Below are 243,793 nucleotides of genomic sequence, written 5' to 3'. Positions count from 1 at the left end.
CCTTTACAAAAACTCTATGTGCAGGGGGCCTGGGTGGCTCAGTTGCTTAAGCATCTGCCTTCACCTTGAGTCATGATCCCAGGGTCCTGGGGTCAAGACTCGCATCAGGCTCTGTACTAGGTGGGGAGCCTGCTTCTCCCTCTCCCTCTGCTACTCCCCCTTACTTGTGTGTGCTCTCTCTCTTCAAATATATAAATAAAATCTTAAAAGGAAAACTCTGTGCAAAAATATAGCATTAGGGAGAGTTCATGACATAAAATGGTTACAAAGAAAGCCTTCAGAGGCACTTTACTTGTATGCGAGTCTCAGCCAACGCCCAGAGCCTGAAGAGTGCTGACATTACCATGGATATTAAAACAAATTCACATTATCCGCACACTGTTATCTCTAAGACTGTCATCCACTACTAGAAAACCATGGCTACCCCTGTTTTAAGATGTAAAGCATTCTTTTATAATTACATTCACGCCGGGGTGCCTGGGTGGCTCAGTCTGTTAAGTGTCTGCCTTCGTCTCAGGTCATGATCCCAGGGTCCTGAAACCAAGTTCTGTGTCAGGCTCCCTGCTCAGCGGGGAACCTGCTTCCCCCTCTCTGTTCCTCTCCCCTGCTTGTGCTCTCTCTCTTTCTCTATCAGATAAACAAACAAAATATTTTTTAAAAAGCTAGATTTGCTCTGGAGAAAGAATGAATTCAAAGTTGAGCATATTTCTGACAGTTTGCTTTTGGCACTTCTCTGAGGTCACATGAGAACTTCGTTGCTGCCCCTTCGGGCTGGCCATCTGCTCTGAAAGTGGTGAATTAGGAGGAAATGCACACGAGTCCTGGGTTCTTAGAGTGTGATCCCTGGAAAGGCAGTAGTAGCAACACCAACCAGGAACCTGGTAGAAATGGAAATTCGGGGTCCCTGCCCCAGACCTAATGAATCAAACTCTGGAAAGGGACCCCGCAATTTGTGATTTAACAAGTCCTTTTGGGGATTCTGATGCACACTCAAACTTGAGAACCACTGTCATGGCAGGGCAAATTATCTCATTCTCCATGAGTTGTGTATAGAATAATTCATCGTAATCTTCTCCAGAGATCTCTATTCGATTGTGGCCACATCACAACAAGGTGCACTATCCAGAAATTACGCAATAGTCTATTAGGTTGAACCGCATGAAATTGACATTCTTACAGGTCAAATATGATTGAATAGGGCTTCTGGTTTCAGCTCAGAAATGAGAGAGCTACAAGATGTCCTTCCCATACTTACAATAAGAAAAAGTCTGGACAGACCGGAAAGTAAAAGAGAACTGAGTTTGCAGAGCAAATGGCTGTTTCAAAATCTGGAGAGAGTTTCTATGAGACATGGAGCCTGGACATTTGCTTACCAGGGACAGAAGCTACCAGATGCCAGAGAAGTGGATAGGATGATCAAGGTAGAAAACTGAACAAATTGCTGGAGGCTGAGTGTGGGATAGCTTGAGAGTATGAAGCTCCTAGCAGGAGAGGTTCCCTCACTTTGACAGGCTTTTCCTCCAGGACCCCAAATGGCTCTTTCATGGAGCCACTGAGAAATCCACACAGACCTTTCTCACTTAAGGGACAAAAAGCTTATTCTGCAGTGGGAAGGACATGGTCTGAGGGCACTGGTGAAATACCATCGCAGCTGGGGGAAGGGAATTTCACCCACACCCAGCCTCAGCCCCCAACTCACCTAAAAAATAAGTATTTAATCCTAAGGCAGAAGGGTCTCAAGTCTGTTGACTAAGAACACTGTTGGATACCCATTGCATCTGGGGGAAGAGACTGGCCAAGGAGAGCTCTATCTCTGGAAGAGGGTCAGGTGCACTTGTGAATACTATACCCCTGAAATTAAGGCTTATAATGTATAAGCTATAATATCTAAATATATGATATTTATAAATATGAGGCTAGTATTACTCTGATATCAAAACAAGGAAAAGACAGTACCCTAGAAAATGAAAACTGCAATTATAAATATATAATATATTTCTATATTTTCTTAAGATTTTATTTATTTATTTGACACAGAGAGATCACAAGCAGGCAGAGAGAGAGGAAGGGAAGCAGGCTCCCTGCTGAGCAGAGAGCCAGATGCAGGGCTCGATCCCAGGACCCTGAGATCATGACCTAAGCCAAAGGTGGAGACTTTAACCCACTGAGCCCCCCAGGCACCCCTCTATATGTATTACATATAAAATGTAATTAGACTACCCCCCATGCTCCACTAGCACACTGACAAAACTTCAGGAATAATAACGGTGGATTACAGCAGGGAGAGCTGCAAGAGACAGGCTTTCTCTGGAGAGCAGCACAAAGGGAAGCCCCAAAACCAAGAGGAGCAACAAAAAAGATCGCTAGAGGAGTTAAAAGTTTCTGGTGTCCATAGGAACAACAAACCTCAACACAGCCCAATTCCTGGCTGGGATCACACAAATTCCTACACGAAAGGCTTATTTAGCACAGTATCTGCTGCCTTGTATAAAATGTCTAGCTTTCAACAAAAAGCTACAAGCCACGCCAAAAGCCAATAAAAAAGCAATCTAAAGAGACAAAGCGATCCTCAGAACCACTTAGATATGGCACAGCTCTTGGAAGTATCAGAGAAGGAACTTAAGAGAATCATGATTACTATATTAAAGGCTACAGTGGAAAAAGTAGACAATATGCAAGACCAGAGAGGAGACATCAGCAGAGATTGAAGCTTGAGGAAAGAACCAAATGGCTGGAAATTAAAAACGCACTAACAGAAATGAAGAGTGTCTTTGATAGACTCATTGGAAGACTCGAATGTTTATGTTTACTTGAATAAATACCAGGACTGATAAAAAGAAGAGACAAATCACCAAGTTGGAAATGAAATGGAATGCCACTTCAGACTTTGCAGCCATCAAAAGGTGAAGAAGGGAATACGATGAGCAACTCCTGATCTAAATTCAGCATCTTAGGAGAATTGGACCAATTCCTCCAAACTCACAGACTATCAAAACTCAACCAAAATGAAATAAACAAGCTTAACAGTTTTATAACCATTACCAAAAATACCAAATGTGTAATTAAAAGACACTAAAAAGGAAATCTCCAGATCCAAATGGTTTCACTGGAGAATTCTACCAAACACTTGAAGAAGTAACACCAATTTTTTTTTTAAGTAGAGAGTTTTCATCTTTTTTTTTTTTTAAGATTTTCTTTATTTATTTGTCAGAGAGAGAGAGAGAATACAAGCAGGCAGAGAGACAGGCAGAGGTGGAGAGAGAAGCAGGCTCCCTGCTGAGCAAGGAGCCTGACATGGGACTCAATCCCAGGACCCTGGGATCACGACCTGGGCCCAAGGCAGCAGCTTAACCCACTGAGCCGCCCAGGTGCCCCAGAAGTAACACCGATTTTACACAATCTTTTCCGTACAAGAGAAGAGCATAGGACACTTCCCAAATTATTTGATGAGGCTAGTATTACTCTGATATCAAAACAAGGAAAAGACAGTGCCCTAGAAGAGGAAAACTGCAGGTCAGTATATTTTATCAACCTAGGTGCAAATATTCTTAATAAAGTATTAGGAAGTAAAATCCAGAAATGTACAAAAAGAATTATATGCCACAACCAACTAGAATTTATTTCAAGTATGCAAGTTCAACATTGGAATATCAGTGTAAGTCATGATATTGATAGGCTGAAGAAGAAAAAAATCATATGATTATATCAATTCATGTCGAAAGAGCATTTGGAAAAAAACCCCAATACCCATGCACAGTAATGGTGCTCAATGAAGTAGAAATAGAGGGAATACTCCTTAACTTGCTGAAGAGTATCTGCCAAAAAACCCACAGCTAACATCATACTCAGGGTGAAAGACTTGTTTCCTTCTAAGAGTAGAACAAGACAGGGATGTCTGCTGTCAGTGCTGTTATTCAACATTGAACTGCAAGTTCCAGCCATAGCAACAAGGCAAGAAAAAGAAATAAAAGGCATGTAGCTTGGAAAGAAGAAAAAAATTATCCTTATTTACAGATTAAGATCGTCTACATGGAAAATCCCAAGGAAAAATCTCACAAACCTCCAGAAGTAAGCTCAGCGAGGTCATGTAATAAGAGAAATGCAGTGCACAGGAACAATTGCATTTCTACAAATTAATAATGAATATGTGGAACCTGAAATTACAAACCACCCCATTTATATCCACTCTATAAAAACACCAAATACTTGGGCATAAACTTAGTATGGACGCAGTCTGGATGCTGAAAATGAGAAAATTCTAATGAAAGAAATCGAAGAATTTCATCTAACTAAATGGAAAAGAAGAGTGCATTCATACATTGGAAGATTCAACACAATAAATATGTTTAATTTCTTCCAAACTGATCTATATGTTTATGTAATTCCCACCAAAATCCTAATGAGATTTTTTTGTGGGCATGGACAAGCTTACTCTGAAACTTATATGAGAAAACACAGGCTCTAATAGAGCTACAACAGTCTTGGAAAAGAAAAACAAAGGAGGAATCACTCCCCCCACTATCAAGGGTTAGTATATAGCTTCAGCAGTCAGACAGTGTGGACTGGTGGAGGGATAAATACACAGGTCAGTGGAACAGAATACAGAACCCAGAAATGGACCCACACAAATATTCCCAACTGATTTTTGACCATGGGGTAAAGGGAATTTAATGAATGAAAGATAGTCTTTTCATAAAATGATACCAGAGCAATTGAACAACCAAGAGGGGGAAAAAAAAAAAGACCTCTACCTAAATCTCACACCTTATACAAAAATTAAGTAAAAGTGAATTTTAAATGTAAAATGCAAAAATACAAAACTTTTACTGTAATTATTATTTATAAGTAGGCTCCATGCCCAGCATGGCGCCCTGTGTGGGGCTTGAACTCACACATGTGAGATCGACACCTGAGCTGAGATCAAGGGTCAGATGCTTAACTAACTGAGCCACACAGACACCCCTAAAGCTACAAAACTTTTAGGGAAAAAAAATGTAAAAGAAAATCTTTGGACCCTAGGGCTTGGCAAAGAGGTTTTTTGGTTTTTTTTTTAAAACATGGAATTAAGGGGCGCCTGGGTGGCTCAGTGGGTTAAGCCCCTGCCTTCGGCTCGGGTCATGATCTCAGGGTCCTGGGATCGAGTCCCGCATCGGGCTCTTTGCTCAGCAGGAAGCCTGCTTCCCTCTCTCTCTTTCTGCCTGCCTCTCCATCTACTTGTGATTTCTCTCTGTCAAATAAATAAATAAATAAAATCTTAAAAAAAAACATGGAATTAAAAGCATAATTTATAAATAGAAAAATTGATAAATTAGGTCTTATCAAGATTAAAAAAACACTTGCTTTTTGAAAAACCTCATTAAGAGGATGAAAAGACAAGCTACAGGCTGAAAGAAAATACTTACAAACCACCTATCTGGCAAAGGACTAGTATCTACAATATAGAGATAATGTTTAAAATTCAACAGTAAAAAAATCAAACATTCCAATGTTTGAAATTAGAAAATGGGCACAAGATATGATCAGATATTCACCAAATAAGATATACACGTGGCAAATAAGCACTTGAAAAGATACTCAACATCATTATTCATTGGGAAATGCAAACTAGAACCATAAAAAGATATTACCACACACCTATCGGAACAGCTAAAATGAAAAAACAACAACCCCAAATACTGGTAAGGATGTGGAGAAACCAGAGCACTCCTACATTCCCGATGGGGATGTGAAATGGTATAGCCACTCTGGAAAACAACTTGGCAGTTTCCTAAAATAATTAAACATGCAACTACCATGTGATGCAGAATTTGCACTCCTGGGAATTTATCCCAGAGAAATGAAAACTTAGATTCACATAAGAACCTGTACATGCATGCCCATAGGATTTTTATTCATATAATCCCCAAACTGGAAGCAACTCAGGTGTCTTTGAAAGGATAAATGGTTAAAGAGACTGTGGTACGTCCATACCATTGAATAGTGCGCAGCAATCAATGGAATGGATTACTGATGTGTGCAACCTCTTGGATGTATCCCAGGGGAATTAGGCTGGATGAAAAAAAATAATCCTAAAAGGTTACACACTATATGATTCCATTTATATAACATTCTTGAAGCGACAAACTTCTAGAAATGGAAAACAGATTAGTTGCCAGTAGTTAGGTATGGGGTGTGAGGAGAGAGATGGGTGTGGGGGTCAAAGGGCAATAGAATGTAGCCAATCCGCATGCTGACTGTTGGCATCACTGTCTTGGCTGTGATCACGTACTGTAGTTCAGCAGGATGTTCCCATTGGGGGAAACTGACTAAAGTGTACACTAGGTCTCTCTGTATGATTTCTTACAATTGTATATGAAGCTACAATTATCTTAAAATAAAAATGTTTAATATTAGGGGCACCTTGGTGGCTCAGTCAGTTGAGCCTCCAGCCCGTTATTTTGGCTTAGATCATAATCTCAGGGCTCCATGTTCAACAGCGAGTCTACTTGAGGATTCTCTCATCTCCCTCTGTCCCTCCCCCCTCGCTTTCTCTCTCTCTCAGATCAATCAGTCAATCAATCAATAAGAGTCACCAGCGTGGCTCAGTCCATTAAGCATCTAACTCTTGATTTGGGCTCAGGTCATGATCTCAGTGTCCCGAGATCGAGCCCTGCCTCAGACTCTGCGCTCAGCAGAGAGTCTGCTTAAAATTCTCTCTCTCCCTCTACCCTCCCCCCATCATGTGCTCTCTCTCTCTCTCTCTTTCAAATAACAAATAAATATTTTTAAAAAACCAAAATAGGGGCACATGGGTGGCTCAGTTGTTAAACGTCTGCCTTCCGCTCAGGTCATGATCCCAGGGCCCTGGGATCGAGACCTGCATCTGGTTCCCTGCTCCGCAGGAAGCCTGCGTCCCCCTCTCCTACTCTCCCAGCTTGTGTTCCCTCTCTCGCTGTGTGTCTCTCTGTCAAATAAATAAATAAAATCTTTTATAAAAATAAAAATAAAAACTAAAATAAATGCAGCTTTTTAAAAAGATTTTATTTATTTATTTGCCAGACAGAGATCACAACAAGTAGGCAGAGAGGCAGGCAGAGAGAGACAGAGAAGCAGGCTCCCTGCTGAGCAGAGAGCCAGATGCAGGACTGGATCCCAGGACTCTGGGATCATGACCTGAGCCAAAGGCAGTGGCTTTAACCCACTGAGCCACCCAGGCGCCCAATGCAGCTTTTTATTTATTTATTTTTTAAGATTTTATTTATTTATTTGACAGACAGAGACCCCAAGTAGGCAGAGAGGCAGGCAGAGAGAGAGAGGAAGGGAAGCAGGCTTCCCTGCAGAGCAGAGAGCCCGATGCGGGGCTCGATCCCAGGACTCTGGGATCATGACCTGAGCCAAAGGCAGAGGCTTTAACCCACTGAGCCACCCAGGCGCCCCCCAATGCAGCTTTTTAAAAATGTTTCATTCAAAAAAGTTTTTGGCACACACAGAACAGCAATTGAAACAAATAAGGAATCTTCTAGAAGAGAATCATCAAGGTGGTGACTAGCCTGGAAATCATGTCATGGAGGAATGATGGAAGGCTCTGAGAGGCAGGGTATCACCTGAAAAAAAGGAAAAAAAAAAAAAAAAGACCTAAGAGCAGTTCTTGGAAAGCTGCCACGTTCAAGAATTAAATTAGAATCAATGGGTAAAAGTTACAAGAGAAGATTACATTTGAATATATGGAAGAAATTTCTAGAAATTAGAACTGTTAAAATATAAGATGATGGAATCCTAAATATCTAGAGATCCTGGCCTTGCTGTTTCTTGAACATATCAGGATGCTTTAGGGCCTTTGCACTGGCTCTTCCCTCGGCCTGAACTGCTCCTTCCATATGTATTTTCATGGCTAAACCCTGATCTCGTTCAAGTTTTTGTTCAATGTCCATTGCATTGGTTCATGTTATCATCAGCCTCCAGGCCATACGCTGATGAGGCAGGAACCATCTGGAATGTTACTGGTAGCAGAAAGTGGATGGCAGAGAAAAAAGAGAGCTCTGGAAAGGCTTGCACCAGTAAAGAAATGCTCAAAGTGAGTTTCCAAGAAAGGCTGGACATTGCCGGAAAAGAGAATTGGAAAGGAGAAGAATATTTTTGGAGAGAGATTGGTATGCTGGTGAGTTCCTCCCTGCCAACGGGGGTGTTGGAAGGCTGCCTATCACTTACCACGAGTCTGGGGAAAGGATTCAAGGAGACTTTGCTACATATGTCCCGAGACGTTTTCAGGACAATAGAGGACAGGTGTCTGAATCATACCTCAGAAATCTGGAGGTCGAGATGGCTGGCTGAAAGCTCAAATGAAGGCAGCGAGAGAGAGGCTGGGTGGGAGTGGCCGGCACCCCCAGAGGTTGTGAGGCAAAGGGTCGATGTTTCCCCTGGACCGATGTGATCCCAGCACCGGAGAGCCGTCGGCGGTGGGGGTTGTCTTAGATCTTCCGCACATCCCCACCTCAGAGGGACGGCTAGCAAGGCGGGAGGCGAGACAGAAGGAGCCCATCTTTCTCCTCCTTTTCATGTCATAAATGCTCAGCCTGTACCAAGCTTAAACTAAAGAAGCACTCTTAATTTTAAAATGCTTAAATCTTTTCATCTTTAAAGTATTTCAGACTTACAAAAAGTTTGCAAAAATCACGTAAGAAGCACAGCACAGGACAGAGATCCTCGAGAGAGAGCAAGTAAACAAGGCGAGCCTGACAATTTCCCCCAGCTTGCTGCCTGGAGGGAGAGTCCAGGCTATTGAACAGAGAAAGGGAGCCCACGAGGAGCCCCGGCTGCCATCCTGAGCCGACGAGACGGCGCTAGAAGGCCAAGGAGGCTACATTGGGAGTAATGGAGAGGAAACAGCTGCGCCCAGAGTTCCAGAGATGTGTAGATCTGGAATCTTCGGCAGAGTGCTGACTAGCACCTGTGTGTGTAGAAACACCTTCAGGCTCGGGAAAGGACTACCTGAATGGATTAGAGGGAACCATCCCTGGAGGTCCCATAGGACCGGAATAGCCTCTGTGTCCACTGGCTGGAATGGGAAAAGTCACACATCACAGGACATCAGGTAGAGTACTCAGAGGGGTATCACCTCAGCACAGGGGATTAATCAGTCTTAGCCTAGAGGCTGCTCTGATCCCACTTGAAGCTCAAAAGCAATCCTCAGAAGAGCCCAGCCGTTTCCGAGTAACTTAACTCTATCCTAGAACAAAGCTCAAGAATATTTATAGGAACACAAAAGTATGCGGTACCATTCAATTTTGCAATGTGTGCCATCTAATAAAAAATTACCAGACATGCAAAAAAAAAAAAAAAGGTAAAATATGACCCACAATGAGAAGAATCACTAGAAACAGATCCAGGAATAAAAGAGATGTTAGCTTTAGTAGACAAGGGCATTGAAACAGTTATGATAAGAAACTCTATATGTTCAAGAAGATAGAGGGCACATGTGGGATTGTACTGGGGGTCACCCACGGGGGCTCACTTTGGGGGTAATTTAACTGTTAGGTGAGAGATCACACACTCATGCCGAATGACCTGTCTTTTCATCCCCACTTATCTGTGTGTTCCGTCGTATATTCCATCTGTAGCATGTCTTAGAGGAAAATAACTTACAATTTTTAATGTACCTCTTGAAGTCCACCTTTTCCTCACGAGCCCCTGCTTACTCATTACATACACTTAAAACATCCTGTGAGTTTCACCTACATTTTATAAGGCAGCATTTTACATACAATCTATGCTTAATACTGCTTGTCCGTTTCATCCATCCTATTTGCTTTTCTTGTATTGTATATCAGATTACAATAATCTGTGTCCATACAATATTTATAGCATCTACCCAAAAGGATATCTGTCTGTAGTCATGTCCATATCTATCGCTCAGTATCTATATCTAATATGACAGCAGGGAGTTTGGCTGTGTTGTTCACTGTGCTATCCTCAGCACTAAGGACAGTGCCTGACACGTAATAGGTGCTCAATAAATCTGTTGAATTACTATATATGTTAAAGTTTCCCAACAAATACATACACTGTTATATAACATGGGTGTTTATCTTTTGTCACTATTTGCTCTTGATTCTTGGGTACGATGAAAGAAGTAATGAAACTACCACTCCTCTCGTAACTAAAATATTTTTTACAACATTGAACGAGTCCAAGAGCTAACTAGTTTGACCACCATTGATACGAATAACCAGCCTGAAATACAATAAAGGAAATGAGAAAAATGCCTAGGTTTAATCTTGCTTTTTGACTATATTGTTTCCACTTTATTCAACCCACTGTCCTAGTCCAAATGACATCTCTGTGTTGGGGCAAAGTAGTTTGCAAGACACGCACTTAGTAAGGGACAAGTCAGGGGTAAAAACTGAACAACTGTTCAACTAAACAGAAAAGACTAATCAAACATTTTGTAATTTTCTCAGTGTGGCTGGGCCTGGGAGGCAAGAAAGACATCAGGAGACGGGGCCGGGGCTTGTTTCGGGTGCGCAAATTACTGGAAACAACGAGAAAGGGCACCGTGTGCGCCAACTGCAGGGAAGGCGCTCGTTAGCTAGGCAGATTCGGGCTTCTTTACCCAGCAGGGTTTGTGTTCAGAGGAAGGTATTATTCAAGCCGCAATTCACAAGTCCTGTGAGTCTTACTCAGTCAGCAGGGCCCCGGTGAGAGCTGGAAGGAACACAGAAAGACTGGAGAGGGGGCAACAGCAAGACGCTGGCAAGTGCTTGTGAAATGGGCATCTGTGCCCTCCCGAAGGCTGTGCCTATCATTGGGATAATCTCAGATAAACAGGGACATTAGGAAAATTACTATTATTATTACAAGGAAAATATGTCCATCCTGTCTTTTGAAGCTCAGAACAGAGGTGTTGAAAGTTTTCCCTGGATTTCCTCTTCCCAGTTCTGGTCTGTGTGTTTTTACAGAGCTCTTCAGAGCCCGTTTTCCATCCACTGACCACACAAGAGGGTATACAATGATGTCCCTTGTTGAAATTCCTAATTTCTACCAGGACTAGAATTAAAGAAGGACTTCTTCAAAGATTTATACTGGTACTTGCTGCTTTCCTTTGGGGGTGGGATGGAGGCATGGACTGTATTATTGCTGAAACATGAAGAGAAGCCAAGGCGTGATTTTATCAGGTAAGTCCCATCTTGCTTTTGTCAGAATGGCTTGTGAGGTGCTGCAAAGGACACCATGAAGAAAGTGAAGAGAAGGGCGCCTGGGTGGCTCAGTGGGTTAAGCCTCTGCCTTCGGCTCAGGTCATGATCTCAGGGTCCTGGGATCGAGCCCCGCATCAGGCTTTCTGCTCAGCAGGGAGCCTGCTTCCTCCTCTCTCTCTCTCTCTGCCTGCCTCTCTGCCTACTTGTGTTCTCTCTCTGTGACAAATAAATAAAATTAAAAAAAAAAAGAAAGTGAAAAGAATGCACAGAATGGGGGAAAATATTCATAAATCACATATCTGATAAGGGACTCATATCCACAATATAAAAAGAACTTTTATAACTCCATAATAAAGATGAATACCCAGTTTAAAAGTGCACAAAAGATCTGAACGGACATTTCTCTATAGAAGTTCTACAAATAGTGAATCAGCACACGACAAGATGCTCAACATCATTAGTCATAAGGGAAATGCAAATCAGAATCACAGTGAGGTACTGCTTTGTACTCACTAGGATGGCTCTAACCAAAAAGCCAATAACAAGTGTTGGTGACAGTGAGGAGAGATTAGAACCCTCATATACTGTTGGTGGGGATGTAAAATGGTGGAACCACTTTGGAAAACAGTGGCCGTTTCTCCAAAGGTTAAGCATGGAGTTTTCATATGACCCAGAAATCCCATTCCTAGATATATATCCTCTTCCACACCTTGTTTGATTCCATATTTATGAAATGCGCAGGATAGCAAATCTATAGAGAGAGAAAACAGCTTGGTGGTTGCTTAGGGCAGAGGGGTATTGGGGGAGGAGCAGTGAGTGTTAATGGTTCCCGGGGATTTGCGGGGGGGGGGGGCGGGGAGTGATGAAAATGTTCTAAAACTCAGTGTGGTGATGGCTGCTCAGCTCTATGAATATACTAAAAGCCACTTACATGGGTGAACTGGATGGTTTGTGAATGGTGGTAAATCAATAATACCGGTATTAAAAATGAAAAACCAAAGCCCCAAAACCTTGTGACAATGTCCAGTGCATCCTATCTTTTATTTTTTTTCCTTTTTAAAAAAGATTTTATTTATTTATTTGAGAGAGAGAGAGAGGGAGAGAGCAAGTTGGGGGTAGGGACAGAGGGACCGGAAGAAGCCGACTCTCCGCTGAGCAGGGAGCCCGACCTGGGGCTCCAACCCAGGGCGCTGAGATCATGACCTGACCTGAAAGCAGACACTTAACCACTAACCCACCCAGGCTCCCCGTAGCCTGTCTTTTAAATAGAAGTACTACCTGCAGTGGTAATACTACATTTTAACATTGGAGCCTAGAATCGTGAGGCAGGTAAGATCCAGAGTAAAGATCCGTTTGGGTTCACAGCATTTCATAGGTGGGGCAGGCATCCTATTTTCCTGGCATACAAAAGTTGTTGCTGGTGATTCCTGGTGCTTTGTCAAGGTCACAGTGAAAGTCAGGACGAGCAGGCCTCCAGAACGGGGCTCACAAGGGCCATTCTCTTGGCAACTGGGGACAAAGAGTGCAAAATCAGAGGCGATTTATTTATCTTTTAATTAATTCATTTATTTATCTACTTATCAAAATCAGAGGCGTTTGAAATTAGCATCTTCTCACCTAAATCCTGGGTTAAAACTACCTCTGCATTTAGTTTGAAATTGAATATTTACCTCCAACCAGCGCTTTGAAAGAGTGTTTACTCTGCTTGAAAAGCTTCAGATTGTTTTGAGGGGAAAAAGCCGGGACTTCTGATGTTGGTCAGTCTGGAGGGAAGGCAGCTTGCAAAATCCTGAAATTGACAAATCCACCCTCCTCGGGCGCTGCCCGGGGGAGGCGGCAGGGGGCGCCCTGCCAGCTCCTGCCCCGCCGCCCTTCCCAGACCTCCCCCCCGCCCTCCGCTCGCCTTCACGTCCCCAGCCCCCGCCTCTCTCTCCTCAGTCTTCAAAGGGCGCTCGGGGGTTGCGGGGCTGCAGCTTTCGTCAGCGGCCGCGGGGCCACCGGCGCGCTCGGGCGCCCGCAGCTGCCCCGGGAACAGGTGCCGGGACCGCTCGTGGCCCCCCAGCCGCCCGCAGCTCGTGCGGAGGCTGGACCCAGGAAGGGCGCTCCGGGCGGCCGCATGGAGAGCGGCGGCGGGACGCCCCCGGCCGGGGCGCTCGGGGCGGCGGCCGAGCCACCGCAGTGCCCGCTGCCGCCGGGAGCCGAGGGCGCGGCCGGGCCGGTGGAGCCCGACGGGGCGGCCGAGGGCGCGGGGCCCGGGAGCGGGGGCGAGGACGCGGGCGGGCCGCGGCGGGCTCTGCGGGCAGTATATGTGCGCAGCGAGATCCCGCAGGGCGGCGTGGCCGGCGGCCCCGAGGCGGGGGCGCGCCAGTGCCTGCAGCGGGCCTGCGAGGCCGAGGGCGCCCAGTTCACCTCCGTGCCCTTTGGGGAGCTCGACTTCGGGGAGACAGCTGTGCTCGACGCCTTCTACGACGCAGGTGAGGCGGATGCCCCGTTCACCCCCACCCCGCCCCAGCCTGCCCGCCTTCCTGACCCTGACCCTGGCCCGTGCCAGGGCCCCCGCCGCCCTAGCCTCCCCTGACGCCCAGCGCACGCCCGGCCGGCATTGTACCTTTCTACAGATAAGAAAACGGAGGCCACTGGCATTTAACCAGGTTACTTTTTCGTCTCCTTAAACGTCAGTTGACCCAAGAAACAGCCCAAAACCCAGATGACGCAGAGCTCTCCTTCTCCCCCCTCCCCAGACTGTATTTCCTCAGTCCGACCATGTCCCTTAGAGCAATGAGTGGGCCCCTGGCTACACATAAGCATCACCTGGGGAACTTTTAAAACTCTGTCTGCATTGTACACCGAGGATCCCACAGTCTGAGGCCTCACGAGTTTTTAATGCTTTCCCAAGTGATTCCATTTTGCGGCAGAAAGTGGGAATCCGTGTGCTGCGAGGGAGTGTGTGGTGGGAGGTGCTCCTAGAAATGCCCCCAGAGTTCTTTCTAGAACTTTAATTCCTGCCCCCAAACACGCTTTGACATGGGCTGTGCTCTACCACCGCTGTGACAGATCTGTTTTATCCCGTAATGCACAAGCATTTGGGGGGTCCTGGGTCTCCTCCGTTGCTGGAATGGGACACTAGCTCTCCAAGCTCCTTGTGATAAGCGTGTGGTAAGAATCCAGTCTTAAAATCAACGCTTTTTGGTTGGCAAGTTTCTGCAGGTGTGCAATGGATGGCTGCTCGGATATTTTCCCTTCCCGAACGTTTGGAGTCTATGTGACAAGCCTCTGGCAGTTGGGTGATATTAATAAGCCTTGTATGGGGGACAGTAATTACCTGGTTTGTGCCTTGGTTTCTCCACTGGTCAAGAGGTGGTAACCGTACCCACCCTAAGCTTAAAAGCATGTGAGAAGGTACAGGAGGCAGTTTGAGAGCCCGGCCGCCCGACGGGGAAGCCGCAAGCTAGGTGGATTGCCATCCGTTCCCAGCCACAGGCAACACGGTGCTGTTTCTGCAGAGCAAATCCTCCGCACCTGGAGGGGGGCAGAGTGTCAGGCTTGTTCAAATAAAGCAGCAGCTGAACGCATTGAAAACACTCTCTTGATATTTCTGACCGCTCAGCGGGTACTCCTCAGTGCTACACCTTTTTAGAGAAGTTCCTCGGGAGCCCACTTCACCCAGAAGCCTCGGTTTTCTTGACCTCTACTCATTTTCCTCCGAAATCAGAGTGGGGGAACACTTCTCTGAAAGGGGAAATGTCCCTTCTGCTGTGCTGCGCAATTGTAGCCTCCTGCCTGCTGGTGCCAGCTCTGAAGCTGGGTGTGCGGCGGCTTTACTCCTCTGGGGCGGTGTGTGTGTGTAAGTAAGTGTAAAACAAGCCCTCATCTACTAACCGGACCCCTTCTGGTTGGGTGTGAAAGTTCAGTCAGAAATCTTGGGCTTTCGATTCCACAGCTACACAACAGGCACCTTTTCTTGCTCTGGGACCAGATTGCCTAGAATTTTCTGCATCGTGTTTGGTTGACCTTGGCTTGGTCTTGACTACATCATTTCTCGATACATCATTATAACTAGTAAATTCTTCTCAGAGGTTTGGCCGAGGATATGTGCAACTCCAGTCGTGGGTTTCTGGATTAAACTGAGATTCCCACCCCCCACCCACACACGCCTCTCCTGGCTTCCTGATCGCTACCGCTCACAGACTTTGGGCATCTCTACCCAAACAAAACAACAACAACAAAAAAACAAATCTGTCACTATGGGCTCTTTGTGAAAGTTGTAAAAGCGCGGCTCCGACATGGTGGCCACTAGCCACAGGTGGCAGTGGACACTGAAGTCCGTTTAAATGCAAGAAGTCAGTCTGTTGTTGGCACCAGCCGTATTTCAGGGGCTCAACAGGCACAGTGAAGAGAGCATTTTCCTCCTCACAGAAGGTGCCACTGGACTTTGCTGTTCTAGAAAACTGCTTGTGGATGAGTGGACTGATTGAGATGTCCCCAAATACATTTTAGGGTGCATGATAGATGAGAAGTGGGAGTACTTCCGGTCTCTTGTACTCCTAGCGAGGCAAAGCCGGCCGGAGTGTGTTTTCCCCCTTGTTGTGCAGTTTTCCGGGGTCCTGTGTCGATCTGGAGGAGAGGTTCGGGGTCGCTGGAGCCTGGATGGTTTGGTGGGCGTGCGAGAGAGCCAGAGGCGGGCCTTCAGCCCCAGCGAGGACTGGTGACTCTGGTGAAGGAACACGGCCAAGGCCACGAGCACTTGGAAAGAAAGTCCTAAAACATATGTAACCTATACTTTGCCATTTAGCCATTTTTAAAAAGATTTTATTTATTTATTTGATAGACAGAGGTCACAAGTAGGCAGAGAGGCAGAGAGAGAGAGAGAGGAGGAAGCAGGCTCCCTGCCAAGCAGAGAGCCCGATGTGGGGCTCGATCCCAGGACCCTGAGATCATGACCTGAGCCGAAGGCAGAGGCTTAACCCACTGAGCCACCCAGGCGCCCCCATTTAGCCATTTTAAAGTGTGCATTTCCTTGGCATTAAGTACATTCACACTCTTGTGCAGCCAACGGCCACCATCCCTCTGCAAAACTTTTTCATCAGCCTGAACAAAAACTCCGAGGCCCTTCAACCCGTCACTCCTCCCTCCCCTTAGCCGCTGATAACCACGGTGCTACTTTCTGTCTCCGTGACTTTGCCTGTTCCAGAAATTTCATATAACTGGGATCATAGAGTATTTGTCTTTTTGTGGCTGGCTTATTTCACTTAACTCGGTGTCCTCAAGGTTCATCCGCACCGTGGCAGGTAGCAGAGTGACCTTGAAGGCTAATGAATGCGCCAGTGGTAACCCCGGCATCTGCAGATGGGGCACTTCGGTCGTTTCCAGCTTCAGGCTCTTGTAGATAATGCCGTAATGGCCGTGCGTGTTGGAATACCTGCTCAAGTCTCCACTTTTACTTTCTGGGGTACATACCCACCTAGGGAATTACTGAATCATGTAATTTCATGTTTAATTTTTTTTTTTGAGGGATCTCTTGTTCACTTTTAGCAGAGGTGGTGGCCATTCCTGTGTGCCTTTGCTCTGCAGAAGGACTAGCTTTTATCTTACTTTTTGAGCATCTGCCCTATGTCTTCAAAGCTGAGAGTCTGGAATTTAGTAGAACTGTTAAATTCTTGGTTACTTTCAGTGCTTGGAAAACAAATCAGGTCTTCTCTCTCTCCCCTTTCTCTTCTTCTTTTCCCAAAAGAAACCCCTTCCTTTTGTTTAAATGCCCGTGTATCTGCTTGAACAGAATTCACAGTGCTGACTTGCGATCACTATTGCGGGTGTGGAATGTACGTACCAGCAGCAGCCTGTGCCACGACTCCGGGTACGTGCGGCGTGTGTCCCCTGGAGCTTCTCAGTGCTTGTGAACACAGCAAACACCGACTTCCTGCGGGAAGGCAATCTGTGTAACTCTGGCTCGTGCCAGATGGAAATTCTGTTTAACCGGACTCTCTAATCGAATATGCCTACTGTTGCTATCCAATCTTTTTTTAAAAAAGATTTTATTTATTTATATGAGAGCGTGAGAGGGAGAGAGTTAGAGGGAGAAGCAGACTCCCCGTGGAGCTGGGAGCCTGGTGTGGGACTCAATCCTAGAACTCAGGGATCATGACCTGAGCCAAAGGCAGTTGCCCAACCAACGGAGCCACCCAGCCGCCCCTGGGCTATCAAATCTTAGACGGAGGTGTGGTTCAGTAGAATACAATCCAGTTACTTCCAAGGAATGCCCCATAGCATTGGTCAAACCTTGTCCCTACCTGCCCTGGGCCACAAGTTCTCGTCTCCTCACTGCTGGGTCTGGCTCTGCCTAACGTTGTTCCTCTCCGAACCTCATTTAGATGCTACTTTCCTGTCCCACGGGCCCTGCTTCTGAGCTCTTTTTCTTCAGTTGTGCTCCTGGTGATTTTACAGGCAGTAAGCGATGGCCAGTTCAGGTGGAATCCTACAGTTATGGTAGGAAGTCCTTGCAATTCGAGAACATCCATTTAAAAGACGAAGGCCAGGGCTTTTCGCCTCTGACTGAGCCATTTGACATTGCTCTCTCCTGAGGACACCCCTTTGCTGGCCGGCTCCCACAGGGTCATTTGGAGGATGCCAAGTGTGGCAGAGATGGCTGGCTTAGCAGAGATGCACGCTCCTAGTGAATCCTAGGGACCCTGCGGACTACATTTTCCAGCACTGTTTGAGTCTTGGAGGGAGGTATGACTAGTTCTGGCCAAGGAAACAGAAGTACGGGTGGTGTCTGTCGCTTCTGGGCCCAGGGAGCATATCTTCCCGTACTCTGTCACCCTTTCCCCTGGTCCCCAGTGCAGACAATGGCGGTGGCGCGATATGGGAGGGACCTGGATCCCTGAACACTCTTGGGAGGGTAGCTACTGGAGTAGAAATGTTCAGTTAGGGGGTTGCATAAGCAAGGGAGAAGCTTTTATGTGGTCAGGCTACTGAGACTGCGGGGTAGGGGTTGGTACCGACGAGAGTATAACTTGGATCATGAATATGTAGCACAAATGCTAGAAAGTTGTCTGCAAGATCTGCCCTTCCCAGAGAAGTCAGGCCTCGTATCGCCGTGTGTCCTGGATCCGCCCTGTTCCGAATCTCTAACGAGCTCTGGTGCGCGCACCACCCTGCTCTGTGCAAGAAGGCGGAATGTGCTGGAGCCACCCGCTTCCCACTAGCGATGGGAGGACACCGTCTACCTTTTGTTGCGTGTCACTGGTTTTGGAGTCTAGGTTAATATTTTCCTTTTGTGTCAAATGATACTCTAGTGGTTCTGCCCATTTTTTTAAACCGATGGTAATATTGGGCTTTCTGCCAGAATAGGGTGTGTCTTGGTTTACAGAACAGCCGGCTCTAGTCCCTTCTGCTGCCCTTTCCCTGGGTTACGTCTAGCTTCTTCATTGGTGATGGTCCTTGTGGATTTTTTTTTAAGATTTTATTTCTTGAGAGAGAGAGAGAGAGAGCACGAGCGGGGGGGGGGGGCGGGAGAGGGAGAAGCAGACTCCCCACTGAGCAGGGAGCCCCACGCGGGCCTCAATCCCAGGACCAGGAGATCATGACCTGAGCCCAAGGCAGATGCTTAACCGACTTAACCCCCCAGGTGCCCCCTACTTGTGGATTCCTTCTCAGCTTGATGTGTCGTGTGGCCTGCAAGCACGCGTAGCCTCTTCCGCAGTCCCCAGTCTCCCTTGCAGTTAGCTTGGGCCCTTCGGGAACGTGAGCAGGTACCCCAGGGACAGCGAGTGCGACGTTAGCGCGCCCTCTGCCTTTCCGCCTCATGATGGCTCACGCGAGGGTCATGTGTTCGAGATGGTAGCCAAGCCCTGAGGTTGTGGGGCTGTGTCCCCTGCAGCAGCATAGCCGAGCTTACCCTGACCATTAAGGCTTGCAGTGTGTTCTGCTGGAAATGCCTAGAGGCAGCTCTCCCCTTTTGTGGACTTAAACCTCAGGTGCATTGGCTTCTGCTCAAGACAGAGCCTTATAAATGCCTTCCGATGGCTTGTAAGTGGGTACATACTCTCCCCATCGCTCTGGAAAATGTAGAAAGTTGTAAGGAAATCAGGTCTGTGGGAAGCGTGGGTTTGATGGTCGTAGAAGGTGCACTTTGTGTGGCATCTCTAGGCGGGCAGGAGACCAGGCAAATCTGGTTCCAACAGAATGGAAGGGCCATAGTTAGACCTTGTCTTCTCTTAAAGAACTAAGCGTGCGTGAGCAGAATCACCAGCCTGGGAGTCCGGCTTGACCCCAGCCTCTGTCCTTGCCAGAGCCAGCCCGTTGCTTCCAGAGCGAGTCTCAGAGCCGCTTGCTTCCCTGGCTGGGCCCCTCCTCCCCGGCCCAGGCATTGTCTTCTCTCATCCCTGTTGTGCCAACAGGCAGCAGCAGCTTTGTCACCGGCCTCTTAAGGTTGGGTCAGTCTTGGTGTGTTCCCCTCCGTGCCGTCTGTTTTGACGCCACTGTACCCTGCCGTCTCGCTCTGCCCAAAACGCCCTCTGCCTTCACGTCTCCGACCTTCCAGGAAGCCTCACAGAGGCCTCACCTGCTCTCTGACAGGCTCGATCGCACCAAGGTTTTCATTCCTAGCGAGTGACACAGTTGTGATTAAATAATTACTGATAATTAACTCTTCAGCGGTAGGGACTCGGATGTGGTTTTCTTTGCTACTCTTGGAGAGATTCCCTAGGAGAATCTGTCCAGTTGCTTTTTATTTTATTTTTTTTTTAAAGATTTTATCTATTTATTTGTCAGAGAGAGCACAAAAGTAGGCAGAGGCAGAGAGAGAAGCAGGCTCTCCGCTCAGCAAGGAGACTGATGTGGGACTCGATCCCAGGACCCTGGGATCATGACCTGAGCCGAGGGCAGTGGCTTAACCGACTGAGCCACCCAGGCACCCCTGTCCAGTTGCTTCTTAGAATAACTCAGCGGACACAGCTGACACTTGGTTTCACCTGTTAACATGAAGCAGAACTTGTTTGGAACCCTCCGAAGGAAATCCGAATGTGGTTTCCTGTAGAAACCATGTTGAAAATGGTGGCCGGGCTTAGCTACAGAGCAGTTGTGATTTTTATTAGGAAACAAGAGACATCCTAATGACACATTTCTGGATCTCACCCTTTCTCCTCAGCAGTACATCTCAAATAGAAGAGACGAGAACAGCTCACACTGGAGACTCTGGAATGGAGACAGTGGTTTGAACTGATCTGAGAATACTGCTTCTTTTTTGTCCACATGTTCAACGATGCATATTTTTCAGAATAGGATTTTTCTTTTAAACAAGTTCAGTGGGAGATTAAAAATAGGGTTAGAACTGAGAAGCCCCCCCCCCTCCCTGCTGGAGACAGTCGGGTGGCTCGCTCAGGCCACAGTGACTTTCCTCGTGGGGACAAGACCATATGAGCCTCTGGCTAGGTCCCAGCTGACCTGTGCTGAGCCTGCGTGCTGGATTGCTCATGGGGCCCTTTCCCGGAGCCTCCCCACCCCCCCTTTCCAGCTGCTGTTACTGCTACTGACTCAGCACTGAACCTGGAATTTTACTCGATTCTTAGTCTCGTGGGCCGAGGGAAAGAAGCACTGCACCTGCAGCATTTCCTCGCGGCTTTGCTATGTGAGCCTTGAGTGCATTTAGGAGAGGTAAAGCCCCAGGGGCAGTCTGCTGCATTGCTGGCTGTAGTTATTGGGGCGGAAAGTGTTTGGGGTTCCCAGCAGCCGACTTCAAAACTGTACTTGGGGAATGCAAGCCTCTGTGTACCAGGCTTTGGGAGGGGGGCTGTTTAAATCCTGGTCAAGGGGCACCTGGGTGGCTCAGGGGTTAAAGCCTCTGCCTTTGGCTCAGGTCATGATCTCAGGGTCCTGGGATCGAGCCCCACATTGGGCTCTCTGCTCAGCGGGGAGCCTGCTCCCCCTACCCCCTGCCTGTTGCTCTGCCTACTTGTGATCTCTTTCTCTCTCTGTCAAATAAATAAATAAATTCTTAAAAAATAAATCCTTGTCAAATAACACCACTGGGGGAGGGGTGAAACTGGTGTGAAGCCAACCAGAAAACGTCTCATGCCCCCCACACCCCCTGCCACATAGTGTACCCTCCTGGCTTTCGGGCTGCTGGGCGTGGCAGGGCTTGGCCAAGATGCCAGGCGGTTGCTGGGGCGTGGTTGGTGGTAGGAGCTGCGGCGGCCCAGGCAGGAGTTGAGCCGTGGCCGCCGGCAGCAGGAAGCCGAGTTCACTGCAGGATCGGGCCAGCCCCGGGGGCCGGGCAGAACTGGACAGAGGTGGAAGCGGGAGAGGAGTCGGCTCATTCCTTGTAGATGAACTTGTTCTTGGATTTTTCTTGCGGAGGATTCCAGGCATGTACACGACGCAGCTCCAACAGTGAGGAACGTCGTGCCGTGCTGATTCCTTGTTCCCCGCTGCCGCCTCCCTGCCCCACGCTTGACTGTGACGGTCTTAACCATCTCTCGCTTAGGGCGCGCAGACCTCGACGCCTACACGCCTCCGCCGCACAGTCTGGGACATGACTAGACCCACGTGAACAGACCCTATCAGAAGAGACGTTCCATCAGTCGAGAAAGTTCCCTCATGTCCCCTCTTGCTCATTCCCTTCCCCACTCCCATTCCTGGCCCCCCAGAGTGACCGAGATGCCATCACCACCCGTTAGATCTGCCGTCGCTAGGGTTTTGTATAAATGGGCTCGTGCGGCACGTGCGCCCTCCGGGGTCCGCGTCCCTCGCTCGGCGCCGCGTGGTTGGGATTCACGCACACCGAGCGTGTGTCTGTAGTTTGCTGCTTGGCCGTGTGGAGCACCGTTGGATTGCGTGGACACTCCGCGGTCGGTTTAGTCATTCTCCTGTGGAAGGGCACGGGGGCCGTTCCCGCTTTGGGCTATTACAGGTGAAATTGCTGTGAACATTTGTATCAGTATGTCTTCTCGTTATGGTTTTAGTTCACCTTTCCTTGTTGATTAATAATGTTGAGCCCCTTTGCATGTGCTTTTTGGCCACGCACATATCTTCGTCTGTGAGGTATCTTTTGAGACCATCTACCCATTTCATTGGGTTGTCCTCTTATTATTGAATTACGCGAGTTCTTTATATATTCTGGATTCAAGTGCTTTGTCTGAGGTATATTTTGCGAGCATTTGCTCCCACACTGTGGCTTGCTTACTCATCTCCTTGGGACTTAGGATGAGCAGAGAATTTTCGTTCTGGGGAAGTCTCCTCGAGGTTACTTTTCTGTGAAGGTCCCCTTCTGTGTGTCCTCTCAGAGACGTCTGTGCCTGCCTCCAGGCTGTGGTTGCACGCAGCCTCTCACGAGTACTTCTGAGCACTTGACTGTTGGCGCTTCTACACAGAGGTCTGTGACCGATCGCAAATGAAGTTGCACACGGGTGACTTGAGATGAAGCACGTCTGACACCTTGTCTCAAGCACCCCGGAGAAGGCTCTCGCCCAGGATGAGTGTTCCAGGCACGTGGAGTCGAGCTGCCAGAGCCATGGCTGCCCGCCTGGTACCTCACCCTCCAGGAAAGTGTAGGGAGTGCAGGTTATCCTTGGGGCAGATGGCCTTTCTGTGCTCCGGGGTACAGACCACCAAAACAGATCCATGATGAGGCTTGACCAGCATGTGTTCCATCATCGTGTCCCACTGCCCTTGGTGACACAAGTGACAGGGGGATAAAAAAACATGGGCTTTGCAGCTCAGGTGTCCATTTTTGCCCTGGCCTCTATTGGCTGTGTGACCCTGGATGAGCCTAGTTAACATCTCTGAGCCTCATTAAAAAAATAATCTCTAGGTAGAGATCAACACATAGTGCCCTGAACGTAGTAAGTGCTCAGCGATGCCCGATGGTAGGGTCACATTAGGATGGTAGGGTCACTCCCATGGGGGGCTCAGACAGTTTTTCTCCCCCCCAAAGTTTAGAGGTTGGAGATTTAATCCTAGCTCTGGTCCTGGTCCTGTGCTGAAGGATGGAAGTGAGGAAAAGGTACAAACCTCTGCTTTGAGAGGCTGTTGATTTTTCTTTTTCTGTCAAGGTACAGAATCCATACAGAAGAGGGCACAGTCGTAAGTGTAGTGTTCCATGAGCTTTTGCGAGCTCTCCAACTGTGTAACTCCACGCTTGGGTCAAAAAAGGGAACACCGGGAGCATCCCGGAGCGTGCTGGCATCTGCTTGGAGCCTGGCCCAGAGCGACAACTGTCTCCTATCTCAGCATAGGCTAGCTTTGCCTGTTGGTGTACTTTTTTTTTCCTTTTCTTATAAAGTTTTCTTTAATTCCAGTACAGTTCATATGCAGTGTAATACCAAGTTCAGGTATAGAATATAGTGGTTCAGTCTCATAGCTCACCCAGTGCTCCTCAGGACAAGTGCCCGCCTTCACCCCTGTCACCTGTTTCCCCCATCCCCTCCCCCATGTCCCCGACCTCCCCTCTGGTGACCAGCCAGTGTCGTCCCTAGAGTTAAGAGTCTGTGTCTTGGTTTGCCTTTCTCTTTCTTTAGAAATGAAATAATCTCCCTTTTTGTCTCTGGCTCCTTTCCTTCACCATTGTGTTTGGGGAATTCCTCTCTGTTGTTAATACAGCAATGATTTGCTTGTTTTCATTTCTATGTAGTGGTTCATTGGAAGCATACACTATAGTAGGTTTTCTGTTGGTGAACATTTGGAGTAGTTCAAGTTAGGAACAGTGCTGCTGCTAAGAATATTCTACTTTTTCAAAAAAAAAAAAAAAACCCAAACAAACCCAAATCCCAGGAACCCAGCCGTGGTGAGATGGACTTGCTCGCCTACAGCCTTCAGCTGGTGGTAGTTCATCCGGATTCAGAACCGGGTGCCCATCATCGCCGCTGAGTTCAGGCCCCTGATGTTGCCCCCAGAAAAGCAGCCTGGGCCCATTGGCAGTCATTCCCCATTCTAGCCACCTAGCCCCGGCCCCGGGCAACCATTGCTCGCCTTTCTGTCTCTCTAGATGTGCTAGAGAGCACAACCTGTCTCGCGCAACTGGCTGCTTCTGGCTCGTGTCCACGGTGCATCTGTGTGGCCACGCGTCTGGGCCCTGCGTTCCTTTTGCGTGGCAGCGGCCATAGGAAACTGTGGACGGGTGGACCATGTTTTTATCCACCTGTGGACAGATGTGGGGCTGTTTTGAGTCACACTGTAGCTTTTTGTGTAGGCATCCGCTTGCGTTTGTCTTGAGTATGTGCCCGGGAGTGGGATTTCTAGGTCCTGTGGTTATTCTCTGTTTAACCTTCTTTTTAAAAAAAATTATATTGTGATTTAATAAAACAGCTGATCTAAAATCTCTCTCAGCCACTTCCAAACGAGCCGTTTGGTGGCCTTCAGGACATTCATTTTGTCCACCCCATCTCCAGAACCCGTCCATCTCAAGAAACTGAAACTCTCCGTCCATTAAACAACTCCCAGCTTTGCCCTCCCCTCGGCGCCTGGCAGCTACCATCCTGCTCTCTGTTTCTATGATTTGGCCTCCCGGGCGCGCTTCATGTAAGTGGAATCATACAGTGTTTGTTCATTTTCGTGACTGGCTTATTTCATTTAATGGAACGCCCTTGACGTTCATCCGTGTTGTGACACGTGTCCGAATTCCCTAGCTATTTAAGGCTGAATAATCCGTTGTAGGGATATACCCTATTTTGTTCATCCATTTATCCATCAGTGGACACTTGGGGTGCATCGACCTCACATTTAACCTTTTGAGGAGCTGCTTTCCAAAAGACTTGTCCAGAGCCGCTCCGCGGTTTGCATTCCCCCCAGCAGCACAGGCGCGCTCTGGTCACAGCACGTCCCCAGCAGCACTGGCAGCCGCCCTAGCGGGTCTGAAGCGGTGGCTCCTGGTGGTTTTGATCCACATTTCCCTGGTGAGGAAGGATGTTGACTGTCTTTTCGTGAGTTGGGTGCTTGGCCATTTGTATATCTTCTTTGGAGAAATGTCGGTTTGAATTTCTCTTAGAATTTGCCTGTTTTTTTTTTTTTTAGTTATTTGTCCTCTTACTATTGAGTTGTAAAAAATGCTTTGTGTTCTAGAAACAAGACCCATGTCAGATATGTGGTTGGCAAATTTTCTCTCCCTTTCTGTGATACATCTTTAAACTTCCTTGGTGCTGTTCTCTAATGCACGGATGTTCTTAATTTTGATGAAGTCCAATTTATCCCATCTACACCGTTTCACCTAATCTTTTTTTTCAGTTTCTTATTTATCCTTATAGCGTTTCCTTCTTTCAGTTGTCAGCCGCAGCAGTCTGCACGCTGGCTGTCTTCATTTTGTGAATAAACTTGTGCTGGAACCCATCTCTACACCGGCGGACACGGTGCTGCCACAAAGCCAAAAATATTTATCTGGTCCTTTCTGGAGAAGGTGTGACCACTTGTGCTAGGTAAATAAAAGCATGTATGGATGTGCATTCTTATTCTCCCTTTCTTATTTAAAAGGTACCAGGCCAAATACACTGTTGTGCATCTTGCTTTTTTCCATTAACAGCTGAGCCTGGACAACTTTCCAAATCAGAATATGGGCATCTTCCTTTTTCTTTTATTTTTTTAAAGATTTATTTATTCATTTATTTGACAGACCAACATCACAAGTAGGCAGAGAGGCAGGCAGAGACAGAGGAGGAAGCAGGCTCCCTGCTGAGCAGAGAGCCGGATGCTGGCTCGATCCCAGGACCCTGGGATCATGACCTGAGCCGAAGGCAGAGGCTTAACCCACTGAGCCACCCAGGCGCCCCTCTTTTTCTTTTTTATAGCTGGATAGTACTTCATTGGGTGGGTGTATCTTGTTTATTTTACTGATCCCTTCTTAAAGGATACTTGTAGATATATACAGATAGACATAGATATTTTATATATGTATGTATATGTACTATTTTAAGGCTAGTAAGCCTAAGTGAATAATTTTGTCTAGGTGCTATTTAATATGCATATGGTTTTGTTCATTAGGCACCCCAGAGTGGCATTTTGGGTAACTCTATAGCTAGTTTCAGATTCCTTTCTGTGGGTTACACGACTTTGTATCTTGTCTGTTTTGATGACTGAACTGGTTGCCAATTTTTTGACCCTCGGTAATCAGTTAGTTGAGAGATGGTATCTCCATTTGACATCTCTCGTCATCTTGACATCTCTTGTGTTTCCCTTTTTCTGCGTGTATTTGGGCATGTTCCCTTTTTTTTTTTTTTTTTTTTTTTTAAATTCTGAGAGCTATTTATTCATGATCCTTTCCTCTGCTTTTTACCTATTAGCTTATGGGCCTTTGGAAGAGGGCATTCATTTCTAGATCTTTCTATGTTTGGACATAAAGTCTTTGTTTTCTCTCTGTTCAGATTGGATCACTTCTACTGGACATTCTTTAATGTCACTGACCCCTCTGTCATGTCCATTCTTCTTGTGAGCCCATCTGCTGAGTTTTCTGTTTTGGTTATTACAGTGTTCACCCCTAAGGTTTCCATTTGGTTCTTCTCTTTATTTGTTGAGACTCCTCCCCCATTCTTTTCAGAAGCGTCTGCCCTTACTTACTTTTGGGGGGGACTTTTATAATAGTTGCTTTAAAGTCATTGTCAGGTAATTCTGATGTCTGTGTCCTCTTGTTATCAGAGTCCACTGATTATCTTTTCCCAGGTGAGTTGAAGCATTCCTGCATCTTTGAAGGGATCCGAGTGATTTGGGACTGTACCCCGGATCTTTTGAAATCCTCTGATGAGATTCTGGGCCTTGCATATGTCCTATGGAGTCTGGTGGTATTTTTGCCTTAATGGGTGGCCAGCCTGGTTGGTTTAGGCTGCCAAGCTCCGTTTCAGTTGTGGCGCCCTTCGTGATTTCGAAGCCTTTTCAGTGGTATTTGGCTTTGTACTTTGTGATTTACTGGGACTCCCCTTTACGGTCCTGTGGCCAGAACACCGGGGCTTTATTTAACCCGCTCTGCCTGGCACGTCCCACAACTGCCCATGTTTGAGGCCAGGAACTCAGAGGGAGAAAAAAGCAGCGGGGATTCACTGCCACCCACCTGGGGACCACAGCTCCTCCAGTTAGAGCAAAAGGTTCTGCTGTCTCAGAGGTCCAGGCACCTGTAGGCCCCACTGCCCCAGACAGTCTCTGCCGGTGATGCTGTGCAATCGTAGGGGTCCTGGGTGTGCAAGGGAAGAGGGACAAGAGAAGAGCGGAGAACTGCCTTCGCTCTCTCTGAGCATTTGGAGGCCCCTTTGCTGCTTTCTGAGCCAGAAGTAGGGGCCTCTCCTGGTGCTCTCTGCGCCGACACCCAGCCCCCATTTGGGGGAGGTTTCAGGCTGCCTTTAGTCCAGGCTAGAAGAGAGTGGGGAAGAAACGGGGAACCTTGATTTTGATTTGGTGGAATTTGGCATCAAGTCTTCTCCAATCTGCTTGCTTGCTTTGCATATTCTTAAACAGATTCAATCCATTCTGCCTAGTTTTAATAGATGTGTTCAGGGAGATACAGGCTGGAATGTCTGCTCCATCTGACAGAACCAGAACTTAACTCGAACAGAACATTGTGTTTTGAGATGTTTTGTCATGAAGCGTTAGTATCCAGAATATATCTCTGCATCTTCCTGATCAACTTACCAAAGGCAAAAATATCCTCAAGGCCAGCTGCATTGCATCAGACCAGTTCTGTCCACACAAAAGACAGCGAAAGAAGTGGTTTACACGAACACAGGGCAGGGAATGACTGATATCCTAAAGCTTCTTGATTGGCCTCCAACGTAGCCTTCTAGTTATTTTGGTTGTGAGCTGGAAGCCAAGATCACTTTGATGTGAATGACCTTTGGATGGTCATTGGATCTCACAAGGCTGACATTGTAAGACTTGTGGGTTGGGTTCACTAGAAAAGGTATTCTCTTTTCTGAGAATGAGAATCCTGCATTCAAAAGACTCGACCTTGCAAAGTCATTTTCACAAAAGTCTGTGGCCAGTGAGGCATGCTTGATGGAAACCAGGAACTCTGGACATTGATTCTTAAAGAACCACCTAGGAAAAAGGATACTGATACACGGGGTCGGGGGTGGGGGGAGAGAAAATTAGTTGGGGTAAGAACAATGAAATATGGGCCTGTATCCAGCAGTGAATTCCCGCCGCCATCACCGAGTGAACTCTGCCCCTCCACAGGCTGTGGGGCGGACCTCGCTCAGGAAGCTTGGAGCACAGGATGGCTGAAAGCAGTCGTCCGGCAGAAGCCCTGGCTCCTAGAATTGATCTTGAAAGAACAGTTGACTTCATGAAGAAAGAGGGCGTTTTCTTATTGAAGTGGTTGTAAAAGCCACTGGTCCTCTCTTGTTGACTGGTGGTCATCGTGAGGAGACAGTCAGAGAACAAATGCAGGAAGACGGTGCTGTCTCCTGCAATTGAGTCCCTCGGACAGACGGGTTCAGCGGTCCCCCCTTCGCAGCTGGTGCTGTGTGGTCGCAGTACCTCAGGCCCTCCTCATCTCTGAAATTGCTCACATCTTGAAGGTGATGTATGACACAGACCTTGCAGAAGAGAAAGTCATTATCTGCTGGTCAGGAGAGGGTTTTAAGAAGTATGTCTCCAAACACTTTGCCAAAGAGAGTTAGGTCACAGCAGATCTCTTCATAAAAGGGCAGAAGGAAGCGGAATATACTGAGGTAGTATATGTCGAGACTGCCGGGGAACCGTGAGTCGGAGCTGTGACGTGCACCATCGCGGATGATGGCCTCCATACGGATAGCACTTGAAGTGACCAACGCGCCCTAGTGTGCAGCATTTTTTCCTTGTTATCTGGACGAGCAACACAAACATGTGAGAGCTAGGTGACTGCAGTCCTGCTACGTTTCATGTGGCAAATACTTCACTGTGAGAGCTCTCGGATTAAGCCCAGTGAGTCCATTCACCTCAGAACATAGTTTGCTTATATCTGGCATATTTCTTTGAAGAAAAAAACTGGTAGTGGACACATCTGAATCACACCTAGGAAGGTATACACATTTTATTTTGGGGTCATTCTTTCAAAAAGGTCCTGGAAAGCCAAAGATAGGGGCCAGGTGTAGGTTCCCGATGTCCCCACTCTCCTGCCCCTGCCTTCCCCATGGCAAAGTGATCCTTGAAGCAGCTGGCACCAAGCCCCTGTCAATGCTGTATTTGGTAAGAATTTGTTGACTTCCTGACCCTGAATTGGTAGCTTGTCTCCTCCTTATAGGACTGGAAAATTGGGTCTGAAGTAGAGGGTGCTTCCTGACTAGTAAATCTAGGCTCTGTTGTTTTCAGGTAGCTTTTGGACGACTAATGTTGCCCTAAGTCCAGTGAGATTTTTTTCTTTAATGTCTTCAGCAGTAAAGTTATTCTAAAATCTAGTTCATTTAGAGACAACCAATCTTACCGTCACTACTTCAGATTGCCTGGAATATACTCGAAGACTGCCGTGAACCAGCACAGTCACAGAAGTACTGTGCGGTAAATCATTTACCATTATACCGTTTTGTTGACGAATGCTTTGCTTTGGAAATCAGGCGCTTTTAAACCACACTAGAAAATTACAGTTTTACTTACTACTTATAAAACGCGACACAAAAAGAACGGTTAAGTGTTCAAAAGTTTTTAATGAACTACCATCCGATTCATCGTTTGTCCTGATTTCCTATTAGCACGTAGCGAGATCATTGTAATTGGTGGTTCAGTTGTTTGAAAGGCACTTCGTTTTTAAATTCAGACACTTTCCTGTTAAGAGTAGGTTTTAAGGGGAGCCTTGGCTTGTGGCAAGTTCCTGATGTGGCACCCCTTCTTAAGGGTTGTTAAACCAAGATGCATAGGGCGCATACGGGTCCCCCAGCAAGAAGGGCGGCTTCCTTTATGCAGACCTTTCCCCTGAAGCTGACCTGTGTCCTTAGAAACTGAAAGGTAATGGTGCTCCGAGCATGGGCTGCATTTGCAAATGAAAATCGACCTTTTAAAAACTCTCTTTATCTGTGATGTGTTTGCCGGAAGATTTAGCTGGATAAATATGCCATTTTACCCTCCCATGGCTGTGTTTGAGAAAGCGAGTCAGGAAGGTCAGAAACCACCTCTGGATACTCGAGAGCACTGATTCTGTCATGCCCTTGGCTGTGAGACCTTGGATGAATCCTCACGCCGCCTTTCCCCACCTGCCAAGTAAAGCCAATGCCTTCCCTGCCCGTCGACCAGGGTGGCTCTGAAATTCAACCAAGGTGTTTGTGGAATTACTTTGTAAATGTCAGAACAGGTAACCATTGTGGTGTTTTTTTTGTTTTTGTTTTTTTTAAGATTTTTATTCATTTATTTGACAGATCACAAGCAGGCAGAGAGGCAGGCAGAGAGAGAGGGGGAAGCAGGCTCCCAGCTGAACAGAGATCCCGATGCGGGGCTCGATCCCAGAACCCTGGGATCATGACCCGAGTCAAAGGCAGTGGCTTAACCCACTGAGCCACCCAGGTGCCCCAACCATTGTGGGTGTTTGAAGCTTTAAGGTAATTCAGGATCTCTTGGGGTGGGGGGGGGGGCACCAAACAAACCCTTGATGCCTCGTGTGTAATAAAAATGCCAGTGTGGTGTTTAATCATATTTAGTGTTTCTGTATCTGTGAAATTAATATCTTGGGAGTTGTAAAAATAAGCTGGTTGAATATGGTCGTGGTGTAAATCCTCAGTGTCAACTTAGTCTAGTGACCTGAGTGACGAATGTCAGGTGAAAATGGCAACTTCGGGTATGAGACAATTTTTCTATTGACCATGGATTACTTGGAATGTTCGGTGGTGCTATCAGTCTGCTCTGTGTTCATTGGCTACTGGAAAGTCTCTGACCCGACCCTTGGAGGTGCTATGGAGGGGCTCTTTAGCAGAGGGGCTGAGGCTAGAGTACAGGACCGGACACAGACCTTCGAGAAGGTGGAGGAGAGAAGGAACTCGTGTCACCAGATTAAGTCATCATCTCCTCAGTGACAAGCTATTGCCCTCAGTTGAAGGTTCCCTACAAAAATGGCCGACATAAGTTGAGGGCTGCTGTCCTTCATCCCTGTCCTCTGGCTGTTCCCATCACTCTGCTTTGTCTCCAGATTGCTTGCTTTCCTCAGTGAACTAATTACAGCAGTCACCGGGGCCTTGGTGTTAGCACTGTGTTGCCACTTCGTAGTAGCGTCATTAGAAAACCCGCACTTTTTGAGGTAAGTAGGTAGAGTCCAGGGGATGAGCCTAGAAGCAGAATGTTCGATTCATTCAGCTGCAGGGTGATTTTTGACTCCAAGCAAATGTCTGTGGGGGGATCACTCATCCATGGGAGATAAATTAACCATCCTGGGTTGTGAAGTATTTCCTTAGCATATACATTTATCCTTTCTTGAGCAACAGCCTCAAAGGGGTGAATTTGGAGATGATAGGCTCCTGTTTAAAACCCCTCATGATTATTTTTCCAGAGCTTTTAGGTGAGATGTTGATACTACAGTGATTTTTTTTTCCTTAGATTTTATTCATTGACTTCAGAGAGCGAGCAGGGCGGTGGGGGAGAGGCAGAAGTGGAGGGAGAAGGAGAGCGAGCCCCCAGCATGCTCCCCGCTGAGCACAGAGCCTAGTGCAGGCCCAGTCCCAGTCCCAGGACTCTGAGATTACGACCTGAGCTGAAACCAAGACTAGGACACTTGGCCGACTGAGCCACCCAGTCGGCTGCTGCCCACTGCAGTGATTTTTGTTTTTCTTTGCCTACTCCTCTTTGAGCGGTGTGTACTGAACTACTTGGGAATGTAATGGTGTCTGGCATTTGCGTCAAAATAATGTGGAAGGAGGTGGTGTGGGTCCCAGTAGAGACGGAACAAGGCTGGCTTTGAGCTGGTCGTTGTTGAGGGAAGTGAAGAGACTACGGGGGTTTCCTTATATTCTTCTACTTTTATATATATTTGTATTTTTCCATGATAAAAAGTAAAAATCAAAAAACCACCCTACCCTAGGTTTCCCATTGCCTCAAGGTAGAGGCGGCCCTCTTACCTTGGCCTTCAGACCCCGTCACCCTCTGGCACCTGTTAACCCTTCCAGGTTCATCTTTTCGTGAAATTATTCGCAGTTGCCCTAATACACCCCATCTTCCCTTTGGCCCCCCGCGCTTACGGTCTTCTCATCCCCTCACCCACTTTGCCTGACTCTCCTGGACCTTCAGATCCAAGACAACATCCCTTCCTGCAGGCCTTCCCTGACTGACCTCCACCCCAGTGCGGGCTGAGTACCTTCCTGGGGGTTGTTTGTCCCGGTTCCCCTCACTGCTGCCTTCCTGACTGATTCTAACCACCACTTCTTTCCTGTCACTGTCATTGTATCATACACATTTTGGAGGGAATGGATTAGGCCTTGTTCTCGCGTCTTCGCGCAACACCTGCCATAGAGCGGGCAATCCGTACATGGGCAAAGAGAAGGCCCGCCCAGGGCTTGTCAACTACTAGGCACATGTAAACACGTTCCTTGTCGACGTGATGTGTTGCTCCCCTGTTTGGAGTAAGTCTCTGTAGGGCATACCTCCAGGGGCACTTGATCTACATGTTCAAGGTGACGGCGGACACGCGAGCCAGAAGGAGTGTTCATCATGGCAGTTTGAAATAGGAAAAAGAAAGAAAAACCCGTGTATTTAGACAAGATGTTGAAAGAAATTTCCAGTCCTCGTATGATGGAACGCGATGTTGAACTAGAGCTAGACCTGCAAACGGGTGGGAGCATACCAACCAACAGCAAGTCCAAGAACACATATGGTGTGATACTGTGTCTATAAGGTTCAAAAACATGCAGAACTAAGCAATATACTGTTGACGAATTCATACATTATAATATGCATACACATGCATATGTCAGTATATGTCACTATATACATGCGTATCTGTAATATACGCATATCTATAATCTTGTGCGTGCATGTACATAATACACATGTGCATATATATATACGTGTGTGCATATGTATTTTTATGTATAGACATAGGCATGCGGGGAACCCCTAAATACGGAGATCAGGACAGAGGTGTTCTCTGAGCAGGAGGCAGGGGATGTGACCGGGAAGAGGCACGTGAGACTCTGGCAGTACAGATGATGTTCTGTGTCTTGGGCTGCGTGGCAGGAGCAGTGTTTTACATTTCATCATACTTTATCATTTGTATGTAAGCTAAATCTACTCTTTGGAGAGAACTTATTTCCTAATAAAGATAACCGTGAAGCTGAATCGATCAGCAGTTTTCAAGCGAGGCTACATTCCCAGCGCGCTGAGGAAGGAAGAGGTTTCTCTTGTTGCTTTTCTTCCCCTGCCCATGGGGTCATTTGCAGCCGGGCACTCATCACTTTCTGCTTTACCTAAGAGACTGGTGGTAGAAACACAAACTGCAGTAGCTCCCTGTTGGTGTTGGGTAGGAAGTAGATGCAGCAGACCGATCACCGTGTCCCGTGCTTGTTCGTCTCAGATGTTGCCGTGGTGGACATGAGTGATGTCTCCAGACAGCCGTCCCTCTTTTACCATCTGGGGGTCCGAGAGAGCTTTGACATGGCCAATAATGTGATCCTGTACCATGACACTGACGTGGACACTGCTCTTTCGTTGAAGGTAAAGGGTATCTTTTATCTTCTCGTGAATATTTGGCTTTGGGAAAATGGTATTTCACATTCAGAGGAAATGTACACGTAGTGCAGGAGGTTGGAGAAAAAAAACTTTGCTTGTGCAATTCCTTCCTTCCTACTACAGTTTCTCGCTCACACGATGACTTCCTGACTGCTGCGTGAGCCTGCGTACCACAGAGAAGAAGCATTTAGAAGCAACTTTAGTGTTTTCAGGCTCATTAGGGAAATGAAGGCAAAAACTGTTAGCTTCCATTGAAGCAAACACACGACTCTGAATCCTTTAGTGGGCAGTTTGATCCAAACCTACACATTAACAAACAAAAGTAGTTTCTCAACTCGAATGATAGGATGACGACAGAGAACAGTTACCAAAGTGGGGAGAAGGTTCCGTATTTAATCTGTTGTTCCCCATGCCCCCCACCACTGAAAGCAGAGCAAAACTGAAAACTTGTCTGTTCATGCACAACTCAGTAGTGATGGATATTTTTAAAAATTTATTCTTGCGGGGCGCCTGGGTGGCTCAGTGGGTTAAAGTCTCTGCCTTCGGCTCAGATCACGATCTCAGGGTCCTGGGATCGAGCCCCACATCGGTCTCTCTGCTCAGCGGGGAGCCTGCTTCCCTTCCTCTCTCTCTGCCTGCCTCTCTGCCTACTTGTGATCTCTCTGTGTCAAATAAATAAATAAAATCTTTAAAAAAATTTATTCTTGCAAGTGTGATACAGATGTTTTTCGGATAATAGTACTTTGAAAAAATGCTCCTGTTTGGAACAGAGAGGGGAAGATGACAGTGGGGTAGGCGGCCCCGAGTAGGGGTGCTGAATCCTGTACTGTCCACCTGAAACTAACACAACACTGTAAGCTAACTAACTGGAATTAGAGTAAAAACTTTAAAAAAATGTATTTGTAAAATGTGAATGTCTAAGGTGGGTTACTCTAAAACCCAAGAAATATTAACATTGTCGGATGTCTTAATATTGGTCAGAAGATCCTGGTCTGCATTAAATGATTTCAGGAGGAAAATCTTGGTTTGTTTACAGCAGCTTTACTCAACCTTGACTGCACTTTAGAATTACTTGGGCAGCTTGTAAATATCCCAATACCCAGGTCCTGCTCCAGACCAATTACATACAGTCTCTGAGAGATTTTTTTTTTAACTCAAAAGCACAGCCATGGGTGAGAACCGGCGGCTTCAAATTAGCTTTCGCGGACAGCAGTTTTAAATGTCCAGCTCCCTTAGTGTTAAAAATCTCTAATATATAAATAGCACAATTTTGTGATGATAAAGTTGAATTTGTATGTGTTTCTTGAGATTTAACCCGATTTTTCTGGATCCTATAATCATTGGGGGTTATTTCCTGGTGGAGGTCCAGTCTGCATCAGATGTAGAACCTCTCTCTGTTCTGTATCACGTACACTTGACGTAGATGTGTGCTGTGTAATTAGAGTGCAGGGCTGGGTTTTAAGAAGTCATTAAGAGGACATTGAAAGAAGAAACGGGCTTATTATTTGTACTTTATGCTGTATGATAGTTTCCAAAATGCTAGAAGCCCATCTAATTTATTACTTTCGATATTTCGATATTGATTTTTTTTCTTTTAACTGATTTTTCACTTAAAGTGGTTGTGCTTGCAAATATTTAGAACTAGAAAATATGAAAGGGTAGCTTATTAAGCCTTATTTTTGATGAGACATGTGAAATTAGAAAAAATTTTTTTCCAATGCAATATATTTTTCTTTTTTTTAAGATTATTTATTTAGTTAGTTAGTTGACAGACAAAGAGATCACAAGTAGGCAGAGAGGCAGGCAGATAGAGAGTGGGGGGGAAGCAGGCTCCCTGCTGAGAAGAGAGACCGATGCGGGACTCAATCCCAGGACCCCGAGATCATGGTCTGAGCTGAATGCAGAGGCTCAGAGCTACCCAGGCATTCCGCAATATATATATATATATTTTTTTTCCCCTCAACAATGCCTTAGTAGATTCCTCTGGAAAGTCCCATGACCAAGATAAGTTTTAGTTTCTTAGAATATGGAAAAATCGTCCCTAAAATGGAAATGGGTTGTCTGTTCTGTGTGACACCAGAACAAGGCTGCGCTTGTCATCCAAAAGCCCAAATCTCAGAATATATGAAGGCCCTTTTATGGGGCTGCTGCTGTGTAATTATGTCTCCTCTTGTCAGCAAGTGTTGGCTTCTGGCGCATAAATGATACACTCAAAGGCTGCATCACCCTGTTGCGATGTTCGCTGACTCAGACCAACGTCATTGGATTTGATGGTTCCGAGGCTGGTCCAGCAAGGTGGCGGAGATGCTCCCGGCAGCACCCTTGTGTGGCAAGGCTGTGGGGGGCACGGGAGCCCTGACGGAGCCCCGAGGATAGCGTGGGACTTACCCGGCGGTCCCGTCCTGGACCTTCCTCACTGGGCAGGCGAGCTGCAGGGAATTCAGAGCCCCAGACTCGAATCTCAGAGCATCTGGACAAAAGCGTTGCCACCGCTACGGGAAGTCCTTATAACCGTATATGCCCCTCCATCCTTCCAAAAGCTAGCCAATTGGCATGTTTTCCCTAGAATAGGAATTTCACAGTTCTTTGAGGCTCCCCCTAGTTGAAGCTTTTCACCCCGGGGAAGCACAAGGTTTGAAATGATTAACTTTTGCTCGAAGGTGGGTGCTAGATGTTGGGGGTGGGGGGCAAGGTGCTTGTAATGTTTATGGAAATAAGTGGCTATTTTTAAAAGCTATATTCATCTTCTCTTTTTTTTTTTTTTCAGGATATGGTCACTCAGAAAAACACAGTAAGTACAATGTTTTCAGATTTTTAACCTGGTACATGCGTAAGAGCTTGCCTGAAAATCCCAAAGATGGCACAGTGATTTCTAATTGTACCCACTGTCGTGTTTCTCAGGGGGATGGCTGGAACCTGTCTTTCAAGCTGCCCGCTAGCTCAGGCCCCACTCCCATCCATGGCGCAGGGCGGAAGGTCAGGGCGGACTTGGACTTCATTGTGCACTAGGACTTAGAGCCTGGAACCATCTGGCTGTCTCCTTCTGATCTGGGTTTGACCCACCAGCCACCAAGATCCTTTTTGCCAGAGCCGTTACCTCCCACATTGGCCACCTAAGTTTCCCTAACCACAGAGTAGCAAGAACTTATACGCTAGGTAACACGGGGGCCTAGCCAAGAGTCGCCTGCCACAAGCTCTGAAGAGCTAGGACAGAATTCTTCCTGCTCTCATGTATGTGCTGAAGTCTCCCAGCTTGGCTTCCAAGTGCCTGCGGTGACATGGTGATAACGCCGTGTTGGTTGGAATCGTGTAATGAAATCCCCACTTTAAAGACCTTCAAATAAATTGATGTCCTTAGACACTGTCCCAGGGTTACCCTGCACCTTTGAATGCCCCTTAAAGCTCCCACCTTCCTGGACCTGCTGCACTGTGGTTTGACCAGTCGTGGCGCAGATGACAAAGGACGTCTCCTTCATCCCTTTCTAAAAAGGAAGGGCCTCCTGCCTCTTTCTCTAGCGGCTGGAATTCTCAAAGGGAGGACAAAAAGGGCCAGGAGGTAGACTGTCCCGAGGGCTCCCTCTCTCGGGAATGGGAGTTGGCACGGCTTCACCCCGTCCACAGGAGGCCCCGCCCCGCAGCTGGGGGGCCCAGGCAGAGCTTCCTGCCCGAGATGGAAGCCTTGACTCTCCTCCTCCAAGACAGAGCATGAAGTTCTTAAAACAAAGCTAGTGCTGTAGTTATGTAATTACCACCGGAGCTTGGATTTAACAAGCCGACCTGTAAAATTAAGGGATCAGAATGGGTTTGAGTTCTTCGCGGGAAGAGAAATAGGAAGACTGGTGGCTTCATCTTGTCCCGCTTATGTACTCATACTGTCTACTGATGAGGCTCGCTCTCGTTCTGTCTAGATCTTGATTTCTTAAATTAACTCCTTCACGGACATGGTGGGGATCCCGTAAAAGGAGCCTGGGGCTGAGGCTGGCAGGCATAGGTTGTAGTCCTGACCTTGTCTCTGAGTAACACTGGGCAGTCATCCTCCGTGTCCTCATCAGGAAAGTGGGACGGTTGAGCTCTGTCACTTGGTTCGTAGAAAAAATTACAGCTCTCGGAGTCTGTGGTTCTGTATTTTGCACAAGTGAAAAGGCGTAACTTGGATGCAAGGAATGTGCCAGAAATGCTTATTCCTCCAAACAGGAATTACATTAAGGTGCGGTCCAAAGAAAGAAAACTCTTTCTCCATCCTGGCTGCTGGGTGTTTTGGAGCCTAGAAATATTCTTGTTCTCCAAGAGCCTTAGTGTCACTCCGTTATCATTCCACTAAATACCTTCCCTTCTGGTACATTTTCCCTCCTGTGAACACCCCAGAATTCCTTCACAGTCTTGGCCATTGTAATTATATCAGGGCACCATTCTCCCTAGGTTGTGGGTGGGTGTGTGTCTGTGTGTTTGAAATGAACTTATTCTGGAGGATACGGCAACTAATGCTGCTGCTATATTTGCCATTACTTTAGAATTCTGTGCTCAGTGCTAGTAGTTGTCATGCTTGATGGGCTGTGAAAATTTAGAGCATTCAAGAGAACAAACTAAAGGACGAGAGGAGGCGGCTGGGAAGGGAGGGGCAAAAAGCACCTAAGAGGAAAGGTTGAAGTGAGACAAACCTTGAGAGGTATTGTTCACGGTCATTTTCAAGTGATTTCTATTTTTGGGGAAGTAGGGAGACACTTACTACTACTCCAGGCGGCAGGGAAGTAGAGCAAACTCAGAAAAGGCTGGAATCCGCAGAAAAGCCATCTCACAGCTAATGGTGATTAAACGTTGGAAGCGAATGTCACAGTAAATCAGGTGACTTTTACTGCGAATTTGCTCGCTTGTCCCCTGAATGTGGATTGGGCTAATGCTGCTTAGAAGCAGCGGTCTGGATTGTCTAACTCCAGAGGTTTGGGGAAAGGATTTGATAAAACTGTGGGTCTGTGGCTTTTCAAAAAGGAAGTACGGCGTAGTCCTAGGTGGTGAATGACGAAGTCCTGGGAATCCGGGGCATGGATGAAATTCCCCACACTGAACATGTCGCTGAGCGCTCGCAGTGATGTATGAAGATGTGGAAACCAAAACACTTTGAGTTCTCTGCCTTCAGGGAATCATTTTATATTTCTCGAATTTTCCCTATTGGTATGTTGAACTTGGCTTCGTTTGGTAAAGGGCTGGCGTATTCAGGCTCTCCAGACAAACAACCAGTAGGAGATACATGGAGGGGGGGGGAGGAGATCTTGACTCTGGGGAATCACCTCTGGCGATTGTGGGGGCTGAGAAGTCCCGCCATCTGCCGTCTGCAAGTTGGAGACCCAGGAAAGCTTTTTCTTTTTTTAAACTTTATTTTTTTGAGTGCTCCAAGATTCATTGTTGATGCACTACATGCAGCGCTCCGTGCAATACCGGCCCTCCTTAGTACCCGCCACCTGGCTCACCCCCACCCCCACCCCATAAGACAGAAGTCCCGAGGCCTGAGAATTAGGGGAGCCAATGGGGTAAATCCCAGTTCCCAAATCAGAGCAGATGATGGTCCCAGCTCAAGCAGCAAGGGGACAAAAGGAGTCAATCCCTCTTTCCTCTTTCAGTCTGTTGCAGCCTCAGCGGGTTGGATATGCCGCCCACAGTGGGAAGGGCCATCTACGTGGCTGAGCCCCCTGGCTCCAATGCTAATCTCAGCCGAAAACAGCCTCCAAGCACACCCAGAACTACTGTTCAATCGGGATACCCCATGGCCAGTCAAGGTGACACGCAGAATTAAGCATCACAGATAGGCACACTTGCTTCCCTTTCTAGAAGCATTTGTTCTACCATGATGTGAGGGTAGTGAAGCCAGTTTCTAGGCTTCAGGCCATTCTGGGCTTTTCTGTTCTTTGGTGGAAACACAGTGTCAACTTTTGTACCCAGTCCTGTTTCACAAGTTTTTTTTTTTTTTTTTTAATGCTTTATTTAGGCCTCCTTTACATAACACGAAGTTCACGGGCATGCCCAGGATTCACTGATTTTTCATAAGTTAGAGTTGTGCTGCCCTCGCCACCATCCGATCTGGTGTGAGAGCATTTTCATCACAAAAACACCTATTTGCAACAGTGCCCACAAACCCCACCCCCACCCCCGGCCCCAGAGAACCACCGGTCCGCTTTGTCTTACAGACGGACCTCTCCACAGTTTTTCCTATAAATGGAACCATTCGGTAACATGGTCTTTTGTGTCTAATTTTTTTCACTTCATCTGAGGTTTCTGGAGCTCAGCCTTTCGGTAGCCCGTGGCGGTATTTCCTTTGTACTGCCAAGTCGTCATCCTCTCGGATGGGTATTCCCTGTGTTGTCTCTCTGAATAACTACACAAAAAGTTGACCCAGATGAGACATGGGCTACTTGTGACACGACAGAATACTTGTGAGCCCTAAAGAAGTTGGGGGGCACCTGGTCTGTTTCCACTTTTCGGTTATTGCGAATAATGTTGTTCTAAACACTCAGGTCCAGGTCTTTGTGTGGAACTACGTCTTGGTTCCTCTTGGGTAAAATACCCAGGAGCAGATTTGCTGGATCATCAGGTAAATAAATGTTTAACTTGCAGAGAAACTACCAAGAGGATACAGAGAGTGGCTACAGCCTTTTTCCATTTCGGCCGGCAACGGCGGTCTGGGCTCTTCTCATCCTCTCCAGTACTTGGTGTGGTCTGTCTGTCTGTCTGCATCCACTCGCCGGGCGTGATGCTGAGCATCTTTCCACGTGCCTGTTAGCCACTCGTAGTCTTCTTGGGTGAGCTGTTCATTAGAATCTTCGGCTCATTTTTAATTGTTTTTTTTTTTTCTTTTTGTCTTATTAGAGAGTTGTAAGAGTTCCTGTGTATTCTGGAAGCAAAGCCCTTATCAGAGACTTTCTCAGTTCTTCTATGGGTCGTGCTTTTGACGTTGTGTCTAGGAACTCTTAGCCTAACGCAGGGCCACAAAGAATTACTCCTGTGTTCTCTTTCTGAAAGCTCACTCTATTGGACACTTGAAACTAATAGGACATTGTATGTTAATCACTCTGGAATTTTAAAAAATTAGAAAATTAATTAAAGTTTTAGAGTTTTGGCTCTTATGGGTCTCTGATGAATTTTGAGTTAGTTTTTGTATCTGGTGTAAGCTAGGGGTCCAGCTTCTTTCTTTTGCTTGTGGACATCCAGTTGCCCCAGCACCTTTTCTTAAAAAGATTTTTCATTCCCTGATGAATTATCTTGGCGCCCTTGTCGAAATCAATTGATCATAAGTGTAAGTGTTTGCTTCTGGACTTTAAATTCTCTTCCATTGGGGCGCCCGGGTGGCTCAGTGGGTTGAGGCCTCTGCCTTCGGCTCGGGTCATGATTCCAGGGTCCTGGGATCGAGCCCCACGTTTGGGCTCTCTGCTCAGCGGGGTGCCTGCTTCCATCTCTCTCTGTCTCTGCCTGCCTCTCTGCCTACTTGTGGCCTCTATCTGTCAAATAAATAAATGAATAATCTTTAAAAAATAAAATAAAATAAATTCTCTTCCATTGATCCATATGTTTACTCTTGCTCCAGGGTCATGCTGTTTTGACTCCTGCAGGGTTTTTTTTTAAGATTTTATTTATTTATTTGACACAGAGAAAGACAGAGAGATCACAAGTAAGCAGAGAGAGAGGCGGAAGCAGGCTCCCTGCCGAGCAGAGAGCCGGATGTGGGGCTCGATCCCAGAACCCTGAGATCATGACCTGAGCTGAAGGCAGAGGCTTAACGCACTGAGCCACCCAGGCGCCCTGATTCCTGTAGTTTTATAGTAAGTTTTGAAGTTAGGAAATCTGGTTCCCCCTACTTTGTCAACATCGTTTTGGCCGTCTGGGTCCCCTTGGAATTCTGTATTTGAGAGTTGGCTTTTGCATTGCTACAAAACAGACCGTTGGAATTTTGATAGAGATTGCCTATATATGCATAGTGAGTGATTTTGACCTTGTAACAAGGTTGCCTTCCCAAGAACACAGCGTGCCTTTCTGTATCTTTAGGTCCTTTTTCATTTAGTTCAGCATTGTTTTATAGTTTTCACTGTATAAGCTTTTCGCTTTCTTGATTAAATTTATTCCTGGATATTTTATTCACTTGCACGCTCTTGTAAATAAAATCATTTTCTTAATTTCCTTTCCAGGATAGATTTCTTTTAAGTCTATTTATTTAAAATAAGCCCTTACACCCAACATGGGGCTTGAACTCACGCCTCTAAGATCAAAAGCCCTGTGCTCTACTGGCTGAGCCAGCCAGGCACCCCAGGATAGATTTTTATAAGAAACAGCTTTCATAAAAATGTTTTACACCTAATGCACTGCACTTCATAATTCAGTTTTTTATTAAGGTTTAAATTTTAATTCCAGTGTAGCTAACATGGGGTTATTTTAATTCCAGTTCTAGGCCTTACTCGGTATTCATCACCTTTTTCATCCGCGGTCCTGGTTCCCCGCCTTCCCCTCCCCCACGTGGTGCAGCTTCTGGTCCAGGTTCCATAACAGGTGCTTCTCTTCTGCCTTCTTTTCATCAGTTTTCATCCTATGTTCTTTCCTTCTGCTATACAGATATCAAAGACGGCCATTTCCCACATCTTATCACTTCAGAAAACCTGTTCAGATGATGAAAGATCAAGGTTGAGCCTCTATAGGAACAGGAATGAAAATGTAGCCAATCCAAGAGATGACTTTATCTATTAAACCTTGAAACTTCCTGGTAGTTTGTTATTAGTGTACATAGTCCATAGGGGTCCTTTAACGGTTTAAATTTTCCTTTGCAAAAAACAATCAGACCTTCAGAGTTAACGTTGTATTTGGCAGCTTGGTCCCCCCTGGAGGTAGGCTGTGAGGCTGAGCTGAGTGGAGTGCGCAGGAGAGGCATTGAGACGCGCCCATGGGATCAAGGCTGAGGAAGAGGCAGGCAGGAAGGAAGCAGGACCGGGCAGAGAGAAATGAAGTTGGGATGTAGGCTCAGCGATGGACTTGGCTCACCCCATGGGGGGCTCTGGCGCTTGAATGGGCTTTCCGAGTTGTTCTGAGTCGGGATGAGAGGTCCCATATCCAGCCCTCACCGGGAAGTGTGTGACTCTGGGTGGGGTACGGTCTGCCATGGAGGGGCTTCTGGATGGCAGTAGCAGCGCCTCCTACCTTGAAGTGGGGGGAGTGTCTCTGTGTGTGTCTGAGTGTCTGCCACATTATAATCCTTTGATCTGAGGAATTTATAAATCCTATATGCCCCGAGATTGAGCACTGTATCTCTAAGGCTCAGAGGCATGGAAATTATTTTTCCCTTTAATCTGATGAGTGAGGGGCGCCTGGGTGGCTCAGTGGGTTAGAGCCTCTGCCTTTAGCTCAGGTCATGATCTCAGGGTCCTGAGATCGAGCCCCGCATCCGGCTCTCTGCTCAGCGTGGAGCCTGCTTCCTCCTCTCTCTCTGCCTGCCTCTCTGCCTCCATGTGGTCTCTGTCTGTCAAATAAATAAATACATAAATTTTTTTAAAGTCTTTAAAAAAAAAAAAAAACCAGCGTGCTCTGCTCTCCTGGGTGGTTCTGGAGACCCCAAGCTGCTGTTCGTGGAGGGGGATTTTTGCTGTCACTCCTGGAAGACTTCAGAGGTGAAGCCCCCTGGAGAAACTCCTGTGGGTGGGGGGGTTCTGTGTGAAACATGTGCTGGGGTCCAGGGCAGGGGCTTGTAGATTTCGGAGAACTTTGGGACCCCTTGTCCTTCTGGAGGAGCCTGTAGATCCCTTCTCAGAATAGATCTTAAAATGCTCAAATATACAAAGGATTGCAAAAGTGACCAATTACACTGGAACATAGTTATGAAAATATGTTTTAAAGTTGTAATTTAGGAATGGTGCCTGGAGGGGCTCAGTCAGTTAAGCGTCCTCCTTCGGCTCGGGTCGCGATCCCAGGGTCCTGTGATGGAGACCCACATCAGCCTCCCTGCTCGGCAGAGAGTCTGCCTCTCCCTCTGCCTCTGCCCACGGCTCATTTTCTCTCTGCCAAATCAGTAAACTCTTTAAACATAAAGTTGTAGTCTATGTACTGCTTTATTAATGTCTCCAATAATTAGATCAAAGAGCAGGTCTGAAAAAGCTCATGACTTTGGAGTAGTAATGGGTATGAAAGTTATTTGAGATCTCTCTGCAGGAAGTGTAATGTGATGTGAAAAATTCTATGATTTCTCTGAGTGACAAAGTCCCAGGTCCTGCTAAAACTAAGAAGTGTTACCTACATTCTTAATGGAAGGCAATGTTATGTTTCGGTTAAAAGGAAATGGTGACAAAGAGGTGATTTTTCTCTCATTTAAGTTCACAGGCTCCCAAGGATTACTAGACTCCAGGGTCAGAACTCCTGGTCCAGTCTAGAACCACTGAACATAGCTAATACTTACTGCATGCCCGCTATGCACCCTGGCCATGAGGCCTCTCTCACCTGACTGTAGTATTGTCCTCATTTTAAAGATGAGGCCACTGAGATTTGGATGCATAAGTACACAGCCCAGGGTCATTCATCTGCTGTGGAATGGAGCTGGGATTCAGTCCTTGGCTGTCCCGGTTCTCCAGCATCTCGCTGTGCTCAAACAGACGTGGTACTTCCTATCTCAGTGCTTAATGTGGCATTTCGTCTTCCCCTAACTCAACCAATGGGGAAAAAAAACCAACAACAACCCACTACCCAGCTCTGCGGAGATGACGGTGAAACAGACATGCGTCCATGCCCTATGGGTGAGATGTAAATTGCTCCGTCCTTTGTGACAGCGGCTCGTACGTACTGAGAATCTCACCCTGACTCTGGCCATTTCATTCATGGGAAAAGACCACAGTGTAAAGAGGCAAGGGTGTTCGTCTCTGTGTACAGTAAGAAGCTTCTCGGAACAGGCTTAAATAACAAGGGAAGGGTTTAGTGCACGATAAATCGTCTCATGTGGTGTATTCGTCAAGCATTAAAAGTTACCGCGTTCGACCGTGGAAGTGTTCAGTCTCACCAGATCGTACTCCTGACCCTGACACTGTACGTTACCTACTGGAATTGAAATAAAAACGTAAAAAATAAAACCGGTGACTGGCAGAGGGGAAAAATTATGACATTCAAGACTGTATAATCAAACTTTTATAATGAGAGCCTCTTAAACACTTATTCCTTAACTTGCTGGTGCTGTAGGACAGTCTGTTCACGGTGGTGAATCTATACGTGGCGTGGCAGCAGTTCTAGAACTCTCCATCGCTAAGTTAGGAACCGAAGACTTTGGAGGACAGACTCCTCCACTCCCTAACGTCCCAGGGTCCGAGACCAGTGGCTCTTACTCTGCTCTTTGACCTCACTTTACTGTATCAGAATCTTCCTTTTGGAGGTACTTGAAGAGTGTTTGGAATAAGGGTTTACATATTAATGGGCCTGGCGTATTCGTTCTATTGCCCCATTATGTAGGAAACTAAGCTGCCCTTGTTGAATGTGTTTTAAAAAGCTGGATTCCTGGGATGTTTCCATTTATAAATGTAACAATTACAAATATACAAGCTGGGTTCGCTATTGGACATGTGTTATGCTAATCAATGTTTTTCTTTTTAATTTCTGGTCTCCCCACCAACAAAAGTCTGAATGTGCCCCATCATTTGAAGATGTTTGGGCCTATTCTTCTCCTTTGTAAGAACAAAAGAACTGCCCTCAAAAGCCTGTGCTTTCATTTGGAAGTTTATGAATTGCTTTTGTAAATGTAGCCATTAGTCCCAATTGCTTTCTGTAAAATTTCTTAAACTCTTGTACACTTCATGAGAGATTTTCTCAAAGGGAGCATTTTTGCTTTGCCAAGCCTCCAGATTCCTGCTGTCTCCTCTGTCCTGTCCATTCAGCTCGCTCAGTTGTTTGCAGAGGTCACGTATCCCCTCTCTTTCTCTTCGTTTTTCTCTGACGGTGGCTGGGCTGAACGTTTGCCCAAAGCATCGGGTCCCCTCCTGACTGCGGGCAGGTCTTCACGAGCCTCTGCCGCTCTCACTTTGCTTGCGGGCGCCAGGATTTATTCGTCAAAGTCTTATTTCTTCACACCTCATTACTGAGGACTTGAGGAGGATGGGGACAGAGTTCACTCTCGTGCTATTTGCAAGGAATGCGCTTTGCTGGAGAAGGATGGTCTACAAGATTTCAGAGGAAATGTTCCTTTTGGAAAGAGGTTTTTTTTTTTTTAAGATTTTATTTATTTATTTATTAAGATTTTATTTATTTATTTGACAGAGATCACAAGTAGGCAGAGAGAAAGAGAGGAGGAAGCAGGCCCCCTGCTGAGCAGAAAGCCCAATGCAGGACTCGATCCCAGGACTCCAGGATCATGACCTGAGCCAAAGGCAGAGGCTTAAGCCACCCAGGCGCCCTGTAAAGAGTTTTAAGACCTGTGATACTTGTATCCAAAGAGCTGGGATTCTTGGCCCTTCAGTTAACTGCCTTTTGGGGAGACACGAGGTTATTTAATTGTAATGTCGGGAAATCTTTTTGTCAGGATCGTTGCTCTCTATAATGTTCTGTCTTTTAAGCTGAGAGAAGACAAGAAAAAGGTATCCATTGATAGAGTTGGTTATAGTAACATTTCTGTTGACCATTTCTGGTTCTTTTGGTTGGTTTCTGTGGATTCCAGGTAACAAATGGCGCCCTTTCCTTGGGCCAGTACCGCCTTATTTCCACCGGCATCTCTTGTACTGTTGGTGTCAGATAAATCCTATTGCCGGGTGATACAGTCCCCAACATAGGATTACGTACATCGCCTCATGCAGTTGTCTTTAAAATCAGTTAAGAAAGAATTGGCAATCCTATCTGTTCCTTTACTGGCATTATTTGTTTTTGTCAAGTGAATTAGAATTAGTGTCTGGTGTCACTCACTTTCAGCCTGAAGAACTTGCTTTAGTAGCTTTCGTAAGATGGGTCTTTTTGGATCAAATGATCTCCATGGTTGTTGCTCTGAAAATGTCTTCATTTCACCTTCATTCTGAAAATCTAGCTTGCGAGATAGAAGCTTCTGGCTGACTTATTTTGTCTTTCACCCTTTTGAGTATGTCATCCTGCCGCCTTCTGGCTTCACTAATTCCAAGGGCAAGTCCGCTGTTGATTTAATTAACGTTCCCTTGTATGTGCTAAGACCTTTTTTTCTTGCTCCTTTCAAGATTTTTGTCTTTGAAAATGCTGACTGGTACTTATCTGGGTATGGATCTCTCAGTTTATCCAGGGGGAAGTTCCTTACATTTCTTGGCTATGTAGATTCATTTACTCATGTTTAAGAAGTTTTCAGGAATTATCTCTTTAGATATTTTTCTGCTCCTTTCTCTCCTGTCCTTAGGGCACTCCCATAATAGGACGTGTCTATGTTGGTGCCCTGGAGGCTGTCCCAGATTTCTCTGAGTTTCTTGCCTCCTTCTTCATTCTTTCTTCTCTCTGTTCCTCAGATTACATACACTGTTGGTCTCTGTGCAAGTTGGCTGATTCTTTCTTCCACGCAGATTTTCCTATCGGGTCCCTTCAGTGAATTTTTGATTTTGGTTACGTGTACTTTTGAACACCAGAAATCCCATTTGCTTCTTTTTTGTGACTTCTGTCTCTTCCCCGATACTTACTATTTGATGAGATAGCGTCATCATACCTTTAATTCTGTCAGCATTTCATGTGTCCTTTAGTTCCTGGAGCATCTTTATAATAGCTGTTGTCCTGTCTTTGTTTCCTAAGTCCAGCATCTGGGGCCTTCCAAAGTCAGATGCTGTCACCTGCTGTTTTTCCTATGCATGGATCATACTGTCCTGTTCCTTGGCATGTTCTGTTTCTTTTTCATTGAAAAGCAGACAATTTATTTTTTAAAAAATATTTTATTTATTTGAGGGGCACCTGGGTGGCTCAGTTGTTAAGGTCTGCTTTCAGCTCTGGTCGTGATCCCAGAGTCCTGGGTTCGAGCCCCACATCAGGCTCCTTGCCCAGCATGATGCCTGCTTCTCCCTCTCCCACTCCCCCTGCTTGTGTTCCCTCTCTCGCTGTCTCTCTCTGTGTGTCAAATAAATAAATATAATCTTTGAAAAAAAGATTTTAGGGGTGCCTGGGTGGCTCAGTGAGTTAAGCGTCTGCCTTCAGCTCAGGTCATGATCCCAGGGTCCTGGGATCGAGCCCCGCATCGGGCTCTCTGCTCTGGCGGGAGCCTGCTTCCTCCTCTCTCTGCCTGCCTCTCTGCCTACTTGTGATCTCTCTCTCTGTCAAATAAATAAATAAAATGTTTTTTAAAAAAGATTTTATTTATTTGAGAGAGTAAGCACAAAAAGGGGCAAGCAGGCAGACGGAGAGGGAGAAGCAGACTCCGCATTGAGCAGGGAGCCCGACACGGGGCTCCATCCCAGGACCCTGGGATCATGACCTGAGCCGAAGGCAGAGGCTTAATGACTGAGCCACCCAGGTGCCCTGAAAAGTGGACATTTTAGATAATGCAATATAGCAACTCTAGATACTGAGCTCTTTCCCTCCCGTCTGTGGAGCTCGTTTCTGTTGCTGGCCAGTTTGTTGAGTGACTTGATGACACTAGTTCAGGGAAGTCTTTTTGCCGCCTCTGGTGCCACTCCTTGGCGGGCACAGCGCTGGGCATGTACACAACCGCCCTGACCCTCCCACCCCCACTCAGGGGTGACGGGGGTTGCATTCTTCCTGTGTGAAGAATAGACCCGAGCTGTCAGTTCATGACTGTGTTTCTGACTATGTCCTGGCATGTGAGCTTTCCACAGCCTGAGATCATTAAAGTGGGGCTCCTTGGCAGGGGCAGCCATCAAGGCCCGTCTTCAGGGTTCTGTCTGACCTCCGGAAGGCTCTTCTTAGCTCTGTCCACCCTGTTGCTCTTTGAGAAATGAGCTGGTCTGCCTTCGACCTATTGCCGTCTTGAATTACCGACTTCTTCATTTCCTGCCACGGGAATCTCCCTGGTTTGTGATGGTGCCCGTAAGGTGGGCCTTCCTGTGTTGTGGGTCCTCTGGTCCACTTCTGGAGGGCCGCAGAGCTATCTGTTCTTACAGGATGCCTCTAGCCCCAGGCAGAGCCTCCGAACCCCTGCTCCAGAGGGGGCGGTGGGGGATACAGCCTGACTCCCACCTGCTCTGGGGGGAGGTGCCGCACAACAGTGGCAGCCCCCAATCTTCTCAGCTTTGCCTCTCCTGATAGGGAACCTTTACTCCTTGTAATCTGGGACAAAAGATGATCAGGGCCCAGTTTTGGGCCTATTTTGCCTACATGTGGGAACTGGGCAGGGAAATGGAACTCTGGTTCTCTCTGTCTCTCTCTCTTTAAAAGAGTTTATTTGTCTGAGATCGAGAGATCTAGAGCACAAGCAGTGGGAGAAGCAGGCTCCCTGCTGAGCATGGAGCCCAGTGTGAGACTCGATCCTGGGACCCCAGGACCATGACCTGACTTGAAGGGAGCCACTTAACCCACTGAGCCCACTGGTCCTCTTGACCACACTTGCCTGGAACAGAGCTGCTCCAGCCTGGGCTGTGGTGAATGACAGTGTTGGTAGCCTGGCCAAGGAGAGAGAAACTATCACCCTAGACTAGAGCTTGTGGAATAAAAGGGAGCCCCTTCTTGCCTGTCCCCAACGAGGGTAGCATTTCTGTCACTCTGGGCTGGAGGATAGGGGAGGAGCAGATTATCCAATGTTCTTACCAAGATAAGTTGGTTTTCTTGAATGTGTCTCTACTTGCTGTATGCTCATCAGACAATTCATAGAGACTTTAAATGTTAATTTTTTTGGCCGATTAGGGCTCTTCTTCTGGGGCGGTAATCTGAGAAGCTTCTCACCCCACCCCACCCCACCCCAGCCCCAATCTAGCTCTAACTTTTTGAAAAAAATAAACTCCGCTTTTGCACAGATATTTGACCTTCTAGACCTCACTGATGCACACAGTCTTCCTCTGTCTGCAATCAGAAGGTTTTTATCATAAACTCAGCCTATTGCCTGTGGAAAAACAAGCAGTTTAACCTTCTGATTGCATAAAAGGCATTGAATTTACTTCAATAACATGGCTTTGTATTATAGATGGAGAAATTTGTCTCTAACCTACCCAAACCTTACTTTGCTGGACAGTACGAGTCTGTCTTTGAGAATTTGAAGATAATACCAGGAAGGGAACTTTGTTCCCCTGGTTCAGGCAGTTCCCAGTGATTTCTGGGAAGTAGCTGCAATTTTCTCCCTGACCCCAGTTAGCGCCCACACACCTGAATTTTTGCCACTTCTCTTTATAAAACACTGGTATCTGTATTTTGAGGGGTTTAACCCCAATATCTGGTGCCCACAGGGATAGTCTCCAGCTGCTCTTCTGGGTAAGTATTCTCAGAAAATCCTGTTTTCAGGAATAAGAATACAGGAATAATAGTACATCATGGAGCTTAATGTAAGGTAAGGGCTGCCACCTGTTTTCGTGTGACCAGTCAGTTCCGAGTGCTTCTTGCATGTTTATTTAAATGATGGGGAAAAGTCAGAAGATGAAAAGTATCTCAGGACATGTGAGAATATGAAATGCAGTTGTGTCCATAAATAAACTTTGGTGGGGACGTAGTTCTGCTCACGTGATCACATGTTGTCTCAGGGGCTCTGCTGCTCTGATGGGCGAGTTGAGTGGTTGCCACAGAGACTGGCCCACGGAATGCCCAGTCCTTCCCGACTGGTTTTTCACGGAGCAAGTTTGCTGACCCAGTGTGAAATACGTTTGAATGGAGCAGCATGAGTGATTTTTTCTTAATGAAATATTTTAGGGCCTAACAACCATGTCTCAGTAGGACGTAGAGAGGCCCGACAGGGTACAAGAGAGAGTTACAGGACAAGTTGTTAGTTGGGCTTCAGGTGGAAATAGGCGTGCTGCCTGTTCTGTAAACAAATCTCATTCACAAGGAAAACTTACAAGCCTAGGTCACGTGGGTATTTGAGATGAGCTCCCCAGTGGTGCTGGTTTTCCCACAGCTTCTGTTTGATCTGAGATGGCAGCATTCTGATTGTGTTTTCTGTAATTACTGAATTTCTTTCTAATTGAGAAGAAGCTATCTTCCTTATGTGGTCTCTTGTTTTTGGAGAGAACGTGCTTCCCAAGGTTCTGGCTATATTAATCTAAAACCCTGAGATAATTCCACTGACTGAGTTTAAAAAAATTAAAGAGAAATCAGATGAAATATATCTGGCATCATAGACATTGTTGAAAATGAAGCAAAGAGCTAGGAGTTAAAAAGTCTGGAATTTTAAGCTAGTTGCTTTTTGTGGCAGTGTAGACAAAAGCTTGACTGATAAAAGAATGTTCTGTAAGAATGTATTTTAATCTTTCAGATGTGCTAAAAATTCAGCATGATTCCCTGCTTTTTAGGGGTAGTGTTTATGCTTTGCAAAGGATTGTGATTCATAGTCAAATTGTAATTAGTTCTTAGAAGAAAAGATACTGTTTTACCTGAGCAGTAGTTGGCATAATAAAACGTTAGCATCCTTTTTTAAAACATCTCCAGGATTAGTCATATTTATTGATATCTGTTCCCCGCAAGACCATTTTTACTCAACAAAGTTTTATAATTGTTCACTTGTGGTTCAGTGGTCCAGCAACAGGGCTTTGCCATCCATGCTGAAAGAAAGATCTGCCTTTCCCATGCTGTTCTTGCTTATCAATGGGTTCAAGCTCCCTGTTATGGGGTGGGGGGGGGGGACATGTGGTGAAATTACATCATTTCCATGACTTAAAAACCCTAAAAGCTCTGCCAGGGAAGTTCAGAGACCTACACAGATCAGTTCAACCTCCGAAACCAAATTTTTGTGTTCGGGCTTGTGGGCTTGTGGGGCTTCCGGTCTTGTGCCTAGAAGATTCCTTGTTTTGTCGCACACGCTGTGATTCATTCTCTAGCGCTTTCTCCTTCCCTGACCTACCAGTTTCCGCCTGCCCAAATCCACGGCTGTGCTCCTGCATCGAAGACTTTGTGATGCATTTCTGTTTCTGTTTTCCAGGCATCTAGTGGCAATTACTATTTCATCCCGTACATCGTGACACCGTGCGCGGATTATTTTTGCTGCGAGAGTGACGCCCAGAGGCGCGCCTCCGAGTACATGCAGCCCAACTGGGACACCATCCTGGGTCCGCTGTGTGTGCCCCTGGTGGACAGGTTTATTAGCCTCCTCAAGGACATCCACGTGACCTCATGGTAATGCCCGTTCGCAGTCAGCAACCCTGGGAGCTTTGCTGGAATTTTCCCTTCACGTTTGTGGAGGCAGTGGACTCGTAGGAGACCGTAATGCCCAGAGAATGGGGAACCCCAGCCAGTCCGTTCTAAGTGCCCCTGGACTTGGCTGTTGTTCCTTGCTACCTCGCTAAGTTGGGCCTTAAAGAGAATAGAAGTGGAGTTTTAGCAGGTGAGGGCTGAGCCCGAGTCTGGCCCCACCCAGCTCCCTGCGCGACCTTGATAGAGAATTCTGTGTAGCTGTTTTCTCATCTAGAAAATAAGGACATGAAGTCACTGTTTTTATGCTCTTTCAACCCTGAGATTCCGTGTTTTAACATCCTTTCCAAACAGGATTTTGTCTCCCCCTGTTCCCAACCCTGTGCAGCTGTTGGCGGTGGTTAAAATGGCTCAGCAAGGTCACAGGGATCATGAGGGTCTCGCGTTGAGTCAAGCCACAGGACGTCCTGACCTCAGGATGTCTTGGGATGTGTTCTTTGCAGATTTTGTCCTTTGTGGAGAAGGTGGGGAACACTCCTTCAGAGGCGGGCAGGTCTGGGTCTGAGTCCTCGGTCAGACGATGCCGCACTCAGCAGCCTCCTGGCCGTCCGCTCCCCTGTCTGAGCCTCCGTGCTCGAGAGGCTGGACTTGAAGGTGTTCTGGTTCTCAGAGTTGGAGGCCTGAGGTTATCCACTAGACCGAAGGACCCAGTCATCGTCCTCACAGCCAGGTTTAAGGATTTCATTTAAGTGATGTCACAAGAAGGAGATGTCCTTCCAAGACCAATGAGAATCCAGAGCCCTGGATGGACTGGCTTTAAATGGAAAGGCCCCCTCATCCCACTGTGGCTCGGACGGTGGCTTCCCCCGCTGTGACGTGTCACTGTCGTGTTGGTCTGAGGTACACGCTTGCTAACAGCCTGTTCCTTGACTATCCTGTCATCTCTTGCTTGGACACAGAGTCTCTTCTACGCCCCTTCATGGGGAAACGAGACGAGAAACCGAGGTCTTGGTGACCCAGTGCTCGTGCGGACAGCAGACAGGGGACCTGCAGTGGCGCGTTCGTGCAGAGCCTGACACGGACCCACCTTGCCTCACAATGAGCATTTTAGTGACATTTGGGGAGGAAGCTCTTCAAATATTAGCTTTTCAGGTCTGATGAGGAAATGGGCTGGCTCGAGTCTGCCATCCGAGCAAGGCCTTGTAAGAAGTGGGCTCACGTTCGTTTTTCATGAAACGTGCATTTGTTGTCAGCAGGAAAACACCCGTTTTGATGTGGTGTGATTTCAAAGGGCTTGAAATACCTGTTGGTCACTTCCGCCCCTTGAATGCTTAGTGAGAGGGTACGCAGGGCTTCTGGTTTAAAACATCTGGAAGAGGGATGACAGATAATTTTTTCGCTCAGGGGTCAGCTCTTCTAGATGGGTAAAGGCCACCTGTAGCCTTGTGCTGAAGAGGGGTTTGAAGCCATTTCCAAGGTCACATCAGTTAGCAGTGTCCTTCCTCATTACCACGGGCAGAAACGGCTGCATGTGTGCTACATCGGTGATATCCCCGAGTCAGTGTTTTGTTTATTTACCTACAAGTTCTAGCTCTTGTGAGGTTTCTCAGTTCATTAAAACTAGTTTTCAGAATTAGCTTTGAAAACAACACTAAAGTCTAACTTTTCACTTGTCAGGCTAAATTAATAATGCTTTCATATCTTTGATGCCTTTATCATCCACCAAATGGACAGTGGCTGTCACCCAACTTAATGACTCCTAAGACTGAGAGAATTTTAAACACTGGCAGAATCCGCCTATTTGCTCTTTGGATTGATAAGCAGTAGACAAACAAAGTAAAAAAAAAAAAAAAAAAGGTAATGCACTGATCATTTGATGTCCGAGTTCTTTCTGTGGGGCACGACTTCCTTCTTTAAATGTTAATTGGGGTCCTATTTTGAGCATTCACATTTACTTGGCATCATTTTAAAACTATTAAAGGTACATAACATTCCTTCTTAAGTATTTGTCTTTCTCTGAAGACTGTTAAATTGAGCTTGCTCTTTTTTTTTAAGGTTTCTTTCTTTTAGAGAGAGACAGGGTGGGTGGGAGAGGGAGAGAGAGTCTTAAGCAGACTGTCCACTGAGCACAGAGCCTGATGCGACATGGGGCTCCGTCCCACAACCCTGAGATCATGACGAGCCTGCCCCCTTTTTCTCATGAACAGCTTAGTTTTTCTCTCTACAGCAAAGTCCTCTTAACCACTTAACCGGTTGATTGATGGTAGATTACTGCTTGGCAGTGTCTGGTCTCCATTAAAACATTACTTGGAAAGTAGGCCCATATTTAAATCCATTCTTGGTCATTGCAAGTTGGCCTCTCTACACCAAATTGGATCATTTGTGAAGGTTTTAAACCAAGTACCAGATACCAGCATTGCTTCTCTGAGAGGCTACGGTGAGAGATTGCGGTGTGGATTTGAGCCGCTTTAGATGTTTTTATGTATCGCTATTATTATCATCATCTAGAAGCTCCCAGGAAGGAAGTTGTGTTTTATGTTAGAAAAGCTTTCTGGCAGTCGAAAATGAGCGGCGAGTGGGAGTGACAGGCGGAGGAGGGTTGTCCAAAGGCTTCCAGGCACAGCCTCTAGGATTTGCTCAAGGACACGCCCAGTTTCTGGCTCTCGGCCGAGTGGAAAAAGCTTTGTGATTTCTAGGTGGGGACGCCTGATAGATTGACAGCGGTCAGCTTGGAAAGTACTTCCAAGGTCCTAACAATCTGCATTTGTTGATGTGGAGTGGTCGGTTGTCATAGACCGTGACTAGCAGGTAGAACCTGTCTCCTGTCTCTGCTGGTGCGGGGAGGCTCGGGCCTGGGCGAGGCCCCCGTGTGTCCAGCTCTGTCGTGGTTTTAAGGACCAAGGTGCTTTGAGCCGCTGAAGGAAACAGAGTCCCAGATGCAGGTAGATGCGCCCAGAAGTTGTCCTACTTCCCTCTCCAGCGCTTACTACAAAGAAACCTTATTAAACGACATCCGGAAAGCTCGGGAGAAATACCAGGGTGACGAACTGGCAAAGGAGCTGGCTCGGATCAGACTTCGCTTGGACAACACCGAGGTTCTGACCGCGGACATCATCGTGAATTTGCTGCTGTCCTACCGCGACATCCAGGTACGAGCCCGCTTCCCGGAGGCTGGCGTGTGCAGAGTGCTTCCTTGGCCAGAGAATTAAGTCCTCACGGGGAGCACTCTTCTACCAGGCGGTGGTTAGCTGCCTTGTTTGTAGACAAAAGAGGTATGTGGCCGGGTCATAGGTCCCCTAGCGTATCTGCTGTGCTAGTAACATTGGAGGTTTTGTCACATCAGACAGCCACTCTGGCCAAACCTCATTCACTGTACGGCTCGATAACAGGAGCTTAGAATCAGTTTAACAGTTTTAACAGTTTAGATGCACTTGAGGTGAAACCTTGTTTCAAGCTCTTGGCAAATCCTCATTCACTTCATCCTCTCCCCAAGCTTATGGGATGAATACTCTGATTATCCCCGTTTTACAAATGAGGCACAGAGAAGTTAAGTTGTCCAAGTTCAAGTTCACACAGCAGTTAACAAAGTCAAGATTCAACTGAGGCAATGTTGTCCTTGCTCTTTGCCCCTCTTCTGTGCTACTTTCTTTACGCCTTTGTCATTTTCTTCTTCGGGGATCACCGGCCATCAGTGACAGGGAGAGGAGGAGTAGCAGAGGCGCATCTAGGACCCAGGACATGCAGAAGTTCACTCTAGAACAAGCACCGGGGCCTCACGAGGAGTGCTGGAGACTGAGTCTATGGGATGCGGTACCATGAAGGAAATGGAGTGCTTCCTCCATCCAAGTTAAAGGCTGTCGAGCCATTTATAGGGATGCCTTGATGGGGGGTGGGGGGGAACGCAGGACACTGTGCCTTCCGTGCAGAATTCTACAAAGCCGTATTGGAGGTTGTTGACAACAGGTCTTTAAATCAAATTGAGAGAGGCACCCAGTTACGACCTGAACAAAGAAGAGTCAACTGCTGGGGTCTGCGAGCCCTGCTGATAAACAGGTGCATCTAATTGACTTTAATAGCAGATGCAATTAGGGATTTTGACAATGACCAACTGATGGCCCAGGGGACAAGAGAATGCAAATGAGCTTTTTTTGAAATCTTTCTTCCCCTGAGCTTCTGGCTTCCTCCTGTCCTGGCCTTCACGCCTCTCTTGTTTTTATAACCTTCCTTTGGTAGGACTCTTAGGCCCAGATGTAAGCCAGAAGCTTCTTGGAATACACTGCCGCCTTTCCTTGAGCTCAGAACAGGCGTGCGGGAGCTCAGTGGGCAGCTCTTCTCACTGAACTGTGTCTGGCTGGCGGTGAGGTGGCCAGTCACCGTGACTGGAAGCCTGGCCGAAAGGGTAGCAGATGGCACAGCTCAGTGGGGACCCAGCTGAGACAGACACAGTAGCAATGTTTCCCTGGGTAATTATGCGGTGTAAAACTCTGGTTCTCAACCAGAGGACTTGTGGCTGTGCCTGGAGACCTTGTTGGTTTTCACGGCTCAGGGGCAAGGGGGAGGTGCTGCTTAACCTCCCAGAATGCCCAGGCCAGCCCCCACAAGCGAGAAGGATCCAGCCCAAAAGGTCAGTAGTGCCAAGGTGGAAAAATCCTGGTTTAGATGAATTCAATTATATGTGGCCAAATGGGAAGGACCTGGGGTGTTTGCCCTCTTCCCGTGCTCAGTGACTGTAAGATTTCCTGTGTGTTTATCTCGCACTTACCTTAACCCACGGCCCTGCTCATGCTGTTAACTCTCTGGCGCTCACAGCGTGGGATCTTTTTCTGGGCTGCTGGACTCCCTTGCTTCATCCCCTTGATCCTTTTGTGGCCTCTGATAGCAGGGATTCTTGGTCTGGCCTTCTCTCTCGTTCATTTTGAGTTTTTTGTTGTTTGTTTTTTTTAATCTCACTCCTATTGTGTTACAGGCTATAAATAATTTCACTAAACGCTCTCTCTGTAGGGAAAGGCTTGTATTTAAATGCTGAGGCAGTCTTAGGTTGATAACTGTCCAGAAGAATCTGCGAAGAGCTGTCTGTCTCCTGATTTTCTCACCTTGGGACCTCTTGTCAACAGGACTATGACGCCATGGTGAAGCTGGTGGAGACCTTGGAAATGCTGCCCACGTGTGACTTGGCTGACCAGCATAATATTAAATTCCACTATGCATTTGCATTGAACAGGTAAGAGTGAGAGTGGACATATAGAATTTTGAAACATGCTACCTGTCCAGTTCTTCTTTCATTCTACCCTCACTGAGTCTGAGCCAGATTGGGTGCTAAAAGGCCAAGGTTATGAAAAAGGGCAAGGCATCTGATCTTGGGGTTCAGGGATTTTGTGTTTGGAACATATACTCCAGCCGTGAGATCGGACATGTAACTAAAGCCTTAGAGGTCGGAAGAATAAATGCTTTGATGAGGGTTTGCCCCAAATGCTGTGGAAGCCTAGCAGAGGGAAGAAGTCCTTCCACCTGGGGCTTTTAAAGCATCTTCCCTGGGGGTTGGGTTTGGAATTCGTGGTAAGAATTATCTCACGTGCAGAAGAGAGTGTGGGATGTGGCTGGCGAAGAGGCCGTTCTCCTTGGCCAGAGCAGGAATGGGAGCCTAGTGTTCTTCGTGTGCAGCGGGCCTCCTGGGAACGTCTGGGGCCACTAGAGTACAGTTTGCGGGGGAAGCACACACGTGCCCCTGAGGCTAAGTGCGGGGGCTGCGGCTGTGTCTTGAAAGGATCTCTTATGCCCAAATAAGGGGTTGATAGTATCTTGTGGACTGTGCGGGGTGAGTTTAAGCAACTAGATGACTGTTGTAGGATAGAAGAGGGTGCTCTCTTCATTTACTAGTATAATATGAACTTTGGAAGACAAAATACTGGGCTAGATGGAGTTGGTGAGACGTGGAAATTCCAGCCTGGAGATCAGGAGCCTCAAGAGGTTGTGTGCCGAGGGGCCGGGGGTTGGTATTAGTTAAGATGCTGTAACAAAGGGACCCTGAGTGCAGTGGTTTGAGTAAGACGGAAATTGCTCTCCCACCTAGCAGTGTAGCAGTGAGTGGGCTGGACGAGTGGCTTAGCCCTGCTCCGGGAGTTGTTCGGGGACCTGGTTTTTGACCATTTTGTAGCTCTTGAATTTGCAAAAATGTTATCCTCTTCTGGTTGAAGCTAGGTCACTGCGGGTCTGTATTCCAGCCTGTGCAAAGGGAGAAAAGACTGAGAGCTCAGGACAATTTCCTTTAAAGCATATAGAATTAGCATGTGGTGGTGGTGGGGGGGGCACTTCTACTCCCATTCCATTGATGAGAGCACAGTCACGTGACCCCACATTGCAAGAAGGGCAGTTGGGAAATGTAGTCTTTACCTGGTCAGCCATGTGCACCTTCAAACTCAGCTACTGTGGATTTGGAGGATGATAACTAGGAGTTGGCCAGGTTGAACCTCACAAAATCCCTGGTGCGTGAATGTTCTAGCCCTGCCATCTCCCTTCCGTGGCTGATGTCTTCCACAGGGAGTGAATAAAGTGAGCATAGGAGGTGACCCGAGCGAGAGGACTGTTGCATCTGGTCTCTCAAGAGTCCGGCTTGGCTTCAGCAGCTGGATTGGGCTACACGTTGTGGGCTTGCCACGGGCAGCATCGGCAGGACAGCGCATGTGTTCAGGCTCCCGTGGCTTTGGGAGTCTCCTCATGCTCATGACGTCACGTCTCTCTTTGATAGCGAAGCAAGATGTACACGCAGTGAAATGCATAGCTCTTAAGTACACAATTCGATGCCTTTTGATAAATGGACGCACCGTGTAAACACCACCCCATCTCGATATAAAACATGTCTACGCCCTCAGAGAGCTCCTTTGTGCTCCTCTGCAGGCGATCCCCACCCCTTCGTAGGCAGCTGCGGTCGTAACAGCTGTCCACATAGATGAATTTTTCCTGTCCTGGAACTTCATATAAGTGGAATCACAGCGTACTCTGTTGCGTCTGTTTCCTTCACTCGGTGTCGCATGCACATTGTTGGCTTGTCAGCAGCTCGGTGATTCCTGTTGCTACAGGATAGTCCATTGTACAGATCGGCCACAACTGAGCTCTCCTTGGGGCTTGTTCTCAGTCTGGGGTGCTGAAGAACAGTGCTGCTGCAGAGAGGCTCGTGCGTGGCTCGTGTACCTGCACGGCACGTTTCTGTTGGGTACGTAGCTGGCGTCCTGCTCTGGTGGATCCTGGCGAACAGTGACAGGATTTCTATTCGTTTCGATGTATAAGGATTGAATGAGTCACCACTGGTGACATTTCCTGGAAGAATGCCTGCACACCCATAAGTGCTATTTAAAAAAATGGTTTGTTAAGTAAAAACGAAGAGGGCTATTGAAGTGAATCGCCACCGTGTCTTGTCCCAAACAGGGTAGAGGTAACTATTGTCGAAACGGAACAGTCCAATTGCCATCCACTCGATGCAATAAAAGAGAAAACCAATTTGTGAAATGGAAAACTGGTTTCTAAGGGAAATGGGTGTGGCAGGATGAAGTGATGCCAAGACCAGCGCCTTTCCAGTTTGGAAGCGGAGTAGCTGGGATGCCCGCGCCGGAACCACGTTGCTCTCGGACGGAGGCTGTCTTCCTCCTAGGCCCCGAGGAGACAGCGGCTCTGTCTTACAGTCCAGGCAAGGTGTCACCATATTCACAGTCGACTTCAGCACTGTGTACGGTTTTGAGAAACTTCATGGCATCACCTTCTGTCTATAAAGGGGAATATAGCGACGGACAGATGATTTTCCTGCATTGCAGGTGACCTTTACTGCTTAGGAAGGGGAGCAGATCGTGGCCGTGAATTAGTTATTAAAGCTTGGTAGTCATGAATGACATTTGAGCCTCAGATGGCAAGGGCTGTCCATGACTAGAAAAGCTGGCTTGAGCATTCAGAAGCGTGTTCAAAGCTGCTTCAAGTCTGCTTTGAGCCATGAAACTGCTTGCCACTCGGTGGCGTGGAATCCTGTAGGAGTAGTTTCCTCGATTTGCTGTTGTTTTCACAGCCAGGACTTGATTAGGTACGCAGCCAGAAGAACCTGACCAGGGATCCAGGCAGCAGGCAGAAAGCTAGTCTGTAAGAAGAGTACTTGAATCACAGTAGAAGGTTAGGAACACGACTCGCCTGCACAAAGTAGTTATGTTCTCGTATTCTACTCCCTGCGTCTTCGGGGCAAGACTGCCAACTCCAGCAAAACACAACTCCTTCCTGAGTTCCTCAGATTGTGGAGGGGAGGCTGAACGCATGATGTGCTGGTTGGAATATCTGATGTGTCGCTCTATAAATAAGGGGAGGGATAGAGGAAAGTCCCCTGTAGTGCCTAGAAATGCGTGCAGGGGCGACCGATGAGTGTTAGAGAATCCAGCCGGTGCCAGGGAGGCTGCAGTCTTGTTCCAGAACCTCCAGCAGTCGGCTCACCCTTAGCCCCTGGGGCTGTCCAGCCACATCCTTGCCCGGGTAGAGGGACACACATCCTCAGGAGGGCCGTGTGGGCTCCTTGTTCCTGCCGTAGCCACCAGCATCCTTTTCTGGGTCTCTTCGGTTTCTGTTCATGGTTCGATCTCGCCATCCTAAGTTGTGCATTTCTATGACCATTCTTTATTGGGTACTAGTCAGAAGTAGCAAAATGATGACCTCTCCCTACTTGTATAGTGTATCGGTCTCCGGGTCACTAGAATTGTGTGGCAAAAGGGGAACACACATTTGTGTGATCATTTTCCTGGCCGTGAAGAGAAGCACAAATCTTGTGCACTGAAAAGTAGTCATCTGGTCCACACCCTTCATTTTATTTTATTTTTTAATTTTTTAAAAGATTTCATTTATTTATTTGACAGAGACAAAGCGAGAGAAGGAAGGAACACAAGGAAGTGCAGTGGGAGAGGGAGAAGCAGGCTTCCCGCCGAGCAGGGAGCCTGATGTGGGGCTCGAACCCAGGACCCTGGGATCATGACCCGAGCTGAAGGCAGACCCTTAATGACTAAGCCGCCCAGGCACCCCCAAACCCTTCATTTTAGGAGAAAGAAAGAAAGAAAGGCAAGGGCCTAGGATCTAACGGCCGATCAGTGAGACACACAGTGCTCTGGACACACTCGTTTAGTAATGTCACGGCATCATCTGTGAAACTCTGCCCAGAAAGCTTTCTCTTATTTCCGTTTCCCGGAAGGACAGCCAGAAGAAATCCTGGGCCTCTTGGAGCTGTAGGGCCATCTTTTTACATGTTCTACTCTGCCATCTATGCTGAGAGCATAGATGGTAGCTGAAGGCTGAAGCCACTTTCATGATATGTATTTTTTATACGAGAAGACCAGTTGCAATGTTCTTCTGAGAAATAGACCATCTCCATACATTCTGAACAGTGGCCTTGCCAATAATACATGTTTTTGCTTTTGAAATACTTAACCCAGAGGACTTAAACTGCTTCCATCAGTCCTCTCCCCAGCCTCCTTGGGCCCAAGAGAGCTTCCTTTTCTGACCAATTCCTGCTTCGGTTCTCTCCCTTTTGTCCCCACATCTCCTGACTTCTGTGTCAGGGGAGTCCTTTGTGCTGAAGAAGACCGCTCATGAGGGTTTCCTAAAGTTAACGAGTGATGGAAAAATACAATCACACAGGATGCACACACACTTAAACAGTTTAAGAGATACTTCAAAACCACTCTGCTAAAGAGGAACCCTCCTACACTGCTGGTGGGAATGCAAGCTGGTGCAACCACTCTGCAAAACAGCATGGAGGTTCCTCAAAAAGTTGAAAATAGAGCTACCCTATGACCCAGCAACCGCACTACTGGGTATTTACCCTAAAGATACAGACGTAGTGATCCGAGGGGGCACGTGCGCCCGAATGTTTATAGCAGCAATGTCCCCAGTACCCAAACTATGGAAAGAACCTAGATGTCCATCAACAGATGAATGGATAAAGAAGATTTGGTATCTATACACAATGGAATACTATGCAGCCATCTAAAGAAATGAAATCTTGCCATTTGTGACCACGTGGATGGAACTAGAGGGTATCATGCTTAGCGAAATAAGTCAATCAGAGAAAGACAACTGTCATATGATCTCCCTGATATGAGGAAGTGGAGATGCAATGTGGGGGGCTTGGTGGGTAGGAAAAGAATGAATCAAACAAGATGGGATTGGGAGGGAGACAAACCATAAGAGTCTTTTATTTATTTTTTTAAAGATTTTATTTATTTGACAGAGATCACAAGTAGGCAGAGAGGCAGGCATAGAGAAAGGGAGGAAGCAGGTTCCCCGCTGAGCAGAGAGCCTGATGTGGGGCTCGATCCCAGGACCCTGAGATCATGACCGGAGCCAAAGGCAGAGGCTTAACCCACTAAGCCACCCAGGTGCCCCCATAAGAGACTTTTAATTTCACAAACAAACTGAGGGTTGCAGGGGGGAGGGTATGCGCTATGGTGAGTGCTGTGAAGTGTGTAAACCTGGCGATTCACAGACCTGTACCCCTGGGGCTAATAATACATTATATGTTTATTTAAAAAAATTATAAAAAAAAAAACCACTCTGCTGTTCAAAACCCATAAAACTGTGGACTGCATTGCTGTGGAAGAAATGAGGATAATGGTAATGAGTGAGGTGGGTTTTTATAACTGCAATTCCAGTATAGCTAACATACAATGTTGTATGGGTTTCGAGTGTACAAGACAATGATCTCAGGCTTCCATCCGTCACCCCGTGTCCATCACGACAAGCACACTCCTTCATCCCCGTCACCTGTCTCCCCCATCCACCTCCCACCCCAGTAACCGGCAGTGTGGTCTCTAGAGTTACGAGTCTCTTTCTTGGCTTGCCTCTCTCTCTTTCTTTTTTGCCTTATCTCACATGCCAAATTATGAAAGCAGCCTCCGTGTCCATCAATAGATGAATGGAATCAATAGATGAATGGATAAAAAAGATGAGGGGGTGTGTGTGTGTGTGTGCGCGCGCACACACGCGCGCACGCAATGGACTATTACTCAGCCATCAAAAAGAAATCTTGCCCTTTGCAGTGACATGGATGGAACTAGAGAAGAGAGTGTAATGCCAAGCAAAATAATTCAGTCAGAGAAAGACAAATACCATAAGATTTCACTCATATGTGGAATGCGATGGTTTTAAGAATTAAGAATATCTTAAGTACAAAAACTTAGCACCGTGCCGGGCACATAGAAGAGGCTAAATGAATGAGAGTTGTTCTTCTGTTTCCTGACGGAGAATCCCAACCCCAGGGTTAGATCACCTTCAGCGATGGTGTCTGAGGAAGGCCTCTTAAGAAGAGCTGGAATCTAGAAGGCCCTTTGGAGTAAAATGTGAGGTGTCATGAATCGCTTCTGAGTTCTTCCAAGGAGAAGTCAAGGAAACTTTGCGTAAAATTATGGAAATGGTCGCACATGACCTGGGTCCTGCCTGCCTCCTGTGCTCTTCCTGGTTCACTGCCCTGTCACCACCCTCCCCTGCCTTCAGTTCATAAGAAGGGCAGGCTGTTCTCCTCGTGGGTGTTGCCTCAGTCTGGAGTGTCCGTTGCTTGCCAGACCGAATCCGATGCTCCTTCAGGGTCTAACACAATGTCTCTTTCCTTAGAGGTCGGGTTGCATAAAGTACCATTACCTGCAAGCAGCGTCCTTGCTGTTACACATTCTCATAGCACCTGCTCTTTTCCTCGTAGCACTCATATTCCTGGTTCCATTCGAATATTTATCATCCCTCCCACTAGACTAAATCTGGGGCTGGGGGCAGGAGCCATGGTCTACCCGTGCCTATGACCATTGTGCCCCCCACAGAGTTGGTGCTCAGTAGGTATTCATTGAATGGGTGAATGAATGAATGAATGAATGACTCTGTGATCTGCCGTGGTCTACAGTGGGAGGAGATCTGTATGGTGACACCTGGGTCCTTAGAGTGAAGGGATTGGTGTAGTAGAAGGCAGATCTCTTGAATTTTTCTTTATATGTGCGAAAACAAGAATATCTAAGTCCTACATAGGTTGTCTACAGAAAAGTATAACAGCAGAATTACTGGTAATACCACCATCTCAGTAGGGCTTGGCCCAAAGCCGGCAATCCAGAAAAGTGAAGGGCTGCATAGGCCAGGTCAAGGTCAGCAGCGATGGGCATTTTCCTAGCGTGGGATCCCAGGTGTCAGTCAGAGTGGGGTAGGACACGAACTCAGGGGGGAACTGGTCTGCATCACCAAGGAAACCTGTGCCTTCTTGGTAACTGTGTGTTAGGGTAGGGTAACTGCTCTCACAAGTAGTGTGACAGTTTCAGTGCCTTGACACGATGAAGGTTTATACTCACTTATGCGTCATTGCAGCGTGGACATATCGTGCTCGGGCAGTCTCTTCTCCAGGTGATCGACAGTCCACTCTCTTCCCATCTTGACGCTCTGCCCTCCCTTCAGTCCCTAAAGTCCTTAAAGCCGGCTGATGAGAAGAGCGAGACCATGCTGAATTGCCAGGGAGGTGTGGGAACAGCTTTCCTGAGACCTAATTCGCCCACCATACAATTCACCCATTTAAAGAGTACAAACCAGCAGTCTTAGTATATTCAGAGTTGGGTAACCATCACAACCAATTTTAGAATATTTTCATCTTTCCTGCCCCCCAAACCCTGAACTCATTACAAGCCACTGGTCCCCCATTAGCCCTCAACTCCCCTCCCCAGCCCTCAACAGCCACAGTTTTACTTGGCGATCCGTTAGCAGTCACTCCCTACCCCACGCCCCACACGCTGGCCTAGGACACCACTCATCGGCTTTTTGTCTCTGGATTTGCCTATTCTGGACACTTTGTATGAATGGAATACTATGATAAGAGAGCTCTTCTGGCTGGCTTCTTTCGCTGAGCATCCTGTTTTCGGGGTTTGCTCACGTTGTAGCATGTGTCAGTACTAAATTTCTGTGGCTGAATAGTATTCGATCGCGCTGCTGGAACCCCTTTCATTTATTCATTTGCCAGCCGACGGCCTTGTGGGTTGTTTCCACTTTCTGACTCGACCAGAGAGGTTTGTCTGAGCCCAGGCAGGAAGTGAGGTTCGTTACTCGATAGCGTGTTTCATTGGCCAAAGTTCAGGCTCATGGCCCAACCTAACTGCAAGGGAAGTTGGGAAATGTGTTCTGGCTGAGGGCCCAGGAAGAATAATAAAGGGGTTTGAGTGAACACATCCTAGTCTCTACTGCAACTTGCAAATAAGGCGTAGAGTGGAAGCGGATCTCGCCACGTGGGATCCCTGAGAGTGTGTCATCAGGACCAAGAGTGCAGATGGGAGTACTCCTCACCACCTGTTGCTTTTGTGAAAAGCCAGCCTCAGAAGAGCCCAGCTCCCCATCCAGGCCTGCCGCTTCCCTGCTTCCCTGGAAAGCCCAGCCTTTAAAGCTGTTGCTTGGTGGTCCCAGGAGACTAGAAAAAGTTGTGATCCTGGGGGCATGGATGGGATGATTTAATAGTGGTTCTGCCCTGATACATGTCTAGGTCCTGTTTGTAGAGTCGGACAACAACCTTTCTGCTTCATTCATGTGTCTCTTCGGCTCTGGGCATTGTCCACACTCGAACCCAGGTTACCTCTAACTGTTCCTTTCACCTTATGTAAATATGAGGCATCTGGCCAGAGTAAGGCACCTGCTTCCTTGGGGCAGGTGTGTTTCTGTCACGATCTAATCAGGAAACAGAAACGTCTCTCCGTATTTAAAATAGAGGAAATTGACTATATGCAATTGATTACACGGTTGTTGGCAGAGCTGAGTAGCCAAACAGGGAACCGCGGCCCCTCAGAATTCACATTGGCAGGAGGCTGCTGCCGTCCCTCCTTTGGCTGGAGGGACACAGGAAAGAGGTGATTTGATCAGAATCTAGGAGCCGGGATCCCTTGGAAGCATTACAAGCCAGCCTGTCGGCAGGTAGGTTTACAGAAGAGACGCAGCTGTTGCTACAGCCACCACATGAAACCCACCAAAACCAGGAGAACATTCTCCGGCTGCTTCTTCCTGGCCCAGCGGCTGCTTGTCCGCCCTGGTCCTGCACGGGCTGCTCGCAGCTGGCAGTCAGGTCTGGGAGCCTGAGAATCAGCCTGGGGGAGCTCGCTGCCCCAGGACACAGAGAGAAGCAGGTGGCAGAGGAACGTATCTGAGGGCAGAGTGCAGTGACTGGCCCAGCAGGACACTCACCTTTCAGAAACACTGATCAGTTTCTACATCTTTTTAAAACCACCTTGATTAAGGTTTAAGGGACAACAGACATACACTAAGATGTACCCATTTGAAGTGCTCTGTTTGATGGCTCTGGCCAAATAAGTACGCCCGTGCCACTACCACCGAGATCAGAGACAGAAGGTTTTTATCCCTCAGAGTTCCCCTGTGCGCTTCTCTGGCAGCCCTGCCCCCATCCTTTTCCGGCCCCGGTTTGGATAATGGCGACTGATCCACATCCAGGTCACCGATCTTTTCTCTCAGAGTGTCCAAATCTGGTGTTAGGTCCTTTCAGTGCCACTTTTGTTCTTTGTTTTTTTTTTAAATTCAGTTTTAGGGTTTCTACTAATTTGTTTTTTGAGAGTTTCCATTTCTCTCACAAAATAACTTAATTCTTCACCCATATGTATTTATGTGTATATAAACAATATATTTATAATAGTTGTGAGTTCTTAATCAGTTTTAGTAACAGTCATTTCTGGTTCTAGTTCTATTTTTTATCTTGATTAGGAGCCACATTTTCTTCTATGCACATTTCCTAATTCTAGACATTTTATCTAGAAGAACTAAGGAGACTGAAGGATAACTTGTTTTGTTTATTGTCCTGGCTATCTGAGCCCTTTCTTAGGTCTGGCAATTAGCATATATGACTGATTTTTTGTGTTTCTTCTAGAGAATGGCTGGGTTGGTCCTGGACTCCATTTTCAGCCATTAACTCGTGATTAGCCCAACCCCCACCTCTTGTCTCTCCACCACCTTTCTGGTCTTGTCTGTATTTGAGCAGGGAGGATTTGGGGCTGCTGTTCCTCATGTCTTTGGATTCGTTTTTGCAGGGACCCATGACCGAGGGCTCTGATAGTGCGTGTGGTATCTTTCTACTTTGGGCCTCTCCTGCACTGTGGCTGTCTTGGCAAAATACAGCGGGTGAGCTTGCTGCAAGAGGAATCTAACATGAAGCAAAAGGTTTTTGCTTGGGGACACTTCCAGATGCCGTTCTGTCCCATCAGCCCATGCTTTCGACCAAAACTTTGCGGATTTTCTCCTTGTCCTTGTGAAGCTTCTCTGTCAAAGACTCACTCTTCCATTTGGCAGTACCTAGAGCAGGTCCCCAACATGCAAGCTGTCGTGATTTTGGCTCACCTCTGAGAGCGTTGTCGTCATTCTCTGGAATGAGTTAATCAACCTCCCCTTCCGTACGGTTTAGGGAATTGTCCAGGCTTGGACTGTTGCCATGGGAGTGGAAGGACTTTCTCGGTCTTGTGATTGGAAGCAGGCATCTCTTAAAAGGTTTTTGATGGGCCACCTAAGACAGCGTTGGTCCTAGAAAGGACTCTGGTCTAGTGAGACGTTTTATGGGTTAATTCTGAGAGCCTGATTTGGAGAAAGATTTTTTGGAACTCTCTCCCACCCTATGAACTTTCTCTTAAAGACGCATGATGTAGGAGAGACAGAAAAGCAGACAGGATGCTTCCTGACATGTGAGAGCTCTTGCCCACTGTAGCCCGCAGTCACCTTGTAAGGTAAGCAAAGTCAAACATGATTTACATGTGAAGATCTGAGGCACAGAAAGGATAGTAAATGCTATGAAAAATAACCAGAATCTAGCTGTAAAAGTTCCCAGGCCAGGGTTGTGGTTTTTTTTTTTTTTTTTTTTTTTTTTTTAGTTTGGGTAGCTTACTGCACAAGTAATAAATATGTTTATATATTTTTGCGAAAAACTGGGGGTGGGGAAATATTGAAAGCAATTGTCCCTTATAAATCTATTCTCTAATCCTACCTGTGTTGCCGAAGTTCTCTCTCTCTGCACTTTGCTGTATATCTTTGCAGCTTTCTGTGCATTTACGTAGGCCTCACTATGTCCCGCTGCAGGATTTCGAGAGTACAGGGCCGTGTAGGGGATGCTCTGTCATTGTCTGTGCTCGTTCAGCCATCAGTGGATGAAGACGGTTTCGTGTTCAGTACGGTTCAGTTTGCCATCCATGTAATAGACATCGGTTGAGCTCCTAGAGATGGTAGAAACTAAGTAAAACTATTAAAACAGGCTACGGTGGTAGGGAGGCTGGTGGGGCAGATTACATGTATAAGCTGAGTGCTCAGAAAAGACTGGTTTTATGAGAGAGTGACATGAAGAAAAAAGAGAAATGGATGAGGAAGCACACCATGTAAATATATTGGGGAGGAACATTCTAGAAGGTTCCAGGGAACAACATGGAATGGGAGAGGCTTGTGCAGCTGGACCCGAGTAGGTGATGGGGAGTGGATAGTGCAATTAGCTGCCAAATCTTCTAGAATCTTGCAGGCCACTGAAAGAAGATAGGTATCTGCTCTGACTTGGGAGCCCTGCTAGGGTGTCTTGTCAGGTTTGTTTTTGAGCTATGACTGATATATAACATTTCATTAGTTCAGGTGCATAGCATAATGCTGTGACACATGTACGTTTTATGTAATGATCATAATAGTCTCTTTAACATCCATCCCTGTGATAAGAACTTTTAAGCTCTCTCTTGGGAACTTTTTTTTAAAAGTAGGCTCTGCACCCAACATGGGGCTTGAACTCAAGACCCTGAGATCAAGGAGTCACACACTCTACCGACTGAGCTGGCCAGATTACCCCATGGAACTTGCAAATCTATAATACAGTGTTAACTGTGGTCACCATGCCATGTACTAAATCCCCAAGACTTGCATATTTTATACATGAAAGTTTATGCCTTTCGACCCATTTCACCCCCAACCCCCCACCCCCGGCAGCCACCAGTCTGTCCCCTGTATATGTGAGCTGGATTTGGTTGGGTTCGTTGCTTTTTTAGATTCCACATGTAAGTGAGATCATACAGTGTTTGTCTTTCTCTGACTTACTTCACTTAGCATAATGCCCTCAAGATCCACCCATGTTGTTGCAGATGGCACGAGTCCTTTCTGTTTAGGACTGATTCTGGTTGTGTATGTGCGCCACACTGTTTACTGTTCATCTGCGGATGGACATTTGGGCGGTTGCAGGTCTTGGCTGTTGTGAATAATGTTACAGCAAAAGTGGGAGTGCAGGGGCCTTTTAGATCAGTGTTTTCGTTTCCTGTAGCTAAATACCCACAAGTGGGATTCCTGGGTTCTATGGTAGCTCTATCTCAAATTTTTTTGAAAATCTCCATATTGTTTTCCACAGTAGCTGCACCAGTTTGCATTCCCACCCACAGTACATGAGGGTTCCCTTTTCTCCACATCCTCACCGACACTTGCTATTTCTTGATTTTTGATTTTTTTTGGTTTTTATCTTAGCCTTTCTAACAAACGAGAGTTGATGTTTCATTGTGATTTTTGAATTGCGTTTTCCTGCTGATAAATGATGTTGACCATCTTTCCCTGCGTCTGTTGGCCTTCTTGATGCCTTCTTTGGGAAAATGTTTCTTCAGCTCCTGTGCCCGTTTTTTGAATCAGACTTCTTCTGCTATTGAGTTGTATGAATTCTTTATCTATTTTGGATATTAACTCCTTGCCAGATAGAGGATTTTCATAGAACGTTTTGAGTAGCAGAGTGACACAGCCTGACTTAGTGTTTAGCTAGATCGCTCTGACCACTGTGTTGAGAACAGATTGTAGAGGAGTGAGGGAAGAAGCAGGAAATGACCGTTGCTGGGACCAGGGTAGGAATGGTGGGGGTCATGAGGAGCAGGCCACTTTTGGATATAGCTGAAAATAAAAGCCAATACAATTTTTGGATTGAATAAAAAGTGCTAACAAAATGAGGCATGACTCCGAAGTGTTTGGCATGGAAAACAGGAAGAGTAGATCGGGCGTCATTGAATAAGGTAGAGAAGAACAGCTTTGATGGAACAATGAACGGTTGAGTTTCGGACACAGCAAGTTTGCAATATTAGACATGCAAGTGAGATGCTAGGAAGGCAGTTGGATATGGAAGCCTGGAGTTCATGGGAGAGCTCTGGGCTTGAGTTAGGAATTTGGGAGTCATCAGAATGTGGGTGGTTTGAAAACGAGGGACACTAGATGGGATCGCGAAGGGATCTAGTGTAGTTTCTCATAGAGACGAAGGTCCAAGGCTTGGCTGAGGACCCCTGCTCCAGTGTTAAAAAACTGGGAGATGAGGGGCACCTGGGTGGCTCAGTGGGTTAAGCCGCTGCCTTTGGTTCAGGTCATGATCTCAGGGTCCTGGGATCGAGTCCTGCATCGGGCTCTCTGCTCAGCAGGGAGCCTGCTTCCCTCTCTCTCTCTCTGCCTGCCTCTCCGTCTACTTGTGATTTCTGTCTGTCAAATAAATAAATAAAATCTTTAAAAAAAAAAAACTGGGAGAACTGGGAGATGAGGGGCACCTGGGTGGCTCAGTGGGTTAAGCCTCTGCCTTTGTCTCAGGTCAGGGTTCTCTGCTCATCAGGGAGCCTGCTCCCCCCCTCTCTGCCTGTCTCTCTGCCTACTTGTGATCACTCTCTATCAAATAAATAAATAAAATCTTAAAAAAAAATTTTAAAAAACTGGAGATGAATAGGGGCCAGAAAATTAGACTAAAGTAGAAGGAAAATCAGGGTTGTGTGGTGCCCTGCAAGGCAAAGGAAAGTGGTCCAAGGAGGAAGGAGTGCTCAGCTGTCAAGTGCGACTGGTAGGTCAGGCAAGAGGAGGGCCAAGAAGTGATCAGTGCTTTCAGCGGTGACCCAGGCCTATTGGGTCCAAATATCCGGGGTAAGACACGCTGATGGCTGGATCCCATCTCCAGAGAATGATTTAATTGGTCTCAAGTGCAACATCAATGCGGAGGTTTTTACAGTTTCCCAGGTGATTCTAATATGAAGCCAAACTTACAATCTCCCATCTTAATTCATATCTGTCTCCTTTTTTTTTAAGATTTTTATTTATTTATTTGATAGACAGAGATCACAAGTAGGCAGAGAGGCAGGCAGAGAGAGAGGAGGAAGCAGGCTCCCCCTGAGCAGAGAGCCTGATGTGGGGCTTGATCCCAGGACCCTGAGATCATGACCTGAGCCGAAGGCATCGGCTTAAACCACTGAGCCACCCAGGCGCCCCAATTCATATCTGTCTCTTAATGTGTGAAATGGCTTTATTGTCAGAAACCTGTGTTGCTGGACTGATTAAACATGGGTTTTTATCTATAGACCTATCCGTGTATACTTCGGGATCTGAGAGTGATAAACAGATCTGAAAACTGGTGATTAAACACTAAAGGGATAAGCTATTTAGCACCTGTCCTAAAGTGGCTTATAATCCAAGAATCACTTTGCTTTTCATTTTTTGCTAATGTTTGGTGTTTGTCTTTTTTTTTTTAATCCTAAGAAGACCTTTTGTTTTGAGTTACAAGGGTAAGTTTCAAGCTAATGAAAAACATTCAAGGGAAGTGTTGCTGTAAATGGTCCAAAGGAAACCAAACAAATCTGAACCCAGATCAGTAATGAAGCATGTGGAAGCGTTAAGTACATTCTTCTCAGATCCTGAATATTCCACACCTCAAAAGTTGGCTCATAACAGATACAGAAATTTTGTACCTCATTCAAGTTTTAATCTTTTGTGTTTTCCTACCACAGACCGTAGACATTATTTAAATGCTCCAGTAAATTTGAATTGGGTTGGTATCTGTTGGCTCTTAAAAATGAGACGGTATCATGGGTGGGCTGTTCATTTAGAGATCTGGTTTGCAGGCCGGTAAAATTGGATTCTGTGGACAAAGAGCGTCGAGATCAAGTATGTAAGAACAAGACCAATGTAGACAATAGAAAAAGTTAGAGTTGTAATACAGGCTTAATTATGGCAGCTTTCCAGAAGAATGCCAAGTGTCTAGATTAGCCCTTCTCAACCCAGGTTGGGTTCCACAGAGAATTGAACGCTAAGACCTTAAGGCATCTATTGTATCAGTTGAATGAACTCTAACGCATCCAGAGAATAGGGCTATCTGAGTACCAGACTTGGGAGAAGGGAGAAAACAGTCACTCAGATAATAAAATAATTTTCTCTGGAGCTAAATACACTAGCAGATCCCCAGTTAAGGAAAGCTGTTTGAGGTACCAATCTGCTGTCCTGAACGATACAGTAGTTTTTCTGAGGTACAGGTCATCCAGAAAGAAAGCATAGAAGAGCCTTTTGTAAAATTGCCAAGAAACTAAAAAGAATAATATCTTTATTCATTTATTAGAATAGTTGTTGGTAAAACATATATAGGAACACCTCGTACAAATCCCAGCAATGATTTTTTTTGAACAATATAATGTGTATCCTTCCAGACTTTGTGCACACGAACATATATGTGACTAGTGTTGAGTGCAAAGAATGGGATTGTGCTATTCATTTTGCTCAGCAGTTTTTTCCATGAACTTTATGGAAATTCTTCTATATAATCACATACAGACTTGCCTCTTTCTAAGGGTTGCATGATACTCCATTGTTTGGTTGTTACAAACTATATTTTACCATTCGTATGTCAGTGGACATTTGGGTTATCTCCAGTTTTTCACTGTTAGGGGCAAAGCGATAATAAACATCTTTGTGCAAAAATTCTTGAATAAAAATATATAGGGGTTTTTCTATATTACAGATTCTAGAAGTGGAATTGTTGAGTCAGGATGGATTTTGACTTTTTTTGTTTTATAGAAATTTCGAACACAGTCAAAAGTATTGTGTGGAGCACTGGGTGTTCTATGCAAACAAGGAATCATGGACCAAACACTACATCAAAAACTAATGATGTACCATATGGCAACTTACATAATTTTTTAAAAAGTAGGAAATAATACAGGGAACCCCCATGTATCCCTCTCCACTTCAGTACTTACCCCTGCATAGCCTACACCCTAACACCAGAAGGATTATGAAGTCAAGACATTCCATTTTATCCGTAGAGATTTCAGTATTGTCTGAGGGACAGTTTTACAAAATGTAGTCATGATTATGTTTTACCTCAAGATGAACAATAATTCCTCAGCATGCATGTTCACATTTTCCCAGTTACCTCTCTTTAGTTTGATGTTTATAATGGATTTGTTTGAGTTATGATCCAGACAAGGTCTGTACGTGGCATTTGGTTGATAAGACCCTTAAGTCCTCTTTGGTGTAGAGGTTTCCTCTTCATCACTGTAATATAGTTGAAACGTTTCAATCGTTTATAGTTACTGTTCTTCCTAACACTCACATTGTCTCCTCTTTGGCCAAAAACTGATTCTTGTTGGTTCTGCAGCCTTTTTCATACAAGCTTAGTAGGTTCCTCATGTCTTTGTAGTAAGATGTTGCAGGATCATGATAGACCTGTCTGGAATCGGCCGTTCCTCCATGGAGTCCTGGCTCCGTGTAGCGAGACATGGTATTTAGAGACCCTAGTCAGGCCTTGGGGGTTCTCATTGCTACTGAGTTGGTCTTTGTTTTAGTCCTTTTAGGTAAACTGAGCTAGGAAAACCACTTGGTGAATTCATGCTGATGTTCCAATTCAAATTTAGGACCATAGGCTTTTTACTGAATTTCTTGGATTTTATATATCTCTGGTTCTTAATGATATTAACATCATTATTTTGTTGTATTCTTTACTACAAATAGGTGATGTTTTCAAAATACCAGACCATTATTATCACTAACAATAGGATTACTGGAAACTATTTAAAATTTCTTTGCATTTACATTTTCTTCTTAGGTTATATGCTCTTAAGAAAATATGGTCAAATTGCTGTTTTAAAAAAATCACATGAATTAGTTTCTCTTTTGTGGGTGACCCATCAGCCACATGTGGAGGTTCATTTGTTTTGTTTTGTTACAGCCACAAATTCAGATGGTGTTTTAGGAAACACTTATATTTTTAAAATTTCATTTTTTTATAATTGTGTAAAAAAATTTCCATAGTTTCCAAGACGAAACCAGAGAGGGAGACAAACCATAAGAGACTCTTAATCTCAGGAGACAAACTGAGGGTTCCTGGAGGGGAGAGTGGGTGGGAGGTTTGGGGGGCAATGGGTTATGGACATTGGGGAGGGTATGTGCTATGGCGAGTGCTGTGAATTGTGTAAGACTGATGAATCACAGACCTGTACCCCTGAAGCAAATAATACTAACATTATATGTTATCAAAAAAAAAAAAATTCCGGGACGCCTGGGTGGCTCAGTTGGTTAAGCAGCTGCCTTCGGCTCAGGTCATGATCCCAGCATCCCGGGATCGAGTCCCACATCGGGCTCCTTGCTCTGCAGGGAGCCTGCTTCTCCGTCTGACTCTGCCTTCCACTCTGTCTGCCTGTGCTCGCTCTCGCTCGCTCTCTCTGACAAATAAATAAAATCTTAAAAAAAAAAAATTCCATAGTTTCAAATTACAAAAAGTGAATTTCTTTTTGTAAGAAAAGAAATTTTCTTACAGAAATTTCTTACAGAAATTCACTGTTCCTGTCTATTTTTTTTCTCCCTCCACCTGTTGGTGGTCATTTTTATTCCTTTTGGTTTATCCTTTCATTTTGAGGAAATAAAAGCAGGTACATATCTCTATTCTCATGCCCCCTTTGCTTAAATAAAAAGGTAGCTTTGTGTACACAGTATTCAATACCTAGCTTTCTTGTCTTAATGATATATCCTAGAGATCACTCCTTAGCAATAGTATATAGAAATTACTACTCTTTACAAGTACTTACTCTCTTACATTAGAAAATGAACATCGTTAGCCGTAGTTGATTTCCTCAGTCTCCACAGCTCTCAGGCATTTGCTTCCAAACCTTCACAGGGAGACATAATATTTCACAGCCACAAACTCAGGTTATTTGGTGGGAAAGATTCTTTTAACAGCGGTCTAAGGAATCCACTACCCCTGTGGAAAATGAAAAATTTTTTACCATATAATCTAATAAGCAAGAAGACTGATTTTTGAATATAGAAACAATTTTCTAAATTTTCTTCTCTAGTGGACATAACATGAGACCAGGGGACAGGGACTGCTAGGGTCTTGGCCTGTTTGAAGAGAGCAAGCCGTCTCAGGTCAAGACATAAATTTCTCTTGGCTTTCTGGATTTGCAGGCCCTGCTGCTTTTCCAAAAGAATCTTTTGTCAGATTGTGTCGTCATCACAATTCAGGCTTAGCTTCTGAAATCCTTGCTGTTCGTCTAGCTACAGGAGGCTGCCGTGTTATTTTTTTTCTCTTGCGGACACATCAGTCTGCATTTGCTTCCATCCACAGTCTAGGTCTCATTGAGAAAAGGGACCAAGTGGGGGCTGTGTGTGACATTGTGAGATTTAATGGTGTGAGTCTGAAGCAGTTGCTATATTTGAACATGAAAAAATGAGCTAGATTTTGTGCTGCTAAAACACAGCATTCTTCTACCAGCCCTTCACAGAATGAGCGCATGTGCTCCTGGGTCCTAATTCAGACATGTGTGATCTTTCCGCACAAATCTCTCAGGAGAAACAGTCCTGGCGACCGCGAGAAGGCTCTGCAGGTCGTGCTCCAGATTCTGCAGAGTTGTGACCACCCGGCCCCTGACATGTTCTGCCTGTGTGGGAGGATCTACAAGGACATCTTCTTGGATTCAGACTGCAAAGATGACACCAGCCGAGACAACGCCATCGAGTGGTAAACCTCCCTCCTAGTCAGTCAGGGTTACTGTATGCCGGCAACTTTTCTAGGTGGTGGGGATAAGGACACAGCAGACATAGACACAAATTCTGGCCCTTGTGGCCCATGTGGACCTTGCATGGCTGGTAAGGGAAGTCAGACAAAGAAATAGAGAAGAACCGGATGTTACCTGTTGATGAGGGCTCTGGGGGCGAGCTCATCAGGGAGGGAAGGAGGCTTGAGAGGAGCTGGAGGCAGTCTCTGCTAGGGTGGTCAGGGAAGGTGAGTAAAGATGTGAAGGCAGTGAGGTGAGCCTTAGAGAGAACCGTAGAGAAAGTGTTCCAAGAATAGGGGCCAGCAGGGGCCAAAACCCAGAGGGGGATCTTCCCAGGCATGTTTAGGGATGGTGGGGCATGAGTGAGGGGACAGTGGCAAGAAACAGGCGAGGAGACCCTTGAACTCTGAGGGAGATGATGTGACATCAGCGCGCTCTGAGCAGAGCAGGGACGAGTTCTGATGTGCATTTTCACCAGTGCACTCTCACTGTTATGCAAAGAATACATTTTCGGGCGTGTATCAGCTATCGTTTGCTGCATAACAAACACATCCAAAAGGAATGGCTTCAAAGAGTGGTTTCTAATTTTTCATGATGCTGTGCATTAGGCAGGCCGCTCCTCGGCTGGTTCCCCTCCTGATGTGCTGGGCTCACTCCTGAAACAGAGGTCAGCTGAAGGCTCAGCGGGGCTGGAAGGTCCAAGATGGCCTCCCACACGTTTGGCAGCTGATGCTGGGTTTGGAGGTGCCCCTCTGTTCTCTGCCTGTGGTTCGGACCCTAGCCGACGGGCTTTTGTCAGGCGGTGGGCAGCATTCTCAGAGAGTGAAGGCGGAGGCTTCGGCTCCAGAGCTCCCGGGAGGGCAGTTGTGCCACATGCTCTTGGTCACACCACAAGCAAGTCACATGGTTAGCCCCGATTCAAGGGGGTGGAGAGATGGACTCGAGCCATGGCGGGGAAGAGTGACAAAGGCACGTGTGTAGTGGGCTGAGGAGGAGTCGTGGCTATTAGACCACCCAGCACAAGGGCCAGGGCAGCCGTAGGGAACAGCTAGGAGACGACTGCGGTAGTTCAGGGAAGAGCTGGTGGTAACTTGAACCAGGGCGGTGCTGACGAACATGAGGAGATGCCAGAAGCTGGACGCGTGTGGAAGGTGGAGCCCGTAGCTTTCCTCACCTGCTTCTGTCACGGACGCTCTTGACATGGCTGCCCTGCTCTCCGTTCTGCTTCCCTTTCCCTCTCCTCCTCTGGCTCCGTCCGGCTCTGTCCTCTCCCCTCTTCTCTCCGTCCGCTCTCCTCGCTGGTGACCCCTGTCACTCCCACACCTGGAACCGATCTGCAACCCAACCCGTGCCCTGAGCTTTGGCCCCCCGTCACCCCCTCTTTGTCCCACCTGAGGGGCAGCGTACCCAAGGCTAACGTCCTTCTGTCCGCCCCACGTGGGGTGGCTTCCAGGGCCTTGTTTTCTTACTACCACTCTTCAGCCTCTTCCGCTTACATCTTCTGTGAATGTTTGCCGACTTTCACTCACTCACCTCCTGACGTGCTCGGGCCCCGGGTCCAGCCCCTCTCTGTGTCTTCCCTCACTGTCCTCTCCATGGCCCTGGTTGGTGCCTTTTTCTTTTTTTTCTTTCCACTTTCCTGCCAGGAATGTTCTCACAATATCCCAAGTAGGCTCTCTGCTCGGTGTCTCTAAAGCCTAGCCCTCAGAGATCGAACCACCATTCCTTATTCCTCCTAAAGCTCAAAGACCCGCTGTGGCTCCCCATTCCCCGTTAGAGAAAAACTCAAACTCTAGATCGCCATTCTAGGTGCTCTGCAGAGAAAGCGCGTAGAAATTCTCTTTCTTCGATAGTTGTGTGTGGGGTTCTTACTCTCTCCTCCATAGTATAGGCTTGTGGAGGGCAGGGACCCCATTTTATTCTTAGTAAATTCCCAGCGGTACCTAATGCACTGTTGTGCTAGGAGTCGCTTGGGGTGTTGAAGGGGAATTCATGTCAGGTAGGGCCGAAGTAGGAAGCTGTGTTCCCACCACAGTGGCCAAGAATTCAGCCCCCAGGTCAGGACATGACTGCCTGTGGCTATTGCAAGAAAGTCCCAGGAGCCTTTCTCCATCCACTTGAGAAGGTGGTGGGTCCAGGAGGTAAATGAAGCTCAGTCAGATTCTGGGGTGTAGCTCCGGTGAGACCTTGGGGTCATCTGACCCAGGTGCTCCGGTAGTGAGCTGTAACTTGTGGCTGCGGGAGTTAGGCAGCTGGGAAGAGGCTGGGAATGGACTGTGGTCCTGACTCCACGTTCAAGTCTCATCAACCCTGAAGCTGGACCTGTTGGATTTATGGATGAGAGGCAGAGAGAGGTCTCCCCTCTCCCCAGGTAACTTTTGATTGTAAAAGCAGGTGGGGGAAAAGATCAAATATCGTGGGATAAGGTATTGAAAATCCCCAAAACATAATGGGGTGGGGTTCAATTTCATTGGAGTTTTGTTGGCTGGGGTTGGACCAACTTTCTTAGTGTTCTCTGGTCCATCTGAGCGTAGTGACGTTATGCCCCAAAGTTCACAAAACTGAAATTTAACAGACTTAAATGATAGGTTCTCCCTTCCAAATGAATATTTTCTTGGGGTTTAATTCTCTTGCTGTGGCACAGGTGATCGAGTTCCTCCTGGTTCACAAGTCTTTGCTCTGAACTGGGCCACTGAAAGACACCCATTACCATTACTTCATCGATTAAATTCTTTTTTCTGCAGTCAGGATAGTCCTACCCGCTCAAGGAAGGGAGAGCAGATTTCTATGTATAGAAAAAAAAAATAGAGAACTAAAATGGAATTCTTCAAACTTTGGAATAAAAAATAGTATTCTCTGGGATAGTGCCCTTTCGCCTCCGGCTCCTTCTCCCACTTGACGCCACGATTCTCAGAACGATCCTGGGGCTGGGTTCTGGCAACACCGCTTCCTCCAGGAAAGATGGACCTCAATTTTGTGATAAAAAGCAAACAAACAGCCTGCAGAATAATAGCCTGCAAATGATGGAATTGCTCTATAAGAACAAAAATGTTCTGTATACAAGCGGAGTCTCGCTTTTAAGATGAGATTTAGATATCCAGTCGTGGTCTCCTTTTGTGGGTAGGGTTATTAAAAGTTTTATGTTTCTTTTTGCACTTTAACATCCTCATCTCATTCAGCGATCACGGTTTTTTTAATAAAAATCTAACCCTGATGGAGAAAATGGTTTTGACTCCTTAGTGTAATGATGATGACATTTTTAAGGAGCTATTTGCTGGCTGTAGCTGCATGTAAAGAGGGAGGGGGACCCGGAAAACCGTAGATGGTGGAAGAACTCATGAGAAGGTTGGCTTGTGCCATCATTCATCATTTTTTCCCTCTACCATGATAACAAGAATCTGGCGGGTCTGTCATTACAGGTACCGCAAAGGGTTTGAGCTCCAGTCGTCTCTTTATTCAGGAATTAACCTGGCCGTTTTGCTGATGGTTGCTGGACAACAATTTGAAACTTCCATGGAACTAAGAAAGATAGGTAAAGCTATTTCTGATTGCATGATAGGCTGACAGGCTTTGGTCACCCAAACTGAGCACTAAAATCGATCTTCAAATAACTAGCATTTTCTTTCAGAAAGAACGGGGACTCTCTGGGTAGCAGTCCCGAGACTGTCGCCCAAATAAAGTGCGTGCTCTTTGCTCTCTCTCAAGGCTTGCATAATAGGAGAGAAGCTAGAAAGATTTTCTTGTAGCTTCATCTAAAATTCAAATTCTTCAGGTGTCCGGCTAAACAGTTTGTTGGGAAGAAAAGGGAGCTTGGAGAAAATGAACAATTACTGGGACGTGGGTCAGTTCTTCAGCGTCAGCATGTTGGCCAGCGATGTCGGGAAGGCCGTCCAGGCAGCAGAGAGGTTGTTCAGACTGAAACCTCCAGCCTGGTGAGTCGTGTGTGTCTGCGTGTATCCGTGTATGCGTGTGTGTGCGTGCGCACGTGCACATGCGTGCCCCGCTTCTCTCGATACCCGACCTTGTTCTGGCGGGAGAAGAGCTGTAATTGCAAAAGACGGTATCAGTTGCTGCGTTTCTCCTTCTGACTCCCTCGCTAACACAAAGTTATGGCAGCAAGAACTGCTCTGCCAGGTCACTTGGCTTTATGTGACAGGAGGGAAGGACAGACAGACGGGCACGTACAGGTGCAGATGATGCCCTACGTGCTCTATCTCTTTGAGATAGATGGAACCCAGGACTAAAATAAAAGACCTAGATATGGTCAAGAACATGGTGCCGCAGCACTGGCCCCAGGTTAGCCCATTATGGAGCCATTAAACGTGCCAGAAAGAACACTGGGCGACGTGGACGTGTGTTCAGGGTGTATCCCAGAGCAACAAAAGCCATTGGCATGGTACAGTGTTCTCTGTCGCTGGTTCTCAAACGTCAGCATGTATCCGAATTGGCTATATTGATTCAAACACAGATTGCTGGGCCCCACCCTGCGCTACCTGGTTCCAGAGGTCTCGGGTAGGGCCTGGGAAATTGCATTCCCTGGTCTGGGAACCACACTTCGAGAACCACCCTTCTCTGTGGACTCCTTTTGATGAAAAATCTGTTCAGCATGTGACTGCCAGCAAGGTCTCCGAGGTGGGGGGGGGGGGGCAGTAGCCGACTTGGCAGTAGACACGAAGCTCCGTGAGAATCGTCGTTCTGTCCTTGCTTCCTGGAGTCCCGTGAGAGATGTTCCCTCAGTTCCTGTGCAAATAATCAGCGACAGAGGGCCTGTCTCCAAGATATTGACAGTGGCTATCTCAGAGAGGTAGCCTTATGAGAAGATTTTAATCTATTTCCCCCCTCATCTCTATTTTTCTGGTTTGTCTGAACTGCGTTTGGATTACGTGCATAACTTGAAACTTTTTACTTTTAGTGATCCGTGTTCATCTGCCCCTTGTTCTCTCTCGGCTCGGTGAGCCAATCTGGACTCCCAGGGCTCAGAAACTTCTTCAGTCTTTTTTAGTTGGACCCCGTTTCTTCCCCGTCTGAAGGACCTAAATTTGATGCCCGAACCATATCTACCTCTTGAAATCTTTCTGAGGCTTTGTGAACAAGGAGGCAGGCAGAGCCTCCAGCCCTCGTGGAGTTGTTGCTTTTTTTTTTTTTTTAAGATTTTATTTATTTATTTGACAGAGAGAGATCCCAAGTAGGCAGAAAGGCAGGCAGAAGCGGGGTTGGGGGTCAGGTTCCCCGCTGAGCAGAGAGCCCGATGCGGGGCTCGGTCTCAGGACCCTGAGATCATGACCTGAGCCGAAGGCAAAGGCTTAACCCACTGAGCCACCCAGGCACCCCGAGTGGCTGCTTTTTCCAGAATTCCACTCTCAGGGTGACCTGCTGCACCCGAGCCAGACGGAGCTGACTCCGTGGAGGGCACAGCTGAGCCTTGAATGTGTTCTCATTATGTCAGCTCTGACACTGACTTACACTGTTGGGACCTAATACTGTAGGTCCAAGACCACCCTGAGGTTTCTGATTGACGAGAAGAACTCACAGGACCCCAAAACTGTTGTACTCATGGTTAAGGTTTATTACGAGACAAGTGTACAGCTTGAAATCAGCAAAGACAAAATGCACAAAGGGCGGAGTCTGGGAGAGACGAGGTACCAGCTTCCAGCTATCCTCGCCCAGTAGAGTGACAGGGACAGGGCTGACTTCTCCCCACAAGGATGTATGGCCCCGTGCAGGAAGTACTGACAACCGGGGAGGCTCGCCAAGTCTTGGTGGCCAGGGTTTTCCAGGAATGTCAGTTGTGCAAGTTCGGAGCACCCGCGTGATTGACCTTAGTCACTGAGTCCCCAGCCTCTGTGGAGATGGCACTGAAAAAGCATGGCCCAAGGCCCCCATCATGCGTCCTGTTGGTAGCATGAACTTTCTGGCATGGCCCAAGGCCCCCAGTAAACCAAAGCATTCTTACCAGGCTGGGTATCCGTATCCCAAGGGTTTAAAGGTGAGTCCCAAAAGTGAGTCAAGGGCCAGACCTTTCTTGGGTTTGTGTAGAGTTGGGACAACCCAGGCCTACTGAGCGAATCCTTCAATGCACAGGACCCAAGCCAGGCAGAGTCTAGCTGACCTGCCTTCCCAGGACAGCTCCAGACTTCACCCTCCAAGGACAAAATGAGACTCTCTTGCTTTCAGCTCAACCAGCCCCTTTCAGTACCAAAGAGGACGTAACCACCACTGCCTGGCAGCTGGGTTTCAGACACTTCAAACTGCCTGAAGACCGTAAAGATGTGATGAGACTGAAGATCTCATAACTTCAAATTCGGCCTGGTCGGATTGAATTAAAAAAAAAAAAAATACAATGAGTTTCACATTGGGGGTTGGTAGGGATCAAGGAGCATAGGAGGCAGATGGGGGGAAGCAGCGGGGCTGAAGGAGGGAAACGTGACAGTGACAGTTCTTGCGACAGTGGACGCGTTTTCTATCTTACCTATATCCGTATTAATATCTTGCTTGTGATCTTGTTCTAGAATTTTGTGAGCTGTCGTCACTGGTGTATAAACTGGGCCAAGGGTACACAGGATCTCTCTGTATCGTTTCTTATGACTGACTATATGTAAATCTATAATTCTCCAAAATAAAAAGGTTAATTAAAAGACCATGAGAAGGAAAAAAAATGTTTTTAATTAAATAGACTGAGTTTTAAATTTTGCTGTTTTGGAATTGCTTTGAATTTCGAACTGCATGCTTTTGTTTTTAAGACAGTTGGCATATGTTTCCCAGTGTCTTCACTTTGAATACCATTCGCCCAATGTTGGTAAAAAGCCATGTTGTATGATTTTGTTGGATAAACTTCTTTTGCCCACTCGTTGGGTTTCTTTTCATTATGTGTGTGACTGCCAAAGGATTAAGAAGCACTCACTACACAATATGAATTTAAGTATGAAGCTTTTGGGAAACCTCTTTTAAAAGGAGTAGAATGGAATTCTGTTTCTCGAAGAATCTAATTTATCCATGCCGGTGATTTTTCCAGGTACCTCCGATCGTTAGTTCAGAACTTGTTATTAATTCAGCGTTTCAAGAAACCTGCTATTGAACATTCACCCAGGCAAGAGCGGCTTAACTTCTGGTTAGATATGATTTTCGAGGCAACAAATGAAGTTACTAATGGACTCAGATTTCCAGTAAGTTACGCTTAATCCATTTCTTTCAGGTAGAACAAAAGAAACTGGGGGTTGGTGCTCTCTAATTATTGAATGCTCTGAAAGGTAGAAAACTTTAGAAAGTGTTGGGATACCCACCCGTCTTAGGTAGAATCAGCCAGTGATAGATCAACTCACTAGAAAAAGTGGTCTATAACCTCTAAGATTGTGCTCTCATCTGAGAGTCCTTTTGTCTCCCAAGGGACATTTGGTAATATCTGAAGACGTTTTTGGTTGCCACAATTGCGAGAAAGGTGTTGCTCCTGGCGACTAATGGGGGGAAGGCCATGGGTGCTGCCAAAGGTCCCACAGTGATGGGACAGCCCCTCCCCCAACACAGAATTCCCCAGCCCCCAGTCTAAGAAGTGCCAAGATGGAGGAACCCTGTTTTAAGTCACTGCAAGAGTAAGAGCGAAATTTTGGAACTGAGCACCATTTCCCGCTGAGCTTTGGTTTGCCTCCAGTGCCACAAATTAATTTTGAAAACATTATTGGAAAGCAAAATGACTGTTAGCTTTTCATTAAGTATTTGTTTGAATTTTTTGACCGTCTTGTGAGGAGTCATAAGTAAGATAGCTAAGCAGCTAAGCACCCTAGATACCAAATTTCAGATCACTGTCCTTAAGATTTATACCATGAGATTTTGTGAACGTGCCATGTTGAAGAATTTCATGAAGCTTCTAATGAAGATTTAAGTTCTTTGAGATGATTTGATAATGATTTTTAAATCCTTTTTTAAAACTTTTTAGAAGATTTTTATTTATTTGACAGGGAGACAGTGCGAGCACAAGCAAGGGGAGCAGCAGGCAGAGGGAAGAGAAACGGGCTCCCTGCAGAGCAGGGGGATCCCGAGGTGGGACTCGAACCCAGGACCCCGGGATCATGACTTGAGCTGAAACAGTTGCTTAACCAACTGAGCCACCCAGCGCCCTAAAATTTTTTAATTATGAAATATTTCACACTTGATCTTAGCTGGAAAGTGATTTTTTTTGTGAAATATTTTAAACCTATTAAAAGGTACTAAAAAAAAAAAAAAAGGAACAGACACTTGCGTAATGTCTACCCAGATTTAGCGATCTTAAATATGTTGTTTTATTTGCTTTAGAAATTCATTCATTTATTCTCTTGCATTTTTTATAGACTTGGGTACCTCACTGCAGATCACCCAGTCTGCTTCATTTCTCTCAGAAACTGTTGCCTTCCTGTTTCTTCTCTGTCACCTTCTTGGGCAGGTGGCCCACCTTCTTGGGCCACCCTGTCTAAAGTGACCCCCTCCCACCTTAACTCTGTTGTACTCACTCCCAAGCTGCACAGGGGACCATATTCCCTATCCCTATGTGTGTGTTTCTTGTCTACCCCATTAGAGCATGAACACAGCCCCCCGCAGGACAGAAGTCCTGACTGTGGTATCCACGGGCCCTAGAGTGGTGTTGGCACACAGTAGGTTCTCGAGCATTTGTGGAGTATAGCACTTCCCACGTGCTCACTAGGCAGAGTGGCCTGTCTGGTACATTCCTGTGTGTCACAGAAGTCTCTTCTTTCAGGTGCTGGTGATAGAACCCACCAAAGTCTACCAGCCTTCATATGTCTCTCTAAACAGTGAAGCTGAGGAGAAGACCGTTTCTCTGTGGCATGTCTCACCCACGGAAATGGTAAGGAAAAAAAAATCACACACAGCTCTCTCTTCACTCTCTGCTGTTTCGTCAGAAATGTGATGATCAAGCAGGAGAGTATGTGTTGCTGTGTTTGAAGGAACAGGCATCTGAGCCTGACTTCCAAGGTCCAGGAGTGTGTGAAAGAGACTAATCACAGATGGGCGAGGCGACGCTGGTTTGCCCATTTTATATGTGTTTATATTACATATTTGTGTACGTGCATGTGTCTGTACAGATGTGTGTATATTCGTGTGAATGAGTATGGGCTTGTTGAAAAAAGAAGTTAAACCATGAGGAAGTGGATAAGGAGCAACGGGAAAGTCCCTCCAAATCCCCCAAACCTTGTCCGCATTCCCTTTCCCCTCCGCAGGGACTTACGTATGTGTAAGTGTGTGTATGAGTGCATACGTTGTGTGCGTGTGTGTAGAGAGAGAGAGAGAAGCGTTTTCATTCAAGTGTGATCATACAGTATATATAATTTTGCGACTTTTTTAGTTGACTCCTACATCATAGAGAGTTTGTCAGAGAGCACACAGTGATCCGCCTGGTATATGATATTCCCTGTGCGCCTGTGTCATGGTGCTACATTTCTAAGGGTGGACAAAGCGTAATGTGTTTCTCCTCCTGCCTGCAGCACACATTTCGGTCTCAGCTGTGCACTCTAGCCCGTGCTAGATCCGTCAGTGCCCATCCTGGTGGTGACCCCCTACATGCTCCAGTGTATTGTTTCAGGAACACAATTCCCAGAAAAGGAACTGCTGAATTTAAGACTACTTTTGTTTAAAATTCGATAGCTACAGGGCGCCTGGGTAGTTCAGTCCCTTGAGTGTCCGACTCTTGGATTTGGCTCGGGTCATGATCTTGGGATTGCGGGATCAGACCCCACACTCAGTGGGGAGTCTGCTTGGGAGTCTGTCTGCTTCACTTCCTCTGCCCCACCCCCTACTCCAGCCTGTGCACGGAGTTGCGCATGCGCACACGCTCTCTGAGCTAAGTCTTTAAAAAAGAAAAAGATAACATTTGATAGCTACTAAAGATAAAGTGAAATAAATACAATGTGATAGCTCCTGTCAGGTTTTCACCACTTCAGTTTATATTCACATCAATGATAGAGGAGAGGAAACATTTTAATTGCCCACTGAAGAGATCACAGAAACACTGGGCTGTACCTGGTGCTGTGGTAGTAACTGTCCCCCGCCACTTTGGTCTCTGTATCTAAACTATTACTTCAGCTTCTCTCTTTTATAAAGTATCTTTAGTAATGAAAAGATCTAGTACCTTTAACAAGCGCATTCACTAGGTAGTCTATTTTTGGGTTTGTTTTCCTGGAGTGTGGGAAGACTTCTGCCATTAACCTGGCAAAGGAAGATTATTTTTTCCCCTGGAAATAGGAATATGAGCAATTATGTCTTAATCAGATAAAAATAAACAGTACCTTCAAAAATGAAACATAACATTGAAGAATAAGCAGAGGCCCAAAATCATGTAAAAAATTCCTTATCAAAAATAGTCCTGACACAGCGTCCCCGCATTGTCCGGTACGACGCGTGACTTCTGCAGGATAAACAAGTCGCCAATGTGCCGTCTGCCGTGGCGCCCGCAGTCAACAGGACGGCATTGTGAGCTTTGTAATTTGTTGAAAGTGAATCTCATGTCCTTAGCACCCCCCCCCACACACACACAAAACAGAAAGCAAAGGACACAGGGACACTTTGGGAGGTGATGGAGATGGCCGTTACCTTGACCGTGGTGATGGTTCCGTGACTGTCTGCGTATGTCCAAACTCCTCAAATTATGCACGTGGAATTTAGGCAGGTCTCTGTCCTTTATACCTCAGTAAAGGCGTATAGAAAAAAGAGAGAGACACGAAATCTCAAGTTGCCTTCATCCACTTGAGCTGCCGTAACAGAGTACAGAATAGACCGGGGGCTCAAACAACAGACCTTTCTTTCTCCCAGTTCTGGAGGCTGGGAGTCCGAGGGCGGGCTGCCAGCGTGGTCAGGTTCTAGCGAAGGTCCTCTTTCCAGCTCCCAGAAGGCTGTCTTCCTCGTGTGTCCTCCCATGGTGGAGAGATGGTTCCCGTGTCCCTTTTAATAAGGGGAATAATCCCTGGGGGCTCCCTCCTTCTGCCCTGGTTCCCTCCCCAAGGCCCCGCCTTCGAAGACCGGCGCACCAGAGTTTAGGGCTTCTTTACCAGCTCGTTTGCAGAGACACAAACGTTCCGTCCGCGACACAAGCATAAGGCAGGAAGTTTATCTGATATTTCACAGGCAGTGAAGATGGGCCGCCCTCATGGGTGCTTGGCGTTGCTTTTGTGGCTCTTGTTTCATTTCACTGCACTCTGTGTATTAATTTAAATCTCTGAGTGCAAAAGAAAAATATTACAGCCATAATCAAATATATACATGATGATCAAACAGCTATACCTCCGTTGAACAATACATAGGTTTTCTGTTAAATTTGCCTCTTGAGTTGTTTTCAACCTTTTTTTAAAAGATTTTATTTATTTGACAGAGAGAGACCACAAGTAGGCAGAGAGGCAGGCAGAGAGAGAGAGAGAGGAGGAAGCAGGCTCCCCGCTGAGCAGAGAGCCCGACGTGGGACTCGATCCCAGGACCCTGAGATCATGACCTGAGCCAAAGGCAGAGGCTTAACCCACTGAGCCACCCAGGCGCCCCCGTTTTCAAACTTTTATGGAAGTATAACATACACACTGGAAAGCCCATCAATCGTATATGTACAATTTGCTGGATGTTTGCCAAACGAGCACACATGAGTCAACAGCGTGGTCAAAGAAGAGAACAGCAGACCCCTCCCCCCACAAAACCTGGCTTTTCCGCCCGTTGTGCCCCCCCTCCAGGTCCCATGCTTTTGATGTTGGAATTCTTGTGCCTTGCTGATTTTCTTTGTGTCATTGATGCCACGGGGACGGGAGAGGATGTTCAAACTTCTGATCTGTAACCTCACTATTCCACTGACATAGTCACAGTACCTCATGTTTTGACAAGTACTCGGAGAAAAAAAGTAACCCTATTCAAGTGACTCTTAAGACTTTTAGAGCCAAATGGTTTCGGTCTCGTGGAATTCTACAAACTTTGCCCATTTTATTGTCCCTTATAATGGTTACTGGCCCTTAATGGACATTCCCGTGGGTACACAGACTATCTCCCTAGTTGTAAATGTTTCACTTTGTACATAGTCTGTAATAAGAAATGGAAAAGAACGATATAAGCAGCAAATGCTGGCTTTCCTTGACTGATGAAATGTTTTGCACAAGTGCTCATAGTTGTCAGAACAAACGTCTGAGGGAAATATAAATTGCCTTTTTTGCTGTGAGAGGAAGCTTTTGCTTTTGCCTTCATTTACATTTTTGAAATTCTGCGCATCACAAAAGCAAGCAGATTTGCCTGGAGTGAGATGACATTTCTCTACACAGTGTTGCATTTTTTCCCGGTGGGCTGCGGCTGGTAGCGGGGAGATGGCACGCATGCGTGTGTTTGCAGCGCTGCTGTAGGAGCGGATGGAGTTCTGGTTTGTCAGCCAGGGACGTCTGCTGGTAAATGCGTAACTCGAGACACGGGGACATGGGAGCAGAGCGCTGACTTGTAGCGTTGGCCTCTTTCTGCGGTATAACTGCTCCCACCATGGCCAGTTTCCAGCAACCTCCTGCAGGTGCCCAGACATGGGGCTAGGTGGAGATGGACGCAGCTGACCCCAGGGGCCCCCAGCCCAGGAGTGCACGCAGGCCACAGAGAACAGGTTCAGACACAGCCTTGCCCCCTCAGTGACTCGTGTGCCCCAAAGTCACCAACAGACAGAGTAGCCGCCGACCCCGACCACACGGGTAGGGCTGCTTGTCCGGGAAAGCTCTATTGTCATTGCCTCTTACACTTACATGAGCAACAGGACAAGCACTTTAAAAAAGCACAATTACAGAATTGTCCTAGACGCCTGAGATGCCTCCGCAGAGGTCGCGCTCTGGGACAGGGGGACAGACTCTGAGTCGGCACCCCGGGGACCCTGGAGGTGTGCCCCCGCCTCTGGCTTCCCGGCCTGTCTCTCTGCAGCCCCCCCTGGCTTTCCTTCTAGCGCGCCCCTGCTGGGGCCTTCTGACCCTGATGTGAAAAGCTGGAGTCTTAAGTCCATTTCCTCTGCATGATTTCGCTGGGATGATATAGCCGCCCGTGGAAAGGGTGAGGTCGCCGTGTTGACGGGAGGCCGTGTGATGGGAGGAAGGCAGCCACCGCGGTCACAGTGGAGGAGACCGTGCCCGTTGACCCACCGGGACACGGGATCAGAAACCACGCGGCCAGCCCTGACTTCCACCACTGGATGTTTCATGACAAACCCCACTTGTACATGCCAGAGAGTGTGCACCTCACAATTCCATTTACATGTTCTTAGAGACCAGGGACCACTCTCGGTGCTGGTGAAGGCAGCATAGCGGTTGCTGTTCCCACCCTTGGATGATGGGGCGTGGGGTGGGGGGGGCTGTTAGGAGGGAAGCTTCTGGGCTGCTCCTCATGTTCTGTCTCTTGATTTAGATGCTGGTTACAGCGAGTCTTCATTTTGTGGACACTTACTGCAGTGATCACTGTGCCTTTTTCTGAACATAGGGTATATTTCAAGTCAGAAGTTGAATAATAATTTTAAAATATCTGCCCTCTTGATGCTCCCCCACACCATGACTGAATCTCGTGGCTTTCCAGATTGAGACAGACTCTCTCTTACAGAGTGTCAAGCCCTTACACAGCCCCACCGTGTCATTGTCCCCGGAGCTGGCCCTGCAGGGGCTCGCAAGTGCTCTTCTGTCCTCCTTAGCCCCTGCGGTTCCTCCTTCCAGCCATGCAGGCCCTAACTTCGGCGGAGGCGTCTCTAACCGCCCTCCTACCACTTTCACCGAATGCAGGCTCCCTTCCCCCCGTATCATGTGTACGGTATTTCCCATCGCTGTTGGATCACTTTTTGAGAATGTCTCCCCAAGAGCTCCACATGGCGAGTGGGACTTGTAGCTGTTTATATCCATCGTATCTACAAAGCAGGTACCCCCCATGCCCACTGACAATGGTAGAGGGGAGTCCGTGTTGGTGACTTCTTAACCCGTGTATCTCCCTCCCAACTCAAGTCCCCTAAGCTACCCTAGAGTAAATTTTCCGTCTGTGACTACTTTGAAAACTCCCTTGACCGGCCTTTTTCTATAATTGTGAGCTTTTTGCCTGTAGGTAGATTGGACCAGGTGCTCTCGAAATGGCCCTGGTTCATATTTCTGTGCCCGAATCCAAAAGCAGGCTTCTGCTCTCCACCACTGCCGCCTTCCAGGGACTCTGAACACAAGTCCCCTGAAACCCACTCAGTCTTCCTCCTTGGATGGGTCCAAGGTGATGGCTTTCCCATTGGCAGATACTTTGATCTCTCCGGGCCCTCAAGGGTTCTCCTCTTTTCCAGAGTAGAAGCTGAGGGCCTGGGATGGTCTCTGAGGCCCTGCATGGTCTTCCTCAGGAGCTGGCCAACCTCCTCCCACTCTTCTCTCTGCTGGTTCCCAGCCATGCCCTGGGGACAGGACTTTTCCCCTCTGCCTGAGGCTGTTGTCCCACCCATGGGTCTTCACGGCTCATTCCTTTACCTTCTGCTGAAAAGTCATCAGAGACCCCTTCCCGGAGCATCTGGCGTAACACCATGACCCCCACCACACCTTAATGCCCTTGCCAGCTCTCTGGCTTTGTTGTAGTGCTTTTTGTCCTCTGTCATGGTATTAAGTTACTAAATTGTGGCTCTTCTCTCCTCAAATATAATCCCCATGAGAGCAGGGGCTTTGTTCTCTGCTCCGTCCTCCGTGCTGGTATCTTGGCCGGCACGTCGTGGGCACTTAATTGACACGGATGAATGGATGTTCTCCCACTGACAGGCCCTGTCTCCTGGCTCTCACACTTCTCTGGGGCACTTCGCTGGCCATTTATGACCTTTTTCAGGCCAACCAAATGTGTTTTCTTATTTTAAATGATTTTCTTTTGCTGTGATGTCTTGGTATCGTAGACTATGGCTCTTCTGAAATGGATTTCAGATCTTTGTTCTGAGGCTTAGGTCTGTGCAGCGTTTTTAAAGTACAGGCCATGGTAGTGGAGGGAGGGAACAGTTATTTTTTAAAATGCATCATGTACACATTGAAATGCAGGTTAGTCTTAGTGTTAGTTATGACAAGCTATCTGCAAAAAGAAATAGCCCCCAAATATCAATACCTTAACATGATAGAAGTTTATGCCTCATATTATAAACTTTTGTCAGGGTCCCCATTCCCCCTCATAGCAGAATAGAGGATCGCTGAGGAGGTTATTATGAACCATAACCATAGATGGTGCATGTCATTCCTCCTTACATCCCATTGGTCAAAACTCCGTCACGTGGCCCCACCTAGCTGAAGGGGAGGCTGGGAAATGTATTCCAGGCTCTATGCCCAGGGGAAGAAAAGAGATTGGGGAGCCCTGATTGGTGGCTACCACATTCTTGCTCCTGCAAATATTTTCATAGGTCACTCAACTTAGGTGGACTGTTCCCAAACTTATTTTAGAGTTTTCCTAAAATGTTGACAGAAGATGAAAGTCCGTCCATTCAGTGTGTACTTACTCTGTGCCTTTTCTGTTTCAAATTCAGATCATTTGCTCTCAACTGGATTAGAGATGCAAATGAATTTTTGTAATACATTAGAAAATGTTTCTGTTCTTCCAAGTTGCATGAAATATATTGCTCTAACTCCTGAATCTCTCTTGAAAGTAAAAGAGCAGAAGTGATTGGCCAGAGAATAAAATGAAAGTGTTTTGGGCTTTTTTGCATGGAAAAAATCAAGCTATACTGACTTTTGTCTTTAAAACCTGCAGAAACAAATTCATGAATGGAATTTTACAGCTTCTTCCATTAGGGGAATAAGGTAAGAACATAAAGGAAAATGGAATTATTGTTCTAATACAAATAATGATGAAAATGTTTTATTTTAGTGTTTCCACTCATTTATAATATGTGATATTCTCATTTTCAGCAGAATCCTCAGCTTGTTGATGTGCTGCTAATAAGGGCTTCTTGGCTTGTTTAACAGAGAAATTTGGGGGGCTATCCAATAGACTAAACTCATCTCAAGCTTTTTTAGAAAATGAAGTTATATCTGTAGAAACAGAAAGCATTTCTTCTTTGAGTCATTGATGTTCAAGTGCTCAGGGAACTCCAGAATCCCAGTAACTGAAGGAGTTACTTGGTAATGACACTCAGTTGGGGCCTGAGTAGAATAATGGAGCCAAGGGTATTGTTGTCCTCATTTGGGGAGCAAGTGGTCTAGTCCAAGGAGAGCTATGGTGCTTGCTCTTTGGATCGGGGTGGTGACCATTTGGTGGCCCTTGTGGCTACACTTTGAGCCTCACTCTGCCAGCACATCCAACGGTAGGAGCAGCTCAGAAGCAGATATGAATTGTAATCCCTCTTTCACTATTTAACCTTGACAGAATCACTTAGTCCCTCCAGGACTCTGTTCATAGTTTCCATTAGATGGAGGGCTCGGATTAGAACGGTATGTTCTTTCTCTGATGGTAAGACCACAGGCCACTGAATGAATCCCCCGTTACCTCTAGACATGTGTGATCCTGTTCTAGACACAGCGCTATTGAAATTAAAATAATATTTTTGTCACTTTAAATATTTTGTCACTTTAAAGGGAGGAAATAATTTAAAAACAGTAGCGTATTTGAGTAATACTGATGCAAAGTTAAATTCAGTGTTGAACATTTTCAAAAACTGAATACCCCAGAAACTAAGTGGTATTGAGAACATGCAGTCAAGAACATTTTGTTTGTGCCTTCTCGTAGAGATACCTCTTGCTGCCATTCCCCCATCAACAGGGAGTGCAAATGACCTGGGGTGAATCAGACCCTGGAATTAATGTGCCATAAAGAGCACACACTGAACATTCCCAGTGCTGTCCAACTAACCATGATGGTTTCTTCACAAATTGGTTTCCAAAACTTATGTGTGACCTGGTTTTCAGGATTTTTAGATCACCCTGTACTATTGCTCTTTCAACTCAGTATTTTCATGTAATCCTTGACAAATGAAGAATGGCTAAGTAAGGTATGAATCTCAGGAAGGGATGACTTAGGAGAAGATAAAGTGGCATCATTTGTTTGAAGAGAATTTTGACTTTTCCACAGTGCTGCTTGGCAAAATGAGGGCCATTGTGTAGGCTTTGGCCCAGTAAGGTTAAAGACCTTTCAATAGTGAAATCCATCAGCAGATGGAGTTTGGTGAATTTCTGTCACTGGGTATGTCTAGGAAAGTGGAATATAGGCTGAGGTGCTGTAGAGTCAGATCCCAACCTCAGGGGTAAGGGACCAGATAACCTGTGAAGGCCTTCCTTGAGCTACGATGCCATGTGTATTACTACCTCCCTTGTGTGGCCCCAAATAACTACGTCCTGGTATTTTTCAAGTCAAGAAATTCCTTAGATGCCATAATACATTATTTCCCACATAAGCTTCCTGTCTTGTGTGTGAAATTATAAACTCTTGAGGACAGAGACCATATTTATTTTCCTTTCTCACTGCTCTAGGCTTTGCTTAGCGCCGTATCTCTGGTAAGTTCTTGATATAGATGAAAGTCGTTTGTTGAATACAAACTCAAACATATGCAAGATAAATGTCCCTATTTAAATTATGTAGAGAAATAGAAGTCAAACTGGGGGAGTAGTGATTAAAACATTAATGAATCCTTCAAATTTGTGGAGTGGAAGAAAATCTGTGATTAGATTTTTTTCAAAAATGTTAAAGTGATGACGTAACTTGCATATAATAATCCTTCTTATGTTTTTCCAATTTTACAGCATATCCAAGTTTGATGAGCGATGTTGTTTTCTTTATGTCCATGATAATTCTGATGACTTTCAAATCTACTTTTCCACTGAGGACCAGTGTAGTAGGTGAGTTACAGCTGATTCAGGGGCTTGTGATAGAATTATGGGTCTTTGCTGGGAAGAGTTTTTACTTGATATGCTGCCTTTCTTGAAATTTTAACTTACAGAAATTTACTTTTCCAGCTTGACTGGAGTATAATTGACATACCATGCAGTCCACCCACTTAAGAGTGTACAGTTCAATCTTTTTTTAGTATATTCACAGTTCTGCAGCCATCACAGTCATCTAACTTTAGAATATTTTCATGACCCCTCAAAGAAGCCCAGTGTCCATTACCAGTTATTCCCCCATTTTTCCCTCCACCTAACCCGCCCCCCCAATCTCTGGCTTGGGCAAAAACTAATCTATTCTGTCTCTCTGGATTTGCGTATTCTTATATAAATGGAAACATACCATCTGTGGTCTTTTGTGTCTGATGTTTTTTAGTCATGATAATGTTCTCAAAGTTCAGCATCATACCCAGTGCCCCATTCTTTCTGTGTTCCTCACTCTCTCGCCGTATGGATGTATTTGATCTGTCCATTCAATTGAAAGACATCCGGGTTATTTCCACTTGTTGGCTATTATGAACAATGCTGCTAGAACATTCACATGCCAGTTTTTGTATGGCCCTGTGTTGACATTTCTCTTGGAGCTAAATTACGGGGTCTTAGGTAACTCCAAGTTTAACCTCTGAGAAACTGCCAGGCTGTGGTCTGATTTTACGTCATCGTCAGTAGTGTACGAAGGTTCTAATTTCACATGTGATTTTGTGTCCTTGTGCTCCTGGCCATCCTAGTGGACATCAGGTAGGATCTGACTGTGGCTTTGATCTGCATTACTGTAATGACGGAAGATAGTATGCATCTTTTCATGCACTCACTGGCCATTTATTTATCTTCCTTGAAGAACTCTCTGCTCAAATTCTTCACCCAATTAAAAGAATTTTTTTAACCTTTTATTTTGGAAAAATATTCAGAGCTATAAGAAAATTTCAGAGGGGCTCCTGGCTGGTTCAGTGGGTAGAGCATGCAACTCTTGATTTCAAGGTCATGAGTTCAAGCCCTGCTTTGGGTGTGGAGGCTACTTAAAACTTAATAAAATTCTTTAAAATAAATAAACAGTTGCAGAAAAACAGTACAGAATTTCCATACATATTTCACCCAGAATTCCCATGTTAACCCTATACCGCACTTACTTTACCTTCACTCCTTATGCATATGATTATTTTTGTTCTGGGCCGCTAAGAAGTGAGTCATAGACCTAATGCCTCATGGCCTCTCATTCCTTCAGTGCGTATTTCCTAAAAACAACATTCACTTCCATAATCACTGCACAGGTATCTAATCAGGAAATGAAGACCAGTAAGGCTCTGTACTTGACATACCTTATCCCCATATGACTTACTGTCCAACCGATATCCTTTCCAGCAAAATACAAGATTTTTTTCTCTGCCTCCCCGCCAGTCCAGGATCATACATACATTTCATGGTCATATCTGTATAGTCTCGTTTATCTTTGTTGGTGCCGCTTTGTCTGTCTTGACTCCGTGCTCTCAAAGAGCACAGGTGGTTGGTCTTGTGTAGGCCATCGGTTGGGGTTTGTTTGCTGTTTTCTCCTGATGACGTCAGCATCGTGCATTTCGGGAAGGAACAGCACAGAAGTGATGTCCTGTCCTTCTCACGCACCACATTGGGAGCCCTAGGGCATCTCTGTCTCATTCCTGGAGAAATGAACCTGGCTCACCTGGTGAAGGTGGTATTGGCCAGTCTTCTCCCAAGTGCCCATTTTGAATTGGGTTATCTGTATTTCTATTAATGGTTTTAAGAATTCTTTATATATTCTGCGTACAAGTCCTTGATCAGATATGTGATTTGCATGAAAATTGCCTGCCCCCAATCGGTGGCTGGTGTGTCCCTGTCTATGGGGCCCTCTGCGGTGCACAGTTTTTACATTTCGATGCAGTTCAACTTGTTTTTTTTCTGTGGTCATTTGTGTTTTGAGGGTCACCTGAGAAGGTGTTGCTTGACCCAAGGTGTTCTGTGGTGTTTGTTTTCTTCACAGAGTTTTAGCTCTTCTGTTTAGGTCTCTGGTTGATTTTGACGTCATTTCTGTATATGGTGTGAAGTAAGGGTCCAGCTTCATTCTTTTACTTGTGGATATACGGTTGATCTGGCCCATTTGTTGAAGACATAGTCTTTCTCCTACTGAATGGTCTTGGCACCCTCAGAAAATCGGCTGACCATAAATTTCAGAGTCTATTTCCGGACTTACACTTAGATTCCGTTGCTCTGTATGTCTGTCTTTACGCCAGTACCACGTTTCTCTTTCTTACTGTAGCTTCATGGTAAGTAGGAAATACGGAAGTGTGAGTCTCCCAACTCTGTTCTTGCTTATAATAATCGCTTTGGCTATTGTGGCTGCTTGCATTTCCATGTGAATTTTAGAATCTGTCAGTTTCTGCAAAAAAAGGCAGCTATAATTTTGACAGGGATTGTGGTGGAAATAAATAGACCGATTTGGAGAGCAGTGCCGTTCTAACTGGAGTAGGCCTTCAATCCCTGAGCATGGCATAACTGTCCATTTGATTAGGTCTTCTTTAATTTCTTAAGACAGTTTTTTGTAGTTTGAGTACAAGTCTCATACTTTTTTTGTTAAACATAGACCTAGGTGGGGTTTTTTTGATGTTATTATAAATGGAGTTTTCTTAACTTCGTTTTCAGAGTGTTCATGGCTAGCATATAGAAATACGCTTGGTTTTTATATATTTACTATCCTGCAATCTTCCAAATTCATTGAATAGTTCGAATACCTTTTATGAGTATTTTAAGATTATATTTTTAAAGTAAACTCTACACCCAACATGGGGTTCGAACACACGACCCTAAGATCGAGAGTCACATGCTGACCAACTGAGCCAGCCGGGCCCCTATGTCTCACACTTGGTATTGAATTCCTGAAGATTCTCTGTATATAAGACTGTGTCTGTTGCAGATGGAGATCTTTAAAAGTTCTTCCTTTCCAATGTGGATGTCTGTCTTTTTCTTACCTGTCTGACCAGGCTGTCCAGTACAGTGTTGATTAGAAGTGGCGAGAGCAGACATTGCATCTGGTTCCTGATCTCAGGGGGAACGTATCCGGCCAGTCTTTTATCAGTAAGCATGGCGCTGCCGGCAGGTTTTCACCGATGGCCTTTCTCAGGTTGAGGAAGTGCCCCTTACTGCTGGTTAGTTCAGGGTTTGTATCATGTGGTTTGAGAACGTTTTAACTCAGCATGTCTCGGACACTCCTTATGGTACCATATTTGAAATCAGACTCAATATCAGACTAGGGGACCCTTAGATCTCGGTCTTCAACTTAGAAAAGCTGCTGCCAAAGATGAGGCAGAACACCCCTTTACCACAGTTGACCATTCTGACCCTCCCTCGGTCCCCGATGCCTTTTCTCACCATATGTCTAAATAATTTCTCCGTGACATAGAACATACATACAAGTCACGTGTGTTAAGTGCACTTACGTTTATCAGTGCCCCAGCAGGCGCTTCGTGCCTCTTTCCAATCATTGAGCCCCCAGCCCCTGCATTGCTAATTTTTTTAAAGATTTTATTTATTTATTTGACAGATCACAAGTAGGCAGAGAGGCAGGCAGAGAGAGAGGAAGGGAAGCAGGCTCCCTGCTGAGCAGAGAGCCCGATGCGGGGCTCGATCCCAGGACCCTGGGATCATGACCTGAGCTGAAGGCAGAGGCTTTAACCCACTGAGCCACCCAGGCGCCCCAGTGCTAACTATTTTGATTTCTATCACTGGTGGTCAACTTTGCCTTTTCTTGATCTTCAATATATAGAATCATGAAGTATGTACTCTTTGCTTTCTCACTCACTTCCCTTAAAATAACACCCATTAGACTGAGCCGTGATATCTGGATCAGCTCATCCTTTCTGTCACTGCACCGTGTTCCACTGTGTGCCCACACTACCGCGTGTCTCTTCTGTTGGTGAACATTTGGTCATTTCCAATCTGGGGCTATTAGGAATAAAACTGGTGTGAACATTCTTGTATAGGCCCTTTGGTGAAGACACACATTGATTTCTGTTGGGCATACACCTGGAAGTTGGGGTTACTGGGAAAAGGGCTGGTCTGCGTTCGGTTTGGACTAACTCCGCCAGTAGATTTCCAAAGTGGTTGTGTCACTGTCCACTTCCACCAGTGGCGTATGAAATGCCACTTGCTCCACATTTTTAACAACGAGTGGTAATGTCTTGTAACTTTTAGTTATTCTGGTGAGTTCATAGCACAGGTCTCCAAAGAATTTTGACTATTGTGTTTCACAGCTTTCAAAGATAGCAAAGAAGCAAAAGTCGGATGGATTAGTTACAGACAAGAACATTTTAACATTTTATGGGAATTATCTTCAAGTGGACAGTGATCTTCCCTGCCATCTTACAGGGAAATACTCAAAATGTTGTGAGTCAAATCACTTGAAACAACTACACGAGTGTAAGAGGTAGCTGATGTGGCGCGAGCATCTGTGAGAAAGACCTGTGCGTAACAGTGGACAGTAAGCTTGATCTGTGTCAACGGAATGATGAGACCACCTTCTACCTTTCCTCCCCACCCCCTCCCTCCATAAGACCTTATTTTGCCCTAAGAACGAGAGTGTCTACAGCTTGAGAGAGGTGAGGGGTCCCCCCTCCTTAGCACTGATGAGATCACCTCCAAGACACTGGTCGTAGGGCCAGACTTGAACAGTAAGGGGACACCTTTCAACAATTACCTGCTGGTGTAGTGACTTAAAAACAAGTCCTGGAGGAAACATTGAAGGAACACAGAGGAAAGACTCACAGGGCTTTAATAAAACTATGTACCTTTCTAACGGGCTGTTCCGTAGAAGAGGGATTAATTCTAAGCAGTCTGTGGATGGGACCCACATGAATGAAGTCTTAGTTGGTATAATGTAGCATCTCTCATTGAGTTGTCCTCAAGAATGAGCAACATTTTGAGGTAATGAGTTCTCCATCACTGGAGATATTCAAGCCTCAGTTGACCAAAAGGTGGTGGGGCTACTGTATACAGGGGATTCAAGTATCACGTGAGTATTTGAACTAGATGAGATAACCCTTAAAGTGCTATGTCAAATCATGGAGTAGGTTGATTTTTCCTTGAACTTGTAAAAACTTGGTGTATATTTAATCACAGTTTAATAGAATAAGACTAAGTGACAGGTAGGGAACATGCGCGATGATAATTAACATCCTTGTGACATTTGCTGTTCTAGGTTTTGCTCTTTGGTTAAGGAGATGATAAGCAACTCGGCAGGCAGTACAGTAGAGCTGGAGGGGGACACAGACGGGGACACCTTAGAGGTGAGTCAGGGAAGACCTGCAACACGGAAAATACTGCTTATTGTGTCTTTGATGCTTCAAGCAAATGTCCTATTTTGTGTGTGAAAATCCTTCATGTTTAAAAATGCTCTCAAGCACAGGAAACAAAGGGAGAGCTGCTGGAGGGTAGGTCTGGGGGGGGGGTTAGCTGGGGGATGGGCATTACGAGGGCCCTTGGTGGAATGAGCACTGGGTGTTCTGTGCAACTGGTAAACCACTGAACTCTGCCTGTGAGACTAATGATACACTGTATGGTAATTAATTGAATTTAAATTTTAAAAATGCTCTTTTGTGGCTGCAGCAAGGGGCACAGGAGGGGGAAGCGGGGGCGGGGCTCCCAGCGGGCCTGGGCCGGAGCAGGGTACGCAGGGAGGGCCGGGCTGCACCCCCACTCCTGGCTCTGCCGGCCTGCACAGCGCAGCGGCACGCTGACCGAGCTCAAGTTGGCGTGCCAGGGCCGCGTGGGCGAGAGGAAGCTGGAGCTTGTGCGGGGGGGCCCGGACCTCTGCTCTTGGCTCTGAGCTGGACCCAGCGCCCCCCACCCGCCCCCCCGGGCTGCTGCTGCGCTGGCTGCTCGCCTCCCTGCGGCACTGGGACCTGCTGCGGTGCCTGCACCATGCCTGGGCCCCGCCCGGGGGCGAGACCTGCGCACAGCATCTGGCCGAATATGTGACGATGTGGGGTCGGACTGGAGAAGACTGCCCCCCCCACCTGAAAACTGTGTGACGCCACGATTGATGCCATCCCGGGGAACCGGCCACGCTACCCGGGGGAGCCGGTGAGGGAGTCACTGAGACTAGAAGCGCACAGAGACGGAGATGGAGGCGGTGGCAGTGTGTCACCTGGTGAGGGCGCTCTGGGCATCCCCCCCAGCTGAACCACCTCCCCGAGGAAGATGAGGGGGTTGCACACCTGGAGACAGAGAACGCTGCCGTCAGTAGAGGTGGCCGCACCAGCAGCACTGACTCTGACGTCCTGGGACTCGGATGGGCCCTCCCTGGGGGCTCCTGGTGACCCAGCTGCTCTCCTCCAGGGGCCCGAGGACATCTGTACAGACTGAACTTGGGTTCCCCAACCAAGGCTGACCAAGTGTTTTCCCAGTGCCAGTGCTGTGAAGACCTATCAGTGAGCCAGGAGAAGGGACCCCAGTGTTCAGGGCATGGCTGGCTTCTCGGTGACAGCTGGCATTCATCGAGAACTTACCCTGTGCCCATTGGGGCTTTGGGTGCAAGACACATGCTCTTGTTTATTCCTCCTGCTCAGCCCTGAGGGGGGAGTCTGTTGTCCCATGAAACGCATCCCTGCGAGAGTTGGGATCCCTGTCCAGCAGGAGAAGGACCGTCCAAAGCAGCGGTTCGGTGCTGCAGATCTGCAGGTGCAGAGCTGGGTGGTCAGGGGTGAAGCGAGTCGAGAGCAGTGGCAGAGCTGGGCGGAGAACCGAGGTTGTCGGGCTCCAGGGCCCACGCTGTGCCCACTGACTCATGTTGTTGGTGCCACAGCTGGCCAGAGGCTTTGAGGCCGTTGGTGTAGACCTGTACACCGGGGCACGTGGCGTGGGGAAACCTGTGGGCTCACGGCCCTTGAGTGTGTTAAGAAGGTTTGTGAGCTTTGTGAGGACACCCTAAAGTGCTTAGGGGTGACTGAAACCCTGTCAGTGCTCTACGAATGTTAGTTCTTAGAAGTATTAGGACTTCTGTGATGCCACAGTTCGTTACTATCTCTTATCAAAATCCCCGTTCTTATAATAGATTTAGCAAGGGAGCTGGATCCTGTAATTTTAAAAAGCGGCTTTCCTGCTTCCAAGGTAATCTTATTAAAGCTTAGGCCTTGACCGTGGAAAGCACCATAATACAGAGAATTTCCCATTCCTCTTGAGGATTAATTCATTTCTCATAGTCTCGAAAGTCTGCTCGCGGTCAGTCTCGGGACTCCTCGCGGCTTCCCTTCGGCCGAACCGGAACAGGGTAGCTGGACTTCGCAGCAGCTCCAGGAGCCACTAACAAGGGGAGCGTTTGCCCTCAGCGGACCGGTCTGCTAGAGGCCACCTGTGACCAGCTGCACACCTGCTGGTCTCTGAGAGGCATCTGGGAGCCCAGTGGCCCTCCCTGGTTCAGGCCTTCCAGCTCTGACCTTGAGAGAGCTCCGCATGATGTCCTACCATGCCGCCTGGCCCATCGGTTGCAGAGGCCCTGGCCACCCTGTCCTGCTAAGCTGCAGGCCAGCCTCGGAGCCCCTGCACGCCTTCGGCAAGTCCATACTGACACCAGGCCCTGTGCTGGGAGCTGGGGCCGTAATAGGAAATGAGAGAGAAGTGGCCCTGCTCTGTGGACCCCACGCACCTGGCCTGGAGCCCGAGTGCTAACAAGCAGCTCACAAGCTCAGGGTGCTGCCGAGGTGCTGAGCCGGTCCCAAGCCCAAACCCGTGCGGCCTGGCCCTGTGCGTTTGCTCACCTGCCAGCGCCCCTGCGTCTTCAGGCCTCAGGGCAGAGCTAGTTCTGTGGCTGGTAGACGCGTCTGCACGGGCAGTAGGTGTCAGTGGCTCGGCTAACGGCTGGCTTTGGGAGGCAGGTCTTCTGAAAAATGTGTCCCTGTTTCTTGAACAGAGGCAGATTTCAGACAGAGGGCCTTCCATTTCTTCGTGGTTTATGACCTAAATTCCTGGAATGTGTAAATGCCGAACAGCCTCACATCCCCCCCGTATCCTCCGGAATGCTCCTGCCCCTGGAAGGAGCCCCCAGTCCTTCACACCACGTGTTCTGATAGAGGCTTCCAAGACCTGTGACTTCTGTGCCGGGAATCTTCCAAGGCTGGTGAGCGGACAGGCCTTGGAGTGAACTTGCACAAGAAGCTGTCCCCAGGAGATGGTGGCTCAGAGCCGGCCGGAAGCTCCCTTCTGCTCAGTTCACATGTCAGCGGCCGGGAGGCTTCTGCCCTGACCAGCGCCACGCCAGGCACTGAGGCCTGACAACAGGACAGGCACCGTGCCCTCAGGAAGCACACGGTTTCCCCTACTTGGTGAAACAGAAGGAAAAGAGTAGCAAACGCAAACATCCGTGTATAGCGAAAGCCCAAATACTTACAAGGGCACTGGAAACAAAGATCCACAGTTAAAAAAAAAAAAAAAAAAAAAAGATAAACTACTCTTCCATGAGTAAGCTAGCCGTCACTCTGCGTGACTTGCAGAGATGAAGTCAAATAGGTCTGTACAGAAGAACCTGCCTCCTTCGGTATCTTCTCAGCCAAGATGTTTCAGAAAAATCTGGCAAGGACTGAAGTAAAATTTTCTTGTGTGTACAACATATAGAAGTTTTTTTTTTTTTCTCCACTAATTCAGAATGTGTGCCTACAAGAGAAATAGTCGGCCAGCCCATGGTACCCATTCGTCTGTGGATGGACACATGGGCTGCTTCCGTATCTTGGCTGTTGTCAGGAAGGGTACAGTAAGCAGACGGGAGCATGTATCTCTTTGAATTGATGTTTTCATTTTCTTTGGGTAAATACCCAACATGGGAATTGCCGAATAGTACGGTAGCTCTATTTTTAACTTACTGAGGACCGTCTATGCGGTTTTCCAGATTGGCTGTGCCAGTGCGCGTTCCCACCAACAGCAAGCAACAGTTTCTTTTTCTCCACAGCCTCACAAACACTGATTTTTGACCTTTTTGGTAATAGCCAGTCTGACAGGTGTGAGGATCCCAAGATCTTGTGGACACCACAGCCGCAGTCCACTCATTACGCGGTTACGCCTATGTGTCTGCACAGCTGTTCAGAGTTGCCACTAATTCAGGTCCTCCCGCTGATGACAATTTAATGAGATTTTTACTATGAAGTTAGTTGGGAATTCATTCTTTGAGGTTTCTTTCAGAAAATATCAAAAAGATCCATTTTAATCATTGACTCGGGTACTTGAATTCTTACTTTAGAATCAGAGTTTGTTGTGGAAGTGAACGGACTGATACTCTCTGAAGGTAACAGATGGGTGGGGGCGAGAAAGGTTTGCGATCGAAGCCTTTTATGGCACAGGCTGATGTCCGGTTCAATCAGATGTGATGGCAACCTGTTAGTGATCTTAACCGTCATGCGCATCCTTGGAAGTACGTTGGAAGGGACCGACACATGTTTTCTGCTCTTCTGTAAGTAGGCACAGTGGAGTGTAGAAAACAACAGAAGGCAGGATGGCTCAGCCTAGAGTTAAATGTGTTGTCTTCCTCAAGAGGAACCAACTGGAATGCAGCTGTACAGCAACTTTTGATAATGAGATTGGGGGAACAGAATAGCGCGGGTGATCACAGGTAGAATGTGTGCATCGTGTCTGACACTAGATCTGTCCATCTAGAAGGGGGGAAGCCCTGCCTATGTGGTTTGTATTAAGAGCATTTTCTTGCTCTTCGGTTCTTGTCTGGGTACAGAAAGAGATTGGTTTCCTGAGAAGCTAATGAAGGATCATGTGGGGAGGGCACTTCTCTGGGGTACTGGACATGGCATAGAAGCCTTTGTAAATTGCAACATGAAAGGGGGAAAGAATCTCCAAAAGCTGAGGCTACTGAGTTCCCTATGAGCTGTACTTTTAAAATTTTTTGGATTCCATTTCCTAGAGTCATGATGTGATGTGAATATATGAATAACGGAGAATTCTACCCTTTGAAAGTAGTTACTTGGTGAAAGTTACATAACCTAAGGAATGTGACCTACCTGGTACACAAATAATGTTATTTATAAATTTTTAAATGGCAGGACAATGTTTCGGTTCTGATGGGGCTCCACCACAAGTTGTGTGGTTTTTGATCCTGTTGCTTTGTCTTCTTCAGTATGAGTATGACCACGATGTGAACGGCGATAGGGTCGTGCTGGGGAAAGGCACGTATGGGATCGTGTTTGCTGGAAGAGACCTGAGCAACCAGGTGCGCATAGCCATCAAGGAAATCCCGGAGAGAGACAGCAGGCAAGTCAGCGCGGGCCTTCCTCGTTCTCAGGTGCCACCTCCACACCCAACCCCCGGTGCCCAGCACTGACGGCACAGCGGACTTAAAAATGAAGGCGTTGGGCCTTCAAAAAATGGTAGAACAGTGATTTGCTTTTTTTCTTTGCATGTTATAAGTAGGTGGAGAAAACGGAACAACTTTAGTTAGGAGGCATGTGGATTGCTGAGAGTCATATTTTAAAAGAAAACTATGGTTTTATTTCCACTCATCAACTAGGTCTAAAGTTGTACATTTTTACATAGATGGACGTTGGCAAATTTTTTTTAAATGCGACTCAGGGCTTTAATTCATAATGTAACAATTTTAAAGGGCATTGACTTATTCAGATGTATCATTACAGAAAATCAAATGTGCCGGATAGAAAATCAGCTTTTTGCGAAATAGACTTCTTCTTTTTTATACCCTGCCCTTTAACCTCACCCTCATCCATTTAGGGCTTTTTTTTTTTAAACCACCACTGTTACTTACTCAATATTTTTTCGAGTCTAATAGATATTTATTCCTTTTTAAAATTCACACCCCCCCCATTCTAGACAAGAATGTGGCAGTGTTGACTGCCGAGTATTTTTGTAGAGAAGCTATGTACAGAGTAATGGCCACCACAGAAGAAAGAATAGCTCTGTCCTCCGCAGGCGTGTTCAGATGACGTCTGCGTGTTGCCGTCAGTGCTGACACTGATGGACCCGTACAAAGAGCATCCCATCCTGGTGGTCAGCGAATTGTTAGGGATGAGTTACAAGTGCTTTCTAGCAGCTGTAAGACCCTTCATCTTTCATCTATTCGTTCATTCGCTCATTCAATTTGTCTGTCTTTTCATTTATGATATTTGAGCTCAAAGGCCAGGTCTGAAATGAACTTCTCTAGCTTCTTCTAAGGGTGGGAAAGATTAAATGACTTCTTCAAGGACATGAGGAAACAAGACTGGGATCCAGTCTCTTGAGTTCTTTGTCCAGTATTATGTGTCTTATGCTCATGCCAGATAAGGTGGTGCAGTTGTGTTTTAGGGGGAAATTGCTGGCATGGACCGCCTCCTTTGACTGGTTGCAATAGTTAAGCTTTTCATTGCCCGTAGATTTTCCAGGAATTGTAGAGCCAGAGGGGACCTTAGAGACTGTTTTTGTCCCGTTCCCTAAATGTATAGCTGACCCTATGATGTTGGGCACCTCTTGGCCAGATTCTGGGCTGGCCCTGGGGGCCGACAGGTGCCGAGGATGCTGTCCCGGAGGCAGGGTGCTCCTGGCTTGATAGGGAATGCGGATACCTTGCCTGGGGGTCAAAGTGATCAGTACCGCAACGGGAGGGGGTGCAGGTATACAGAATGCTTGCGGAAGAGAGAAGAGGAATCACTTCTCCTGAGTGAGTTGTGATTAAGTTTGAGGAAATAAATCCTCTTTGAGCAGATCTTTGAGTGATGAGTCGCAGTTCATCTGGCAGAAAAGGGGAGGCCAGTGCATTCTATGCTGAGGAAAAAACCGGAGCTGTTAAAGCACAAAGTGTATTCAGAGAACAACAAATTATCTGCTGTGACTTGAAGGTAGGGTGGGGATGGGGTGCTCTTAAGATGAGGCAAAATTTTCAAAAGATGTAGTCTGGTTTGAGTTTGAAAGTCTTCCTGTGCCATGTTAAGCATAATGGTCTTGATGTGGACTTGACAAAGAGAAGTGATCTGATAAGGTGTGTTTCACGAAGAGGAAATATGGCCACCGAAGGAGAATGGGCTAAAGAAACCAGACACTGGCTCGGAGGTCCATTAGGTAGCTCTTGGCTATAGTGTAGACTGCATCTCTGGAATGAGGCCCGAAGGCAGCTGAACATAGAACCTTCTGGAACATCTCTCTTCATGAGAGGCAGAGGAAGAGGGCCTGCTCAGAGAGGCAAAGGATAGTAGGAGCATTGAGACCTTCACATGAGCAGTCATTTACAGAGTAGCCCCTGCACACCGGGCATGCCAGAAGGTGCCTGAGACCCTAAACACACCTTGGCCTTACGCAGCCCTGTGTGGCCCGTGTTACTGTCCCCTGTTCTACAGATGGGAAGCTGCCTACTCTCATGGGAGCCAAGAGAAAGACCGTTTCCAGAAGGAAGGGCTGGCCAGCCGTAGGGCCAGCCCTGGTGCAGTGCCCTGCAGACCTCAGGCCCCAAGGATCTGGCAGGTGACCCTGGCTTTGCTTTCCTTACTAGGTACTCACAGCCTCTGCACGAGGAGATAGCCCTGCACAAGTACCTCAAACACCGCAATATTGTTCAGTACCTGGGCTCCGTTTCGGAGGACGGCTACATTAAGATATTTATGGAGCAGGTGCCTGGGGGTGAGTAGTCCCTAGTATTGCGGTCTCATACACGGGAAAGCACTGATGAAACTGTAATGGGAACGTCATCCTCCTCCTTGCCATTTAAAAAGGGACAGACCTTTTAGAGGCGGGAGAGCATGTGTTTCTCAGAGGAGCTGGATACCAACTTTTCAGTGTCACGCACATAGGCTCTTTGTTGTTTAATTCAGTCATCAGATATTCATTGAGGATCTACTGAGTGCCAGCCGCTGGGCTGAGCGCTGGACACAGAGGAATAAAGCATAGTCTCCAGCCTTGAAGCCCTCACAGTCTAGGCATTGAAAGATAATTTGGAGACGAGGGGATAGCGGTTTTAAAAATGACACTGCATGGGGCGCCTGGGTGGCTCAGTGAGATAAAGCCTCTGCTTTTGGCTCAGGTCATGATCCCAGGGTCCTGGGATCGAGCCCCACATCGGGCTCTCTGCTCAGGAGGGAACCTGCTTCCCCCTCTCTCTCTGCCTGCCTCTCTGCCTGCTTGTCATCTCTGTCTGTCAAATAAATAAATAAAATCTTTAAAAAAAAAAATCTTAAAAAATAAATAAATAAAAATGACACTGCAAAATAACATGTTTACTGTGACATCCTACCCCAGTGCCTTAGCCACAAAATCCCCCCATTGTGGGCAGTATCGTGGCGGGGATCACGGGGAAGGATTCCTCTGATCTACAGCCAGAATGTCTAGCTTGAGTTGGTCCCTCCATCTGCAAGCTGTGGGAGCTCAGGCAAATTCTTTACCTCTGTGCCCCCTCAGTTTTCTGACTGAATAGATGAATTATAAAATTGGAGTAATAATATTTACTCTAATGCTTGGCTCTGCAATAATTATTGGAGCAATGAAGACCCTAGCTCAGTGGGTTGTTGGATGGATCAAATGAGATAGCATATGTGAAGCTTTTAAAACGGTGCCTGGCAGAGAGCAAGAGCTCAAGAAATGTTCATTTAAAAAATAATAATAATGATGATGATCTGAGTACAAACACCAAACCTTCAGTTAGAAATCTGTATTCAGGGGTGCCTGGGTGGCTCAGTGGGTTAAGGCTGCCTTCGGCTCAGGTCATGATCCCAGGGTCCTGGGATCGAGCCCTGCATCGGGCTCTCTGCTCAGTGGGGAGCCTGCTTCCCCCTCTTTCTGCCTCTCTGTCTACTTATGATCGCTCTCTGTCAAATAAATAAAATCTTTTTAAAAAATATCTGTATTGAGGGGCATCTGGGTGGCGCAGTCGGTTAAGCATCCAACTCTTGGTTTCGGCTCGGGTCATGAGATCGAGCCCTATGTCAGGCTCCGCACTCAGCGTGGAGTCTGCTTGGGGTTTTTCTCTCCCCCTCTCCATCTGCCCTTCCAGCTCATGCTCCCTCGTGTGCACGCACAGGCTTACTCTCTCTCTCTAAAACAAATTAATATTTTATAAAGAAGAAATCTATATTCATTCATTCCTTTATAACCAACAGTTATTAAGAGCCTACTGTTCTATCAAGAGCCTAACTGTATATTGTGAGCCAGGCAGTGGGCTAAATTTTGAAGGTTATATTAAGGATAAAATACAATTTCTTCTCTCAAGCTGCTCCTAGTCTAGCAAATATGTCGGTCGCTGTTCACATTGATCGATTTTTCCAAGGGTGAGGTTTAAGGACAACAGAACTAAACATGTGCACATCCTCTTTTACAGATGGGGAAACTGAGACATAGCAGCATTCTTTCTGCACTGTGTAAGGTGTCAGGCTGAAGTTGGCTGATGTCCAGGGGCTTGCACAGTGACCCCTGAAACACATGGTCAGAATACTGTGAAGGTTGCTTTTCTTTGAGCCCAAAGATTCATTGTCCTATAAAATAAGGGCAGGGGATGGGACACCTGGGTGGCTCAGTTGGTTGGACGACTGCCTTCGGCTCAGGTCATGATCCTGGAGTCCCGGGATCGAGTCCCGCATCGGGCTCCCAGCCCTATGGGGAGTCTGCTTCTCCCTCTGATCTTCTTCTCGCTCATGCTCTCTCTCATTCTCTCTTGAATAAATAAATAAAATCTTAAAAAAAAAATAAGGGTAGGGGTGTTAAGGCAGTCCTGCCCCTGTGGCCCGGCACAGGGGGCTTCTCTCATTGAAGATGAACAGACCCAGCCTCCTCGGATCCTAGTCTCTGTCTCCCTAAATGGCCCCTCATTCTGGTCCTGTCCACCTCTGAGTTGAAGACCAGGTATAAAATGGGCTTTAACCCAAGCTGAGTGGCCAGGACATTTGTGCCATCTCTGCAGCAGGGGCCTGGCCTCCCCAGGCCAGAGCACCTCACTGTGCACTCTCCTCCCGACTTTGTGCAGCGTGATGGACTGTATAAAGCCAAAGGGAGCCCCGCTGCATTTCAGAGGTCCCAAGGGGCTCCCATTCCCCCTTCTGCTGCCGCTCCTCCTCCAGCCGCATGGCATGCACGACTGGGAGCCGGCAACAGAGGGAGGAAAGAAGAGCCGGTAGCCGCCGTGCAGCAATATTGGCTTGCTGGACGATGTGGACTAAGAAACCGCACCTTGCTTGGTTTCTGTGGAATCTTCAACACCCTGCTGAGTTTTCTGCTGTGTCTGCTTCCAGGGAGCCTTTCTGCTCTTTTGCGATCAAAATGGGGACCAGTGAAGGAGCCCACCATCAAGTTCTACACCAGACAGATCCTGGAAGGCCTGAAGTATCTCCACGAAAACCAGATCGTGCACAGAGACATAAAGGTACTTGCTTGTTGGCACCAATGAACCTCGTTGGTGCCCCCGGGACCCGCCAGCGGTCAGCTGGCCTGTCTGCAGACGGCTCAGCTCAGAGAAGGGAAGGGGCTGAGCTCGGCCGTCCCCAGAGTGCCAAGCCTAGACTTGCTAGAGACTTGACACCGTTTCTTAAGGTCCAAGGTGTTTGATGTTCCTCCTTTTCTACAGGGTGATAACGTTCTGGTGAACACCTACAGCGGAGTGGTGAAGATCTCTGATTTCGGCACCTCCAAACGGCTTGCAGGAGTGAACCCGTGCACCGGGACTTTCGCTGGTAAGTGGGCCGGGGCTGGGGCGCGGGCAGCCGCGCTGGAGTCACGGTTCCCGAGCACAGTGTGGCTGGTAACGGAAGCCGACCATGTGTTGTCCCCAACTTCGGGGATTGGAACCTTATAATGGCACACTGAGCCAGCGACCTGCGGCCACGAGAGTGCCTCGCTGTCGTTGTCTTCAAAGGTTGGGTAGGTGGGGTGGTCTCCTTGAGGTTTTCTGAGGGTTTCTAACCAGTCAGTGAAATAGCATCATCTTTTTTAAGTTCATGTTGTGAGTAATTCAGCATCATAGTGGAGCTCAGACAACTCGTGAGAGCGCTTTACTGGTCTGTCATAAAAACTGCCTGTTAGGGCGCCTGGGTCACTCAGTGAGTTAAAGCCTCTGCCTTCGGCACGTATCATGATCTCTGGGTCCTGGGATCGAGTCCCGCATTGGGCTCTCTGCTCAGCAGGGAGCCTGCTTCCTCCTCTCTCTCTCTGCTTGCCTCTCTCTGCCTACCTGTGATCTCTCTCTGTCAAATAAATAAAATCTTAAAAAAAAAACCCTGCCTGTTACCCTACTTCTGGTGCCTCGTGCTTGGATATGGTTACCTTTCCAAGGGAAGCTGATTGTTCGGGGGGGGGGGGCAATTGGATTTTCTTCTCTGTGTGTCCGTGACGGGCCCACGGAAGCGGCGAGAGGGACAGGACTCCGAGCGGTCCGAAATGACCAGCTAGCTTTCCGTTTACAAGACCAGAGCATCAAGTGGGGTTCGAAAAGCTACCCGTGGCTTTTTTTAAAATTCCTGCTTCAAAGGAACTGGTCCCTGGAAGAAAGTACTGATTTTGAAAAAGGAAAGGTTTGTGGTCCCATAAGGTATGATAAAAGGATCACGAAGATCCTGCTTGAGGGAATTAAGAAACACTGCGTAGACTCTGCTGGTTCTGAAGGGAGCTTGGGAAGTAGCAGGGCCGTTCTCTGCCCTCGGGGCACTGAGCTCTGGAGCGGGCAGACTTGGCCTCGGCTTTGAAAAAACTTCTCCTCAACAAGGGGTTTGTTGTATGACAACCACTGGACGCCCACAGTGGAGACATATTCTGTATCTAAAGAGAACTATGATTTCTCAGGAATGACGTCTCTGTTGTAACAGGGGAAGAGGTATGCGCACCTCAGAGTGGGAAACTCACCCCAGGGATTCTGCCAGAACCTTACAGAGTGTGTTGAATTTTCATTTATTGCTTCTGATGTAAAGATGCACGTATCAACGTGTGTGAGTACGTATGTATGTATGACTGCCGTGTTTTTTCATTACCCTAACTGAAAATGACTTCTTTCTTTCTCTTTAGAAGCCAGCAGTTAGCTTGGCAGTATGTAGCAAGAGGGTCTCTGATATGACAAGGAGTTATTTTAAAACATGAAACCCCTGACAATTTACCTTGTAATTAGCATCTCCAAGGAGAAGAAAAAATCCACAAAGAAAATGCATGTATAATCCATTATCGCATATGCTATTTTCCCAAGTAATTGACTTGAGGAGGCCTGTATTCTGCATTGCAAAATAATGCAGGGGTGTTTGGGGGATAATAAAGAAGGGGTCTCATTTTGGGTAGGAAATTCCCCTGCATATCATTACTCTTTGCAACACAGAGCGGTTCTGTCCAGAAGTCTCAGCTGGTTCCTGCAGAGCCCCACTTAGATGCCTGGGGACATGGCGGGGCTTTTCCGTGCAAATGTCCGGAGGCTGGCAGAGCCTGGAAGGGGAGCCAGAGGCTCGGGCAACTTGTGGCCCTGAAGCCTCCCTTCCTGTATTCCTCTGAAGGGTTTTCATTCTAGGTATAAGCCACCTAGAATGGGAGGAAGGGCCTTATGGCTAGAGTCAGCCCCCTTTGCTTCTGGGTTTGTTTTTTTTTTTTTAACAGCTTTATTGGGGTATAAAATGTACCCGTTTGAAGTGCACAATCCACTGGTTTCTCATAAATTTTCCAAGTTGTATAGCCTTAGCCATGGTCCAATTTTTGAACATTTCCATCACTCCAAAAAGGTCCCTGTGCCACCTTGTAGTCAGCCCCCGTCCCCACCCCAGCCCCAGGTGACCACGGATGTCCTCTCTGTAGAGATTCGCCACTCTGGAGAGTTCATACAGATGGAAGAGTGCACAGTCCTATCTGTCCAGCTGCTGTCACTTTGCACAACCTGTTCCAGGTCCATCCACGCTGGGCTGTGTGTCAGTACTTCGGACCTCTGAATGGTATTCCAGGGTGTGGATAGACCGTGTTTTGTCTATCCGTCTGTCATTCAGTGGTCATTGAGATTATTTCCGCTCTTTGACCATCGTGAACGGTTCTGCTGTGAACAGTCAAGGACAAACCTTTGTGCAGACCTGAGTTTCCGTCCCTCTCGGGTAGATGCCTAGGAGTGGCTCTTGGGACAAGAACTCTGTTCCAGTCTGTGGCTGTGAACATCCTTGGTTCAAATTCTGGCTCATCCACTCGCTTGCTAGCTGTGTGATTTGGGGCACATTCTATCACATCTCTGGGCCATACCTAGTTTCTTCATAAATAAAATAGAGGTGCTCCCAGTACTACCTCAGAGGGTTTTTATGAAGATCAAATAAGTTAATATTGGCAAAGTGCTTTGACCAGTACCTGACTCACAGCCAGTGCAATGGAAGTATTTGTTAATAAAATAAATACTAATTTATACTTAGAAGTCCCAGGTGATTAGGGCTGAGAGGAGCCTTTGAGAGAATCAGGTTTCTGTGGGTAACTAATATGTTCCACCTGTCAAACCTAGAGGCTGTAATCATAAAAGTCATCTCATCTTTTTTTTTTTTTCCAAAAGACTTTATTTATTTATTTGACAGAGAAAGAGAGACCAAAAGCACGGGGAGCAGCAGGCTATGGGAGAGGGAGAAGCAAAGTCCCTGCTCAGCAGGGTGACCGGTGCAGGGCTTGATCCCAGGACCTTGGGATCCTGACCTGAGCCGAAGGTAGATGCTTAACTGACTGAGCCCCCCAGGCGCCCCAAAAGCCCTTTCCTCTGTCTCCCACTGCCCTCTATATCCTGTCCAGGGCAGGAGTCCTTTCCTGAGTCTGCCAGCCATCCTGAGACAACGGAGAGAAAGTCTTAATGGCCCTTGGAGACGCAAACAGTCCGGATTGGATAACTGAAAGGGGCCCTGCTTGGTACACTGGTCCGCGCTCTGGTCCTGGTTCCAGGGGACAGCGCTCTTCCCCTGTCGCAGCGGGTCTAGCAGCAAGTCAGCTCGGAGTCTTACCTTTTCTCCCCCGACTCCCACCTCCTGCCCTGCTCCCCAGCTGGGAACACTTCCCTGCGGTGTCCCTCTGAATGTAGCTTCCATGTCCTGGGCAGAGACCTGTCCTTTGGCCGGCTGCCTGCTGCCCCCCCCCCACCGCCACTTTTACGCCTCATATTGTATTCACTCCTCCATTTTTTTTTTCTCCTGAGGGATTCAGGCCATGGGAGATGGCCCTTGAGAAGGATTCCTTTTAAAAAGACCCCAGGCGCACCTGGCTGGCTCAGTCGGTTGAGCGGCCAACTCTTGATTTCCGCTCAGGTCATGATCTCAGGGTCGTGAGATTGAGCCCTGCTTAGAGCTCTGCACTGGGCGTAGAGCCTGCTTAAGATAAATTTTCTCTCTTTCTATCTCTCTCAAAAAACCCCCCAGAAGCCTAGAACAGTATTTCTGCAGTGGGCCCCACGTCTGGTGTCCATGGCTCATGCGTCTTTCCCCGACTCTCAAGAGGGCGCGGTGATAGCCCCAGACCTCACGGGTGGATGCTCTGAGGGAAACAGTCCCACATGCAACTGGCCAGCAGGGGACACACACACACACAGCTCTGTGAGGGGACAAAGTGGTGTCTCCTCCTTCAGGCCCTTCCTTGGGCGGGGCAACCGGAGTGGCCCCTGGGGCCCCAGGATGCACCTTATTTCTCTTTTCTGTACTTCATTAATAGGAAACAGCTTTGAAACTTTGGGCTCGGGTTCGATATTTTCCAGCGCCTGTAGACGATGCTGATGCGCGACAGTCCTGAGCGAGTGCTGAGTTGCTGAGTTGCCACGGGGCACAGCCCTAACCCGACTCCTGTACTGAGAGGGTAGCTCCCCCCGGCACAGCGGTGTCTAAAGAAGTCGCTTTCAACACCCCCCACCTCCAGACTCGCCTCTCTCCATCTTCTTAACCCCTTGATCCAGGTGGAAGGCGCCTGGGCTGGGGGCCTGTGTGCGAGGTGTGTAACCAGTTGTGCCAGACCCTCTTGGAAGCATGGACCTGTCAATGGTCTCTCACCCCGTGCCATGGTGTCTGGCTTTTATCTCCGCACCTCGATCAAAACATCTAAATTATTGCCCTGCGCCATGCATTTTCTCCTGTTGCACAGTTGTCTAGGAGCCACCACTTGATTTCATGCCCCCAGGGGCCTGGGTCAGTGCCTGCTGCTCTCCTGTCACCATGTTTTGAACTCTGCACCCTTGCTCGGGTCATAGCTGGCTGGCCGATTGAGTGACCCGTGTGTGGGCACACCTTGGGGGGACATGCACTTTAGAAAGGATGTGATGCCCTTAAGAGAGCCAGACGAAAGGCAAGCAAGTTTCCTAGCATTAATGCATTAATCAGAGGCCTACCCGCCCTGTCCCACCACACCCCGCCACACCCCAGCTGGCATTTTTACTTGGTTTCTCGACAGAAGCCATTTTGGTGCAGCTGACGCACACTGCTTAGGGACAGTCTCTTGAAAGAGTTGTGTGGCTCTGTCTCTGTTGGACGTTTACTGTGAGTGGACGCTTTTTCTAGGAGTATGGTAGTCAGTGAAACGGAGCCCCCAGTTTTCTGTTACTGCTCTCCACCTTCCAGTTACACTGGAACGAGTCACATCAGGGCTTCGGAAATCCTTGCATCGAGTCTGCTTTTGTTTAGGCTGCATTTGTTTCCCTTGTGCTCCTGCTTTGATTCCTTGTATCTGTCAGCGATGTCATGGTGAATGGCTCCAGATGTGCAGAGAGAAGAGCTCAGTTCTCCCCTGCCTTCTCTGAGCCTCATTTGTCTCCTGTATAAAATGGGAATCACAGTAGATAGTGCCTCTGCGCAGCCTCACTAAGTTGTGAGAGTCACAGAGACTGCGAGAGGTGGTGATGTTCTGTAAGCTGTTGAGCACTAACAGGAAGTCAGGCCAGCAGTCTTCAAGATGGCCGCCAGTATCCTCCACCTCCTGCTGTTCACAGGCCTCTGTAATCCCCTCCCCTTGAACGAGGGCTGGACTTAGTGACTTACTTCTAATGAACAGATGAAAGCAGAGTGGCAATGTGTGACCTGGAGGCTAGGTCAGAAAAAAGGATGGCTTCCTTCTTGCTTGCTGTCTTTGGGTCACTTGCTGTTGGGGGAAGCCATGTCTTAAAGATCCCATGTGGTGAGAGACTAAAGCTTCTTTCCAAACCCCACCTGAGCTTGGAAGTGGATCCTCCAGCTCCATTCTGGGTTTCAGAGGACTGGGCTAGAGCCTCCTGAGAGACTCTGGGCCAGATCCACCCAACCCAGCTATTCCTGGATTCTGACCCTTAGACACTGAGATTCTAACTCTGGTTTTAAGCTCTTAACATTTTGGGGTAATTTATTACATAACAATAAATAACTAACATGGACGCCATTGCTAAGTCCCTACCTTTATAAAGGGTGATGTTCACTGTGTTTCCATACAAAGAAAATCTCGAAGTTTAGCATGAGGCCGACTTATCCTCCAGTTTTGAAATAATTGTGCCGAAGTGGACAGGTTTTTGACCAGTGTCAATAAACCATTGCAGTTTCGTTGAGTGATATTTTCCATGTTGTATAACTTTGTAAAAGTATATTCTCTTGCTCTTTTAAGAATTAACTTTCTGGGGCACCTGGATGGCTCTGGTGAAAGACTATGCAATTCTTGATCTTGGGGTCATGAGTTTGAGCCCCATGTTGGGTGTAGAGATGACTTAAAAATAAATTTTAGGGGCATCTGGGTGGCTCAGTGGGTTAAAGCCTCTGCCTTCGGCTCAGGTCATGATTCCAGGGTCCTGGGATCGAGTCCCAAATCAAGCTCTCTGCTCAGCAGGGAGCCTGCTTCCTCTCTCTCTGCCTGCCTCTCTGCCTGCTTGTGATCTCTGTCAAATAAATAAAATCTTTAAAAAAATAAAATAAATTTTACAAAATCAACTTTGAGTGATCATGTTAGTTGGCATCCAGGCCAGAAAATCAAAATCACCCCAGTTATTTTTACAGAGAGAATTTAGTAGAAAGAACTGTTAACTGGGCCTGGGTTATCTGCCAGGGCTTAAGGGGAGCACGAGGAAGGGTAGAATCGGAACCTTTCAGGAGGGGATTACTGGGTTGAAACAGGTAATGGTGGGCGTGGCAAGATGAAGCTAGTTCTGAAAGTATGAGAGGGCAGAAAAGCTAGAAACTGGACCCAAGCCCTGCAACTGGAGCCAACTGAGGCTCCAAAGGGAAGCTCCCACAGAGGAACAGCAGCTGATGTTGGGGAGCCGATAACTTCTCCTTCCTCCTTCCTTGTAGGTACGCCTGAGCAGCCTCCATGGTGTTCTCGGGCTCTCTAGCGCCCCCGGGTGGCAGAGTCTAACAGGAAGCTGTGGCAAAGCAGAAATGTTTGCAGAGTCCCCAGTGCAGCCTCCTAGAGCAGAGCTGAGAGATCATAGCTTAATAAACAGCACCGTGAGTCTTTCCTCCTTGAATGGCTTGTGAACTGGTCTGAGGGCACGTCCTCTGCCAAGGCCTCTCCCTTCACTATTCACAGCAGTACAAGCCTGGGAGGGGAGATTGTGTCACTGGAAGTTCCGTCCCCGGGGCTCTGGCATTTCCTAACAGTGCAGCAAGCGCTGTGAGCCTGTCTTGCCCAACCCTGCAGCCAGCCAAACTCTTCCCTACCAGGCTTTCGGCTTCAAAGACCAAAGCCATCACTTGTGTCCTACTGATCTGTTGAGCCCATGGACCCAACCCAATTTATATTGAACCTTAAGTGAGTCTAACTTTTTAAATTTTTTCTTTCTTTTCAGCGTAACAGTATTCATTGTTTATGCACCACACCCAGTGCTCCATGCAATCCGTGCCCTCTCCAATACCCACCACCTGGTTCCCCCAACCTCCCACCCCTCTTCCCTCCAAAACCCTCAGTTAGTTCCTCAGAGTCCATAGTCTCTCATGGTTCACCTCCCCTTCCAATTTCCCTCAACTCCCTTCTCCTCTCCATCTCCCCATGTCCTCCGTGTTATTTGTTATGCTCCACAAATAAGTGAGTCTGACTTTTTTAAAAATGAAATTAAAATTCTTCTCTTCAGTCTCACCAGCTATATTTGAAGGGTCCAACAGTTACCTGTGGCTGGTGACTACCACACTCAGCTGCACAGAACATTGTCATTATTGCAGAACTTTCTGTGGGAGGCACCTGGGTGGCTCAGTCCGCGAAGCGACCAATGGTCGGTGTTAGCTGAGGTTTTGATTATGATCTCAGTCTCAGGGTCATGAAATCGAGCCCCAGGTCAGGCTCCACACCAGTGTGGAGTGTGCCTGTCGCTCTCCCTCCGCGCACTTGTGCACTCACTTTTTCCCTAAAATAAATCAATAAATCAATCTTTAAAAAAAAAAAAAAAACATTCTGTGGGGCAGAGCTTTTCAAATGGTCACTGGAAGGAAAAATGCTAAAAGACAATGGATCTTCAAGAGGAAGATGTAGTAGGTAAAGTCCCCAATTTTTTTTTTTTTTAAACCAACAAGTCCTTTGTTTTCATTGATTAAGATTCTGGAAACCTGCTTTGGTTGCGTGATCTTGGGATAGGCACTTCTCTGGGTATCCATGTTCTCTGTCACGCCGTGGCCACCGTCCTCTATAGGTTCGCTGTTTGTGATAAACCACATCTAGTGTCTGTTGCTGCGGCTTTCCTCAGCCTTGGTTGCAAGAAAAGCCCACGAGTTCACTCCCCGAGCCCTGCTTGACCTCCTTGCCCCCATCTCTGCATTCCTTTCCCCTTCGAGGCCTGCGTCTGAGCCCCACCTTCCCTGTGGCCCCCTCTGGTGGCTTGTGACCCACAGGAGAAAGTCCCCAGCCAGAGCCTTCATCATACACTGCTTGCCATTCGGGCTGGCCCCAGGTCGCCACCTGCTGCATTTTCAGTTCTTAGCTCCCTGCCCTGTGTGAGACTACACTTGTGGTTCCCAGAACTCGCTCTGGACTTCACACCCTTGTGCCTCTGCCCGGGCTCTTCCCTTGGCCTGAGAGTCCTCTCATCCCTTTGTCTACTTCTTTGACCTTCACAGCAAGAGGCAAGTTCATGGGCAGCACCATCTGCCGCTTCCTGTGGATTTGCCTCCACGTTCACGGCGTGGCCATGCTTTACTCGCTCGCTCCTGCCCAGTGATGGCCCGTGGCGGAGGCATGAGAGCACATGGGAGTCCTCCAGCGGCAGCTTTTGGTCAGGAGCTCCCCAGCGGCCCAGCTGAACGGTCAGAGCTGCTCTTCTGAGACGACCTCCCCACTTGTTCGTCCCCCCTCCTTTCCCACATGCCACATCGGCACTGAGGTTGCCGCTCTTTGTCCTTTGTCCATATATGATGGACAAAGAGGTCCTTCGCTCTTTGTCCGTCGTAGACGTCTCCCCAGTAAATCTCTCCTGTCTGATCCTGCCTTGGCTTTTACCTCTCAGAGAACCGAGCTGATCCAGATAGAGCTTGTCCAGACCGGAAGCAGGCAGAGCGTTCTCGGCCCCCGCTGCTCCAGCGCCTGCTGGACTTGCCCACCATCGCCCTCTTGTCTCTCTCCTCCCCTGGGCGGCTCCTCGAGGTCGGGCACTGTGTTTCTCACCTTCTGTGTTTCCCCTCTCCTGGCGCACCCTACTGTGTGCTTGTTGGTTCGGGGCCCATTTATCCTTCGAGGAACCGAGCAATCTTCTGTTGACATGACTAGTAGCCAAGGAAGGCACGTGGCATGTCTCTGATCAGAGACCGGGCGCGACCGCATCATTGACGCCTGAGAGCATGCTTCATCCATGGTTAGTGGGAGGGTTAAAGTTCATCCACTTGGATTTGTGAACAGCGGGGTGCCCACGATCTTCGTTTTTTTCCCAATAGGCACTCTGCAGTACATGGCACCTGAGATTATCGATCAGGGGCCTCGCGGGTACGGTGCCCCAGCAGATATCTGGTCCCTGGGCTGCACCATCATCGAGATGGCCACCAGCAGGCCTCCGTTCCATGAGCTCGGCGAACCGCAGGCAGCAATGTTCAAAGTAAGACATGTTTGCTGATTGAGGATGCTGGTGTTGGGGAAATAACAAGCCAAAAGAAAATCTGCCACGAAGAACCCTCTCCACGAAGGTGGGAGAGAAAAGCAGTGCTGTCACTGAGTAAGCACTATATCAGGATGTGACAGCTAAGACAGAAGCATGTGTCCTCTTCAGCCCAGCAGTGCTGCCCTTTACACCCGTGTTTGCAAAGGGAATGAGGACTAGTCCTCCCATGCGCAGACTGGAGAGCGCCACGGGTCACACTAGTGTGTCCGGGGAGGAGGGGGGAAACCTGGCAATTGGGATAACCGTTTGCACTAGCTAATTGGCTTTACCCAAAGGAAAAATAAAGTTCTCTAATCTTTAAGACAGGAGAGGTAGTTTGGGGGCACCTGGGTGGCTCAGTCAGTTAAGCATCTGTCTTCGGCTCAGGTCATGATCCCAGGCTCCTGGGTTTGAGCCCCGCGTCGTCGGGCTCCCTGCTCTCTCCCCATCTCCCTCAACCCCTCCTCCTCTCGGGCAAATAGGTAAAATCTTTGGAAAAAAAGAAAAAGGAGGGAGTTTTGGAGCAAGTCTTTACTTTAGTTAGGCTCTTCCCTTCGCGCCGAAGCTGGAGATGGGGATGTGTTCCTGGATGTTGGCATTTCCAGGAGTTGGCCCCAGGTCCTTGAAAAAGACATACTTGGCAAGAGGTTTATTCAGCTTTTAGGAAGATTCACATGCCTCTCACAGAGACCAAGAACTTGAAATTACACGTTTTTTAAAGTAAGTGTTCTAAGGGGGGGGTCTCCCCTTATTTTCACCAGGGAGGATGCGGCCTCTTATTTTGAATGCGTGTTTGCCCTTAAACTGGGCAAGGCTCAAAGGCCACATGTGTTTGGAGGGCGGGTTTCTCGCTGGGTTTTGAAGAGGTGGGACTTTGGATAACAGATGGTGTGTACCTCGTCGTTCTGAAAGCCCTCCCAGAGCTGGCAGGCAGGGCACCCACAGTCTCAACAGGACCCTGAACTCCAGAGCTGGGGGACAGCGATGACCTTGCCCATCCTTCGCATTGGGCCGGGATGGGGCCAGCTGCGGTTGGGGAGGATCAAACCCGCGGAGGCGTGATGGAGAGTGGCCGGTGCTGAGGGAACCGGCAGGGCCCGACCGGGGTGCAGTGAGGACACCCGGCAGTCCAGGGAGGTCGGGGTGAGGTGAGGTGTCTTTGAGCCACCACCGCCAGGAGCTGGAAGAGGCGACGACTGAGCCACTGCAGGTTTCAGGGGGAGGGGGGCCCTGGCAGCAGCTCGAGTGAAGCCGGGAGAAAACCAATGTCTGTAGTCTGAGGGCACTGGGTTTGTGGCCCCCGGAGTGCCAGCAGAGCACCTCTGGAGGCAAGCCGCTCCTTTCTTCTCTGGGCTCCTGAGAATTTCTGTCTCTGGCCCCCTCGGGCCGTTCCCTTCCTGCCCCTCAGGGGAGGGGCGTCCCCTGTCCTGTGTCCTGCATCTCCCATCTGGCGGGTATATTCCATCCAGTGTTTTGTGTTCTCAAAATGTAACACTGGACCTAAAAGCTTGTATTTGATTGTGGCCAGAACAGTTAACGTGAGCTCTGCCCCCTTAATAAGCCTGAAAGCGCGCCCCGCGGGTCAGCCGGGTCCAGGGCCGGAGTCCAGAACAGTGTTCTCTCTGCTACGATCCTCTTGTTGAGCCGAAACCTTGTGGCCCGTGCTCAGTCACTCCCCGCTCCCCCGCCTCCAAGCCCAGACTCTGGAGCCTCCCTCCGTGCTGGTCTCAGGGCTCCAAGAGGACAAGGTCAGAAGCCCCAAGACCTCTTACGGCCTAGGCTCTGAAACTCCTCTGATGCCACTTTCCCTGAGACCTGCTGGGCACGGCCAAGGCCAAGTCCCGGGCAGCCAGGCGGGCACGTCGGTAACAGTGGTCTCGGCCGGCCCCTCGAGCATGGCGGGGCTGGGGGAGGAACTTGGTATTGAAGGCTTGTGCAGCTGGGTGTGCTGAGGCCTCACAGCCACATCGCTCACCTCTCCCTTAAATGCAGGTGGGGATGTTTAAGATCCACCCTGAGATTCCAGAAGCCCTTTCCCCAGACGCCAGAGCCTTCATTTTATCCTGTTTTGAGCCTGACCCCCACAAACGTGCCACCGCGGCCGAGCTGCTCCAGGCGGGTTTCTTAAGGCAGGTGAACAAGGGCAAGAAGAACCGAATTGCTTTCAAGCCGGCAGGTGAGGTGTACCCGGACAGCCGGGGGCGGGGCTGCGTCCCGGGGCTCGGCGATGCCCGGGCTCCTCCGTCACTGAGCGCACCGAGCCTCCCGCCTGGTGCCCGTTGCCGGGAAGAGTGGCAGGGACAGGAGTCCCTGCTGGGGGAGTTGTCCCACCCCAGCCAGCGAATGGCCCTTGGTTTCCCGACAGGTGCAGGGAGCCCCTCAAGTGACAGCGGTACGCCCCCTTGGTAAAGTTCTTCCTTTGGGATTGTGCCGAGGAGGAAGGCGCAGAGGTTGCCCTGGCTGGGGTTTGGGGTCTTCCCTGCGTGCAGGGCCTGGCCTCCCCTCGACCCCGTGCTGCCCCCGACCTTGATTAAGGAGCACATCGGGGGAGTTTGCCTGTAGCAGCTGTCCCCCAGGCCACAGAAGCCAAGGGACCCCTTCTAGGGCAGTGAGTCCTACCCAAGAATGACATAAAAATGGCCTTTGCCAAGGAAGCTGTTTGGTTTCTGCTTGGTATGGATGGAGTCAGAAGCCAGGACACAGAGGCTCAGCGTCTTACTCCCAGTGTGGCTCGCTGTGTCAGCGTTTCCTGTGGGCGGCCTGGAAATGCAGCCTTGCGCCTATTTCAGACCCACTGAAGTGGAGCCTCCATTTCAGGGACCCCTGGGTGATGGACTGGACTGGCCCATTAGAGCAGCACAGACTTAGCCGGCCCCTGCATGGGTCACCTGGCCTAAGGGGCTGTCTGAGACCCCCACCCCCGCCTCCCTGTCTCGCTTCCCATACAGAGAGTCCCCGGGGCACCGCCCTAGCCCTGCCCATGCCGGGGGAGCCCATGGGCAGCAGCAGCAGCGAGCATGGCTCTGTCTCCCCGGACTCTGACGCCCAGCTAGATATCTTCTTCGAGAAGGCCCGGGCATCTAAGCACCGGCTCAGCCACCTGCTCAGGTACGGCCCACCCCTTCTCTCCACTCTGGGCCTCTGAGGGGGTGCTTGCATTCACCGGAGGCCAAATACCTCCCAGGTCAAAACCAGACAGCCACCAGGGGCTTTGGCTTGCTTTCTGCGTCATCAATAGGCCAAAGGTGCAGGTAAGGTGGGCAGTGGCTGAACATTCACTGCAGCCACTTACATAACTCTCCCTCCTCCCTCCCCCCCCCACCTTCCTCCACACTTCTTATCTCCTATCCTCTTTGCCCCTCCTCCCATCATCCCCTTAATTGTCCCCTTATTCTCTCCCCCTTCCCCCCCTCCTCCCCACCCCGCCTTTCCCCTCCCTTTCCTAAAACTGGTGCTCCTAGGGTTAGAAAAAAACACCGCCTCTCTCTTCCATCGGACTACAGTTTCACCTTGGTAGGGACAGCGGGGGGGGGGGGGGGGCCTTCCCCCGTGGCATCCAACCCTCGAGACTTTGTCCTGGGATGCACACAATTGTCGCGTGTGTTTGTCCGCAGTGTTCCTGATGAGAGCTCAGCCTCCTCCCCAGAGGACAGGGACCCGGGCCTCTTCCTGCTGCGAAAGGACAGCGAGCGCCGTGCCATCCTGTACAAAATCCTCTGGGAGGAGCAGAACCAAGTGGCTTCCTACCTGCAGGAGTGCGTGGCGCAGGTAGGGCCATGTCAGGGGAGAAGCTAACCCCGCCCCCTTTGCCCAGGGGCCAGGTCCTGGAACAGGTCCCCATGGGACGGAGGCTCCTGCTACCCCGGAACGTTTGCGCAGTCCCAGTAATGACCATAAGTATTTCCCAACGACCTTCCCTCTTCCAACAAGACAAAAGAAAATAGGAAGGAGGAAAAAAAAAAAAAAAAGACTCCTCTGAAGCCTGAATTTGCAAAACACTGCAGAGATCCCAGGCACAGATGGAGCGGTGCTGCCCCCTGGTGGAAAACAAGCCAAATGCAGCACGAAGCTCAGGCGTTCCCTGCTTTTGCCCTTCACTCCTGTGAATCCCCCCGTTTTGAAATCCCAGCTGCGGGACGGAGTTGTCCTCAGAAGCTGGGAGAGCGGTTGCTTTGTGAAGAAAGGTTATGGATCAGAATATCTGCATTTTAACTAACTTTGGAAGCGGGAAGTTCTTTTTTAGGAAGAGGCCATTTGCCCTTCTATGAAGTAGGCTTTCTAACAAGGAGGGGTGGGGCAGTTGCACAGGGTTCGGCAGGAGGACGGACCCATTCCCAGAGGGGTTTAGTGTCTCTGTGTGTGTGTGTGTGTGTGTGTGTCTCCCCGGGAGGAGAGGAGCCACGTGAAAAACAATAGGGAATTCCAGAAACAGACCCCTTCGTACCTGGGTGCCCACATAATACTTGTTGGAATTCCCCTTCCTCTCTGACTTAATGAAAGTGACTTTGGTGGGGGGCGGGGCGGTGAGCAGAGTTCGGAAGACTTGCATCTCTCGGTTGGCCACATCAAGCAAATAATTGGGATCCTGAGGGACTTCATCCGCTCCCCGGAGCACAGAGTGATGGCCTCCACGATATCAAAGCTGAAGGCGGACCTGGACTTTGACAGCTCGTCCATCAGTCAGATTCATCTGGTACTGTTTGGATTTCAGGATGCTGTAAGTGTTCTGTCTGGCCCTAGAGAACGTGCTAGAAGGCAGGAAGCCCACTGAAGTGGCTCAAAGCGAGGACCACTGAGTTCAGTTACCATTTTCTGCCATAGTCCCCTGTTTCGTCTAACCTGCTTACACCTAAACCCTTAGTTTCAGGAGTTCCTTCTGAACACAGAGTACGCACGTACAGGTGAACGAGAGCAGAAGCGCAGGACTTCGAGGACTCGGGGGTGGGGTGGCATCTGCCAGCTGAGGCGGTGTGGGGTTTAAGCTTATGTGTCTGTACAAACAGATGTGAGTTGTGGCTGGCCTGCCCCCGTGTCTGGTCCAGCTTTGTGTCCCACGCCCCAGGGAAGAGCCCGACCTTTCAGAGGTGCTCAGGAAACGCTCCTGGACTAAACAGTGAAGAGGCCCGGGGTGGGAGATGCCATCCCCGCCCGGCCCCCAGACCCAGCACGACTCAGGGGCAGCTTGCCTGCAAGCCTCTGTCTGGAAGAGACAGGAAGTCAGGCAGAAACACAGAACAGTGTGGCTGACATTTTATTTCAGAGTAGAAGTTAGCTAGAAGGAGTAAGAACTCCTCTTTCTTACGAGGACCACGGGCCAGAAATCTGGATTTTTGTGATTTGCAGGTAAATAAGATTTTGAGGAACCACCTAATTAGGCCCCACTGGATGTTTGCGATGGACAATATCATCCGGCGAGCGGTGCAGGTCGCGGTCACCATCCTCATCCCAGGTAAGTGCTGCCTGTTGGGTCAAGTTCAGGCTCCGGCTGTGGAAGTGACCACCAGTATCCTCTGTGGTCAGCAGTTGTTTTCTCCGTCCCGCCTGGGCTGTATACTTCCCTGCAATTCAGTAAATGCTAAGAACTTCCGGAGCCCTACTTGGGTGCCCTCCCAGCATTGCCAAGGAGCCCGCGTGGAGACGGAGCTTGTGATCTGAGAGCGGGAGCCCGGGCCTGAGGGCCAGGGGCCGGCGGGCCGCCCTCTCACATGCTCAGAGGCTGGAGTGAGTGGCTCTGTCTCCTGGCAGACTCCTCCTGTGGTTTACTCTCATTTGTGAAATGTCCGAGCAGCGGAAGGCCCAGCTCCGCTCTCCTGTGCTCACTTGATCCCGGGGAGGGAGGCTCCAATCGCCTTCTGTTGATGCTGCCGCTCGCTCTCTCTTGACTTGGCTCCCTCCCTGTCCCAGCGGCTTCCCCGAGGAGCTTGTTAGGCCCCAGGACTTCATTACGCCCCACTCCAAGCAGGTGCCTTTCTTTAGTAGGAAGAATCCAGGCCCAGTAGGAAGCCTGGTTGTACCTTTTAAAGACTGTCCTTACGTGATTTAACATCAGCCTCGGTTTGGTCTTCTATAAGCTGGGGATGATCGTCTTTTCACCGCAGAGAACAGAGCAAAGTCGTCTCCTCCCCATCGGTAACGCCAGCTGTCCTGATGGAGCATCACATCGGCCGGGCCGGCCTCCGAGCGCTCTCGTGTGCTGGCGCCGGACATAAGTGACGCTGTGCCCCGGCCTTGCCTAACTGTGCTCCTCTCTCCCCCATCCTCTGGCAGAGCTCCGGGCCCACTTTGAGCCTGCGTTGGAGACCGAAGGGGTGGATAAGGACACGGACGAGGCAGAAGAGGACTATCCCCAGGCAGACCTGCCTGGCCGGCAGGCACATGTGGCATTCAGAGGGAGCAGCCCCCCTTCAGCGGGTGCCCCCCAGCCCCAGCAGCTCCAGCACCAGCACCTGAGCCTCCAGCTGGGCGAGCTCAGACAGGAGACCAACAGGTGGGCAGGGATGGGACGGTCACCGAGGCCAGTAAGGGAATCTGTGGCCTTGCTGAGGGTCCCCCCTCCCCCCAAGAGAGCTGGTCTCTTTAATTCACTTCCTGGCACATAGTAGGTGACGTTAAAATGTTTGTTAAATGAAGGAAAGGATTGTCATTCGCTCTGGGCGATCGCATCCTGGGTGGACTTATGAAAACCCAACCGGCAGGCAGAGCAGACTAGACAGTGCTCGGTCCAGAGGCCGCCTTGTGGCCCGCTCACGGCTCATGCCGCGGAACACGAACAGGGAGACGCGGCACCGGGTGTGTGTGTCGCGGAAGGAACACTGTGTACACGCTGGCGAGCTCTGAAGCAGGACCTTAGGCAGATCTAAGCCTTTCGAGAGAGACCTGGAGTGTTTGCTTTAATTTTTGAGAGACCTGGAGTTTTTAAGCTTTTAAGGTATGACAAATGCAGAAGTCGATGGACTTCGCACTTAGAACATTGCCTGGTAGGGTTGGTAAGGTCTACAATCCGCACGGGTATGAATGGTCACCTGCAGGCTCAGTGGTTCTTCCCTGGCACTGCTGCCAGCCCCTCTGCCACCTCCCCCTCTCAGTAGGACTAACAGCCGGCAGCGGCCAGACACACGCGTCCTTCCTCCACGACGGCCGGGCCCTAGCTCACGGACACGCCGGCTGCTGTGGTGCCTCCCGCCCCGGGGCGCTGGTGCCTGGGGGCCCCCGGCTGGGTCCTGAGTGTGGGAGACCAGCGCCTGCGAAGCGCTTAGCACAGCCCCGGGTTCCGCCAGTGTCCACAGGTGTGGTCCCCCTGCTGGCGGTCATCTTTCTGCGGGGCTGCCAGCTCCTTGGCTTCCCCCTCTGAGGGGGAAAGAGCCCGAGCGCTCCTTCCAGCGGCTTGAGGAGACTCAGGGAGCCGAGCTGTCCGCACCAGCTCCTCCTGGCAGAGTTCACTGATCCCCCTCAGGTCATCTGGTTCATGATACATTTTGAGACAAAATATGCCCGAGCCCTGAGTGCTGGTCTTTGCTTCCAAGGGGAGGACACATAAGGGAGGGCCCAGGTACAGGCTGAAACCAGACCGTTGAGACTGTGCGATTTGGTTTTCTTTGTCCCCATCTCCTAAGGTTCATCCAATGTTTGAGCTGAACTGAATGGCACTAGGCTGAGTAATGGCTTTCTTTTTTTCTCAACCAGACTTTTAGAACACCTAGTTCAGAAAGAAAGAGAGTACCAGAATCTTCTCCGGCAAACCCTAGAGCAGAAAACTCGAGAATTGTATCATCTTCAGTTACAGTTCAGACCTACTGGTGAGTAAGTTTTCACTTGCTTGGACTTGTGTGAGACCACCTGAAATGTGGCTAAGGTTCTAGTCAGCCTTGCCACAGTTACTGCTTTACTAGAGAGTAACTGTATGTTCCGGAATACTCCTCAGTAATAGAAAAACTGGCACATTCAGAAACGTGCGTGAATCACACATACGTCATGCTCCGTGAATGCCGACTGAAAGGGCTACACACCGAGTCCCTCGATACGGAATATGGACGCAATTGTCCGTTCAAGGCAAAATTCGAGGGACAGAAAGCATCACAACGGCGGGGTGGGGGGTTGATGGTAAAAGGCTGCAAGAACTTCTGGGGGTGGTGGAAATGTGTCATCGGGATGGTTACGGGACTCCTCATCCAAGTTCACAGCACTGCATACCTAAAACGGGGGACTGCAGAAATCAAACCTCAGTAAACCTAATTCATTTCATGCCACGTACAAAAGAGCCACAGCCAGCCACCTCTTGGGATGTGGGAGGGGCGAGCGCGGACACATCTCAGTACTGAATTCCACGCCCTCATTTGATTTCCAGCGTAGCTAAAGCTGGGACTTCTTATAAAAGGCATTTTAAAAACTGGAATAAGCATTTAAAGTAGTACACATAGGAGAGCCTGGGTGGCTCAGTGGTGAAGTGTCTGCCTTTGGCTCAGGTCATGATCCCCGGGTCCTGGGATCGAGCCCCACTTTGGGCTCCCTGCTCAGTGGAAAGCCTGCTTCTCCCTCCCCCACTCCCCCTGTGTGTTCCCTCTCTGTCTGTGTCAAATAAATAAAATCTTTAAAAAAAAAAAAATGGTAGACCTAGAGCCTGTCCAGTCCTCAAGTAAGTAACCTGTGGTCCCTTTAATCTTTGAACAGTGAATCCAGGAACTGCACGCTGTGGGTTAGAGCAGCTCAGACAGGTTTAATTCATAACCTTTCAAATCACACTTCTGCTGTGTGTAATAGTTTATTCCATTCAACTTGTTACTTTTGAAGAGTTTCACTGTTAAACATTAATATACAACAAAACAAATTTCTCGTCACCGCAGATACTACAGAGAACCCAGCATCCCCTCCTGGGTCTCAGGGGCAAAGCACTGATCCAGAGCTCGTAGACTGGTTACAGCTGCAGGGAGCAGATGAGAGTACAATAGAGAAGGTAAATGTGCGACAAAGAAAACATTCCTATGCCCTTATTACAAAGCAGCTTAGCTCTTCCGTATTTGGTGTACGTTACAGATTGTTGAAGAGGGCTACACCCTGTCTGATATTCTTAACAACATCACTAAGGAAGATCTAAGACACCTTCGGCTGCGGTAAGAATGGCTTCAAAACACTGTAATAGAAAATGACTTTTTTCCTGTGATTGTGCTTTTAAATCAGTAGAAAGCAAAGTGGCGCTCACTTTCCCCACTCAATGAAATTAATTTCCTTTCTTTTCGGGGGCTTAGAAAACCAGCAACCCAACTTCCCCTCTAGCTCTGGAGTTTTCTTCAGGGAAAGCTGGCTACCAGTCAGAGGAGCGTGAAACCCCAGAGCTCCGGCCTCGCAGCCGCCCTCTGCCCCCCGAGCTCTCCCCCGCCCCTCTTTCCTCGGCCTGCCCTGCACCCAGCCACCCGGCCCTCCCGTACATGCCTCGGAGGCCACGTGCCACTCCTGCTGGAGCCCAAACACAAGGGGACAGAGCTCTATTTAAGTCGGGAACACATTTTGGCTCTCTAGACAAGTCTCGGATCGTGCACTGTAGCTTTTGACATACGGGCTCCTACTGGGTGCTGTGGCTCTGAACTTCTCTTTTCTTGCGACTCTGAAGCAGACTCCTGGTTTTTTCCCAGTGGCGGTCTCCTCTGCAGGCTCTGGACAGCAGTCACCCAGTACCGAAGAAGGGCTCAGGGGTCCCCGACCTCCCAAGATGAGGCTGAACCAGTTGGCTAGGCCAGGGGACAGAGGGCGCCGAGAGCGGACATCTTTGTTGTTAGAAAGTTGGTAACATACGCATGAATTCCACGGAGTTTACACCAGGAAAACCTCATTATTTAAGAACTTGAAGTTTTAAAGAATTTTTTTTATACCTGTTACTTATCAACATGTTTTAAAGGTGAGTAGAACTTTATGTATTTGGAGAACAGTGAGTGAACTCTAATTTTGACATCCCAGAATATTACAGAATTCTGTGAAATGTCCATGTTGCTGTGGTGGAAAACTCACTACACCCTATAGAACTGACTGGAAAGGTGAAGCAGGTGTTTAAACTAAAAGGGTGGCATGGGCATCACTGTTTTAGACCACAGTTTACTGTGAACTAGCATTGTACTTAAAAAGATAAAATTGATAAGAATATCCCTTGTATTTAATGTTTGATATGAATGTAAATATAAAACTATTAAGAAAATAGGTTTGTATTTAATGTATAAATGAAGAAAACTAAGTTATTTGGCCTTTGAAATGATCAGGAAGTGGTCTTATTTAAAAATGGTGTTGCTGCGGCACCCCGCTGGCTCGGTCAGTGGAGTGTGTGACTCTTGGTCTCTGGGTCATGAGTTCGAGCCCCAAGTTGGGTGCAGAGATAAATTAAGAATAAAATCTTTGAAAAAGTAAAAACGGAGTTGTCCTTCTGCCCCCTGCCTGGAGGTAATAAATAACGTGTCTGAGAGCGGACGGTCACTGAGCCGCGGGCGCCGCTGCAAGGTCCAGGCAGTGCTCCTGCACCCCTCGAGGGTAGGAATGGCTTTAGATTTAGCTATATATTATTTAGCAAATGCTTTTCAATTATTAAAAGAAATAGAACCATTTCAAGGAAATAATCTGAAATCTAAAATAACCTTATATAACATTCACACTAAGTACTTAAGTGTGCAGTAACAGCTTTTAATGCAACACTGTACAAAACACATGCACTTACTATCTTAACCTACATTCTTCTTATGGGGTTTTCTTCCTTAACAAAGTTGAGAACAGAGTCCCTTACAGATGGAGCGCAAGAGCCCCCTGAAGGTGGAACCATCCATCACGTGCGCTCTCCCCTTAACTGATGGACTTAAACTTGATCCACTGATTGGCACCCCGAACTTCAAAAGGCGGGTCGCTGCTGTAAATGTGGTAACCCAGCTCTTCCAAAGGCGGTTCGGGATCCGCAGTGGCAAACTGGGCAGCATCCTCAATTTCCTTCCTCACTTCAACATCAATTTCCTAAAAATCAGATTATGGTTCAAGAGGTTTTTAAATAAACAGCAGCTTAGAACACCAACTAGTTCTACTCGGAACCCGTTGCTAGTAGGGAACCAGAACTCTTCTAGGCCTGGAAGTACTAACAGTTGCTATTTTTGAAGAAGTGTTTGTAAAGGCCATGATCACGGGAATATTTTGGAGCCCCACAGGGAACACTGACGGATACCTGAAGTCTATTTTTAGGAACACAGAACTGTGCTGCTGGGTTTCAAGGTTAAGCAAATAGGACTGCTTCGTATCCTACTCACACCACAATCCATCCTTTCCCACTGACCGAGGCAGCTCCCCCAGGAACGGCAGCTTTCTGGGTGCAGGAACACTGCTTGAGCCTACCTTTAATTCTTCAACGCTGGCCAGATTGCTGTTCACCATTCTATCCTTGAGCAGCATGATAGGGTCACTCTTACTTCGTACTTCCTGAATCTCTTCTCGGGTACGGTAACTGCAAGGCGGCAAACAAGGTCAGAGCAGTCGGCTCTGCCACAGCTCTCCCGGGGACATGGTGCCATGATGTTCTCAAAATACAAGAACGCTGCCTCTAACATCCTAGTATCTTTCATAGAAAAACTCTGCCCTGGCAATTCCTCGGGCTTCTCAGGCATTCTGACAACAGAGCTCAAGCTATCTGCTGCTCTCATTGAGATGTAGGATATGAAGAAAGTGGTAGAGCTGCATTAGGTGCCATTTAAGGTGGGTGGCAAGAACTGCAGACTGGAAGGTGACAGAATGCCAAGTAGGAGACAGGGTTAGGAGCCCAGAGAAGTGGGGCCAGCGAAAACCTGGACAGCAGGTTTTCTAATTCCTGATTCTAGAATACAACTGACCCTTGAACAGAGTGCCAACCCCTGCCATGGACACAGTTGAAAATCTACCACTTTGAGTCCTGAAAAACAACTCTTACTAATTAACAATTAATAGAAATTGTGTATGTTACATGTATTATACGCTATATTCTTAAGCCAAAAGTGTGAAAGAAAATAAAAACATTACTATTCTGTATTGAAAATCCCTAAGATGTACCCGCGCGGTTCAAACCTGTGTTGTTCAAGGCTCAACTGTACATCCCTGTCCTACATCTTTGAAACCTGTTATTTCAAGTAACACTTAAAGGGAGGGCTCTGTTTTCCTGAAAACACCAAGTGTTATTTTTCCACGTAAGTTGCTCTTTGTAACACTTTCCCTTCGAACTCCAGTCTACTCCCAGGCTCGACAGGGCAGGCTTACTCGGACTAAATCCACTTCTATATTTGTCACACTCTGGGACGGCAGCGTTACATTCCAGAGTTACTAAGTGCCTAGTTCAACTATCTTTCTAGTGTAACCTACTCTGTTCTGACTGATCTATTTCAACATACTGAATGCCCCTTGTTGCCAGGTGGCCTCACCCCTACCAGCCAGGTTTTCAAATTCTGGCTCTATGGTGGGGTAACGCCTACAAAAGCTACATGCCCCGAAACATATACACTCTATGCCATCAACCTGTTTTGTGCAACGATTTCTCTCTACAATTTCTTTTTTTTTTTTTTAAAGATTTTATTTATTTATTTGACAGAGAGAGATCACAGTAGGAGAGAGGAAGGGAAGAGATCAGAGAGAGAGAGGAAGGGAAGCAGGCCCCCCGCTGAGCAGAGAGCCCGATGTGGGACTCGATCCCAGGACCCTGAGATCACGACCAGAGCCGAAGGCAGCGGCTTAACCCACTGAGCCACCCAGGCACCCTCTCTACAATTTCTTAAAGCAACGTCTATCCCCAACAGGGGACTTGAATTCACAAATCCGACAGTCATGTGCTCTACCCCGAGCTGGCCAAGTGACCCTCTCTGCAGTTTACTGCTGCTCATGTTAACATGTGCAGATGACATATTCTAGAGACTTTCAGAATGCTTCCAGGGAAAGAATCAAACAACTACTCAACACCAACTGCTTCACTGCATGAAGCCCCCTGGTGTCTGGCCTCCAAAGCGAATGCTGAAATGCTTTGCTTTTTCATCTGAGTAGCACCATGAGAGGCCCACCCACTCGGGACCCCACACTGATTTCCCATGACCATACCTGACGCCAGGGTCGCTCATGCTGTGTCCGTGGTAACGGTAGGTCTGTAGCTCCATCAGTATGGGCCCCTGAAACAGAACCCAGTGGAGACTGAGATAATGGGCACAGCACATCCTTCCAGAGTCAAAGATGTTCTCTTACCAGACTCTCTATCAGTTGGCTGAGTTGTCAAGAACTTCCTCTTAGCTAATACCTATGTACTCCATGTTTCGTCCTTCTCATTAAGAATCAAGGGTGCCTGGGTAGCTCAGTGGGTTGGGCCGCTACCTTCGGCTCAGGTCATGATCTCAGGGTCCTGGGATCGAGTCCCGCATCGGGCTTTCTGCTCAGCGGGGAGCCTGCTTCCCTCTCTCCCTGCCTGCCTCTCTGTCTACTGTGATCTCTCTCTGTCAAATAAACAAATAAAATCTTTAAAAAAAAAAGAAAGAAAGAAAGAAAGAATCAAAAAGGCTGGGGCGCCTAGGTGGCTCAGTGGTTTAAGCCTCTGCCTTCAGCTCAGGTCATGATCTCAGGGTCCTGGGATCGAGCCCCATGTTGGGCTCTCTGCTCAGCGGGGAGCCTGCTTCCCCCTCTCTCTCTGCCTGCCTCTCTGCCTGCTTGTGATCTCTATCAAATAAATAAATAAAAATCTTTAAAATAAAAAAAATTAAAAAAAAAAAAAAAGAATAAAAAAGGCTAGGGCGCCTGGGTGGCTCAGTGGGTTAAGCCTCTGCCTTTGGCTCAGGTCATGATCTCAGGGTCCTGGGATCAAGCCCTGAATCGGACTCTCTGCTCAGCAGAAAGCCTGCTTTCCCCACTCCCTCTGCCTGCCTCTCTGCCTACTTGTGATCTCTGTCAAGTAAATAAATAAAAATTAAAAAAAAAAAAAATCAAAAAAGCATCCTGCATGTTATAGAGCCCACTGATCTTAAATTTTCCTTAGCACTGCCTCTGATAAATAATCCTATAAAACAGCTAAGATTTAGTACAGAAAAACCTATTAGAAAACAGGTATGTCACCAAGGGAGAGCACAGTTTTTATCTTCAGGATCAATAAAGCTACTTTTCCCCCCTCAGACAGAGGAAATGATCTACAAGCATTTGGAGCCTTTTTAAAAAGCTAGAGAAAAATACTAACACAATCTTGCAGAATACACCTAAAAGCAAACCTCTAAGTGTGCTGGAAAGTGCAGGACAGGCGAACTAAAACTAGGTTGGATAGGTCAGTCTCTACCTCATGTACCCTCGGAGGGGCCGACACCCCAACCTCCTGCACAGGTCTGGCTAGCGTGTGACAAAGTTGATTCTGACATCTGGGTAGCAGCCCTGTGATGCTGCTGGCCAGCCTGACCACCAAGACTGTGTCCTCTGGTTACATTACCCCCGTCTTCCAGAAGACATCTTTGAACACTGAGGGGAGAGGGGAGATCTCGGATCCCTGGGGCCGTCTGGTGTAGTAGTTGAGGGACGGGGAGGCCCTGCTCTCAGTCCAAGCGCCTGGGATCCAAACCAGGCTGTCACCTATAGTAGCTTTGTACCCTTAACTGCTCTGTGCCTTAGGTTACTGTTTTACAGGCGAGGAGACCTAACTCAAGGACTGTGCTGATTAACACACAAGTGCTTACTGCGTCGCCTGACACCTGTCAATCCCTCACTGTCACCTCTTTTTCTGTTCTGTCATCCAGGAGCTATTGGAAAACACAGAGGGTTGGGCTTAAAGGGGTTTCGAAACTCTCCCCTAATTCCAAAATCAGGCTGTGAATGAACACAGAAATAAATGTATAATAATAAGCCAGTGACCGTGTTTCCATGTACGTTTGTACCCTGCACGTTCTGTCCGGAACTGGGGAAGACGGGAGTGACAGTCACTGCCCAAGCCCCAGCCCTCTAGTCTGGGGGGTCCCAGTGGAGATTCCTGAGCCTACTGCCACCTCCGACCTACTCGGTTTCATTCCGTTCTCCTCGCGTGCGGCCCTCCTCCACCTGCCCTCCTCCACCACCCCCCACTCCCCACACGCGTCTCCGCTAGCCCAGTCCGACCGCACAGGGCATGTCTCGGAAAGGTAAACCCTAGGGACGTGCTTCCGAGGCTGTGAACGGCAACGGGACACCCTTCCACTAGCTCCGCCGGTACCTGAGCCAACTTCCCGGTGTCGTCTCCCTCCACTACTTTACCTGGAAGGTCAAGATTCTCAGGACTGAAAAAACAAGACTAAGATGACACACTTTAACCCTAACATTTAACTTACAGAAGACAAGCTTACACTGAACGCCTCTCATCCAAGCAAAGTTCTGTGCTGAGCGCTGTGGGGGTCGCCAATCTGCTCAGCTAAGGGGCTTATGGTTAATGGGGAGGAGGGGTGGAGGGCGGAGGCACAGGATGAAACCACAAGGCACAATGCTGAAGGAGCGCTCCGAGGAGAGAGCCACGCCAAGTGCAGGCATCGTGGGATGCTTCCCAAGACGTGAGCTACCGAGACCGCGGTGTTTACAAAGGGACCCGACTCACTGGCCTCTGCTTCTACCTTACACACACCTCAACTGCCAGCCACCCCTGATGAGCTGTAAGAGACACACGGGAGGCATTCTTTTAATTGTAAGGTAAATGTCAACAGAAATCTCTGACCCGGAGGCCTACGAGAAAGTCTTACCTTTCCAGATCTACAGTAGGCAGCTGCAAACCTTGTTGCCTCCCGGACACACAAGACGTCCATTCCATCTACCTGTTCAGACACAGGAAAGGGCCGAGCATAAACCAAATGCGTCAGACCATTTTTAACTTTACAGGACCCGTCCATGCACGGAGAACAGAGAACTGCGCAATCTGTCTGAGGTGGTCAAGGACGCACAAAGGGGCGGCCCCGGCCTCACACCAGGTGTCCTCACCCTCAGCCCAGGGATGAAGTCGCCTCTTTTGTAGTAGTCCGTGCTGGCCGCTGCTCTCTCAACAGATGTTCCCATTCCATAGCGGTTGTTCTCACAGATGAAAATACACGGCAGTTTCCACAAAGCTGCCATGTTGTAAGCTTCAAATATCTGACCCTGGAAGCGTGGATAGGAAGTTCAAGTGGTTTTATCCGGCTATTTTTCTCTAGACTACTACATCATCCCCCAAAGCTGCTGCTCTCCCTGGCATGAAAGCTTTCCAAAAAAATGGAAAGCTTCACCTTCCCCACAGAGCTTTTAAGGCAAAGGAGTGTGTGTGTGTGTGTGTGTGTGTGTGTGTGTGATGGGGGGTGGGGAAGACATGACAAGCATCATCTCTTTTTGCAAACAAAGGAAGTGACAAACCAAACAACACCACTTGTTTTGGTGGGGCCAAGCAGTGGGGCCAAGGCAGTGGTACAGAATACATTAGGAAGAGACCAACATGTAAAACTTCGTGGCTACCTCCTGCTATGCTTTACTATAAACGGGTAACACAGCGAGCCAGTGTCTGAGAACCCGCCTTCAGAGCAGGGCCTCAGTATTGTCCATGGACTGGTGAGGACTCAGGAGCATGACAGGAAAAGTACGAGCTGAGGCTCAGAAACCACGAGAGGAGTCTGATGATGCCATGGCATCCGAGAGAGGTCTGTACGTTATGGGACTGGCATAACAGCTAGTCTGGCCTGGGTGAAGATGTAAAAAGGTCCTTCAACCGCAGAGCGTTTGTGAAGCCCTGAGGAGGCGGCAAAGGAGAGCGCCTCCGCGGGGCGCCGGCACCAAGCGCTTGTGCCACACGCCACGAAGGAAACCTGTAATGCGGCCATAAACCCCAATTCCGGCCTGCCCTGAACGGCTACTTTAACTGCTAAGCAACAGACTCCTTGTCCACCAATGGACCTAGGACTACGCAACACTCTGGAAACAAAACTGCAAGGGTTACTGCCAAGTCAAGAGACACGTACTCACCTGATTAGCAGCGCCGTCGCCATACAAAGTCAGACAGACCTCATCCTTCCCGTTATACTTACAGGCCAAGGCAATCCCCGCTCCCAAGGGCACCTAGTATGGAGGACAACCACGGAAAGAACCACAGAAATCCATGAGGGGTGAAAGTAATGCTCCGAATTTTCAGCCCTGGCCAGAATTTGAGAAATGACACTGTCGTCACAAACTCCCCACTCTCCCTACCCCTAACTACCCTACCGCCAGTGTTACAATCAAACTGGTAGAGGAACATGAATAATTCTACCTTAACCATTGAACAGTAACACTTCTATAAAGATTCAACTACTCAAGAGCCAAAGTATGAAACCTAGGTCTTTTTTTTTTTTTTTTAACATAAGCAGCAGCACATTACAAAGTGAGGCAAACAATCTCATAATTTTACGCCATTCTTCATTTCCTTGCAATTTTTTTTTTTTTTTAATTCTAGTTAACACATAGCATTACTGCTGGTTTCAGGAGAATGTAGTGATTCGTCACTCAGACATCACATCCAGGCTGTAACTTCATTATTCGCTAACTGAGGAGAACAAAGAGGACGGACTGTACGACCACAAGAGCTGGACGGATTACTGACGTGGCCCCTAAGATCCTGATCGCCTGCCTTTCCTCCTCAGATACCTGCACCCACAGTCTATAGCAGGGGGAGGACGGGCTAAGTGGATGTGACAAAGCAATTAATGAGCTTAAATATAAACGAAAAGGTGACAGGATAGGCCGCTGCTAGGGATTCTTGCTTATGTATAAAACGTTAAAAATTACCTAAAAAGAATAATTTTAAATCACTGTCCAAATCTATTACTAACTGATCAAATGGTAAGCTATGAATCAACAGGTCTTTTAAAATACACCCAGCACCCAAAGTACTAAAATACGTGAAAGGGAAGCTCTCCCAGGTAGGACATGTTAAGACATGGTCCAGGGCCAAATCTAGGCGAGCGGGCAGTCCTCGTCCTCCACGCGAATCACCTGCGCGCCGACGATGCCGTTGCCCCCGTAGAAGTTCTTGGCGTACATGTGCATCGATCCACCTTTCCCTTTAGCACAGCCTCCTCTTCGTCCTATAAATGGCAGCACGTGCACATACACATCAAAGCAAATACCCAAGGGAAAACCACACCCCAAGTATTTACTCAAGAGGCTCCACCACTAGAACTCACAGGCTCATTCAATTCTATAAGCCCTCTGCCCTCTATGCAGACACAGATTCCACCCTTATCTCCTGGTCCTTTCAGGAAGGTCCATCCAGTCCCATGTCCTTGCGTTTTCCAGCTCGCTAACCCCTGAGTTTCCTTTCGATGGTAGCATCGTGGTACCCTGGACTTTTTTTTTTTTTGCCAGCTACATCTTCCGATTTCTCCCGCACTGGTGCACTGAACAGTTCAAGAGTCAAGGAGAGGTACAAAGGGAATAGTAAAAAGATTCCTAAAATTTAAACTGCATACAAGGAAATGCTCCTACTCTCAATTTTCGTTCTATGACTGCTAATTTCTACTGGCGTGCTTGAGTGACAAACAGTATTCTAATTTTATAAAGCTAACATTTTTAGACTTACGAAACTTTCACCTGGGGGGCCAGGTGACCTCAGAAATAGTTTACTAAAAAGCACAACAGAGATACCAGAGCCCCACAAGGGAAAACTCCTTTTATTTCATACTCAAAAAGGTTTTAATGTTAAGTTGGAACAGCCTTTTAATATGAGAAAACTGCACTTCTTTCACTAATTTCCCCTTTTTGAAAATCAATAGCAAACCTGTAAGCTCTGCGAGAATTTCTCGGACAGAAAGCCCACGAGTGAAGGTAAAGCCATGAGCCCGATAGGCTGTGATAAGATGGTCTGTGGGATTTATGCCAGCCTCCAAGCCCACACAACAAGCTTCCTACGTTAAAGGAAAAAGCAGTTAATGAGTCAGTAACATACACATTTCTAGATAAAAATCCCTAACCTATTACAAAAATTTGGCCCAGTAGAACTCTTAATATAAATCACAACAGAAGCTCCTTTTTTTTTTTAAATTTTTATTTATTTGACAGACAAGTCACAAGTAGGCAGAGAGGCAGGCGGGGCGGGCCGGGGGTGGGGGGAGCAGGCTCCCCGCTGAGCAGAGAGCCTGACACAGTGCTCCATCCCAGGACTCCGAGACCATGACCCAAGCCGAAGGCAGAGGCCTTAACCCACTGAGTCACCGAGGCACCCCAGGAGCTCCATTTTTCATCAGAAACAGAACAGAGGGAAAAGTCAAGCCTGAAGCTACCAACTGGAAATCCACAGATTTACTGTTTCAAGCCGGTACAGTGATTTGGAAAAAAATTCCTGAATAAGATGTCAACAATACTGGGAGAATTTCGTATGAAAATTGAAACTGGAGCACCTGGGTGGCTCAGTGGGTTAAGCCTCTGCCTTCAGCTCAGGTCATGATCTCAGGGTCCTGGGATCCAGCCCTGCATCGGGCTCTCTGCTCAGCGGGGAGGCTGCATCCCACCCCACCCCCTGCTGCCTGCCTCTCTGCCCACCTGTGCGCGCTCTGTCAAATAAATAAATAAAATCTTTTAAAAATAAAGAAAAATAAATAAAAGTGAAACTTCTGTTATCTGTTGAAGAACCAAAACCAGGAAGCATTAACCCCAGATTTCCACATGGCGCCAACTGGCCAGAACTAAGCGACGGTTTCTCTGGGTGGGCGGGGCCTGCCCGCTCCGTCCCTGAACAGTCCCGCCTTCTTCACTAATTCATTCCAGCCAGCTCGTGCCCACAGGCATTCGAATTTGTAACCCTTGGCCTAAACCAGAAAAACAAAACACAAAGGGAAAACCCTCTCGCCCACAAGTATATGCACTACAGGTGATCACAAAGCCATCAAGGCGCTCACTGGACACCAGCAGCGGGATGTGTGCGTGACTTCCTCAGCATGAGCTTCGGAGCGGGCCTCGCAAGCTCGTCCAGCCTCAAATCCTTCAGATGCGTGAGGCGGGGTGAAAACCAGTAACTACAAACCATACTTAAACTCCTACATCCAACATGGTTTTGCTACAAAACCACCACTCACCTGACCATCACACAAATGACAGAAACCACGAATAATCTTCTGCTTGTACAGCTGATCTGCCTTTAACTCCATCCGGCGGACCGTCTGCATCATCCTGTAGTACTTGAGCCCGTCCTCCCTGGTGAGCACTGTGGTGACAGGAGGGCCCTCCTCCAGCCGGTGAAGATCGCATTTCTGAAATGGAATCAGTTAACTTCCAGTTACTACAACGTAAACAAGGACAACCCACTGCAAGATCTGTTATCTCACTGCGATAATATTTAACTCAAAAACCAGCAGAGGGGGGCGCCTGGGTGGCTCAGTGGATTAAGCCGCTGCCTTCGGCTCAGGTCATGATCTCAGGGTCCTGGGATCGAGTCCCGCATCGGGCTCTCTGCTCAGCAGGGAGCTTGCTACTCTCTCTCTCTCTCTCTCTCTCTGGCTGCCTCTCTGTCTACTTGTGATTTCTCTCTGTCAAAATAAATAAATCTTTAAAAAAAAAAAAAAAAAAAAAAAAAAAAAAAAACCAGCAGAGGAGCACAAAAGAAATGCCGCACATTGCTTCTGACTCCTTAAATCATAAAGCTCATTCTGCAAGAGGATCGAGTTTAGAGGAATGAAATCGAAGATGACTCCCCGCCCCCCCCCAAATCCATGGGAGTCAAAGGAGTTATAGAGGCTGAAAGACAAACTTCCAAAGAAATTTTTTTTAAAGATTTTATTTATTTGAAAGCGAGCACAAACAGGAGGAGCAGCAGCAGGAAAGGGAGAAGCAGACTCTCCACTGAGCAGAGAGCCTGACGCAGGCCTTGTGGACGTGTGGAAAAATTACTAACACAAAGCAAAACACCTCTTACCTTAATTTCAAATGTAGCATCATTTGCAAAATTACGGGAGGCCACGAGCACTCTGCTTGCCTTGAAAGACCAAAATATACAAATATATCAGTACTTTTTATTGTCAGGTATTTTTGAAAGTCATTATTATCATTTATCAGTTATCAGGATGCAGTCCTGGATTTTTCATAAGCCCCAACATATTCACGAGTGTATCCTCCACTCTTTACTTTGTTGGGATCTTGCCTTTAAAATGAATCCATGCTCTGGCCAATGAAACATGATCATACCCACTTCTGAAGTTAACAGCAGAAAGAGAAAGGAGGCAAAAATCAAACCCATCCACTTGGCCATTTTGTTTCCATAGAAATCACAGTGAAAACAGAATGAAGTTAATGGCCAAACTGAAGAGACTAGATAACCTGTGGGCTTTGTATCTCTGCTATTTGCAGTCATAACCAGACACTGAACAAGCCAAAACTTTACTTTCAGAATTCTTCTTCATATAAAACTATGATCCAATTCCCATTTCAGGTAAACCGCTATCCTATGATATGGCTCCACGACAAGCATATTTTCAACCACTCAAAGTATGAGATACAAGCCTCAGGAGGGAGAGATGTTCTCTGCAACCAGCGTTCCATTCTTGCTATTTGCGTGGCTGTTACTGCTTGGGTGGTAAAAAGTGGGGAAATGTTTCTTTGCGACTTTTTCAACTGAATATATCTGCTCACAACAGAAGTACTCTAAGTGATGGCTAAGGTCCAGATTAGACCACACACATTTAAGCAATTACTATTACTGTATTATTTTAGCCACATTCTGCCACATTTTCAAACACTGATATGTAAATTGACATGACTTCTTTCCACGGAGACCTGAAGCATATTCTTCAGATCCCACAAAAAGTACAACTGAAGTTGTAGTCCACTCTTGCTTTTATCCAGTTAACAAAATTATTGTAACTCAAAATTCATTTCTATTTGATTTGGGTGGTATTATATGACTTTTGAAGAGGGCAAAGTTTTACTGCGATGAAGTACAATTTGCATTTCATGCCAATGCACTGCTGGAAGAATGGAAAACACAAGCAGGTTATGTAGAGCAGCCGAGCAAATGAGCCTCTGGTATTAATGACTTCTCTCTGTTCCTAGGGACACAAGGTGACAGTAATTTGAAAACGCACACACCAGTTTTTCTTTTACTGTAGAACACCACCAATTCTATTGCAGCCCTTTAAATTTAACCTGATTCAGAACTAAGACGCTCACATAAAGTTGAAAACATGTTTCCATTACTTACATTCAACTAAAAAGTGAAAATGTGAGATTAAATAGCCTAGAGCCTGGCACACATTAAGAGCTCAAGAAACGTTGGTGTATCCTGTGATATACAGAAATAAAACTGAAATGCGCTTATCTTTCAGGTGGATCTAGTTGCAATTAAATGCTAGTAAGGGATGAACCAAACTGTGTTTTGTAGTTATTTCCGTCAAAGGGATTCCCAGAAGAGTGTCCTTCCTACTTTTCAATGATCTCTGCGCATTCTAGGCAGAACTGCCCCCAAATCCTGGGAGTTACTAGAACTTGAAAAGCAAGTCAAGCTTGGCTGCTAGTTGTACCCAGTAATACTACCTCCCCACACCAAGAGATCAAAATGCTTGAAGGCATTGGGTGCATCTAAAAGCTAGAGCCATAAATAGTGCTAACCTTCCACGCTCCCAAGGAGCACTGCGGTTTTCTTTAGCTACTTTTACCCTAAGCGTGTGTGTTTAAGGGGGAGGGCGGTTTCCTCTAGGTTCTGCCTGACTGGTCTTGAAGTGACTGCCAAGAAAAACCCAACGTTGAGGAACGTGGGGGAGGTGGTTTCTAGTGAGCATGACCCGGAATTAACCCTCCAGAGCTGGGGGCAGGTGTTCCACAAATGTATACCCAACTGGGCACCGAAATACCACTGAACACAGATGGACCGGGCACTATTTGGAAAGGTTAACGTACGCGTCACGCGTTTCAGCTTCACGACAACCCCACGAGATGCAACTGGTAGTATTTCCTCTTCAGAGAGAAGGAAACCGAGCACGGGAGATTTAAAACAAAAACAAAAACCTGCCCAAGGTTACAGGGCTAGTAAATGGTGAGGCAGGTGTTTGAACGCGACTAGTCTCGGGATTTCACGCTCTTAACATACTGCACGGCCTCTCAATCAAGAGGAATGTAATTAGGAAGATTTAAAATGAGTGGGCAGGATCAACTGGAGACTCAGGGATGCCCAAGGCCCCCTTTTCTACCCACAGTAAAAGAACAGACACTTCTGGAGCACACCTACTTGAGCCGGTGCCGGAAGCCGTGGCTGACCTCCCCGCGGACCTCGTAGAGCTCCCCTCCCCCACTTCGCTGCCGAAGGGCCGGGCAGCCGCTCGTCCCGGGGCCGGGAGCGGACGGCCAGGCGCGAAGGCAAAACAAAAGGTCCGTGGCCCTCCGGCCGCTCCGCAGCGCCCTCGGCGGCGCCACACCGGGCGCCCCCAGACCCGGGCCGTCCTCCAGCGTCCTCCGGGATCCGGCCCCGCCTCGGCCCCGCTCGCGCCCTACCCCGGGCCGCCCACGCTGCCTCACCGGCTTCTGGGCGACGCCCAACACGCGAGAGACAGCGGCGAGCATCTTCCTCATGGATTGCCGGCAGTGGCGGCGGCGGCGGCGGCGGCAGCGACTCCCAGCGACTCAAGCAGCGGGATCCCAAATTCTCCAAGTCTCCTTCAGGCGCCCGGAGCGGACGGCACGCCTTAACCGCAGCACGACGAGACGCACGGAAACACGTCATGCGCTGCGCCGGGCCGCAGGCCAACCAGGAGAGTTCCTAGGGTGTGCCCCGCCCACCAAAAAGGCCCGCGGCCGCTCAGTGGGTGTCGGCGCCAGAGAGGGAGGGGGCTGGGAGCTCCTTCCGTCACCAGGCCGCGGAAGGGGGAGGATGCGTAACGCGTCGGCCTGGGAAAGTGAAGCCCCGCCTTCAGGGCCTCGCGGGAAAATGGGCTTTTCCTTGGGTTTAGCAACCTACCGTGCGCCCAGTCCTTCCGGTGCTGCACTTTTGCAGCTTTCGAGCAGTGCACGGGATGGTGAAGATATACGGCATGGTCGGAACCAAAAGACGGAACACCTGGTTTCTGTAAATGGTTCTGCTGCTAACTTGTTTTAAAGAGATCATGTCATGTAACCGTTGTAAAATGCCATCCTGTCTACCTGAGCTACGATCTAAAAACCGGTTCCCCAGGTAAATATTGAGAGATCCCTGGAAAAAGCCTTTAGCTCTAGTTATTGGTTCACAAGCTCAACGTGAGTTAACAGCATAACACAGCTGATAATAAAAGCATACGCCAAGAAACAAGCACAAAAACAACTCTAGGTTCTATTCAGTGAGTTCCCAGGTCAAAAGGCTGGTTGTGGGCTACTGGGATTTCACCTGGGGTACGGTGTTCAGATTTGAGCTCCCCATTTAAGGAGAACAGTGTCAAAAACGGGTGGAATCCAGGGGACTGGTCAGAAGGTTGAGAGGCTGAAATTATAATTTGTGAAGAATGATTAAAAGAGGGGGAACGCCAGATTAACTTGGGAGTGGGCTAGGTTGTGTTTTGTTAACATAATGAACATTGACCTTCATATTTCAGTCACTCCAAGAACTTGAAATGCCTCAAGTCACCTTGATTGCACTACAGGTCCCTCAGAGCTTGGTTGGGGCTCTGCCTCATGTCATCTTCCCTCTGGCACTCAGATGCAATAGCCTCTCTCAGGAGCTTAGCAGGGTAGAGGGCAAAGAGATCATTTCAGCTGGCTCTCAAAGCTTCTACCCAGAAGTGATACACATCTTCTCAATTTCCATAAACCAGAGCTAATCACCCAACATATCTGAATTCAACAGAGTGAGGTATAATAATCCTTCTGTCAGGAAGAAACCCAGAAAATAGGTTGAACAGTAAAACTGTAGAGAACTGGATACATCTTTGCACATTTTCATGCCAGCCATGTTCCACGAGAAAGAGCTATTGTGTGCGTGTGTGTGAATAAGGATTTCAGTTCAGTATAACAATGAATTTCCTAACAATAAGAATTGTCCCATGAGATGATTCCCTACTGGTGTCACCAAAAGTATTCAAATCCAAAGTTCAAAGCATGACCAGTTGTCAGAATGGTTAGAAGAAGGAATCTGACACTGGCAGGAGCGTCAACTGAGAGACCTTGTTGATTCCTCCCGTGAGAAGAGCACTCCTCAAAGGAGTGACCAGGGCCATTAAAAGGTAGGGATGGAAGTGAGATGCTGCTGCAGATTGAATGTGAAGGGTGAAGGAAAAGGAAGGCAAAGGGTCAGAGGTCAGATGCCTGGGTCACAAGTAGCAGCTGGCCTGGATGGTTTGGGATATGTTGGCCTGGAGGTGGCAGTGGAACCCTTATCCGTACATGTCCGCCAGGAAGCTGGAGTTGTAAATCTGGAACATATGGCTAGAAATAGGAAACTGGGAGTTACTTGCACCGGGGTATTACTGATTTGTGTGTCCAAGAGCAATGCAGGACATGGGGACATAAAGTCATTCATTCATTTAACCCTATTTCTTGACAACTGATTGTGTGTTAGGTACTGTTGGAGGCACTGGGGATCGAGCAAGGAACACGTAGAACATAGACTGTGTCTCACAGAGCTAATAATCTAATGGGGGTAATTAACAAGCGCACATAAATATTACACAAACATATAATACCAACAATACATGGTGTGAAGAAAAATTAAACAGGATGAGGGGATAGAGAATAAGGGAGGAGGGTCAGAAAGGCTCCTCTGAGGAGGGGACATGTGAGCAGAGACCTGAATGCAATCAGGAAGCAAACTGCCAAAATCCCCAGGAGAGCTTTTCACACAAAGGGATCGACCAATACAAATGCCCTGAGGTGGAAAGAAATTTTGTACATCAGAAGAATAGCAAAAAGACCAAGAGACTTTGGTGGCAAAAAGCAGGCAGAGGGCCAGAAGAAATGAAATAGAAAAGAGAGAGACCAGAAAAGGAGGACCCCAGTGGAATTTTTTGTTTTTCTTAGGAAGAAATGGAATTTTGTTTTGAATGGGATGAGAAGCTATTGGAGGAATGGGAGCAGGAAGTGGCCTTGATTTAATTTCCATTTCCACTGAATGCTTAAGAACATCCTGGTTGTTGAAATGGGCATTTGATTACATGGGAAGAAGAGTTCTGTTAGTGCCTGTTCTTTGAGTTCTGGGTAGCTTCTGCTTCCTTTAGGGGAACTTGTAGTTGTAGACGGTAGCAGACTGGATGTAAGTTCTTTGCTTCCTATTTGCAAGAAGCAGGTCCTACACCCTCTGTGTGTTGTTGCTACGCAAACGCTATAAAGATTTAAGATGTAGGATTTTTTTTTTAAGATTTTTTATTTATTTATTTGACAGAGAGAGATCACAAGTAGGCAGAGAGGCAGGCAGAGAGAGAGAGAGAGAGAGGAGGAAGCAGGTTCCCTGCTGAGCAGAGAGCCTGATGTGGGACTCGATCCCAGGACCCTGAGATCATGACCTGAGCCGAAGGCAGCGGTTTAACCCACTGAGCCACCCAGGCGCCCCAAGATGTAGGATTTTATAAGAATAAAAGAATAATGAAGGGAACCGTGTACAGCATTGTTCCTCAAAGTTTGTATCACTGTACGAGGCCAGACAGACTGACCAGGCAATGTTGCAGTAACACATGAGTCTCAAGTATCAGTCTATGACTACAACAGAGGTTAGACATAGGCGAGGACTCATGGTCTATGTCTAGCATGGATCGTCCAGAGGGACTTTATCCACTATGTTACTCAAAAACCCAGGATGACACTCTAATATTTGAATATGTAACCATCATGGTCAATGCGGCAGGAAAGGAGAGAGCGTGGAAGGGTCTCATGATGGCTCTTAAACACTTGAGCTAAGTATCCCCTGTCCCTACTGGATGATCCCTCTACAGATGGTGGCTCCATGAACTCCTTTGCCATCCAGCAAGCAACACTCTCTCCAACAAGGAGACTCCTCCTTTTCTATCTGCTAGTCCTGTATCCTTTGCATTGCTCTTGAAGTCTTCTCCTTCCTACTCCAACCCCCTATTATTCGAACAATAAAATAAATAGTGACAGAAGTGGATTGTAACCCATTAAAGAAAATCAATACCCATGAATCCATACAGACATAAATACACAATTGACTAAATAAGTAGGGGAGAAGAGGCAACTTTTCCTTACAGGATACTAGTCACACTGGATAAAATAGTAAATTCACAATGGAGAAACAGGTTATCCAATTTTTATTTTTTATTTTTTAATAAAGATTTTATTTATTTATTTGACAGACAGAGATCACAAGTAGGCAGAGAGGCAGGCAGAGAGAGAGGAAGGGAAGCAGGCTCCCCGCTGAGCAGAGAGCCCAACGTGGGGCTCGATCCCAGGACCCTGAGATCATGACCTGAACCGAAGGCAGAGGCTTTAACTCACTGAGCCACCCAGGCGCCCCCAGGTTATCCAATTTTTAATAAGTAAGATATTTTCTTTGCACTCTTTTCTTTTTTTTTTTTTCTTTGCCAGAAATCTCAAAGCTGGAATTGGAAGTGACCTTGAAGGTTCGGGACACTTCAGGTATTGTATGAGTGGTGACATGCTAAGGTTGCAGTTCACGGTCGTTGGCTATGGGCCATAATGATCTCATCTGTGCTAGAACATTAACAAAGGACTCTTGCCTCCGGGGGAGGAGAGGGCAGGGAGACGGAGAAATAATTACAAAAGGCAGGAACCTGAGGAAGAGACCATCTTAAGAGAAGAATAAAGAATAACATGTGTTAGGGACAGGGTGGAGAAAAGGAGGCCCTGGTGCACTGTGGGTGGGGATAGAAATTGTTGTGGCTACCATGGAAGACAGCAATGCCACTTCTGGGCATCTCTGTGAAGAAAATGAAAACACTACATTCTCTGCAGCATTGTGCACAATAGCCATTTATGGAAATGATCCCAGTGTCCGACAGTGGGCAAGTGCAGGCAGGAGATGTGGTCTACGGGCAGCATGGAAGATCATGCCGCCATCCAAAGAAGGCGATGGTGCCGTCTGCCATGACGTAGTTGGACCTGGGGGATGTTATGACTCTAGTTAAGGATGCTGTATTGTATATTTGAAAGTTGCCAAGAGAGTAGATCTCATCTTTAAAATGCTCATCACACCGGGATGCCTGGGTGGCTAAGTCAGTTGAGCATCTGCCTTGGCTTGGGTGCTGATCCCGGGGTTCTGGGATTGAGCCCCTTGTCGGGCTTTCTGCTCAGCGGGGAGCCTGCTTCTCCCTCAGCCTACCATTCCCCCGGCTTATGCTGTCTCTCTCTCTCTGACAAATAAATAACAAATATATCTTTTAAATCTTTAAAAAAAACATTTATATCTTCAAGAATCTTTTATCTTTAAAGATCTTTAAAGATCTTTTTATATCTTTTTAAAAATATATAAAAATTAAAAAATTAAAAATAATGTGCTTTATCACAAGGGAAAAAGGTACTGTGTAGTGTTGGCTGTTAATCTAGACTTATTGCGCTGATCATTGTAAGACATGTACAAATGTCAAATCGTTATGTTGTATCCCTGACACTAATATAATGTTATATGTTAATAATCTCAATTTTTTTAAAAGATTTATTTATTTGACAGACAGTTCACAAGTAGGCAGAGAGGGAGGCAGAGAGAGAGGGAGAAAGCAGGCTCCCTGCTGAGCAGAGAGACCAATGTGGGGCTCGATCCCAGGACCCTGAGATCATGACCTGAGCTGAAGGCAGAGGCTTTAACCCACTGAGCCACCCAGGCGCCCCAATAATCTCAATTCTAAACAAGAAAAAGAATCCTATCATTTCCTAACTTATAGGAAAATAAACATTGACAGGCTCTGGTTAAAAAAAAGAAGAAGAAGAAGAGGACTTCAGAGCTTGGCGGAACGGGAGATGAGATACTCTTCCTTCTGTCTCTAGCACTCCTGTCTGCCAGGGCTCTCCGCTCGCTGGGTGAAGACGGAGGACTGGGCGAAATACGGTTTTTGGCTTTTCCTTTGCAAAGTTTCCCCAAAAGTACTCAATCAAGCTGAACTTGAGAGTTAATCATGGTCCTTATGTGCCTTTGGCTTTCATGATGGGAGCTGCTTCCAACCCCCCAAACTGTACTCCCACCCCCGCAAATGACGTACAGTAGAATGATCACATATCCAGATGAAAAACGTCAGTGAATGCTTGAGTGTGTTTGATGTGCTAGACGCCATGCTGGTGGAAGGATTATGGCTAGGGGCTATTTTGACGTTGGAACCATATAAATGTTTTATATAACCATAAAACAAAATGGAATAAAAATGGAAATGAGCAACAAATGAATTTAACCGTATACCTAGTTGCTGACATAATCGCACAGAGAATGGCCTGGAGCTATTGAACAGAACATTTGCCAAAAAAACCCTTAAATTTTTCCCAGTTATCCATGTTATTGTTCTTTGAGACTAAACACACACACACACACACACACACACACACACAAAGTGAATACATTTTAATATCATTAGGAACCAAGAGTTGCTGCATAAAAGAGACACAAATATAAAATCAAAGAGGTCAAAGCCTGGTGGTCCTGAATTTGAACTGGAAATAGCAGTACAAACTCACATCTATCTTCCCCTTAAAAGATATACATCCTGGGGCACCTGGGTGGCTCAGTCATTAAGCGTCTGCCTTTGGCTGAGATCATAACCCTAGTTGTCCTGGGATGGAGCCCAGCATCGGGCTCCCTGCCCAGGAGGGAACCTCTTCTCCCTCTCCCCCCTGCTCATGTGCTATCCCTCACTACCTGTCTCAAATACAAATAAAGTCTTTTTTAAAAAAAATTTTATTTATTTCTTTGACAGAGACAGAGATCACAAGTAGGCAGAGAGGCGGGCAGAGAGAGAGGAGGAAGCAGGCTCCCTGCTGAGCAGAGAGCCTGATGTGGGGCTTGATCCCAGGATCCTGAGATCTTGACCTGAGCTGAAGGCAGAGGCTTTAACCCACTGACCCACCCAGGCCCCCCAAATAAATAAAATCTTAAAAAAAAAAAAAAAGCTTTACATCCTTATTCTCCCCACTGGAAAGACCTAGAAGCTAAGAGATGCCCAGTAATAATTATTCCAAAAACTAGTAAAAGAATCAAGGATTTATCCAGACTCTCCTGTACAGACTGAATTTCACTGTAAACCAATAGCTGGTGAGGGAAAGTTCTTTATGGGACAGTTTCTGCTAATAAATACAGAAAGAATCCTCCAGTTTTTATATCCGAGGCATTAAATAATGGATCTAGCCACCGGGAACTTCAGAAAGCAGGACTAAATTGAGAGCACCTGATCAAGCAGCAGCCCCATACCTCCTGCCTGAAATCAGCCCAGGCTTCTCACCCACCTGCAGAATATTCTGGCCTCCAAACCCAACCAGAATTCCAGGAAGGCTCTAGACTTCCTACCAGCTGGCATAATGCGATCTGTAAAATCAAAAAATGGGGAAAGCAGTACAGGAGAGAAGAGGTAGTGTCTTTAAAAGCCAAATGGCCACCAGCGCCTGGGGAGCTCGGTCCGCTAAGTGTCCGCTCAGGTCACAATCCTGGAGGCCAGGCATCCAGTCCCCTTGTCAAGCTCCCTGCTCAGCAGGGAGCCTGCTTCAACCTCCCCCTCTGCTCCTCCCCCAACTCACGCTCAAGTTCTGTGTCTCAAATTAATTAATTAATTAATTAATTAAAAAAAACCCAAGTGGCAGGATTTAAAAACAGGACAAGGGAGGACAAGGGAGATGTCACATGTTAAGAGATTTAAGAGAATTTTTAGCCAAATGAAACCTGTAGATCCTAACCGGATCTCAAACCAACTAACTGAAAAAAAAAAAAAAAAAAAAAGGACATTTATCAGATAATTTAGGCAATTTAAACACTGGGCATTCTGTGACATTAAAGAACTTTTTAGGTGCACAAACACTATTAAAGTCACTTTTAAAAGAGTTCTTGTCTGTAACAGAGACATGCTGAGGTTTTTACGATTGAGATCATCTGATGTCTGGGAGTAGCTTTAAAATAATTCAGAGACTGTGGTGGCGTCGCTGTGGGACTTTGTAGGATGTGTGCAGGACGCACAGGGGGCCATCGAGCTGATAACTCTTACAGGTAGTAGTGGTGCCCACATGGGACTTCATTCTCTCTACTCCTGAGGATGGTTGACAATGTCTCCTTATGGAAAGAACAGAAGAAATGCCAGATGTTGGTGATTGCCTATTAAGCAATGATCTTTCTTTGATTTAAGAAAAATTTATTTCCACTTTCCGGTATTTGCTACGGGACACTGAAGCTATTGAAGAACTTATGTCCAGCAAGTGCAAACATTTATCAACACTGAGTTCACAGAACATCCTGAGCCTGCTGGTGTCACAGGTGACAGAGAGGCATGCGGGCTGTCTTGGAGCTTGTGTTCTGGGTGGGGGGTGCAGGCATTAAGGAAATGAACTACACGTGTAAGTATATATGTAAGCAACACGTGGAAAATCCTTGTAGATACAGTCGGCTAGCTGGGCGGCTGATTGGTTAAGGAGAAGCAGGCACACAACCAGGTAAAGATGCTTTTGAGAAATGGGAACGAGACAGGCAGTAGGTCAGACCTCATCAAGGATTTAATTTGTCCTAAGAACAAGGAGATGCCAAAGAAGTTTGCTTTGCATTCTGTAAATATGGAAGTAAGATGTACCCACTCAAGACAGGACTCCAAGGGAAGTTAACTAAGAGATGCCACAGTGTCTTCACGGACAAATGGTCTCCTGATCTGCCCTCCAGGCGTGGCCTTGCCTTCGACCTGCACTGTGTGGTCCGACTGGAGCAGGGCGAGTCTTTCCTCGGCTGTGGTTGCGTCTTTCATCAGCCCACGGATTGCATCACATCCCACGGCCTGCCAAGTGCGGCCTCATTCTCCCCCCACGAAGAGCTCTGCTGATCAGCCTCGCCTTAAGTTACTCCGTTATTTTCAGCAGCTGATCCTCCAACCAGAAGCAGCCGTTGGAAACCTAAGACCAGGGTGGGGGAGAGGCAGCAGTGCCCCTGGGCTCTGGAACCCGTCTGTCTGGTTCCAAATCCCTGCTCAAGCCCTCTCTAGCTCTGTGACCCTGGGGATTTGGTCTAAATGGCTTTCCTCCTCTTTAAAAGGAGCATAGTGACAACGTTCATGTCATAGGGCTGATATGACGCTTCTACAGATCAGCGTTTGTCAAGCACTTAGAACAGGGCCTGACTCGTAACAAGCACTATACCGGAATTTGGTAAATATGCAAATCGTTAAACGTCTTGCTGCCTTGCTGTCTTCATTAGAAAAACAACTAGAAACTTCTGTCTTCCAGGTATGCTTCAAAAATGAATCAAGAGAGGGCGCCTGGGTAGCTCAGTAGACCTCAGTTGGTTAAGCATTCGCTCAGCTCAGGTTATGATCCCAGGGTCCCGGGATCGAGCCCCACATGGGGCTCTCTGGTCAGCAGGGAGTCTGTGTCTGCCTCTTCCTCTGCCCCTCCCACTGCTCATGCACACACTCTCTCTCTCAAATAAATAAATAAATCTGAAATAAATAAATATTTTTAAAAATATTTTTTTAATATTTTTAAAAAATATATTTTTTTAAGAAAATGGATCAGGCAAGTACTCAGCATATTTAAGGGATGACTATTATCTTGATAGTCAATACTTCACTACCGTCTGGGGACCACCAACAAGTGCTATTAAATAAAGGGGCAGAATCCGCATTGCTGTAGTACTTGGCCAATGGTTGTTAAGCAACCAGGACACACAAAGGCAGACTGTCCCATGGCGGGGTGCTCAGTGAGCTCTATGCTTAATGTGACAGCTCTCGGCTTCTCTCAGTGTCAAGTTCGGTGTCAAGAAGTCCACAGGGCCTTGTCAGCTGCCTGCACAACCGGCTTAACTGTTGATAAATCTTGCCAGTCTTTTTATTTTTTTATTTTTTTTTAAAGATTTTATTTATTTATTTGACAGAGAGAGATCACATGTAGGCAGAGAGGCAGGCAGAGAGAGAGAGGAGGAAGCAGGCTCCCCGCTGAGCAGAGAGCCCGACGTGGGACTTGATCCCAGGACCCTGAGATCATGACCTGAGCCGAGGGCAGTGGCTTAACCCACTGAGCCACCCAGGCGCCCAGATCAGTCAATATTTAAAAAAGAAAATATTCTACAATCACACAGCCCACAAAAATCCCTATTAATAAGTCTATATATCATCTCACAGAGATACACTTCTGCTACACATGTACATATTTTTAAAATGTATAGAAATGAGATCATAAGATACCTCTTATTTTGTAACCCTTTCCCTACAGGTGGTTAAATATTTTTAACAACCCGATTTTTTAAAAAAATGTATTTATTTATTCTACAGACAGAGTACACACAAGCAGGAAGAGGGGCAGAAGGAGAGGAAGGGAATTTCAAGCAGGCTCCTACTCCCTGCTGAGCGCAGAGCCTGATGCAGGGCTAAATGTCACCACCCTGAGATCAGACCTGAGCAGCAATCCAGAGTTGGGTGCTTAACCCACTGAGCCGTCCAGGTGCCCCTTTAACCACCAGATTTTTAACTCTTAAAAGCACATGGAGGCAGGTGCCTAGGTGGCTCAGTTGCTTAAGCATCTGCTTTTCAACTCAAGTGATGATCAGGGGTCCTGGGATCCAGTCCCACGTCGGGCTCCCTGCTCAGCAGGGAGTCTGCGGCTTCCTTCACCCCTCCCCGCCTGCTCTGGCATGCGCTTGCTGGCTAGCTCTCTCTCTGATAAATAAATAAAATATTTTTAAAAAGCACATTGTAGCTGCAAATCAACCAATCCCTTACTATGGCATAATTAGATGGTTTTCCATTTTTATAATCATAAACCAAGCTTGATCCAAAAAACTTGATTTTACAATCATAAACCAGGCATATTTGTAGCTATCATCTCATAGAGATTATTTTTTTTTTTTAGGATAGATTTCTAGAAGTGACATTCTGGACCCAACAGTATGCAAACATTTCAGAGATCCGATTCGTATGGCTACCATGCCTTCCAAGAAGCGATAAACTCTCTTCAGAACTCTAAGTCCCAAAGAGAACATTATAGCTTTTTTTTTAAATGCCATTTTTGGATATTTTGAAATCGTTTTGACTCTAAGGTGGTAGTAAAGGGGCTAAAAAGTGGGACTTGGACAAAAGGCGAGCGGTGTCCCAGGTTCACTTGCTTCACCAGCGAGGCGATGGGAACCCAGTGCATGCGTACCCTCGCTCACCCGCACCCTGGTTGCTGCTCAACTCAACCGTCCTGAGCCCAGTCGTGCATTTCTTAACTCTCTCCTCTCTCACTTATGCTCCTCCCATCCCAGTGATTCTCAGTGGCCTCGGAACTGTCCCCTATGGGTCACAATGGGCACTTCTGTGGGTGGAGGGTTGTCTCAATGATGTGTGTGGGGGGGGTACTCCTGAACTTAGATGCCCGATATCCCGTGCAATAAAAACGTTTCCTGCACTGAGTGTGGTGCATAAACGATGAATTCTGTTACGCTGAAAAGAAAGAAATAAAAGAAAAAACAAAAACAGGGGCGCCTGGGTGGCTCAGTGGGTTAAGCCTCTGCCTTCCGCTCGGGTCATGATCTCAGGGTCCTGGTATCAAGCCCTGCATCGGGCTGTCTGCTCAGCAGGGAGCCTGCTTCCCTTCCTCTCTGCCTGCCTCTCAGCCTACTTGTGATCTCTCTCTGTTAAATAAATAAATAAAAATCTTAAAAAAAAAAAAAAAGAAAAAACAAAAACAAAACAAAACAAAAATTTCCTATCTCTCACATGACTTTTACATATTCCTCTGGACATTCATGTTGGTGAAACACCTGCATCTAAAACCCATATATAGGGGCGCCTGGGTGGCTCAGTGGGTTAAAGCCTCTGCTTTCGGCTCAGGTCATGATCCCAGGGTCCTGGGATCGACCCCCACATCAGGCTCTCTGCTTCGTGGAGAGCCTGCTTCCTCCTCTCTCCCTGACTGCCTCTGTGCCTACTTGTAATCTCTGTAAATCTTAAAAAACAAAAAAACAAAAAAACCCATATATAATAATATCTTGACCAAAACTCTGAATCACTTTTACAGAGAAATAAAAAATAGTTTTTGAATTAATGTTCCAGGAAGACTAATGTATTTTCCAAGTAAACTGAGGAAAGACTATGTCAATAATTTGTTTGTTCTGGGCTTTTCCAAGACTTGTTTACCATTGCAGAAAAATCCTATCACCAATGGCAATGCTGCTAGTGGGATCTGAGTCACTGACTGAACACCCCACTTCAGTCTACACCCGCAACTGTCCCAGACACAGGGATTGCACATTTGGGGGCAAACATCTAACCACTCCATTGTAGCTTCGTGTACTCACGTCCAAGGATACATATTAGTTAATACATTTACTTTGCTTTCATTTCTTCTTTATATCATAGTCTTTAAAATATATAAAAATTAGATGTATCAGTAGGTCATATTATCTACGAGTTGCATTTCAGAATGATGAAGAGGGTACTTCAAAACATTTGCTAAAAAAGGGGGCATTGTGCTGTGGTACCATTGAGCGCAACTTTCTGGCGCCCTCTGGTGGCTCACTCAAGCATTGCTTCACTCCCCTGATGGTTCTTAGGCTTAAAAGCCTTCAAAATGTGGTAACAAAATGATCCTTTCGACAAAACTCAAAGCACAAAATTCCTTGAGTGGTCCTTGGCCATCTCTCTCATTTGTCGTCATTTGGATCCCCCCTCAACCCCCACCCACCCCCTCACCCCCACTGAAGTGAATCCTGGTCGTTTCTGGGAAAGATGCCGCTGAACACGGCTGGGTGTGCGGAAGGCCGAGCAGGGAAAATGCAGGGAAAAGTCAGGAGCCAAGAGAAGTAGTGCCAGCCCTCTGGATCCGTTCATAACTAGGAAATTTAAGCAAACACGCGGATCATCCCATCCCATTATTTTGTCCGTCTTACCAGCTAGTGCCGCCCAGCTTTTCCCCTCCATACACAGCACGGTCCGGGCATGTCCTTTGAACGCAGGCTTCAATGGTTTCTCCGTCTTTTAGGCTAAGATCAAGTGTCAACCAGGGATTCTCCAGCCTAGCACGCATCAGCCTCACTCGGGCGGCTGATGGGCCCCGTCCCCCGGCTTGCAGCTGGGAAAGGCCGGCGGAGGTCGATCTCGCATGCGCGCCAGCTCGCTCGCAGGTGGCAGGTGGGGCGGAGGCCTATGTCACGGCGGAGCTCAGCTGGCCTTGACCTCTTGTCGGCGGTGAGCAGTATTCCCCACTCTCATTTTCTGAGACCATAATACTTTGCTCAGTTTCCAAAGTGCCTTGATTTCGAGGAATTTTGCAGTTTTCTAAAGGCAGTGGAGCGCTGGACTGCCAGACCACACCATAAAAAGGGTCTCTGAGAATCCTCTCCTGGCCAGAGAGAGGGGAGGAATTAGTGATGACTACCCGCACGCGGAAGCAAGGCCCTTCCCCCAAATGAGCCTGCATGCCTCCAGTAAAATGCCCAGTTGCAAAAAACGATTTCCTCCTCCTGGCAGCCCTGGGACCTGTGCCTTAAAAGAATTCTGTCTTCCAGCACCCACATAAATAAGCGGGTGTCCTTTCAGAGAGAAGAACTAGAATCTCAAATGGCCAACGGCTAGAGGACTTTGGTATTTGTCATTTCTCTTGGACTTGCTCCTTGGCAATTGCTTTGAAAATAAAAATCATGCTGGGCTTTCTCAAAAGTGAGTAGGGTACCTGGGTGGCTCAGTGGGTTAAAGCCTCTGCCTTCAGCTCAGGTCATGATCCTGGGGTCGTGGGATCGAGCCCCACATCAGGCTCTCTGCTCGTCAGGGAGCCTGCTTCCCTCTCTCTCTCTGCCTACTTGTGATCTCTGTCTGTCAAATAAATAAATAAAAATCTTTTAAAAAATAAATTCAAAAGTGAATAGATAAGAAAGAAAAGGTCAAAGGGGAATGGAGAAGAGAAAGAAAGATTTAAAGCCGGGTGGAGAACCTAGGTCTGGAGGACTAGCTCGATGTTTCTGGAAAGAAAAATATGGAAAGAGGGAGAAAGAAGAGACATTGGAGAAAGCGCAGAAGGGCAACAAGATTGCCCTTCCCATTGGGAGAATGGCAGCAACTGGCAAAGGCTGTGCGGGTACGACAACCCTGGGCCAGTGCCTGCAAGCGCAAGGGACACAGGTGGGTGTCCCTTGCCTGTTCCCCTGGCACGAGGTAGCCAGCGTGCTATGTGGCCCACAGCATCCAGCAGTAGCCTGCGGCCAGAACCGTGCCATTTGTGAGAGGCTCCACAAGGGGTCTGGCCTCCAGCGAATGTAGGGGAGCAGTGTCTTGGCATCCCTGTAGCTCATCTGGGGCACCCCCACTGGGAGGTTCTCTGCCAGGATCTTTGTTGTTTTGCTGTCTTCCTCACCCAGGCTCGTGGCTGAACCCCAGAACACGTAAAATGATCTGACGGTCTTTCCGATTCTCGCCAAGAGAGCAAATAACCCCCTCCTATTCTAGGTGCCTAAAAAAGGGTAATTCGTTACAATGAATGCTGGGAGGGGTGGAGGGTAATCCACCCTCGGGCTGAGAAAGCCTGGAGGGCGATGGGACTTGCAGGGGTGGGGGGTCGGGGGTGGGGCCCTGGTGTCTTTCTGAAAGAATGCAATCATGACAGTTTAGAGCTGGACTAGCTTTAGCAATGGCTAATTTAGGCCTCTGTTCACAAATGAACAAGCCAAGGCCCAGAGAGGTTAAGTAATTTGTGTGAGGTCACACAGCTAGTTAAAGGCAGCGCTGAGAGCAGAACTCAGAATTCCTGAATTTTAGTCTAAATTCCTGTTATGTAAGACTTTTAATAAAGAGCGAAGGAATAAGTGCATGAACAGAACTTTATGTTTCTTGGATTTATACTGTCTGCCATTTATTGTAACATAATGCAGCATAAACGGAGTACTTTAAATGCATCTGTGAATTCACTTTAATCTTCTCAACGTTAGGAGCAGTCGGTTAACCTGTGAAGTGCCCTAATCAGGGAACCACACTCCAGGGGCAGGTTACTAACATTTGAAGGACCCTAACCAGAAGTCCATATTTGAGAGGACCCGCAAATACCTTATTTAAATTTTCACCAGAGAGCTTATTAATTCACCTAAGACGTGTTAGAAATGGCGGCACCTGGGTGGCTCAGAGGATTAAGCCGCTGCCTTTGGCTCAGATCATGATCTCAGGGTCCTGGGATCGAGCCCCGCATCAGGCTCTTTGCTCAGTGGGGAGCCTGCTTCTCTCTCTCTCTCTCTCTCTCTCTGCCTGACTCTCTGCCTACTTGTGATCTCTCTGTCAAATAAATAAATAAAATCTTTTTAAAAAAAGTGTTAGAAATGATTTTCAATTAGTGAACTGAGTGATCTTCAAGACATGCTATTGGCTAAAAAGATGATGAGGGACCCCAGTCCTTGCACGAATAGAATGTAAGAATCTGACAAGCCAGAGGTCCAACACTTTTGAAGCAGTGGTCTTGGCGTTGTCACTAACTGAAGACTTGGCCGTGGATCAACATTTTGGGCAGAAGCTCATGTCAGCACTGAAAAGGACCAGGCAGGCCCTCCCCTGCATATGGGAACAGGCTGTATGGCAGGTTCTCTACCTGCGTAGGAATAAATGATTTTTGACAGATTTCTCTCTGTGGCTTCTTTTATTGTAACATGCTAGTGACGTTATAGGGAAGGAAGGAGATAAGGTTTCTGCCAACTCCAGTTTCAGGAAGCTGTCCCATTTATCCAAACAACCTGGCAAAGTTGAAGGCCCCAGTTCATTCATTCATTGAACAGATATTTAAGGAGCATCCATTCTAGGATTTTGGGATATAAAAACAGACAAAATCCCACACTGTATAGTCACTTAGATAAGTTTGTAAAAACATCAAAAGCAACTGGTAAAGGGGTGCCTGGGTGCCTTGGCTGGTTAAGCATCTGCCTTTAGCTCAGGTCATGATCTCAGGGTCCTGAGATCAAGACCCAGGTGGGGCTCCCCACTCAGCTCAGAGTCTGCTTCTCCCTCTCCCTCTGCCCCCCCCAACTTATGCACACGTGCTCTTTATTAAAAAAAAAAAAAAGCAACTGGTAGATTTAATCAAAAGGTATCCTGAGTTCCTTGGAAAGACTCTGGACAGCAAAGCATCCTAACCTCTCCAGCATTTCAAAAATGAAATAGTTGTAGAAATTATAGGAGGAGAAAAAAAATTAAGTGTGAAACTAAAATTTAAGGAGTATTTCAGTGGTTCTCAAAGTGCAGTCCCAGACAAGTTCCATCAACATAAACCAACACCTCATTAGACATACAAATTCCCAGGTCCCATCCCAAATCCGCCCAGTAAGAAATTCTAGGAGTAGAGATCTGCAGTATTTCTTTTAAAAAGCTCTCCAGGTGGCATAGGCATGAAGTTTAAGGATCACTGGTATACCTTTTAACAAGGGGCAATTCCACCAAGTGGTACTCTTGCACAAGTATGAAAACTTTTTTTTCCCTGTAATTGCAACGTAATTCTTGCCAGGTGGCACTCTTGTTTCAGGAAGTGAAAGCACACCTGTTATGTAATTGTAGGTGAATTCCACCAGGTGGCACCCTAACAGCAGAAAAAAACATAGCTGTTTTGCAATTACATACTTCTACCAGATGGTGTACTAACTTGAGTAATAGGAAAAGTACATGTGCTCTGAAATTACATTATAATTCCACCAGGTAGAACTCTAACCTGAATACAGCTCCCCGCCCCACCCCCCGCATTAACCACAAGTGAGTTCAACCACTTCATTCTTTTGGAAAGAACTGCTTTAGTACCTATTCTCTGTAATGGATTTTCACTTTTGTAATAATGCTGTCACCGTACTAATTTGGTTTTTCCTACCGGCAAAGTGGTGTAATGAACCTTTGGAAGACAACTTAGAAAAGGTTTCATTGGCCCGTTCCACTTTTGAAGAGAAACTTGTTATAGAAAAACATGTTATGCAATGGCAAGATAATTCCACTGGGTGGCGTTGTAACCTGAATAATAGGAGAACCGATGGGATCCGCAGTTACAGATAAAAGCCACTGGGTGGCATTGTAACCTAATAGAGGAACCTATGGAATCTGCAGTTACAGATAAGTGCCACTGGGTGGCATTATAACCTGAATAATAGGAAAACATTTGCTTTGGAATTGTATGAAAATTCCATAGGGTAGCCCTCTAACATGAGAAATAAGAAAAACGTCCCTGATCTGCAATTGCACAATAAATCCACTGGGAGGCACTGTAAATAACTAGCTAACTAGCCAACTAGTTAACTAGCTATCTAAAAGAATGAATAGATGGATGGATGTATGGCTAGATAAACACATAAATAAATAAACGAATAAATAAAAGGACAACGACAGAAAGAATAAACGAAAGAATGAAAGAACAAAAGAACGAACGAATGAATAAATAATTAAATAAATGACCGGGTGGATGGACAGATAGATAGATAGATAGATAGATAAATAAATAAATAAATAAACGAGCGAACGAATAAATAAATAAATAAATGAACAGCGCGCTGCGATTGCATCACGGAACCACTAGACGGCGCTGTAAAATAAATAAATAAATGATGCAGCACTTACATAAAATTTCCACACGATGGCACTCTAACACAAGAAATGGAGAAAATTGTAGGTACAGTTGCAAGAAAATTCCACCAGGTGGCAAGCTAACATAACAAATGGGAAAATATAGGTCCTGTACCGTGCTCTTAAACTTCCACTGAGGGGCACTGTAACATAAGAAATAGGACAAACATTATTGGAAAAGTGGCATTTAAGTAAACTTTTTACAAAATTCATGGTGATAAACTTATAGGATTTATTTACTTAAGATTTAAAGTGTGGATTAAAATTTGGTACATATACTTTTACGGCTTTGGGCACATCTTATTTTTTTTTTAAAAGATTTTCTTTATTTACTTAACAGACAGATCACAAGTAGGCAGAGAGGTAGGCAGAGAAAGATAGAGAGAGATAGAGAGAGGAGAAAGCCGGCTCTCGGCTGAGCAGAGAGCCCAATGCGGGGCTCCATTCCAGGACCCTGAGATCATGACCTGAGCTGAAGGCAGAGGCTTTAACCCACTGAGCCACCCAGGCCCCTCACTTTGGGCACATCTTAATTACAGTGCTTGTTCTTTGCATTTTAATGACTTGTTCCTACATTCTTCCCATGTAAGTGGGTCCTCTGGGGCAGAGAGCAAATATCTAATTTTTTTCCTCTTCAGCCTCTACTCCAGTTACTGATGCATAACAGAAATTCCATAACTATTAAGTACGTGAAAGAAAATAAAGTACAAGAGGCCAGTTGAAGGTCAAATACATGAAGGGAAGAGAATATAAGGAGAATAACAATCTAGAGTTTTTGGTCTCTATTCCCAGGGCTTCTGTGCCCTGTAGTGGGACAGTCTGGGTGAAATGTAGAGGAAAATGTGATTGGGACCCAAATAACACCAATGTTTGTCTAAATGCCATCCAAATTTGAGTGGGGAAATATCGGTGAGTTAAAAGATTCTTAAAACAAACAAAAAGCTAGCAAAGTTTATTGAAAAGGATGAACTTGAGAGAGAAGATGAAGTTTGATTGTGTTTTCCATAGCCATCAAAACTATTTCAGTCCTGTCATTGTTCCGGAACTTGGTTTGCAAATTAAATGTTGGTGTTACTCCCCCAGAGTGGCCTGGGAGAGCTGCCTGCTAAGATCCCCTCAAGATTCCCTCCCCTGGGGGGCTTTCTGCTCTGTCTGAGGCTAAGAGGGCAGAGCAGCAGCGGAAGGAGGTGGTCGGGACCTCTCATTTTCCGCACCAGACCTGGAAGGCCAGAGCTCACCTTCCTGGCCTCCTGTGCACTCTTTTGGGTCCTAGTGGACTGGCCTCTCCTCCTCCTGCCGCCACAACATGGCCACCCAGGAGTCACCCCCATCCCTGCAGGGCTCACCCGCTGTACACCCTCGGTGCTTCCTGTCCCTCAGCCCTAAGAACTTGCAGCCTTCGGCCCCATCTGACTTCTGACTGCCCCAAAGTTCACGGTCACTCACACTGCTCCTTAGGGGCCAGTCTCCATCACTGCCTTCTGGTTTGTCTCTGGGAAGGGAATTTGGATTTGATCCTGAACTGAAAACCTAAACTAAAAAGAGTCTCAAATGGTGGAGTTTAAGGCATCAGCAACTAAGTAGGGATTTTTATTTTTATTTTAAAGAAAGAATATGAGGCTCTCCCCAGAAGCCGGCCCAGCTTTGGCCTGTGCTGTGTGCTGCTTATACAGCTGGGAGCTCCTGGAACCTCTGGGCTTTGACTCCTAAGGAAGTGACAAAATGCCCTACTTCCTGGCTGTTAGCCTATTTAAAAATAAAAATGGGTTTCCAAGGCCCTGGCATTCCCGCTCTCTGTCATTAGTCACTGCTTGGTTCTCTGGAGCTTCCGCTTCAGCTTCAGGCCTCCCACAGCTGTTGTCCTGCTCTGCTCCAGCCCTGCCCGGGGTCAAGGTGATGGTGCAAAAGCATATTCTAGATCTTGTCCTCCCCTGCCTGCTACCCTCTAGTACCTTTCCCCAAAATGAGAGTGCCACCCCAACTTCCTGCTAAACCCCATCAAAGAGCACCTGCCCAGACCCCCGCTTCCTCCTTCCTCCTCCTTTACTTGAGTTGTGTTTGCTCTTCTTCACCCATTTCTTTTCCTGTTCCTCCAGCAACGCGACTGCTCCGGGCTCGGAGCTCGGGGCTGCGCAATAGACGCGTCTTGCTTGTGTCCACCTCTGCATCCACAGAACCTAGAACAGTATGAGGCACATAGTAGGGGCTCAATAAACGCATCTCAATGGCCGAGTCCGCTCAGGCTAACATGGTTAAGTTTCTCAAACCCCTTGGGGATTTTCTTGCATCTGTTGCATTTATGTAGTATGTGGAAGCAACATTCAATCACTGAAAATGATGGTACTTAGGGTGTTCTGTTTATCTCATGTTCTCTGGTTCAGTGTGAGGACAGATGGGAAACAAATGACCCATTAGACTGGCATGACTTCAACTTTTGAAAGTGTGAACCTCCTAGAAATCGACCAGATGTCTTGGAACCTCTTAGGTGCTCTTCTTTGATACATCTGAGGAAATGGCCTCTTCTGGAACAAATATTACTTTGGCTCATATGTTGAACATGACAGTGACTTCTTCAAAGTGGGGGAAAAAAAACCCCAACTGCACACATCTGAAACATTTTGAATAATCTGCTTTAATTCATGGTCATTAACTTCTGTCAGTGAGTTACAATTTTAGGCGTAGACTGGTGGTTCACCACCAGGAGGGATTTAGCTCCCATGGGACACCTAGCAGCATCTAGAAGCATTTGCCCCACCACAAAGAAAGATCCATTCCAAATATCAGTAGTGCTGAGATTGAGAAACACTCTCTTTGACTATGCCAACTAATAACGCATTGCCTTAAAGGTAAGAAAATATGTGTCATTTAGAGAAATGTTGGAAGATAGAGATAAACCCAGAGACAAGAAACTGCTGTAAGTGTTCATCCTTTGGTGTGTTAGCTTTCTAGGTTTTTTTCCTGTGCACATTTATAGTGTTATTAGTGAAAGTGATACGTACCAAAGATAATGTGCTGCAACCCTTTTTAATTTAAAAGGGTTATGTGCCTTATGAACCAAGCGCGCATCCTTAAGTATTATTCTACAACATGGGTTTTAATGACTACATAGAGTTTTGTTGCATCGATGTACCATTATTAATTTAATTTACATCTTCTAATTTTATCTACTATTCTCAATGCTTTGATGCAAAATGAACATTGTGGTATCAAAGTTTTGTGCACAAGTATGATTATTTTTGTAAGATGTATTCTTAGAAGTTGAGCTGCTGGATCAAAAGTTATATTTCCAGGTGTTACCATCTTCTTTTAAGAACTAGTAACTAGATGGGGAGCTTGTTGTAGGGGATGATGAGGGCCAATGGTATTCCTTTTGGTGCATGGATAGCGGCAGCAACACTGGCCCTGTTGTAAACAGAGTAGATGCCCACTCAGTTTTTTCCATGTAAGCTAATGACACTTTGCATCTTTTTTCCTTGTAGGATTAAATACACATACCTTTTTAGAGTAGGAAGTGAGCTCAGTCACGATCTCAGTCAAGCTTCCCACTTCACAAATGAAGAAACAGATCCAAGAACTGAAAAAGATTATCAGAGCAAGGCTTCCTTACTTCACCAAAGGACTCCCTGTGTTTGACATGGAATAATGGTTCTGGTCCTTCTGATAATGGACAAGTAACGAAGCATTCCATTCTGGTCCTCGGGAGGCATTGCCTGTGTCTTAAGCAGTGCAAATGCCCTTCTAGTTCAAAGATTTGAACTTACTGTTTCCTTCTGCAGAGAATGGTCTCCCCTAGATCTTTGCATGGGTTCTTCCTTCTTATCATTCATGTCTTGCCTCCAATGTCGCTCCCTTGTTGAGATCGTTTGAAAGGTAGTTTCTCCCTGTCTCCCCATAAGAATGGTAGTTTTTGACAGAACATGGTATTTCAACTCATACAAAGTAGGCTTTGACAGATAGTCAATATTAGAAAAGTAAAAGATTGATTTAGATTATGTAAGTGCCATTCTAGAAATATGGAATGGGCAGGAATTTTTGGACCCTCGGTATCTGATGGTGCAACCCCAGATCTGTAGAGTTTCTAACTGCTCCCCCACAATGAGCATACTTTGAACTACCTTGTAGTTCAAGAAATTATTTGTAGTTCAACAAAACTGAGGAAGCGGTAATTGCACTCGGTATTAAAGGAACCATAGATATTCACCAGGTAGAGGGGAGGGTGGGACTGTTCCCACTGTTCCAATGCAATCGGAGCACTGACAGGACATGGAGGGTTCAAAGAGTAGCCCTCGGTGGCTGCAGGGTAGGAGTCACAGGCGGGGGAGCAGGGGTAGAGTAGGATAACCCCCACATTAATGAAAAATCTGTTTTGAAACTTCCAGAAGAGGAGTTTATTTTGGGAGGGACATGCTTTTCTTGTTAATATCTAATTTTATTACACTGAAGTGGATATTTCTTATGCCCATAGCCATTTTAAATATAAAACAGGAATTTTAAAAATCTAAGAAGCTGGGAAATCCAAGTCTTTAACCCATTTCAAGTTGATTTTTGCATATGTGTGAGAAGGGAGTTCAGTTTCTTTCTTTATTGAAGAAACTCTCTTTTCCCCATTGCGTTTTCTTGAATCCTCTGTCATAAATTAATTGCAACTTCTTTTTTGAGATAATTTAAATATAGTAAAGTGCATAAATCTTTTTTTTAAAGATTTTATTTATTTATTTGAAAGAGGGAGAGAGAGCACAAGTGAGCAGAGGGGTAGAGGGAGAGGGAGAAGCAGGCTCCCTGCAGAGCAGGGAGCCCGATGCAGGGCTCAATCCTAGGACCCTGGGAACATGACCAGAGCTGAAGGCAGACACCCAATGACTGAGCCATCCAGGCATCCCTAAACTGCACAGATCTTAAAAGTACAGCTCAATGAGTCTGTACATTTATATGTACCTGTGGAACTACTACCAAAATTAAGATCTAGAAAGTCCAGCATCCTTGAAGTCTCCCTCATGCCCCTATCCAGAAGCAAACCACTGTTCTGATTTCTATCGTCATAGATTAGTTTTGCCTGTTCTTGTAGTCCCTATGAATGGAATCATATAGAATGTGCTCTTTCATACCTGGCTTCTTTCCTTTTGTTCAGTGTCTATGCGATTGCTCTACATTGTTGAATGTCCTCTGCTTCTAAATTTGATTTGACCTGGGTTGAAATTAAAATCGTATCAGGCTTATATTAACTTGGTTACTTATTTGTAAAATGAAGTACACAACAAGTATGTCTTAGGGTTTGGGTGATAATCAAATTTATATGTAGCTGTATCCATTTTAGTTTTGTGATTTGACCAATAACAGATAATAAATATAATTGGAAACATTACAGTAGCAGAATCAAAGCCTGCTGTGGTTCTATCAACAGAAACCAAAATGTTATCTTGGGAAAGCTTTTCCATTAGGTTACTGGGCATGAGTTTTGTGGACTGCGTTGCCCCTTTTACTGAGAGAAAAGGATTTCGTATCCCCACTCAGAGCGCCATCGAGACAAATGTAGTTATAGCTAACGCTCAGTCAACTCATGAGAAAGATATTGTTTTCCACATATCTGTGTGGTTTGGATCTGCTGAAGGGATAGGCTCCCCAAAGCCTCATTCATGCATCTGAGCCTGCCCCACCAAGTCTTGGTCCTGTCATCTGGACCTCCTCTCTAGCTGGAGGAGGAAGGATCCTCAGCTGCCAAGTAGAGTTCCATCCTGGACACACATCTGAGACATCAAGGAATTTAAGCAGCTCCAGAAGGAATCTGTAATTAATTATGTTTCACAAATTGCCTTTAGTGTGGGACCAGCTCTTTTCAGGCCCTGGGCGAGGCACAGTGTGTGTGACCTTGGCAGGTTTACTGGACTAAGTTACACATACATGGGGAGGGGGGCACCAATGTCATTTGGAAGAACCCCACTTTTTGCAGGAGAAGAGAGCTTAACCAGCCAGGGCACTTGGCAGCAGTGTCACACCCTCCTCGGCACAATCAGCTCCATCTTTTAGTCATCCCCAGTGTGGAAAATTTGGCTGCCTATTGAAAACGATGGAATTAATGATTCTCTTGTGCTCTGTTGAACTGGGATAGACTTCTTACATTTCTGTTCCACCACAGACTAGCATCTTCCCTTAATAAATCACAGGCTCTATTCTGTGGGCTGGGAGCCAAAAGTGGGTATGGCTGCATGGAGGACTGGCTTTACGGATAGGCAGGTAGCCATCTACAAACATGGCGGAGGGGCTAAGCGCCCAGACTCTGGAGTCAGGCTGCCTGGGTTCAACTGTCTCCACCAGTTACTTGCTGTGTGACCTCAGGCAAGTATTTAATAACCCTTCTAAGCTTCAGTTTCCCTATTTGTAAAATGGGGATTATTTTACCTAAGTCATGGAGTTGTGAGAACAAAATAAAATAGTCATTATAACACACTCAGGAAAGCCTACGTTTCAGTACACATTACTTAACATAATAGGAGTAACTCTGAGTCCAAACATTCAAATACAAAAACATCATTTTATTATTTCTTTTAATTTAAATTCAATTTTGGGCACCCACGGGGTGGGGTGAAATTTGAACTCCATTATTGAGTCTTTTTTTCTTTTAAGATTTATTAATTTTTGAAAGAGAGCCAGCACGAGTGGGGTAAGAGGCAGAGAAGGAGAGAGAGAATCTTCAAACAGACTCCCTGCTGAGCCTGATCCCCAAGATCATGGCCTGAGCCGAAATCAAGAGTCAGCTGCTCAACCAACTGAGCCACTCGGGTGCCCCATTACTGAGTCTTTTCTATGCCAGAGCTGTGCAATTTTAAGGTCATTGCCCATTTTCCTCATAATGGACAGGGTCCTAGTTCCCTTAAAAGGGAAAAAAGTCTAGCAGTTCTGCTACTTCCCAGATACACCTGACTCATAGGACTTAGGCAAAGCTAGAACCCCTGCCCCTGGGACCCAGTGTCCCTGAGTGTGCCACAAGGCCTTGCCCTCCAAAGTCTTGTGATCTTTGAGGCATCAACAGAACAGCAGGGGCCATGTGATTCTTCCCCTCCCTCAGGGTTTCATAAGAGAACTTTCTAAGGTATTCTATGAAAACTACAACTATTCTCAACAGACCAAGTCCTTCTATTAAGTTCATAGACTATGCTACCTAAATAAGAGAGAGAATATTTTGCCTGTGTGATCATGAACTGAAGGAATTAATGAATCTGTTAAAAATGATAATTCTTTCATTTTCTTGTACAGTGTGCACAAGATGACCATGGTTTCACATGATGTGATCAACAGAAGATGTAACTTGATTTTAGCTGAAAATAATTTTTTCTTGAATGTTTTAGATTTTTTTTATTTAAAAAAATTTTTTTAAAGATTTTATTTATTTGACAGAAAGAGCATGAGAGAGCACAAGTAGCGGGGAGCAGCAGAGAGATAGGGAGAAGCAGACTCCCCATTGAGCAAGAAGCTCAATGCAGGATTCGATCCCACGACCCAGGGATCATGATCTGAGCTGAAAGCAGATGCTTAACCAACTGAGCCACCCAGCCGCCCCCTTCTACTAATTTTTCGAGAAAATCCTCCATTGACTGAAGTATCTGATGACCCCCTCCCTCAGCTTCTATCATCCAAGCCTGAGGTATTGCAACTGTGAGCTCAGGCATTCTTGTTTTCTGCGTCCACACAATAGTACAGGAGAAATAAATCGCCTCTAGGGCCGACTTCCAAACTCCCAACCTTGAAGTGACTGCAGATGGCACAGCCTCTGGTCTGAGAGGCTGAGTCATCATCTGCAGACACTCGAAGGGACAGCAGGAGGAGACCAGCCTAACACACGTGTTTTTGTAGATGAAGAAATGACTAAGTGACTCACCTGAGGTCATGTGACTGGTTAAGGTCATGGTCTAGGTTGGACCCAAGTACTTCTGGGCGGTGGTTTCTGTTTCCTTCACTGCCCAGTTCTGGGTTCTCGAGGTCCTTGCTATCCAGAGCATGGCCCGGGCGCACAGGCCTCTCCAGCAGCTCATCAGAAATGCGGACTCTTGGGGCACCTGGGTGGCTCAGTGGGTTAAGCCGCTGCCTTCGGCTCAGGTCATGATCTCAGGGTCCTGGGATCGAGTCCCGCATCGGACTCTCTGCTCAGCAGGGAGCCTGCTTCCCTCTCTCTCTCTCTGCCTGCCTCTCTGTCTACTGTGATCTCTCTCTGTCAAATAAATAAATAAAATCTTAAAAAAAAAAAAAAAAAGAAATGCGGACTCTTAAGCTCCCAGCAGACCACAAGCTGGTCCAACAGGACCAGAACCACAAAGCTTCTGGAGTTTGAGAAGCAGTGGTTTCAGGTTCACTGCTGATTTGAGGGCGAACGTCTTGTCTTCCAGCCACACAAGCTGGGGCCTTCACGGGCCAGGATGAAGTGACTGAGAAGTCCTGGGATGGAGACCCATATTGGGCTCCCAGCTCAGCGGGAAGCCTGCTTCTCCTTCTCCCACTCCCCCTGCTTGTGTTCCCCTCTCTCACTGGGTCTCTGTCAGATAAATAAATAAAATCCTAAAAAAAAAAAAAAAAAAAAGCCAAGAAGCAAACTGGCTATTCTCACCTCTGAGCCTTTGCACGTCTATTCCCTCAGGCTGGAAACCTCTCCAGATCCTCTCAGGGCTTGCTTCCACACGTGTTTCTGATATTAGGGCGACTATCACTCTCCCTGTCCGGTCGGCCTGGCTTGCTGGTTTGTGCGGTGGCAGAAACAGCTCCCGCAAGATGGCTGCTCCCGCCCTGAGTTCCTGCTGTCCCTCTCTTCTTGGGCCTTTCAGCCCTGCTGCTCCTTTCCCTGCGGTGCTGCACTCTCCTTGGGATTTCACTCAACCCTGACCACACCTCTGCAAAGCCGTCCCTTCCTTCATCACCTCGATGTCTCCTAATTGAGCGTGGTTTTTGTTTCAGGCCAGGACCTTGTTGATGGGTGCATGGGGAGTGGGTGGGGCGGTTGGTTGGCCCCGGGGCGGGGTGGGGGGTGGGGGCCGGCTAGTGAAGCCCTCCCAGGGGATTCTGATTCACATTCTGCTTCCCTGCCTTCAGGGGCCATTCTTCCCAGCCCAGCTCCAGAAGAGGAAAGAATCCCAAGTCCGGAAGAAGCGGTGGGGGTGGGGTGGAAGGAAAGGAGAGGCGGGACCAGAGAGAGGAGCAGTTATGAGAGCCAAGAATGCGGGGGACACCACCATTTGCCTTTCACTTCAGGGTCTTTGAAAGTCCTGACTAGTCTGGAAGCCAGTACTGGACAGCAAAGACAAAAACTAACCAATCTGTAATACCAACTTGGATGTGGACGCTCATTAGACTACCACATATTCTGCCTTAAAAGAGAAAACAGTACACAGGAAACATTACTGTCCTTTTCCCCTCGCTGACTATTTCAACTAATAGGCCTATGCATTAGTCACTTTGCTAATGAGTAGTTTTACCCTGGCTCCCGGTGAACCAGGCCAGAGAGGGGCCCTGCAAACTCTTGGAACACCTCGTGAAAAGGCCTGTTCTTGTTGACCCATTAGCAGAGAGGTGAGACATACCAGGGACCAATGTTTATATATTGTAGCTATATTTGGAAATGTAATTTTTTTTTCTAAAAATCACAATTGAGAAAAGTGAAGGATTTTATAATAATAGAATCAAAACAGTACATTCTAAGACCTAACGTGTGCTTATTTTTCATTGGTCTCTGCCATTTTCATAGTCCAGAAAAGCAAGCAAGGGAAAAAGTGTTTCAACATGTCCTCTCCATCAGCGGTTCTCAACCAAGGGCAACTGGGTCCCTCAGGGCACACTTGGAAATGTCTGGAGACAGTTCTGGCTATCACCAGAGATGCTGCTCAACACCCTGTAACAGAGAATGATCTAGTCCTAAATGTCAAGAGTGCTGAGGCTGAGAAACCCTTCTCTGCTTTCCAAATTACAGCTTTATTTGCAAGGAGTTTGGTGTTAAACAATCTTCATAACTTTGTCACACTCCACACTCCAGCAAGGTTAGGTACCCCTGGTTTACTGATATTACTATAAACCACTCATTAAATATCATTGCCTTAGAGTTTGTGAAGTTTGGAAAATGGCAAGTTTATTGCATTTTTAGTATATAATCGATGTTTTTCAAAATAGAAACCAGGCTAATTGGTCAGATGGAATAAAATCGTTTTGGCACACATGGAATTTTATTTTTAATTGTCTCTCTAATCAAAAGCATTTTCCCTTCAGATTGTGGTTCTCACTAAAGAGATGCCCATCCCGAAAGGAAGTGGTCTGAGGTTCCGAATACCCAGGACAAGGGCAGTAGAATTAGCTTCTTAGCCATTAGCCACTGCAAAGAACAGAGGAGAATCTTGGGCTATTTGGGAAGGATTTTACCAGACAAAAAGGTCTCAAGTGTCCTGTCTCCTTTCCACCCAAAATAGTTCTGGCCTAAATATGAGGTGCTCAAGGTGCCTTGGAGTAAGGAGGAAAAAATCTGTTCTGGGCATTGACCACCACCAACCATTGAGGTTTGCTGGTGAAAGAAGACGCCAAGAGTGCCTTACTTATACTGTTTGTCACTAAAGGACCTGGCAAGCTTGTAAAAAAAGCCCTTTTGTTCAGTCTTATTCTGCGCTGGAGAAGCAGGCTCAGGAGGAATCAGAGAGCTATCAAAGAAGCTAAAAGCCTTTCATGGCAAAGAAAGATCAGCCTGGAATTAAAATTAATGAAGATGTTGGAAGAGCAGAGACAAAAGTGCTGGAAGGATGCGGATAGAGAAACTATTTTAAGGTCAGTCTCCAAGAAGATGGAGAAAACAAATGTGGCCAGGTAGAAGGAAATGCCAACTTCTCCAAATTAATTATCCAAAAGATGGACTACATTTCTTGGAAAAAGTGACCCTATGCAAACTTGCAGTTCCAAATACCAGTCTTCTGAGTCGATTGTAAGAATCGGCTCAAGGGCCTCACGAATTCAGGAGTTTGAAGAGCACTTGAGAGTTTGCTGAAATTTCTCCTCTTCTCCAAAGGAATGTTCCTAGAAGCAGAAATTGCTCTGCTTAGGCTGACAACATTAAAATGATGAAGATCTCAGATAGGCCGAAACTGCAGGAATTTAACAAGGTTGTCCGAAGTGATGGATAGATAGTGGATGTAGCTCCTTCCAACGTTGTGCAACTTGGTTTTCTTGACCATCCAAGCTCAGCTCCCTGCCAGGTGAGGGTATGGGGGAGTGTGTGGCTGTCGTGGCTGACTCTGTACTATGAAGCCCGCCAGAAGGAGTCTATTCCACTGATGCTTTAAGAATGTTCTCATTTCGGGGCGCCTGGGTGGCTCAGTGGGTTAAAGCCTCTGCCTTCGGCTCAGGTCATGATCTCAGGGTCCTGGGATCGAGGCCCGCATCAGGCTCTCTGCTCAGCAGGGAGCCTGCTTTCTCCTCTCTCTGCCTGCCTCTCTGCCTACTTGTGATCTCTGTCTGTCAAATAAATAAATAAAAATCTTAAAAAAAAAAAAAAAAGAATGTTCTCATTTCGGAGCCAATGAGGGCCCATGAGAAGATGATGGTGAGTTGGGGTCAAAACACCCCAGCAAAGCCAATGATAACACTACACAATAAGTAACTAAAAATGTTAACAATCTTTGTTATGACATCTACTTTTTGAAGGTAAACCAATCAGGGATTTATCCTAATCAATGAGATGATAACAAAGGGTAGGGATTAAAACAGCAGAAAGTATTGAAGTAGTATTTGGAAGCACCAGAGTAAATCAAGAGGGAAAAAGAATTTAATACAGTAGAAACAATTCCAACAAGGATTAGCAATAAAGTAAAGATGGTTATGGCCCAACCAGAATAAAGCTAATGATAATAATCCCCAACACTTAGTTGTCCCTTACTCTGTGCTAGACATTCTAGGGGCTTTAATTGACGTTATCGTAGTGAATCTCTCTCACAGATCTATAAAGTAGGTATCATTATCCCATTTTTAAAAAGATTTTGTTTATTTATTTGATAGAAAGAGATCACAAGTAGGCAGAGCAGCAGGCAGAGAGAGATGGGGGAAAGCAGGCTCCCTGCTGAGCAGAGAGCCCGATGCGGGCCTCGATCCCAGGACCCTGAGATCATGACCTGAGCTGAAGGCAGAGGCTTGACCCACTGAGCCACCCAGGCACCCTCATTACCCCCATTTTGTAGATGAGCTTCCAAGATGCAAAGACTTGAAATAACATGCCCAGGTCTCTGTAACTACAAAGCAGCAGAGCTGGGATTTGAACCCTCATCTGTCTGACTCCAAAGTCCACGCTATTAAACACTGTATTCCACTGGCATAAATTTTCTGGCTATGTGGGGGAGTAGGAAGCCCCAGGGGAACAGCGGAAGTTTCATCACTTGGGTTTCCAGACTGAACAAAATATTAGTATGTGTGTCATAGGAAGTAATCTCTAATGGCTCAGGGTGGATTAAAATAATATCTGCAACTTCCATTTCTGAATGTTAAGAGCTCTTGATCCACAGCTCCCGCCATATTGGTGCAGCCTATACTGCCGTTTGCAGAGGACCCTCCCGCCATATTGGTGCAGTCTATACTGCCGTTTGCAGAGGACCTTCACACACACTCTCTCCCATCTGATGCTCACGGAAACCCTGTCAAGTAGGCAGGCCACATGCTACCACACCTCTTCTCAACGATACGATAGGCAGTCCCATCAGAAATGAAGTGTTGCCAAGTTACTTATCGTCAAAAGTATGTGGGAGGAGGGAGAAATGTGATTCCAAAAAAGTTGCTTATTTCAACCCTGAGCAGTTCATAATTTATTTCCACAGCAGTGTGATTGCTTCCTTTTCAACAAGGCTTTGACTCACTCGGAGGAATGTATTCCATTACAAGTCCGCTGGCTTAGGGCTTTACGTATAACCCTGTGGTTGCCATGACAACCGGGACTAACAAAATACAAACCATGAACTCTTTCAATACTGGTCACTAGCTCACTTCTAACAGTCCACTTCAGAACAGTGGAAGCTGATGGTGTTTCCGAGGGACTATATCTCCCCATCTCCATTCATTCTGGAGAATTCCTCCTTCAAGTTTGAGCATAATCTCAAGACATTTGGGTTCAAGGGAAACTTGGATCTACGTTTTTTTTTTGTCTCTGTGGCTAAAGAGTATCTGGAGAGCAGTGTCTTCAGTCATGTTATTCTATTCTTTAAAAACTTGCATTTCGAGGGACCTGGGTGGCTCAGAGGGTTAAAGCCTCTGCCTTTGGCTCAGGTCATGATCCCAGGGTCCTGGGATTGAGCCCCACATCGGCTCTCTGCTCAGCAGGGTGCCTGCTTCCCCTTCTCTCTCTGCCTGCCTTCTCTGCCTACTTGTGATTGCTATCTGTCAAATAAATAAATAAAATCTTAAAACAACAACAAACAAACAAACAAAACCTTGCATTTCTTATACCAAACCAATTTTAGCTTGGGTTGAGGGGGAAAAACGTAATATACTGTAGTTTCCTAGCAGCTTGGTATAGTACACTCCTACAGCATTTATTACTTAAGCACCCAGCTCTTATCAGAAGGTGTTTATTCACTATACCAAAAGGCTATAAGACAATACGTTCAAATTTTGAAAAACAAGATAATTTCTAAGATAGCATTAAACCTTATTGGTTATGGCTAAATGGGAAATTGGAAGAAAGAGAGGTGGGGAAGTTTAATTTGAAGTAGTTCTTCTGAATTGTAGTGAACCTCTGTTTTTCCTCGCTCAGTAGTCATCCCCAACTCTTCTGACAACAATCTGACTCTCTTTGGGTAACCATCCTCTACTCCAAACTCAGTCATGTAATTCAGGTACAGCTGACCGCACCCCAGTTCCAGGAACGTACATGTAACACAAGCCTGGCCAATCAGAATAATATGTTCCATTGAATATGGAGACTGGTTCAAGGAAAGGCACATGACCAAACTCAGGTCAATCTAAGCCAATAAGATTCAACTCCACAATTTTGTTTTGTTTTGTTTTTAAGATTTTAAGATTGTATTTTTAAGTAATCTCTGCACCTTAAGGGGGGCTCGAACTCAGCACCCAGAGATCAAGAGGTATTGACTCCACCAACTGAGCCAGTCAGGCGCTCCAACTGCACAATTTTTATTGGAGTTCTTGGGACAGAGGGATGTTCTGGAGTATGATTTATGAAAGCCTAGACTTACTGGCAACCTTCTTGCTACCAAGAACAGATGGTCACCTGAGAATGGAACCTACTCAGAGGGAAAAGAGAAGAGAGATGGAAAGAGTAAGACCCAATTTCCAATGATATTGTTTCAGCGCCTAAATCAAGCCTTGCCTGAAGTCTGTCTCTTGACTTTTTGGTTATTTGACCAACAAATTCCTTTTCTCCTCAACTTGAGCTTAATTGGATTTGTTATTTACAACCAAGAAAGTCTTGATCAATAGAGAAAAAGATCTGTATAATTTTAAATGCAATGATTAAAAAGAGAAAAAGATCTGTATAATTTTAAATGCAATGATTAAATCTAAGCTAAAAAGTGCAAGAGATCTCCAGGGACCCTGTTTCAGTGGTTAGATAATTAATGCCATTCTAATAAGCCTAATTAATTGCCCTGAAATCAGTCCCTTGGGGAAAGTTTATTTGCTTAAATATTTTAGAGATCTCCCCTTGCAATTTTATTTATGATTTTAATTTGTGCTCCCGAGAAATAGGTTGCTCAGAAAGGATACATCTTGACTAAAACATATGGTGGGATTTTATTGCAGAAGGCACATGGTGTCTTTCCTAGCCTGACAAATAACGGGACATGCTAATATTCTCATCATGGACAATCCAGAACCTGCAAAAGAAAAAACTGAAGACATACTATTTTTGAGTCTTCAGCTTCAAGGCATTATTACATTTAATTAACTTTTGCTCCAGTAGGCACTGCATTTTTTTTTAAATTATAAAACATTTGGAGCTCCTGCCAAAAAAGACTTTAACAACATATAATTATTATCTTGTTTTCCTTTAAACATCTCCAAGAACCTTACAAATTTTCCTATTCATCATCATCATCTATTTTAGGGGGTTAATATAGTCACTTGAGTCGATTTCCTGGAGTATTAATAAAACACTAAATGTTACATTATGACAGGGATTCTCAACTCTAGCTGCCCAGTGGAATCACCTGGGGAGCTTTTCAAACGTAGTGATGGCATGGCCCCACCCTAGGCTAATTGAATTTAGAAATTTTTGGAGTAGGGTCCTGGCATCAGTATTTTTTAAAAGTTCCCCAGGTGATTTTCATGTCCAGCCAGAGTTGAAGACAACCGCATTATTGGAAATATTGACTACAATCTATGAGTTGTTTCAGTAAGGAAGCATTAAGTCAGGAATCCTTTGGAAACACCCTTAATTTCTCAAAATGGAATTTTTAAAAAATTATACTAATACATATACACAGACACACATGAAATACACTATGTATGTTTGAGAACTCACTCACGCTCACTTATGTATATGGACGTACCTCTCACCAAACCTGTTCCTTCAAAGTTACCTTTCAGAATAATGTGCAAGAGGCCGACTTCCTTTCTTCAGGGTGAATTATCTCCATTGTTATCCTTGACTATTGTCTACTTGAAATTGCATAGCTCTGCAATTGTTTCTTGGTTGACTTTCCTTAAGAGACAGCTTATTTACTAATCGCCAACTCCACTTAGTAGCATTTGTGCTTAGAGGAAGCCTCGTGATTACTGCCCCAGGTGATATTATCATCTTGACTCTGAATAGTACATAGACCAGGAATGGACCCAAAGAAATTTTCAGTGTTCTATCTTGAGATAAGGGTGACAGGATGAAGCCAATCACAGAATCCCTTTCCCTTAATCAAAACAGAAAGTGATTTTTAAAAATAGCAAAATTTACCAACAGCAACCACAGAAGAAAAGTGGTATGACCTTGCCAAAATGAGAAACGGTTGCCAGAGGAAGAAACTGATAATGTGGGCTTTTTTTCTGACTCAGCCTTGTGCTGGAGCAGGCTCTAACTGGCTCACAAGAGCTGATAGTCCAATTTTCAGGGATTTGTCAAGCCAGGCATTAAACAGAACAATTATTAAAAATTAAATTATATACACTCACAATTAAATAATATTTTTAAAAATAAATATTTATTTTAAAAAACATTTTTAAATGAATAATATCTAAAACAACGATAGTAAATGCTCAAAAATCACCATTCTAATTATTTCATTTCATTTTCCTACTATCTATGCTTTTGAAGTTATTTCCATCGACTCTCTCCAAACAGCGGAAATGCTGTATAATGATGTGCTAAGCTATATAGCACTGTGCGATCCAATTCCACACCTAGTAATGTCATATTGGTAGCTTGAAGTTGGTTATGGTGGCAATATTTACACTATGGAAACTGGCATACAATATACATTGAGGATTTTTATTTTTGAGAGCCGGTTGTTAAATATTTACCACCACACCACTGCTCTTAATTTCACCCCCGCATCCACTGATGGTCACCTGAAGTGATAATGGGAAGGGGGGGAAACACCAGTCGACAAAAACCCAAATTCTCATGCGTCACTCTCAGTTTGGAGAGAAGTGAATTGATGAGGAAAGTAAGAAACCATAGGAAAAAATGAGGGGAAAGAATGGAATATTTCATCAGGGACAGAAAAAAGCACCCTTGAGTGTGTTATTTACTACAGATTCATACAAAATTGGGGGCATAATTCCAAGCCTAAGGATACAACATATTAAGCATAGCTTATGTCTCTCAGTATGAGATCTAAATTCCTAGTGCAGAACACGAAGAAATTCTTTAAAGAGAGCTTGTGTTCCCCACCAAAGAGGGCACAGACCCCAGTTGAACTCTATCTCTGCCTCGATAGCCACATCATCAGTGCAGAGAGTAGCATATAGAACAGCTCATTTAGGCCTCAAACTGGAGCTGTAAGAGGAAGACAAATGAGTTTGAGGTAAGTTAGAATGGGATCAAGATTTCACTCATACATGTCAGAGAAAACAAAAGGTCCAGTCAGCTGCCAACATCAGGAGTGAGAAAATAAAAAGAAGGCCAAAAACCAAGATGAAATGCTAAAAACAGCAGATGTGGCTAAAAAGGGAGATGTCAGAGTAAAGAAAACAAGCTGAAGACCAGTACGATACTATTACAAGTTGAATAAGATAATTAGAAACAGCAAGAAAAATGGACACCAGGTGAAATATCACATTATTGACAAAAAAAGGTCAGTAATACAAATGTTAAAATTTTAGAATATTAGTAACTAAATAGAATTTGGTAACACCTGGATTAGGAGATTTGGATTAACATTACAAATGAGGCTCAGACAGACATCGGACCAACGAGACACCCTGAGGACCCAGCACTTACACAGTATTCTGACTGTGAGTGTGTAACTGGAATGTAAGGCATCTTCTATTAAAAAAAAGAAAAAGTTCTGTATTTTTTTAAAGTTTTATTTATTTATTTGACAGACAGAGATCACAAGTAGGTATAGAGGCAGGCAGAGAGAGAGGAGGAAGCAGGCTCCCTGCTGAGCAGAGAGCCCAATGCAGGGCTTGATCCCAGGACCTTGGGATCATGACCTGAACCAAAGGCAGAGGCTCTAACCCACTGAGCCACCCAGGTGCCCCAGTTCTGTATTCTTTTAAGATGTCAGTGTCATTAGAGACAAATGCTGAGGAACTTGTCCATATTAAAGGGGACTGAAGAGGATGACGACTGTTATGGTTGCCAATTTCAAACCAATATGACATTACTAGGCATGGCATTGGATTGCACAGTGCTATATAGCTTAGCACATCATTATACAGTATTTCTACTGTACAGAGACAGTTGATGGAAATAACCTCAAAAGCATAGATAGTAGGAAAATGAAGTGAAATCATTAGAATGGTTGATTTTTGAGTATTCACTATCTTTGTTTTAAACATTATTTATTTAGGGCGCCTGGATGGCTCAGTGGGTTAAGCCTCTGCCTTTGGCTCATTTCATAATCTCAGGGTCATGGGATCGAGCCCTGCATCGGACTCTACAGTGGGCCTGGAGTCTGCTTAAGATTCTCTCTCTTCCTCTGCCCCTCCCCCTGCTCTCTGCCCCTCTCTAAAAAAAAGAATAAACTAGATGAAGATTGGGTGTGAGGACTGGGCCTCCTCTGCCAAGGAAGCAGAGGACAGAGGACAGTGAGAGACGGAGGGCGGCATGGAGGGTGCTGAAGGGGCTGGCAGACCCTGAAGCCTTCGTGAGCCACATTAGGAAGTTGATCTTTATTCCAAAGGCCACGGGAAGCTGTTGACAGATTTTAAGGAGAGCTTTCAACTCACGTCTCTAGTATACTTTCCTGCAAAGTTTTCCCCTGAGTAACAAAAGCAAAACTACCTGATTATGTCATAAGTGGAGGTGATGTGGCTCCCTCACTAATAACATAATTTCCCAGCCCATGGTTCTTGGAATGTGGTCCCTGGGAAACAGAGTATCCAATTCCCAGATAGAGAAGGGAGGGGAGAATGTATGGAGGAACCCTGAGGAAGTTAAGCTGGGCCACATGAGCTGCGTTGAGCTCAGCCACACCAGTAACACAATGATCCATAAAGACATATTGGCCTTCTTTAAGCTTTGGATATATGTGAGAGAATGAGATCACTCCCTATGACTCTAGGGTCTTGTTATTTACAGCTGCAATGCTAACACTGGCACCATAGGCACTTTATAAAATATGGGTGGAGTATCCCCTGACCTCTGTTATATATTGCCTGGTCTATGAGCTGGTAGCCTCAATTGAGCACAGGTGAAAACAGATGGAAAATAAATTATCTTACAATTCTCAGTGTGTTTTCATTAACTTAGCATCTGTTGGAAAATTTATTCTGAGAATAGCATCAAGGGGCTGATCTACATAGTGGGCAGGGGCCAAGTGAGGCCTCTGAGAGATGGTTTCTCCATTGGCCAAGGAGCGCTTTGCCAAAGTTCTTAAGGCTATGAGATTGCCTTGACAACACTAAGTAAAACAAGACACTGAAGTTCTTTAAATTTACCATAAGTCACAAGTTACACTTGCTCTTAATTCTGGATCTTGGAAATATGTGTTCTCTGGTTGGTTTATTTTAACTTTTGTCTTGGCTGGGTGTGTGTGTGGTGGGAGGGTGTCTTCCATGCTGTTAATGGCAACTTAAAACACTTTTTGATTCTCCTTGTTCTAGATCTTCCCTTCTTCTTTCCTTGTCTGCTTTTACTATGATCTTCTTTGGTTTTTTTTATCTCTTTCCTTTGAGTCACCTGCTAGAATTTTGAGCTCTTATATACAGGGTTCCAGCTGGATAAGGTGAATGTATCACTGTCAACCACCAAACAATACACTTCATTGAAAATAATTCAGGGGCACCTGGATGGCTTAGTTGATTAAGCCTCTGCCTTGGGCTCGGGTCATGATCTCAGGGTCCTGGGATGAAGCCCCAAATGGGGCTCCCTGCTCAGTGGGGAGTCTGCGTCTCCTTCTCCCTCTGCCCCTGCCCCAGCTCATGCTCTTTCTCTTTCTCTCTCTTTCTGCCTCTCTCTCTCAAATAAATAAAGTCTTTACAAAAAATAATAATTCAATTCTACTACGTGCAAGGTATGCATTCTGACCTCAATGCAGCCTTTTGACTATATTAGTCACTCTACTTTCTTCTTTGGCTTCTCTGGCACCCATCTCTCTCTCTCCTCTTTTGGCATGGCCCCAGTGATTAACAGCCCAATACTCATTCAAACCCAAATATGATTAGTCTGAGCCAATCACGGTATTTCTATTGTTTTTTGACAATGAATGATTGCCTGAAGAACTTCTGTAGCCATTTTCCCTCCAGCCTAAGGAGGAAGCCAACACTATTCTTGACAAGTTACAGAGAAGTGAAGTTGGAGTCCCAGGGCACATGTCTGGAGCCCAGGCTAGTTCTTACATGACATAATTAGTTTTCTTATTGTTTAAGCTGATGTGAGCTAGGATGTTCTATTGCTTGTATCTAGAAACACACTTACTGATGTTCCTTCTTCATTCTTTCACCTTCCTTCATTAATTTTGCTTCTTTCCATTTAGCGTTTTGTGCTTGGTCCTCTTCTCTTGTTCTCTGATCTCCATGTGTGAGCTCATCCATTTCTTTTGCTTCAACTACAGTTTACATGTTGATGGCCTCCAGATCTAAATTTCCAGCTTACCTTCTTTCTCAAGCTCCATATTTCTATTTTGTGCTGCTTGGGGTGAATAATAAAATCAATCTTGACTGCACTTCACAATTACTGTAGAACCTCAAACATGTATAGGTGTCCATGCCCATCCTTGACAATTTTGGTCCTCTAGTTTTAGACCAAGCCCAGGGATATCCACTAGAACTTTCTGAGATATTGGAGATGTTCTACATCTGCACTAGCCAATATAGAAGCCACTAGTCAAATGTGTCCACTGAGCACTTGAAATGTGGCTGGTATGACTGAGGAACACAGTTTTTACATTTAATTAATTTTAATTAATTTAAATAGCCACACTGCTAGTGGCTACCATAAGGGACAGTGCAGCTAGCCCTTGAGAACCTGCTTGATTACATCTGGGAATCTTTGGGAACTTAAACGCAAAACAGCTTCTACTTCTGTCAGATACTGCTTCCACTCCACAAGCAATCCCTTTGTGATTTAGACCATGACCCACGGGAAGAGATAGATTTTATGTACACACATACACTCTCACATGTACACACACTCACATATACATATATATCTACTTACGACTTGTGAGAAACTGATGCTTATTATACTACTCTAGTCTATCCAAGAACTGCTGGCCATGACCCACTAATGCACCAGGCCCCACAACTGGCCAATTGCTACCACCCCTGTGGCACTATCTTACCCCATGGGGTGCTTATCTTTCTACTTTAGGCATTGACATCTTTGCTGGGAGCCACTGCTGCTCAGCCAGACTCATCAGAGCTCCTGTGGCCCAGAGCTGTGGTCTGTAGCAGCGGAGGGGAGAATGCCTGTCTCCCTTCTGCAGTTCAGTCCGTTAAAAGGCTTCCAAAGCACGCCTCTGATATCTGAGTCCGTTAAAGCTTCTCGCTGAAGCATCTCTTTTGGCTTCCGTTTATAGCCCTCTAGCTCAAGAAGCTGTGTTTCCATTGGGACTTTGAAGGTAAGAAAATCGGAGTAACAGACATCAAGCTGTGCTCAGAATTGCTTCTCATCCTTCGGCTCTTGGAGTGTCTCTCCTGCCTGATGACCAAGGTTTCTCATTGGCTTAATTTTGTGTCCAAGACTGAGTTCTCTCTCAGGAGGCTCTTTGGCCCGCACACAACAGGCACCTGGTGGGCCAGACTCCCACCTCACCTGACTTGCAGAAATTTCCTCAGACTCCAAAATCTTGATTGGCGTTAAACAAAGAAGTGTGTTGTGGGACCACAGTTGGATCCGTTCAGTGTGGAGCTGAGGGAGCCTCAGAAAGGGATAGAGAGGAGAAGATAAGGAGGAGGTAACGCGTGAGTTCATCTCAAAAGAGAAGTAGAAGTCAAACCGTAAGAGACTCTTAATCTCACAAAACAAACTGAGGGTTGCTGGGGGGAGGGGCGGTATGGACAGGGTGCTTGGGTGATGGACATTGGAGAAGGTATGTGCTATGGTGAGTGCTGTGAAGTGAGTAAACCTGGCGATTCACAAACTTGGACCCCTGGGGCTAATAATACATTATATGTTAATAAAAAAACAAAAAATTTTTAAAAAGAGAGAAGGAGAAGTTTATAGGAAGAGAGGGACTTGCTGTGACATCCTTCTAGCTTTCAGGTCAAGTCAGCTTCTCTGCTCCCACAATGTTTTCTTCCTGCCTGGATGATAGACTTCTCACACTCTAGAGGGGTTGTTTCTGTCTAGAATTTGAGATCTTCAGGTACAAAGGTCATATTTTCTCATCTTTGTATCCTTACCAACCAACGTGAGGCTTTCCCTGCTGTAGGGATGGTCACTGAGAGAACAGTATTAGTCGGGATGGATGAGTGTAAAGTGTCAGGTGAATTTCCATGAGGGAGTGGAGCTTTGCTCCTAATTACTTCCAGAGGTTCCAGGCCAACCCCAGGTCCTCTTCTGCCTAAGTGCCCTAGAGAGAATGGACAGATGAGCCCTTCTGGAGACTTCCAAGGTAAACTTGAGATTATTAAGGGCACTTTCAAAAACCACCCCAGTGTCCAACTATGTCATTTGAACCCAGGAAGTTCAGCAAGGAGGCTCCATTTCCTGCACATGGAACTCAGAAGACCTTAGGATCCTGCTTCCAGTCCAGATCCAAACCCCAGTCAGACGTGCAGGCAAGGAATTGAAGCATTTCGGGTCTGAATGGGCCTTTGAGATGAAGTAGGAAGGTCCCCTCACCAAAACTTCACGAGAATCAGACTTGAAGCTCAAAAGCAGTTCTCCAAAGGACTTCCTTTCTTTTTCTTCTTCTAGATTTCCATGGAAATCAGTAAGGAAGGAATGATTGATGTCCTGCTTCCTGCAAACGTTCATGTTCTCACCTCTTAGTAATATCCACTGGGAGCACTAACAGTGAGGAAACCCAGGAGGAGGAGGTGTGGGCAGAGCTGATGCTATTTTTAGGGGCTGAATCGGAATTCTGGAGGCGGTTCTGGAGGCGGCCGAGGACCCCAGTCTGTGCAGCTAGCCCAGTGCACAGAGCCTCTGCAGGACACCACGGCCTCGGGAACCGGAGCCCGTGGGCAGTTGGAAGCCCGAGCGCAGCTTGGAGAAGCGTGGAAGAGAAGCTTTGGCACCAAGACTGATTCTGGAAGAGCACACGGCCGACCCAGTCTTGCTTTGTGCTTTACTTCACTCCTCAAAAATTCTGCGGCTGACCATGGAGTTTGGAAGTAGCTAAATCCAGGGGGGAACAGGCATGTTGGCGTCGGAGCCTAACAGTGTTTGCCTTGCAGCTGCGCTGCCCTCATAGCACAGGTGTAGGGAGCATGATTAAGTGACCCCAGAAATGTGACCGCCCGGGGTGTGGTGCTCATTCTTTCACCCTGATGCAATTAGCTCAGGGCGTGGGTACTCTCCGCCTCACGTCCCTTTTCTCCTCCCCGCCCCCAAACACTGACTTTAAAACGCTGGTGTCCCTGTGAAAAATAGAGACGCAAGGAGACAGGTTTCACGCTGTTCTTGATGTGATTTGATCTGGTGCCTTTCAGAAGTCTGCCCCAAAAGCAGGAAGAAAGGCAGAAGGAACTTTTTGAAAGATCTTTCAACACCTTCATTGATCCAGATTTTGTGTGATTTGGCAGGCAACGCGGGGTAACGTGTTCCAGTGTTCTAACTTGCGCATAATTGCCAGATTAGCTATTGTTTGACTTGTACGATTATTAATGAAATGTGGAAAAGAAAGGGTGGTGCCTGCAGAGCCTGCGGGAATGTCTAGACATGAGGGTGGGGGTGGGGAGGTGGAGCACCCGGGGACGGGACACAAAATTTCCTTGACTTTGGTTTTTTTCAGACTCAGCATTTCTGCCTTAGCATAACAACACGTGGCCCAAGATATTGATAGGTGAGAGATCATTTTTTGTGTTGTTGTTACAGTGAAAAATTAAATTTTAGGCTACATGCGGGAGATGTTTCTCACCTGACTGTGCTAAAAGAAAAGATGCAATCACTTTGGCTGTAAGGTTCACACACACACACACACACACATCTGCGTGTATGTGCGTGCACACAAGTACACACTGATGCTTAGGTTTTGAAGAGTGTCTGCCGTGCCCGTCCGGCCAGGAGAAAGATGTTCAGGGTAACTTGGTTTTTGGAGGAAGAAGATTTTTGGTTCAGGGGAGCTTACGAATGTCATGCAAACCCTTCGTAACCTCGTGTCAGGGTCACATCAGGGTGGGTAGTGCCGCATCAGGGTTATCGGGTAAATAGCACTACAGACTTTGAGAACTGGGAGAAGCCACAATATATGGGATCATGAAGTCATTTTTATTCTTACTGTCTTGGTGTCTTCACTGCAGAGCAAATTCCCCTCGCAGCCCACAGTGGGGAGAAGAAAGCTAAGAGAAGGAATTAGACAAACACGCGAGGATTTGGGGTGAGACCCCATAGGCAAAACCCAAAAAGAAACCACTTAGGTTGTGTGTTTAGTTGCTTTTGGTGTAAGTATAGATGTATAAAGTGTGTATTAGGATACTGTACGTAAAGGATCATTATGTGCATACACGAGACCACATAATTTTTCTCATCCTGGAAAGACTGATTTTTATGTATGCTGGGAAAAGGCTTTCCCTTTGATTTTATTCCAAGCAAGGCAAGCAGCAGCCTCCCCCAGTCTCTCAATCCTCCTTAGGGACAGACCCAAGTTAGAAGTGAGCACACAAGCCATGGCTTTCAGAAAACAGACTTGTTCTCAGGCTCCCCCACTCTCGCTGCCCCTGACCTGGCCACAGTATCTCAAATGCTCGGGCTTGTTTCATTCACTCGTTCAAGTCCATGAGTAGCATGCCCCTGGGACCCATGAGAGTGAGTTTGCATTTGGGACAGGTGGCACTGTCTAGAATGGGTGCCTGTCACAGGGAAGAACCCCAGGCAGTAGGGCAAGTGGAGGCAGCGTGAGGTACAGGATCCTGGGATAGAAGAAGGGGGTGTGTGGATCCACAGGGGCCCTGCGGTTGGGGTGGTGGGGGTTAATGGAGCCACAGTGTTTTAGAGCTAAAAGAGAACTATGAGGATATCTAAGCCCAACCCCTTTATATTACAGGTGAGGAAACTCAGGCTCAGAGAGATGAATTGATCTGTCCAAAGTTATGAGGCATGTAGCAACAGATATGAAGTTAGAATTTAGATTTCCTGTCTCCAGCCTGGCTGACTTCCTATTGTGATGAAATATTAAATGCACCAAAACCACAATAAGCTAATATTGAGTTAATTGGTAATTCAAACGAACTGTTGTTTCTCGGCAGACAAAATGCCCTATTGTTCTTCATTAAGAAATCAGATAATTCTGATTCCTGACCTTTCCATATTTCTCTTATAGATCCTACCCTTTAATGTGGTTTTATTGTAATCATGCCAAATATCATGGACAGATACTGAATTTACCAGGTTAAATCCCTTCCTTATATACTAATTTGTTTTATAGGATCACAAACTCTTTTCTTTCTTTGTTTTAAATCACCAGACTTGCTCTGTGATTTAAGTAGATAAACTTCAAAAACACCTGGAGAAATTATTTCTGGTATTTCCAATTAAGACTTGAAAAGCCTGGGGGCCGGAAACTGTATGAAGAAGTCAGGTGGTTCTCCCAAGGCTTCCAGTATAGTTTTGGCATTTGTCCTACAAGAAGTCTTTGTTTGGACTGTATGAAATTTCATAACAGTTTTTTATCATTAGGAAGGAGTGATTTGCTAAGAAATCAGACATGAAATTATTATTATTACTAGAAAGGGAGGGGATCAGAGGGGCAGAGGGAAAGGAAGAGGAAGAATCTTCAGCAGGCTCCACGCTGGGTGTGGAGCCTGACACAGGGCTTGATCCCATGACCCTGAGATCTTGACCTGAGTCAAAATCAAGAGTTGCATGCTTAACTGACTGAGCCACCTAGGCACCCCTAAAATTATTTTCTTAAATGATCTTGGTAGGTCCTTAAACTAGAACTGAGTTGATCTGATATCCAGCATGCTAGAGTCTGTGGCCTTTAATTTCAGAAATGGGTCCCTGACTTTCTAACAAGGTAGAAAGTGACAGCTACCTCCAGCCTAAGACTATCTTCCAAGGACAATTGTTAATCAGCCCTGGTAGAAACCTTTATAGATGTATCCTTGCAGGGCTGTGAATAGTCCCTATCTGTCATGCCATCCAACTCTGTTGTGGATATGAGAAGATAATGTGACCAGATACAGAAATCCCCATGCTAGATTAGGTCTAGTTGACAGTGATTCTGAAAAATCACATGTGATCTGGGGATATACCATGATTCTGGATTACATAAACTTAATCTCTAATAAGGAGCACACAGACACTAATTTTATATATTGTTTTAAAAGGTGGAATTTTGGATGAAATATATTGTGAATATGCTCTGTTTCTCTTCATTCTTCTCCTCACCTCCCCCAAATCTTGGTGCATTCAACTGACAGTAAGATGACAAGTCCTTAATTGTGGTATAGAGATGCAGCTGGTGTGAGTGGTGAGTTTGTGTCCTGCTACTTAGCTGAATTCATTTATTAGCTCGAACAGTTTATTTTGGTGGGATCTTTAGTGTTTTCTACAAATTAGATAATATATTCTATGAGCAGAAGTAATCTTACTTCCTCTTTTCCAATTTGGATGCTTTTCTTTCTTTTTCTTGACTAACTGCTCTGGCTAGAACTTCTGGTGCTATGTTGAATAGAAGTAGTAAAAGTGGGCATCTTTGTCTGATTTCAAATCTTAGAGGAAAAGTTTTCAGTCTTTCACCATTGAGTATGGTGTTCGCTGTGGGTTTTTCATATATGGCTTTTGTTATGTCAAGGTAGTTTCTTTCTATTCCTGGTTTGTTGCATATTTTTATCATAAAAGGGTATTGAATTTTGTCAAATGCTTTTTGGTCATGGATTGCAATAATCTTGTGGTTTTTTTTAGTCCTTATCTTCATTCTATTAATGTGGTATATTGCATCAATCAATTTCTGTATATTGAACCATCCTTGCTCTCAAGTAATAAATTCCCGCTAGTCACGGTGTATAATCTTTTAAATATGCTGCTGTATTCGCTTTGTTAATATTTTGTGGAGAAGTTTTGCATCGATGTTCATAAGGGATATTGTTCTGTAGTTATCTTTTCTTGTAGAATCCTTGTTTAGCTTTAGTATCACATTAATGCTGGCCTCAAAGAATGAATTAGGGAGTGTTTCCTCCTTTTCAATTTTTTGGGAAAAGTTTGAGAAGAATTGGTATTATTTCTTCTTAAAATATTTGATAGAATTCACCAATGAAGCCAACAGATCCAGGGCTTTTCTTGGACGAGATTTTTGATTACTGATTCAATCTCCCTACTAGAAATTTTCTATTTCTTTATGATTTAGTCTTGGTAGGTTTTGTGTTTCTGGGAATTTATTCATCCTTCTAAGTTACCAAATTTGTTGGCATTCAATTGTTCACAATATTCTCATAACCCTTTTTATTTCTGTAGAATCAGTAGTAACATCCCATTTTTATGTCCAGTTTTAGTCCTCTCTCTTTTTTAATTAGTCCATCTATCTAAAAGGTTGTTGATTTTGTTGATCTTTACAAAGAACCAACTTTTGTTTTTTCTGGTTTTTCTCCATTATTTTTTATTCTCTATTTCATCTACCTCTGCTCTAATCTTTATTATTTCCTTCCTTCTGCTGCTTTTAATTTAGGTTTGTTCTTTGATTTTGTAGTTATTTAAATTGTAAATCCAGTTGCTGATTCAAGATATTTCTTGTGGCTTTTTTTTACATATTTATTTATTTATTTATTTGAGAGAGAGCACTGGGAGGGGGAGAGGGAGAAAGAAAGGGAGAGAATCTCAAGCAGACTCCCCGCTGAGCACAGAGCCCGACACAGGGCTCCATTCCATGACCCTGAGATCATGACCCCAGCTGAAATCAAGAGTCAGATGCTTAACCAACTGAGCCACCCAGGTGCCCTCAGATTTTTTTTTTTTTTCCCTTAAGCAGACTCCATGACCAATGTGGGGCTTGAACTCACGGCCCTGAGATCAGGAGTTGCATGCTCTATTGACTGAGCTAGCCAGGCGCTCCAAGATCTTTCTTGGTTTTTAATGCAATTGTTTATAGCTATATATTTCCCCTTTAGGACTGCTTTTACTGCATTCCGTAAGTTTTGCTATGTTGTGTATTTGTTTTCATTTGTGTCTAAGTATTTTTCTATTTCGTTTGTGATTTCTCCTCTCATCCATCTGTTGTTTAAGCATGTTTATTTATTAGTTTGTTTATTTGAGAAAGAGAAAGAGCATGAGCAGGCTGAGGGATAGAGGAAGAAGCAGACTCCCCACTGAGCAGGGAACCTGATATGGGCCTCGAGATCATGACCTGAGTGAAAGGTAGACACTTAGCCAACTGAGCCACCCAGGTGTCCTTAGCATGTGTTGCTTAATTTCCTACAGATCTATAAATTTTCCAGTTTTTCTTCTGTTATTAACTTCTAATTTCATACTATTGTGTTTAGAGAAGCTATGATATGGTATGATATCTATCTTTTTAAATCTGTTGAGACTTAGTTTGTGGGCTAACATATGGTCTATCCTGGAGAATGTGCTACATGCACTGATATGTGTATGCTATCATTATTGGGTACAATATTCTGTTTATGTCTTTTAGATCTAGTTGACTTATATCCTCCATTTCCTTATTTTTCTTCTGTCTGGTTGTTCTACCCATTATTGAGAGTGAACACTGAAGTCTCTATTATTATTATTTTAAAGATTTTATTTATTCATTTGACAGACAGAGATCACAAGTAGGCAGAGAGGCAGGCAGAGAGAGAGAGGAAGGGAAGCAGGCTCCCCGCCGAGCAGAGAACCCAATGCGGGGCTTGATCCCACGACCCTGAGACTATAACCTGGCCGAAAGCAGAGGCTTTAACCCACTGAGATACCCAGGTGCCCCTCTAACTATTATTATAGAAATATTTCTCCCATAAATTCTGTCAATTTTTGCTTCTTCTATTTTGTTGATCTTTCATTAGGTATGTAAATGTTTATGATTATTATATCTTATTCTTAAATTAGAACTTTTATTAATCCATAATGTCCTTCTTTGTCTTTTGCAACCTTTTTTTTTTTCATTTAAAATCTATTTTATTTGGGGCGCCTGGGTGGCTCAGTGGATTGGGCCACTGCCTTCGGCTCGGGTCATGATCTCGGAGTCCTGGGATCGAGCCCCGCATGGGGCTCTCTGCTCAGCAGAGGGCCTGCTTCCCTTCCTCTCTCTCTGCCTGCCTCTCTGCCTGCTTGTGATCTCTCTCTGTCAAATAAATAAATAAAATCTTAAAAAAAAAATCTATTTTATTTGATATTAGTATAGTTAACCCTATTCTCTTTTGGTTACCTTTTGCATGGAATATCTTTTTTCATCCTTTAACTTTCAATCTATTTGTGTTTGGGAATCTGGAGTGAGTCTCTATAGTTGGATCATATGTTTCTATCCATTCTGTCAATCTCTTTCTTTTTTATTGTTGTTGTTGTTAGAGAAATATTGATTTTAATTCAACATAAGGTAAACTCCAGGCATCTGTTATCTTCCAGCCTAGAAATTAGCAAAACTGTTGCAACAAGGCACAATTTTCTCCTACATTTGTTATATGATTCCAGTTACAAAAAAAGTATGAAAATGTTAAAACATAAAAACAGAAGTCTGTGATTTAAAAAAAAAATATATATATATATACACACACACATATATATATATATATAATTCCCCCCAAACCTGTCAATGTTACTCCTTATTCTACAAAATAGAACCAGTAAGAAGAGTAAAAGGTGTTAAAAACCATGACAACAGCATTTCTTTTTTAAAAAAAGATTTATTTATGAGCAGTATGAGGCAGTATGATATTAAGGGCCAATAAAATGGTAAAGAGGTGGCCCGACAATGTTTTAAAATACGGAACTTGAATTGGACTGAAGGGCGGGATTCAGGAAGGCATCAAGATGATGGTGTAAGGGGGTGGGATTATGGACATTGGGGAGGGTATGTGCTTTGGTGAGTGCTGTGAAGTGTGTAAACCTGGTGATTCACAGACCTGTACCCCTGGGGATAAAAATATATGTTTATAAAAAATTAAAAATTAAAAAACAAAACAAAAAAAAAGATGATGGTGTATTCTAGGCAAAAGTGAGGATGAAACCTGATAGGGAATTAGTATTTATTGTGTGTGATGTGTCAGACACACCCGCCATCTCTTTTAGAGTACTAAGATATCAAAGTAGAAGTAGGTACTCATATTCTCATTTTACAGATGAGAAAATTGGTGTTCAGGAAGGTTGAGAGACCTGCCCAAGCTCATATGGTTAATGAGTGACTCTCATGGTTAATTAGTAACTGACCAGGGAGTGAGAATTCACTTAATTCGTGCACCCTCCACTTTACCATCCTATGGAGAGTAATAGCACCAACCAAATCTAGAAGTGAGAACTGGTCATCACTCTGGAGTCAAGTAAATAGGGTTGGCTGGACGAAAGGGCAAGTGTAGAGAAGTCACATAATAAAAAACTTCAAATACCAGGCTTGAAGTTTAGACTTTTTTTATGGATAAAAGAGAAGTACTGGCAGTTGAGGGTAAAGAATTTTTAGTTTCTTTCCAAAAGATGATGTATAAATATGGGATGACAGTAAAAAGTAAATTCCTTGAAATCACAGATGTCTTTTTGCACTAAATTAATGTGCCAAGGGTCATATCTTCACAGTTAGTCAACAAGTAAGGGATAATAGATTACACTCACCAAGAGCCTTTCATCTTCTGTTTATCTCTTAAGAAAACCTAAATCTATTTTTCTTTGTCTGAACACTTCATTTTCCTCCCCCAAACACAACTTCTGTTTTATAGATCGTTCTTGTTCTATTCTTCTTTTTGGCTTTATAAAATGAACATCTGGAATTTTCCTGGACTGTTATATTCTTGAAATAAAATTCTATTAAAAGATTTGTTGTGGTTCAAAGGAAAATTTATTATTTTGTTTGGTGTGCTTTTGAGTTGGTGGAACACTTACCGCTGTCATATGTAAATTTAGCCTTTGGATCCCAACTGAAGCCCTTCGACTGACAAATATAATCTTATTGGAACAAGGAAAACTCATCAAGCGTTTATGTGGAAATGCTTTCTTTACTGTAAGTAGTAAATTGGGTGGGTATTATCATTTTCGAGATGAATTACTGGGAAAAGTATTAGTCCATCTAGAAATGACAATTCTTTAAAAGTCCCATCTTCCATTAAAATGACTGAAATGCTTGCTCTTGCAAAAGGGCCTGATAAGAAATGTCCCAGAATTGCATTTGGTTGGTGGAATTGCCTAGTACTTTAGGAGGAAGTCTGATTTTTCTATGTGAAGCATCTCACACAGAGCCCAGTACACAGCGGGACCCAAATACTAATTTCTACCTTTTCCCCTGTGGGTGCGAAAGACTCACCATAAGGTCCAAATGTGTCCTAGTGGCTTATATTTTCAGGTGGTTCTTTTTTCTGATTAAAAAAATCAAGATGTAATTTATATATAATAAAATGCATAGTAGTACATAGTACATAGATTAGGGCTTTTTCCCTATTATATTCACCCATGTAACCAACACCCAGCACAAGATAAAGGAAATTCCTCTTCACTTTCTTATATCTCTATCACCCCAGATTAGTTTTGTTTCTTCTAGAATTTCATAGAAATAGAATTGTACCACGGATACTCTTGCGACCGGGTTTTTTCACTCAGGATAGTGTCTGTAAGATTCATCCATGTTATGATGCTGGGTAGAATTTCACTGTATATGTTTATCCATTTTCCTGTTGATGGACATATGGCTGTTTCTAGTTTGGGGCTATTATGATTAAGGTTACTATGATCACTCTTGTACAAATATTTCTGGGAATACATGTTTATATTTCTGTTGAATAAATACCTAGCGGAGGAATTGCTGAGTCACAGTATAGATGTGCATTAAAATGTACTGAGGGCACTGGGTGGCTCAGTGGGTTAAGCCTCTGCCTTCGGCTCAGGTGATGATCTCAGGGTCCTGAGATCGAGTCCCACATCCAGCTCTCTACTCAGCGGGGAGCCTGCTTCCTCCTCTCTCTCTGCCTGCCTCTCTGCCCGCTTGTGATCTCTCTCTGCCAAATAAATAAATAAAATCTTTAAAAAAAAATTAAAAAATAAAATGTACTGGAACTGTAGTTTTCCAAAGTGCTTTATCATTCTCTACTCCCAAGAGCAGGTTATGAGAGTTCCAATTGTTCCACAGCCTTGTCAACACTTAGTAATATCATTCCTTTTCATTGTAGCCATTCTAGCAGGTGGTTGCCAGCAGGTTTTGACACAAAGGCTAACTAAGTCTATGTGAGTGGGGTGAGCAAAAATATCAAGTTTTTCCGTTGGTACCTGAGTTTCTCTAAAAGAAGGAACCGTCTTTGGGGTATGGAGTTTCATGTGAGCCTATCTTTTCATTCCTTTATAAATTGTAAGGGACAGAGTGACATGAGCTGGCAGCCAAAACTAGTGTGACCATATGTCCAAGTATCTTCAGAACATCACTGACTTATTCTATGGCCGTGGGGTAATTAGTAATAGCATCATCTTTGACTTTTAAGTGTCCTGCTTTGGACCATTGTTTAACATGGTTGCTCTAGCTCAGCAGTTCTTAGCCCTGACTGCAGATTTATTTATTTATTTATTTATTTATTTATTTATTCATTTGACAGAGATCACTAGTAGGTAGAGCAGCAGGCAGAGAGAGAGGGGGAAGCAGGCTCCCTGCCAAGCAGAGAGCCCGATGCGGGGCTCGATCCCAGGACCCTGAGATCATGACCTGAGCTGAAGGCAGAGGCTTAACCCATTGAGCCACCCAGGTGCCCCTTGACCACAGATTTAAATCACCCAAGGAGCTTTACCAAATCCTGATGCCCCAGTCCCTTGTCTAGAGAGTCTGGTTCATTGTCAGCTACAGAGGCCCTGGGAATCACAAAAGCTCTCAAGTGATTCCAGTGGGAGGCCAAGGCTGAGAATCATCACTCCTCTAGCTACAAGCCAGGAAACTAAGGGCCTATTGGTGAAGAAATTGCACTTTTGGGAAAACCAGTCAAATAAAGGCTAACATCAAACAGTGCCTCTTTGTTTCTGTAACATTCCCAACATTTGGATCTGAAGGAAAGGAATATTGCAAAATTCAACTTTATATTCAAAAAAATATTTAAATAGCAAATAATCTTTATAAAAATAACATACTAGCTATAATCTTCTGTATAGCATGACATTTTCATGGAAATTTATGGAGTTAGAAATTCTACTTAGGCATTTTTATTAGAGGCATTTGTATAGTAATACTAAGATCACCAACTTAGGCGGGTTTCTCCTTTATTTGGCAAAGCAAAGATAAAATGGGACTGATCTTTTGTTTTCGATGCATTGTTGACATCTCCAAGACACGCCAATGTGGGTCTGTATCTTTACTAGGGACACTATGAAGAGATTCGGGTAGGAATGGCTAAGAGTCACATTGACAAAAGGGCCTCTTGTTTTTGCCACCTGAAGGACGTCCATTAACTTAACTTATTTATGATAAACTGCTTCAGGCACAATTCTGAAAGACTACTCTGACTCCAGTGCTCTATGGCTCTCACTCCAGTCCTGCCTGGTTTCCCCACATGTAGGGTCCATTGTTTCTACTCTTTATTAGAACAGCTTACTGTCCCTGCCAATGCTGATGTCTTTGAGAGAGATTTGAAGAAACATAGCCCGCCTCTCTGGGATTCAGCATCAAGTAACCATGACAGCTAGTTTTTGGTTTTGCTTTTTTCTTTTTTTTTTTTAAGTGAGCTCTGTGCCCAGTGTGGGACTTGAACTCACCACCCCCAGATCAAGAGTCACATGTTCTACAGATTAAGCCAGCCAGAAACCCCATGACTTCTAGTTAAACCTCAACTTTATGTCTTGGTTCTGGTAACTGGGCTTCTGCCTGTGCCTAAGACCCACCCCCCCAATTCCTGCAGTCAGGGCGCCTGGATACCATGTGCCAAACCCTCATGCCCCCATGCTCCCATCTTGTATCTCAGTCATTCTAGCATGCAAGCCCACTTCTGGCCCCATGGCTAGCACGAGTCCTGAATGAGTCCTTCTCTCAGCCAAACGCCTGCCTCTCAGATTCCTCCAGAAGGCCAGAAGGCCATCCCTAGAACTAGGTCTGACTGGGCAGTGCCTGCCCCAACACAGTGGTCGTGTCTGGCTTCACACCCTGGCTTTTCTCCCCCTGTCCTGTCTCCATGCACCCTCTGAGCCATGCATGACTGTGATCTGAGAAAAGACAGCATCCATATGTACATCTTGTCTGTCAGTTCTCACCCTTACCTCCCTTGTCCCATGGCTACTACTGTCTCCATCTCCTAATACACCAGCATCTTCACACACCAACGGTGGCCTGGCATCTGACAAGTCTAAGTGCTTAAGGCCAGACACTCTCTACTTCGGGTAAGTGTCCAGCAAAAGAAACGAGAATGAAACAAAGATTGTTTCTTGCAGAAGCTTATTCCTAAACTAAAAACATCAACAGGCATTGGGATTTTGAAAAGTAATGCATCTTTTTTTTTTGTTTGTTTGTGTTTTTTTTTTTTTTTTTTGTAGAGACGTCAGAAAGTACATGGGGCACCTGGGTGGCTCAGTCCGTTAAACATCTGCCTTTGGCTCAGGTCATGATCCAGGGACCTGGCGTGGAGCCCCGCATTAGGGCCCCCTACTCGGTGAGGAGTGTGCTTCCCCTCTCCCTCTGCTCCTCCTTCCCACTCGTATTCTCTCTCTCTAATAAATAAATAAAATCTTATTTTAAAAGATTTTATTTATTTATGTGACAGAGAGAGATACTGAGAGAGACGGAACACAAGCAGAGGGAAGAGGGAGAGGGAAAAGCAGGCTCTCTGCTGAGCAGGGAGCCGGATGCGTAGCTCGAACCCAGGACCCTGGGATCATGACTTGAGCTGAAGGTAGACGCTTAACGACTGAGCCACCCAGGCGCCCCTAAATAAATAAAATCTTAAAAAAAGAAAAAAGAAAGAAAGTAGAGAAACACCCTGATAGATAATAGTGATAGATAATCTCTATCACTATTTTTGGTACATTAGAGACCTATCCTTTCATTCTGTTTGCTTTCTCTTTTATATACACCAATAAACACATAGACATTACATCTGAAGGTACATATATATTTGAATCACACTGTACATGTCACTTGCTATTTTTTAACTTAATACTACATCTTAAATCTTTTTAGCAAATTCCTTTAAAAGATAATTTTTAGGGGCACCCAGCTGGCTCAGTGAGGGACACATGTAACTCTTGATCTTGGGGTTGTGAATTTGAGTCCCACATTGGGTGTAGAGACAACTTAAAAAATAAAATAAAATCTTTTTTAAAAAAAGATCATTTTTAGTGGCCAGATATATCCCATCACATGGACATGTTATATTTAATTGCTTCTCTATTTGGGGGATGGACTGTTTTCATTTTTTTGATATTGTAAACAGTGATGTGACAAACCTCTTTGGACAAAAGTGTACATTTTCTCATGCCTTGCTGATGGTGTTATTAGAATGAATTTCAAGAAATGGAATTTCTGGATTAAAGGTGATGCGTGGGTTTAAGGCTTTTGGCCCACTAGTGCCAAATATCAGAAAGGATTGTCTAGCTCCCATCAGAAGCATTGGCGGCTCATCACATGTTTTCATACCAATGGGTAGTAACATTTAAAAAGTTTTTTTTGACAGTTACGTACTTCTAAACACATGTGTCAGCTAAAAGAATTGAGAGTAAGATATTGCTTTAAAACAACAATATGATAAATGTGTAATAGGAACAGAGACTTTCATATTCATAGTACTGAAATGACATTCTTTTATGCCTGTGACCCATTCTCTTGAGGGCTTCAATTTTCGAATCTGGATGAATTACATAATTCCTTGGACATAACTTTTTTTTTTGGACATAACTTTTGATTGTTCTATAAACCTACTTTTTTTTTTTAATAAATCTACTTTTTATAAGAAAATCACCAAACCCATTGAGACAGACTCAGATAGTTAGGTGAACCATTTTACCATTTTATTGGGGCACCTGCATGGCTCAGTCCGTTAAGCGTCTTGCTTTCAGCTCAGATCATGATCCCAGGGGCTTGGGATCGAGGCCCTGCATCGGGCTCCCTGCTCAGCAGGGAGCCTGTTTCTCCCTCTCCCTCTGCCGCTCCCCCTGCTTGTGCTCTCTCTCTCTGATAAATAAGTAAATAAAATCTTAAAAAATAAAACAACCATTTTACCCACGTGAGCCCTTACCTAATTTTCTTGCTATTATAATTAGATTTGAAAAAATTATGATTAGACAGTAGGCTACTTCCAAGCTCATTGGAGGGCTTGAAGCCGCTTTCAAAGACTTTTCACGTACTAAAAACTGGTCATCTTTCGCTTAGTTTGGCTGGCCGAGGAATTCTGGCTGGCGGCCACAGGAAATATTCACATTGTGGAAAGGATCTGAAGGAAGAAAGGAAAAGAAGCGGCAGTTAATTGTGGGATACATGAGTAAGCTTCACTTTACGGATTTACTCTGAAGTGGAAAATTCAAAAAACACAGGAAACCCTAGGGATGAAGTAGGAGAAAACTATCAGTAGGCGGAACAATTTTCCTCAAAGACAAGAATTCCTTGCTATAGGAACTGCCATGAGAACCACCCAAATGTTGAACGTAGGATGCGTCTGAGAAGGTCCTCTTCGCTCTGGGTGGTCTTCTCAATAAAAACAAACTAGGTGTGTGGCCAGAGATGCTCAGGGGGGCTGAGATTTTGGTACTAAGACAGACCAGAGAAAAATGCTTCAGATGCGATATGACAGTATTTCTCCTGAGATTATGGAAGTTATTTTTTGAGGGAATGATTTGTTTTCATTTAACACCACAAACGAGTATGTTAGGGCTTGGACATCAAAATGGGATTTAGGATTCCTTCCCCTGGTTTGCCATTAGTCTTTTTTGGCGATATTGGGCAACTAATTTTGCTCTTTTTTCAGGTTCTGTAAAATGCTAAAACACAAATAAAGATCCCAAGAAGATTTTTACAAATACCTTACTGGCAGAGGACATGTGTGATGCACCAAACAGCTGAAACTTGGCTTATTGAAAACATCTGATGACTGACTCTCAAAATGAGAAAAATGATTCTGCTTTTATATTTAAACAACCTTTGTCCCACACCCTGGCTAAAGCAATTCAATACCATTTCTTAAGACTATAAAAGCTGTTGCATTTATCAAATGACTTTCTTTCTTTCTTTTTAAGATTTTATTTATTTGACAGAGAGAGACACAGCGAGAGAGGGAACACAAGCAGGGGAAAGGGGAAAGGGAGAAGCAGGCTCCCCAATGAGCAGGGAGCCCAGTGCGGCAGGGCTCGATCCCAGAACCCTGGGATCATGATCTGAGCCTGAGGCAGATGCTTAACGGCTGAACCACCCAGGTGCCCCATGGCTTTCTGACATCCATTTTTAACCTATGACAAGTGCCTTACTTGGCAGGCCCTCAGCTGTGTCCCTAGGGAATGGTATGCCAGAGTCATTTGAGAGTAAATATTTTGAGGTATTAGCACCCTCAAAGAGTTTTTATTAACGAGGTGCTTATGTATAGTACCATTTTAAGACGCTCTGAATGTCGCTTTAGCCTTCAGAATTAGAACCCAGTTATAGTGGGCGTTAGAACCCCATTAGAACCCAATGCTATAGTGGGGGTAGAACCAAAATTTGCCTCATTTGCAGGGAAATAATGCCGTAGCATATTTTCTCCATGTGGCTCCTGGAGGGAGATGGTTTGACTCAATTTTAGTATATGTGCTGCCGAAGCGAGCACGGGACATGGTTTGACTCAAAGCAGAATCCCATAGCTGTACAAAAATAGTATTCATTATATAGGGTACATTATATAGGGTACACATTGTGCTGGTGGCCCGGCATTCATTATCACACTGAGTGTGTACCATGCCCTGCAAGGTAGTAGTTATTACTCTCATTTGAAACACAAGGAAACTGATGCCACGAAAAAGGCAGGAAATTGACCCGGGGTCCCATGAGTGCCAGGGCTGGAACATGTATGCATCGGTATCCATCCGAGCACTGAGGAAGCAGCGTGGGTCACAGCTGAGAGCGGGTCACAGCTGTGACCCATGCTGCTTCCTCAGTGTTCAGATGAACACCGATGCGTACATGGTGCTCTGTATCACAGGGAGCTAGTTGTTCTGCTTTTATTTTTTTTTTATTTTTTTTTAAAGATTTTATTTAATTATTTGACAGACAGAAATTACAAGTAGGCAGAGAGGCAGGCAGAGAGAGAGAGGAGGAAGCAGACTCCCTGCTGAGCAGAGAGCCCAACTCGGGGCTCGATCCCAGGACCCCGGGATCATGACCTGAGCAGAAGGCAGAAGCTTTAACCCACTGAGCCACCCAGGCGCCCCTGCTTTTTTTTTTTTTTTTAATATTTTATTTATTTATTTGAGAGAGAGAGAGAGAGCACAAGCAGGGGAAGAGGCAGGGAAATAGAGAGAAGCAGACTCCCCACTGAGCGGGGAGCCCAACATGGGGCTCGATCCCAGGATGCTGGGCTAGTCACCTGAGCCAAAGGCAGATGCCTAATGAACTGAGCCACCCAGGTGTCCCTTACTGTTCTGCCTTTAAAGCCAGAAGTGCAATTGTTCTGATCCTGATGTGCCCTCATCCTTCCAATGACATGAACCAACCGTCAAGAATGAGCAACCAGAGTGTGGCTGGTGAATGGGCTATCTCCTATTGGGCCGTATGGTAGATAAAACAAGTGGCTCCCCAAGGAGGTTCATATTGCAATTCCCAGAGCTTGTGAGTATGTTACGTTGCCTGGCAAAGGGGAATTAGTGGTGAGGTGGAATTAAGGTTGCTATCAGCTGACCTTACAGTGGGGGAGTCAGAAGAGGGATTCTCCTTTATTTCTACAAACTTTATAAATAAACTTTATTTCTATAAACTTTATAAATAAAGTTATATTGGAACTCAACCACGCCCATTTATTCACATGTGGCCCGTGGCTGCGACAGTAACAGAGTTGCGTGGCCACTGCTGAGAGCCCTAGGCCAGCAGAGTCTGAAATATTTGTTGGCCCTGTGCAGAAAGACACCCCAATCTAGAGTACAGTTACAAATATAGCGCTGTAACTCTGATACAACTTAGGTACAAAAAATGTGCAAAATTAAAAAAAAAAAAAAGTACCAAACTGCTTTGAGAAAAACAGCAAGTCTTCCTATGCTTTTTTGGGTTGATAGTCTGAATTCGCTCTTGAACAGAGAATAGGGCAAATTCCTAGTTAATAGAAGGTCCTGATCAGTTTCATGCTAGTGAGTTGACATTCCAAGGTGCACCCTACTATAGAAAGGTCAAACTGCCCGAATGTGAAGTCAAGGAACAAAAAAATCTTGTGGGAGAGGACATTTAGGTTGTTGAGGTAGGTAAGACTTTAATTTTAATTCTTGTCTTTCCCCTTAGGGAAAAAAAAAAAACACACACAACAGAATAATTTCCAGCCTAAAAAAAGGTTGTTTTTCCGTTCTTTTCTTAAATCCCTCCTTTCTGCTCTCAGCTGGGGAACTCCTCTCGGATTGGCAGCACGTCCAGGCCAAGAGGCCGCCGGGCCAGTGCTCCCTGCGCCGCCTGCCATCAGCCTGCCGTTCCCAATTAACTTCAGCTGGGCCACTGCCTATTTGGGTCAACCCCCTTCTGAAATGGGTGACAGAGGTTAGACACTGTTGGAATACTGTCGTCGCCTTGAACTTGACTATAGAACAACTTTTCCATTCATGCTTGGCAATGGTTCTTTTACTGCAGTGTTAGAATATTATTTTGGCACATGTCTCATTTCTACTAAATGCCCCTTTTTCACATCTTCGGCCATGGATCCTAACTAACGTTTGTTTGGAATGTTTGTGGAAATCTGTTTTCTTAAAATGCTTCAACTTTTTATCATGGGAAACATCAGCCATTTATCAGAGTAGATAGAACAGCCTAATGAACCCCTTCGCTAGCTGCCCTCGCCGTGACATTGACTCCTGGCCAGTCTTGTTTCGTCCTCTACACCCACCTACTTCCTCTTCGCCTAAATTTTTGGAAGCAAATCCCAAAGATAATATTGTTTCATCCATAAATATTCCAGTATGTATTTCAGCAAGATAAGGACTTTTTTTAGACAGAGTATAAGGGTATAATAATACCATTATTCAAAAAAATTTTTTTAAATATATGTAATCTTCTCATCGCTTTTTAAAGATTTTATTTATTTATTTGACAGACAGAGATCACAAGGAGGCAGAGAGGCAGGCAGAGAGAGAGGAGGAAGCAGGCTCCCTGCTGAGCAGAGAGCCCGATGCGGGACTCAATCCCAGGACCCTGGGATCATGACCTGAGCGGAAGGCAGAGGCTTGAACCCACTGAGCCACCCAGGTGCCCCCCATTACCAGTTTTTAAAAAAGATTTTATTTATTTATGAGAGAGAGAGAAAGCATGAGAGGGAGGTGGGGAGGGGCAGGGAGGCGGAGGGTGAGGAGCAGACTCCCTGCTGAGTGGGGAGCCCAAGGTGGGGCTCCAGTCCCACCGCAACAAGACCATGACCTGACCTGAAGGCAGACATTTAACCATCTGAGCCACCCAGGTGCCCCACCATTCACTTCCTAAAATTATTTAGCACTAATTTCTTTTTTTTTTTTTAAGATTTTATTTATTTATTTGACAGAGAGAAATCACAAGTAGACGGAGAGGCAGGCAGAGAGAGAGAGAGGGAAGCAGGCTTCCTGCTCAGCAGAGAGCCCGATGCGGGACTCGATCCCAGGACCCTGAGATCATGACCTGAGCTGAAGGCAGCGGCTTAACCCACTGAGCCACCCAGGCACCCCTAGCACTAATTTCTTATCAAATGTCCAGTCAATATTCAAGGAAATAGTTTTGTTTGTTTGTTTTAATTATCTTACCCTTGACTATTTTGAGTGGGTTGTGACTTTTATTTCCCTCGAGTCAATATTCAAGGAAATAGTTTTGTTTGTTTGTTTTAATTATCTTACCCTTGACTATTTTGAGTGGGTTGTGACTTTTATTTCCCTCGAGGCAGGCAACGATGAAAGTGGCAAAAACAATTAACATGAATTCACACACATCATCTTAAACCCACGGGTCCCCACACAAACAAACCCCAAAGACCAGCTAACCTTCTTCAATTCTGGAATTAGGTTTCCAGAGGGGGCAAGGAAGGTGGGTTGGAGGAAGGTAGCCACTCTACTTAACTTGAACTCTGACCAGCTGCATGCAGATAAAATGTGGATGATACCTTTGGCTTCTTTCGTGACTTTCTTCGTTTTATACCAGGGAAGTTCTATGGAGTGTTTGTAGATTTCCTTCCTACTCACATGCTAGCTTGTCTCATAAACCTTAAAACGTATTTCCAACACTGTGAAATCCTTTACTGTCCATCCTTGAAGACAAATGGCCTGCTGTCACTTGCTCAGGCAGAGGTGTGAGCAAGGAGGTATGGAGTGACATTCTGTCTATCACTGGTGTTTCTGGGGGGACTCACAGTGTTTAAGAAATGTGTGTGGTGACACAATAGAAAACAATGATTTTCTCACAAATGGAAACAATAATGATCCAAATTTCCTTTTTTTATTTTCAGTCTCTCTTGCCAAAGAGAGTCTGTTCTTTCCATTTAGGCCGGGTTCATGAATGCCTACATCTGTTCTGCTTCTGTGGGGCTGGGGCTGGGGTTGGTAAGAGAGGGAGGCTGGACAGGTGTGTGTGTGTGTGTGTGTGTGTGTGTGTGTGTGTGTGTGTGACTGCTTTATTTAAGCCTGCCATGTTCATACTTTTTTTTAACAGCTTTATCAAAATATAATTGACATACCATACAATTCACCCATTTAAAGTATTCAGTTCAATGTTTTTTTTTTGTACATTCACAGAACTGTGTAAGCTTCACCACAATCTAATTTTTGAAAGTTTTCATCCTCGTCCAAAAGGATCTATGCACCCATTAGTGGTCAACTTCCCCCAACCCCAATCCCATGATCCAGTCAGCCACTAATCTTTCTGTCTATACAGATCTGCCCATTCTGGACATTTCATGATTGATGCTTTTTTAGTTTTCATGGTTCAACTTTTAGGTCTCTTTGGAAACTGGGGACTTACACTTTCCATTGATGGCTAACATGTAGCCTTTACCACCCCAAATCTACACTGAAGTGTGAAAAGGAAACTAAGAAAGCAGAATGCTAATTATATTTCCAGGGGAAAATAGAAATATGATATGTTTAATAGAAGCTGCTAGATTGCCCCCTCCCCTTGGCATAGTCTTAACAAATTTCTCACCAAACAGGGAACCAATGTGAAATGCTTTCACACAGATCTGGGTTTGCATATGAGGTTTTGCCTTCAGCTCCCCAAACTGGGTAATATTATCCAGGGTTTTCCTGAAATTCAACATAAATAGAAGACAAATGTAACAGTATTCTCATGCAAGAATATGAGGCTTTTTAAACATTTGAAGAGCGGATTAAGAATAATAGATGATATTAGATAACCAAGCATAACATAAGAACGGGCCAAAAGTAATCGTTTGGAAGTGGATGGAAATAAACATTAACCCCAGATAATGGGTCTTCTGACTTGTGTATGCATGTGTTTAATTTCCCTCCTTTAAAAACCCTGCCTTAATCTCTTTCTATTTATTCTATTTCCTCTAATATTTCTGTTCAGTGCCCCCAGAATATTCAAGAGAAGCGTACAAATTAAAATGTCAGTATCTCTAAAGAGTTTTGAAGAGCTTACCATTTTCCAAAAGACCCGAAAAGAAGGCTACAGATCCACAGATAAGTGTCTCAGAATAATTTCCAAAAACAAATGTGCAATTGGTCTTCTTACTAAAATGGACCCCGCACCAGAGCTCTTCAACGTACTGTGACTTAGCCACATACTGTCCAAAAAAGAGATGGCATGATGTCTCAATCTTAACTACGTTTATAAAAATCACTTGCAGGGTTTGGAGTTTCCGTCTTTGCACTGTAAGACGTGAAGAGCAAAACAAAAATCCCAAAACACCTCGTTGTTGTTGTTGTTGTTGTTGTTTTTAAGATTTTATTTATTTATTGGACAGACAGAGATCACAAGTAGGCAGAGAGGCAGGCAGAGAGAGAGGGGGAAGCAGGCTCCCCGCCGAGTAGAGAGCCCGACGCGGGGCTCCATCCCAGGACCCTGAGATCATGACCTGAGCTAAAGGCAGAGGCTTTAACCCACTGAGCCACCCAGGCGCCCCTGTTATGTGTTTTAAATGACTTTGGCCAACTGAACCCTTTGGAGCCTCATTCTCTGGGCTTGAAGTGTTGGTCACTACAACAGCACTCATGGAGAATGTTAATACAAACCTTAGATAAATAAAGACAGGTAGGAGACAAAATTCACAGTCCCATGTCTTGTTCCACTGCTTAGCTTATACTGAAAACGATGCTGGGATCTTTTTTTCTCCTCAAGGAAGGAAACTTGTTTTCTGTTCCTGGGCTTCATGGTTATTTCCTCTCTTCCACTGTTGGAGCCCAACAGAGCCAACCCTTACATCAGAGGCATCTGTTTGCACTAGGAAACTTTTGCTAAAATACGACTGGCCCTATAAGGTTGTTGCAAGAAGCTCTGGGTTACTCACTAGGTTTTAAAAAGCTGTATTTTGAGCTTTGGGAGGAAAAGTGTTGTGTGAGTGTGCTCTGTCTGGGAAGGTGGGTTAACCTTCAGGCAGACAGAACCCTTCCTTGGGAAAGACAGGGGACATGAGAGGCAAGAGCTCCCGTTCATAGACCGTCAGAGGCTTTCTCGGCTCATTCTCTAAGCTCTTCGGATCCTTTTAATTTTGGTTACTTAGCAGGGCCAATATCCCCCATAGTTAGGGGCAGGGAGCTGTATTTCTAACACAAAATGGTCGTGTTAGGAAACATGGAACAGATACAGATTGTAAATAAAGTCCTGTATTGATGCAAAAACTTCTGACTTTTACCCATCTGGATCACTCGAAGACATAGGTCTAGGACTCCCTCCTGAACCATGGAAAACACTCCTCTTCCTATGGCCAAGGTCATCTTTCAATATATAGGAGACCCTTCCTGGGGCTGCTTGACTATGACATTAGTGGATGTAGAATTTACAACTGCTTCACTAGTCAGAAGTCTTCGACCCCTATTTCACTGAATTAAGAATTCTACTAAGCTCCCATGTGATAAAATCAAAAAAGTCAACATTAGGGGATGCCTGAGTGGCTCAGTCGGTTAAGTGTCTGACTTTGGATCAGGACATGATCTCAGGGTCCTGGGATCGAGCCCCACGTCAAGCCCCAAAGCCCCACACTGAGCCCACTGTTGAGCTCTGCGCTCAGCGGGGAGTCTGCTTCTCCCTCCTCCTTCTGCCTTCCCCCTGCTCGTGCTCTCTCTCTCTCAAAAATAAATAAAACATTTAAAAAGGTCAATGTCAGGTTGTCCTGAGGGAGACATGTTTGCTGTTGTAAACCCCAGGAGGAAAGCCTTCCCAGCCACAATTCCTTCATTTATTCCACAAATATTTACCAAGCTCTTTCTGTGTACCAGGAGCTATTTTGGGTGCTCGGAATATGGAAAGGAGTAAGACCAGCAAAGACCCCTACCCTCACGGAGCTCCTATTCTAATGGGAAGAAAGGACACACATAATAAATGGTTTTGCCCAGCAAAAACCCAGCCCTGGGATGGGGGCAGAGCAGAAGGACCCCAGATCTCTGAATGACTGGAGCAGAACCACCCCACTGGCCAGACTGTTCACTTCGACGTTCTTCAAGCCATGTTCTTAATGGAGTTTCTTGTTTCTAGTCTTTGGCAATACCCTAACACCGTAAGTGAACAAATAACGTAAAACATGACAATTTAGATGTGATAAATGTAAGGGAGAAAAATAAAAGAGTAATGAGGACAGAGGACGCCAAGATGGAAACTGAGGCAGAATTCCCTGAGATGACATGGGTACGAAGGAGCTGAGATAATCCACCTGGGGGAGGAGGCTCCCAGCAGGAAAGAGAGCGAGTGAGTGTAGAAACCTGGAGGCGAGATGATGTCTGGCATATTCAAGGAAACGAAAGGAGGTTAGGGTTAGGACTTTGCCTTTTAATCTAAGTGGGAAGGCGAGCCACTGGAGGGCTCAAGTAGAGATATGATGTGGCTTCTGTTTTAACAGGATCCTTCCAGCTATGCTCTAGGAGATCGAGAGGGGAAGTGGGAGCCGCTACAAAGCTTTTGTCATGATCTGGTTGAAAATTGCAGGTGTCTGGGTTCAGGGTGGCAGCTGTGGGCGGGGGGAATGGTTGGGTCTGGCTTCTATTTTGAAGGTAGAGCCCATGGAAGCTGCTGATGCAACAGCCATGGGCTCTAAGAGAAAAAGAGTCGGGAGTGATGCTCATGTTTCTGGGTCGTCAAATTAGCAGAAGGGAGTGGTCACTTACTGAATTGGGGAAGACAGTGAAAATGAGGCTCAAGGGGGAGAGTGAGGGTTAGTTAAGCAAAGGTTAGTTCGTTTGTTAAGTTTGAGGTGCCTCTTAGACATCCAAATAGAGATGCCAGGTAGGGACAGATGGATATGTAAATCTAGAAGGAAGGGGGGGTGCGTCAGCACACAGATGATCTTTAAAGCCAAGAACTGGATGAAACCCCTAGGGGAGGGAGGGTGAATGGAGAAGTGGTTGGAGGATAGAGACCCGGGGCCCTCCAGTGTTTACAGTTTGGGGAGCTGAAAGGGAACCAGCAGAGGTGACTGAGACAGAGGAGGAAAGCCAAGAGAGTTTGGCATCCTGGAAGCTGTGTGAAAAGAGCATTTCAAGAAGATTATTTGGGGCTCCTGGCTGGTTCGGTTGGTATATTGCACCACTCTTGATCTGGGGGTTGTGCGTTCGACCCCCAGATTGGGTGTAGAGATCACTTAAAAATTAAGAAAAAAATCTTAAAAAAGAATGAGAGAGAAACGACCAGGAGAAAGAGCCAGGCTTCTATGAGAACAGAACAGAATCGGGAGGCCACAGAGAGGAGAGGTCCACGTGCAGGGCAAACACACCCCATCTCTTGCCACTTCTCGAGGCACATTTGTCAGCCAATGCCTGAAGCCACTCAGAGATGTGTCTCAACTTTTTTCCTTTCCTTTCTCTGTTGCGTTTCCATCACCAGTGATGCTAAAGAGGAAAGCAAAGCAGGCAGCCAGAGTGGAAAAGATCACGGAAACAAATGAACCAATAAAGCCATGAACTTCCAAGTGACTTATTTAGGTGGTTTCTATTAGTCCTTTAATGGGAAATGTGCAAATATCCAGCATGGGGATTACTTCTGATTAGCTGTGGCTATCATTTTCCCTAAGTATTTCCACCGACCAAAGCAAGGTTTTGAAGCAACCTGGCTTTTTGGAGGGGGGAGTCTCTTTCGGGTTTGTATCCTACCACTTGACTGCTTTTATGCACACAGTCCAGAAGTGTATCTTGATGTTTCTCCCAGCCATTCCATAGTGTAAACATTGTCATCTTATAGTGTCAAAGGGAATGAAATTTATGAACACAAAGCCTTAATTTTTTTTTTTTTCGAATGATCACTAAATAGCACATTGGTTTAGCCTTTACATCCTCAGCGTAATTTTTGCTCAGCTGTTGACCTCTCAGACATAATGAAAGAGATGGCAGAAATGCAGGCTATGAAATCATCTTAATCACAATGTTTTCATAACAAGCAGCGACCTAAATGATTTCCCAATAGCTTATTGTCAAAAGACAATAAAAACAAAACAAAACAGGGGACAATCAACCCAGAACACTGAAGGTTTCTTTTAAAAAATAAAACAAACTGCAGAATTTGTTTGTTGAAATTGGGTTTGGTTAATAATACTTAGTGGCCTCTTTTATTGTAACAGTTTTTTGAACTCAGCGTAAACACAGAGTGATTTATGAAATCGTCTGACTTGGGCAACCTCAAGAAACTCGAGTAGTCTTTTCAGGAATAACAATGCTATGAGGGTATCTTGTTTTGTTTTGTTTTTCTTACAACATAGAATTATTTTATTTTGCATTATTAAGATGTTTGCAATCTGCATGGGTACTAAAATGACACTTGAGTAACTACATTTATGAGGAAATCTGGGATGTCTTACTGATCTAAACCAAGTAAATGGCTTAAAACTATTTTTTTCTTTTTTTTTTTAAGATTTATTTATTTATTTGACAAAGAAAGAGATCACAAGCAGGCAGACAGACAAGCAGAGAGAGAGAGGGAAGCAGGCTCCCCACTGAACAGAGAACCCGATTCGGAGCTCGATCCCAGGACCTTGAGATCATGACCTGAGCCGAAGGCAGAGGCTCAACCCACTAGCCACCCAGGCGCCCCAAAACTATTTTTTCTATTGATGGCTTGTTCTTTTTCCATGTCTCACCCCTTTTGCTCTTGCTTTGTCTGGTCATGTCAACTCAAGAGGTATACGTACAGCCTGCATTTTTAGTGAGTCTAAGAACTGTTTTCACTACCCTTTGAAGCCGGAAAAGTGCATTCGCTATGAAATATACTGTTTCCTCTCTCTTTTGGAAATAAAGCCATTTAAAGAGCCATGGAACTTTCCTAACAGGTCCCAAAGACTTGCATAGGTAATACTTTTGTCTTTTTCTTGCATCTTTATCTTGGTGGTGATATGAAAACAAGATCTTTGCTATCGATTTGTAAGACAGGATATTGGTTCGCTTTCTAGCCACCAATATGAAAAAATCCAATTAGAAACAGCTTTAACTGGGGGTGCCTGGATGGTTCAGTTGGTGGAGCATATGACTCTTGAACTCCAAGTTGTGAGTTTAAGCCCCTCTTTGGGTGTAGAGATTACTTAAAATCTTTTTTTTTTTTTAAGGTTTTATTTATTTATTTGACAGAGAGAGAGATCACAAGTAGGCAGAGAGAGAGAGAGAGAGAGAGAAGCAGGCTCCCTGCTGAGCAAAGAGCTCGACACGGGGCTCCATCCCCGGACACTGAGATCATGACCTGAGTCAAAGGCAGCAGCTTAATCCACTGAGCCACCCAGGCACCCCTAGATTACTTAAAATCTTTAGGGAAAAAATGAAACAGCTTAAAGCAGCACTTCTCAAACCTTAGCGTGGCTAGGAATCACCGGGGTCTACAGATTCTGATTTAGTAGGTCTGTCTGCATTTCTAACAAGTCCCAAGCACGTTGAGGCTACTAATAATCATACCGTAAGTTGAGGACCAGGGGCTTAAACAGTAAGCACCTTTATTATCTCATATTTTCTTTCCAGCCACGTACACTTCTCCAGGCTAAGTTTCAACCTCTGGCCAGTGTGGCAGAGGAGAGCCCTCCCCTCCAGGCGAGTAATTAATACCAACAGTAACATGGCTTCCAGTGGATTAATTTTCTACCTCTCCAAACCAATGTCCATATGTGAACACAGGGTTTTAGCCACATAATCCAGTCTTGAGAACTGGCCTAGTTTTCGAGGGAGGGTGGCCTCATAGAACATGGAGATGGATAGTCACTTTAACATTTCAGAAAGAGCCTGTAAATATCTAAGATTACTGATCACTAGATTTCATAATTTTAGATTTCAAACGACCAAAGAAGAAACATCTGTGTTCTCGCCACAGGGAGTAGCACCAGCCCTCTTTCTTAGTCTCGAAACTCCTTCCTCCTGTGACTCTCCCTGATACACGCACTCGCTCATTCATCAAACGTGTATTAAATTCCCACTACACTACCCAAACAAACTATTCTTCATTTTCTCCTAAAAGCCCTACTGCTAAGTGAAAAATCCATGAAATAAAAAATATTTCCATTAATTTCAATTTCAACTTCCATTAATTTCTGTTAATTTCATGAGATAGCCTATCCTGATTCCCAGATACTGAAACAATTTTTGCAGATAGAAAAATATATCGATTGAACAGTGAAAACCTGTAAAAATGAAACTTAATAACAATTTCACAATAAATAAATCTGAACTCATAACATAAGGGAGGTTCAAGAAGGTTTCCAAAGGAAACGAGAAGAGCTGTGAGTGGTCCTGGTGGGAGGTGTGTGAAGGAGCCCTTCTTTGGAAGGGTGAAGAGTGGTGACTGACTTCGAGGCAGACATTCAATACTCGAGTCAGATGTGCACGTTGCTAATTTTCACTTACTTGAGGCTTGGACACAGAAGACTTCTGACATGGATGGCCTGCATAACTACAGAAGATAGTGGGATCTCTGGGTTGAAAAAAGACCAAATGGAAGTTCACCTGTCTTTTCGTAGTTTAACAATGGCAGTCGAAAATCAGATTGAGGGGACGCCTGGGTGGCTCAGTGGGTTAAGCCTCTGCCTTCAGCTCAGGTCATGATCTCAGGACCCTGAGATCATGACCTGCATTGGGCTCTCTGCTCAGTAGGAAGCCTGCTTCCCCCTCTCTCTCTCTGCCTCCCTCTCTGCCTACTTGTGATCTCTCTCTGTCAAATAAATACATAAAATCTTAAAAAAAAAAAAAAAAGAAAAGAAAAAGAAAATCAGATTGATTCTCTGTCCACCATATAAGATGTCTCAAGTTCCTCAAGCATCTCATGATGACTTCTCGGGGCACGACATAATTTCACAGAACATGCAACTGATTGAGAATTTATCTTCTTGTGATTTCCAAACACCATACACAGCAGAGTGAGCTCTGCCTTTTCATCTGACACCCACCACTAGCTGCTGGTTACCAAGTTAGCTTGCTGGGTTATACTTAATCTCTGCATTGTGTCTTTCTTTTATTTCCTACTTTGCATGCCCTTGGGCACTACATTGGTCCAGCTCTGCTTCTTGGCTCATGTGAACTCCTCATCTGCCCTTCTAAAAGGTCTCCCTGCTTATAGGTGGTATTCATGGTGATTAGGAGCAAGAGTGGAGGCGCGGTGTAGGCAAAGTGGTAAAGGGGCTCAAAACATATGGACTTCCAGTTTTCCAATAATGAAGTCATGGGGATGTAATGTGCAGCATGGTGACTATGATTAACAATACTATACCGTATATTTGAAAATTGCTGGGGCACCTGGATGGCTCAGTCAGTTAAGCGTCTGTCTGCCTTCAGCTCAGGTCACCATCCCAGGGTCCTGAGATGGACCCCGGTATCAGGCTCTCTGCTCAGCATGGAGCCTGCTTCTCCTCCTGCTTCTGCCCTTTCCCCTGGTCCATGCTCTCTCTCTCTCTCTCTCTCTCAAATTAATAAAATCTTGAAAAAAATTGCTAAGAGACTAAATCTTAAAAGACATCCTAACAAGAAAAAAACTGTTACCATGTGTAGTGGGGATGTCAACTAGACTTATTGTGCTGACCATTTCAGAATATATACAAATATCGAATCATTCTGTTGTCCACCTGAAACTCATCTAAGGTCATTTGTCAAGTAGATCTCAGTTCAAAACCAGAAGACCGAAGGCTCTGGAGCCAGACTGCCTGTGTTCCAATTCTTTGTCTGCAGCAGTTTCCTGGTTGTGTGGCCTCAAAAGAGTTACTTAATCTTTTCTGTTCTTCACTTTCCTCACCTACGCAGTGAGCCGATAAGACCTACATCAAAGGGTTATTGTGAGATTTTCTTGGAGTTAATAAAGAGAAAGTACTCTGAACAGAGCAGGCCATGGCACACAGTGAGCTCTCATTAAGTCTGTTATTTTAGCTTCCCTCTCCCCTACTAACCATCCTTGATGCTGCAGAATTATCTTCCCAAATCATCTCAGTAACTGCTACCGTGTATTGAGCATTATGTGCCAGACACTGTACTAGGCACTTTGTAGATAATACCCATTTAATCCTTGCACATTGTCCCTAGTTCACAGGTGAAACTAAAACTCAGGGGACCCTGGCACTAGGATATGCACACCAAAAAAAAAAAAAAAAATTAGAATCTTAGTAGTTAAAAAAAAAATGATGTGGGGGTATATGGACGAGTTCTTTCGTTTGGCCTAGTCTTATCTGGTAAGCTCTTGCTAAAAAATGGTATATAACAAGTGATCCATAATTTCCAATGGTTTGCTATGAAAACATTTATTGTTTCTGGCTTGGGCATCTGTAGATTGGCTATGGTTCTGCTGGGCTCATGGCTCTGGAGTATAGACTACGTCATGTCTACTCCTGTATCTCCTCGTTGTGGGGGCAGCAGCTCCCTGGGTGTATTCTTTTCATGGAGGATAACAGAAGTACAAGCGCACAAGCCAACCATCTAGCACACTGAAAGCCTTTACTTAATGTCACATATGCTGACATTTTATTAGTCTAAGCAAGTCATGTGGCAAAGCCCAAAGCCTTTGGGGGCAGGCAAGAACCATTTTGCTACTCTCCTGGGAAGCACAGTAAGGTTACTTGGGCGGGGGGGAGAATCAAGAATAATTATCCAGGGGTGCCTGGGTGGCTCAGTGGGTTAAGCCGCTGCCTTTGGCTCAGGTCATGATCTCAGGGTCCTGGGATCGAGTCCCGCATCGGGCTCTCTGCTCAGCAGGGAGCCTGCTTCCCTCTCTCTCTCTGCCTGCCTCTCCAACTACTTGTGATTTCTGTCAAATAAATAAAATAAAATCTTTAAAAAAAAAAGAATAATTATCCAACCTAACACATACATACATAATACATTTATTTATTTGTTCATTTACTTATTTACTTATATTTGAGGGAGAGAGAGAGTATGCACCCATGAGCAGGGACTGGGGAGTCGGGAGGAGCAGAGCTCTGAAAAGAGAGAGGGAGAATTTTAAGCAAGCTCCACACCCAGCATGGAGCCTGTCACAGGGATTGACCCCACGACCCAGAGATCATGACCCGAGACAAAATCCAGAGCTGGACGCTTAACTGGTTGAGCCCCTCAGGCGCCCCCACAACCTAGCACACTGGGGTAGCATCAGACTCATTCCTGGTGCTGAAGGGCATAGAAAAATATTGACCACTTAATTTTTAGCATGCTTGTCGCATAGCAGGTGTTCGATGAATTTGTGTTGGATGAATGGCTGGGTAGGTAAAAGGAAGGAAGGGGTGAGGGAGGAGGGGAGGAGCAGAAGAGGGGAGGAGCGAGCGAGAGAGGGAGGAAGTTGAGAGCCAGTTGCTGGTTGTAATTCAGAAGAAGCCATAAAAGAAAGAAGCTAGAGATGGTGCATACAAGATTGTTCTGGCCCTTTGGGTCTACCTGGGGTTATCACCTGTGGATAATGAGATTTTGTGGCCCATATGCTTCCTAGTACTGGGAGATGGGTTCACAAACCTGGTACTTGGAAATTTGACTATTGTCATACCAATACATTAAACATAACTATTTTTCCCTTATTCTTCCTCAATACTTATCAAAGCTCTTGAAAGTAACAGCACGCTCCAACTTGCCCAAAGAAGCCAAGAAAGAGGCTTTTCTCCGGGAGTGGCCAGACTTTTACAAGAGGAGAAGGGCGGAGGCACGGGTGCGGCTAAGTAGTAATGTGACGAAGGGCAAGGGAGAACTAAGACAGGCTCAGGGGTTGACTTTCCCACCAGGAAATTCCCCCTCCAGAGCCCGGTGCGGCTGACTGTGTACAAGAGCAATGCCGGCTGCACCTCCGGGATTTGACCACGCTCCCTAGAACAGGGCTCCAGCCTCTTTCTCCCTCTCCCTTCTCTCAGCTCTCCTACTCAGAAGGAATTACTAGCTAACACCGCCTCCTCCAGGGAGCCTTCAGTGATTTAAAAGGAAACTGCTCCTCCTTTGATTCCATGTTCACATTCATCTGTGTTTCTCTTATAGGACTTTGCTTGCTCTGTCTTTTGGTGGTGTTCTTTCTGTCTTTGCCCTGCCCTTCCATTCAAATCTATGAACTGGAGACCTAGGTCTGACTCGTCTGTGTATCCCCTCCACTCCCACCCAGTGGCTGCCCGAACCCCCAGTATGAATGCATTGAGTTATGGGGGAGATAACACCCCATTCTCCTCTTTCAGGGTCTCTGCTCTGTGGGAGAGGCTGTACATTATGGGGGTTAAAAGTGCAATCTCCAGAGTTCCGGGTAGGAATCTCAGTGCTTCCATTTCTTGGTTGTGGCCTTGCACAATTTACTGACCCTCTGTGCCTCCACACCCTCATCTGTAATATGGGATTGGGCGGGGGATTTGCAATGAGTTTGCAAATGTAGAGGACTAGAACAGGGCCTAGCACATGGCAAATTCTCAGTTCACCCCACTGGGGACAGTTACACAAAATTTTACTTTTTGAAATCTAGTTCAGTTTCAGCTCAGCTCATGAATGAAAAGCTTAAGCAGAGAGTTAACAAGTGCTTGGTATGCATCTCGTCATGCTGACTTTGGGGTTCCTACTGGAAGCCAATGACCCGCTGTCCCTTTGTCCAGTGGGCTTGGCATAGCTGCGAATCTGTGAGCAGAACTGGGAGTGTGTCTTCTCCCTTTATTTTACTTTTGCCCTCACTCGAATGTTTTCAGATCTTGTAAATTTGCTTATGTACAAGTGCACATTAAGATGTGTCTACTGTGAAAAAGAAAAAACAAAAAAAAATCCCAAAAAACAAAAACAGTCTGCAGTGTGGCTTGAAAGCGCTTCTTCTCACTGCTAGCTGCACATTACAATCATCTGGGGAGATTTAAAAAATCTTACTGCCCAGGCTGTTCCCCAGATTAGTAAGATCAGATTCTCCTGGCATGGGGCCCAGGCATCTGACCTTGTTAGGGCTCCCCTGGTGATTCCAGCGTGCACCCAAAGGTGAGGCCTTGAAGGGAATTCTCTAACAGGTAGCCTGGCTTTTCAGACACTAAACTGAAGGTCACCAACTATTAAAACACAACCACCACCACCACCACAACAACAAAACATCACTAACGAACTCATGTAGACTTTCTACACCCCATAATATTGCAAGTAGAACTACAAAAGGTCCGTTTTCTTCTTCACCACGCTTTGTGGCAAACACTGAAGGGTCCCCAATGTGCAAACACACTTGGAGGCTCTGCTCATTCTCCCCTTCCCTCCCTCTGCACTTTCTGGACATGAATTTTGGTTTCTTTTCTCAAATGGCCTGGGGATGGTGAAGAGATTATCCCAAGAGTATGAGGCAATTCTGTTCATGGTGTTTGTTCCCTGCTGTTCTTTTTCTAGGAAATCCACTTGTGTTCTAAGAAGATGATTACACTCACCTCTGCCCCTCAAGCGAGTCACTGAAAAGCTGAGCCAAGGCCAAAGCTTCTCCAAAACAGTTTTGGAGAGATTCAGAGGCATAACATAAACACACAGCCTCTAAGTCCTAAAGACTCTTATGAACGATTGCTAATGTCATTCACTTCATGTAAAGGCATATTTATATCACCGCAATGCCTCACTTATCTGGCTTCTCAACGAAGGAGGACATTCATATCCCATAGTTTCCACAAAATTGAAGCTAATTCTTTTGGGTGCCCAAATCCTTCATTTTTGACCTGGCTGTTTTCTTTAATTAGAGATTTAATTATTTCATCCAGGGGTGTCTGTATCATCTCAGACTTCTACTCACCGTGACCCAGCCTGAACACATCTTCCTCTTGAAGCAAACGCTACCTCCATCCTCTTCGGTCACAGCTGGAGGCGCCACCAACCACACAGCCCCTCGGGGACCAGCCTCCACAGCTTGCTCACTGCAGTCAGTTCCCGGGGCCTGCACATTTTGTCCCCTGAGTGTCCCCCTCCCTCATCGCTCTCTCTAGAACCACTGCCCCATTTCCAGAGCTCACCACCGCCACTGCCAGGACTACTGGAAAAGTCCCATCTCCATTGTGCACGTTCATGATGGTCTATTTAAAATATGCTTCTGGGGCGCCTGGGTGGCTCAGTGGGTTAGGCCGCTGCCTTCGGCTCAGGTCATGATCTCAGGGTCCTGGGATCGAGTCCCGCGTCGGGCTCTCTGCTCAGCAGGGAGCCTGCTTCCTCCTCTCTCTCTGCCTGCCTCTCTGCCTGCTTGTGATTTCTCTCTGTCAAATAAATAAATTTAAAAAAATCATTAAAAAAAAAATATGCTTCTGTTTGGGGTGCATCGGTGGCTCAGTGGGTTAAAGCCTCTGCCTTTGGCTCAGGTCGTGATCCCAGGGTCCTGGGATCGCGCCCCGCATTGGGCTTTCTGCTCAGCAGGGAGCCTGCTTCCCATCCTCTCTCTCTGCCTACCTGTGACCTCTGTCAGTCAAATAAATAAATAACATCTTTTTTTTTTTAATTGTTTAAAAAATTAAAAAAAAAATATGCATCTGCTCATGTCATGCTCTTGCTGGAGAATCTTCCAATGGCTTCCAACTACCTGCAGGATAAAGACCAAGCTTGGGAAGCCAGGCTTTTCCTCTGACCTTCCCTGACTCTTTACTGAAGCTCTGCTCAGGCTTCTGCACACAGGAGCTTCAGGGCCTTGCCCGTCCTGTTCCCAGACCTAGAAAACCTTTTGTCCTTCTCTTTGCCAGCTCAGTTGCAGCTCTCCCTTTAGGGTACAGCTGGGCCTCGAGTCCCTTCTTTCAGGAACTCCTTCTTCTTCCCTGCCTATACTTACTGGCTGAAATAGATGCCCCTTTGCAGAGGTCCCAGAATGCCCTGTGCATATGATGGGGTCAAGGTGAAGAACACGTTCACGTGTTCAATCACGTGGCGATATAGTTCAGTGTCCACTCACATTTTCCTCCCCCTGCTTGGCTCTCAATGGCCACTGATATTATCAAGACCATCTTTGGGCGTGATTTTAGCTGCCCCATAACTCCCCTGATGTTCAGGATAGCAGCTTCCAATCTGCAGTGGCCTGGGAAATTGGATAACCAGGCTTACTAGAAATTGTAGATCCGGAAAAAAAATGTCAAATGCCGGAGATAGTGGTTGTCACCAGGCTCTCTGTTAATGCTTTGTGCTTTGTTCCTGAAACCAGTGATTTTCAAACGTAAGCATGCATCACAATCACCCAGAGAGCTTATTAAAACACAAATCACTGGGCCTGGGCTCAGAGTTTCTGATTCAGTAGGTCTGGGATAGGGGCCAACAATTCTTATTCCTACCAAGTTCCTAGGAGAGGCTGCTGGTCCTGGTCTGGGGACCACAAAGCCTTCCACTGCAATAATAAGACTGTTTTTGAGGGGCACCTGGGTGGTCAGTCAATTAAATGTCTGACTTTTGCTTTTGGCTCGGGTCATAATCCCAGAATCATGAGATGGAGCCCTATGTCAGGCTCTGTGCTCATGGTAGAGTCTGTCTGGGATTCTCTCCCTTTCCCTCTCCCTCCGCCTCTGCTTCTTCGCCTACACACTAGTGCGTGCCCCCCCCCCCATAAATAAATAAATAGACAGACAGATAAATACTTTGTTTTTGAAGACTTTGTTAAGGGGCCCGTCAACAGTTTTAGGAAAATAAAACTAAATTCTTCCCACTGGTATATCATTCCAGATGAGAACAGATTGGGGGCTTTCTGGATGGTCATTTCTGCAATCAGAATGAGCCAAATCAATTCCTTGGGGACATCAATTTTCAGTGTCCAGTGCAGTTGTTTCTCTCCCAGATGCTTTGTGGGGCACAACCCCCCAGTTACCAGCACTAGGCAGGAGCTCAGGAAGAAGCTTTCGGAGTCATGACCAGCCAGTGCGCCCAAGCTTTTTGGAGCTGGAAGATGCCTTAGAGATCAGTGACAATGACTGGCCTCCTGGTGCCTTTTGAGAGATAAAAGAGCTAAGGTACAGCCATATGAAATGTCTGAGGTCACACAGCTGGTGAGGGCAGAGCTGGGCCCAGGATCTGGGATGCCAGTCCCTAAAGTAGCAGTTCTCAACTTTATGGGTATATTAGAATCCCCTGGGGAGGTTTTAAATGTACACATGCCCATGCCCCACTCCACACCAATTAAATCAGAAAGTCTCAGAGGTAGGACCCAGGCATTGACTTTCCCCCCCACCCAAAGCCTCCATGGTATAATTCTAATATACTAGTAGCTGAGAACTACTGTCCAAAAGCAGTATCAGAGTCTCCTGGAGGGCTGGCTAAATCAAAGATTGCCAGACCCCATCCCCAGAGCACCTCATGCAGTAGGTCTGGGGTCCAAGAATTTGCATGCCTAACGAGCTCCCCAGTGCTGCTGCTGCTGCTGGTCTGTCCTCTAGGCTATGATGTGGTCAGCTCATTTACCCAGTCCCAAGGACAAAGGCCTGTGGCTGTCCCAGCTTTCAGTACCTATCCGTCTGCTCACCATTCTTGAATTTCTTTCTCTTGAAAGGCTAATTTCAACAACTGTTTGTTGCAGATTTTGACCTGATTTTACCCATTGATCTGGGTGAAGAGGAGAAACTGTATTTGCTCTAAGCTGCTCATCCTTCTGTTTAGTGGAAGAAGAATGACCTTGCTCATTCTGAACACAGTATATCAATTTAAAGACCTTCACCAACCTCCTCCAGACCCGCAAGTGTGCACACATATTCTCCTCTGAGTTCTGTATATATGAATGAGAACATGACAATTTCATTTTCCTGAAAACACCCACTCAATTTCAAATTAATGACTAGATTCCACATTATACTTGAAAGGTCTCCTAGAGGTTTGCCAAACCAAATACAGAAGCATGGCAACCACATCATGTTCCTCCAATGGTTGTACTTTTCAAATCCAAGGAATGGCAAATTTGTACACGATGAATCTTCACTAGCCCGTTTGAACTAAGAACCTGGGAATCCAACCTCCAGAGCTTCAGACACTGGAGATATGAATGGAGATGTGACCGAGGCAAAGGCAAAGGCAAAGGACATGATGATTTTTCCTTGCTTGGAGTGATGACTGTGAGAACAAGATTATGCCCACAGCAAGGACAGCAAGATTATGTCCACAGCAAGGAGGTTGAGGGAAATGGGCCACGCTTCTGAAAAGGTGGGCTATGGTAGAGAAATGCTCCCAACTTGAAGCATTGAGTGGGTCACAAGCCAGTGGAAGATCTTTATGCCATCTTGGTGCAGTGTCCGAAACTCCGGCCCCTTGCCTCAGTGAGGGGGGACATTGTGTTTCTGTGGACTACAGGCTGCAAAGGACACGGCCTAGGAGTCAGACCCTGGTTGAAACTCCCTTCTTGCCACAAATCACTTGTGAACTTGAACATGTTCTCACTTCTCACCTTGAAAATGGGCCCCTAGTTATAGGTTTGTTGTGACGGTTTAAGCATAATGCATATATAGCGCACAGTACAGTGCCTGGCACATGACAGGAGCTCAAGAGGCAGTAGTTTTTAATTGCATCAAAATCAAGTGCAGATTGAAGTTGGAAATACATCAGATTGGCAAGATATATCACTGGGATAGCTATTTCCCCCCTCATAATTCAGACAGTCTGAAGAACACATATAAATGTATTGGAAAGATTAAAAACAGACCATTTGGAGACTTGGATTACTGTTCCAGCTCCGACTTGAGCAGGCCATGTGACCTTGGCAAATCTGTCACTTCTGTTTCCTCATCTGGAAGAGGGAGAGCTGCAGCCTATGCCTTCCAAGGCCTCCTCCACTGCAACATTACATAGGTATTTATGAGGTCATCAAAATGGCTCAAAAGATCAACCAGTCCTTAAAGTGGCATTTTCTGAACTTACTTGATAAGAATCACTTGGGATACTTCTGAACATATAGATTTCTAGGCCTTTCCCTAGCACTGTGCTGTCCAAAATTGCAGCCACTAGCCATATATGCCTACTAAGCACTTTAAATGTGGCTGGTCTGAACTGAGATGGGTCCTAAGTATAAAATACACATAGAAATTTAAGATTTAGTATTAAAAAATATGTAAAACATTTCAATAATTTTTTATTGCTCACATGTTGAAATGACATTTTGAATATATAAGATATTTATATTTTAAATAATAAAATATATCTTTAAAATTAATAAGTATATTCAAGTAAAATAAAGTCTATTTCAAATATATATTTAAATAAAATACATTACTAAAATTAACTATATTATCCTTTAGGTAATATAAAATACATCCTTGAAATTAATTTCACCTACTTCTCTCCATTTTTTTAAAGATTTTATTTATTTATTTGACAGACAGAGATCACAAGTAGGCAGAGAGGCAGGCACAGAGAGAGGGGGAAGCAGGCTCCCCACTGAGCAGAGAGCCCGATGCCGGGCTCGATCCCAGGACCCTGGGATCATGATGTAAGCCGAAGGCAGAGGCTTTAACCCACTGAGCCACCCAGGTGCCCCCTCTCCATTTTTTAAAGTGTGGTGACTAGGACATGTAAAATCACATATGTCACTTGCATAATATTGCTATTCAATAGCACTGTCCTAGGGATAAGAATTCAGAATGTCTACTAAAGCTGATATAATCTATAATTTTAACATTGATTTAACATTTTATTAATTTTAACATTAATTTTAACATGACCTGGGTGATACTTTGGTGCATCACTATTTGGAAAACGCTCTTTTCTGGAGCCAAAACAAACCTCACAGCTTTAGGCAAACCTCACAGCTTTAAGAATTCATAGGCATTAGATGGCTGAAGAAATCATCTTGGACTAGGATCAATCTGGGTCGATCTCACTTTTTTCCACTTTGCTTTTAAGAACTCTGCCAGCGCTGTGGTCTTGCCATGGAAATTACTATACCTAATTCCTGAGAGTGGAAGAAAGTCATACTGAAGAGGTTCGAAAAAGGAGCCTTTCCCCCCTCCCCCACCCAGTGTTGAAAAAGGAGTCTTTCTACCTTGTTGTATGGTTTTTCTGCTCCTGGCTGCTGTAAGGAAATTTCAGCAGCCCAGGAGGGTCTTGTCTTTGGGTCCATATCCGGTGAGAGCTAGGTGGCAAATAGCCCAACTGGGAGATTATGAAAATAATGTCTCATATCTCTAAACTTTGAATGCAAGCTCCTGTCAGCCATGACTCCGTGCTTAGAAGTCTGGCCCCTGAGAGGGGGGAGTTGGAGAAACAGAAGTCATGGTTGCCTGGGTGGCTCAGTGGGTTAAGCCGCTGCCTTCGGCTCAGGTCATGATCTCAGGGTCCTGGGATCAAGTCCCGCATCGGGCTCTCTGCTCAGCAGGGAGCCTGCTTCCCTCTCTCTCTCTCTCTCTCTGCCTGCCTCTCCATCTACTTGTGATTTCTCTCTGTCAAATAAATACATAAAATCTTAAAAAAAAAAAAAAAAAGAAGTCATGCAGGGCTAGAGCTTCCCCTCCAGGGGAAGAAAGGTGGGGTCTGTGTTCACCTAAGGCATGGATGGTCCTTCCCCACTCCTGGGTGACCATTCAGCACGTGCCATCTCGCTCTCAGCTACACTGGGCACCTGACACATCATGGGGGGATCCGAGGGGTAATGTCACTTCTCCTCCCCAACTTGTCTCATGTTTGTCTCTTGCTGACACACAAGAGCACCCTGACAAGCCTCTACTTCTCTCCGTTTACAAGAACTGTGGATTATTAAACTCCGCCCAACACTAAATAAAAACACTGTAAGCAAAATAGAGAAATTTCCAAATTTTGACAATTTGACACCAACAGAAGTCCCCATACAGAGTTCACACGGAATGAACTGTGGACAGAAAGAAAGCGATCTCGGATGGAAGGCTGGAGATAAAAGAAGAGAAAATGAGCAAATTAAGTAGCAGATGTGTGAGTAATCTAAAACATCACTGTGTACAAATGCAGTATCTTAAGGTTAAAAAAAGAGAGTCATAATATCTAATTAAGAGTAACATGTAAATCAGGCAGATGGCGATGTTCAGATGCTAAGTTCTTGTGTTTTTAAACAGGAAGGCAAAGATATTAATGTAAATAGTGATGTTATTTTTGCATATCGAAATTCACAGGGTGACCAGTAAAGCAATGGAAGTTGTAAGGACGCCTGGGTGGCTCAGTGAGTTAAGAGGTTAAGTGTTTGACTCTTGATTTCAGCTCAGGTCATGATCTTAGTGTCCTGGGATGGAGCCCCCCGCCCCCCACCATCCGCCCCTAAGCGCTCTCTCAAATAAATAAATAAAATCTAAAAAAATCTTTTGTAAAAGTCCTATTAGAATTGGCTGCTTTACAAAATAGATCCAAAATCATAAAATGGCCAAAACACAACAGAAATGTATTTCATGCTCACGGGACAGTACTAAGCAGGCAGAAAATGTCCCTCCACAGAGATCTGTTTTCTGGGCTGTCTATCCTTTTCCATGGGTTTGTATCACACCATCCTTCTTCTTTTTTTTTTTTTTAAAACAGAAAACTTTTTTTTTTTTTAAGATTTTATTTATTTATTTGACAGAGAAAGATCACAAGTGAGCAGAAAGGCAGGCAGAGAGAGAGATAGAGAGAGGAGGAAGCAGGCTCCCTGGACCCTGCTTCGATCCCAGGACCCCGAGATCATGACCTGAGCCGAAGGCAGAGGCTTAACCCACTGAGCCACCCAGGTGCCCTTATCAAACCATCATAATTACTGCAGGTCTCAAATAGTTCTTGATAATGGTAAGATGAGCTCCTACTCTTAGTTCTGTTTTATTTAGCAGTGTTTTGACTATTTTTGCTTCTCTGATCATCAACAAATATTTTAGCTGGTACAGTTCCATGAACATGCCTTTTGGGATCAGCCTGTGTATTTACTTCTTATAATATTGAATTTGCTTCTCCATAAACATGGTATTTCTCTTCAATAATTTGGACTTCCCTTGCTTATTGACAATGCAGAATTTTTACTTTCTCATGAAAGACCTCTATTTTGTCATGTTTATTTTATGATGTTATACTTTTAGAAACAACAATTTTCTTTTTATGTTTTCTATTGATTGCTATTATATATAAATACAATTGCTTTTTGTAGGTTGTTTTTATACAGCAAAACTGCTAAAAAAAACTCTAATTAGTTCTAGATTTTGTGGAGTTTTCTGGGGAAACCATAACATCACCTTCCATAGTAGCTAACCGTAGATAATTCTAAAATGGAAAACTTAAGAAATAGAAATAATAACATTTTATACAAGGATATATATTATTAGAAGAAACATATAAAAAAATTTGAATGGAGTTGCCTTTAAGAAGCAGAAAACAGGATTGGGAGGAAGGGGCAGGTAGCCTCAGCGTTTCAGTTTAAGATTAATTATGCTACTGTATTTTTCAAAACAACATACATAAAAATTTAAATGAAATAATAAGTTCTATGTTAGCTATCTTGATAGGATTTTTGCATTAGCCAGGTGTATGCATTTGTCAAAATTCAGTGAATGTAGTTTTAAATTTGTATATTTCCTTGTATATACATCTTACATCAAAAGAAAAAGTTGGTAAACAAATACTGAATTTGAATTAACAGCATGTGTGCTGATGTCTGTAGTTTACTTTGAAATCCCTCCAAAAATAAGATGGATCAAGGAATGGGCTGAAAGCTGGGCAAATAGGTCATAAAACAAGTAGTCTAAAATGTTGACAGTAGGGGAGCCTGGGTGGCTCTGTGGGTTGAGCCTCTGCTTTTGGCTTAAATCATGATCTCAGGGTCCTGGGATCAAGCCCCCTGCTCGGTGGGTAGCCTGTTCCCCCCCCCGCCCCCGTCTCTTCCTGCCTCTCTCCCTACTTGTGATTTCTCTCTCTCTGTCAAGTGGATAAATAAAATCTTTTTAAAAAATAAATAAATAGGGCGCCTGGGTGGCTCAGTGGGTTAAGCCGCTGCCTTCGGCTCAGGTCATGATCTCAGAGTCCTGGGATCGAGTCCCACATCGGGCTCCCTGCTCAGCAGAGAGCCTGCTTCCCTCTCTCTCTTTTTGCCTGCCTCTCCATCTACTTGTGATTTCTCTCTGTCAAATAAATAAATAAAATCTTTTAAAAAAAAAATAAATAAATAAATAAAAATAAAAAATAAATAGATAAATAATAAAATAAAATGTTGACGGTAGACTCGAGGAGGCAGGTATCCAGGGGTTCTCTGTAAAATTCTTTCATTCTTGCGATGTGTTTCAAAAGTTTTATAATAAAATATTGGAACAAATTTTTTTAGATTCAGTCCTAAAAATAAATTCAAGAAAGAATGTTCTGTCTGGTGTACCAGCTAGGTAAACTTTAATCTGGAAATGCTGATAGCTTTCCAGAAGAATTCTATAGCCATTTGACCCACAGACGACTGGTCAAATGAATGAGGGCAGTGACACGAGAAAAGTGAGGGCAGGCTGATATTTCTTGTTGGCCTTCTTACCCGTTTCCCTATGGGGTATGTGTGTGGTTTAATGTTCAATATTTAATGTCTCTTAACAAGCTTTGTCCACTGGTTATGAATACCCCTCTTGTCACATGTTCATCTCTCTTAGTTCCAAGTGAATCATAAACTCATCCAAGCTATAGTTTGTAATCTCCAGGGTCACATACCCAGAGTGGTTCATCAACAGGGGCAAGCAGCTCTCTGGAATAAGAGATCTAGGATGAGAGTAACCTGCATTGTCTGGGGAATTGAATCATGCAATTTTCATCACAGTGGCTCTTAGGGTTTGGATGCAGTCTGGTCGTTCTGTAGATAAAGAAACTGAGGGCAAGAGAGATTGAGCAACGTATCCAGAGCTATTTAGCTTGTTGGCATGGTTATCTTTGGGTCTTTTCTTCTTTAGGCTCATTTTAAACTATTCAATAAGAGGCTTATAGGATGTGAATGCACCTATACTTGAATTAACACCCACCCTCTTCCCAAAGAGGCACTTGATTTGAAAGGGACTATGGGAGACTGAAGGGACTATGAGACCCCATCTGGCCCGTTTGTGGGGTGAAGCAGAAGCAGGAGAACATAAGCGATGGAATGTTCCCCCATACTCACTTTACAACCTCAGTGAACAGTATCTGTGGTAAAAGGACTAATGCATGCTACATTGCAGATGAACCTCAAGCACCTTATATGAAGAATTCACACACAAAAAGGTCACTTATAGCATGATTCTATTTATATGAAATGTCCCCAATAGGCAAATCCATGGAGACAAAAAGCAGATTAGAGGTTGCCGAGGACTGGGGAGAAGGTGACCGGGAATGACTGCTTACTGGGTACGGGGTTTTAGTTTTAGTTTTTTTATTTTTAGATTATTTATTTATTTATTTGACAGACAGAGATCACAAGTAGACAGAGAGGCAGGCAAGGCGGGGTGGGGGGGAAGCAGGCCCCCTGCCGAGCAGGGAGCCCGATGTGGGGCTCCATCCCAGCACCCTGAGATCATGACCCAAGCAGAAGGCAGAGGCTTTAACCCACTGAGCCACCCAGGCGCCCCTCGGGGTTTTATTTTGAGGGAATGAAAATGTTTGGGAACTAGCTAGAGGTGGTGATTATACAATGCTGTGAATGTACTAAATTCCGCTGAATTGCTCGCTTCACAGTGGTTCATTTTACGTTATGTCAGTTTCGCCTCAATAAGAAATGGCTCTAGCAAGAGGGAAAAAGCAAATGTGGCAAAACATTCACCATTGATGGATCTAGGTACAGGCCATCAGGAGCTCATTGTACGATTCTAGCAACTTTTCTGTTAGGTTTAAAATTTTTCAAAATAAAAAAACTGATAAAAAATATCTCTGGGAGACTAAGAAATAATTTAGTGAGATTGTTAAATTGAGGTCAGTAGCTGCAATTTGAAATTCATGCAGTTTTATATCTATCATTTGATCACTGGCCTGTCAAAATAGGAACAACTATTACTCCTTGGCCAGGAAAGTTTTTAGCAGCGAAAATTATTAATGTTTTTAAAAAGATTTATTTATTTATTTGAGAGAGAGAGAGCATGACGAGGAGCGGCAGAGGGAGAGGGAGAGAGAAACTCGAGCAGACTTGAGAAACTGAGCTTGGAGCCCAACTTGGGGCTCGATCCCATGACCCTGAGATTATGAGCTGAGACAAACCAAGAGTTGCACGCTTAACTGACTGCACCACCCAGATGTCCCCAAAATTACTTTTTAGGAGAGTCACAAGCCAACATTGTTTGATGTGGGAACCTATTAAGATGCCAATTCCTGACATCAGTGTCTAAAAAAAGTTTATTCTGTGCCTCTGAACAGGGAGTAGTAACACGTGGTTTAATTGGAAGATCTGAGCTTCTGAAACTAGGTTGTGTACATTCTGGCTTTGTCACCATCAGACGAGGCTTACCCATCTACTGATAGCTAAAAGCAAAAGGGAGCAAGCTGACTGGAAATGTCACAGGAGAAACATTAGGGGCACAGGGGACCGTCCTGACCCTTGCAGAGTGTTCCGAGACTCAAGCAGTAATGCAGAAAGGATAACCTTATAATTTCCCAATGTCACCCCATCCTGTAATTTCATAATGATGAGAGAGGATGGCTCGTCTGCCTTCATTGCACGGCGGGTCAAACGGAGTTCCTGTCTCCCTGGTTTCTCACAGGCCCACGACCTAACTCTAAATCCCCCACCCACCCACCTCTGAGGCCTGAGACAGCAAACTGACCTGTTCACATAGGTGAGAGCCTACCGTTTCTCTAACTAAAATACTCCAAAAAAAAGTGCACAAAGACCTGTGGGGCTGCCCAGCAATGTGAATATACTTAACACTACTGAAACGTACACTTACTTGTAGTTAAGAGGGTAAGCTTAATGTTATGGGCTTCTTACCAGAATACTAAAAGACACGTAAGACCCAACTGTCATTTTTCATGCAGCAAACTTCAGAATTACTTTCCTTTTGTTTAAAATGAAAGTACCCTGTCACTCAACCCCGATGCCCACTCCAGATGAAACACAATCTGCTCCTATGGAGGGAAAAAATTAAAACCCTAGAAAAACACTCAGGCTTCTGCACATTGTTTGTTGAGGAAGAAAAATGGACATAAGAATGGGTTAATGGCAGGACATTAAAAATAGAAAAGAACTATTGATTTGAAGGTGTTACCTCAAGAGATAAGTACCAGTAAATATTGGAGAGCAGTGGTCTACATACTTCAGATGATGATGGGAACTAATCTATTCTCCTTAGGGTTTGCTCATGCTCTTGAGAGGCAATTTATTGTTTATCTAGATGTAGCTTTGGAAATAAATCATTAAAGGGAAGGAAGAGGTTCAGTTCATAAATATAACTTTAATAGGGTGACAGACAAGAGCACTCTACTTAAATGAGGTTTTTTTTTTTTGCAGAAATTTTGCATTTTCCCAGAATTTTTATCAAGCACACCAGAACAAATTCATGTCCAATCAACAAGGCCTAATGAGACCTTTAATATCTGTCTAGCACAAGCTCATGGTTGGGATTATAGAACTGTGCTGACCCACTCACTAGCCACTATAAACACAGGCTCTTAAATTGAGATGTGCCATAAGTGTACTATAATCACTGGATGGCAAAGACTTAATATGAAAAAAAGACCATACAATATTTCATTAATAATTTTTGTCTTGATTACATGTCAAAATGATAATATTTTGGACACATTGGGTTAAATAAAATATATTAGTGAATTAAGTTTACTGTTTGATTTTGCTTTTCTAATGTGGCTACTAAAAAACAAAATTACATTATGTGTTCAGCATCATATTTCTAGTGGACACCACTGTAAAGACCATTTGAATTTTCTTATTTTTTTATTTAAAGATTTTATTTATTTACTTGACAGACAGAGATCACAAGTAGGCAGAGAGGCAGGCAGAGAGAGAGAGGAGGAAGCAAGCTCCCCACGGAGCAGAGAGCCTGATGTGGGGCTCGATCCCAGGACCCTGGGATCATGACCTGAGCTGGAGGCAGACGCTTAACCCGCTGAGCCACCCAGGCGCACTCACATTTGAATTTTCTATCCCATTGTCTCACTCTTAAAATATGTCTGTGTGTCAGATATAATCTATCCATGGGAAAACAATATATTCCGGTTATCAAAGTAATGTATGCTCTCTTTTAAAAGGTGGAATGGGGCGCCTGGTCGGCTCAGTCGGTTAAACAACAGACTCTAGGTTTCAGCTCAGGTCATGACCTTGGGGTCATGGGGTGGAATCCTGCATTGGGCTCTGCACTCAGCGCAGAGTTTGCTTGTCCCTCTCCCTCAGCTCTTCCCTGGCTCTCTCTCTTTCTCTTTTTCTCAAATAAATAAATAAATAGAATCTTTTAAAAATAAATAAATAAAAAGTAGAATATGTAAGAACCACTAAGAAAGGACTACCCAGAGATAAACATTCTTCCTTCTGGTTTTTTTTTTTTTTTTAAGATTTTATTCATCCTTTTGACAGAGATCACAAGTAGGCAGAGAGGCAGGCAGAGAGAGAGAGACAGGGAAGCAGGCTCCCTGCTGAGTAGAGAGCCCGTTGCAGGACTCGATCCCAGGACCCTGAGATCATGGGGTTAAGCAGAGGATTAACCCACTGAGCCACCCAGGCGCCCATCTTCTATTAATTAAGATATTTAAGCCTGACTTTTATGAACATAATCGTAATTTATATTAAACATTCCACTGGTAATAGTGTTGGCACTGGAGCTGATTGGGATGGGCCACTAGAAATTGCTTTTGTTTCTCAGAAATTGTTTCCCAAAGGATTTCTCCTCCATTTAGATTAATTGGGGTGGCGTAAGAAATGCAAAAGTGTAATTCGTTGTACTTGGCCTTACTCATCTCAGAGATAGCTCGGAAATGACTGTATCCGTTACCTGATGAAGAGTGATCTCTGGGCGCCTGAGTGGCTCAGTGGGTTAAGCCGCTGCCTTCAGCTCAGGTCATGATCTCAGGGTCCTGGGATCGAGTCCCAAATCGGGCTCTCTGCTGAGCAGAGAGCCTGCTTCCTCCTCTCTCTCTCTCTGCCTGCCTCTCTGCCTACTTGTGATCTCTCTCTGTCAAATAAATAAATAAAATCTTAAAAAAAAAAAAAAGAGTGATTTCTGACCAAAAAAGGGATCTCTGGCTAAAAAATTGCTGAGGATCAGAGAAAAATTACACTGATCATCAGCACATCCACAGGACTGAGTGGAAGAAGTAAGGATCTTAAATAACACTTGACTTGGTAAAATGATGGCTGAGTTTTGTTTTTTGTTTTTTGTTTTTTGTTTTTTTTGAATGCAGGGATTACGATTTTTAAAAATCCATCATTGTCTAGCTAGCAGTTGGTTAGCACGGAACTTTCCCCCTTCAGTTTCAGCTGAGATGTCACTACTGCATGGTCAGATATGAAAGTGAGCAAGGGAGCAAAACCCCACAGGCAGAAGCTACAGGGGAAGTGTTCAGGTTCTGCTCCTGCAGCACTGGGACCCTCCGCCAGAAGGAGGTTATCAAAAGGGATTGGGATGAGGAGAGGGAAGGGGATGTGTGAAGAAGACGACTCTTGCTTGTGCTTTGGGGATGGAAGAATCACACCCTCCTTCATTTTTAACCTGGATCGTGAGAGACTTTCAGAGGGCTGCTTGGGAGCTTTGGAAAAGGTTTCCTCAGAGATATGGAGAAATGGGGCCCACATGCCACCTAAGGAAGCCGAGGGGAGGGCTAGAGCCCGGGCTGTCTAGGACACCGGAGAAGGGCTAGTCTACTGCACCAGCAACCAGCTGTGGAAGGGCTGCCGTGTTGGACAAGTTTGAAATCCAGACTTGTCGGGACGTCTGCGTGGCTCTCAGTTAAGTGTCTGTCTTCCGCTCAGGTCATGATCCTGGGGTCCCGGGATTGAGCCCCTCATTGAGCTCCCTGTTCAGCAGGGAGTCTGCTTCTACCTCAGCCTGCTGCTCCCCTTGCCTGTGCTCTCTCTCTGACTGACAAATAAATAAATAAAATCTTGAAAGGAAGGAAGGAAGGAATCCAGACTTGTCAAGTCAAGGGATATAGGAGTGTGTCTCTGGGATCTGATGAGTGCCTTATGGCTCTTCTTAGGTCCTATCCATTGGGATGCCCTAGAGGGAAGAGAGCAGTTTTTCAGCTCCTCAGGAGAAAGGGTGAAAGAAATCCCTTCAGCTGTTGCAGAGGCTGACTGTTGCCTTTTAGCCAAATGATTTGTAAAATCTTTGTCCAAAATCATTTATGTATATGATATAACCAATATACTGAACAAGACTGACTCTTGTAATTTGCTTATTACCTGACCCTTTTTCCAGTTCAAAAGCTCCTTTCTCTCCTCAGGCCCCAGATCCAGTCAGTCGGCCCGTGTCCCCCTGCGTGTTTCTTCCTGCTGATCTTTCCTGCAACTGTACTCTTTATAGGCTTCCCCCATCAGAGCTCTGGTGCTGGAGTAGTTCCCGGATAATCCTTCCTTGTCCCCTTGCTTCCACCCACGGCTCCACCACCCCAGGGCTCCCATGTCACTTAACACATCCAACACATCACTGCCAGTCTTGTTTTCCTAACTGCACACCTCTGATCACATGGCGTTCCTACTTGAAAACTTTAATTGCGGGGTGCCTGGGTGGCTCTGTAAGTGAAGTGTTGGACTCTTGATTTTAGCTCAGGTTGTGATCTCAAAATCAGAAGATCAAGCCCCTCATCTGCTTCTGCACTGGACGTGGAGCCTGCTTAAGACTCTCCCCTTTCCAGGGTTCCTGGGTGGCTCAGTTGGTTAAGCGACTGCCTTCAGCTCGGGTCATGATCCTGGAGTCCCAGGATCGAGTCCCGCATCGGGCTCTCAGCTCCACGGGGAGTCGGCTTCTCCTCTCTCATGCTCTCTCCCTCCAATGGATTAAAAAAAAAAAAAAGAGTCTCCCCTTTCCTTTCCCTCTGCTCCCCCCAAATAAACAAACTCCAAAACCTAAAATGTCATGGTTTGTAACCCCAGAACAACATTGTACCCAGGGAGCAGGGATATGGTGTGGAAGCGGATTAGACTGTGGGGGACTTCAACACTGTACACACACACCTTTCCTAAGCCATTCTACGGCACCTGTCCTCCTCTCCATATCTCCGTCCACCTGTAAAAAGTTACCAACAGGAATATGTTAGCTATGTGACTGGTGGAGAAGCAGAATCAACCAAGGCTGTATTAGTTAAAGGTAGCAATGGTTTTATAATAAATAAGCCTTGAACACTCACTGGATTTATTTCTCACACTCATCACGATCTACTAGGAGTGCTGTAGGGGACCCTTCCGCGACCCGGACTCCTGATACGCTGTGGCTCTGCCCTCCTCATCTGTGAGGTGGACATAGTGAGACTATTTTTGCAAAGGGCTGTTTTCTTGGTTGAGACGTGAGTGCAGGCTGGTTCCTAGGAGCCCTTGCACATCTCCTCCCCTCTTCGCTTTGTTAGGAGCTCCCTGGTAGGTCAAGTTAACTCTGTTGACAACTTGTCAACTCATCTTCCTGGAACAGTTCTGGGCATTTTGAAACGGGAAGTTAACCTTTAGAATCTTTTCACCTTGCCATTCATTTTTTTCTCCTCCTACTTCCGGCTTGTCTTATATCCCCCCCTTTCAGGGTATGGAGGCTCTTGCACTCAGTCTGATCAGAGTAGGAAAAACTTTAATACCTTCAGTATCTCCCTCCCCACATACTTCCTCTTCCTCTGTACTACTCCCACTCTAACACCCAAAGGATGAGATTAAAAAAAAAACAAAAAAAAAAACCTAAGATATTCTCTAAATGCTGTCTGTACCATGGTAGGCGATTTCTATAGGTAGAAGCTCCTCAGAACTCACTAGAAAGAAAAACCTTTACTGGAGTGATTTCAGGCACGGAAACAGATGAAGGGGGAGATACCTGGGAAGGTGGACACCTGCCAGGTGGGTGGATGACAGCTCTGCCCCTCATTCCTTCCTACCTTTCACCTAATGCAGAGAAATTAGTTTAAGTAGACCCCTTTCTCATGATAAAACCACTGCCTTAATTTTGGACCTAAGAATATTTCAGAATAAATGCAAAAAAAAATTTTATAGAAAGAAGAATTTTAGGGGCGCCTGGGTGGCTCAGTGGGTTAAAGCCTCTGCCTTCGGCTCAAGTCATGATCCCAGGGTCCTGGGATCGAGCCCCACATCAGGCTTTCTGCTCAGGAGGGCAGAGAGAGCTCCTGTGCTCTCTCTCTGCCTGCCTCTCTGCCTACTTGTGATCTCTGTCTGTCAAATAAATAAATACAATCTTTTTAAAAAATAAAAAAGTTAAAAAAAGAAAGAAGAATTTTAGAGAACATTTATTCCAGGGATGCTCAGATGGGTATCATTCATTCATTCATGTGTCCAGGGCTAACCTTGTGGAAGTTTTTTGTGTTTTTGTTTGTTTTTCAGAGACAGAGAGACAATGAAGACAGAGAGACATGAGAAATGCACAGAGAGGCAGAGGTGGAGGGAAAAGCAGGCTCCTCACGGAGCAGGGAGCCAGATATGGGACTTAATCCTGCAACCCAAGCTGAAGGCTTGGGTTAAACGTCTGTTTAACCGACTGAGCCACCCAGGCACCCTTGTTGTGGAAGTTTTAAAAGAAGGGCGCCTGGGTGGCTCAGTCAGTTGAGTGCCTGACTCTTGGTTTCAGCTCAATCCATGATCTCAGGGTAGTGCGATGAAGCCCTGCATCTGGCTTCACACTCAATACAGAGTCTGCTTGTCCCTCTCCCTCTATTCCTCCCCGCTCTCAAACAAACAAACAAACAAATAAATAAAATCTTAAAAGAAAAAAAAAAGATAGCCACAAATTCTTTTCACTCTCCTCTTAAAGTGGTGGGGTCTAATTCTCCCCTTCTACCGTCTTGAATCTGGGCTGGTTTTACTCAGAAGCAATAGAATGTATCGGAAGTGATGTTATAGGACTTTCAAGTCATTGTCAGAAGAGGCCTCGAATCTTCTCCCTAGTTATCCCTGAATGGCCGCTCTCCAGGTACTCAGCCAGCACGGTGTGAGAAGCCCAGACCACATGGAGAGGCCAGATGTAGGTACTCCAATAGATCCCTAGTTGCTCTCTCAGCTGACGGCCAGGATCACGTGCCAGACCTGTGAACGAGCCATGGTGGATGTCCAGCCCAGCTGAGGCTCTGATCACTGTGGGCACACAGATATCCGAATGTACTCATGTGCGAGACCTCAGTGAGGACCATTCCGCTGAGCCTTCCCAGAACTCCTGACCCACAAATTGGTGAGCAAAATGAAATGCTTGTGTTCAACCGCTAAATTTGGGAGTAATTTGTTACGAAGCAATTGAGAGCTGGAATATTTGTCATGTTCATTTTTCTCTTCTAATCTTGTCTTTTAAAAAGACGCAGTTTTGTTTCCAGCAAAGACTACAAGGCTTCTGACCCCATAACATGTTCATATCCTTTCAAAACTTTCTTCCTCAAGAGAAAGAGAAGAGGCAGGTTCCAGCTGATGATCCAAAAACACAGTCCTTGATTTCAAATTTTTACCTTTCTTCCAATGTCTCTAAGTAGTGACCATGAAGTAAGTCAAGACCCTTGTATTCTTTTAGAAGTCATACTTTGGGGATAGGAAAGGAACACCTAATTTCAATGGAATAAAACAGTGTTTGAATGACCTAGCAAAACATGTTGTAAAAGAAGCCAATTAGTTTTTCATTGAGCGACCCACCTAAAGTGTTAAATTTTTTGGCACATTTTGAGCATACCAGACCTGTAGTGAAGCAGAGTGTATCTTGCCAGCAGAGAAATTTCTCTTAAGAGTAAGAATTTTCTTGGGGCAGGTTCCTGGTTGGCTCAGTGGGTTAAGCCTCTGTCTTAGGCTCAGGTCATGATCCCAGGGTCCAGGGATAGAGCCCTGCATCGGGCTCTCTGCTCATCATGGAGCCTGCTTCCCCCTCTCTGCCTGCCTCTCTACCTACTTGTGATCTCTCTGTCAAATAAATAAATAAAATTAAAAAAAAAAAAAAAAGAATTTTCTTGGGGCATCTGGTTGGCTCAGTCAGTTAAGCATCTGCCTTCGGCTCAGGTCATGATCCCAGGGTCCCAGGATTGAGTACTGAGGCGGGCTCCTTGCTTAGCAGGAGCTCTCCCTTTGCAGCTCCCCCTGCTTTTGTGCTCTCTCTCTGTGTCAAATAAATAAATAAATAAAATCTTTTTAAAAAAAGAGTAAGAATTTTATAGATTGATGGGGCCTAGAACTTGTATATAACAATCAGGGAAACAAAATGAGAGAAAACATAGTATCTTTTGAAGTTCCAATATTTATAATTGGCTGCTAAATTTCCTCCCAAAAATGCTCTTCATTGTGCTTTTTTTCAAAGTAAGTCTGACCCAAAGCAAAGGATATTGACAAAAGAGTTCAATGAAAGAAAAGAACAGAACATGAAACCTCGCAGCAGAAATTTTCATGCAAGAGAATAAAATAGAAAAAAACATGGCCATTTAAATGTGAGAATTTACAAATATGGGAACTAGATCCTACCCCAATTAAGACACAGGATTCTTCATGTTGTTTCTAGTACAATGACATGGATTCAGAAATTGTTATTTCATTAATTAAAACTATAGGTGTCTTCCCATAATTGATATGTATTTATTGTCAGGCATTATGCTAGAGACCAGCATAAATTCTATCCTCAAGAAACATATAGTCTATGGGGCACCTGGCTGGCTCAGTTGGAGGAGCATGTCAATCTTGATCTTGGGGTTGTGAATTCAAGCCCAATGTTGGGTGTAGAGATTACTTAGGGAAAGAAAGAAAAAGGAAGGAAGGAAAGTAGGAAGGAAGGAAAGAAGACAGAAAGTCTATTGGGTGAAATGGCACGTTAAAAAAAATCATGTGTTTAATATGCATAAAATGTTTGGAACATTGTCAGCCAGGCACATGGTAAGTATCATGTACCTGCTAAATAAGTAAATATCCATTCATTTGTTTATTCAGTTGATATTTATCTATTTGTCTATCCACCTATCTATTTATTTTGAGACTGACATCATGAGGTTTATTACAAGAGGTTTCTCCATGAAATTGTGGAGATGAATGCTTATTTTTCTTTACTTTTAATACTTTCTTTTTATCACTGGTTGAAGCAAATTGATTATGACATGGTTTTTAATTGAAGTATAACTGATCAACAGATATTTATTGATACAAGATACAGGGGATAGAGTGGTCCATGAGTTTACATTCAGACCAGAGGACAGATAAGGAACAAACAGCAAGCAGGGCATCCCAAAAGTGTTCCTTAAAGACTCAGGAAGCAAGTGAAGGCTGCTGGCCCCAGTGGCCCCAGGCTAGGCCAGCCAGGCTCAGGCTAGATGGACTCAGCAGCATTTATCCTAAGCCAACGTGAAAAATCTAATGTGTAGCATCAAACTTGGGAGAGGCTTGAAGACCAGCAAGGCAATCAAATCTGTCCCCAAATTCCACACTGGATCAGAGGAAAAGTCCAGGTGCAGAGACATGCACTGGACATCATGCACTGGCCCTCACACGAGAGAGCGAGAGCACAGTGTAGTTGGACTGGAAGACAAGGCATAGCCCTTGAGGCTCTGGTACTCTGGTGGCAGAAGTGGCGTCTGCCATCCATAGCGCAGTCTGCACCAAGACATGCTGGAGCTCAAGGCAGAGCAAGAATTCGGTGTACTTCAAATGATTGCCTTTCGATATTAAGGCAACAGTCATTCAGTCGGGGAGCAGAGCTGGCACCAAGATCATTGTTTTCATTTCCATTGTCTATTTGGTTGGAATCGGACCAATGTATATTTTGATGGTTATAAAAGTAGTCACATGCAGAGATCTGAGTTAAGTGGTACGGTATTTCTGATTTCCATTGGCAATACTATTGCCCTTATAGATTGTTGTTGGGAGCACTTATCCAGTTGGCTTATCTTTTTACTTGGCTCTGAGCTCAAAGGATCCCAGAATAGGAGTGTCTGCTGACTGCCCTGGTGTGAATGGCCAAGAGCTATTGTGTGTGCACACATGTATAAAAATGTATCTGTGTGTGTGTGTGTACGTGTGTATGTCCCTCCTCTTGAACAAGGCGGGTTCTGACACGTTTGGAAATGCAGCAGAAGGACTGGTCTTATGAGGATCATGTAGGTCTTACCACTTGTGAGTTTAGAACTCAATGATTTTTATATGGCCTTTTCCCTTTTTCTTCAAACCCTAGGGCCTAGATTTTGGAGTCCGCACACATGATACAGCCATTCCTCTGTTCCTTAATGGGTGTGAGATCCTGGACAGGTTACTTAATCCTGCTAAATGGTGGTTTCTTGGTCTGTAAAACGGGAATAATGACATTTAGCTCGTAAAATGGTTGTGAACATAAAATAGCATATTGACAGCAATTGATGTGATTCCTGGGTCATAGTAAGCACCGAGTGAGTGGGAGCTCTTACTGTTAGAATTAAAGGTACTGAGCAAGGGCAATGCACAGCCAGATGCCACCAGAACTACAGTTTATGGGGTGCCTGGGTGGCTCAAACCGGTTAAGTGTCTGCCTTTGGCTCGGGTCATGATCCCAGGGTCCTGAAATCCAGTCCCTCATCGGGCTCCCTGCTTGGTGGGGAGCCTGATTCTCCCTCTCCCTCTGCCTGCTGCTCCTCCTGCTTGTGCTCTGTCAAATAAATAAACAAAATCTTAAAAAAAAAAAAAAAAGTGAACTACAGTTTATGCTCATTTTACATGATGGGCCAAGTCCATAAATAATTAAAATATTGAGCAGGCTGCAGACTTAACTAAACCAACCCACTTAAAATGGTCCATCACTCGCTACTTCCCAAGATACTCAAGAGCTAGTGCATTCTCTTCCGGACAAACAGATGGCCTTCCCGCATCTTTAAAACAGGCAGAACGATTTTGTGGACCCAAGCTGAGCAAGCTTAAAAACCCCCAGCATTTCTTATTTCTAAATAAATTAATAATTCAAAACAAACTTTCTAAATAACAAACTTCCATTTCGTTAAAAACAAGAGTCCACTAATGGAGGCCTCTAAATTTAGCCACCACTCCAGATGTACTGTCAGTGGGTTTTTACTGTCTCCCTCATGATGCAGACGGACAGCCAGGCATGGGCAGCGCTGGGTGGTGTCAGCTGAAGCCTGGCCCCAGTGAAGAGCCACCTTCTTCCTGGGTGATAGATTCTAACACTGTTATAGTGGACTTTTAATCCATTAATTAGCAATGAAAAAATAAGAGGGCTATGTTCTGGCGTTAATAGTTTTAAACATGGGCGGCTGGGTGGCTCAGTGGGTTAAGCCTCTGCCTTCCGCTCAGGTCATGATCCCGGGGTCCTGGGATCGACCCTCTTATCGGGCTCCCTACTCAGCTCCCCTGCTCCACAGGGAGCCTGCTTCCCCAACCCCTCTGCCTGCCTACTTGTGACCTCTCTCTGTCAAATAAATAAATAAAATCTTTTTTTAAAAAAATTGTTTCAAACAGCCTAATGAGATATAGTAGGACGCCTTCCAAACTTGATGAGGTCAGTCGCTGATGGGAGTAACCATAAAAATTATTCAGCACAGCTGAGATGACCCAACCGTTCTTTTCTGAGCTACTTATGAATCCTGAAACTGAATTTCATTTGGAGTTTTTCGGTTTGTTTTCCTTTTGGATTTAGAATGGGAAATGCTTCTAACGCTCTCAGAGCAGAAAGTCTTTATTTTTCTTTCTTTTCCGCCCTCCCACTGTCTGACATCAACAGGTTCCACTCAGGCTTGTCCAAGGTAGTGTGTGTTTTGGTTAATTGTTAGATCAATGATCAGGTTTCCATTTCTACACTTGGAGGGGAAAAAAGGTAGTTACTATATACTGCTTTACAAATGTGTTGCCTTTCCTCCTTCTTTTCCCTCTCCACCAAATACTACTCCAATATGGCAATTCAGAGAAGTCTTAGAACATCCCTGTCCTGCTGTTTGCTCCATCTGTGGAGCAAAAACCATTTAAAATGAGGAAGTTTTGCCCGTGCCTGAATGTTAGCCTGTATGTTTTAGCCAGCTTGGAAGGTGGGCAAGGCATATGCAGGAAGGCAAGAGTGAGCTGGAGAGAGCCCCAAATGGTTTAAATGCAAAATAACAAGATTTAGAACTTTGGGTTAGGATCAAGACCGGCAACCATTAAACTACAAATCTTTGCTCCTGGGGCACCTGGGTGGCTCAGTCAGTTAGGCATTTAGGCATCCAACTCTTGATTTCGGCTCAGGTCATTCACTGGGTCCTGGGATCAAGCCCCATGTTGGGCTCAGCAGGGAATCTGTTTCTCTCTCTCTGTGTCTCTCTATTTTCCTCTACCCCAACCACTGCCCTCTTTCTCTCTCTCAAATAAATAAATATATCTTAAAAAAAAAAATCTTGCTCCCACAGCCTATAGGAGCAAAGCATATAAGGGTGGGCTGAGAAGGGCCACTTATGTGCTTAGTGGACATGTGGACCAGCAGGCACTGTATCACTGTCTAGGCCAGCCTGTGGCAAGATGGTAGATCCGGCTCCATTTCTTTTTATTTTAACTATTGAAGATATATTCTGTAGTCTAGGGCCAGCTATATAATTTGCTAGACCTAGGGCAAAATAAAATGAAGGGCCCTTATTCAAAAAGCAGGAAAAAAGTATTGTTTAGGTCCTGAAACATAAAAATCTGTCCTCTGCTCAACAGTGCTTTTTGTTTTTTTTTTTTTCTCTCTCTCAGTTTAGTTTCTTTTTTTTTTTTTTTTAAGATTTTATTTATTTATTTGACAGAGAGAGATGACAAGCAGGCAGAGAGGCAGGCAGAGAGAGAGGAGGAAGCAGGCTCCCTGCTGAGCAGAGAGCCCGATTTGGGACTCGATCCCAGGACCCTGGGATCATGACCCGAGCCGAAGACAGCGGCCCAACCCACCGAGCCACCCAGGCGTCCCTCAGTTTAGTTTCTATTTAATGTCACACTAAACTCCCACAGGCACCTGGCGCTCTCGTTCTGTGATGGGGCACATGTGCTCCAGCTGGCTGCCAGGTGCGCCTCCCATCAGCCACTAGAGCCACGTTCAGTGTCCCAGCCCCAGCCAGGGAGTCAGTACCCCTTCCGATAGCCTGTGACAGACTCCCCAAGGGATTGCAACTTCCATATGCAGAGCAGCTAGAGGCTCACACTTAACCAACTGTCTGCTGATCCCACCAGAGTGCTGCCAGCCCATGGCTGGGTCAGCTCCCACCATGCCCCACCTGAGACTCCATGGGGGAGGCATGTGGCCAACCCGCCCCCTACCTTGACATTCCTGCACCTGTGCCAGGTAGAACAAGCATCTCCTCTCCCCACTTTCCCGCCAAGTCCCCTATCCCACTCGACCCACGCCATTCTACCCCCCCTCCCCACTGTGCTACCTGGACATGGTCTGTGTTAGAGGGTGGTAGTGGTCGCAGGGCAGAAAGGAGAGGCCAGATAGGGCTGGGCTCCAATGGGTGGAGGACTGGGGTTGGTCAAGAACCCACTGGGAGGGGTGTCTGGGTGGCTCAGTGGGTTAAGCCTCTGCCTTCAGCTCAGGTCATGACCCCAGAGTCCTGGGATCAAGCCCCACATCGGGCTCTCTGCTCAGCAGGGAGCCTGCTTCCCCCACTCTCTCTGCCTGCCTCTCTGCCTACTTGTGATCTCTCTCTGTCAAATAAATAAACAAACAAACAAACAAACAAACAAATAAATAAATAAAAGAACCCATTGGGAAAGGTGGGAAGGTGGCACGAGGCTGACTCAAGGTGGACCAGTCTCCAAACCCTGGCACCCCACATCCTCCACTGTCCCACAGGACTTCACTTACAAAACAGAAATTCAAAGATAGAAGTATTAAGAATGTCAATGTGTCAACAGTAGAACATGAAGCCCCAGTCAGGGCCCTTCGGCGCACAGGGCCTGGTGTGATCAGGCACCTCCGGAGCCCTCTGGGCTGCAGTCTCCAAACACGTTCCCTGAGGAGGTCCTCCAGGGGTGACACTAACAGATTCTCTTGAAGCCCCTGGCTCATCAGCTAGCAGCCAGAGCTGAAATTCAGAGTTGAAAATTTTGGGTCCCAGCACAGTTCCATTTTCTTTATACTTATTTATATGTTTCGACTGTTTTTGACTTTCTACTTAAGTGGGTTTTTGCTTGCTTAATGAAGAATAAATTCTCAGCAGATATGGACTGTATCCTTCACAGTAGCATTTTGTAAGTCTGCACACCCCAAATTCATACTTTGGGTCTAAAACTACCTGGCAAGAGTGAAGGGAAAGAAAATCATACACTGACAGATTCTCAAATGTTTTGAATCCTCTTCATGCAGAATTTTCTAGACCATAATTAACACTTTTCATAGGCCTTTGAAATGGAGAGCTCTGGCTTTTGATTTCATTGGTTCACAGAAAATTTTGACAACTCAAAACCTCCAGCACATTTGCTGATTTCCCAGCCCAGTATTCCATGGTGGAGCGGCACTAGGACCCTGGTGGCTGCTACTTTTACTTCTGTCTCTACCCCCCCACCCCCATCTATATCCACAAATCTCCCCCACACCCTCCTCAGTCTCAGGGCACAGCCCCTAGCAGGTTCTCAAATACCACCATTCTCTCAGTCATCATCGAAGGCATTTTAAAAGCATCGATCAAATTCTGTGGTAAGTAAATTATGGAATAAAATAAACCCGATGTTGTTTACCGACTGCCTGGCTCTTCTCGAGCATTTGACAGTCGATTGTCCTAGCTTTCAAAGACAATGAACTTGACAGAAAGAGAACATTTATCATTTGAAACATGACATCACATTGCAGAGAGCGCGTCTGGAATACAGTTAAGACAAAATACATTCATTTCCTGCCTTGTAAAAGTCATTTGAGCTCAGCAATATTATACATATTTTCTGGAAATTCGTTTAATTAACACCAACGTGGTCATGAAGTGCTTGATGTAATTTTGTAAAATCATCATGGAAGTAGGGTGCGCTCCTTCACTTATATATCTGCTCATAATTTAGAACCAAAGAGGGTCGTACAGCCTTGGGGAGCTATCCCTAATCCGACGTTTCTCTATCATTGTATGTGTCACTCAGGTGTAGCCGCCCATTTTTTCTGAACCTCAGTTTCCTTATCTGTAAAACAAAGGTAAGACTTACCCATCTTGCAGTTATTTTCAAGATGTAAGGAAAAAATACAGTGAAGGCACACTGCAAACTCTAAAATCCACTTCAAATGTAAATGATTCTCCTTGCCCAAGGTCACATAGGGTGCTTACATCAAACTAGATCAGATCGGAAGAGCCTGACTCTGGGTCCCATGCTCTTGACATTCCGTTTACAGAGATCCTGAGCCATGAAGAGGGAAGTTCCGTCTATCCATCTGTTTCTCCATTGTTTGTCCATCCATTCATCCATTCATCCATCATCCAGCCATCCAGCCATCCATTCATTCATCCGTCTGAACCACAAATACTTACTGAATGTTCCTGCTCTCGTGGGCCTTACCAGGTCTTACAGAGTGAAACATGAAGATACAATATGGATATGAAGAAAAATAAATGGGGGTGAAGGGATATAGTGGGATGCATGTGCAATGTCAAATGGGAAAGCAGAGAAGGCTCAGTGAGCTGGTAATATCTGGGCGATGATCTGAAGTGGGTGAGGGAGTAAGCCCTGCACGTGTGTCTGCAGGAGGGATGTTCCTTGCTGAGCGTGTTCTATGTGAGATGGAAGGAGAGCTAGCTAGGAGGCCTAGGAGAGCAACTCCACTGGTCCGTCTAGGAGACCAGAAACCTCTGATATTTACCCACACTGCTTATTCCGGGGGCCCTGGCAAACAGAGCCCAAGGCAAGGCTGAAATGCTAAGGCTTTCACAGGAGGAATAATCCAGGGCAGCCAAAGTGAGGACAGAGAAGCGCGAGACTCAACCACGAGATGATACCCGGTGGCACCCGCTTCCCAACAAACTACAGGAGAGACACGGCTGGCTCCTTTAGGGGAGGAAGCGACATGGAAGAAGCATGCCTCTTTACAGTCCAGCAGAGGGGATGCAGATGGGGAACTTATCTGTTGACTCTCTGCCACTTCTTATCTCCCCGCCAGGTCCACGTTCGTCCACGGACATTAACCTCCCTGCCCTTCTATATTAAAAATCATATAAATTTTAGGATTATTTGCTCCAGCTCTTTGAAATACCGGTGGAATTTTGATTGGAATGGCATTAAAAGTATAGATTGCTCTAGGCAGTACAGACATTTTAACAATGTTTATTCTTCTGATCCAAGAGCATGGAATGGTCTTTCATCTTTTTGTGTCTTCTTCAATTTCTTTCATGAGTGTTCTGTAGTTCCTCAAGTACAGTTTCTTTACCTCTTTGGTTAGGTTTATTCCCAGGTATCTTATGGTTCTTGGTGCTATAGTCAATGGAATCGATTCTCTAATTTCCCTTTCTGTATTTTCTTTGTTAGTGTATAAGAAAGCCAATGATTTCTGTACATTGACTTTGTATCCTGCCACATCGCTGAATTGCTGTATGAGTTCTAGTAGTTTGGGGGTGGAGTCTTTTGGGTTTTCCATATAAAGAATCATGTCATCTCTGAAGAGAGAGAGTTTGTTTGACTTCTTCATTGCCAATTTGGATACCTTTTATTTCTCTCTGTTGTCTGATTGCTGTTGCTAGGACTTCTAATACTATGTTGAACAAGAGTGGTGAGAGTGGGCATCCTTGCCGTGTTCCTGATCTCAACGGGAAGGCTGCAAGCTTTTTCCCATTGAGGATGATATTTGCTGTGGGTCTTTCATAGATAGATTTTATGAAGTTCAGAAATGTTCCCTCTATACTAAAATTTGTATGCAATCAGAAGAGACCCCGAATCATTAAGGAAATGTTGAAAAACAAAAATAAAACTGGGGGCATCACATTACCTGATTTCAAGCTTTACTACAAAGCTGTGATCACCAAGACAGCATGGTACTGGCATAAAAACAGACACATAGACCAGTGGAACAGAATAGAGAGCCCAGATATGGACCCTCAACTCTATGGTCAAATAATCTTCGACAAAACAGGAAAAAATATACAGTGGAAAAAAGACAGTCTCTTCAATAAATGGTGCTGGGAAAACTGGACAGCTATATGTAGAAGAATGAAACTCGACCATTCCCTTACACCGTACACAAAGATAAACTCAAAATGGATAAAAGACCTCAACGTGAGACAGGAATCCATCAGAATCCTAGAGGAGAACATAGGCAGTAATCTCTTTGATATCAACCACAGCAACTTCTTTAAAGATATGTCTCCAAAGGCAAAGGAAACAAAAGCAAAAATGAACTTTTGGGACTTCATCAAGATCAAAAGCTTCTGCACAGCAAAGGAAACAGTCAACAAAACAAAGAAGCAACCCACGAAATGGAAGAAGATATTTGCAAATGACAGTACAGACAAAAGGTTGATATCCAGGATCTATAAAGAACTCCTCAAACTCAACACACACAAAACAGACAATCATATAAAAGGATGGGCAGAAGATATGAACAGACACTTCTCCAGTGAAGACATACAAATGGCTATCAGACACATGAAAAAATGTTCATCATCACTAGCCATCAGGGAGATTCAAATTAAAACCACATTGAGATAGCACCTTATACCAGTTAGAATGGCCAAAATTAGCAAGACAGGAAACAACATGTGTTGGAGAGGATGTGGAGAAAGGGGAACCCTCTTACACTGTTGGTGGGAATGCAAGTTGGTGCAGCCACTTTGGAAAACAGTGTGGAGATGAAGAAATTAAAAACAGAGCTTCCCTATGACCCTAGGGCCCTAGTGAAAAGAAAGGCCATCTGTACTTCTGTTTATAGCAGCAATGGCCACGGTTGCCCAACTGTGGAAAGAACCAAGATGCCCTTCAATGGACGAGTGGATAAGGAAGATGTGGTTCATATACACTATGGAGTATTATGTCTCCATCAGAAAGAATGAATACTTTTGTATCAACATGGACGGGACTGGAAGAGATTATGCTGAGTGAAATAAGTCAAGCAGAGAGAGTCAATTATCATATGGTTTCACTTATTTGTGGAGCATAACAAATAGCATGGAGGACAAGGGGAGATGGAGAGGAGAAGGGAGTTGGGGGAAATTGGAAGGGGAAGTGAACCATGGGAGACTATGGACTCTGAAAAACAATCTGAGGGTTTTGAAGGAGTGGGGGGTGGGAGGTTGGGGGAACCAGGTGGTGGGTATTAGAGAGGGCACGGATTGCATGGAGCACTGGATGTGGTGTAAAAACAATGAATACTGTTACACTGAAAAGAAATTTTAAAAATAATCATATAAAATCTGTGCATTTTATTATATGTAAAAATAGAGTATTTCCCACAAACAAACAAAAACAAAAAACAGTCTGTTTCTTCAGCCTGGGTCCACATACAAAGTCGATGTGCAGAAGAGCCAGCAAGGAAGAAACTGTTGCTGATCTACGCAACCGAACTTCTAGAATCAGTTTTTATTGCAGGATAACCGAGTCTCTCTTGACCCATGCAGGGAATCACTACCCCATCAACACATTCAAGGAGAGAAGTCTTTTAGTAAAGGAATCAGTTTGACTTTATTAAATCGAGTGTTTCTCGAACTATTTTGACTATTGGATCCTCTTGTCACAATCTGTATTATCTTATTCAACGAGATTGGGAAACATACTCTTTTCTAGAATAATTAAAAATATTCCTAGCTCTTAGCAGTTTGGGGTATGAATGATGTCACATGAACATTTATGCTCAAATTATGGACTCCTAGCATATCACCAAGCACCCCCCACCAATCCCTCTAATTTCCCCCAGGACTTCATGAGACAAGCATCTTACAGGTATTCAAGAAACGTCCACATTCTTCTAAGCCATGCTTGCCGTCGAATATCTAGTTCCTAACAGTTGCCAAGTAGGTTCCCTTTTCTCTTCTGGGAACTGCATTCTCCATTAGTGGCTACTCTAGGCCCTGTAGTGCCAGTGCAGAGTAGGGCTGGAGGAACATGAGCCCTTCTTGGGCCCAGCATGACAAGAGAGTGTCTAATGAATGGAGTCCCTTCAGCTCTAGGCCCGACTCCTTTATTTCTAAGTTCTCAGATGCTCATCAGATCAGGCACAGGGTAGAGACCAGCCCAAGGGTCTGTGTCCCTTTGCCCCTCTTTCCTGGGTATTTTCTTCCTCTTTTTGCCCCCAAATGAAAGGCACCTTAAATCGACTCGAGTAAGATCAGGATGGCAGGAGTCGGTAGATCTACTGACACTGACTCCTGGTTTGGGGCTCAGCAGGGACACCTTCCTTCATATGAGGACCCTTCATGCCTCCGCTCTAGCTCCTCAGGAAGTCCAGTCCATAGTAATGTTGGGAGTTGAAAGCCACAACTCTGTTGTCACAGGGGCATTGAAGCTTGGCGATGGTTCTCATATCCAACCAAACCAGTAGGCTGAGGAGGTGAACAATGTTCCCAGGCAATAGCTCAGAAGGGACCAGAGGACTTTTTACAGTATTTGAGTATCCAGACTCACCTACAAGGAAATCTCTGGACTTCCTCCCACCACAGAAGCCATGTTGGAATTCTCAGCCTCATCCTACTAAGTCCTTGTGGGAAAGAAAGACTTCAGGTCGGCAGTGCTGAGTCTATGATGGAGAGAAAGGGATATGGATGGGAAAGGTGAGGAGGGGAACGAAGGGGGACTAACCCTGATTCTGAAAACAGCTTGAGATTTTAAATGCAACTGGAAATCAAACCTGGAGGCAAATTCACTAAATGATTGATGAGTGAATTCAGTAATTAAATCAACTTAGTTCCTTTTAATATGATTTTCCCTCGAGAATAATCAAGGAAACTCTAAAAAAAGTGTTTGCCAAAGTGATCTCATATTTAATTATCCCTAATTCTACGCCATGCACAGAGGAAGAGAAGGAAAACAGAGGCTTTGACTTTATGGCTTCTATTTATCCAATGAGGTGGCCGGATTCACTGCCTGGGAGGAGAGGAACCATTGTCTTGCCTATACTGAGGTAAATTTTGTGGCTGTTTTGATTATAATTTTTGACCCAGCTTCAAAATTTCTTCTCTATGGAACTTACTCGAAAGAACTTGGCCCAAGGCATCTGGAGTGATGAAAGTTTTTTA

The 243,793-nt window shown here is 45.7% G+C and overlaps 2 protein-coding genes across 4 annotated transcripts; one reads left to right on the top strand and one right to left on the bottom strand.

The window, feature by feature from the left end:
- The first annotated feature begins 13,125 nt into the window (after positions 1-13,125).
- On the top strand, positions 13,126-127,817 carry MAP3K15 (mitogen-activated protein kinase kinase kinase 15). 3 transcript variants are annotated; one of them, XM_045089357.1, is made up of 27 exons: positions 13,126-13,645; positions 33,607-33,746; positions 36,529-36,552; positions 51,772-51,965; positions 54,961-55,129; positions 57,095-57,201; positions 75,583-75,753; positions 79,210-79,322; positions 79,563-79,722; positions 82,803-82,953; positions 84,516-84,623; positions 91,499-91,548; positions 93,484-93,579; positions 98,828-98,915; positions 103,742-103,875; positions 106,097-106,224; positions 108,822-108,952; positions 109,154-109,259; positions 118,365-118,522; positions 120,557-120,740; positions 121,513-121,672; positions 122,179-122,332; positions 123,135-123,281; positions 123,908-124,013; positions 124,832-125,051; positions 126,248-126,360; positions 127,405-127,817. In XM_045089357.1, the coding sequence occupies exons 1-27, from the start codon at positions 13,288-13,290 to the stop codon at positions 127,653-127,655; spliced, it is 3,921 nt and encodes a 1,306-aa protein (XP_044945292.1). In that variant the 5' UTR covers positions 13,126-13,287; the 3' UTR covers positions 127,656-127,817. The 3 variants fall into 3 exon arrangements, with proteins under 3 accessions (XP_044945292.1, XP_012915089.2, XP_044945293.1); XM_013059635.2 differs by having other exon boundaries at positions 13,127-13,645; positions 123,096-123,281; XM_045089358.1 differs by lacking the exon at positions 13,126-13,645 and adding an exon at positions 20,757-20,825 and having other exon boundaries at positions 123,096-123,281.
- On the bottom strand, positions 127,258-142,216 carry PDHA1 (pyruvate dehydrogenase E1 subunit alpha 1). The gene is made up of 11 exons (XM_004758940.3): positions 142,019-142,216; positions 139,428-139,487; positions 138,592-138,765; positions 137,298-137,424; positions 136,514-136,605; positions 135,509-135,601; positions 134,501-134,656; positions 134,266-134,337; positions 131,636-131,703; positions 129,917-130,025; positions 127,258-129,544 (listed from the first exon to the last, which is right to left on the bottom strand). Exons 1-11 carry the CDS (start codon positions 142,070-142,072, stop codon positions 129,380-129,382), a joined length of 1,170 nt encoding a protein of 389 aa, XP_004758997.1. The 5' UTR covers positions 142,073-142,216; the 3' UTR covers positions 127,258-129,379.
- Positions 142,217-243,793: the final 101,577 nt, after the last annotated feature.

This window comes from Mustela putorius, unplaced genomic scaffold (genome assembly GCF_011764305.1).
Source record: "Mustela putorius furo isolate JIRA1106 unplaced genomic scaffold, ASM1176430v1.1 tig00003836_pilon_pilon_pilon, whole genome shotgun sequence".
NCBI lineage: Eukaryota > Metazoa > Chordata > Mammalia > Carnivora > Mustelidae > Mustela > Mustela putorius.
The sequence above is the reverse complement of the archived record's forward strand: the minus strand, read 5'-3'. Positions and strand labels throughout refer to the sequence as shown.

Excerpts from the sequence above, each read along its gene's own strand:
- MAP3K15 (XM_013059635.2), top strand. The coding sequence starts at position 13,288 with ATGGAGAGCGGCGGCGGGACGCCCCCGGCCGGGGCGCTCGGGGCGGCG. Across the intron at positions 108,953-109,153 it reads TCGTGCACAGAGACATAAAG|GGTGATAACGTTCTGGTGAA; the intron begins GTACTTGCTTGT and ends CCTTTTCTACAG. Across the intron at positions 126,361-127,404 it reads GTTACAGTTCAGACCTACTG|ATACTACAGAGAACCCAGCA; the intron begins GTGAGTAAGTTT and ends TCGTCACCGCAG.
- PDHA1 (XM_004758940.3), bottom strand. The coding sequence starts at position 142,072 with ATGAGGAAGATGCTCGCCGCTGTCTCTCGCGTGTTGGGCGTCGCCCAG. Across the intron at positions 134,338-134,500 it reads ACTTCATCCCTGGGCTGAGG|GTAGATGGAATGGACGTCTT; the intron begins GTGAGGACACCT and ends GTGTCTGAACAG. Across the intron at positions 131,704-134,265 it reads CCTACTGTAGATCTGGAAAG|GGGCCCATACTGATGGAGCT; the intron begins GTAAGACTTTCT and ends GTTCTGTTTCAG.